The 288,358-nt window shown below is 39.1% G+C and overlaps 1 protein-coding gene across 1 annotated transcript; it reads right to left on the reverse strand.

The window, feature by feature from the left end:
• Positions 1–82,600: 82,600 nt before the first annotated feature.
• LOC107808500 (jasmonate-induced oxygenase 4-like) lies at positions 82,601–85,498 on the reverse strand. Its single transcript, XM_016633031.2, has 3 exons — positions 84,540–85,498; positions 83,170–83,503; positions 82,601–82,992 (listed from the first exon to the last, which is right to left on the reverse strand). Exons 1-3 carry the CDS (start codon positions 85,043–85,045, stop codon positions 82,741–82,743), a joined length of 1,092 nt encoding a protein of 363 aa, XP_016488517.2. The 5' UTR covers positions 85,046–85,498; the 3' UTR covers positions 82,601–82,740.
• Between the last annotated feature and the right edge of the window lie 202,860 nt (positions 85,499–288,358).

A 288,358-nucleotide genomic window follows, 5' to 3' on the forward strand; every position in this document is an offset into this window, starting at 1 on the left:
TATGATAAAATCACCCAATTTGGACATTAAATGCTAAAAATGCAGCGTACATTATTTTTATGATTTTTTTTGTTCTTGTAAAAGAAACTTAATTGCTCTTAATTGTAGAATCAAATCCTAAATGTAAATGCGACATATTTTTGTATTTTTTTTATTAATTTAATAAATAAACATACACGGACAAATACAAATAATTATCTAAAAATGCCACGAAAATTCTCAAAATTGCACACAAACGAAAATTGTTTTATTTTGAATTTTTGGGAGTAATTCTCACATAGGGCAAAAATCACGTGCTTACAGCTGCCCCTCTTTGCCCGAAAACACGAAGAGTTTTCGTGCAAAGATAAAGTGAGCAGATACGAGTGATTTTTGCCCATCCGAGTACTCCGTGTGAAGCAATTTTTTGAAAGAATTAACCGAACCTTTGCTTCAAAGGTTTCTTACATATCCCTAGCTAGAAGGGAATCAGGTTAATGTAGTTCGGGAAGTTTTGGTAGCTGGGACTACCATGGGACTGCAATGTTACTGTTGTTGCATGCTGTTATTACTGTTTGCCGACCTACTTATTACACCATGCTTAAAGAAAACAAGAAGCTAGACTAAACTATAGTCTATGAATTACAAAATATTATCTAGATCTTCAGTCGTGCTCTTGTGTCTCTTGTTTCTTTGATGTCTCAGTGACTCCTCTGGTATTTCTTTATTTCTGATTTTTCTTGTATTTTCTCTTGATTGCCGATCTTTAACTGCTTATTTCCTTCTCGTGAGCTTCGCATTATTTTTCCATCGAATCTTGAACTTCCTTCCTCTGCTGGGAATTTTTGTTATTTCCCGCTGGGGATTTCGGTTGTATTCCTCTCTACCGTTTCTTTACTTCTGGCTCGACTTGTGGTCTTCCTTCTGATTTCTGTTGGGGTTTTTGTTGTAACCCTCAGCTTTACTGACTTCAAACTTCCATGTATTCCTCTGTTATATGGGCGAGCTCCCAACTTCAAAACTTGAGATGTAACGACTGAAATGTATTCCTCTGTTATATGGGCGAGCTCCCAACTTCAAAACTTGAAATGTAAAGACTGAAATGTATTCCTCTGTTATATGGGCGGGCTCCCAACTTCTTCAACAACTTCGAAAATAAAGCGCCATTTCGTTCTTCAGGTGGGGGTCTCCTGACCTCGACAACAACTTCGAAAATAAATCGCCATTTTGTTCTTCAGGGGGGGCTCCTGACCTCAACAACAACTTCGAAAAATAAATCGCCATTCTGTTCTTCAGGGGGGGCTCCTGACCTCAACAACAACTTCGAAAAATAAATTGTCATTCCTTTCTTCAGGCGGGCGAGATTTCAACAACAAATTCGAAAAATAAATTGCCATTCCGTTCTTCAGGGGGGCTCCTGACCTCAATAACAACTTCGAAAAATAAATCGTCATTCTGTTCTTCAGGGGGGCTCCTAACCTCAACAACAACTTCGAAAATACAACGCCATTCCGTTCTTCAGGAGGGGCTCCTGACCTTAACAACAACTTCAAAAAATAAATCGCCATTCCTTTCTTCAGGCGGGCAAGACTTCAACAACTTCGAAAAATAAATCGCCATTCCGTTCTTAAGGCGGTGCTCCTGACCTCGACAACAACTTTGAAAAATAAATCGCCATTTCGTTCTCCAGGCGGAGCTCCTGACTTCAACAACAACTTCGAAAAATAAATCGTCATTCCGTTCTTGAACAACTTTGAAAAATAAATCGCCATTCCGTTCTCCAGACGGGGCTCCTGACTTCAAAAACAACTTCGAAAAATAAATCGCCATTCCTTTCTTCAGGAAGGCGAGATTTCAACAACTTCGAAAAATAAATCGCCATTCCATTCTTCAGGGGGGGCTCCTGACCTCAATAACACTTTCGAAAAATAAATCTCCATTCCGTTCTTCAGGGGGGCCTCCTGACTTCAACAACAACTTCGAAAAATAAATCGTCATTCCTTTCTTCAAGCGGGCATGATTTCAACAACAACTTCAAAAAATAAATTGCCATTCCGTTCTTCAGGGGGGGCTCCTGACCTCAACAACAACTTCGAAAAATAAATCGCCATTCTGTTCTTCAGGGGGGGCTCTTGACCTCAACAACAACTTCAAAAATACAACGCCATTCCATTCTTCAGGGGGGCTCCTGACCTTAACAACAACTTCAAAAAATAAATCGCCATTCCTTTCTTCAATCGGGCGAGACTTCAACAACTTCAAAAAATAAATCGCCATTCCGTTCTTCAGACGGTGCTCCTGACCTCGACAAAAACTTTGAAAAATAAATCGTCATTCCTTTCTTCAGGCGGGCGAGATTTCAACAACAACTTCGAAAAATAAATTGCCATTACGTTCTTCAGGGCGGGCTCCTGACCTCAACAACAACTTCGAAAAATAAATCATCATTCTGTTCTTCAGGGGGGGCTCCTGACTTCAACAACAACTTCGAAAATACAACGCCATTTCGTTCTTCAGGGGGGGCTCGTGACCTTAACAACAACTTCAAAAAATAAATCGCCATTCCTTTCTTCAGGCGGGCGAGACTTCAACAACTTCGAAAAATAAATCTTCATTCCGTTCTTCAAGCGGGGCTCCTGACCTTGACAACAACTTTGAAAAATAAATCGTCATTTCGTTCTTCAGGCGGGGCTCCTAACTTCAACAACAATTTCGAAAATAAATCGTCATTCTGTTCTTTAGGGGGGCCTCCTGACCTCAACAACAACTTCAAAAATACAACGCCATTCCGTTCTTCAGGGGGGGATCCTGACCTCAACAACAACTTCGAAAATACAACGACATTCCGTTCTTCAGGGGGGGCTCCTGACCTCAACAACAACTTCAAAAAATAAATCGCCATTCCTTTCTTCAGGTGGGCGAGATTTCAACAACAACTTCGAAAAATAAATCGACATTCCGTTCTTCAGGGGGGGCTCCTGACCTCAACAACAACTTCGAAAAATAAATCGCCATTCCTTTCTTCAGGCAGGCAAGATTTCAACAACTTCAAAAAATAAATCGTCATTCCGTTCTTCAGGCGGGGCTCCTGACTTCAACAACAACTTCGAAAATAAATCGCCATTCTGTTCTTCATGGGGCGCTCCTGACCTCAACAACAACTTCGAAAAATAAATTGTCATTTTGTTCTTCATGGGGGGCTCCTGACCTCAACAATAACTTCGAAAATAAATCGTCATTCCTTTCTTCAGGCGGGCGAAATTTCAACAACTTCGATAAATAAATCGTCATTCCATTCTTCAGGCGGGGATCCTGACCTCAACAACCATTTTCCTTCTAACTTGAATTATCTTTCTTCAAAACTACTTCCCTCAAAACTTGTACTGTCTTCTATGCGAACTGTTGGGGATAACATTTTTCAAAAATATGTTATCTTACTCCTTCGAAGAATACTTCCCTTAAGACTGATGTTTCATTTCTCTGCAAACCGTTTCCTTTTGCAAAACTGGTCTTCCTCTTTTTTTTTTTTTCGAAGACTACCTCCCTTAAAACTCGTATTATCTTCTTCCTGACATTGTTTTCCTTAAAACTTGTTTTGCCTTCTCCCGAAGAAACTGCTGGGGATACCGCTTTTCACCAAACTTGTGTTAGACATCTCGAAAATTTTTGAAATGTACGAAAATTTTCTACCCCAGTTTGACAATCTTTTTTGTGGAACATCTTTCCATCATCGGTAGCATTCCCTGTCCCTTCTTCAAATCAAAGAAAATTTGGTCAGTTTAAAATGTGGTGGTTGGTTGTAATACTCCTGCTGGGGATGCCATCAACCATTTTCCATCTATGCGTTGTCTGACCATCTTGAAGCTTGGCTGATACCTTCCGACCCTCTTGACGATTCCTTATTCCCAAACCTCTTAACCATTTTCCCAATTTCCTTATCTGACCTCATGTACTTTTATGACAGCTGATTTCACTTGAGGATCTTGCATGTTCATTGATTAACCACTCCCTCCATTGTCTGTGTTACTGAAATACCCTTTCCCGGTGCAGACCCAATATCTTCTTTTGCGGTACTGTCCGTGAACTGGCATTTCCCCAACCTTTGAGTCTCTTATGAATTTCCCAATTATGTCCATTGCTTTCCGCGTTGTTCTTTCTTGATTTTCCGCTAGCCTTGGCCTTATAACCCTCGATTTCTACTGGGGATATCCTTCTTGACACTAGTTCTTCTTTTTGTCAATCTCATCATCGAATATACCCTCGGTTCAATCCCCCTGGCCCTCTTTTTGTTGCACTGTCCCTGAATTGATATGGACCAATCTTGGGTATTTTGCGCGAACCTCAAAGCTCGTGAACTATTACCTGCCCATTGCGTTTGTTCTTTCCTGACTTATACCACTTTGACGTACTAGTCAGATCTCGTCTTGCATAATTCGAAAGCTGATGGCAAATTTTGAAATCATTTCTCGCTTGTTCTGACTAAAGAGACTTAAGAAGAGGAAATGACAAAGGTAAAAGGAATAGACTAAAAGGCAAAAGAAAGAGATGACTCCTAACAAGAAAACTACAAAGTAAAACCTATCAGATGTGGATACCAACTCTACTGGCCATGACATGCACATGTGGCCTATCCTCTATCGTTAATCGCCTTTCACAATCTTCGTCTAGTGCTTTCCTGTATGATTCTCAATCTTTATTCGACTTGTAGTGCCCGAAGGGTTTTCACTATTAAGCCTCTCTCATTTTGGTTCTTCTCCCAACTTAGCTGCCTCAAGGTGCCCGTAAAGGTTTTCACCGATAAGACTCTCTCATTTTATTACTTTTCTATCGGGGATCAGAGTGTTATTCTCGACATGACTTGGCATCTTTCGAAGACTGGTCAAAAGGTCTTTCTTTGGACCGTAACGTGGGGTTTTGGATAGGGCTAGAAAGAAAGGGTACTAGCGGCTCAAAACGAATCAATTTGGGTTCAAACTTTACAACCTTCGGAACCAGATTTCTTTACATCAAACACAACTTCTGCCCCAGTTTCTTGCTTGGGTATTTTTGATTTTTTGTTACACTATGACCGAGCCGTGAAGCGCCTACGTATCCTCTTTGAGAAATCAGGTCAAACTTAGTTCCCAATTCCTTTTTTTTCATTTATTTATTATTTTCTTTTCTTTTCTTTCTCTTTCTCATTTCTCCTTTCTCCTTTGTCGTTTTGTTGTTTCTGTTGTTTTCTTTTCCTTTTCTCTTTTTTCTTTTCTTTATCTTCCATGCTTGTGTTTTCTAGCCTTTGCTACTAATTCCGAACGAGGGGTATGAAAGAAAACCAATATGGCTCAAAAGGGTTAACGAAGGATAAAGTGTTTAGATAGCAGAATAAAATGCCTTCGTCATTCCAATCCTCAAAACATGCCAAGCACAAACAACACAATTAAACATTTGCCACATCTTCTGATTGTGCCGGACTTGATAACCATATCCAAACATTCGCCTTTTCATTTGTCATTTATAAAGCACCGTTGGGCAATACTCTCACTTTCGTTACCGTGAACGGCCCCTTGTCAATATGGTTCATTTGCTTTTATGGTTTTTCGTTATGTTTTACTTGCCCCAGTTTCACGTGGCTCGGGCTTCAAATGATCTCAAGCTATTCCTATTTCCCTTAAGAGTCCCGAACATCTCCCAATAGCTTTATGATTAACTTTTAAGATTAGGCCTAAATTGTGCACGCATGTCATGTCACTAGAATCAGCGTTGAACAAAGACAAAAAGGGATAAAAGAATTAAACAAAGAAGATGACTAAAAGTAACATAAGATCGGAATTTGCATTAGACAGGCAGTGAAACGATTCGTATAACAAAACAAGCAAAACAACTTGGGTAAAACCTAGGAACAAACCTAAAACGAACCTAGAAAACATTAAACAAACCACTATGACAAAAATGGAAGGATAAGAGGGTTTGACACAAGACAATGTCCAGATTACAACCCTGCAAATAACCCGGATAACATAAATGATAACAAAATGAACCACCAAAACTCCTCCCTGACCAACCAAGAAAGGAGCGTCTTTCCAATTGCCAAGCTCGGCATCTTAGCCACTGAATTCGGCATCAACATTACTGGGACCTCCACCAACTTCCATCTCATTGTTCTTAACAAATTGCTTTTGGGTTCCCTTTGCGAGCTCATTCTTAAGAGCAAACTCTGATAGCACTGAAAACTCTGCAACGCGCGGACCTCCGAGGATCTCAGAAGACTTCTCATATTCCTTTTCAAAACAAGTCATATTCGACATATGCATCTCATTACCCATAAGCGACGGACTTTGGCTAGTGTCTGTTGCATCTGGATTTTGCATGACAATGTCACCTGCATCAATAAGCTTCTGAATTTCTTTCTTTAGCTTTCAACACTTCTCTGTGTCATGCCTCGGGGCATCTGAGCAATATGCGCACCTTCGAGAAAAATCAAGCTTCTTTGACAGAGGGTTTGGCATTTTTATCTGAATCGGCTTCAACATGTCCAATTGCTTCAACTTTTGGAACAAACCGGCATATGATCCTCCAACAGGGGTGAAAGCCTTTTCTTTTTTCAGCAACCTCTCATTCTTAAATGCTTGATTGGGCCGGAAACCTGATCCAGATGACTTTCGGTAGGCTTGTGAGGGTGGATAGGCATTTTGTGGAGCTGGGTACTGGGAAAGTGAAGCATGTTTTTGGGAGTCCCGTGGAGAGAAGTAGCATTGGGGAGGGGAGTAGTGTTGGGAGGATATAGCTGGACGACGAGTGCTGGAGCTACTCGGGTGGCTGGGAAAGCTGTTATAAGTGGGTAGATATGGAGAGTATGGGGGATCATCCGTTATTGTGTCAGGTGCTTGGGTAAGGACAGAGTTCAAGAAGCTAGGCGGTGGCGGGGGTGGTGCTTTCCCAGTCATCCATGCCCGATACATGTCTGCCACATGTTGTCTCAACATTTTTACCTCTTCTACCAACCCGTAGTCCTGTTCAACCAACCGCTTTCGAGCATCGGTACCAACCCACTCAGTTCGGTTGTTCTCTGCCATTATCTTTTGCCTTTGTGTTGCAGGGAAGCGTTACTTTCAGGACCACAACCAACCACCTTTTTGATTATTGAAAGAGGACACAATGGAAGCAACCTGTTAGCGTTAGGGTCTTCAACAGATAAGAAAATACACATTAAGGATGCAATGCAACTAGGCAATTAACCCTTTCTATCATGCATTTGCTTCAGTTATGCGCGTCATTCCGGCTTCTTGTAATTGTGCTCCTTTTTTTCTTTTTTTTTCTTTTTTTTCTTTTTTCTCTCTTTTTTTCTTTCTTTTTTTATTTTCCTTTTTAATGGTGGTCGAATCTTATGTGGATTGCCTACGTATCATGTCCCCGCATGAATCAGACCAGGCGTAGTTCTGCCACATAAGTGCGAAAAAGAAAAAAGATAATTTTTTTTTTGGAATTTTTTGATTTTTCATTAATAAACATTCTATTCAAAGCAGACACTTTTTGGAAAGGGAAATAACAGACTCGAAACTAAACCAAGTACTAACTAAATAACTACTGAATACTCTGATGCGAAATAAAGACAGACTCTAAGAAAAAGAAAAATACAAATTCAAACTGTGAATGTGCAAGGCCCCTTTGCAGATCCTTCAAATCTTCCATGATCTGATGGACATAAATCTTTATTGAAAACAAAAAGGTTCCTTTTTGCATTGTGCTTATCCTGCACATTTATTAAGGTGACTAAGGAAAAATAATTTTTTTTTGACTCAACCAATCGGCTATTTTTTATTTATTTATTTTTTTAACTTTTCACAGATTAAAAGAAAGATCCGGTTCCGAACACGGCCTTTCAGCACTTCGGGAATGAAGATTTTAAGGCTGTGAGGATCAACCGACCAAAACTCTAAAGGATGATCAAAAGTGGCCGTTTATGCAAAGTCAGCCTTCCGGCGTCCCTTTCGGGAACATTCGGCTATTCTTGCAAAAAAAATGGCATCACCCGACTTATTTATGTTGACAATTAAAATTTGACATTTTTTGGGTTATTTTTGCAAAAGGGAAGGATGGACCCGACGAGGGTTGCCTACGTATCTCACGCCCTGTGAGAATCGAACCGGCGTAGTTCGCCCAACATAAACTAAACTTTTAAACAAGACTCCTTTCTTTTGTTTTTCAAATAAATCAAACTAAAAAAAAGACAATTTTTTTTCATTTTTCAAAATTTCGGCAGGGTTTTGACACTACTTAGACATTGGTTTTATTTTTCTAAAAATAAGTAGTTATCTCCCTACACTGCTATTTTTCTTTTTCTCTTTTTCACAATTTTTCAAAAATTCCCGATTTCAAAAGCCGGTCAGCATGCAGATCTGAAGCAAATAAATGTGCAAAACAAACAGGATGGAACATGATGGTCTTTTTTCATTTTAGGTTGCTTGTCCTAGACGGACTCAACCCCTGTGTTGAGTCCCCTAAGTCAAATGCAACATGATGCAAATAAACGTTCCTACTAGGGATCCGACATTAAGTCAAGTTATTCTAGGTTCAACCTGGGTATATGTTCTAGACAGTGTACCCGAGCGGACAACTCGAGTTGAAGAAGGAGCTCCTTTCCGGGAACCAAAAGGCCAGCCGGCTTAGAAACTTTCCGAGCCTCTTTTAGTTCAGGGTATGACACTAACAGAATAGGGAGTCTCAACCAGTAAGCACATCCCGGAAGGTGAGAAGAGAGGGTTTCAGCACAGTTTATATGTACAATTCAAATAATATCAAAGCGGTAAAAAACATCATTTTGCACATTTAGGCCAAAACATGTAATAAGATCAAATAATAAATAAAGCCAAATATAACAATTCATCTAAGCTCGAATTCTGAACCCTGAACCAGAGATTCTGGGTTCGGTCCCCAGCAGAGTTGCTAGAGCTGTCACACCTCCTTTTCACCTACGCCCCGCAGAGGGGCGCAGATGGGAGTTTTTCCAATTAAAGGACAATCGAAACGGGATTTATTTATTTATTTCAGAATCGCCACTTGGGAGATTTATGGTGTCCCAAGTCACCGGTTGAATCCCGAATCGAGGAAAGAATGACTCTGTTTAACAGTCTGCGCATCAGAAATCCGGATAAGGAATTCTGGTAAGTCGGGAGAAGGTGTTAGGCATTCTCGAGTTCTGTGGTTCTAGCACGGCCGCTCAACTGTCATATTCGGCTTGATTATCTGATTTTATACAATTATGAACCTACGTGCAAATTTTAACTATTTACCACTTTGTTATTATTTATTCAAAGAATTGCAACGTCATGAGAATGCATCTCGAATTGCGCCACATAAATGTACCCGCAATTTTTGATACGTTCCAACTTCGTTGAGATTTGGATTTGGGTCACATAAATGTGCACCCGAGTTTAGGAAAATAACATTATTAAATACGCGCCTAAAGACTAACGCGTTATTATTTTGAGAAAAGTCGTAAAGTTCGCTATGCGGCCTGTCTCGAAATCTAAGCATTCGAAATAACTATCCGTTGAGGGCCCCGCAATTGTGTATTCTTGTTTGTTGAGGCTCGTCTCATTTATTATTTTTTTAAAGGAATTTTCAACGTCATGGACATGCATCTCGAACCACGTCACAATCAATGTACCAGTGATTAGCGACACATTTCGACTCCGTTGAGATTTGGATTTGGGTCACATAAATGTGCACCCGAATTTAAGGAGGTAAATTATTAAAGTACGCGCCTAAAGAGACTAACGCGCGGTTGTTTTTGGAAAAGGTCGCGAAGTTCGCTAAGCAGCCGATCCCGAGTTTTAAGTAATTAATACGTACATTTGTGAGGGCCCCGCAATCTGTGCGTTTTGCTAGGCGAGGCTCATCTCATTTATTTTAAAAGGACAATCCTAAAGTGACTACATTTTTATTAAGTTTGTCTCTAAAAGAAAATCTCCAAATTAATTACATGCTTAAAAAAGGGACGTGACTTATTAGTTATTAGTCTAAGACAAATGCAAATGGGAAATTGTAATCGAGCTTGTACAAAGGGAGATTATTTCGTATCTTATTCTATAAGTGAATATTACCAACAAAATTGAAATTATAAATGGAAATACAGAATTGACGAACATAATATCAAAAACGAAACTAATTACTCTTTACCAATTTTAGACCCACCTTACTTATCTCAGCTCAATTTATTTAATACAAGTGAAATTCAGGAATTCCAAAACACTTTCTTGTTTCAGCTTGCAGCTGGCCTCTAATCTCACAAATTATACTACGAAACAAAACTAAACTAATATGACTATTATATAATCATATTCCAAGATCCAAACAGTCCTGGTCCAGATTAATTTAACAGTCCAACAAGCACATTTTTAACTACAGGAATAAGTTACCAGATGCTAACATGTTTTAATAAAAAAAAAATCTCTCATACAACTCCGTTTCAGTCCACTTACTACATACTAACAGGTATCTACCTATCATCAGCGACTGACGAATGTAAATACACAAGTCATATTGAAACCAAAGCAGAATTTCAACTCTTCACGTATATTCAAACTTCATGTTTTCAGCTTACAAATGCCAAAGTTACAGTTCTGTACCTGGTATTACCAATACAAGAAGAGGAAGGTTAGCAAAGTGGTATGTAACACAGCAACAACAACAATAACCAGCAACAAACAGCGAACGGAACACCTAGTGACAGATTTGAAAACCAACACGATTTCAGTACACTCAACGAAATAGTATCAACACAAACCAATGTAGACCAGGAATAATAAACTCAAAAAAATCCACTTAAAACCTCAGTGAAATCTCAGAAATAACCAGCCTCTCTTTTTCTCTCAGATTACTGAACTTTTTAAATGTTAAAAATCCGGCCTGGACTCTCTCAAAAATCCCCCCTAAATCTGTCCTGAGTGACTCTATTTATAACCCAAAACAGGTATGGGCAACATATTTTAATCAATCCCTTTTTCAACTTTTCATACCATTATGTTTTGTTCCCCACACTTGCATGTCTTGTTCCCCACTATATTAAACAAGTGTATTAGTTCCCACTACCACATGTCTTGTCCCCCACTATATTAAACAATGCATTATCGCCCATTATCATATGTCTTTTCCCCCACTATGTATTAAACAATATATTATTTTAATATTTTTAATACTTAGTGGACAGAGCACTCATTAATCATTTTTAAAAAAAAAACTTAAAATCCCAAAATGCCCTTGAAAATACTGCAATTTACCATTCTACCCCATCAGCTATATCCAATCCTCCTAAGTCAGTTAACCCAACTTTAGCAGCTATAACCAATTCATCTAATCAATTTTCAATTAATAATTAAACTCTGAATAACAAACTCGCCCAAACAAACTCCTAATCGACAACGTTCATGAATTAACAACAAAGTCAGATTCATATCCGAACAAACTCGGCAGAACAAACAAGTAAATCCAAATCACTAAACTCGATCATCAGTTGACCTCAAACTAAATCAAACAACATCATAACAAAGATGAAAGATCCAAACTAAATCAAAAACTAAGGACCAATACATAAACACTCGACATTAAATCACTTGATGAAAAACTAACGAACTTCAAACAAAAATGAACACGAATTATCTATAATACAAACAAAGACCTGGGTTCGAATTCAAACCAACCCATCGGAACACAAACACAATCATAGAAAGAATAAAAGGAGCGGAAGATGAATTCGCTGAACGAAAACTAAAAGAAAAGAGAACAGAAACCTACTAGTTTGAAGCCTGGGTTCGAATGAAACCTCGACGTACTGCCTCGACGTATGACTGAGCATGACCTCGACGTACTTCCTGGAGATGGAGTTGCTGACGAAGAAGAAGAAGCAGCAACAGCAACAATGCTGTTTAACGTTAGGGAGCTGGTGGTTGGTCGTCGATGGCTGGAGCTCGACGACGATGGGGCTGGCTGGTTGAAGACGAAGGGAGCTTGGGCGTTTGGTTCGCTGGGGGTCGACGAAGTAGCCGGTGAAGCTGCACGAAGCATCAGCTCACGTCGACGAATGGGGAGGAACATGGACGACGGGGAGGAAGACCATGGATGGCGAGCTCATTTGGAGCTGGAGTTGGAGATGTAGGCAGCCATGGGAGATAGAGATGGAGGCGAACGACGAAGTGAGGAAGCTGGGGTGGTGACGACTGTGTGTGTGCGTGTTGAGTAGCTGGTCGTGAGCAGTGACTAAAGAAGAAGAGGCAGCGGCCATGAGAGCTGGAGATGGAGGGGTCGTTTAGGACGAGGGGTCGTTTAGCAGATGGTCGTTTGGGACAATGGGGACGGGGTGCTGTTTGTTGATGGCTGGTGCTGTGTGTGGCAGGTGTGGCTGTGTGTTGGTCGTCGACGAAGGCAGCCATGGAGGTGAGGGGGCAAGGGAGGGTGCTGCGAAGAAGACGTGCAGCAGGGGGGCGGGTGGCTTTTTTAGGGTTTTCGGGTTGGAAAAAATAAAAAAAATGAAAATGGGGGGTTGGGATTCGTTTGGGTTATGGGGAGGACTGGGTCGGGTCGACCCGGTGGGGATTATTTGGTTTGGGCCTGGTTGATTTAAATTAAAAGGTGGTCCAATCCGATTTTCTTCTTATTTCCATTGCTTCTTTTTTTTCTTCTTTTTGTTCTTAAACTAAAACTAAATTCTAAAAATCCTAAATTATCCTATAGAACTAAATTAATTTATAAAAGTGCTAATTAACTCTTAATAATAATTTACACACAATTAAATAGCAATTACGATAAAATCACCCAATTTGGACATTAAATGCTAAAAATGCAACGTACATTATTTTTATGATTTTTTTTTCTTGTAAAACAAACTTAATTTCTCCTAATTGTAGAATCAAATCTTAATTGCAAATGCGACATATTTTTGTATTTTTTTATTAATTTAACAAATAAACATGCACGGACAAATACAAATAATTATCCAAAAATGCCACGAAAATTCTCAAAATTGCATACAAAGGAAAAATGTTTTATTTTGAATTTTTGGGAGTAATTCTCACATAGGGCAAAAATCACGTGCTTACAATTTGCATATCGCTGCAGATGAGGGAGAAAAGAGAAAACTAGCTCAGAAAAACGAGGTCCTCAAACCTCAAATCCAGGAAATGAAAATAGCTACCAGAAACCCGAAGAGAAGCTGGGATGATGAAAGGCTCATAAACGGTCTAAAGAAGAAAGTCCTCGAGTATCAAGAAGACATGGAAAAATCTAAAGCTGGTCTAGCGAGAATCCAGGTGAAATGGTTAAAGAAGGCAGAAGAGCGAGCACGGTCTATGCAACAAATGAAGAGGGACTACGAAAGGAACATTGCTATATTGAGAGAAACAATATCCACTCTCAAAGAGCGGATCTTTAGACAAGCCCGAGATGCCAGAGCAGATAGGAAGCGCTGCTATGATCTAATGGCCCGAATGGAGAAACAGATGAATGAGTTTCAGGATCAACTCCTTTACAATGGTCAAATGTTGGGGACGCGGAATCAACAAATAGAGCGATTGCTTATGGAAAGGGACAGAATCAAGGGAAGAATCGACGATATCGGGCACTACATCACCACAAAGTGCCTAGCTTGTGAGGATATGTCCCGTACCACCTTCTTTGCTTCAATAATGATTTATGTCCACCAGATCATGGAGGATTTGAAAAATCTGCAAAGGGGCCTTTCACCAAAGCCCGCAGCGAGTCCGAACGACGCCCCGCGGGCCCCAAAATTCCAAACTCTGAAACATTCATAGTTTGAGTCTGTATTTTCCTTGTCTTCAGAGTCTGTTGTCCGTCGGAGTTTGTATTTCCCTTTTTGGCATAAAGTATGTAGTCTGTATCAAGTCTGTCAATTTCCTTTCAAAAATATTTTGCCTTGTAATAAAATGTTTTGCTAGTAAAGGTTGAAAAATCCAAAAATGGTGTCTTTATTTTCCGCACTTGTGGCAGAACTACGCGCGGTCTGATTCATGCAAGGACATGATTCGTAGGCAATCCACATAAGATTCGACCACCACTAAAAAGAAAAAGAGAAAAGGCAAAGTGAATAAAAGAAAGGAACAGAAAGAAATAAAAAGAGAGATAAAGAAAGTTTCAGAAACACTTAAACGAGGCACAAACAAAGTAAGCCGGAATGATGCATGCGGTCAAAGCAAAGACATGTTAGAAATGGTTAAACTGCCTAGGAACATTGCATACCCCAACATAAAATTGCAATATGTGTTAAACTCTAACGCTAACAAGTTTGTTGTTTCTGCAGAGATTTCGAACCAATTAGTTTGTTAGAACGTTCTGGCAGATTACCATTACCAAACAAGATCCAAAGGGCCCATACTAAAAAGCATGACTAGTTCAGACCAAAGTGTCGAGGATGAAAGGATGGAGAATCAAATGCTGAAGGAGGAAATGGATAAGATGAGACAGGAGATGAAAGAAATGTAGCTGGCCTTAGCTAGGGTACAGAAAGTGTCAGACCCTCCCGTTACTCCCACTCTCCCACCAGGACACACGCCGGAATACCCTCCCCCGGCCCTTCGACAAGCTTCCCCAGTCACCAATACTATCAGGGAAGAAATGCCTATGATCCCCAAGCTTCACAACCCAATCAGAACCCTCCTCAACCAAATGTTCCTGTTTTCGTGGCACCCCCACCAGCCATGCTGCAAAGATCATCCAACAAGCCATTGTTTCAGGCTCACGATAACTAATATTACCCCCCTGAACCAATCTTCAAAGCACCCGAGCCTCATACTTATAATACTCACTTTGAGATCCTGGTAGAGACTGAAAAGAAGGCTAAGAGCCCAGAGCAAAGATCTGTGCCCATTCCCCGACATTCAATTGCCGGCAGGGTTCAAGATGCCAAAGTTTGATCTATACGAGGGGCACAGTGATCCAATGGCACATATGTGAGGTTTTTGCAGTAAGATGAGAGGGGCCGGAGGAAAAGACGAGTTGTTGATAGCTCATGTTGGTCAAAGTCTAAGCGGGTCTGCACTGGAATGGTACATAAGACAGGATCCTAGAAGGTGGTGCACCTGGGACGATCTAGCACAAGCATTTGCAGGTCACTTTCAGTACAATCTTGAGATCGTCCCTGACCGTCTCACATTTCTGAAACTTGAGAGGAAGCCCGGGGAAAGCTTCCGAGAATTTGGGTTCCGCTGGAGAGAGCAGGCAGCAAGAGTTGATCCTCCGATGAGAGAGGGGGAAATGGTGGACTACTTTCTACAGACTCTGGAGCCAACTTACTTCGGTCACCTGGTGACGTCAGATGGCAAATCTTTTAACGAAGTAGTAAAAATGGGCGGTATGATTGAAGAGGGAATTAAGTCCAACAAAATCCTAAGCTATTCGGCGATTAAAGCAACCAATCAGGCCATCCAGAGCGGCACGGGAGGTGCGCTCGGAAAGAAGAAAAAGGAAGATGTCGCAACAGTCGAGGCAGGTACTTGGTCCAGATCCAGAGGTCCCCCCTCACTACCAACCTAGACCCCATCACTCAAATTACCCACACATTCCATACGGCCCTCCACAGCCCTACTACCCACCACAAGAGCCACATTTCTCTGTCCATCACGCCCAAACTTACACCCAGCCTCTGGCTCGCCCGCAATGGCGTGCGCTGGCTCCCCAAAATACATATCCACCTCCACAAAATACATATCCACCTACACAAAGTACATATCCACCTCCACAAAACACATATCCACCTCCACAAAACACATATCCACCACCAAGGGTGCAGAGGCAGAGAACATTCACTCCGCTGGGAGAAACCTATACTACTCTATTCCACAAATTGAGGCAGTTAGGCCTATTGAGTCCTGTGGAGCCCAAATTGCCAAATCCCCTTCCCAAAAATCTGGACCACTCGGTAAGCTGTGAATATTGTTCGGGGGCTCCCGGGCATGATACTGAGAAGTGTTGGAAGTTGAAAACTGTCGTACAAGATCTTATTGACACAAATAGGATCGAGGTCCAGGAGCCAGAGGCACCTAACATCAATCAGAACCCGTTGCTGGCACACCATGAAGCCCACATGATCGAACTAGTGCACGAAGGAGGGAAGCTCAAGAAGCCCCCACAAACGGTAATGATGATCCGTGCCAGTCCGAAAGAAAAGTCGATCAGTGGAAAAGCGGTAGTACAGTCGGAAAGGGTAGAAGGCAAGCCAGTGGTGGTGATGGGGAAGAGTTCGTCTGATGTTGCCAAGAATCCAGAGCCGGTCAAAGAAACGGTGAAAGGGATATCAAGCAAGCCAGTAGCCGTGAAGGGGGCATGCATAGGACCAGTTGTTATCAGGCCAGTAATGCAGTTGCCGATAATCAGTGAGAAAGTTGTGCCATGGAGCTACAGTCAAGTAATGGTAATGCATAAGGGGAAGGAAGTTGTGGAGGAAAAATGTGAGGCACAAGGGTTAACTCGTTCGGGAAGGTGTTTTGCTCCCGTAGAGTTAAGAAGGGCCAATCCAGTAGCGACAAAGAATCCAGTTACCGAGGAAGAGGCGGAAGAATTTTTAAAGAAAATGAAGGTGCAAGATTACTCCATTGTGGAGCAGTTGAGGAAGACCCTAGCACAGATCTTATTGTTATCGTTGTTGATTCATTCAGACGAGCACCACCGGGTATTGATGAAAATTCTGAACGAAGCCCATGTTTCGGATAAGATGTCTATGAACCATTTAGAGAAAATAGCAAACAAGATTTTCGAGGTCAACAGGGTCACTTTTTCAGACGACGAGTAGCCCGTGGAGGGTACAGAACATAATAGAGCCCTTTATTTGACCGTGAAGTACGAAGACTCGGTAGTCACTCGAGTACTGATTGATAATGGGTCCAGTGTCAATATCTGTCCTTTGACCACATTGAACAAACTGAAGGTCGATGGTGACAGGATTCACAAGAACATCATCTGTGTTCGAGGGTTTGATGGTGGTGGTACAGACACAGTGGGTGACATCATAGTTGAATTAACAATTGGTCCAGTTGAGTTCACCATGGAGTTTCAAGTGTTAGACGTGGCAGCGTCATATAATCTTCTATTGGGGCGACCTTGGATCGACGCCGCCAAAGCAGTGCCTTCTACATTACATCAGATGGTCAAATTCAAGTGGGATAGGCAAGAGATCGTAGTACATGGGGAAGACAATGCAAGCGTCGTAAGTGATGACATCGTACCCTTCATAGAGACTGATGATGATAAGGGACCGTGGGTTTACCAGGTTTTCGATACGGTTTTAGTGGACAAAGTTCCCGAAGATGAAAGCATCCCACTTCCCAAAATAGCAGCTGCAACTGTCATGGTAGCCTCCGAGATGTTGAAGAATGGGTTTGTGCCAGGCAAAGGTTTAGGGGCTGATCTTCAGGGTACTGTTCAGCCGGTTTCTTTGCCCAAAAATCTAGATACCTTTGGGTTGGGGTTCAATCCTACAGCGGCAGATGTGAGACGGGCCCGAAAGTTGAAGAAAAGAGTCTGGGTCCTTCCCAAGCCAATCCCGCGCCTATCCAGATCATTTGTCAGAGCAGGTATCAGAAAGTTGTCGGTCCCGAAAGTTCTCGGACCACTGATTGGGCCAGATGGAGATTTGAATGAGGGCTTTGAAAGGCTATTCGCCGATGTCAACATGATAGAAGCTGGAGAAGGGTCCAGTAGGTTAGATGTACGGTTTGTGGGGCCTAGGTCAAATATCAACAATTGGATGGCTACTCCCCTTCCTACCCGGAGGGAGTCTTGGTAGTGGGCTCTGATTCTTCTTTCTTGTTTTTTTTGGATTATTCCAGGGTTGTAATCCAGTTTTGTTTTGTATTCGGCAAAATGTGAAACTCTATTATCCCGTATTTTAATAAAGTGAAAGCTTTTCTCTTATTATTTTGTTTTAATTTTGTTTTCTTCTTTTCTCTTTCTGAACAATTCTCTTTATATTGGTTCTAATGACATGGCATGCACAACGGATCTTCAACCTAGTCTAAAAAATCAATCTGATTCAGAACTAATTATACAAGAGGACGATTATGATGATGAATCGGAATACGATGAGGATGAAGCCTTCGAAGAGATAAACAGAGAGTTAAGCTAGTTTGAAGAGAAATCCAAGCCCAACTTAAATGACACAGAAGCCATCAATTTAGGGGATGCAGATGATATCAGGGAAACTAAAATAAGCATCCACATTGCACCGAATATCAGGGAAGAACTAATCAAAGCACTTATTGAGTTCAAAGACGTTTTTGCATGGTCGTATGATGACATGCCGGGGTTAAGCACGGATTTAGTGGTTCACAAATTGCCCATTAACCCGGCATGCCCTCCCGACAAGCAGAAATTGAGGAAGTTCAAAATAGACATGAGTGTGAAGATTAAAGAGGAAGTAACCAAGCAGCTGCAAGCAAAGGTTATTCGGGTCACTCGATATCCTGATTGGTTGGCTAATGTGGTGCCAGTGCCGAAGAAAGATGGGAAGATCAGGGTGTGTGTCGATTACCGCAATCTAAACAGGGCAAGCCCAAAGGATAACTTTCCATTATCTAACATCCATATATCGATTGATAATTGTGCCAGACGTGAGATCGGGTCTTTTGTGGATTGCTATGCTGGGTATCATCAAATTCTGATGGATGAAGAAGATGCGGAAAATACGGCTTTCATTACGCCGTGGGGGACTTATTGTTACTGGGTAATGCCATTTGGTTTGAAGAATGCTGGGGCAACGTACATGAGAGCAATGACTATTGTGTTTCATGACATGATACACAAAGAGATTGAGGTATACGTGGACGATGTGATCATAAAATCCAAGCATCAGGAAGACCACGTAGCAAACCTACGGAAGTTTTTCCAAAGACTTCGAAGGTACGATATTAAGCTCAACCCGGCCAAATGTGCATTTGGTGTTCCATCTGGAAAGCTGTTGGGATTCATCGTCAGTCGGCGAGGCATTGAGTTGGACCCGTCAAAGATCAAATCCATCTAAGATTTGCCACCGCCTAAGAACAAGACAGAAGTAATGAGTTTGTTGGGAAGGTTGAATTATATCAGCAGGTTTATTGCTCAACTCACAGCAACTTGTGAACCCATTTTTTGGCTACTGAAGAAAGATGTTGTGGTAGAATAGACGGCAGAATGTCAGGAAGTATTTGACCAAATCAAAGGATATTTATCAAATACACCTGTGTTGGTTCCACCTGAGCCGGGAAGACCGTTAATTCTTTATCTAATGGCCCAGGAGAATTTGTTTGGCTGCGTACTAGGGCAACACAACATTACAGGAAGGAAAGAGCAAGCCATCTATTATCTCAACAAGAAGTTTACAGGCTATGAGGTTAAGTACACTCAACTCGAGAAGACATGTTGCGCCCTAACTTGGGTGGCCTAGAAATTGAAGCATTATCTGTCATCATATACTAATTATCTCATTTCACGCTTGGATCCACTGAAGTCTATTTTCCAGAAGCCTATGCCCACAGGGAGATTGGCGAAATGGCAGATATTATCACAGAATTCGACATCGTCTATGTGACGAGGACGGCCATGAAGGCCCAAGCATTGGCTGATCACTTGGCTGAGAATCCTGTTGATGAAGAATACGAGCCCTTGAGGACGTATTTTCCTGATGAAGAAGTGATGCATATAGATGAGTTGGAAATGACCAAGGAACCAGGATGGAAGCTTTTTTCGATGGAGCCGCAAATGCGAAGGGAGTTGGAATAGGAGCGGTACTTATTTCTAATACAGGACATCATTATCCTGTTATGGCACAGCTACGTTTCTATTGTACCAATAACATGGCTGAATATAAGGCATGCATTTTGGGCTTACGGTTAGCTGCAGACATGGATGTCCAGGACGTCTTGGTATTGGGAGACTCGGACCTCCTGGTGCATCAGATTCAGGGTGAATGGGAAACAAGGGATTTGAAGCTCATACCATATCAACAATGTTTGCACGATCTGAGCAAGCGATTTCGATCAGTGGAGTTCAGACACATTCCAAGAGTTCATAATGAGATTGCCGATGCTTTGACCACCTTAGTATCAATGTTGCACCACCCAGACAAAATTCATGTTGACCCGTTGCATATTTAGGTTCGTGATCAGCACGCTTATTGCAACATGTTAGAGGAAGAACTGGATGGCGAACCATGGTTCTATGATGTCAAGGAATACCTCAGGATGGGGATATACCCGGAGCAGGACACCGGAGATCAAAAGAGAGCCATTCGGCGACTAGCAAATGGAGTTTTCCTCAGTGGAGGAGTATTGAACAAAAGAACACCAGATTTGGGATTGTTGAGACGTATAGATGTTAGTCAAGCCACGCCAGTTATGATAGAGGTACATGCTGGAGTTTGTGGGCCACATATGAGTGGATATGTATTGGCGAAGAAGATTCTCCGAGCAGAGTACTATTGGCTCACTATGGAGCGTGATTGTATCATTTTCGTGCGGAAATGCCATCAGTGTCAGATACCCAGAGATCTGATTCATTCTCCGCCGACAGAATTGCATACAATGTCAGCACCATGGCCATTTGTTGCCTGGAGCATGGATGTCATTGGACCTATTGAGCCGGCAGCTACCAACGGTCATAGGTTCATTCTGGCGACCATCGATTATTTCACTAAGTTGGTTGAAGCTAAAACTTTCAAGTCGATAACCAAGAAGGCAGTAGTGGATTTTGTTCATTCCCATATCATCTCTAGATTTGGGATCCCAAATGTGATCATCACGGACAATGGTGCTAATCTTAACAGCGGTTTGATGAAAGAAGTATGTCAACAGTTCAAGATTACACACCGTAATTCCACACCATATCGTCCCAAGGCGAATGGAGCGGTCGAGGCGGCCAACAAGAACATAAAGAAGATACTGAGGAAGATGGTAGAAGGGTCCAGACAATGGCATGAGAAGTTACCATTGGCATTGTTGGGTTATCGCACTACTGTTCGTACTTCAGTAGGTGCAACTCCTTATTTGTTGGTATACGGAACTGAAGTAGTGATATCGGCAGAAGTTAAAATTCCATCCCTTCGGATTATTGCTGAGGCTGAGATTGATAATGACGAGTGGGCCAAAACCCATTTGGATTAGTTGAACTTGATTAATGAAAAGAGATTGTCAGATGTGTGTCATGGCCAGTTATATCAAAAGAGAATGGCAAGAGCATACAACAAAAACGTGCGTCCCCGGAAGTTTGAAGTGGGCCAGCAAGTGCTGAAACGCATCCTCCCACATCAGGCTGAGGCAAAGGGCAAGTTCGCCCCGAATTGGCAAGGGCCATTCATTGTAACTAGAGTGTTGTCCAATGGCGCTTTATGTTTAACAGATATCGTAGGGAAATGCGTCGACATGGCTATCAATTATGACGCAGTTAAGAGATATTATGTATGATTTCTTTTAATTGTAATTATTGTTTGTTTGCATTTGGCATAGTATCGGAGAATGAAATGACGGAGGCAATTTGTTCTTCCATCCAAAAACTTCAACCTTTGCTTCCCCTTTTGAGCTTTATTTATTCTTTCATACCCCTCTTTTGGAATAAGTAATGAAAATGAAAGAAAAAGAGTAGAGAAAAATAATGATAATAAAGACAAAAGAAAAGTCACAAGAAAAACAAAGGAATTGGGAACTACGTTTGACCTGATTCCTCAAAAAGGATATGTAGGCGCCTCACGGCTCGGTCATAGTGTAACAAAAATAAAAATCCCCAAGCAAGAAACTGGGGCAGAAGTTGTGTTTGTAATTTTGGGAAGGAAGTTTGATTCCAAGAGTTGTAATGTTTTACCCATACACAAAAACCCATATTGATGTCCAAAAAAGACCTCCCGATCAGTATCCGAGAAGTGCCAAGTCATGCAAATGGAAGTCGGGAATAACACTCTGATCCTCAGCAGAGAAGAGGATCATAAACTGGAAATGAATTGATAGCCAAAAGAATCCCCAGTAGAGAGAGTCATATCGGTAACATTCCAATCCCCAGCTGAAAAAATAAAATAAAATGAGAGAGTCTTATCGGTGAAAACCTCCACAGGCACCATAAGGCGACGGAAGTTGAAAGAAATAAAATGAGAGAGTCTTATCGATGAAAACCTTCACAGGCACCATAAGGCGACGGGAGTTGAGGGAAATGAGAGAGTTTTATTAGTGAAAACCCCTCGAAAGGCACTATGAGGCGACAAGGAGTCAAAAGAGGCAAACAAGATAAGATTGACGGAAAGGATCCGTCGAGGCATCAAGCAGTGCAAAGATGTTGAGTCGACAAAAGAATTGGGCGCTTACATATCCCCAACAAAGTAAGGTCATCAGAAAGATTAATTGATATAAATAGACTGGGTTGGTTAATCCAAAATGCACGACGTGATCATTGGGATCGGTTGTACCATTCAGATAAGTTATTTTCCTTTTTTTCTTCTCCCCAACATTTTTCAGAAAACTATTCTTTTCTTATTTTCTTGAATTCATCATTTTTTATTTTTAAAGACTTTATCTCCCCAGCAGTTTGTTTTTTAAAAGGATTTTCAGAGCTTATTACCAGTTGCCAAGATGGTGCAAAAACACAATGTGGATAGGACGGGCCAAAGATAATGCAATGGAACGAGAAAGACGTTCGTTGCAAGACCAAATGATGGATTGTTCTAGGATTTCGGGGAGAGTACGTAGAAAAGTGGGAAGCAACAATTGGTGAATAAAGAATCGTCAACAAACAAGAGCATCCCTGGCAGATTATCGCCCAAGTTCCAAGAGGGTCGGACAACAAGGAGCAGAGAAAGAAGAGGGGGAAAACCATCCCCAGCAGGAATATCATCCACAACAAATAATCTCATCCCCATCAAGCTTTGGTAATGTAATGGAACACAAAGCTGGGAAAGGAGAAAGAGAAAATCATCCCCAGCAGGAGTGGCACGACCATTCACCACGTTTTAAACTAACAAAATTTTTTCTTTGATTTAAAGCAGGGACAGGAAATATTATAGATGATGAAAAGACATCATGATACAAGAAAGATTGTCAAATTGGTGTAGAAAATTTTCTTTCATTTTGAAAATTTTCTGGAAGTCCGGTACCCACTTGGGGAAGAAGCAAGATAATACAAGTTTGGGGGAAATGGTATCCCCAGCAGTTTTCGGAAGAAGGCCAAAAATGTTTTAAAGGAAGCAATTTCGGAAGGAAGATAACACAAGTCTTAAGGGAAGTAGTTCCAGTGGAAGGAAAGCACCAGCTTTAAGGGGAGTAGTCTTTGAAGGAGGAAAATAACATATTTTTGAATAAAACACCGGTGCTATCCCCAACAGTTTTCAGAGGAATAAAACACCAGTTTTGAGGGAAGCAGTTCTAAAAGAAGATAATTTCAAGTTAGAAGGAAAATGGTTCAGGAGGCAGGAAGGAGCAACAACAATAAAACGCATTTCTTAGAAGTCATTGAAGGCAGGAGCCCGCCTGGAGAATGGAGGTGCTATATTTTTAAGAAGTAGTTGAAGTCAGGAGCCCGCCTGGAGAATGGAGGTATTATGTTTTGGGAAGTAGTGAAGTCAGGAGCCCGCCTGGAGAATGGAGGTATTACATTTTGAGTTGTAGCTGAAGTCAGGAGCTCGCCTGGAGAATGGAGGTTGTTGTCATTTCAAGTTGAAGTTGAAGTCAGGAGCCCGCCTGGAGAATGGAGGTTGTTGTCATTTCAAGTTGAAGTTGAAGTCAGGAACCCGCCTGGAGAATGGAGGTGTTATATTTTTTAGTTGTAGTCGAAGTTAGGAGCCCGCCTGAAAAATGGAGGTGTTATATTTTTTAAGTTGTAGTCGAAGTCAGGAGCCCGCCTGGACAATAAAGGTGTTATATTTTTAAGAAGTTGTTGAAGTCAGGAGCCCGCCTGGAGAATGAAGGTGTTATGTTTTTAAGATATTGTTGAGGTCAGGAACCCGCCTGGAGAATGGAGGTGTTATATTTTTGAGTTGTAGTCGAAGTTAGGAGCCCGCCTGAAAAATAGAGGTGTTATATTTTTTGAGTTGTAGTCGAAGTCAGGAGCCCGCCTGGGGAATAGAGGTGTTATATTTTTAGGAAGTTGTTGAAGTCAGGAGCCCGCCTCGAGAATGGAGGTGTTATATTTTTAAGAAGTTGTTGAAGTCAGGAGCCCGCCTGGAAAATGGAGGTGTTATGTTTTTAAGAAATTGTTGAGATCAGGAGCCCGCCCGGAGAATGAAAGTGTTATATTCTGGAGAAATAGTTGATGTTGAATTCAGGAGCCCGCTAGGAGAATGGAAGCTGCATTATCTTTAAATTGTTGTTGAAGTCAGGAGCCCGCCTAGAGAATGGAGGCTACATTATCTTTAAATTGTTGTTGAAGATAGGAGCCCGCCTTGTGAATGGAGGCTGTATTATCTTTTAAAGTCAAGTTGGAGTCAGGAGCCCGCCTGTAGAACAAAGGAGTACATTTCAAAACGAAGTCAGGAGCCTGCCTGTAGAACAGAGGAATAAATTTCAAGTTTGAAGTCAGGAGCCCGCCTGTAGCACAAAGGACTACACTCAATTTCAAGTCAAGAGTCAGTAAAGCGGAGGGTTACAACAAAATATCCCCAGCATAAATTCCGCTGCAGAAATCAGAAGGAAGGCTACAAGAGCAAGTTTGAAAATAGATAAGATGTTGTAATCCCTAGTTTAGTCTAGCTTCTTGTCTTCTTTTAGCACGGTGTAATAAGGAGGTCGGAAAGCAATAGTAACAACATGCAGCAGTAGTAACAGCAAAAATTACAGCTTCATGGTAGTCCCAGCTACCGAAACTTCCCGAACTACATTGACCTGATTCCTCTTTAGCCAGGGATATGTAGGAAACCTTTGAAGTAGAGGTTCGGTCAAATCTTTCAAAAAAGTTTCACACGGAGTAGCCGAACGGGCAAAAATCGCTCGTATACGCTAACTTTATCTTTGCACGAAAACTCTTCGTGTTTCCGGACAAAGAGGGGCAGCTGTGAGCACGTGATTTTTGCCCTAGGAGAACTACTCCCAAAAATTCAAAATAAAATAGTTTTGTGTTGTTTGTGATTTATTTGTATTTTTGTCTGTGCGTGTTTATTTCTACTTTAATTAAGAAAGATACAAAAATAGGTGTTGCATGTGCATTTAGGATTTAATTTTACAATCCGGAATTAATGAAAATCACAAAAATGTGCATTTTTTGCATTTAATGTTCGATTATGTGATTGTGTTTTAATTAGTGTTTGATTTTATACTTTACTTATTATTAAGAGTCAATTAGTATTTTTTTTTAGCTAATTTTGGTTTTTGATTTAATCTAGGATTTTGTTTGTGAAATAGGAATTAAAAAGGAAAATAAAAGAAAAGGAAGAAATGAAGAATAAAGAATAAATTCGGAACTGGGCCGACATTTTAAAATCAAAGTCAGGCCCAAACAGATGCCCAAACCGGTTCAAATCTCACAGACGTTCGAACGACGTCGTTTCAATGACAATCAATCACAGCCGTTGATCTTGCATGATCCAACGGCTCAAAAGCCGTCTCCCTTACCCTTTCCTTGGCCCGACCCGTTACCCGATTCAAACTGACCCCCTACTTAAACCAAATAACGTCGTATTGGTTAATCTCCTTGATCTTAGCCGTTGATCTTAATTGATCTAACAACCGGGATTAAATTTCCCACATGGTATATATTCCTAAATCCTACCCCGCCCCCTAAACCAAAACCCCCCCTCACCCCATCATCTCTCTCAGAACTCTCAGAGACGACCCCTCGAAACCATAGAGTCGCCACCCTGCCCCTTCGCCGTAAACCCGGCGGCGTCGGCTCCGATGGCCATGGAAATAACACCCCTTGACCACCTGACCCTCCCATCCACAAATCCACACTCGGCTTACTTCGAATCATCCCCGAGCTTCTCGAATCTTCAATCGAAGAATCATCCTAAAACATCACCTCCTCCGATGACTACCAAATTCACACCCCTGAACCTTCTAACCACCCTCAACACAAATCCATACCCCTTTAACCTCGAATCATCCCGGTTCGTTTCGAATCTTCAGTCGAAGATTCTAGAAAAACCCTAAAACTACCCAACCAGCCCCAAGTTCACACCCCAGCTCCACCTGACCTCTTTCGTTCCCAAACAATCCCTACCGTGGCTCGAATCTTACTAGAGCTAGTCGGATTTTAAATCGATTGAAGACCCCTAGGAGGATCAAACTTGGAGCCGGTCCAAGTGAAGGGGAAATTTGAGGTTCCTAATCGACATCAGTTGAGTGTTTTCAGTCGAGAACACTCGATTGAGGTCCGTTTGGACCTTAACAATTCGAGTCGAAGAGAAAGGGGAACTATTTGGAGTTTCAGCCTGTAATTTTGAGGTATTTGTCTTCTTTTTCTTTTCCATTTTTGTTGTTTATCCGTTTGAGCCTCGTTGTATTTCATCATCCTTTTAATTTATTTCTCTCTTGTTTCGGACCTTTTTTTTTCGGTCCAGTTTTCTTCTGATTGATTAACATACGTTATAAATAGTTTCATCGATTAATCCGTTCATATTTGTAGTTTAGTAGTTCTCATCAATTTGTTTTGGTTTGGTAATTAGTGTTGACTCGTTAATTTTAGTCACTTGTTGAAGTTAGTCAGTTTGTCGATTTGTTTTTAAACATTTCTGATTTTAGCAATCGTTAAAATTTAGTTTGCCGGTCGCTAAAATTAAGGATTAGTTCATCACAATGTTTGAATCGCTTAGTCGTTCGTCACATTGTTTTGAATTGCTTGGTCATTTGAAATGTTTTGAATTGCTTGGTCAGTTGAACTGCTTCGTCACAACTGTTGTTTTGGTTGTCACCTGAACCTACTGTGTCATGCCCTGTAAGGGTGTTCTGAGTCATTAAAAGTCTTGGCCTTTATTTTGTTGCTAGTTGATTAAAGCCTAAGCAATTGACGAATAAAATCCTACTGTTTAGGGTCTAAAATGAATTTGACATTGGTTTGAATTCAGTGTTGGTATGATAATGTCAACTAGATAGTAGTGAGTCATAAGGTTGCATTCAGAACTTAGGAGAATTGGTTATAGCTGCAATTTCAGGGACTCTAGGAGAGTATTTTGGGATTTAAAAGGTTTGAGAATGGCCTAAATTTAGTGGTCTGACAGTAGAGTACTAAAGTACAAATAAACTAATGAATTGTTTAGTAATAGTGGGGAACAAGGCTTAATGGCATGGGAAGTTGATTAAACAAGTTAAGTCACCCATAACCTTGGATTAAAAAAGAGAAAAACATGTAGTAGTGGCTGTCAGGGAATATTAGGGGCAGAAACGCTCTCTTAATTAGCTGAATGCGCCTTGTGAGCACGTAATTTTTGCCTTATGAGAACTACTCCCAGAAAATTCAAAATAAAATAAATTTTGTGTTATTTGCAATTGTTGTAAATTTTTATATTGTTTGCATTCGTTCGTGCCTGTTTATTTGTTAAGTTAAGAATAAAAGCACAAAAATAATGTACTTTGAATTTTAGCCATTTAAGGTCTAATTGTGTGATCTTATATTTTAATTGGTACTTAATCATGTTTGATAATTATTATTAAGAGCTAATTAGTATTTTAATAAGTTAATTTAATTTATAATTCAACTTAGAATTTTAGTTTTTAAAAGAAAAAAAAAAGAAAGAAGAAAACAAGAAAATTTCGGATTGGGCCAGCTTTACAAAAAAACAGCCCATGCCCAAAGTCACCCCCCCCCCAATCCAACCCGTCTCCAGCCTCTATCAAACGACGTCGTTTTAGGCGTCTCAATCTGGACCGTTGATCTCAGCCAATCAAACGGTCCCAAAGCTTTTGACCAAACCCGACCCCGACCCGCTTACCCCGAACCACACCCGCCCCAGTACTACTGTAAACGACACTGTTTGAGTTAAAAGAACTGATCTGGACCCTCGATCTATCTTGATCGAACGGCCAAAATTAAACCACCCCTTCACTATATAAGTGAAACCCTCATACCCACCCCCCAGTCCAAACCCCTGTTCATCTTCGTCTCAGAAACGAAACCCTTCCCCCAAACCCTAGCCGCCATGGCATTCCTTCGCCTGAAACCCGGCAGCAACGACGCCGCCAGCCACCAAAATAACACCCCTGAACCTCCTAACCACCCCAATCCAAATCCAGTACCCGTTTGTTTCGAATCATCCTCAAACTTCTCGAATCTTCATTTGAAGATTCGAGCAAAGACTGAACCTACCCCAATCTGCCTTAAACTCACACCAAGGCACCCCCTGACCACCTTCGTTACGGATCTGTTGATGGCTTGCCTCGAATCAACCTCCAACTTCTCGAATCATCAATCGAAGATTCGAGCAGGACGTAGATCTAGCCCAACCATTCCTAAACTCATACCAGACATGTCCCTGACCTCCCTCGTCACCAAACCACCGTGGGTTTGGTTCGAATCTGACCAGAACCATTCGAACCCCAAATCAAACCCCCAAGAACCCTAGCAAGCCAGAAGGTGAAATCTGTCCCAACTAAAGGAAGGTTTGGGGTCTAACCGACTTTAGTCGAAGTGTTCTCAGTTGAGAACACTCGATTAAGGTCAGTTCGACCTCAAAAGTTAGAGTTTGAGTTCGATTCAGGGTTGTCCAGGTCCCGAGTTCTTGAGGTATTTTTCATTTCCTATTTGTCCCAGTTTGTGTTTGTTTATTTTGTTTATTTATTTAGTTTAGTCATTGGGTTTTCAATTTCTTTTGTCGATTGTCCAGTTCTTCTCCCTCAGACCTTTTATTTGGCCGAATTTGTTTCTGTTCGTTGCTAATTATAGGTTGTGTAGTCGATTTGAATAAGTTCATCGATTAGTTTAGCTTTATTATAAATAGGGTGACAATTGTTACTGTCCATGTCCCTGTTCTTGTTATTGTTACTTGAATGGCCTGATTGTCTATTCCAGAATAATTGTTGTCAATTGTTCTAGGCAATCGTTTAATCAGTTATCATCGATTAAGTCAAGTTTTATTAGTAGTTTCGTAAAATAATTTAAGGTCGAATGTTGTGTGTGCTTGATCTGTGGACATTTGGCTTCAGGGAATTGTCAATAGGCTGACAATGAACATGCATTCATGTTACCTATATTCTTGTTCATTTTGGTTCAATTTTCAGTTTCAGTGTTAATGGTCCTGCTGAGTTCTGTGTGGTGTTAATATGATTTAAATTCAGTTCATTTGTGTCAATTGGAATTCAACCTTAATCATTCAGTTTGTTAGGAGAATTGGTTATAGCTGTTAATCAAATTAGTTTTAGTTAGTTGCTAGTTGAGCAGATTTTAGAATCAAAAGTTTTAATATATTTGAATAGTTGTATTAGGGGGGCAGTAATATTAAGGGGTTTCAGGGGTGATTTGGGAATGAAACAGTTAGAATAATATGTTAATCTTAGTGTTTTGTTAGTGGGATGTTAGTGTCTTTAAATTAATGTGGTAATGGGGAACAAAAGGGAATGGGGAGGCTGAAAATAAAGAAAAGTTTTCCTTAGTGGGATTCTAAGTGGAAAATTCAGATTTTAGTGGAAAGGGGGGTCGGCTAGTAGGTTTAAAAGGTAAGATAGGTCTGTATAAGAAGGGGGATATTTTTCAGAGAAAGGGGAGGAATTTTGGAGAGTTGAAGAGTGAATGGAAGCTGAACTTTGAAGAAAGGAAAAACATTCATAGTTCAAGTTAAAAACCTACTGGTTTTATCATCAGAATTCAGTAATTTTAAAGTTGAAATAGGCTTACTTTCAAACTAAAATAATTGTTTGGCATTGTTGGTTTTCAAGTAGTATTTCCTAAAGTGTGCTATTGGACATATGTTACTGTTTCATTGCTATTTCTGGGTTTTTCTCCATTGGTTCTAGGGACTGCTGGTTGACGGATTTTGTTCCGTTAGTTTTAAGTTGCCTGTTGGTTATTGTTGTTGTTGTCTGCTACTGATCTACTAATCCTCACATTCTTCTTCTGTTCTATTATCAGGTAGAATACTTTGAATCACCTCGATGTTTGATTATTGAAGGTCAAATAAAATGGACAGAAGATTTCTGTATTTAACTATAGAATAATTGTATTGTAGTTAGATATTAGTTATGTGTTTCATTTTATATGAAGGGTAGAGGCATGTAGTATTAAGACTATTTTTGTAAGATCACTGATTAGCAGCTAGATAGGGCATAACGTTAGATTACGGACCTAAGATCCTTGAAATGACGTGAATATTAGTCAATACAGTATGCATGTTTAATTTGAGCAGAATTGATAGATTGTTGAACTATTGGACGTATTTCTGTAGGAATTGCATAGTTATCAGTTTCAATTTTGCTAATTCATATATCTAAAATAATGTAGCTTCGGAATCATATCCAACTCGAATTGGTAATTAGTTAATGTGGTGAATCGATTTAATTGGTTGGTAAAATCTAGCTTTAAACTCGCGAATATTGGAATAGAACTTGAAATTTGTGATTTTTTTGAATCTTGTTAGTAACAAAGATCCGTAAGTGTTAGGCAAATATAATTGGTAAGCAAACTTTCGTAAATATGTAAGCTTAAGCAAACTTTCGTAATCATTAGTAATTAAGGTTGGCTTAGTTTCAAGTAGTTGAAAACAATTAGTTCCAACGGTTAATTTTATCTAACAATGTGGGTTTAAATTAGTTATAGGATAATTAGTTTTCTTTTGAATATATACTGTTTGTCAATTCTGTATTTATTTATAATTTCAATTTCAGTAGTATTGGCTTATAGAATAAGGCATGAAATAATATCCTTTTACGCAAGTTTGATTGCAATTTTCCGGTTGCGCTTGCTTTAATCCGATAAATAAGTGATGGCCTTTTCAAGCATCTAATTAACTAGGATTTTTCTCTTTTATTTTAGAGACAAACTTAAATAGAAAATGTAGACACTTTAGGAATGTCCTTTTAAAAATAAAAGAGGCGTGCCTCGCCAAAATAAAACGTACAAGCGGCGAGGGCCTCTATTTTTAATAACTATCTAGCTTTCGGGAGAGGCCGTTTAGCGAATATCCACGACCTTCACTGAATTAATAACACGATAGTCTCTTTAGGCGCATATTTAATAAAATTACTTTCCTAAATTCGGGTGCGCATTTATGTGACCCAAATCAAATCTCAACGACGTTAAAATATGTTAAAAACTACGGGTGCATTTATGTGACGTGGTTCGAGACGTGCTTTAACGATGTTGTAATTCTCTTTTAAAATAATAATAATAAAAGCGGCTAAAAGTTAAAATTTGCACAATGGTTCAAAATGTATTAAAATCAGATAAATAAGTCGAATATGACAGTTGAGCGACCGTGCTAGAACCACGGAACCCGGGAATGCCTAATACCTTCTCCCGGATTAACAGAATTCCTTATCCGGATTTATGGTGCACGGACTGTAATACAGAGTCAATCTTTTCCTTGATTCGAGATTCAACCGGTGACTTGGGACACTATAAATCTCCCAAGTGGCGACTCTGAATCTTTAAATAAAAATCCTGTTTCGATTGTCCTTTAATTGGAAAAACTCCCTCTGTGTCCCTTTGCGGGGGTGTAGGTGAAAAAGGAGGTGTGACAGCTCTGGCGACTCTGCTGGGGATCGAACCCAGAATCTCTGGTTCAGGGTTCAGAATTCGAGCTTATAATAATTGTTATATCTGGCTTTGTTTATTATCTGATTTTATTACATGTTTGGGCCTAATGTGCTAAATGTTGCTTTTACCGCTTTGATATTATCTGAACTGTATATATAAACTGCTACGAAATCCCTCTCTTCTCTCTCTTGAGGAGTGCACGCTGGTCGTGACTTCTTTTTGTTAGTGTCCTATCCCAAAATAGAACGAGGATTCGGAGGAGTTGCAAAACCGGATGATCTTTTGGTTACCGGTACGCAATTCTCATCCTCGGCTCGAGTTGTCTGCTCGGGTAAGCCAAGTCTAGAACAAACACCCAAGATAAACCTAATATAACAAAACCTCATGTCGGATCCCTAGTAGGAACGCTTATTTGCATAATGTACACTTGACTTAGGGGACTCAACACAGGGGTTGGGTCCGTCTAGGACAAGCGACCTGAAATGAAAAAGACCATCCTGCTGCATCCTATTTGTTTTACACATTTATTTGCTGCAGACTTGCATGCTGACCTGCTTCTGAAAATACTGGAATATTAAAAAACAAAAAAAAGAAATAGCAGTGTAGAGAGATAATTCTGAGTTACCGGCGAACTCTGTCAAAATGTTGTAAAAATGAAAAAAATGTCTTTTCTAGTGTAATTTATTTAAACAAGTCTTGTTGTCAAAATTAGTTTATTGTCGTTGCCCAAACTACGCTGGTATGATTCTCACCGGATGTGAGATACGTAGGCAACCCTCATTGGGTCCAACCTCCCCTTTTGAAAAAATAGCCAAAAAATGTCAAAAATTTTAATCTTTCATTATAAATAAGTCGAGTGATTCCATTCTTGTAAAAATAGCCGAATGTACCTAAAAAGATGCCGGAAGGCTGTTTTTGAAAAATAGCCACTTTTGGTCATTTTCAATGTTTTGTCTGGTTGGTAAAACACAGCCTTTAAATCTTCTTCGAAGTGCTGAAAGGTCGTATTAACAAGACCGGAGTTTTATTTTTAATGTGTGTCAATTTTAGTTTATTCTTTCTTTGAGTCCAATAAGTGTTAATCACCCCAAACAAACATACAGAATGAGCCCGGTTCCAAGTTTGCCGATAACAGTTAGGAGCAAGATCCCTTTGGAGTTGCGCTTGTGGTGGGAAGATTTGGAAAAGTCAGAACGAGATAAGATCAAACTACATCTGGGAGGTCTCACCAGTTTGTTGAACGTCAGACCTAGATATGACATCATAAAGGCTTTGGTTACATTTTCGGACCCGGCCCACAACGTATTCCACATCTCGAATTTTGAACTCACCCCAACCTTAGAAGAGGTAGCAGGTTATATGGACATTACTGAGGGGCTAAGGCACAAATATCTGATTGCTCCAAGATCCGTCTATTCGCACAAGTTCATGGATCTATTGAAGATAAGCAAGGGAGTCCCGTACTCTGAATTGGATAGGGTTTTTCTACCTTACAGTTCACATACCAGAGGTATGGGCATATATGAGGGTTCAACGATCTGGAAAGCGGGGTTTGCAGCAGAGGGAATCGGACAAAATGGGATGAACATAGGCGGTTCGCCTTCATGGTAGCATTCTTCGGCATTGTGGTGTTTCCTCGGAAAGACAGAAATATTGATTTGAAGGTGGCTGGAGTCGTCAAGGTCCTGATTACCAACAACAAAAGCACGCTTGCCCCTATGATAGTGTCCGAGATATACCAAGCTCTCACAGCCTGTAAAGCTGGGGCAGATATTTTCGAAGGATGCAATTTGTTATTGCAGATGTGGATGATCGAGCACTTGTGTCATCATCCTCAGTATACAAGCTATAGATCTACAAAAGAAGGTTGCATTGAAGGATATAACACAAGGGTTTCAAGGTTCAAATTGCCAGAAGTGTTTGAAGACTGGGTATCTTGCCTTCACGCCATCACTGCCGCACAAATAGGGTGGATATTGGGTTGGCTTCCTGTTGAAGAAATTTTGTACATGCCCGCCACGGGTCCTTACTTCCTCTTAATGGGACTCCGAAGCATTCAGCCTTATGCGCCTTACTGGGTGATGAGGCAGTTAGGGAGGTGTCAGGTGGTACACCCAGATGAAGATCTCAGTATTTATGCAATCGAGGTTGGTACCAACGGCCAATTTCATGAAGAAGCCATTCGTTCTATATGGAATGAATGTCAATACTTAACGGTAAACACTCGAGTGCGTGACCTATCCAGAGGTCAAGTCTCACTGGCTTATATCGCCTGGAACAGGAAGAGAGATGTTGTAAGAGATGAGCCAGAACGACCAGCCAAAAAACCTCACATTCAAGAGTTCGTTGAAGCGTCGCAAGAACCGTGGGACTGGTTGGTCAAAGAGCGCGAATACCAGACTGAAATAGGCAAGCTTAAACAACAGATTGAGGATCTGAAATTTAAGAATAAGGTGCAAGTTGCTACCGATGAAGGAGAGAATAATAAATTAGCTCGGGAAAGCAAGATCCTCAAAGCTCAAATCCGGGAAATGAAAATAGTTGCCATGAACCCAAAGAGAAGCTGGGCTGATGAAAAGCTCATAAATGGTTTGAAGAAGAAAGTCCTCGAGTATCAAGAAGACCTGGAAAAATCTAAAGCTGGTCTAGCGAGAATCCAGGTGAAATGGATAAAGAAGGCAAAACATCGAACACTGTCTATGCAACAAATGAAGAAGGACTACGAAAGGAGCATTGCTCTATTGAGAGAAACAATATCCACTCTCGAAGAGCGGATCTTCAGACAAGCCCGAGATACCAGAGTAGAGAGGAAGCGCTGCTATGATCTAATGGCCCGAATGGATAAACAAATGAATGAGTTTCAGGATCAACTCCTTTACAACGCTCAAATGTTGGGGACGCGGAATCAACAAATAGAGCGATCGCTTATGGAAAGGGATAGAATCAAGGAAAGAATCGACGATATCGGGCACTACATCACCATAAAGTGCCTAGCTTGTGAAGATATGTCCCGCACCACCTTCTTTGCTTCCATAATGATTTATGTCCACCAAATCATGGAAGATTTGAAAGATTTGCAAAGGGGACTTGCACCAAAATCCGCGGCAAAGTCGAACGACGCCCCGCAGGCGCCAAAATTCAAAACTCTGAAACATTCATAGTTTGAGTCTGTATTTTCCTTTTCTTCAGAGTCTGTTGTCCGTCGGAGTTTGTATTTACCGTTTTGGCATAAAATTCTATAGTCTGTCTGTTAATTCCCTTCAAAAATGTTTTGTCTTATAATAAAATGTTTTGCTAGTAAAGGTTGAAAATCCAGAAATGGTGTCTTTATTTTTCGCGCTTGTGGCAGAACTACGCCCGGTCTGATTCATGCGGGGACATGATACGTAGGCAATCCACATAAGATTGACCACCACTAAAAAGAAAAAGAAAAGGCAAAGTGAATAAAAAAAGGACATAAGCCGGAATGACGCATGCAGTCAAAGCAAAGACATGTTAGAAATGGTTAAACTGCCTAGGAACATTGCATTCCCCAATGTGAAATTGCAATATATGTTAAACTCTAACACTAACAAGTTTGTTGTTTATCAGAGAAAGCTTTCGAAACATTTAGCTTGTTAGAATGTTCTGGCATATTACCATTACCACACAAGAGCTAAAGGGCACATTCCGAAAAGTATGTCTGGTTCGGACAAAAGTGTTGAGGAGGAAAAGACAAAGATGCAAATAATGAAGGAGGAAGTAGACAGGTTGAGACAAGAGATAGCTGGGATGCACCTAGCCTGGGCTAAGGGACAAACATCACCAATACTTCCCCCTACTCCTACCCTTTCACCAGCTCGGACTCCGGAACACCCTTCCACTGGTCCATCAATGAGCTTCCTCATTGCCCAATACTATCAGGGGGAAACTTCCTATAATCCCCAAGCTTCACCACCCAAACAAAATCCTCCTCCACCAACTATTACTATTTTCGTGGCACCTCCACCCGCCACATTGCAAAAATCATCCGATGAACCAGTGTTTCAAGTTCACGACAACCAATACTATCCTCCCGAACGCACCTTCAAAGCACCCGAGCCATACACTTACACCCCTCACCTTCAGCTCCCGACAGAAACTGAGAGGCCAACTAAGAATCCGGAGCAGGACGAAGTGCTCCGTAAAGTGAAAAGTCTGGAGCAATCCTTCAAGAATATGTATGGATTGGGCAGCCAAGTTAGTGTGGCCTACAAAGATTTATGTCCCTTCCCCGATGTTCAATTGCCGGAAAGTTTTAAGATGCCAAAGTTTGATCTATATGAGGGACATGGTGATCCCATGGCGCATCTACGAGGTTTCTATAGTAAGATGAGAGGGGCAGGAGGAAAGGATGAGCTGCTGATAGATTATTTCGGTCAAAGTTTAAGCGGGTCCGCACTAGAATGGTACACGAGGTAGGATCCTAGCAGGTGGTATACCTGGGATGATATAGCACAAGCATTTGCAGGTCATTTCCAGTATAAGCTTGAGATCGTCCCCGACCGTCTCACACTGTTAAAACTTGAGAAAAAGCCTGGAGAGAGCTTCAGGGAATTCGGATTCCGTTGGAGAGAACAAGCAGCAAGAGTCGATCCACCAATGAGGGAAGGTGAAATGGTGGACTACTTCTTACAAACGTTGGAGCCAACTTACTTTGGTCACCTGGTGACATCAGTTGGTAAATCTTTCAATGAAGTAGTAAAAATGGGCGGTATGGTTGAAGAAGGACTCAGGTCCAACAAGATAATGAGTTATTCGGCGATCAAGGACACAACTTAGGCTATCCAAAGTGGCACGGGAGGTGCACTCGGGAAAAAGAAGAGAGAGGAGGTCGCAACAGTCGAAACAGGTACTTGGTCCAGATGAAGAGGTCATTCCCCTCGCTACCAACTCAGACCCCATTACCCAAATTATCCACACACTCCATACAACCCTCCAAAACCCTATTATCTACTACAAGAGCCACATTTCTCCGTCTATCACGCCCAAAATTACCCCCAGCCTCCGGCTCGCCGGCAATGGCGTGCGCCGTTTCCCCAGAATACATATCCACCTCCATAAAACACATACCCACCTCCGCAAAGTACATATCAACCACCAAGGGCCTACAGGAATCCTTTAGGGCCAAGCTTCTGCGGAAATCGGGCTTTCAGAAACGAAAGGGTGCAGAGGCCGAGAACATTCACTCCACTGGGAGAAACTTATACTACTCTATTCCACAAGTTGAGGCAGTTAGGCCTATTAAGCCCTGTTGAGCCCAAATTGCCAAATCATCTTCCCAAAAATTTGGACCATTCAGTAAGTTGTGAATATTGTTCAGGGGCTCCCGGGCATGATACTGAGAAGTGTTGGAAGTTGAAAACTGTCGTACAAGATCTTATTGACACAAATAGGACCGAGGTTCAGGAACCAGAGGCACCCAACATCAATGAAAACCCATTACCGGTGCACCATGAGGCCCACATGATTAAACTAGTACACGAAGGAGGGAAACCCAAAAAACCCTCACAAACGGTAATAATGATTCGTGTCAGTCCAAGCGAAAAACCGACTAGTGGAAAGGCAGTGGTACAGTTGGGAAAGGTAGATAACAAGCCAGTTGTGGTAATAAGGAAATATTCGTCTGTTGTTACGAAGAAGCCAGAACAGGTCAAGGTAGTGCTACAGGGAGTATCAAGCACACCAGTGTTGGTAGTAAAGGGGGCCCGCGTAGAATCAGTTGTTATCAAGCCAGTAATACAGTTGCCGATAATGAGTGAAAAAGTTGTGCCCTGGAGCTACAGTCAAGTGACAGTAATGCATAAGGGGAAGGAGGTTTTGGAAGAAGTATGCGAGGCCCAGGGGTTAACTCGTTTGGGAAGGAGTTTTGTTCCCGCAGAATTGATAAGGGCCAGTCCTGTAACAATAAAGAAACCAGTGATGGAGGAGGAAGCAGAGGAGTTTTTGAAGAAGATGAAGGCATAGGACTATTCCATTGTAGAGCAGTTGAGGAAGACCCCGACCCATATTTCGTTGCTATCCTTCTTGATCCATTCAAGTGATCATTGCCAGGCATTAATGAAGATCCTGAACGAAGCCCATGTTCCGGACAAGCTCTCAGTGAACCATTTGGAGAAAATAGTGCACAAAATCTTCGAGGTAAACCGAGTGACATTTTCTGATGATGAGTTGCCAATAGAAGGTACAGAACACAACAGATCACTCTACCTGACTGTGAAATGCGAAGACTCGGTGGTCACTCGAGTACTGATTGATAATGGGTCCAGTGCCAATATCTGTCCTTTGGCCATTCTAAACAAACTAAAGGTTGATGATGATAGGATTCACAAGAACAGCGTTTGCGTCCGAGGTTTTGATGGGGGTGGTACTGACACAGTGGGTGATATCATACTGGAATTGACAATTGGTCTGGTCGAGTTCACCATGGAATTTCAAGTGATAGATGTGGCGATGTCGTATAATCTTTTGTTGGGACGACCCTGGATCCATGCATTCAAAGTAGTGCCCTCTACACTGCATCAGATGGTCAAATTTGAATGGGATAGACAAGAGATTGTGGTACACGGGGATGACGGCACACATGCCGTCAGTGATGCCACTGTGCCCTTCATAGAAACCGACGATGACAAAGGCCCATGGGTTTATCAGGTTTTTGACACAGTCTCAGTAGACAAAATTCCTGAGGGTGGGGGCTTTCCACTTCCCAGAATCGCATCTGCGACCTTCATGATAGCCTCGGAGATGTTAAACGGCGGGTTTGTGCCAGGAAAAGGTTTGGGGATTGATCTGCAGGGAATTGTCCAGCCAGTTTCCTTGCCCAAGAACCTGGATACTTTTGGGTTAGGATTCAAGCCTACCGCGGCGGATGTAAAGCGGGCCCCCAAGTTGAAGAAAAGAGTCTGGGTCCTTCCTAAGCCAATCCCGCGCCTATCCAGATCATTTGTCGGAGCAGGTATCAGAGAGTTGTCGGTACCGCAGGTTCTCGGACCACTGATCGGGCCAGATGGAGATTTGAATGAGGGCTTTGAAAGGATGTTCGCTGATGTCAACATGATAGAAGCTGGAGATGGTTCCAGTAAGGCAGACATATAGTTTGTGGGTCCTAAGGCCAAGGTCAACAATTGGACATCTACTCCTCTTCCTACCCGGAGGGAGTCTTGGTAGTAGGCTTTGGATTTTCTTTCTTGTGTTTTAGGATTATTCAGAGTTGTAATCCAGTTTTTGTCCGCAAAAGTGTGAAACTCTGTTATCCCGCAGTTTAATAAAGTAAAAAAATTCTCTCTTTATTTTTGTTTTTTTTTAATTCTGCTTTCTTCTTTTCTTTTTCTGAACAGTTCTTTTCATACTGGTTCTAATGACATGACATGTACAACGGATATTCAACCTAGTCTAAAAGATCAATCTGATTCCGAACTAACTATACAAGAGGTCGATTATGATAATGAATCGGAACACAATGAGGATGAAGCCTTCGAAGAGATAAACAGAGAGTTAAACCAGTTTGAAGAGAAATCCAAGCCCAACATAAATGACACAGAAGCCATCAATTTAGGGGATGCAAACGATATTAGGGAAACTAAAATAAGCATCCACATTGCACCAAATATCAGGGAAGAACTAATCAAAACACTTCTTGAGTTCAAAGATGTTCTTGCATGGTCGTATGATGACATGTCGGGGTTAAGCATGGATTTAGTGGTTCACAAATTGCCAACTGACCCGGCATGCCCTCCCGTCAAGCAAAAATTGAGGAAGTTCAAGACGGATATGAGTGTGAAGATTAAAGAGGAAGTAACCAATCAGCTGCAAGCAAAGGTTATTCGGGTCACTCGATATCCTGATTGGTTGGCTAATGTGGTGCCGGTGCTGAAGAAAGATGGGAAGATCAGGGTGTGTGTCGATTAAAGCAATCTGAATAGGGCAAGCCCAAAGGACAACTTTCCTTTACCCAACATCCATATCTTGATCGACAATTATGCCGGACGTGAGATCAGATCTTTTATAGATTGCTATGTTGGGTATCATCAGATTTTGATGGATGAAGAAGATGTGAAAAAGATGGCATTCATTACGCCATGAGGGACTTATTGCTAATGGGTAATACCATTTGGTTTGAAGAATGCTGGGGCAACGTACATGAGAGCAATGACTACTGTGTTTCATGACATGATACATAAAGAAATTGAGGTGTACGTGGACGATGTAATCATAAAATCCAAGCATCAGGAAAACCACGTAGCAGACCTAAGGAAGTTTTTCTAATTACTTCGAAGGTACGATATTAAGCTCAACCCGGCCAAATGTGCATTTGGAGTTCCATCTGGAAAGTTGTTGGGATTCATTGTCAGTTGGCCAGGTATTGAACTGGACCCATTAAAGATCAAATCTATCCAAGATTTGCCACCGCCGAAGAACAAGACAGAAGTAATGAGTCTGTTGGGAAGGTTGAATTACATCAGCAAATTTATTGCTTAACTCACAGCAACTTGTGAACCCATTTTTCGGCTACTGAAGAAAGATGTTGCGATAGAATGGATGGCAGAATGTGAGGAGGCATTTGATCAGATCAAAGGATATTTATCAAATCCACCTGTGTTGGTTCCACCTGAGCCGGGGAGACCATTAATTCTTTATCTAACGGTCTTGGAGAATTCGTTTGGCTGCGTATTAGGACAACACGACATTACAGGAAGGAAGGAGCAAGCCATCTATTATCTCAGCAAAAAGTTTACAGGCTATGAGGTTAAGTACACTCAACTCGAGAAGACATGTTGCGCCCTAACTTGGGTGGCCCAGAAATTGAAGCATTATCTGTCATCATATACTACTTATGTCATTTCATGTTTAGATCCACTAAAGTGTATTTTCCAGAAGCCTATGCCCACAGGGAGGTTAGCGAAATGGCAAATATTACTCACGGAGTTTGACATTGTCTATGTGACGAGGACGGCCATGAAAGCCCAAGCACTAGCCGATCACTTGGCTGAGAATACTGTTGATGAAGAATACGAGCCGTTGAGGATGTATTTTCCTGACGAAGAAGTGATGCATATAGATGAGTTGGAATTACCTGAGGAACCATGTTGGAAGCTCTTCTTTGATGGAGCCGCAAATGCGAAGGGAGTTGGAATAGGAGCGGTACTTATTTCTGAAACAGGACGTCATTATCCTGTTACGGCTCAGCTGTGTCTCTATTGTACCAACAACATGGCTGAGTATGAGGCATGCATTTTGGGTCTGCGACTAGCTGCAGACATGGATGTCTAGGACGTCTTGGTCTTGGGAGACTCGGACCTCCTGGTGCATCGGATTCAGGGTGAATGGGAAACATGGGATTTGAAGCTCATTCCATATCGACAATGTTTGCACGATCTGAGCAAGCGACTCCGATCAGTGGAGTTCAGACACATCCCAAGAGTTCACAATGAGGTTGGTGATGCTTTGGCCACTTTAGCATCGATGTTGCACCACCCAGATAAAATTCATGTTAACCCATTGCATATCCAGGTTCGTGATCAGTATGCTTATTGCAACATGATAGAGGAAGAAATGGATGGCGAGCCATGGTTTTATGATGTCAAGGAGTACCTCAAGATGGGGATATACCCGGAGCAGGCCACCGGAGATCAAAAGAGAGTCATTCGGCGATTGGCAAGTGGATTCTTCCTCAGTGAAGGAGTGTTGTACAAAAGAACCCCAGATTTGGATTGCTGAGATGTATAGATGCTAGTCAAGCCACGACAGTTATGAAAGAGGTACATGCTGGAGTTTGTGGGCCACATATGAGAGGATATGTATTGGCGAACAAGATTCTTCGAGCAGGGTACTACTGGCTCACTATGGAGCGTGATTGTATCAATTTCGTGCAGAAATGCCATCAGTGTCAGATACACGGAGATTTGATTCATTCTCCACTGACAGAATTGCATACAATGTCAGCACCATGGCCATTTGTTGCCTGTGGCATGGATGTCATTGGACCTATTGAGCCGGCAGCTACCAACGGTCATAGGTTCATTCTGGTGACCATCGACTATTTCATTAAATGGGTTGAAGCTAAAACTTTCAAGTCGGTAACCAAGAAGGCAGTGGTGGATTTTGTTCATTCCCATATCATCTGTAGATTTGGGATCCCAAATGTGATCATCACGGAAAATAGTGCTAATCTTAACAGCGGTTTGATAAAAGAAGTATGTTAGCAGTTCAAGATTACACACCACAATTCCACCCCATATCGTCCCAAGGTAAATGGAGCAGTAGAAGCGGCCAACAAAAACATAAAGAAGATACTTCAGAAAATGGTAGAAGGTTCAAGGCAATGGCATGAAAAATTACCATTCGCATTGTTGGGTTATCGCACTACTGTCCGTACTTCAGTAGGAGCAACCCCTTAGTTGTTGGTATATGGAACTGAAGCAGTAATACCGGCAGAAGTTGAAATTCCATCCCTTCGGATTGTTGCTGAAGTTGTGATTGATGATGACGAGTGGTTCAAAACCCGTTTGGATTAGTTGAACTTGATTGATGAAAAGAGATTGGCAGTTGTGTGTCATGGCCAGTTATATCAATAGAGAATGGCAAGAGCATACAACAAAAAGGTGCGTCCTCGGAAGTTTGAAGTGGGCCAGCAAGTGCTGAAACGCATCCTCCCATATCAGGCTGAGGCAAAGGGCAAGTTCGCCCCGAATTGGCAAGGGCCATTCATTGTAACCAGAGTGTTGTCCAATGGCGCTTTATGTTTAACAGATATCGAAGGGAGATGCATCGACATGGCTATCAATTCTGACGCAATTAAGAGATATTATGTATGATTTCTTTTGATTGTAGTTGTTGTTTGCTTGTACTTGGCATTTATCGCAGAATGAAATGACGGAGGCAATTTTTTCTTCTATCCAAACAATTTAACCTTTGCTTCCCCTTTTGAGCCTTATTTATTCGTTCATACCCCACTTTTGGAATCGGTAACGAAAACGAAAGAAAAAGAGAAGAGAAAAATTACGATAATAAAGACAAAAGAAAAGTCACAAGAAAAACAAAGGAATTGGGAACTACTTTTGACCTGATTCCTCAAAGAAGGATACGTAGGCGCCTCACGGTTCGGTCATAGTGTAACATAGTGTGCATAATGTAACATAGTGTAACAAAAATAAAAATCCCCAAGCAAGAAAACTGGGGCAGAATTTGTGTTTATAATTTTGGGAAAAGAAAGTTGATTCCAAGGGTTGTAATGATTCATCCATCAAAATTATTTTGAACCTTTTACCCTTTTTCTTTTAGCCATACACAAAAACCCATATTGATGTCCAAAAAAGACCTCCCGGTCAATATCCGAGAGGTGCTAAGTCACGCAAACGGATGTCAAGAATAACACTCTGATCCCCAACAGAGAAGAGGATCATAAGCTGGAAATGAATTGATAGCCGAAAAGAATCTTCAGCAGAGAGAGTCATATCGGCAACACTCCCCAACTGAAAAGATAAAATAAAATGAGAGAGTCTTATCGGTGAAAACATTCACATGCACCATAAGGCGACGGATATTGAGAGAAATAAAATGAGAGAGTATTATCAGTGAAAACCTTCACAGGCACAATAAGGCGGCAGAAGTTGAGAGAAATGAGAGAGTCTTATTAGTGAAAACCCCTCGAAGGGCACTATGAGGCGACAAGACAAGATTGGCGGGATGGGTCCACAGTTGGCAAAGAGGAATGCCTGTTTATCCCCAACAGGATGAGGCCGTCCGAAAGATTGATTGATAAAAATAGACTGGGTTGATTAATCCTGAATGCACGACATGATCGTTGGGATCGGTTATATCATTCAGATAAGTTCTTTTCTTTCTTTTTCCCTAGCATTTATTCAGAAAGACTTCTTCTTTTTCTATTTTTTTGAAATCATCACTTTTTCATTCCTTGGTTTAAATACTTTACCTCCCCAGCAATTTTTTTTTTTTGAAAAGTATTTTCAGAGCTTACTACCAGTTGCCAAAATGGTGCAAAACAAAATGCGAATAGGACAGGCCAAAGATAAGGCGACAAAGCAAAAAGAAGTTGCTCGCAAGACCAAATGATGAATGAGTCTAGATCCCAAGAGGACCAAATTTCCAGGGGAAGTTGGAGAAAAACAGAAAGAACAACAGTTGAAAAGTTATGGATCAAATTCCAAGAGGATCCCCGCAGATTTGCTAGATACAGGAACCACTCTGACAGATTCTCGACCAAGTTCCGCGATGGTCGGGCAACATAGAGCGGGGAAGGAAGAGAAAAGAAAAACCATCCCCAGCAGGAATATCATCCCCAGCAAATAATATCATCCCTAACAAGTTTTGTAATAAAGCGCAAAGCAGGGAAAGGAAAAAGGAAAAAACCATCCCCAGCAGGAGCGGCACGACCACTCACTACGTTTTAAACTAACAAATTTTTCTTTGATTTGAAGCAGGGAAAGTAAATGTTATTGACAGAAGGAAGACTTGGCCACAAAGAAGATTATCAAACTGGGGCAGAAAATTTTCTCTCATTGCGAAAATTTTCTTGAAATCAGATAGCCACTTGGGGAAGATGGAAGATAACACAAGTTTTGAAGGAAGTGGAATCCCCGGTAGTTTACGGGAGAAGGCAATACAAGTTTTAAAGAAAGAAATCTTGGAATAAGCAAGATAACCCAAAGTTTTAAAGGTAGTGGCCTTTGAATCAGTATCATCCCCACCATTATTAAAAGGAGGAGGGTAACTAGTCTTAAAGAAGAAAGATAATTCCCCAACAGTGTTATCCCCGGCATGTTTCAGAGAAGTGAAAGCACCAGCTTTAAGGGAAGTAGTCTTTGAAGGAGGAAAATAACATATTTTTGAATAAAACACCGTTGTTATCCCCAGCAGTTTTCAGAGGAATGAAACACCAGTTTTGAGGGAAGCAATTCTGAAAGAAGATGATTCAAGTTAGAAGGAAAATGGTTCAGGTGGCAGGAAGGAACAACATCAATAAAACACATTTTTAAGAAGTAGTTGAAGTCATGAGCCGGCCTGGAGAATGGAGGTGTTACATTTTAAAAAGTTGTTGAAGTCAGGAGCCCGCTTGAAGAATGGAGGTATTACACTTTAAGAATTTGTTGAAGTTAGGAGCCCGCCTGGAGAATGGAGGTGTTATATTTTTAAGTCGTTAACGAAGTCAGGAGCCCGCCTGGAGAATGGAGGTTGTTATATTTTCAAGTTGTAGTCGAAGTCAGGAGACCGCCTGAAGAACAGAGGTGTTACATTTTTAAGTCGTAGTTGAAGTCAGGAGCCCGCCTGTAGAACGGAGGTATTATCTTTAAGGTTAATTGAAGTCAGGAGCCCGCCTGAAGAACGGAGGTGTTACATTTTAAGAAGTTGTTGAAGTCAGGAGCCCACCTGGAGAATGGAGGCTGTTATATTTTTAAAGTTTAATGAAGTCAGGAGCCCACCTGAAGAATGGAGGTGTTATAATTTTAAGAAACAGTTGAAGTCAGGAGCCCGCCTGAAGAATGGAGGTGTTACATTTTATGAAGTTGTTGAAGTCAGGAGCCCTCCTGGAGAATGGAGGCTGTTATATTTTTAAAGTTTATTGAAGTCAGGAGCCCGCCTGGAGAATGGAGGTGTTATAATTTTAAGAAACAGTTAAAGTCAGGAGCCCGCCTGGATAATGGAGGTTGTTATATTTTTAAGAAGTTGTTGAAGTCAGGAGCCCGCCTGGAGAATGGAGGTTGTTATATTTTCAAGTTGTAGTCGAAGTCAGGAACCCGCCTGAAGAACGGAGGTGTTACATTTTTAAGTCGTAGTTGAAGTCAGGAGCCCGCCTGTAGAACGGAGGTATTATCTTTAAGGTTTATTGAAGTCAGGAGCCCACTTGAAGAATGGAGGTGTTACATTTTAAGAAGTTGTTGAAGTCAGGAGCCCACCTAGAGAATGGAGGCTGCTTTATCTTTTAAGAAGTTATTGAAGTCAAGAGCCCACCTGGAGAATGGAGGTGTTATAATTTTAAGAAACAGTTGAAGTTAGGAGCCCACTTGAAGAACGGAGGTGTTACATTTTAAGAGGTTGTTGAAGTCAGGAGCCCAACTGGAGAATAGAGGCTGTTATATTTTTAAAGTTTATTGAAGTCAGGAGCCCTCCTGGAGAATGGAGGTGTTATAATTTTAAGAAACAGTTGAAGTCAGGAGCCCGCCTGGAGAATGGAGGTGTTATATTTTAAAGTTTATTGAAGTCAGGAGCCCGCCTGGAGAATGGAGGTGTTATAATTTTAAGAAACAGTTGAAGTCAGGAGCCCGCTTGGAGAATGGAGGTGTTACATTTTAAGAAATAGTTGAAGTCAGGAGCCCGCCTGGAGAATGGAGGTTGATTTATTTTCAAAGTTGTTGATGAAGTCAGGAGCCCGCCTGGAGAATGGAGGCTGATTTATTTTCAAAGTTGTTGATGAAATCAGGAGGCCGCCTGGAGAATGGAGGCTGATTTATTTTCAAAGTTGTTGAGGAAGTCAGGAGCCCGCCTGGAGAATGGAGATGTTAAATTTTTTAAGAAATTGTTGAAGTCAGGAGCCCGCCTGGAGAATGGAGGTGTTATATTTTAAGAAGTAATTGGAGTTGAAGTCAGTAAAACGGAGGAATACAACAAAATATCCCCAACGGGAAACAACAAAAATAGCCAGCAGAGGAGGGCAGTTCAAGATTCGAAAGGAAAATAATGCGAAGCTCGCCAGAAGGAAATAAAAAATTCGAGATCGGCATTCAAGGGAGAATACAAGTCAAATTAGAAGTAAAGAAATACCAGAGGAAACACAAGGCAACAAGGCAACAACAGTCACATGACCAAGCTCGAGAATAAATCTTTGTAATTCATAGATCATAGCTTAGTATAGCTTTTTTATCTTTCGTCAAGTGTAATAAGGAGGTCAGTAAGCGGTAACATCAGCAGCAACAGCAGTAACAACAAAATTGCAGTCCCATGGTAGCCCCAACTACCAAAATTTTCCGAACTACATTGACCTGATTCCCTTTTAGCCAGGGATATGTAGGAAACCTTTGAAGCAAAGGTTCGGTTAAATATTTTAAAAAAAATTCTTCACACGGAGTATCATAACGGTTAAAAATCGCTCGTATCTTCTCACTTCATCTTTGTACGAAAACCCTTTTGTGTTTTCAGACAAAGAGGGGCAACTGTGAGCACGTGATTTTTGCCCTATGAGAACTACTCCCAGAAAATTCAAAATAAAATAAATTTTGTGTTATTTGCAATTGTTGTGAATTTTTGTATTGTTTGCATTCGTTCGTGCCGGTTTATTTGTTAAGTTAAGAATAAAAGCACAAAAATAATGTACTTTGCATTTTAGGCATTTAAGGTCTAATTGTGTGATCTTATATTTTAATTGGTACTTAATCATGTTTGATAATTATTATTAAGAGCTAATTAGTATTTTAATAAGTTAATTTAATTTATAATTCAACTTAGAATTTTAGTTTTTAAAAGAAAAAAAAAATAAAAGAAAGAAGAAAACAAGAAAATTTCGAATTGGGCCAGCTTTACAAGAAAACAGCCCAGGCCCAATGTCACCCCCCAATACAACCCGTCTCCAGCCTCTATCAAACAACGCCGTTTTAGGCATCTCAATCTGGACCGTTGATCTCAGCTGATCAAACGGTCCCAAAGCTTTGACCAAACCCGACCCCGACCCGCTTACCCCGAACCACACCCGCCCGAGTACTACTCCAAACGACACCGTTTAAGTTAAAAGAATTGATCTGGACCCTCGATCTCTCTTGATCGAACGACCAAAATTAAACCACCCCTTCACTATATAAGTGAAACCCTCATACCCAGCCCCCCCAGTCCAAACCCCTGTTCATCTTCGTCTTAGAGACGAAACCCTTCCCCCAAACCCTAGACGCCATGGCATTCCTTCGTCTGAAACCCGGCTGCAACGACGCTGCTAGCCACCAAAATAACACCCCTGAACCTCCTAACCACCCCCAATCCAAATCCAGTACCCGTTTGTTTCGAATCATCTTCAAACTTCTCGAATCTTCATTTGATGATTCGAGCAAAGCCTGAACCTACCCGAATCTGCCTTAAACACACACCAAGGCATCCCCTGACCACCCTCGTTACGGATCTGTTGATGGCTTGCCTCGAATCAACCTCCAACTTCTCGAATCTTCAATCGAAGATTCGAGCAGGACCTAGATCTACCCCAACCAGTCCAAAACTCATACCAGACATGTCCCTAACCTCCCTCATCATCAAACCACTGTGGGTTTGGTTCGAATCTGACCAGAACCGTTCGAACCCCAAATCAAACCCCCAAGAACCCTAGCAATCCAGAAGGTGAAATATGTCCCAACTAAAGGAAGGTTTGGGGTCTAACCAACTTTAGTCGAAGTGTTCTCAGTTAAGAACACTCGATTAAGGTCTGTTCAACCTTAAAAGGTTCGAGTTTGAGTTCGATTTAGGGTTGTCCAGGTCCCGAGTTCTTGAGGTATTTTTCATTTCCTATTTGTCCCAGTTTGTGTTTGTTTATTTTGTTTATTTATTTAGTTTAGTTTTATTGCTTTTTCAATTTCTTTTATCGATTGTCCAGTTCTTCTCCCTCAGAACTTTTATTTGGTCAAATTTGTTTCTGTTCGTTGCTAATTATAGGCTGTGTAGTCGATTCGAATAAGTTCGTTGATTAGCTTAGCTTTATTATAAATAGGCTGACAATTGTTATTGTCCCTGTCCCTGTTCTTGTCATTGTTACTTGAATGGGCTGATTGTCTATTCCTGAATAATTGTTGTCAATTGTTGTAGGCAATCGTTTAATCAGTTATCATCGATTAAGTCAAGTTTTATCAGTAGTTTCATAAAATGCTTTAAGGTCGAATGTTGTGTGTGCTTGATCTGTGGACATTTGGCTTCAGGGCATTGTCAATAGGCTGACAATGAACCTGCATTCATGTTACCTATATTCATGTTCATTTTGGTTCAATTTTCAGTTTCAGTGTTAATTGTTATGCTGAGTTCTGTGTGGTGTTAATATGATTTAAATTCAGTTCATTTGTGTCAATTGGAATTCAACCTTAATCATTCAGTTTGTTAGGAGAATTGGTTATAGCTGTTAATCAAATTAGTTTTAGTTAATTGCTAGTTGAGCAGATTTTAGAATCAAAAGTTTTAATATATTTGAATAGTTGTATTAGGGGGGCAGTAATATTAAGGGGTTTCAGGGGTGATTTGGGAATGAAACAGTTAGAATAATATGTTAATGTTAGTGTTTTGTTAGTGGGATGTTAGTGTATTTAAATTAATGTTGTAATGGGGAACAAAAGGTAATGGGGAATTAGGAAAAGTTTTCCTTAGAGGGATTCTAAGTGGAAAATTCAGATTTTAGTGGAAAGGGGGGGTCAGGCAGTAGGTTTAAAAGGTAAGGCAGGTCTGTATAAGAGGGGGGACATTTTTCAGAGAAAGGGGAGGTATTTTGGAGAGTTGAAGAGTGAATGGAAGATAAACTTTGAAGAAAGGAAAAACATTCATAGTTCAAGTTAAAACCATACTGGATTTTATCTTCAGAATTCAGTAATTTTAAAGTTGAAATAGGCTGACTTTCAAACTAAAATAATTGTTTGGCATTGTTGGTTTTCAAGTAGTATTTCCTGAAGTGTGCTATTGGACATCTGTTACTGTTTCATTGCTATTTCTGGGTTTTTCTCCATTGGTTCTAGGGACTGCTGGTTGACGGATTTTGTTCCATTGGTTTTAAGTTGCCTGTTGGTTATTGTTGTTGTTGTCTGCTACTGATCTACTAATCCTCACCTTTTTCTTCTGTTCTATTATCAGGTACACTACTTTGAATCACCTCGATGTTTGATTATTGAAGTTGAAATAAAATGGACAGAAGATTTCTGTATTTAACTATAGAATAATTGTATTGTAGTTAGATATTAGTTATGTGTTTCATGTTGTATGAAAGGTAGAGGCATGTAGTATTAAGACTATTTTTGTAAGATCACTGATTAGCAGCTAGATAGGGCATAGTGTTAGATTACGGACCTAAGATCCTTGAAATGACATGAATATTAGTCAATACAGTATGCATGTTTAATTTGAGCAGAATTGATAGATTGTTGAACTATTGGACGTATTTCTGTAGGAATTGCATAGTTATCAGTTTCAGTTTTGCTAATTCATATATTTAAAATAATGTAGCTTTGGAATCATATCCAACTCGAATTGGTAATTAGTTAATGTGGTGAATCGATTTAATTGGTTGGTAAAATCTAGCTTTAAACTCGTGAATATTGGAATAGAAGTAACTTGAAGTTTGTGATTTTTTTAAATCTTGTTAGTAACAAAGATCCGTAAGTGTTAGGCAAATATAATTGGTAAGCAAACTTTCGTAAATATGTAAGCTTAACAAAACTTTCGTAATCATTAGTAATTAAGGTTGTCTTAGTTTCAAGTAGTTGAAAACAATTAGTTCCAACGGTTCATTTCATCTAACAATGTGGGTTTAAATTAGTTATAGGATAATTAGTTTTCTTTTGAATATATATTGTTTGTCAATTTTGTATTTATTTATAATTTCAATTTCAGTAGTATTGGCTTATAGAATAAGGCGTGAAATAATCTCCTTTTACGCAAGTTTGATTGCAATTTTCCGGTTGTGCTTGCTTTAATCCGATAAATAAGTGATGGCCTTTTCAAGCATGCAATTAACTAGGATTTTTCTCTTTTATTTTAGAGAAAAACTTAAATAGAAAATGTAGACACTTTAGGAATGTCCTTTTAAAAATAAAAGAGGCGTGCCTCGCCAAAATAAAACGTACAAGCGGCGAGGCCCTCTATTTTTAATAACTATCTAGCTTTCGGGAGAGGCCATTTAGCGAATATCTATGGCCTTCACCGAATTAATAACACGATAGTCTCTTTAGGCGCATATTTAATAAAATTACTTTCCTAAATTCGGGTGCGTATTTATGTGACCCAAATCAAATCTCAACGACGTTAAAATATGTTAAAAACTACTGGTGCATTTATGTGACGTGGTTCGAGACGTGCTTTAACGACATTGTAATTCTCTTTTTAAATAATAATAATAAAAACGTCTAAAAGTTAAAATTTGCAGAAAGGTTCAAAATGTATTAAAATCAGATAAATAAGTCGAATATGACAGTTGAGCGACCGTGCTAGAACCACGGAACCCGGGAATGCCTAATACCTTCTCCCGGGTTAACAGAATTCCTTATCCGGATTTCTGGTGCGCGGACTGTAATACAGAGTCAATCTTTTCCTCGATTCGGGATTCAAACGGTGACTTGGGACACCATAAATCTCCCAAGTGGCGGCTCTAAATATTTAAATAAAAGTCCCGTTTCGATTGTCCTTTAATTGGAAAAACTCCCTCTGCGCCCCTTTGCGGGGGTGTAGGTGAAAAAGGAGGTGTGACACTCCTAAGAGCTAAAGGGTTAAAAAAAAGTTTGGCTATAAAGGAGAGGAGCTGGACAGAGTTAAAAAAAGAACATTCTGGAAATCTTAAGGGTGTTGAACATTCTGAAAAACTGGAAGAGAGTTTTAAGAGTTAGTCTAGTTCAACTAATGTTATCCCATTGAAACTGAAAAGAGCTTCAGCTTTAACTGTGGAGTTGTATTTTCGAGTTTTCTTGATTACTGAATTCTAGGGGTGTTTCTGCTTGTGTTTTGATTGATATTTGGCTGCTATCAAGCTGTTTTGGGGTCAATTACTGGGTGTTTGTGTTGTTGTTGGTATTGCTGCGAATTTTAACTGGTTTCCTGAGTCGCTGCTGGTTATCTTTTGTTGCATTGTTGTTGCAACTGATGTTTGCTACTGCTGCTGCTGACCTTCCTCTCTTCTTCTTCCCCATTGTATTCCTTCCAGGTACACATTTGTACACTCTTGGCTTGAAGCCAAATGAAGTGTTGACCAGACTTTATTCCTGTTGAATTCCTCCTGTTTAGATTTGTGCTCGAATAGAGTTTTCCTTTCTTTGTCTAAATATGTAGTTGACTGATTAATGAGTCATAGGGTTGCATATGTATAATGTTTAGTTTTCTATAATAAGACTGGTTCGTGTAAATGTACCTAACTTGACTGTATCTAGACCATGTAAGCTACCGTTTTTCCAAGTTTTTTTTTGGATTCAAATGAATTGAAGGTATCATCATATAGGTTCAAAGCTAACGAAATGGTTACTTGAATAATGTTAGCCTAACGTCAATTTTCAAATACTGAGGTATTTTCGACAGTTGTAAAAAGAGTTCAAAAATGGCTTGGTATTACATTTGGTTCTTCTAATAACCCATTCATCTAATAATGTTAGTTTAAATTAATCAAAGAATAGTTAGTTTGTTTTGATATTACTGTGTGTCAATCTCGTGTTCAATTCATAATCTCAACTTTAGTATTATTAACTAATAGAACAAGGAACGATACAATCTCCCTTTGAGCAAGCTCGGTTGCAATTTTCCGTTTGCATTTGTCTTAATCTAATAACTAATAAGAGGCACGAGCTTATAAACATGTAACTAATTAGGACTTCTTCTCTTTTATTTTAGAGACGAACTTAATAGAAAAATGTAGTCACTTTAGGATTGTCCTTTTAAAATAAACGAGATGAGCCTCGCCTAGTAAAACGCATAGATTGCGGGGCCCTCACAAATGTATGTATTAATTACTTAGAACTCGGGATCGGCCGCTTAGCGAACTTCACGGCCTTTTTCCCAAAATAACCACGCGTTAATCTCTTTAGGCGCTTACTTTAAATAACATTACCTTCTTAAATTCGGGTGCACATTTATGTGACCAGATCCAAATCCCAACGGAGTCGAAATATGTCAACAACCACGGGTACATTGATGTGACGTGGTTCGAGATACGTCTTCACAACGTTGCAATTCTTTGTTAAAATAATAATGATAATAATAAAAGCGGTAAAGAGTTAAAACTTGCATATAAGCTCATAACTGTTAAAGTCAGATAAATAAGCTGAATGTGACAGTTGAGCGACCGTGCTAGAACCACGGAACTCGGGACTGCCTAACACCTTCTCCCGGGTTAACAGAATTCCTTGTCCGGATTTCTGGTTCGCGGACTGTAATACAGAGTTAATCTTTTCCTCGATTCGGGATTCAACCGGTGACTTGGGACACCATAAATCTCCCAAGTGGCAACTCTGCATTAAATAATAAATCTCGTTTCGATTGTCCTTTAATTGGAAAAACTCCCTTTACGCCCCTTTGCGAGGTGTAGGTAAAAAGGAGGTGTGACACCCATAATTTCACCTCTCTTTTTCTTTTCTTTTTTCCCCTTTTTCTTTTCTTTTAAATTAAAAAAATGATTCGATCGAGCCCTATGTAGGTTACCTACGTATCATGATGCCGCATGAATCAGATCTTTGTGTAGTTCGGAAAGATCGGGAATAAAGTAAACAAACTAACGTTCTCTTTTTCTTTTCTTTTTTTTGAAACATATGCTCTCTGAGAAATTATTAAGGAAAAAAAACCCCAGAAGAGAAATCTAAAGAATAAACTAAAGAAAAAAATTTTGAATTTTTATTTGATATCCTGAAGAAAGATTTCGAAAAGAGAAATGAAAAAAAGATAAAAATATTTTTGGATTTCAATTTTTGATTACCTAAGGGAGAAACTCTAAAGATAAACAAAAGATAAAGTATGTTTTTTTTTCTTCTATGTACAATGTCCTAAAGTTGTAGTGAAAATAAAAAGACTATTTGTTTTGTTTTATATATATTTCCCAAAGAAGAACCTCAAAAGAAAGTCTTTTTTTTGGAATTAATATCTTAAAGAAAACTTCTAAAGACGTATTAAAAAAAATTCTCTTTTTTTTTGCAGTTTTAGTCTTAATATACTAAAGAAAATATAAAACCAATTTTTATTTTGAGTTCTAGATATTAATTTCCTAAGGAAAACCACCTCAAAAGAATCTTTTTTTTTAATTTCTAGAATTAGTATTCTAAAGAAAACTTCTAATAGAAATATAAAACGCAAAATCTCTTTTTTTGGATTTTTGATTTATAACACACTTTTTTCCAAATACAAAATAGAAAGTACAATAGCAAAAGACTCGACATTACTGTACAAAACTAGAAGGTAAAAGACGACATAAAAAGAAAAACAGCCTCAAAACATAAAAAAAATCTCCTTAAGCAACTCCTGAATGAGTGATCCTGACTGGATGGTCCCGAAGTGTATGTCATGCTCAAACTCCGGTAAGTAGATCCGCACCTGTATGAGAAAACTGAAACCAACACTATGTGAGACAATATCACTCCCTATTGGACACATGCAAGACATGATTGGGGCTATTTTTGCAAAACGACTTATGTGGCCAGAAGGTGGCTAAAAGTGCAAACTCGACAAAAGTGACCTCTAAGACATGGAAAAATTACTTTACAAAAATGACTAATTTAATAGAAATGGTCTATGTGGACAAAAATGGCTAAGCATACAAATTCAACACAATGGACCTTAAACAGAGAGAACATCTTGTTGTGGACTTAGAACTCTAAAACATGGGCTAATTGGACCACTTTTACGAAAATAACCCTATTTTGCAAAAACGATCGATGTGGCCAAAAGTAGCTAGACATGCAAGATTTAGCTACGACCCCACGAAGCCAAGAACCTAAGACTTACTAGGAAGACCGGACCCTATGTGGTTTGCCTACGTATCCCGCCCTGAGAGACGAGAATTAGGTTCGCGTAGTTCGGGAAGATTAGATTCGGGCGAGAACTAAAAAAAACAACTAATTTAAAGAAAATATATTTTTTTATCTTTTTTTTTTGAAAAATGATGAAACATGTAAAATCTTTTTGGATTTTGTTTCTTTTTTTGGAAAAAGATGGGAAAGTGCATTTTTTTGGATTTTTTTTTTGTCTTTTTCTTTAAAAAAAATATGAAAGAAAAATATAACTGGGCCCTGCTTGCTTTATTTTTTACACTTCGCCCTTTTTTTATCATTTATCCTTAACCATCATTGGTCCGTCAAATGACCATTTCAACTTTCGAAGAGTGGAACATGTAGCACATAAGATGCATCTGGATGGTCTTTTATTTTTGGGTACACCTGTCCTAGACGGACCCAACCCCTATGTTAAGTCCCCAAAGTCAAATGCACATGATGCAAACAACGTTCCTACTAGGGACCCGGCATGAGGCTATGTTATTCTAAGTTTAAAACATAGGTGTATTTGTTCTAGACCTGGCTTACCTGAGTAGACAGCTCGAGCCGGGGGTGGGGGGTAGCGTACCGGGAATACAGAAGCTTCGCCGGCTTTGCAACTTGTCCGAACCTCGTTCTAAAATTGATGACTCTAACAGAAAAGAAGTCACACGCAGTGCACACTTCCCAGATGATTTAGATGACTCAGAGATAAGAGGGTTTCGTAACAGTTTATATACAGTTCACTCAATATCAAAGCGGTAAAAAGCGACATTTAGCACATTAAGCTCAAACACGTACAAATCAGATGATAAATAAAAGCCAACTATAACAATTATTCTAAGCTCGAATTCTGAACCCTGAACCAGAAGTTCTGGGTTTTTATCCCTAGCAGAGTTGCCAGAGCTGTCACACCTCCTTTTTCTATCCCGGAAAGGAGTATAGGGGAGTTTTTCCAATTAAAGTGACAATAACCAAAACAGAATTATAAATATCAAATTCAGAGTCGCCACATGGGATAATTTATGGTGTACCAAGTTACTGGTTTAGAATCGCGAATCGAGGACATTTGACTCTTATTTATGGTCCGCGAACACAGAAATTCGGGTAAGGAATTCTGTTTATCTGGAGAAGGTGTTAGGCATTCCCGAGTTTCGTGGTTTTATCCCGATCGCTCAACTATTATTAATTGGCCTAATTATATGATTAATTACATGTTTTAAACCAATTGTGCATTTTTAACTTTATAACTGCCTTTATTTATTTATCCTCTTTTAGGATTTATGGAATTACTTCTTGAACAAGTTACGTTTGTCGTACACTTATTTTTTTAATACACATTGTGAATCGTGTCACGGAAGCTGTACCCACGATCCACAACATGTTTAAATTATTAACATTATTAGAAGTTGTGGTCGGGTCACATGAAATGCACACCCGAGTTTGGATTTATGTATCATGACCATGCCACGGGAATCGTACCCATGGCCATAAACATTTATTATTCGCGCCTAAAGCAACTAGCGCATTTGAATTATTTTCCTAATCTTTTGAGATTGTTGTGATGCCAAATTTATGGAAAAGATATTATTGGGGAGCAAATAGGCTAGCTAACATGATCTATCACTCAGCCAGATTCCTTGTGGTTCAAGACCCACCTTATGACCCATTTTTATTCCTTGCCAAGAAAGAAACAACTCCAATTTTTCCATCTACCCAATTAAAAGTATTTATTCAAGAACCAAGACTACATGCATCACAATCGAAATAAAAACTAATTAAAACAATTTAAATGAAAACTAAGACATACTAGTCAAACAACATAGAATCATAAATTAACCAACACGCGCACCAAGCTATCATAACACAATGAAATGAGAATGCAAATTGAGAAATGGACCTTTTATTGACGAACAAAGATGAAAATTGCGAATCAATCGGGCTAAACAAAGCAACAATCCTTGGACTGAAACACCGAAATTACAAATTGGAACCTCGAATCAACACCGAAAAACTTGAAACCAAAACGAACTCAATCTTAATTCCCTATGCTCGTTGTAGCCGAAATCATGTCGCAACCAACAATGTGCTTTCCCCCAATGTAGACGTTTGGCAACTGTTGAAGTAGATTTTTGGCGACTTTGAGCTTCGAAGAGATCCAGTGATCCATGGTCATAGGTTTGGATATTATCTTGTCGGTGTAGATCAAAACAGTGTCTACGTACAAAATTGAAGCATTGTTAGCGAAATGCTGCTGTGTATTTTGATTGATTTCAGTTAAGAGGAACTGAGTCTCAGGGAGAAAAGCGTGCAATGGTCCGAGCCATTTGTTAACCACTTCTTTTGAGTGTCGACGCGAGTGTGTGTGTATCTACAACAACAACAACAGCAACAACCCAATATAATCCCACTTAGTGAGGTTTGGGGAGGGTAGTGTGTACGCAGACCTTACCTCTACCCTGAGGTAGAGAGGCTGTTTCCAAATAGATCCCCGGCATCCTTCCCTCCAAGAACTTTCCACCTTGCTCTTGGGGAGACTCGAACTCACAACCTCTTGGTTGGAAGTGGAGGTTTCTTACCATCAGGCTGTATCTCTCTTTTTTAATTTGAGAGGATGAAAATTTCCAAAATCTGAGGGGAGCCGTTTCTCTCATGGGTTTTTTCCTTGAAGAAATCTTTTGTCCCTGTTCACTCGTCCCTTTTTCCCCTACTGTATCTACATCGCTGGTGTTCTTCTCAAAATCAGAGAGTGAGAACGCTGGAAAAATTTTGAGGGGTGGGCGGATGTCGCTAGGGATCTAGGGATTTAGGAATTAGGTATTATTTTATAGGGAGTGGGAATTAGGTTAGATCAAATGAGGAATGAGTATGGGCTTGGATCTAGGAAATTGGGTTGGACCATGTCTTTTTTTTGGGTTTAAATTTAGGCTAAGAAGACCAAATAATACAATGTATCTATAAAGTGTAAGAATCACTCTTAATTAAAATAAACTAATATAAAACTAAATACTAAAAGTGAAACTAATTTTTGTATTTTCAAATGTTATATACTATAAATAAAATATACTAATTGACTTTAAACTGAAGATAAAAAATATTTTTTTGTAATTTTTATTTTTATGATAAAATAAAGTAAAAGAGTCAAAACTAATTAAAATAGCGATATTAGGCCTAAACTAAATATTTATATACTAAAATATATAAAATCTAAGGGAGGGTCAAAAATTACATGTCTATAGACCAATTGGTTCCAAAGGTAACAATCCTTGAAAAATGGTAGGAGCTAATGATCAAAATGATCATAATGAGGAGGAAATAAGCTCTAGAAGAGCCCAAGACATAACATTTCATGAAACTCCCGAAAAAGTTCAAGTACCTGAAAATAAAGAAAGTGATGAGATCTCAACAAGTTATGTCACTTAGGAACTGACACAAATGATCGTCGATGATATATTTGATACAATATAGTGCACAATTGTAACGACCCGGCCGCTTGTTTCATGAGTTCCACTCCGTTTCCCCCATTTCTGCTTCTTATTGCCTCATTTAGCCATATTTGGTGTTATCGGGTTAGTTGGCTTGGGTTCAGAGAGGTTTTGGTAAGGTTTGAGACACTTAGTCTCTTTAGAGTAAGCTTAAGTTGGAAAAGTCAATCGGATGTTGACTTATGTGTTAAAGGGCTCGGATGTAAATTCTGATGGTTCAGATAGCTTCACGAGATGATTTGGGACTTAGGAGCATGATCGGAATGTGTTTTGGAGGTCCGAAGTAGATTTAGGCTTGAATTGGCGAAATTGGAATTTTGGCGTTTTTCGGGTGATAGATGAGATTTTGATATAGGGGTCAGAATGGAATTCCGAGAATTGCAGTAGGTTTGTTGTATAATTTGGGATGTGTGTGCAAAATTTCAAGTCATTTGGACGTGGTTTGATAGACTTTTTGATCGAAAGCGGAATTTGAAAGTATTTAGAATTCTTAGGCTTAAATCCGATGCAAATTTGGTGTGTTGATATAGTTTTGAGCGTTTCGAAGGTTGGAACAAGTTTGAATGAAGTTATGGGATATGTTGGAATGTTTGGTTGAGGTCCCAAGGCCTTGGGTGAGTTTCGGGTGGTTAAATGGGCCATTTCAAGTTGGATAAAATTGTAGAAAATTTGTTGTTGATGCCGCAGACAGTTATGCTTCGCGTTCGCGAGTGGACCCTCGCGTTCACGAAGGATTAGGATGAGAGGCTGGAGATTTGTCCTTTATGTTCGCGAGGGAGGTCTCACATTCGCGAAGGCTTGGAGTTAGGAAGCATCGCGTTCGCGAGAGAGCAGACGCGTTCTCCATGGTTTGAGTTGCTAAGGCATCGCGTTCGCGAGAGGGTCAGCGCATTCGCGTAAGAGGAATTTTGGCCAACTTAACTTTGTGCTTCACGAACGCGAGGCGTTGACCGCGTTCGCGAAGGAGGTTTTGAATAACTGGGCAGAATGATTTAAAAGGCCTATTCCGCGATTTTTGGCGCAAGTTCCTCCATTTTTGGGCAATTTTGAAGCTTTTTGAAGGGGATTGAGGAGGGAATCAAGGGGGAGCACTTTGATGTAAGATTTATGGACTTAATACTCAATCCTAATGTGATTTATACTTAAATAATCATGAAATTTGTAGAATTTAAGCCTAAATATTGAAGAACTATGGCTTGTAATTGGAGACCTAGAAATTGGGATGTGAGGGGTCGTTTGTGGTTAGATTTTGGTGCTTTTGATATGAATGAACTCGGGGAGTGATAAGGAGTCTATTGATGTAATTTTTATCGGATTCCGAGATGTGGGCCCGGGGTTGGGTTTGGCCAATTTCGGGATTTGTGTTGTAATTTGATTTTTTTCGAGTGGGCTTTATTCCCTTATCATATTTTGATGGTTTTGCACTAATTTTGGTTAGATTTGGAGCATCCGGAGGTCGATTCGAGAGGCAAGGGCATCACGGGCTAGAGTTTTGACCGGATATAGGTGAGTAATGATTGTAAATGTTGTCCTGAGGGTATGAAATCCCAGATTTCACATCATTGTGCTATATTGAGGTGACGCATACGCTAGATGACGAGCGTGGAGTCGTGCACCGTTGGGGATTATGACTTAGTCCATCCCGTATGACTATTTTACTGCGTATTTGATTGAAAAATATTTTCTATTATCATGTTTTGGGCTGAATGCCATATTTGGGCCTCGTGCCAACTGTTTGACCCTTAAGGGTTTTTTACTGCTATTTCCTCACTGTTTTGATTTTATATATGTACTCAGTCATGTTATATTATACTGTTTTTTAACTCAGCCATGCTTACCCTGTTTTGACATCCTAAATGATATTTTGAGTTGAGCATCATATTTTACTGTGCCCAAGTGGCTTTTAGAAATTTCTGATTGAGTAGGGCCGAGGGCCTGTGTTGTGAGGTTATTATGGGATCGGGCTACATGCCGCAACAGTGTTGTACTAATTTATGATTATAAGGCTGAGAGCCTGAGTTGTTAATCCATGGGGTGGCTTGATATGAGGCCGAGAGCCTATTGATTATGCCACGAGATGCCTTGGTATTGCGCTTGGGTCGTAAGGGTCCCCTACCGGAGTCTGTACACTCCTAGTGAGCGTGGGGACCCAGTGTGATATGCGATATAGCCCGAGGGGCTGGTGTTGTTCCATGTTATTTTCCGTGGGGTTGATTCTATTGATATTGTGCTCGAGGGGCTAATTTTATGTGTTTATCTTTTCTCGCTACTTTTCATTTACTTGTTTAACTGTTAAAAAGGTGTTTAGAAGAAGCTTATACTGGACTAAGGTGTTTTTATAATATTTCACTGTTTTATTGCATTGTATTGGTTTTGCATTGCCTCTTTGTAGCATTTTGCTGTGTTTTACGTGTTTTCTTATCGCCCAGTCTTCATTTATTTTTATTACTCACTGAGTTGGAGTATTCACTATACTCTCTGCACCCTGTGTGCAGATTTAGGAGCTTTGGGTCCCGCTAGTGAGGGTTGATTACTCCCAGCAGGCTATTCGGAGTCCACTAGGTAGCTGCTCGGCTTTGGTAGCCTAGTGTTTCTCCCTCCCATTTTACTTTCTGTTTCTAGTTATGTAATAGACTGTATAAACTCTTTCAGACTCTAAGACTCATGTTTAGATGCTCATGACTGGTTATACGCCGATGTCGTGCTGTATTTGTTTCCGCAGTTGATTTATTTCACTCTGTTAATATATCTGTTAATTATATCTGTTAATTAATTTTGGGGTTTGTGTCGGCTTGCCTTGTCTTCATGAGAGGCGCCATCACGACCGGGTCTGGATTTAGGGTCGTGACAAGTTAGTATCATAGCCTAGGTTATATAGGTCTCACGAGTCATGAGCAAGTTTAGTAGAGACTCACGGATTGGTATGGAGACGTCTGTATTTATCCTCGAGAGGCTGCAAAACCTTTAGGAAAAACTTCATATTCTTGAAATTCTTGTCCTGCGAATCTGTTGATCCGATTACTAAACTTCTGTTATTCTATTCTCTAACAAATGGTGAGGACACGAGCGACCGGTCAGGATGGATGAACACCAGTACCACCAGTTATGGCCACTAGAGGCCGAGGACGCGGTCGAGGCTGTAGTAGGGGCAAGGGTGTGGCCCGCACAACAGCTAGGGTAGCACCTGTAGATCTAGCAATCGCCATAGTTCAGGATCAAGTCCTAGTTGTGGACGCTCTAGCAGCACCAGCTCAGGCACCAGCTTTGCCCATTGTGATTCCATGTCTTCAGGAGGCTCTAGCTCAGATTCTATCAGTATGCACTGGCCTAGCTCAGGCGGTCTCAGTTACTACAGCCGCAGCTACTTTTCAGGATGGGGGAGGTACTCATACTCCTGCCGCTCGCACACCTGAGCCGGTCGTGCAGGGACTTTAGACACTGGGGCCATATCCAGCCCAGCTGGTTGCAGCTGCTCAGGACTATATAGCTTCTGCCATACTAGAGGATGAGCAGTGTAGGTTGGAGCGTTTTGGTAGACTATGTAGCTCCTGCCATACCAGGGTTTCTTGGACAAGTGTTATAGGATTCTTCGTACAGTGGGTATTCTAGAGACCAGCGGGGTCACTTTCACTACTTTTCAGTTCTCTGGAGCTGCCTTCACTTGGTGGGAGGCTTATGAGAGGCGTAGGCTTATTGGTGCAGCACCCATTACCTAGAAGCACTCCTCCGTTCTCTTTTTGGAGAAGTATGTGCCACAGTCTCGTAGAGAGGAGTTGCGTAGGCAGTTCGAGTGGTTGCGTCATGGAGAGATGATTGTGACGTAGTATGAGATAAGGTTCTCGAAGTTAGCTCATCATGTTGTTTGGTTGGTTCCTACATAGAGAGAGAGAATTAGGAGGTTCGTTGATGGCCTCACGTATCAGCTTCATATTCTCATGATCAGGGAGAGGGTGTCTGGTGCTACTTTTGAGGAGGTTATTGACATTGACCATGAGATTGAGTCGGTTCGTCGCCAGGATCAAGATGAGAGAGAGGCCAAGAGGCCTCGGGGATCTAGTAGTTATGGTGGTGCTCCTTTGAGAGGTCAGTTTCTGCATGGCAGAGGTCGTCTATTCAGGCATGCTCAGCCAGCTCGCCCAGGTTATTGCGGGGCATCATCGGGTCATGGTTCTCATAGTTCTCATCAAGGACAGTCATCACTCAGTGCCCTTCCAGCTCAGAGTTCGTCCTGTGCTCCATCAGTTCAGGGCTCTTCTATGCCAGGTGCATCTGCTAGTCATACCGGTGCTAGGGGTTCCCTTCAGTCCCCGTCTCCAGCACCCGGGATTTGCTATGAGTGTGGAGAGATGGGTCATATGTGGAGGCAGTATCCTCGTCGTCTTGGGGGTTTATCTCAACAGAGGAGTCAGCCATCGGCTTCATCGCCGGTTACTTCACCACCACCCACCCATCCAGCTAGGGGTGGAGGTCAGACAGCTAGGGGTGTCCCTAGAGGAGGAGGTTGATCAGGTGGTAGTCAGGCCTGTTTCTATACACTTCCAACTAGACCCGATGTTATTGTTTCAAATGTTGTGATTACAGGTATTGTCTCAATCTGCAGCAGAGATGCCTCTATGTTATTTGATCCAGGTTCCACTTATTCTTATATGTCATCATACTTTGTTCATTATTTGGATACGCCCCATGAGTCTCTTATTTCATTTGTTCGTGTATCTACTCCGATGGGCGATGCTGTTATTGTAGACCGTGTGCACCGGTCATGTGTGGTGACTATTGGGGGTTTGGAGACCCGAGTGGATCTGTTGTTGTTATGTATGGTAGACTTAAATGTTATATTGGGCATGTATTGGCTATCTCCGTGTCGTGCTATTTTGGTCCGCCATGGTAAGATAGCGACATTGGCTATGCCGGATGTGCCACAGATTGAGTGGCGACGTTTGACTGATTATATTCCCAGTAGGGTAATTTCATTCTTGAAGGCCCAACGGATGGTTGGGAAGAGTTGCCTTTCATATCTAGCCTTTGTGAGGGATGTCGGTGTAGAGATTTCTAGTATTGATTCTATTCCTGTTGTGCGGGATTTTCTCGATGTGTTTCCTATAGATCTGTCGGGCATGCCACTAGAAAAGGATAGTGATTTTGGTATTGATCTGGTGCCGGGAACTCAGCCCATTTCTATTCCACCGTATCGTATGGCACTAACGGAATTGAAGGAGTTAAAGGAGCAACTTCAGGAACTCCTTGAAAAGGGGTTCATTTGGCCTAGTGTGTCACCTTGGAGTGCAGCTATTCTATTTGTGAAGAAGAAGGATGGTACTATGAGGATGTGCATTGATTATAGGTAGTTGAACAAAGTAAAAATTAAGAACAACTATCCTTTGCCTCGTATCGATGATTTGTTTGACCAGCTTCAGGGAGCGGGAGTGTTCTCCAAGATTGATCTTCATTCAGGTTATCGCCAGTTGAAGATCAGGGACTCGGATATTTTTAAGACGGCTTTCAGGACCAGATATAGTCATTATGAGTTCTTGGTGATGTCTTTTGGGCTGACTAATGCCCCGGCAGCGTTCATGAATTTGATGAACAGCGTGTTCCGGCCTTATCTCGACTTGTTTGTCATAGTTTTCATTGATGATATTCTGGTGTATTCGCGTAATCAGGAGGAGCACGCGGAGCATATGAAAGTTGTGTTGCAGAGATTATAGGAGGAGAAGCTTTATGCAAAGTTCTCCAAGTGTGAGTTCTGGCTTAGTTCAATGGCTTTGTTGTTGCACGTGGTGTCCAGCGAGGGTATTCAGGTTGATCCGAAGAAGATAGAGGCGGTTCAGAGTTGGCCTAGACCGTCCTCAGCCATAGAGATTTGCAGTTTTCTTGGTTTAGCGGGTTATTACCACTGATTTGTTCAGGTATTCTCATCTATCGCATCGCCCTTGACCAAGTTAACTCAAAAGGGTGCTCTATTCAGGTGTTCGGATGAGTGTGAGGAGAGCTTTCAGAAGCTCAAGACTCCCTTGACCACAGCTCCAGTGTTAGTTTTGTCATCAGCTTCAGGTTTATATACCGTGTATTGTGATGCTTCGAGAGTTGGTCTTTGGTGTGTATTGATGTAGGAGGGTAGAGTTGTTGTTTATGCTTCTCGTCAATTGAAGCCTCATGAGAAGAACTACCCTATTCATGATTTGGAGTTGGATGCCATTGTTCACGCGTTGAAGATTTGGAGGCATTATTTGTATGGTGTGTCTTGTGAGGTGTTTACTGATCATCGTAGCGTCCAACACTTGTTCAAGCAGAAGGATCTCAATTTGAGGCAGCAGAGATGGTTGGTGTTGCTAAAGGATTATGATATTACTATTTTGTATCATCCGGGAAAAGCCAATGTGGTGGCCGATACTTTGAGCTGGAAGGCGGTGAGTATGGGAAGTTTGGCATATATTCTAGTTCGAGAGATACCTCTTGCAGTTGATATTCAGGCCTTGGCCAATCAGTTCATGAGGTTGGATATTTCGGAGCCTAGTCGGGTATTGGCTTGTGTGATTTCTCGGTGTTTCTTATATGATCGCATCAGAGAGCGCCAATATGATGATCCTCATTTGCTTGTCCTTAAGGACAGAGTTCAGCACGATGATGCCAAAGATGTGACTATTGGTGATGATGGGGTATTGAGGATGCAGGGTCGGATATGTGTGCCCAATGTAGATGGGCTTCGGGAGTTGATTTTGGAGGAGGCCCATAGCTCGTGGTATTCCATTCATCCGAGTGCCGCAAAGATGTATCAGGATCTAAGACAACATTATTACTGGAGAAGAGTGAAGAAGGACATTGTGGGATTTGTAGCTCGGTGTCTCAATTGTCAGCAGGTGAAATCTGAGCATCAGAGACTGAGTGGCTTGCTTTAGCAGATGGATATTCCAGAGTGGAAGTGGGAGTGGATCACCATAGACTTTGTAGTTGGGTTCCTACTGACTTTGAAGAAGTTCGATGCTATTTGGGTAATTGTGGATCGGCTGACCAAGTCTGCACACTTCATTCCTGTGTGTACTACCTATTCTTCAGAGTTGTTGGTAGAGATCTATATCCGGGAGATTGTTCGTTTGCATGGTGTCCCAGTTTCCATCATTTTAGAAATGGGCAATCAGTTTACTTTACAATTTTGGAGGTCTGTGCAGCGAGAGTTGTGTACTCAGCTTGAGTTGAGCACAACTTTTCACCCTCAAACGGACAGGCAATCCAAGTGCACTATTTAGATAGTGGAGGACATGTTGCGCGCTTGTATTATTGATTTTGGAGAGTCATGGGATCAGTTTCTACCGCTCGCAGAGTTTGCTTATAACAACAGCTACCAATCGAGTATTCAGATGGCTCTATATGAGGCTTTGTATGGGAGGCGGTGTAGATCTTCAGTTGGTTAGTTTGAGCTAGGTGAGGCTAGGCTATTAGGTACAGACTTGGTGTAGGATGCTTTATACAAAGTGAAGGTGATTCAGGAGAGGCTTCGTACAGCGCAGTCGAGACAAAAGAGTTATGCTGACAGAAAGGTTCGGGATGTGTCCTACATGGTTGGTAATAAGGTTTTGTTGAAGGTTTCACCCATGAAGGGTGTTATGAGATTTGGGAAGAAGGGTAAAATGATTTCTCGGTTCATTGGACCTTTTAAGGTGATTCGGAGGATTGGGGAGGTGGCTTATGAGCTTGCTTTTCCACCTTGCTTGTTGAGTGTGCATCCGGTATTGCATGTTTCTATGCTCCGGAAATATATTGGGGATTCGTCTCATGTTTTAGATTCCATAACGGTTCAGTTAGATGATGATTTGACTTATGGTGTGGAGCCAGTAGCTATTTTGGAGCGTCAGGTTCGAAAGTTAAGGTTAAATGATATAGCTTCAGCGAAAGTTTAGTGGAGAGGTCGGCCCGTGGAAGAGGCTACCTAGGAGACCGAGTGGGAGATGCGGAGCAGATATCCTCACCTATTTGAGGTTCCAGGTATGTTTCTTGACTCGTTCGAGGACAAACGTTTGTTTAAGAGGGGGATATAATGACTCGGCCGGTTGTTTCATGAGTTACCGCTCCGTTTCCCCCATTTCTGCTTCTTATTACCTCGTTCAGCCGTATTTGGTGTTATCGAGTTAATTGGCTGAGGTTCGGAGAGGTTTTGGTAAGGTTTGAAACACTTAGTCTCTTTTGAGTAAGCTTAAGTTGGAAAAGTCAACCGGATGTTGACTTATGTGTTAAAGGGCTCGGATGTGAATTCTGATGGTTCAGATAGCTTCGGGAGGTGATTTGGGACTTAGGAGCATGATCGGAATGTGTTTTGGAGGTCCAAAGTAGATTTAGGCTTGAATTGGCGAAATTGGAATTTTGGTGTTTTCCGGTTGATAGGTGGGATTTGATATAGGGGTCGAAATGGAATTATGAGAGTTGCAGTAGGTCCATTGTGTCATTTGGGATGTGTGTACATAATTTCAGGTCATTCGGACGTGGTTTGATAGATTTTTTGATCGAAAGCGAAATTTGAAATTTTTTAGAATTCTTAGGCTTGAATCCGATGCAAATTTGGTGTTTTGATGTAGTTTTTTGCTTACCGAAGGTTGAAACAAGTTTGAATGATCTTATGGGATATGGTGGCATGTTTGATTGAGGTCCCGAGGGCCTCGGGTGAGTTTCGGGTGGTTAAACAGACCATTTAAAGTTGGATAAAATTGCAAAAAATCTGTTGTTGATGTTGCAGACAGTTGTGCTTCGCGTTCGCGAAGGGTTAGGATAAGAGGCTGGAGATTTGGCCTTCGTGTTCATGAGGAAGGTCCCGTGTTCGTGAAGGGTTGGAGTCAGGAAGCATCGCGTTCGCGAGAGAGCAAACGTGTTCGCGATGGTTTGAGCTGCTAAGGCATCGCGTTCGCGAGGGGGTCGTCGCATTCGCGTAATATGAGTTTTGGTCAAATTAAGTTTATGCTTCGCGAACACGAGGCATTGACCGTGTTCGCGAAGGAGGTTTTGAATAACTAGGCAGAATGATTTAAAAGGCCTATTCCCCAATTTTTTGCCTAAATTCCTCCATTTTTTGGCGATTTTGAAGCTTTTTGAAGGGGATTGAAAAGGGAATCAAGGGGGAACACTTGGAGGTAAGATTTATAGACTTAATACTCAATCCTAATGTGATTTCTATCTAAATAATCATGGAATTTGTAGAATTTAAGCCTAAATATTGAAGAACTAGGGCTTGTAATTGGAGACCTAGAATTTGGGATGTGAGGGGTCGTTTGTGGTTGGATTTTGGTACTTTTGATATGAATGAACTCGGGGAGTGATAAGGAGTCTATTGATGTAATTTTTATCGGATTCCGAGACGTGGACCTGGGGGTCGGGTTTGGCCAATTTTGGAATTTGTGTTGTAATTTGATTTTATTCGAGTGGGCTTTGTTCCCTTAGCATATTTTGATGGTTTTGCACTAATTTTGGTTATATTTGGAGCATCTGGAGGCAGATTCGAGAGGCAAGGGCATCACGGGCTAGAGTTTGGACCGGATAGAGGTGAGTAATGATTTTAAATGTTGTCCTGAGGGTATGGAACCCCGGATTTCACATCGTTGTACTATATTGAGGTGACGCATACGCTAGATGACGAGCGTGGAGTCGTGCACCGTTGGGGATTATGACTTAGTCCATCCCGTATGACTATTTTACTGCGTATTTGATTGAAAAATATTTTCTATTATCATGTTTTGGGCTGAATGCCATATTTGGGCCTCGTGCCAACTGTTTGACCCTTAAGGGTTTTTTACTGCTATTTCCTCACTGTTTTGATTTTATATCGGTACTCAGTCATGCTATAGTATACTGTTTTTTTTAACTCAGTCATGCTTACTCTATTTTGACATCCTAAATGATATTTTTAGCTGAGCATCATATTTTACTGTGTCCGAGTGCCTTTTAGAGATTTCTGACTGAGTAGGGCCGAGGGCTTGTGTTGTGAGGTTATTATGGGATCGGACTGCACGCCACAGCAGTGGCCGAGGGTTTGAGTTGTTATGCCATGAGGTGGCTTGATATGAGGCCGAGAGCCTATTGATTATACCACGAGATGGCATGATATTGCGCTTGGGTCATAAGGGGCCCTTCCCGGAGTCTGTACACCACAGTGAGTGCGGGTACCTAGTTTGATATATGATATAGTCCGAGGGGCTAGTGTTGTTCCATGTTATTGCCTAAGGGGCTGATTCTGTTGATATTGTGCTCGAGGGGCTATTTTTATGTGTTTATCTTTTCTAGTTGCTTTTCATTTACTTGTTTAACTGTTAAAAAGGTGTTTTGAAGAAGCTTATACTGGACTAAGTTGTTTTTATAAGATTTCACTGTTTTATTGCATTGTATTGGTTTTACACTGCCTCTTTGTAGCATTTTGCTGTATTTTACGTGTTTTCTTATCGCTCAGTCTTCATTTATTTTTATTACTCACTGAGTTGGAGTACTCACTTTACTCCTTGCACCCTTTATGCAGATTCAGGAGCTTTGGGTCCCGGTAGTGAGAGTTGATTGCTCCCATAAGGCTATTCGGAGTCCACTAGGTAGCTGCTCGGCGTTTGCAGCCCAGTGTTTCTCCCTCCCATTTTACTTTCTGTTTCTAGTTTTGTAATAGACTGTATAAAATCTTTCAGACTCTTAGACTCATGTGTTAGATGCTCATGACTGGTGACACCCTGATGTCGGGCTGTGTTTGTTTCCGCAGTTGATATATTTCACTCTATTTTGGTATTTATCATTATTAATGACCTAATTATGAATTATTATATTTGTTAATTAATTTAGGAGTTTGTGTCGGCTGGCCTTGTCTTCACGAGAGGTGCCATCACGAATGTGTCCGGATTTAGGGTCGTGACAAAAATATTGTAAAAGATTGTGAGGATCGGACCAGTAGTCCAGACACTTGAAGATGTCATACCATTTAGATACAAGTCTTAACCTATATGACTTATTTGACTAAATCTAAATGAAGATCCTTGAAGGATTGATAATGCTTGAAGCATATAATTCAAAGCCTTGAGAAATGTACTCGATCAAATTATAAAGATCTTTGTACGGTTTAAAGCAATCAATGCGCGTGTGGTATAATCACCTCAGTAAATATTTGTTGAAAGAAGATTACATAAATGATGTTATTTGTCCATGTATTTTTATAAAGAAAATGTCATTAGAATTTGTTATACTTGCTGTTTATGTTGATGATATAAAATTTGTTGGAACTCCAGAAGAGCTCCAAAAGGCAATTGAATATCTTAAGAAAGAATTTGGGATGAAAGATCTTGGAAAAATAAAAATTTGTCTGCAAATTGAATATTTAGCATACGAGATCTTTATCCATCAATTGGCCTATACATAAAGGGTCTTTAAACGCTTTTTCATGGACAAAGCGCACCCATTAAGTACACTAATGGGTGTTCGATCACTTGAAGTGAATAAGGATCAGTTCCGACCTCCAGAAGAGGATGAGGAACTCTTTTGTCCTGAAATACTCTATCTCAGTGCAATTGTTATGCATTTATGTATCTTGCTAATGCTAACAAAGGTGGTGCAGATTATATTGGTTATACAGATACAAGATTAGAATGCGGAGACTCAAATATTTTAAACAAGGTTTTCGTCAGGGGGGAGTAAAATACACGATGCACTCTTTTTTCCTTACTAAAGCTTTTTCCCACAGGGTTTTCCTTATAAGGTTTTTAATGAGGCCCCTAACAATGCATATTACTAAATATGTGTACTCTTTTTCCTTCACTAGGATTTTTTTCCCACGTAGTTTTTTCTAGTAAGGTTTTAATGAGGCACATTATCTTTTAATGAACATCCAAGGGGGAGTGTTATAAATATATTATATTATGGATGTTCATTTAGTACTTCGTTGTAAATAAGCTTCCTGAAGAAGCTTATTTATATGGGAATCCGCAGTAAATATGTTTATATTTTTAGTACTCTATTGGAAATAAGCCTCCTGAAGAAGCTTATCACTTCGGTACCCAATTATGGATAAATATTAACCCCGGTAGAAGATTATCCATATCGAGTATAATAAGCTTATCCTTTCGATACTCCGTTATGGATAAACATTACCCCTGGTAGAAGATTATCCATATCGGGTACAATGAGGTTATTCTTTTAGTACTCCGTTATGGATAAACATTACCCCCAGTAGAAGATTATCTATACCTGGTACAATGACCTTATCCTTTCAGTACTCCGTTATGGATAAACATTACTCTAAATAGAAGATTATCCATATCTGGTATAGTAGCATCTTACACAACAGCTTGCACTAGCAACTTACATAGCAGCTTGCAGTAGTAGCTTACACAACAGCTTTCTTTCTTCTCTAAATAGAAGAGATTTCAGTTCATTATATACATCAGTTTGAATTCGAATAATATATCAGTTTCTCTCTATACTTGTCTTTACTTTACAATCTTTATTTTATAACAATGGGATGAATAATTTTCAACAAGGAAAGTGACCGAAATGCGCAAAACCATTCTTAGTACAAACCCTAATTAAGTAAGAATTTATGGGGAAAAAAATATTAGAATTTTCATAGCCAACTATGAGAGCACGTGGCACTCGCATGAATTAGCTAATTACTATGTGCCACCAATAGAGCTGTCAAAACAGGCTAGCCCAGCCCAACCCAGGACAAGCCTTGTGGGCTTTTAAATTTGGTGGACTAGGGAAGGCCGACCCTCCATCTATATGGCCTTAAAATGGCCAGCCCAACCTGGCCCTAAGAGGGTCGCGGGCTAGGGCGGGCCGACCCTTCAATTTTTTTAGAAAAAAATATTTTTTCAAATCTTTAAATATTTTTCCGTGGCATAATCTTTTAATCATATGGGTGTCAACAGTTCGGTTCGACCGATTATTTTATAAATTTGTACCATACCAATTTTTTGGTTATTCTATTATGTATAACCAAGATTAGACTTTACGAAACCGTCACAATCATGTCGGTTTCTCTTCGGTATCGGTAACGGTTCGATTATTTTTTGGTATTTTTTCAAATGTCATCTAAAATTCACCAGTGGACGTAGAATACAGTAACATACGTTCTTTTATATGACTTAGCAAAACTCTCTAGATATTTTTACTGTTTAAAGGGTGATAAATTAAAAAAACATGAAAGATGGCTAAAGTATAGATCCATCAACTATTCTACAGCAATGTAAAAGCAACCAAGTTATCAAGACCCAAAATCTAACCATGGTCGTGATGGCGCCTATCGTGTTACAAGGCAAGCCTATTCCCAAAATATTACTACTAATTTGATTATAAGAATTTAATAAAACATTTCCAATAATTTAATTCCTGATAAACTAAACCAACTCTAAATATAAATAATATAAAATACGGAAACTAGTCCTAAACATCGAGGTGTCACTAAGTCATGAGCGTCTAAAACTATAAAGCAAGGTATATAAACTCTCTAACTATCCAAAAATAAAAATGAGAAAAGCAGTAGCAAGGTCCTGCGGACGCTGGCAGCTACCTTGCAATCTCCAAAGATAGTCAGCCTGAAATCAACGATCGCCATGTTCTAACTCACCTGGATCTGCACATAAAGTGCAGGGTGTAGTATGAGTACAACCACCTCAGTAGTAACCGAAATAACAAAGGAACTGAGCAGTAGTGACGAGCTGAGCAAAATAGTCCAATTATTTATTTTCAAAATTTAAAAATAAACAAATAAATTCCATAACTCAGTAAAAGCCACAAATAAATTTAGCAGATAAATGTAGTAATAGCACTATAAATACAACCTCACAGCAGTGTCACTCCATCACTCATCACTCGCACTCAGCAATCAACACACTCAACATTCAATACACTCATCATACTACGCTCACTAGGGGTGTGTACAGACTCCGGAGGAGCTCCCAAAGCCCAAGCGTTAAGCACGGACAACTCATGTGCCATCATATCAACACCTGGACCCGCAAGGTCAACTCACGTGCTACGCAGACAACTCACGCGCTATGGTATCAATACCTGGACCCGCACGTTCAACTCACGTGCTACACGGATAACTCATGTGCTATGGTATTAATATCCTCACTGTAAGCACGTGATTTTTGACCCTCCCCGAGGATTTTCACATTTTGTTAGCATAAATATGTAATTGGGTCTAATATAGCCATTTTAACTATTTTACTTTATTTCGTTGCAAAAAAAAATCACAAAAATACATATATAAATTTTAGTTTATGTATTTCTCATAAACTTGAAAAAAATACAAAAATTGTACTTTATTTTGGTACTTTATATAAATTCGAAAATCACAAAAAATATAGTTCTATTAATGTTTGCAGTCATTATAATTTTGAAAAAATACAAAAAAATATTACTTCATATTTTATCTTTACATATAAAAACGAAAAATTACAAAAATAGTTTTAGTAATATTTTGTAGCTATTTTAAATCTTGAAAAAATATTTAAAAAAAGATATAGTGTTGTTTAAATATTAGTCTTATTTTTTGTAGTTGTTTTGCTTACATAGGGCTAGTTAAGCAACGTTTCCTATTTCTCGGGTCCGGGCAAAAGAATAATATTCGGGTTCAAACTACCCGGTTTTAGGCCTAATTTCGGACCTAGCCCATAATAAACCGAGTCCAGGACACATGGGGAACCCCACCACGCGTGGGGGACACAAACCTTGAACCCCACCACGCGTGGGGCTCATTTTTCTGGGCATTGTGTATCAAATACACGGACAAGGCCAAAGCATGGGAGGACTTTGGAAAAATTGAAAAACGGACAGATTTTGAAAGAAGAAGCATTGTTCATGCTTCTTCTTCCTGAAGAAAGTAAAACAAAAACCCTACGCCCCTCCACGTCCAAAACGACCACTCCCTCACGTCCAAAACCCTACCCCAAAACCACCTGCTGAGCGAGCAAAACCCAGCAGCCACCGGACAGACCACCATCATTCCTCCTCCTAACCCCCTCCACCGTCGTCACTAACCAGTCGACGAGCAAAAAACCCACCAGCAACCATCGTCGTCCCTTCCCCCTACTCCCTCGCGACCAACCAGTCCACCAAGCGTCAAACTCACCCAAACCACCCCGTCTCCTCCCAACTCCATCACACCCGTCGTAACCCAAAACCAGTCGCGACGCCACTCCTCCACGTCCGAACGACCATCGCCTCCTTCCTCCATTAAATCCGACGAGCCCTGCTGCGTCACCTTCGTCGTCACAACCCCCCGCCGCTACCAGCTCCCTCCACCTCCATCAACTGTTCAAACGACCATAACCACCGGAGCCCCGTCGAGACCCATCACTGTTTCTGCCTCCCGCTGTCCGCCATCGCCACCAGCTTCCAACCAGCACCACGACCAACAGCTCCCCCCCTTGTCGTCAAACAACCAGCTGCCTCAAGACCCGTCGTCACCCCCACCAAGCCAACGTCTCCATTTCGACAAACAAAACAAAACGAAAACACTACCATTAAACGGGCTCGTCACCAGCTCTCTCCATTGCCCAAATAACCCACTGCCCGTCAAGGTCGTAGAGAGAGAATGTGAGCGTCGAGGTCGTTGACAATCTTGTTTCGAGTTTTCGTTTCCGTTCGAGGTCGTCGTTGGGTTGTGCTCGAGGTCCGGTACGTTGAGGTTGACATCAGGTTCCGATATTCCGTCGTTGGAGAGGTTTCCGATAGTTGTCGGTCCAGTCCGGTTATTGTTCATGCTTCGAACAGGTGCATACATATTTCCAAATTTGTGATATTTTTTTAAATGGAATGGAAAAATGATATGGATTTCCTATTAACTGTTTGTGTGTCGTTTTTGGTTGAATTGCTTTTTTTTCATTTTACCATGGATATTATTCCCTATTAAAATTGTTGCTTTAGTTAACCTCGGATGACTTCATAAAAAAAAATAAAAAAATAAAGAATCATAGTTGTATTTTAGGTTCGCCTTTAATAAAATGAGACGAGCCTCGAAAATCCACAAGTTGCGGGGCCCTCTAAATGAATATATTAAAATAATTAGAATTCGGGACTTGCCGTTTAGCGAATTTTACGGCCTTCCCCAAAATAACAATGCGCTAGTTGCTTTAGGCGCGCCTTTAATAATTTATTTTCTTAAACTCGGGTGCACATTTATGTGACCCAAATCCAAATCTCAACGGAGTTGAAATATGTCTCTAAATCGCGGGTACATTGATTGTAACGTGGTTCGAAATGCATGTCCACGACGTTGCAAATTTCTTTAAAAAATAAGAATGAGATGAGCCTCGCCGAATAAAAATACAAATTGCGGGGCCCTCAGTAAATATTTGTTTTAAATTACTTAGAATTCAGGAGGGTCGTTTAGCGAATTTCACGGTCTCCCCAAAATAATAACACGATAGTCTCTTTAGGCGCGTGTTTAATAATTTACTTTCTTAAAACTTGGGTGTGCATTTCATGCGACCCAGATCCAAATCCCAAAACATCAAATAAAATATGTTCCGGATTGTGGGTGCATTTCATGTGACGCAGTCCAAAGACATGTTTTAAGCGATGTTCACATTCTTTTGAAATAATAATAATAATAAAGCGGTAAAGATAAAATTGGCACATAAGTTCACATTTGCATAAAATCAGATAATCAAGCCGAATATAACAGTTGAGCGACCGTGCTAGAACCACGGAACTCGGGAATGCCTAACACCTTCTCCCGGGTTAACAGAATTCCTTATCCAGATTTCTGGTACGCAGACTGTAATATGGAGTCATTCTTTTCCTCGATTCGGGATTAAAATTGGTGACTAGGGACACCCTAAATCTCCCAAGTGGCGACTCTGAAATAAATAAACCAATCCCGTTTCGATTGTCCTTTAATTGGAAAAAACTCCCCTTGTACCCTCTCGGGTATGTAAAAAGGAGGTGTGACACTCACAACCAGGCCATTACATCAATATCTGGATCCGCACGGTCAACTCACGTGCTACGCGGATAACTCACGCGCTATGGTATAAATATCTGGACCCACACGGTCAGCTCACGTGCTACGTGGACAACTCACGCTCTATGTTAGTAATATTCTCACAACCAGGCCCTCGGTCTCACTCAACCATATACCTCACTAGCCTTACCATCATCAACAAATAAGGGGACACTGCCCACATCAAGTATCACAACATATTAGTAAATAATAGAGACTGAGGTACGCACGTACAATAATTTCTATGACTGAGTACAAATAATGTGAGCATGAATAAAGCATACGCATGATCTCTGACATGACGGCAAACAAGTTCAACAACAAGTAAATACATAACCACAGATAATAGCCATTAGGCCTCACACTTCACGGGATGGACCAAGTTTCAATCCCTCGCGGTACACCCACACGCCCGTCACCTAGCATGGGCATCACCTCCAAATAATCACATGATTTCAAATTCTCCGGGTTTATACCCTTAAGGCTAGAGTTAAAACTGTTACTTACCTTAACAATGTAAAATCCTACTCCGGGATGCCCTCGTCTCTGGACTCGGTCTCCAAAATCTCCAAATCTAACCATAATCAGATTAATACCATCACCATGTGCTAAAGAATCAAATTCCACAATTAAAAACTACAAAATATGCTAAAAATCCGAAATCGGCCAAAATCCGGCCCCGGGCCCATGTTTCAGAATCAGTCAAAAATGGCAGAATCATAAACCGCGTTCTCTCCCGAGTCTAATCATATAAATTTTATCAAAATCGGACTCCGTTTGATCCCTCAAATCCTCACTTAAAACTCTTCAAAATGCAAACTCTAACCCTCAATTTCACTTTGAAATCATGAATCAAATCCGAAATATGATGATTCATTCATGAAATACAAACAAAACTGATTAGAGAACACTTATCCCAATCCCTATGGTAAAAATCACCTCCAAAATGGCCCAAATCCGAGCTCCCCAACTCAAAATATGACTGAATGAACAAACCCTAGTTTTATATATTTTTCTGTCAGCTATTCTGCCTCGTTTCTCATGCCAAATGATCCCAAAACTTGTATTTTATGCCTCCAACGGATTCCTTGTGAAATTCTAGTCAAGTTAGACTATTGAATCACTCAATTTGACTTTATAATGAATGAGATATGTAGGTTTTAATATTTGCAAATAGTGCAGATTTTTTAAATACGCTGCTAGTGGCAATTTCGCAATTAATCTGAAAAATCTAGCAACCTAATTCTTAGTAAAATGACCATAAAATCCTCATACAATGTCCAAATTTGACGATTCTTTTTGCTACGAGTTCGTAATTACGATACGGTTATAATACCTCAATCAAAAAGAAATTGGAACTCATTTGTTCAATATGATATCATTTATGCTTGAAGAAACGACGTCGAAATATAAGAAAACCGAGCGCAACACAACCTAAATCTCTCCGAAACTCACCCGAGACCCTCGGGACCTCAACCAATAATTCCAACAAGTCATATATCACTACCCAAACTTAGTCGAACCTCCGGAACACACAAAACAGCACCAAAACACCAAATCAATCTCGAATTCAAGCCTAAGAACTTCTAAATTAACTTCCAACTTTCGCCAATTCAAGCCTAATTCTACCACGGATATCCAAATTATATTCCGGACACACTCCTACGTCTAAAATCACCCAACAAAGCTAATCGAATCATAAAAATCCAAATCCGAATTCGTTTACTCATAAGTCAACTTCCGGTTGACTTTTCTACTTAGCTTTCTAACTAAGAGACTAAGTGTTCATTTCACTCCAAAACTACTCCGAACCCAAACCTACCAACTCGATACAACTCAACACAGCTGAACAATACATAAATAAGCATAAATGGGGGGAATGGGGCTATAACTCTAAGAACGAACGACCGGGTCGTTACATCCTCCCCATCTTGAACAAACGTTCATCCTCAAACGATTCTAAAAACATACCTGGAGTCTCAACTAGGTGAAATCTTCAGCAACACCTTCTCGTCACATTCAAATCATATGAAGTCATCTCGCGGTCACATCATACTCATCACGTATCCATCCAGCCACCATTTCCACTAATAGGGACATTACCGAACATATAGGTCTACAAGAACGCGCTTACAAAATCAACACCTTAGTGCTCAATCTACAGTCAAAACCCGGCCTCAAATCCTCCAGATTGGCCTAACATCAACACATAAAAATCACATCTCACACCTCATCCAGGGAATCACAATTCGTCAATGCACAACTGATACCAAGTACTCATGTGTGCATACGAATGCGTGGAAGGAATTCAAAGAGTTACACCTCAAGCTGAATCAATACCACACGGTAAGAATTCAAGAAGGTGAAGTTTTCCTAAAGGTTCTGCAGCCTCTCGAAGATAAGTACAGACGTCTCTATACCGATCCGCAAGACTCTACTAAACTCGCTCATGACTCGTGAGACCTATGCAACGTAGGCTCTAATACAAACTTGTCACGACCCAAAATCTAACCATGGTCGTGATGGCGTCTTTCATGTTACAAGGCAATCCTATTCCCAAAATATTACTACTAATTTGATTATAAGAATTTAATAAAATATTTCCAATAATTTAATTCCTGACAAATTAAACCAACTCTAAATATAATACGGAAACTAGTCCCAAACATCGGGGTGTCACTAAGTCATGAGCGTCTAAAACTATGAATCAAGGTATATAAACTCTCTAACTGTCCAAAAGAAGAAATGACAAAAGGAGTGACAAGGTGCTGCGGATGCTGGCAGCTACCTTGCAATCTCCACAGATAGCCGGCCTGAAATCAACGATCGCCATGGTCTACCTCACCTGGATCTACACATAAAGTGCAGGGTGTAGTATGAGTACAACCACCTTAGTAGTAACCGAAATAACTAAGGAACTGAGAAGTAGTGATGAGCTGAGCAAAACAGACCAATTATTTATTTTAACAATTTAAAAATAAACAAAAATAAACAAGTAAATTCCATAACTCAGTAAATGCCACAAATAAATTTAACAGATAAATGCAATAATAACACAAATAAATACAACCTCACAGTAGTGTCACTCCATCACTCATCTCTTGCACTCAGCACTCAATACTCAAATCACTCAACACTCTGCGCTCACTGGGGGTGTGTACAGACTCCGGAGGGGCTCCCAAAGTCCAAGCGCTAAGCAGGGACAACTCACGTGCCCTCATATCAATACCTGAATCTACACGGTCAACTCACGTGCTACGCAGACAACTCACGCGCTATGGTATCAATACTTGGACCCACACGGTCAACTCACATGCTACGCGGATAACTCACGCGCTATGGTAGTAATATCCTCACATCCAGGCCATTATATCAATACCTGAATCTGCACGGTCAACTCACGTGCTACACGGATAACTCACGTGCTATGGTATAAATACGTGGACTCGCACGGTCAACTCACGTGCTACATGGATAACTCACGGGCTATGATATTAATATTCTCACAAAAAATGCCCTCGGTCTCACTCAACCATGTACCTCACTAGCCTCACCATCATCAACAAATAAGGGGACACTGCACACATGAAGTATCACAACATATTAGCAAATAATAGAGACTGAGGTAAACATGTACAATAATTTCTATGACTGAGTACAAATAATGTGAGCATAAATAAAGCCTACGCGTGATCTCTAACATGAAGGCAAACAAGTTCAACAACAAGTAAACACATAACCACAGATAATAGCCATTAGGCCTCACACCTCACGGGACGGACCAAGTCTCAATCCCTCGCGGTACGCCCACACGCTCGTTGCCTAGCGTGGGTATCACCTCCAAACAATCACATAATCTCAAATTCTTCGGGTTTATACCCTCAAGACCAGAGTTAAAACTGTTGCTTACCTTAACAGCGTAAAATCCTACTCCAGGATGCCCTCATCTCTGGACTCGGTCTCCAAAAGCTCTGAATCTAACCATAATCAGATTAATGTCATCACCATGTGCTAAAGATTCGAATTCCACAATAAAAACTACAAAATATGCCAAAAATCCGAAATCGGCAAAAATTCGGCCCCCAGAACGACATCTCAGAATCATTCAAAAATGGCAGAATCATAAACCTCGTTCTCTCTTGAGTCTAACCATATAAAATTTATCAAAATCGGACTCCGTTTGGTCCCTCAAATCCTCACTTAAAACTTTCCAAAACTCAAACCCTAACTCCCTCAATTTCACTTTGAAATCATCAATCAAATCCCAAAAATAATGATGGATTCATGAAATATAACCAAAACCAAGTAGAGAACACTTACCCCAATCCATATGATGAATATCGCCTCCAAAATCGCCCAAATCCGAGCTCCCCAACTCAAAATATGACTGAATGAACAAACCCTTGTTTTATATATTTTTCTGCCAGATATTATGCCTCGTTTCTTGTTCTAAACAATCCCAAAACACGTATTTTATGCCTCCAATGGATTCCTTATGAAATTATAGTCAAGTTAGGCTTTTGAATCACTCAATTTGACCTTATAATGAATGAGATATATAGGTTTTAATATTTTGCAAATAGTGCAAATTTTTTAAATACGCTGCTGGTGGCAATTTCGTAATTAATCTGAAAAATCTGGCAACCTAGTTCTTAGTAAAATGACCATAAAATCCTCATACAATGTTCAAATTCGACGATTCTTTTTGTTACGGGTCCATAATTACGATACGGTTCTAATACCTCAATCAAAAAAGAAATCGGAGCTCATTTGTTCAATATGATATCATTTATGCTTGAAGAAACAACGTCAAAACACAAGAAAAACAAGCGCAACACAACTCAAACCTCTCCGAAACTCACCCGAGACCCTCGGGACCTCAATCAATAATTCCAACAAGTCATATATCACTACCCGAACTTAGTCGAACCTCCGGAACACCTAAAACAACACCAAAACAACAAATCAACCTCGAATTTAAGCCTAAGAACTTCTAAATTAACTTCCAACTTTCGCAAATTCAACCCTAATTCTACCACGGATCTCCAAATTATATTTCGGACACACTCCTACGTCTAAAATCACCCAACAAAGCTAATTGAATCATAAAAATCCAAATCCGAATTCGTTTACTCATAAGTCAGCTTCCGGTTGACTTTTCTATTTAGCTTTCATAACTAAGAGACTAAGTGTTCATTTCACTCCAAAACTACTCCGAACCCAAACCTACCAACTCGATACAACTCAACACAGCTGAACAACACATAAATAAGCATAGATGGGGGGAAATGGGGCTATAACTCTAAGAACGAACAACCGGGTCGTTACACAAGTAAAAGCAAAGAAAATATAAATCACACGAGTGGAAAGATATTAACCAAGTTGAGACTCAAGAATAAAGTTTATAGAAGATTAAATATTCAAAAAGATAAATCTAAATTATATGAAAGGAAACATATTCAATGCATTGTGGTTTGCTAATCATAATCACTACAATACTTAGTGTCTTGCTAATACAAATACTTGAAATAACTTAGTTTAAGTAGAAGTAGTATAGTAAGTTTAGGAATTTGTATTTTGAGTTTAATTACTGGTTGCCTTAGTCGGTTTTCAAATATCCATTGACACCCCTACTTAATCATATGAACGACTTCTGTTTATTTAGAGTGTGCAAGGATCTTGATATTTGACAAGGAATCTCGTAATTGAAATATAAATTCTCTATATCTCTAGCTATTTTTTTATAACGTTACATAAATATTTTTTTAGTACTTTTCTTTCACTTTCCTTAGGTCCAAGAATTGTTTCAATAAGTTTATATGTTAAGGTTTTTTAATTTAGGTTTAACATTATTTATTGATTTCACCATGATAGCCCATAAAAATTTTAAGAAATTTGCTAGTGTTGTTAATTTTCTTTGGTTATTAAAACTTGATCTTTTTCTATACTGAAGAGCAATTTAATAATTAATAATATGTTAAAGTAACCAAACTAATCATTTGCCACTTAAAGTAATATTTTCTTTTTGAAAAAATTATTAATGGCCACTTAAAACTTTCCTAGTTCGTTGTTAATTAAGCAAAAGAAAAACTAATCTTGTCTACTACATGCATATCAAAAATATAAATTCTAGTTGATATGGAAAGGTAAATGAGAAATCTAAGGGTGGAAAATGAGGATTATATTTAAGATTATTTTAATTTTTACTTTTTTAAATATTTAAATTTGAATTTAATTAATTTTTGGCCCATGGGCCGGCCCAGGCCCAGCCTCCGTCAAGCCTCAAGGGCCAACGGGCTGACTTGGGCCGAGCTTATAAGCCTCAGTTTTTAATGGGCTAAAAAATCCCAATCCAACCCTACCCAAATAGCGGGCTGGGTTGGGCTGGCCTCACGGACCAAGCCCATTTTGACGGCTCTAGCCACCAATATGATTCGATTAATTACGGTCACCAAATATGTCTTTAAAGCTATTGGTAAAGGTCGTAAACCAGTATGTTAACGGGCAAATGCACTAAGCTGGACTCCTACGCCACACTCCGTCATCTTCATACTCGTCCCCCCAAACTAGAGCTGTCAATATGAGCGGGTTGGGTTAGCCCAACCCAGCCCATGTGGGCTTTAACAATTGATGGGCTAGTCCACCATTTTGATAGGCCTTATAATGGTCAGCTCATCCCATCCTTATATGGGTCGTGGGCCCCCACGAGCCGGCCCATTATTTCTTAAACTATAATTTTATATTTTTTCTTTATGTGCTAACCTAAAAAAGATTTTGAAAAAAGTTAAAAAATAACTTATTAGAATAATTTCGCAAAAAATTAATAACATTTTATACTATTCCAATGTATTACAATAAACACTAAAAAAGTAAAAGATAGACTATATTTCATTCACTAAAAGCCAAAACTCAAAACAAACTATTCAAGAGAATGTTCATGATGCTTATGGGATATCCAACACATCATCTTTATCAAACACATTTGAATCCGCTTGTGACAAGGTTATCTTAACATCTTCACTTTCATCTACATCTATAATTCATATGCAATATTAATTAGTTAAATATAAAGAATAATTAAATTTTAAAAACTAATAATATTCAAATTCACATAAAATAAATATTACTAGTTTTATTTTTGGGAAAGTCGTGCAGGCAATTTCAAGTAGTAACAAGTGTTTGAACATTTTCATGATGGATGCAACTTTTGTACTTGGTAAGAACACACCCATCAATGTGAAATGCGGATTCCGATGCTACAGTGCCATATACTTTTATTTTATATATTTTAAGTAAATATTTTTATTAGGCCTACGGACCGGCCCAACCCAGCCTTAGTCAAGCCTTACAGGCTACGGGCTTACTCGAGCCGGGCTTAAAAACCTCGTTTTTAAATGGGGTCCAAAAATTCTAGCCCAACCTTATTACGGGTTGGGCTGGCCCAATGGGCCAAGCCCATATTAACGGCTCAACCCCAAACCATTGACTCTGATACTAGTTGTTAAGCTAAAACGACCCAAAGATTCTTTTAACATGGTGTGCTATTGTCCGATTTGGGCCAAATCCGCACGGTTTTCCTAAAAGGCCTCACACCATTAAAACTATCCAACTCCTTATAAGTACCTTAATTTTTTGTTTCTACTTCCCACGTGAGACTTTATTCATAGACACCCAACACCCTTTTTATATAAATTATTTTATTTATAAAAAGACTTTTATGGGACTAAACTAAATCAATACGATTAGTTCCCTTGTGTACTAACCTCCTTAAACTTCTTGCATTAATTTTGATTCGCGTTTCATTAGCAAAAACAAAAGCTTAGAGAAGTTGAATACAATTTGGCAAAAGGACGAAAGATACATGAGAATTAATACTACATTACATATTGTCTTAATAATATTATTGAAATAGAAAAGGAAAAATACAGGATACAGCCAGCTGCCACCGATACTGGGCATTTACTGTGTTACCCACAGTAACTTCTCAAAAATAAAAGATAGACTAATTATCTAGAGATTTTAGTGATTCAATTTGAGATTTCCCACAAGGGCCCTTGGTTCTAATTAAAGCTCGGTACTTATTGAACGTCGTCGGAAAATATAACGCCGGCCGGTCCTCCGTCACAAGCTCATCTGCAGGTTTAATGAGTTTGTCACCTCCTGGATTGTAGAAGAATGCTAAGGAAACACGTTCTTTAGCTGAATTAACGATCACTCTGTGCTCTACACTTTTGTACGTTCCATTGCTTAATACCTGCGGTCATTATTAAAACTACACTTGTAAAATATACTACAAAAAAAGACAGACGACCATATTCAAAATTAAGTGAGAATTAAACTATTTTGAGAAATGAGACAAGGAGTATATAATGGTGAACAACATGATCAGTCGAAAAACCATGCATGCTCTGTCGGTTGATGAGTAAGAAACCTGAATTTGATCTCCAATGTTGACGATGAAGGCATTGGGAACAGGTTTAACAGTTAACCAGTTATTTCCACGGCGGACTTGGAGGCCAGCGACTTCGATATCAGGGAGGAGAAGGGTCATGCCACCAGGGTCAGAGTGCGAAGAAAGGCCTAGGGTTAAGTCTGGCTGTGGACACTTTGGGTAAAAATTTGCCCTTAAACATGCACCTCTTTCACTGTCCCCTCCAAACTTATGGTGTAAATAATCCTCATTTAATCCCAGGTTTAAGGATAAAATCTTCAATATTCTTTCACAAAGTTTGACTCCTTCTTGTCCGTATTCAGCAACAATTTTTCTGAGAGGTCACAAACCATAACAAAAAAGAACAAAACAATGTTATAATTATTCTGTGATCGACAAAATGTACGTTATATTATACCACCGACCACGTTTGACATGTTTACCAGGAGAATTATTTTGCCTTTTCAAAAACGTGAGAGACAACAAGTTGCATTTTACAAACTAGTCTAGGACCACTTTCGCATACAAAGGTTTTGATAAAGTTGTGAAACTTTATTGCTAGGTCGAATAAAAATAATAATATCAATAGGAGTAACTCCAAAAGATATTGTTGAGATCATTTTATCATGAAGATCCGCCTAGATATTCCCTTCCATCCAAAATCTTTTAATTCCTTGCTTACAAGGAGAGGTGTATCCATGATTTCAAAAGTATGAGTACACTGTGAGCGCCAAAGATCCGAGTTTTCAAGAAAGTGTCTAAGAGATGTATTTTTAGTTTAGGAATTTTAAAGGTCAAAACGAAGACTAAAAAGAGAAGGAAATAAAAAAAAACATTTAACCAACATAAAAGGGAGAAAAAATTTAAAAAGTGTATTAAATTAGAAAAAAGCGGCAGAGCATGAGAATTTATAAACCCTATTTATTAATTAAAATATAATTTAAAAGAAGAAAGAGTGTAGGATCGAACCCCGACTAAAAGGTAGAAGATGCACCTCCTTACCAATGTACTAAAATGTTCACTTGAGTTTGGGTTCACCCATGTTAATTTAAGTATTTGAGCTGAAATTTACTAGTGCTATACATGATTTCGGAGGAGGATAGATTCACGTGAACCCGCCCCTTCCCACGTGCATCCGCCCCTAAGTTATAAGCAGCAATAGAACAACACATACAAAAAAAAAAGTTTAAAAAGAAAAAGTTTACAAACCTTTAACAATATATTATATTGAAAGCAGTAGGTGCAGATGCATTTACTCCGTCGATTTAAAGCTATATATAGTTGTAAGGTTTCCATATAATATTTCACGAAATAGTAACGTGCAGAGATACAAAAGTGCGTGCCGTTGGAGAAGAAGAATGAAAGTTTACCTGCATGTAATCGGAAGATTAGGCCATTTTTTCTCATCCCTCAACGGTTCAGGAAGAAAATGAAGGAAGAAATAATCACTCCAATCCAATTTGCCACCTTTCTCCACTCCTAGCCGACTGCCGTACCCTTCATACGTAGTTGGAGAATTTGCAAATTTCTGTTTCTCCTCCAGTGGAAGATGAAAAAACTCGCGCCAAACACCGCGAGTTTTTGCCATCAGGTCATGGCTAACGCCATGATTCACCACTTGGAAAAAACCCCAGTCGCGACAAGCCTGAGAAATGAGTTTCATAGTTTCAGAGCGAACAGATTCCTTGGTTGACTTCAGGTTTTCGAGGTCAATCAATGGAATATTGTTGTAGGGTTGCTTAACATGAGTTGTTTCAATGAAACATGGTCTATCCGCTGGCCGTTTAATGAAACGGTGGGGGATTTCTTGAATGCCACTTTCGGACAGTGCTTGAACTCGGACAATTGGCTCCGGCCAACTTTGCAAGCAACTCATTATATTAGTTCGGTGAGTAGCTCGATCTTGTCCAGTACTTCTAACTATTTGTTATATACGTGGTTGTATCCGACCTTTGGAGATTGTCAGTAGCTTCTCTATTAACAAAATCTCGTACAAGTTCGGTTGTGGTTGTAATGGTCCCTTAGGAAAGTAAGAGAAATTAAAGGTTGAGGATGAGGTGAAACTTGGAAATGGACGATAAGCTGAAAAGAAATGAAGTTGACGTGAGTTTGAGAACGTGATTTTCATGGGGGGTTTAAAGCCATATATAGGAAGAGCTAAGGAGATTTTTTTTACGTGTATACACGTATTGCATACACAACAGATATTTAAGAGAGATTAGGATTATTATGCAAATGAAGTGTTTAGTGTCTATGCTAAGTAAAAAACAAATTAAGGGACGGAGAGCATAAATTAAAGGAGTAGTTAAGGTTCTTGAAAAGGATGAGAGGAACGTGGAGATATAGGGATATATTTATATGCACAAATTAAAGACAGTTTGGTTCCAGCGCCGTGATGGTCTTGACTTGTTCTACGTTACTCTGTACCTCACATAGTGCTAGTGGAATGGTATTAGCGTTAATGAAATATTATAGGAATTAATATGATTTGGTCAAACTCTATTACAGTATTGTGAGTACATAGTACTTTTTGTTTAGAAAAGAAATGAATCTTTAAGACATCTGTTAAATATGCACAGAATATTTTATGTGCTTTTAGTACTAGCGAGTAGCAACAGCAAGTCATGTCGACTCTTTCAAGGGCAATATATATAGGGGTAAAATGGTTGGAGTAATTGAAAACAATTTGCAAAAGATTTCAAAGCTTATCCCCCCCCCCCCCCCCCGCCTTCCTCCTCCGTCCCCCTCGAAGTTATTTGAAGCTTCTTTTTGGCTAAAAGTATTTTTTTCTATTTTTTATCAAAAGTGTTTTTTCCAAATAATTAAGGTGTTTAATTTGGCCAAGCTTTAGAAGCAAGTTTTGCTCTGCCAAAAAAAAAAAAATCTTCTTTCCAAAAGAAATTTTTTGAAAAGTATTTTTGAGAAAAATATATTTGTTTAACCAAAAATCTGAGTCTCTGGTCAAAGCTAGAAAGAAATTCGGGTTACTGATAATCAGGAGACGAAAATAAAATATTTTTTAGAATGATGATAAAGCAGTAAATAGTTTTGTATTTCAGTAAGATCTCAATAGTATTTCGTGTCCTTACAGATGTTGAGTCTTCCCCCTTTTATAGTTGACTCTAGGAGAAGATATAATGCCTTTGTCTTAATGAAGAAATTATGAGCAATAAATGATATTTAAAAGAAACGTTACACAATCATTTCTATTTAATTCAGATTCTCTAACATATTTGACATTTAATGTTGTATTTAGACTCTTTTACGTCATCAGATTCGTATCTTCAACTTCTTCCGATCTTTGATCTTTAAACGACTCGAATAGGTACGAGACTCGTACCTATTTTAGTAACGGTTCACACCTATGTTGCTTTCTTTTCCCCTATCTGTTATCGCCCGTGCCTCTTGGCTATTTATTGCGTTTTGACCTTTTGACCAGTCCACGTGTCATGACACCTCATCTTCAATATTCAGACTCAGTTTTTTCCCAATACAGATAGTCCCCCCACTTTCCATTTATTTATCCATTAAATATTTGGGAAGTGGACCTTCACAAAAAGAGAATTTTTTGTTGTAATCAATGCTATGACAGTATTAACGCCCCAGTTGTCTTTTCTATTTAATGCTCTACACACGTGTCACCTTCCGATTGGTTTTGTAATTCTGCAGCCTTTTTCCTAGGTTTATTCATCCCTTATATTCACGAAGCAATAGTTGCCTTTATTATAGGCTTTCCATCATTACACTTATTTGCTTGACGGTTGCTATTATATACATATATATCCTTTTTCCTTTTGTCCTTTTCTTCATAAACTCTTAACAGATCCTTTACTCTTTATTTCTACTCCTTTCTCCTTGAGTTCATCCTTTTCTCTGCAATGGCATCTCCGAATCCTAACTCTAAAAGAATCTCAATTCTTGATAGCTTCCCCAATGCCCCTGTAAGACATAGAAAAGGAAGAGGAGGCAGGCTTCGTGGCCTAGGATTCGTTCGTGGTGGTGCCTCTGGTTCTGTCATGCCTTCTTCTAGCTCCGGTACTATTTCCAGAGGTTCTATCACTAAGAAATCTTCCTCTAAAGGTAAAGAACTTCCTGAGCCTCTTCAAGAGCCTTTAGTTGAGGAAATAGTACCCAACGACCTATCTTTTGAGAATGATAGGAAATCTCTTCGTGAGCAAGTTGTCAATTTAGAGAAAGCTGACACTTTTCCTTCTTTAATCACTGAACCTTTGGTTTCTATTGTTCGAAAAGATTGCAACTGGAGAAGTGATTTTCGTATAGTAATCCCTAATCCAAATCAAAGAATATCTTCTTTTAGGATTGGATTTTCTTTTGTTTATACTTACCCCTTCACTTTGGGATTTATTCCTGCTATTGACCTAGTCATACTTGATTTCTGCCGTTTTCTCAAAATTTGTTTGGGACAAATTGGTCCCCTTGTATGGAGAACAGTGGCTTGTTTGAGGTATTTATCTGTTAAAGCTGGTGTTGATTTTTCCTTTCCCCACCTTATTCATCTTTACCACCCCAAGTTATTTCGTAATGGAGTTTTTACTCTAACTGCAAGAAGTAAAAGGGTCTTAGTAAGCCTTGAAGATGACAAGGACCGCGGGTGGTACACTCGTTATGTTGCGGTATGCACAGTTGATTTGGTGGGTGAAACAAATATCCCTTTCCCTGAGAAGTGGAACTTTGCACGTAAGTTTTTTTTTACTTACCGTTCTTACCTCTTAAGAATTTCAACTTCTTTTCTAATTTCATTCTTTTTTGCTTTTCTATAGCAACCATGGGAGATGTGGAACCCGTTCCTAATTTCCGTGGTTGGGTAGATTTAATCATGAAAGTCGTGCCTATGGAGGCGAGAACGTGGAAATCCATTTCCAATTTACATGGTTGGAAAGTGAAAACTCACGGTATGCATCTCTTTATCATTTTTCGTATGACAAGTCCTTTATTTTTTCTAACTTCTTTTTTTTTAAAATCCTTCTTTTTGTCAGGATTTGCTATTCGAGGAATGACAACCGAAGTGGCTACTGCCCTTCGAGCCTCTTCTGGTACTTCTCTTTCTGTGGAGAGAACTCAAGCTAGGCTGTCAAAGAGGAAAGTTGTAGAAGAAGATTCTGAGGACGATGAAGACGAAGACACCTCTTTGATAGCTAGACCAAGAGCCAGGAGATGCATAGTTTTCGATAATGAAGTTGAAGTTACCCCTCTCTGTGCCTCTCTTACTGAACCTGTTCACATTCCCTTTGAAGATGAAACCACTCTGAGGGACACCAACGAATATATTCATCGTCTCTTCGTTGGTGGTTATGAAAGTGGAGAACTAGGTCCAGTTTTAGATGAAGTTCCTCTTTCTTCCTCTGTTCCCATTCCTTCTTTTCCTGCTTCTTTACCTACTTCTGCTCTCTTACTTGCTTCGAGTCCTATGACTCCTGTTATTTTCACTTCTTCTACCACTCTTCCTTCTATAGCTCCCCCTTTCTCTGTTCAATATTCAGAGGAGGGTTCTAGTAGCAGAAGCTTGGCTATGAGGAGCGTTACGCTTGAAGTTCCTGCTAACAACAGTCTTTTAAGGAAGTTTGGTGGAGTAGATGACTGGCTTAGGCCTTTGATTTGAGATATTGAGAAGAAGAAGATGGACATCCATAGCTGCTTAACTTTGATGAATGACATTGTTCATTCTACTTTGAAGGTATTCTTCCTTTACTTACTAACAAGTTTTTTTAAAAAAAAAATTCTTATTTCTATGAATTGTCACTGCAGGCTAACCTCATTGGTATAGAATTGATGGGAAGAATTTTCCTTCTGGAAAAGAAAGCCCGTGAGTCTAAAAAGTCTATCCACGAGGCTGAGGAAATAGCCAGGGGAGCAAAGCTAGAAGCAGCCAATTGGAAAGAGCAGTTTGAGAATGCTCAGGGAACTATAGAAGAATTGCTAGAGAGTAGAAATCTCCTGGATCAACAAAAGCGAGGTTTGACCTCTGAGCTAGCAGTTGCCAAGGCTTCTTCAAGCCAATTTGAGAAAGATAAGGAGCGCCTTGAGTGTTCATTTTCAGAACAACTATCAAATTGTAGTGAAGAGATCAGAGAACTTAAGGTACTCTTGGCCAAGAAAGAAGAGTATGCAGGGGAGTTAGTGCAAAGCTTGACTCAAGCTCAAGATTATTTAAAAATCTCTTCTGATAAGGTACGTACCTTAGAAAGTTCTCATGCCTCCCTTGAAGCATCCTTTGAATCCTCTTTAGCTGAAAATCAAGTGTTAAAGAATGATCTTGCTATGTGGGAAAGGGAGTATGAACTTCTTGAGGAGAATTTTAACATAGAGGTGAGTTGGGCTTTTCTAAACTCTCGTCGTGATTCTTTAATAGAGTCCAGTCAAGAAAACTTTGATTTAAACTCAGAGTTGGCCAAAGTTTTAGAGACCATTGAGAGAACCCAACAACCACTTGACTTTCCCTCTCCGTCAATTGAAGCTCTCGTGGCTGAAGAACCTTTAAATGAAGAAGTCGTTGCTATGGCAGTTGAAGTTGAAAATGTTGCAATTCCAGCTTCAGAGGGTGAAACTTCTATGACTCAGTCTGTGGAAGTTGAAGCTTCCGTGACTCTTGCTTCCCTCGTTGATCCTAACATTTCAAGCTCAGCTGAAACCGTTTCTGTTGCTGCTTCTTCAGAAGTTGCCACCGTACCTGTGGCTGAAAGTGAAATTAATATTGCAACTTCTGATGTGCTAACCCCTTCAATTGAATGATGGTTTTATCCCTTAGTTTTTAAGGGATTTTTGGTAAAATTCCCTAGTTATCATAATGGGGCACTTGTATAAACTTTTATTGACTAAGTTTCTACTTAGTCTTTTTAATTATATTAAGAAGTTTTGTTAGTACTTCAATGTGTTCTATTCTTGCCTTTTCCTTACTTATTTAGGACTTATAGAATAGTTTAGCATTTTTATCCTTTGAAAATGCTTTATGATTCTTCTCATGACTTATTAACATGAGGTTTATAAAATAGGGCCATTTTATTTTATCAACACTTAATGAAGAAGACGTCTCAACTTCACAATGGTGTTATAATACGATGAAAGAAATAGGAATACACTTGTTTTGTATGAAACAACTTTGACAAGTTTTATTCATGAACTTTAACAAGTTTTTTTGACTATTACATGTATTAAAATCCATCTATGACTTTCTCATAACTGTTTTTCTTGTAACAGATTTTTACATAATATAAAATAAACAAGGTTTTTCTTCATAACCTGTATTAGTACATAGCCAAGACCTTATCTTTATATATTAAGAAGGATTTGAGAGGTGACTTCGTTTTTGAGTTTGAGAGATGACTCTGTTGTTCTCATGGGAAAAACATTATGATGAATGTCTTGTGTTTGTTGAACACGATGATGAATGCTGAAGACTTCGTAACTTTTTCTCAACACTTGTCTCTTTGTGCCCGACTTTTGTTCGATATTCGTATCTGTTTATCTACACATATCTGTGTATAATATGTAGTCCCCCAAGTATTTGAGCGGTGAAGTATGAAGCCTCGAGCACTTGTTTATTTCTTTCTATTTGGTCCTTTTCCTGAAACAGAAAAAGATACGGGACTCGGAGGTGTGATTATAGATGAAGACTGCCTAACTCGTGTGTATTTTCATCAGATTATTTGTAACCCTGGGATGGGAATTTTAGAACACTCCATTTTGCCTTGCAGGTCGTGACTCATCATTTGGCACGAGTTAGGGTTTTTGCCTAGCATCTAAAATCGTTAGTAAAACTTTAATAAGAAAATTTTTTAACATGGCGATACCTGACCGTGGGAAATTTCTCAAAAGTAATACCTCTTTAAATGGACGGCATTCCAATGTGAGGGTAAAACTTTGCCGTTCATTGTCTCCAACTCGTATGCTCCTTTTCCCGCAATGTCACGAACTTTGTATGGTCCTTCCCATGTTGGACTTAGCTTTCCTGAATTAGCAGCCTTTGCATATTGGAACACCTTTTTAAGCACGAAGTCCCCAATTTTGAAAAATCTGAGGCATGCTTTCCTATTGTAATATCTTTCAATTACTTGCTTTTGTGCTGCCATTCTTATCAATGCAACTTCTCTTCTTCCTTCAAGCAAATCATGGTTGACCCGCATCTCTTCATCATTAGATTACTCCATTGCTCGAACGTACCGTGTGCTTGGTTCACCTATTTCAACTGGAATTAAGGCTTCCACACCATAAACAATTGAAAATGGTGTTTCTCCAGTGATTGTTTTTGTCGTTGTACGATAAGCCCATAATACTCCAGGTAATATCTCAGGCCAATTACCTTTTGAATCCTGTAACCTCTTCTTCAAATTGTTGATAATGACTTTGTTAGTGGATTTCGCTTGTCCATTACCCACTGGATGCTATGGCGTAGACGTTATCCTTTTAATCTACCAACTTTGAAGAAATTCTGTGATTTGAGCTTCTATGAATTGTGGTCCATTGTCACACATGATCTCCTTTGGTGCTCCAAAACGGCATATTATATTTCGTCATATGAAGTCTTTAACTTCCTTCTCTCGTACCTGTTTAAATGCTCCTGCTTCTACCCATTTAGTGAAATAATCTGTGAGTACAAGTAGAAACTTTACCTGACCTTTTGCTTGTAGAAGTGGACCTACGATATCCATTCCCCATTTCATAAAGGGCCACGGGGCTATAACAGGGTGTAGTAACTCAGCTGGTCTGTGCATATTATTGTTGTATCTTTAACATTTATCACTTTTGGACACGAAACTGTTTGCCTCTTCTTCCATATTAGGCCAATAATATCCTGCTCGAATCAATGTTCTTACCAGCGACCTTCCCCTTACGTGATTTTCACAATGTCCTTCGTGCACTTCCCTCATCATATATTCTGTTTGAGAGGGTCCGAGACACCGTGCTAGTGGTCCACCGAACATCTTTCGATAAAGATTTCCTTGATAAAATAATATAGAGCGGATTTTTTGCGAAGCGCGTGAGCCTTCCCTTTGTCAATAGACACGGTTCCGTGCTGTAAAAAAGCAATAATTTCGTTTCTCCAATCCCATGTTAGATGATTAAAATTTACCTCATTCTTATCAGGTTCGAGAATAGAATGAAATAAATGTATGACTGAAGCATTTGCGTCGTTTGTTACGTCAGCTACAGATGCGAGATTAGCTAAAGCATCTGCCTCCACATTCTCATCTCTTGGGATCTGCATTACCTTCCAAGTTTGGAATTGCTTAATTAGTTCCCGTAACTTTTCGAGATATTCTTGCATTCGAGTTTCCTTGGTTGTATAAGTCCCCAGCATTTGATTGACCACGAGTTGAGAATCACTCTTGATTATAATTTGTGTTATGTCGAGTTCTCTTGCCAATTCCAAACCTACAATTACAGCTTCGTACTCTGCTTCATTGTTAGTTATAGAATGACATTTTATAGCTTGCCTAATAATTTCACCCGTAGGTGGTATGAGAACTATACCCAGACCTGCTCCTTTTATATTAGATGAACCATCAGTGAATAAAACCCAAGTCCCCGGGTTTGCACCATTAAAAACTTGTAATTCTTTTTATGCTTCTAAATGCATCCCCTGACTAAAATCAGCCACAAAATCAGCTAGTACTTGAGATTTTATAGCGGTCCTGGGTTGATAAATGATTTCGTATTCACTTAGTTCTATAGCTCATTTTGCTAATCTTCCCGACAGTTCGTGTTTATGCAAAATATTTCGAAGCGGAAAAGCAGTAACTACAATAATGGGATGACATTGAAAATAAGGTCTTAATTTTCTAGATGTCATGATCAAAGCTAATGCTAACTTTTCTAGCTGTGGGTATCGTGTCTCAGCATCTAATAAGGACTTACATAATAAATAGGAGATTGTTTACCTTGGTCCTCACGGACTAAAACAGCACTTACCGCAACTTCAGATACAACCAGATAGATGAGAAGCTTTTCTCCCACCTTTGGTTTTGCCAATAACGGTGGTTTTGACAAATAAGCTTTCAAATTTCTAAGGGCTTGTTGACAATCTTCATTCCATTCAAAATGATTTTGCTTTTTGAGTGCAGAGAAAAACTTAAAACACTTTTCTGAGGATTTGGAAATAAATCTCCCCAAAGCTGCAATTCTTCCCGTTAATCTTTGAACTTCCTTTTTATTAGTAAGGATATTAGGGATTTCTTCTATTGCTTTGATATGAGAAGTATTTACCTCAATACCACGGTTAGAAACAAGAAAACCCAAAAACTTACCTGAAGCAACTCCAAATGCACATTTTTTGGGTTGAGTTTCATATTAAATTTTCGCAAAATTTCAAATGTAACAGATAGATGAGAAATATGATCATGAGACTGCTGGGTTTTGACGAGCATATCGTTTATATATACCTCCATTGTCTTTCCTAAATATTCTTGAAACATTTTGGTGACCAACTTTTGATAGGTTGGCCCAGCATTTTTGAGACCAAAGGGCATTACTTTATAACAGTAAGTCCCCCTGTCTGTAATGAAAGAAGTTTTTTCTTCATCACTAGGGTCCATTTTAATTTGGTTGTACCCTGAATATGCATCTAAAAAACTTAGAAGTTCATGTCTTGCAGTTGCATCAATTAACTGATCTATATGTGGTAAAGGAAAAGAATCTTTTGGACAAGCTTTATTAAGATCTGTATAATCTACACAGACTCGCCACTTACCATTTTTTTTAGGTACAACAACTGTGTTGGCTAACCAATTAGGGTACTTTACCTCGCGGATTGACCCAATTTTTAATAGCTTTTGGACCTCATCTTGAATCACCTGGTTTTTGAAAGCCCCTTGCTTTCTTTTCTTTTGGTTTAATTGTGTAAAGGATGGATCTTCGTTTAATTTTTGAGTCATCACATCTGGTGGTATCCCTGTCATGTCAGCATGGGACCAAGCAAAATAGTCCATGTTAGCTTTTAAAAATTTAATCAACATACCTCGCATATCTTAGCTTAAATTGGCTCCAATGTAAACCTTCCGTTCAGGCCACTGTTCGAATAATATCACAGCTTCGAGTTCATCAATTGTTGTTTTGATATTTTCATTCTCTTCAGGTTCTTGAATTGTATCAGGTCTCGAGTCTAAATCCGTCTTTTCTTGTTCAACTGAGGTTTGATCCTTGAATCCTTCAACTATTTTCTGTAATTGCTATTTTTCTTTATTTACAATGCTCGTACCTGTTACAGCATTGATACTCCTAGCTGTCTGCTGATCCCCACGAATTTGGCAAATTCCCCATGGTGATGGAAATTTAATAACTTGATGTAGAGTTGATGGGACAACATCCACATCATGTATCCACGGTCTCCCCCATGATCATATTGTAAGCCATTTCCATATCTACCACCTGAAATTTAGTTTCTTTAACAACACCTGCAGCAAAGGTTGTTAGAATTACCTCTCCTTTTGTTACCACACTTGAATTGTCGAAGCCTGACAAGGTATGCGCCTTGGGTATCATTTTGTCTTCAGCTTGCATTTCACGTAATACCCTTAGTAGTATAATATTTACGGAACTCCCTGGATCAATCAAAACTCGTTTTACATTAGTATCATGTACAAGTAAAGATATTACCAGTGCGTCATTATGTGGAGTTATCACTCCTTCGGTATCTGCATCATCGAATGAAATACTTTCATTTTCTAAAACCTGCCGTACCCGTTTCCCGTGTGTAATTGTTACTTTAGAAACCTTGTTGGAGGCTGTGTAGGTTATGCCGTGAATATCTTCTCCCCCACTTATCACATTCACTGTTCTCTTGGGTGAAGGAGGCTTTGGTGGCTCTTGCCTATTTTTCATATAGGCTTGTTTACCTTTTTCACTAAATAACTCAGTGAGGTACCCTTGCTTCAATAGATGATCCACTTCACTCTGCAAGAATCTACATTCTGAAGTTTTGTGCCCGTGATCATTGTGGAATTCGCACCAATGATCTGGATTGTGTCTATTTGGATTTGACCGCATCTCTTTTGGCCACCGCACCTTATCTCCCATACTTCTCAAAACAGCCACGAGCTCGGAGGTAGTGACATTAAAGTTATATTCGCCGAACCGTGCCTTTAAACTTCTGTCATCATCTCGTGACTCTTGTCTGTTCCGATCATTTTTGAATTTCGATGAAGAACCAGAGTCCCTATTCCTCGATTTTTGATCATATTGCTGGCTATCTTGTTTTGACCGTGGGTCTTTTCCTACAGGTCCCATATATGGATCGTACCTGTTTTTACCTGATTTTTTTTCGGTTTCTGATCTTCTGGAACCACCCCTTTCTTAATGATGAAACTTAGGTACGATATCTTCTTCAATTCGCAGCTTCGTACTATACCTGTTGTAAACATCATTCCACGTGGTTGCAGGGAATTCTCGAAGGCTTTCTTTGAGTCTTCTCGTGGCTTCAGAACTTTTGTCATTTAAATTACTTGCAAAAGCTATTGCAGCCCAGTTGTCAGGCACACGGGGTAGAGTCATTCTTTCACGCTGGAATCTATCAACAAAGTCTCTGAGCAACTCTGAATCTCCTTGTTTGATTTTGAAAATATCTTCCATTCTTTTCTCAACCTTTTGTGCTCCCGAATGTGCTTTAATAAAATAATCTGCAAGCTCAGCAAAAGAATTTATACAATTTTCAAATAAAAGAGAATACCAGGTTAATACACCATTGGTGAGTGTTTCTCCAAATTTCTTGACCAGTACTGATTTAATTTCTTGTTTGGTCAAGTCGTTGCCTTTTACGCCTGTTGTAAATGCAGTCACGTGGTCACGTGGGCCTGTAGTACCATCGTATTTCGGGATGTCAGGCATTTTGAACTTTTTTGGAATTGGAAGGGGAGCAGCACTTGGCTTCCAAGTTTGTTGTGAGTATTTGTCCATGTCAACTCCTTTTATTATAGGCGGAACTCCAGGGATTTGCTCAATACGTTCATTTTGTTCCTTAATCTGTTTCTGCAAGGTTAGTACTAAATTTTGCAAATAGGAATTATTTGAATTACCTGGTTCCCCTTCCTGTGGTTCACTGGTGGTTCCTCAATTTCCAGATTTAACAAGGCCAGAACGGGGATTCTCCAATGTATTATTATTAGGAGTTGGTGTGGGTTGTGCAGCAGGCAATCAACTAATTAGAGCCTGAAGAGCTTTGCCGACCTATGCATCAATTAGCTTTTGTAAAGCTTCATTTGTACCACCTTCAAAGTGTTCAGATTGTTCTTGTTGATCAGCACGATATTCAGGAGTGCCTTCACGAGATTGACGTGGTGAAGTTTAAGGGAAGGGAACACTTCAACGTTATGTAAATCTTCTTGATTTTGATGGATTTGATTTTCAGGGTTTGCCAAAGTGTTTTCATTGTTATTGTTGATGTTGTTGTTTGACATGGTGATAACAATGGACAAGATGTAGCTTAAAAGAAAAGATTATCAGATTCCCGGTAACGGAACCAATTTGTTTAACCAAAAATCTGAGTCTTTGGTCAAAGCTAGAAAGAAATTCGGGTTGCTGATAATCAGGAGACGAAAATAAAATATTTTTGAGAATGATAGTAAACTAGTAAATAGTTTTGTATTTCAGTTATATCTCAATAGTATTTCGTGTCCTTACAGATATTGAGTCTTTCCCCTTTTATAGTTGATTCTAGGAGAAGATATAATGCCTTTGTCTTAATGAGGTAATTATGAGCAATAAATGATATTTAAAAGAAACGTTACACAGTCATTTCTATTTAATTCAGATTCTCTAACGTATTTGACATTTAATGCTGTATTTAGAATCTTTTACGTCATCAGATTCGTATCTTCAACTTCTTCTGATCTTTGATCTTTAAACGACTCGAATAGGTACGAGACTCGTACCTATTTTAGTAACAGTCCACACCTATCTTGCTTTCTTTTCCCCCTATCTGTTGTCTCCCGTGCCTCTTGGCTAATTATTGCGTTTTGATCTTTTGACCAGTCCACATATCATGACACATCATCTTCAATATTCAGACTCAGTTTTTTCCCAATACAATATTGTTGCTCAAAAGTGCTTTCATATGATCCTGCAACCCCCTCCCCCCCCCAACCCACAAATTTAAAGCAAGCTATCTGTATGGTAACTGATAGCTAGCATAGTTGTGTACTCACAAATACGAAGTTTAACTAAATCGGAAAAAAAAAGATCATGAATGAAATACATATGATTACCGACATATCTTAATTATAAAGTCCACGTGATAATTATTTATTGCACCAAATATTATTTAAACTTCACCAAGTAAGCATGTATGATGTTTCTAACATCCTCAATAAATTAATGTGCAACAACCAATTGTCGATCCCTACAATATCGTTTATCACAAGGTAACCGACCTAACATAAAGAAGTTGTACTATACTTATACTTGACTAATTCAAAGAATTTGTTAGGGGCTCTTAGGGAGGGTTAAAAAATAGATTTTGTTAGGGAGCGTTTTACTCTTCAATATATAAGATTTTGCAGCGTGATCATTTTGAATTTAGTCGGATCCCAATATGAATATCGCACGCCAAATTAAAAACGGAAAAACTATTTCAAACAAGGACATAAATAATGACATCTCAATCAATTCGTTAACAAGTACGAAGGAAAATTTGATTCTGTCGCTATTTATGTTTAACCAAAAATATGATTCTTTGGTCAAAGCTAAAGACAAATAGAAATTCGGGCTACTGATAATCAGGAGACAAAAAAAAAATAATAGACTTTTTGAGAATGACAAATAAGCAGTAAATAGGTTTGTATTCCAATGTAATGTTGATGATATCCTCTGTCCTTACAAATGACGAGACCTCCTCCTTTTATAGTTGATTCTAAGTAAAGGAGTAATACCTTAGTCTTAATGAGACAATTATGAGCAATAAATGATATTAAATAAGACGTTACACACAATCATTCCTATTTAATACCAATTCTCTAACGTATTGGGTATTTAATATTGAATTTGGACTCCTTTTCGTCATCATATCCATGTCTTCAATGCCTTCTGATCTCTTGGCTTTAAATGACCTAAATAGGTACGAAGCTTGTATTATTCGAATTGCCTCTCGTGCCTATTTTAGCTTTCCTTTCCCCGTATCTGTTGTCACTCGTGCCTCTTAACTGATCATCATGTTTTGACCATTCCCCGTGTCATGCCACGTCACCTTCAATGTAAATTCAGTTTTTTCCCAATACAGATAGTCCCCCCCCACTTTCCATTTATTTATCAATTAAATATCTAGGAAGTGGATCTTCATAAAAAGGGAATTTTTGCTGTAATTAATTCTATGACAGTACTAACGCTTCAATTGTCCCTTCTAATTAATGTTTTGCATACATGTCACCTTTTATTTATTGCTCTACACACGTGTCACTTTCTGATTGGTTCTGCAATTCTGCGCCCTTTTTTAAAGGCTTCTTTATTCCCACTATTCACGAAGTGATAGTTGCCTTTATTATAGGCTTTCCATCATTACACTTCTAAGTTTGACGGTTGTCATTATAAAAATATTTAACCCTCTTTCTTTTGTCTTCTTCTTCATAGATTTTCAACAAGCAATTTATTATTCACTTTTGCTTTTTCTCCCCTTTAGTTCATCCTTCTTCAACAATGTCATCTCCAAACCCTAACCCTAGAAAAGTTCCAATTCTAGATCACTTCCCCAATGCCCCCGTAAGACATAGGAGAGCCAGAGGAGGTAGGCAGAGGAGCTTGAGCCTAGGATCCACTCGTGGTGGTTCATCTGGTTCTGCTTCTTCTTCTTCTGGTATTAGGAGTTCTATCCCAAAGACCCCTTCTTCTAAAGGTAAAGAACTTTCTGAACCTACTCAGGAACCTTTAGTTGAAGAAATCGTACCCAATGATTTATCTTTTGGGAATGATAGAAGATCTCTCCAAGAACAAGTTAAAAATTTAGAAAAAGCTGACACCTATCCTTCTTTAATAACTGAACTTGTGATTCCCACTGTTAGGAAAGATTGTAATTGGAGAGATAATCTTCGTATGATGATTCCTGCCCCAAACCAGAGAATTTCTTCTTTCAGAATTGGATTCTCTTTCGTTTATACTTATCCCTTTACTTTGGGATTTAATCCTGCCATTGACCCAGTTATACTTGAATTTTGCCGCTTTTTCAAAATTTGCTTAGCACAAGTAGGTCCTCTTGTTTGGAGAGCTGTGGCTTGCTTAAGGTATTTGTCTACCAAAGCCAATGTTAATTTTACCTTTTCCAATCTTATTCACCTATACCACCCCAAATAATTCCGCCATGGAGTTTTTACCTTGACTGCAAGAAGCAAGAAGGTTTTGGTAAACCCCGAAGATGACAAGGATCGAGGGTGGTATTGTCATTACGTTGTTGTACGTACAGTGGATTTGTTGGGTGAAACAAACATTCCCTTCCCTGAGAAGTGGAATTTTGCACGTAAGTTTTTCTTTTTCTTACTGTATCTATTTTTTAAGAATTTTGATTTCTTTTCTAATCTCGTCTCTTTTTGGCTTTTTGTAGAAACCATGGGAGATGTGGAACACGTTCCTAACTTCCGTGGTTGGGTAGATTCAATTTTGAAGATTGCGCCTATGGAGGCGAGAACTTGCAAATCAATTTCTCTTTTGAATGGTTGGAAAGTGAAGACCCATGGTATGTATTTCCTTATGCTTTGCCGTATATTGAATTCTTTCTTATTTTTATTCTTTATCCCTCTTTTTATCAGGATTTGGTATCAGGTGTATGACAGCTGAGGTAGCCATTTCCATTCGAGCGTCTTCAACCACTTCACTTGATTTGGAAAAGACTCGGGCCACGCTACCAAAAAGAAATGTTGTAGAAGAAAGTTCTGAGAATGAGGAAGAAGAGAATACCTCTTTGATAGCTAGGCTAAGAGCCGGGAGACGCATCATTGATGGAGATGAAGTTGAAGATACTCCTACTCGAGCCTCTATCTCTGAGCCTGTTCAAATCCTTTCTGATGAGGATACCACTCCAAGAGGCTCTAATGAATCAATTCGACGTCTTTTTGTTAGTGGTTTTAAGAGTGTAGAGTTTGGACCAGTTCTTGATGAAACTCCCCTCTCTTCTTCTATTCCCATTTCTTCTATTCCTTCTATTCCTTTGACAACCACGAGTATTTCTTTGCCTATTTTATCGACTCCTGTTTCCTTACTTGTTTTGGTTCCCATATCTGCTCCTACTGTCCCTGCTTTGACTCCCACAGCTCCTATTGTTTTTACCTCTTCTACTACTCCTCCTTCCATTGTTCCCCCTCCCTCTGTTTAGCATACAGAGTCGGGTTCTAGCAGCAGAGGCATGGCTATATGAAGTGTTACTCTTGAAGTTCCTGCCAATCATAGCCTCTTGAGAAAGACTAGTGGAGCTGATGTTTGGCTCGAACCTCTAATCGGAGACATTGAGAAGAAGAAGATGGAGAGCTACAGTTGCTTGACTCTGATAAATGACATAGTTCATTCTACCTTGAAGGTACTTCTCTTTTAACTTACAAGTTTTTTTTATATCTCTCTATATTCTCACATTTGATGCCTTTCCCTTGTAGGATAATCTTATTGGTACTGAGTTAATGGGAAGAATCTCCACTCTAGAGAAGAAGGATCGAGAGTCTGCGAAGGCTATCTCTGAGGCTAGGAGAATAGCCAAGGAAACCCAGCTTGAGGCAGCAAACTGGAAGGAGCGGTTTGAGAATGCTCAGGGGACCATAAAGGAGTTGCAAGAAAGTAGAAATCACCTGGAGCAGCAAAAGCGTGGTTTAACTTCTGAGCTAGCAATTGCCAAGGCTTATTCAAGCCAATTTGAAAAAGATAAGGAGCTTTTGGAGTGCTGATTAGAACAATTATCAAAGGCCAGTGAAGAAATCAGAGAGCTTAAGACACTTGTGGAGAAGAAAGAAGAATATGCAGGGGAGTTAGTGCAAAGCTTGACTCAAGCTCAGGCTGACTTAAGGATCTCCTCTGACTAGATACGTGCTTTGAAGAGTTCTCATGCCTCCCTTGAAGCTTCCCTTGATTCCCACTTAGCTGAACACCAGATATTGAAGAACGATCTTGATATGTGGGAAAGGGAGTATGGACTTCTTGAGGAGAACTTCAACATAGAGGTAAGTTGGGCTTTTCTAAAATCTCGTCGTGATGCTTTGATGGAAGCTATTCAAGAAAAATTTGATTTGCAATCTGAATTAGCCAAAGTCTTAGACACTATTGAAAAAAGCCAACAACCAGTTGATACTCCTTCTCCTGCACTTGGAACTCCTGGGGCAGAAGAGCTTTTAAATGAAGAAGTGGCTACTGCGGCAATTGGAGTTGCAATTCCAGCTCCCAAGGGTGAAACTTCTATGACACAGTCCATGGAAGCTGAAGCTCCCGTGACTCTTGCTTCCCTCGGTGATTTTAACACTCCAGGCCCAGTTGAAACTGCTCTTATTGTTGCTCCCTCAGAAGTTGTTACCGTGCCTGTGACTACCCCTGAAAATGAGATTGCAACTTCTGATGTTCCAACCCCTTCAGTGACTAGTTGAATGTATTTCAAACTTTACTGTTTTTTTTATTAATTGGTGGTGTTATCCCTTGGCAACTTTAAAGGATCTTTAGATAAAGTCCCCAGTTATCATAATGGGGCATTTGTAAAAAACAAATATTTTGCTGACTAAGTTTGTACTTAGTCTTTTATATTAAGAAGTTTTATTGGTACTTCTGTATATTCTATTCTTACCTATTTATCTAGGACTTATAGAATAGCTTAGCATTTTTATCCTTTGAAAATGCTTTATGATTCTTCTCATGGATTATCAACATGAGGCTTATAAAAGAGGGCCATTTTATTTTATCGACACTTAATGAAGAAGACGTCTCAACTTCATAATGGTGTTATAATACGATGAAAGAAATAGGAATACACATGTTTTGTATGAAACATCTTTAACAAGTTTTTATTCATGAACTTTAACAAGTTTTTTGACTATTACATGTATTAAAATACATCTATAACTTTCTCGTAACTATTTTTCTTGTAACAGATTTTTACATAATATAAAATAAACAAGGTTTTTCTTCATAACCTGTTTCAGTACATAGTCATGACCCTATCTTTATATATTAGGAAGGGATTGAGAGGTGACTTCGTTTATGAGTTTGAGAGATGACTATGTTGTTCTCATGGGAAAAACATTATGATGAATGTCTTGTGTTTGTTGAACACGATGATGAATGTTGAAGACTTCGTAACTTTTTCTCAACACTTGTCTCTTTGTGGCCGACTTTTGTTCGATATTCGTCTGTTTTGCTGCACATATCTGTATATAATATGTAGTCCCCCAAGTGTTTGAGCGGTGAAGTATGAAGCCTCGAGCACTTGTTTATTTCTTTCAATTTAGTCCTTTTCCTGGAAAAAAAAATATACGGGACTCGGAGGTGGGATTATATATTAAGACTTCCTAACTCATGTGTATTTCCATCAGATTAATTGTAACCCTGGGCTAGGAATTTTAGAATACTCCATTTTGACTTGCAGGTCGTGACTCATCATTTGGCACGAGTTAGAGTTTTTGCCTAGCATCTAAAATCGTTAGTAAAACTTTTATAATTCAAAAGAAAAAATTTAACATGGCGATACCTGACCGTGGGTACTTTCTCAGAAGTAATATCTCTTTAAATGGACGGCATTCCAATGTGAGGGTAAAACTTTGCCGTCCATTGTCTCCAACTCGTATGCTCCTTTTCCCACAATGTCACGAACTCTGTATGGTCCTTCCCACGTTGGACTTAGCTTTCCTGAATTAGCAGCCTTTGCAGATTGGAACACCTTTTTAAGCACGAAGTCCCCAATTTTGAAAAATCTGAGGCGTGCTTTCCTATTGTAATATCGTTCAATTACTTGCTTTTGTGCTGTCATTCTTATCAATGCAGCTTCTCTTCTTCCTTCAAGCAAATCAAGGTTGACCCGCATCTCATCATCATTAGATTCCTATGTTTCCTGAACGCATTCACCTATTTCAACTGGAATTAAGGCTTCCGCATCATAAATCATTGAAAATGGCGTTTCTCCAGTGCTTGTTTTTGTCGTTGTACGTTAAGCCCATAGTACTCCAGGTAATATCTCAGACCAATTACCTTTTGAATCCTGTAACCTCTTATTCAAGTTGTTGATAATGACTTTGTTTGTGGATTCCGCTTGTCTATTACCCATTGGATGGTATGGCGTAGATGTTATCCTTTTATTCTGCCAACTTTGAAGAAATTTTGTGATTTGAGCTCCTATGAATTGTGGTCCATTGTCACACACGATCTTCTTTTGTGCTCCAAAGCGGCATATTATATTTCGCCATATGAAGTCTTTAACTTTCTTCTCTCGTACCTATTTAAATGCTCCTGCTTCTACCCATTTAGTGAAATAATCTGTGAGTACAAGTAGAAACTTTACCTGACCCTTTGCTTGTGGTAGTGGATCTACGATATCCATTCCCTATTTCATAAAGGGCCACGGGGCTATAACAGGGTGTAGTAACTTAGCTGGTTTGTGCATATTATTGTCGTATCTTTGACATTTATCACATTTGGACACGAAACTGTTTGCCTCCTCTTCCATTTTAGGCCAATAATATCCTGCTCGAATCAATGTTCTTACCAGTGACCTTCCCCCTGCGTGATTTCCACAATGTCCTTCGTGCACTTCCCTCATCATATATTTTGTTTGAGAGGGTCCGAGACACCATACTAGTGGTCCACCGAACATCTTTCGATAAAGATTTCCTTGATATAAACAATATCGAGCGGCTTTTTTGCGAAGCGCGTGAGCCTTCCCTTTGTCATTAGGCACGGTTCCGTGCTGTAAAAAAGCAATAATTTCGTTTCTCCAATCCCATGTTAAATGATTAAAATTTACCTCATTCTTATCAGGTTCGAGAACGGAATGAAATAAATGTATGACTGAAGCATTTGCGTCATTTGCTACGTCAGCTGCAGATGCGAGATTAGCTAAAGCATCTTCCTCCACATTCTCATCTCTTGGGATCTGCATTACCTTCCAAGTTTGGAATTTCTTTAATAGTTCACATACCTTTTCGAGATATTCTTGCATTCGAGTTTCCCTGGCTGTATAAGTCCCCAACATTTGATTGACCACGAGTTGAGAATCACTCTTGATTATAATTTGTGTTATGCCGAGTTCTCTTACCAATTCTAAACCTGCAATTATAGCCTCGTACTCTGCTTCATTGTTAGTTATAGAATGACATTTTATAGCTTGCCTAATAGTTTCACCCGTAGGTGGTATGAGAACTATACCCAGACCTGCTCCTTTTACATTAGATGAACCATCAGTGAATAAAACCCAAGTCCCCGGGTTTGCACCATTAAAAACTTGTAATTCTTTTTCTGCTTCTAAATGCATCCCCTGACTAAAATCAGCCACGAAAGCAGCTAGTACTTGAGATTTTATAGCGGTCCTGGGTTGATAAATGATTTCGTATTCACTTAGTTCTATAGCCCATTTTGCTAATCTTCCTAACAGTTCGTGTTTATGCAAAATATTTCGAAGCGGAAAAGCAGTAACTACAACAATGGGATGGCATTGAAAATAAGGTCTTAATTTTCTAGATGTCATGATCAAAGCTAATGCTAACTTTTCTAGCTGTGGGTATCGTGTTTCAGCATCTAGTAAGGACTTACTTACATAATAAATAGGAGATTGTTTACCTTGGTCCTCACGGACTAAAACAGCACTTACCGCAACTTCAGACACAGCCAGATATATGAGAAGCTTTTCTCCCACCTTTGGTTTTGCCAATAACGGTGGTTTTGACAAATAAGCTTTCAAATTTCTAAGGGCTTGTTGACAATCTTCATTCCATTCAAAATGATCTTGCTTTTTGAGTGCAGAGAAAAACTTAAAACACTTTTCTGAAGATTTGGAAATAAATCTCCCCAAAGCTGCAATTCTTCCCGTTAATCTTTGAACTTCCTTTTTATTAGTAAGGATATTAGGGATTTCTTCTATTGCTTTGATATGAGAAGTATTTACCTCAATACCACGGTTAGAAACAAGAAAACCCAAAAACTTACCTGATGCAACTCCAAATGCACATTTTTCTGGGTTGAGTTTCATATTAAATTTTCGCAAAATTTCAAATGTAACAGATAGATGAGAAATATGATCATGAGACTGCTGGGTTTTGACGAGCATATCGTCTATATATACCTCCATTGTCTTTCATAAATGTTCTTGGAACATTTTGGTGACCAACCTTTGATAGGTTGTCCCAGCATTTTTGAGACCAAAGGGCATTACTTTATAACAGTAAGTCCCCCTGTCTGTGATGAAAGAAGTTTTTCCTTCATCACTAGGGTCCATTTTAATTTTGTTGTACCCTGAATATGCATCTAAAAAACTTAAAAGTTCATGTCCTGCAGTTGCTGTCACACCTCCTTTTTTGCGCGCCCGCCCCGAAGGGTTAAATGCGCGAGGGGAGTTTTTCCAATTTAAGTGACAATATTCGAAATGGGATTATTTAATTAATTCAGAGTCGCCACTTGGGAAAGGTTTGGCTTTTGGTGTCCCAAGTCACCGGTTTATCTTGAATCCCAAGTCGAGGAAATTTTCGACTTTTCCAAATGAAATCTGCGAACCAGAAATTCTAAGTAAGGAATTCTGTTGACCCGAGGGAAGGTGTTAGGCACCCTCGAATCCCGTGGTTCTAGCACGGTCGCTTAAATTGTTATAATGGCTAAATATCTGATTTAAATACAATGTTATGACTTACATGCTTTTGTTAAGTTTAAACCGCTTTTATCATTATCACTTATTTTATAGAATTGCAACGTCGTGAAAATGCATCTCGAACCACGTCACAATCAATGCGCCCGTGATTGTCAACACATTTTGACTTCGTTGAGATTTGGATTTGGGTCACATCAATGTGCACCCGAATTTAAGAATATGGTTTAATTAAGTCGCGCCTAGAGAGCCTAACGCGTTATTATTTTTTGAGAAGGCCATGAGATTCACTAAACGGCCTAGCCTGAATTCTAAATATTTATTATGATTATTTATCGAGGGCCCCGCAATTTTGCATTTTTTATTTGGCGAGGCTCGTCTCTATTTTAGAAAGGATATCCTAAAGTGGCTACATTTCTAATACATTTGTCCCTAGAATTAGAAGAAAAGGTACATGCTAATTTAATTATATGCTTTGGCCTGATCCGAATTCTTATGATTAATTATTTACAAAGTTAAGAAAACGTTATACTTTAATGGAAAAATGCTTTAATCTGACAAGAAATCACATACGAGCTAACGAAATATAACACTTAATCCGAACATTTCTTGAGTTGAACTTAACTAAACTTATTTAGGCTAGATTAAAGGATTTAGCTACTAGATATTGTTACCAATGGGACTTTGAATGTGACCCTATGTACTGCCTAATGGAACCCAAAAAAAAACTAAATGAAACAGAAACAGCATTGTACAAGGTCGGAGTATACGTACCCCGTACTAACAAACAACTGACGAACTAACACAAAGGGCTAAATTCAATCGAGTATCCGTACATACTTTCACACTATTGAATTATAAACTAATCATTTTTTACAGACCCGTTAATGTACCATGAATATTACAACAAATACTTGAACTTCTTCAACCTTTTCATTTCATGCTTTCAAACTGTTTCAGTTACATCAATATGGGACTTGAAATGTGTACCTGGAATGCTGAAATGCAAAGAGGAAGAAGAGAATAACAGGGAAGATCAGCAGCAGCAGGAATCAGAGTAACAGCAGCAAATCAAAACAACACAGCAGAGCAGATTCTATTGCAAGGGGTGGAACTATAGTTGAAGAGAAAGTAGCCAAATGAAGCAGCACATAGTGTGGTGGAAACAGAACCCCAGACAATCCAATTCCGAGATATACCAAATGCAACAAAACACTAACAGTAATCTCGATTGAAACTTAGAAGAAGCAACACTACCTAACAAATTGACAACAGATGAACTTCAGACAAACAAAACCAAGTTCCTGATTTCCTAATCTGTTTTATCTCTTTCTTGCTCTCTTTCTATTTCTGTATATATGTGTATCTATGTATGTCTCCAAACCTCTCTTCTCAGATCTCTCTTGATCTCCTCTATCTTTTTCTTAACAATTTCCTTCTGTCTCTCTCTATTATCAGATGTCTTCCCCCCAAACTGATGGAAGTCCTCTCTTTTATAAGCCTAATGTCTGCCCTTTAACAGCCTGTTAGATTAATCAGATACCCCTCCCATGTGCTGTCCCTTTTCAGTTCCACTTAGCTATTTAATATTAGAAACTCATCACATTCCCTGGCAGACTTACCCTTTTGAAAGAGGTTTAATACTTCTTAACTAAAGCAGGGTAATGGGCAGCAGAATATATATCTGACAGCATGTGCTGTCGATTATTTTATTCAAAAGCCCTTATGCAGGGCACAGGCTGTGCACAAATGCACCTGTGGTGCACAAATGCACATGTTGTGCAGAAAGTGCACATGCCCTCCAATTCAGAAGTTAAACAAACAAAACATTCCTTTTTACATTTCTGATTCAAATTAACAACTATAAGTAAACAAACTCAGTTCCTAATCGATTCAAACAAATGTGTCCAGAAGCAAATCGATTTGTTATTGTTCAGGCAATTGAAACTAATTGACGACACATGTCGACTCGACTATATTAATCATAACATGCACAATCGTAGCCAAAAATCAGACATTTAACAGTATCGACACATGATTTGAATTATACTGACTAAACAAAGTGGTACTCGAGGAATCAGTTGATCAGTCAAAATTTGAAGCTCAATTATTCGCACAGCGCATACATACATACGCATTATCAGAATAGGAGAGGGATTCAAACAAACACAGAGGTTCAGGTAAAGTGGACAGGACACAGTTGATAAAATTCGAAATAAATTACACAAAATATGAACAGACCTTGAAACCACACACGTACTGAATAACAAGGAGAAAACAAACTTACCTTAAAACTTTGAAAGAAGAAATAGAAAATCAGCTTGTGTTTGAACAGTCCTTCTTTAAGGTTGAACGGACTTTAAACGAAGTGTTTCTCGGATGAGAAACACTTCGATTAAGGTCCATTAGACCCTAATCTCTTGGCTTAAACAGGCACGTACTAGGCTTGGGGCTTCTAGGGTTCGTGGATGGTAGATTTGGGATTTGGGCTTCCAAGGTTAGATTCGGACCAAACCAATCATGGTTTGGTCACGAGGGGGGTCCGGTGATTGTCTGGTATGAATCTAGGGCAGATCGGTGTAGATCGAGTTTTGCTCGAATCTTCAAATGAAGATTCGAGGACCTAGAGGATGATTCAAACTAAACAGACTACAGATCCATGTTCAGGGTGTCAAGGTGGTTTTAGGGTGTTAAGGTGAAGGTCATCGGCGTTCATCCCGCCGGCTTTCATGGTGAAGGTGTACAGAGGCGGCTCTAGGGTTTGGAGTTGAAGACGATGAAGGCTGGGGTTCGGATAGGGGGGCAGGGTAATGTTATGAGTTTATATAGTTAGTGGGTAGGTGGATCCTGGCCGTTGGATGAGATGTGACGAAGGGCCAGGATCCTTCGACTAACAGGGAACGGCGTCGTTTCAAGGGTAAAGGGTTGGGGTCGGTCCGGGTGAGACGGGTCGGGTCTATTAGTGGGTTTGGGGTGAGAGATATTGGTCGTTGATCAATCTGAGATCAACGGCCCAGATCAGACTTGATCAAAACGGCGTCATTTGGAACGCCTCCTGAGGTCAGCTGATCTGGACCGGGTTTACATGGGGTTTGGGCTGAGTTTGTTTGGGCTTTGAATTAAAATGAAAATCAGCCCAAACTGATTTTCAAACCCAATTTTGCACTTTCTCTTTTATTATTATTTTTTTATTTTATAACAAAACCTAAGTAAATCAAATTAAAATTAAATAAACACTTAATACAATTATTTGCACACATATATCAAAATATTTAAAACAGGTAAAATCAAACAAAACAAAAATCACGAACAAAGATGCCTATTTATGATTTTCTATTTAACAACCGGATTACGATTCAAACTACGCATGACACATACATTTTTTGTATTTTGTTTTAATAAAATAAAATGGGCAAAAATCGTAAATAATTAACAAAGTGCCATGTAAAAATCCGAAAATTGTACAGCATGACCAATTGTTATTATTTTTTTTATTTCTTTTGGAGTGATTGTCGCGCGAAACAAAAATCACGTGCTCACAGCTGCCCCTCTTTGTTTGGAAACACGAAGAGTTTTTGTGCAAAGATAAAGTGAGTGTGTATGAGCGATTTTTGCCTATGGACTACTCCGTGTGAAGCATGTTTTTGAAAGATCTGACCGAATCTTGCTTCAAAGATTTCCTACATATCCTGGGCTAAACAGGAATCAGGTCAATGTAGTTCGGAAAAATTTTGGCAGCTGGGACTACCATGGGATTGCAATGCTTGCTGTTACTGCTGTTGTTGTTGTCACTGCTGCGTCACTGACCGCCTTATTACAACCAAAGGAAAACTGAAACTGAACTAAACACTTATATGCATGTCAACTGCTAGTTACAAGATTCCTATCTATGATTCTTTTGCAACCTGATCTTGGGTCTTAGCTGATTCTACTTGTAGACTCCGATCTGAATCTTGATGCTTGCAAGTTGGAGGCGCCTATTTATTTCTGCGATACTGAATATGACGGGGTTGGTAGAACTCGGGACCTTGATCAAATCTTGGAGCGATCACGCCTTCCATTTTCTCCGGTGTCTCGGGACATCTTTTTTCTTTTTCTTCTTAGATTCTGAGTTGAGACTCATCTTGTGGGTCGTTTCGATCCGTGTGGCTCGAGGTTAGACCTGCGGGAAAAACAAATGAACGAAATTTTCTGCCCCAGTTTCACTAGGAATATTTCGTGAATTATTCGCCAGGAAGTTCATAAAATTGATGAAAGAGGATATGCATGCTCAGTTCAGGGTTGGAGCCCTAATATCGACTAGCTGGGGAAAGGTTGAGTTTAGAGTTGAAACTCTAATACTGACCAACTGGGGAAAAGTTCAGTTTAGGGTTTAAAACCCTAATGCTGATTAAAGGAAAAAGTTCAGTTCAGGGTTTAAAACCCTAATGCTGACTAAAGGAAAGAGTTCAGTTTAGGGTTTAAAACCCTAATGCTGACATGCAAGGAAAAAGCTCAGTTTAGGGTTTAAAACCCTAATGCTGACTGCATGGAAAAGCTCAGTTTAGGGTTTAAAACCCTAATGCTGGCTGAATGGAAAAAGTTCAGTTTAGGGTTTAAAACCCTAATGCTGACTAAAGGAAAAATTCAGTTTAGGGTTTAAAACCCTAATGCTGACTGCATGGAAAAGCTCAGTTTAGGGTTTAAAACCCTAATGCTGGCTGAATGGAAAAGCTCAGTTTAGGGTTTAAAACCCTAATGCTGGCTGAAATGGAAAAAGTTCAGTTTAGGGTTTAAAACCCTAATGCTGACTAAAAGGAAAATTCAGTTTAGGGTTTAAAACCCTAATGCTGATTGCATGGAAAAGCTCAGTTTAGGGTTTAAAACCCTAATGCTGGCTGAATGGAAAAGCTCAGTTTAGGGTTTAAAACCCTAATACTGGCTGAATGGAAAAAGTTCAGTTTAGGGTTTTAAAACCCTAATGCTGACTAAAAGGAAAATTCAGTTTAGGGTTTAAAACCCTAATGCTGATTGCATGGAAAAGCTCAGTTTAGGGTTTAAAACCCTAATGCTGGCTGAATGGAAAAAGTTCAGTTTAGGGTTTAAAACCCTAATGCTGACTAAAAGGAAAATTCAGTTTAGGGTTTAAAACCCTAATGCTGATTGCATGGAAAAGCTCAGTTTAGGGTTTAAAACCCTAATGCTGGCTGAATGGAAAAGCTCAGTTTAGGGTTTAAAACCCTAATGCTGGCTGAAATGGAAAAAGTTCAGTTTAGGGTTTAAAACCCTAATGCTAATTGCATGGAAAAGCTCAGTTTAGGGTTTAAAACCCTAATGCTGGCTGAATGGAAAAAGTTCAGTTTAGGGTTTAAAACCCTAATGCTGACTAAAAGGAAAATTCAGTTTAGGGTTTAAAACCCTAATGCTGATTGCATGGAAAAGTTCAGTTCAGGGTTTAAAACCCTAATGCTGGCTGAATGGAAAAGCTCAGTTTAGGGTTTAAAACCCTAATGTTGGCTGAATGGAAAAAGTTCAGTTTAGGGTTTTAAAACCCTAATGCTGACTAAAAGGAAAATTCAGTTTAGGGTTTAAAACCCTAATGCTGATTGCATGGAAAAGCTCAGTTTAGGGTTTAAAACCCTAATGCTGGCTGAATGGAAAAAGTTCAGTTTAGGGTTTAAAACCCTAATGCTGACTAAAAGGAAAATTCAGTTTAGGGTTTAAAACCCTAATGCTGATTGCATGGAAAAGCTCAGTTTAGGGTTTAAAACCCTAATGTTGGCTGAATGGAAAAGCTCAGTTTAGGGTTTAAAACCCTAATGCTGGCTGAAATGGAAAAGGAAAATTCAGTTTAGGGTTTAAAACCCTAATGCTGATTGCATGGAAAAGCTCAGTTTAGGGTTTAAAACCCTAATGCTGGCTGAATGGAAAAAGTTCAGTTTAGGGTTTTAAACCCTAATGCTGACTAAAAGGAAAATTCAGTTTAGGGTTTAAAACCCTAATGCTGATTGCATGGCAAAGCTCAGTTTAGGGTTAAAAACCCTAATGTTGGCTGAAAGGAAAAAAAAGTTCAGTTTAGGGTTTAAAACCCTAATGCTGACTAGCTGGGGACAAAATTCGAGAACAACAACTGACCCCTTTTTTTTGATTTTTCTTGTTTTAGTAAAAGACAAAAGGGAGTTTCGTGGAAACTTACCTTTCGAATGAATTCCTTATTGCCCAAATACTTCTTGTATCTGTGTACCTTCTTCTTTGGGAGACACCTGCTTCTTGCATGGTTGTCTTGGATTAGACCTGTTTCAACTTTTCCGACAAAGAACATTTGTTAGTTCGGAAATGACGGTCGGTTTGGTGACCTTGATCTTTCTCGGTTGCTTCGTTGCGTCTTCATTTCTGTTGCGAAGTCCCTCCATTGATTTGATTCATATGTCGGAACCTTTTAGACTGCTCAGGCTTGTATTTCCAGATTCTGTGATGATTTGCCTCGTAAGGCCCTCTTTTTTTTTTTTTTGTGTCCCATCTTGCTTGGAGATTCTCAACGGGGATTTTATTGGGGATACTCTGTGGGGATTTGTACAAAAGGAAGCTCTGTGGGGGGAATATTTACAAAGTGGATTCTTTGTGTGGATTTTGGTACAACGGGGCATGCTGGGAATTTGTTTCAAAGCGGGCTTTCTAGGGTTTGTTGGGGTAAGCTTGCTGGGGAATTTTTTACAAAGGAACTCGCTGGGGATGTGCTGGGGAAATTCCAACAGTATTATTTTTTTTTTATATATATTGGGGGGACTCTGTGGGAGGATTGTACAAGGAGAGACTCTGTGGGGATTCGTCCGAAGGCGGACTTGCTGGGGGAAGTTTCTCTTTTTCCTCTTTACTTCGAACGCCATCAAACGTCATGATTCATCAAGTTTGGACAGACGTACCAACGAAATGGGGTGTTTTCCTTCATGAAACGGAACTCCGTGAAAACAAACCTGCCACCTGCCCTCTCCGGTGTATCCTGAACTTGGGGTTAAAACATAAAAGAGATTCGAAAAGAAACAAAGAAAGGAGAAAACAAATTTCAGGAAGGGAGTGTCCCTTCTGGGACGAGAAAGACTTATCTGGGGAAGATAACGCTGGCTTTAAATGACATGACATGCTCTTTGGACTGGACGCTTGACCTTCCATGAACTTGCGTTTCCCTGAACCAGAACGGATCTGCGATTCCAAATCGGTGGAACTTTGTCGAGACCTCCTTGGGGTGGAGTCATTCTTTTCGGCCAACAGCGCCCTTTGCGGGTTTTCGCCGGCTGACCTCTCTCATTTCTCTTCCTGTCATTGCTTGATAGCACTCTTTGTGAGTTTTTACTAAACAAGCTCTCTCATTTTGGTTTCTCTACTCCCGTCGCCTCGTGGTGCCCGAAGGTTTTCACCGACGAGACTCTCTCATTTTATTTCTCTCAATTCAGAGTGTGCCGGTCTCCATTTGCGACGCTTATTGGTTCCCCACCATGTTTGGTAATTGATTTGAAGGCTTGTTCTTGGTAAAGAGAGGTAGATAATACTAACTTCTCAACTGCTCGACGTGCCCCGGTTTCAATTTCAGGGAGAATGAGATTTTATTGTTGGTGTGACTGAACCTCAGGGAGAGGCTGCCTACGTATCCTTTCGGAATCAAGTCAAACGTAGTTCAGGCCTCAATCAATTTTTTTTTTTGTAAGCGGCTCAAAGGTTTGTATAGAGAATTGGGTAGTGTTTGGGAGTAGTGGGGAATAAGACCTTCGTCATTTTCAAATGTGTCAGGACCACTGGGGTATGATTTAGACGTAGTATCTCTTGACTGCATCTGCATTTACTGCTGTGTCGGGGTCATTCCCTTCGATATCACCTAAATACAATGCTCCTCTTGGCAATATCTTCCTTATGATGTATGGGCCTTTCCAGTTTGGAGCAAACTTCCCTTTTGCTGCCTCATGATGCGGCAGAATACGCCTCAGTACCAATTGACCTACTTCGAAATTCCTGGTCCGGACTTTCTTGTTGTAGGCCCGGGCCATTCTTCGTTGGTACAACTGTCTGTGACAAACCGCGTCCATTCGCTTTTCATCAATCAAAGTCAATTGCTCTAGCCGAGTCTTGACCCACTCGCTGTCTTTAATTTCCGCTTTGACAATGGTTCGAAGCGAAGGAATTTTTACCTCTACCGGTATTGGCTTCCTCGGTCCCATAAACCAAAAGGTAAGGAGTCGCTCCTACTGATGTGCGTACCGTAGTGCGGTACCCCAACAATGCAAATGGTAACTGCTCATGACACTGTCGGGAACTTTGGATGGTCTTCCTCAAAATCTTGTTGATGTTTTTGTTTGCCGCTTCCATAGCACCATTGGCCTTTGGCCGATAAGGAGTAGAATTCCTATGCGTTATCTTGAATTGCTCGCATACATCTCCCATCAAGTGACTGTTCAAGTTTGCTGCGTTATCTGTAATGATAGTCGCAGGAATACCAAAACGACAGATAAGATTTGAGTGTACAAAATCCACTACAGCTTTTTTAGTGACCGACTTGAGAGTGACAGCTTCTACCCATTTTGTGAAGTAATCGATGGCAACCAGTATAAACCTGTGTCCATTCGAAGCCTTTGGTTCGATTGGTCCAATGACGTCCATGCCCCAGGCGACAAATGGCCAAGGCGCAGACATGGGATGCAGTTCTGTGGGAGGTGCATGAATCAGATCACCGTGCACCTGACACTGATGACACTTCCGAACGAAGCTAAAGCAATCCTTTTCCATGGTTATCCAGTAATAACCTTCTCAAAGGATTTTCTTCGCTAAGACATACCCGTTCATGTGAGGTCCGTACACACCTGCGTGTACTTCGTGCATGATCTTCCTCGCTTTCTCGATATCGACACATCTTAGGAGATTGAGGTCCGGGGTCCTCTTATATAACAATTCACCGCTCAGAAAGAAACCACTTGCATGTCGCCTAATGGTCCTCTTTTGATCTCCAGTAGCATGCTCGGGGTATTCTTGCGTCTTTAGGAACCTCTTGATGTCATGGTACCAAGGCTGCGTATTTGATCCCGCCTCGATTAAACTGCAGTAACCGTGTCTTTCCTTGATTTGGATTTCCAAAGGATCGACGTGGGCATTGCCTGGGTAGGGTAGCATTGAAGCCAAAGTAGCAAGTGCATCTGCCAGTTCATTGTGACACCTCGGGATATACCTGAACTCTATTGACGTAAAGCGCTTGCTGAGGTCCTCCACATACTTTCGGTATGGGATAAGTTTGACATCCCGAGTTTCCCATTCGCCTTGAGCTTGCCGGATAACTAGGTCAGAATCACCCATAATCAGTAAGTCTTCGACATCCTGATCGATTGCCATATGCATGCCCATGATGCAGGCTTCATACTCAGCTGTATTATTTGTGCAGAAGAAACGCAGTCTAGCTGTGGCGAGATAATGCTGACCGGAAGGCGAGATCAAAATTGCCCCAATCCCTACACCTTTGGCATTCACGGCTCCATCAAAGAACATCTTCCAAACATGAGCGTCCTCTGAGACCACTTCTACAGTATTTACCTCTTCATCTGGAAAGTAGGTACGCAATGGCTGGTATTCCTCATCGACCGGATTTTCGGCCAAATGATCTGCTAGCGCCTGGGCTTTCATTGCCGTGCGAGTGACATAGACTATGTCGAATTCAGTAAGCAAGATCTGCCACTTGGCCAGTCTTCCAGTAGGCATCGGTTTCTGAAATATATATTTTAAAGGATCCAACCTGCTTATGAGGAAAGTAGTGTGGGCTTGGAGATAATGTCTCAGCTTTTGAGCAACCCATGTGAGAGCGCAGCATGTCCTTTCCAGCAGAGTGTATTTGGCCTCGTAGCCGGTGAATTTCTTGCTCAAGTAGTAGATTGCTTGCTCCTTTTTCCCGGTTATGTCGTGTTGCCCGAGGACGCAACCGAAAGAGTTCTCCAAGACTGTTAGATACAAGAAAAGTGGCCTCCCTGGTTCTGGAGGGACCAAGACCGGGGGATTCAAAAGGTATTCTTTGACTTTATCGAAAGCTTCTTGACACTCAGTTGTCCATTTAATCGCCGCATCTTTCCTTAGAAGCTTGAATATGGGCTCACACGTGCTTGTCAACTGGGCAATAAACCGACTGATGTAGTTCAACCTGCCCAACAGACTCATCACGTCTTTCTTTGTTCTCGGGGGAGGCAGATCTCTGATGGATTTTATCTTAGTTGGATCTAGCTCGATACCTCTCCTGCTTACGATGAAGCCCAAAAGTTTGCCCGACGGGACTCCGAAAGCACATTTGGCTGGGTTTAGCTTCAAGTCATACTTTCTTAGTCTCTCGAAGAATTTCCTCAAGTCTTGGATGTGATTATCCTGCGTCCTGGACTTGACTATCACGTCATCCACGTACACCTCTATTTCCTGATGCATCATGTCATGAAAAATGGCAGTCATGGCCCTCATGTAAGTAGCCCCAGCATTCTTCAAACCGAATGGCATAACCCGATAACAGTAGGTGCCCCAAGGCGTGGTGAAGGCAGTTTTCTCGGCGTCCTCTTCATCCATCAATACCTGATGATACCCGGCATAACAATCCACGAAGGACTGTATCTCGTGTTTGGCGCAATTATCAACGAGGATGTGGATGTTGGGTAGTTGGAAATTATCTTTAGGACTTGCTCTATTCAGATCTCGGTAATCTACACATACTCGAGTTTTACCGTCCTTTTTCGGTACTGGAACCATATTTGCCAACCAGGTTGTATACTGGACTACCCGAATCACTCCAGTTTTCAATTGTTTGGTGATCTCTTCCTTGATCTTGTCACTGACCTCAGTTTTGAACTTTTGTTGCTTTTGTTGAACTGGAGGACAGTCAGGATGAATCGGCAATTTATGAACCACTAGATCAACCCCTAGACCCGGCATGTCATCATATGACCAAGCAAACACGTCTTTAAATTCAAAAAGAAGTTGAATTATCGCCTCTCGCATTTTCTCGTCCGTGTGAATGCTTATTTTGGTCTCCCGGATTTCTTCAGGAGTTCCTAAATTAACCGGTTCGGTGTCATTCAGATTTGGCTTGGGTTTATTCTCAAAATATTCCAACTCTCGGTTTATTTCCCTAAAAGCCTCTTCCGCATCATACTCTGATTCTGGGTCCATTAATTCACAGTTAAATAGCTCATTGTGATCTGGGCGTGAAGTCCGCAAGCATGTCATTTTTAAAGCCACATTATTATAACTGAAAAGAAAGATAAAGGGAAAAATAACAAAAATCAGAACAAAAGAAAGAATGGGAAAGCATTTATGATTTTTTTTTATTTTCTTTGGAAAGTTGGAGGACAACAATGTTTACAACTCAGGAATACAAAACAACAACGGAAAGGAAGAAAACGTTCAAGTTATGTCCTGGAGATAACTTGTGACACAGGAAAGGTGGCAGGACAGGTCTACCCGGACTTCCGTCTAGTCGGGAATGGTGTGGCCTCCCAGTTTTGAAGTTTGGCGTTCGGCCCCACGTACATCATCTCAGCAATGCTTGTGCCTTCACCTGGTTGAACCATGTGGACCTCGTAGAGCATCTCTCTCATTGCCCCACATATCTCCTCAATTTCCTCAGTTGTGAAGACCTTATCATCTTCTTCTTCGGCGTACCTTGGCCTGATGAAAGTTGCATATAAATCTAGCAGTGGTCGAGGTAACTTCCAACCCTCATTTTTCCTTTTCTTTGCCCACTCTTCGTCTGCTAGAGTAGGCTTGAAACCTAGTCCAAAAGGTTTCTTGGTGACTGGCAAGGTAATGGGTTCTGTTATTCCCTGAAGGGTTCGTCCAAGCCCCTTCCCTGGCCTAAATCCGTGCCGGATCATCTCTTTGGCCACCATAACCGAGGCGTTAGACAAGAAAGGCTGGGGGTAGGGTATTCCCTCTTCGTGCTGCTCTGCCAGTACAATCTCAAAAGCTTGATAGACCGTATGTTCGCTCCCTTCTGTTGGTTCCAGATATGGGATCGATGGGTCCCGATCGATAGCATGCTCATCTTCCCCATGGACCACGATCTCTCGGTCTTTGTACTCGAACTTCACCATCTGGTGAAGAGTGGAAGGCACAGCTCCTGCCGCATGGATCCAAGGTCTGCCAAGGAGAAAATTGTAGGACGTATCCATGTCGAGCACCTGGAAGGTTACTTGAATTCGACTGGTCCTATGACCAACAACAGGTCTATTTCCCCCATGGTATCTCTCTTGATGCCGTCGAAAGCTCTTACGCAGACATTGTTGGGTTGGATTCTTCCGGTCCCGATTTCCATTCTTTGTAGCGTGGAGAGTGGGCAAATGTCAACGCCTGAGCCCCCATCCAACATTACCCGCTTGACATAATAGTCTTCGCATTTAACTGTTAGGTGCAAAGCCTTGTTGTGTGCCGCTCCTTCCGGGGGTAGATCGTTCTTGCTGAAAGAGATTTGGTTGACGGCGAAGAATCTTTCTGTCATCCGCTCTAATTGTTCCACCGAGGTTTCAACTGGCACATATGCTTCATTCAGGGTCTTCAGTAAGATCTTTTGATGCTCGGTCGACTTCATTAACAATGACAGCATGGACACTTGCTCGGGGTACTTGCGCAGTTGATCTATCACTTCGTAATCCGGCATTTTCATTTGTTGGAAGAACATTTCCGCTTCTTCAACACTCACGGGCTTCTTTGGCGGGAAGCGCCTTTGTGTGGCGTTGTTCAGTTCTTGAGTATTTGAATACCTTCCAATGAAAGTATTTTCTGGAAGTTCTCCCATGACCTCTTTACCTTTGTACATCACCAAAGTCTTTTGATAATTCCACGGCACTGTGGACGGGTTGGTCATTGGTCTTTGTGGCACGCGTCCGATAACCACTGGCTCGTTCAGCCGAGGTGGTTGAATCGTCCCCCGGACCACATAGGCCCCTTTTGGCACGTACATAGGTTTTGTCTTTTTGATTCCGAAGTTCTGCGTCTTCTCAGCTTGACCTCGTGGTATGTAAAGAACTCCATCCTTTACCGGTACCACTTTCTTCTCCACATTCTTTTTAGGCACTTTCTTTATAGCTTTGGCCTCTTCCCCTTTTTCTGGTTTTTGTTCTGTTTCGGGCCTCTTTCCCGTGTCGACAATGGCAATTATGGCTTTCAGAGCAGAGTCGAACTCTTTGTCTTCACAAATCATTCCGATCAGCGGACCATTATTGTGAGCAGGTAACGGATTGTTAGTTACATTCGGGATCTCCTCGTCCCTTAGAACTATTTTCCCTTGCTCTATCAAGTTTTCGACCACTCTTTTCAACGACCAGCAGTCATTTGTATCATGTCCTTCGGCCCCTGAATGATAGGCGCATCTGACTCCAGCTTTGTAAGAAGGTGACGTCGGGTTTTGCCTTGTTTGAGGGATTGGTTGCAAGAAACCTAACTGGACCAGCTTTGGGAACAAAGTTGAGTATGGTTCACCGATGGGCGTGAAAGTCCGCCTTCTGGGTGGCTCCTGAGGGCGGAAGTTATTCTGCGGGGGTTGTGGATTATAGTGGTTGCGGTAAGGAGGCTGATTTCTGGGAGGTGGAGCTGGGCCTCGGTTGGCTTGTTGTGGTGGATGGGTATAAGGTTGGGCATTCATGACCATATAAGGTTGATGAGCATATACCAAATTTGAGTGGGGGTAGTAGTGTTGTGGGGTTCTTTCCGGAAAACGGGGCCTGGGATGACGATACTCCCTTGCTTCTGAGGCTGCCATAGTCGTTTCTTCCTTCTTTTTCCCTCTTGTTGTTCCTCTAGACCCGCTTTGGACGGCCTGGGAGGTCGCCTTTATGGCTGCTTGACTCATAATCCTACCTGTTTTCAGACCATTTTCCACCATCTCTCCAATCTTGATCGCTTCCGCAAATGGCTTACCCATGGCTGACATCATGTTTTGGAAATAGTCAAACTCTTGAGCCTGGAGAAAGGTAGTGACCATTTCCACTTCATCCATGGGAGGCTTTACTCTTGACGCCTATTCGCGCCACTTAATAGCATATTCTCTGAAGCTTTCTGAAGGTTTCTTCTTCAAATTCGACAGAGAATTTCGGTCTGGCGCAATGTCGATGTTATACTGGAATTGTTTCACAAAATCTCTGGTGAGATCATCCCATATATGCCATCGAGACATTTCCTGGTCCATATACCATTCCGAGGCTATCCCTACTAGACTTTCCCCAAAATATGCCATTAGCAGTTCTTCTTTTCTGCCGGCTCCCCGTAATTGGTTGCAGTATTTCTTAAGATGTGCAATGGGGTCACCGTGCCCATCGTATTTCTCAAACTTCGGGGTCTTGAAACCCGCTGGCAGGTGCACGTGAGGGAACATGCATAGGTCGGCGTAAGAGACGCTCTTCTGTCCGCTCAATCCTTGCATATTCTTCAAACTTTGTTCAAGGCTTCTCATTCTCTTGGCAATCTCATTTTGTTCTGCAATTCTGGGGTTCTGATCCTGCCCGGGTGCAAGCTCGTACTGAGGCGGTAGAGGATTAGTGCTGGTAGCGAACCTAGTTGGTTCCATTGAGAACGATGGTGCTTGGAATGTAAAAGAGGATGAGTCAAAGCTTGGCTTGTACGTGGTAGGCTGTGCCGTAATCGGGCAAGGCGATGCAGTAAAGATGTTCATGCTTGCATCAGTGGATGACATTCGGGGATGAGGCTCAGAAGGCGATCCAGAAGAGAAGGCTGAGGTGGCCGGGTACCCGAATGGGGTACCAGGATAATTTATGGGGACATTAGAAGTCCCACTCGACCTGGAGAATAATTCAGGGAATCCGGGGACGACACTTGGCGGTTCTTTCCCATTATTCCAGTCGTCCAACATTTCCAACATGCGGAGCCGTAGGATTCTATTTTCCTCCGCAGTTGCGGATTCTGGTGTGAGGACGGCTGAGATTGAGCTCTCCTCAGAAATAGGGATTGTTTGCAATGGAATTTCTGAAGACATTTCCACACTTCCTTTTGACCTGGTGAAGTAAGTGTGAGTATCGCTTCTGGTCCTAACAACAGGTAGTTGAACACTTCTCCTTGACCTCGTGAAGTATGAGTGTGAGGCCAGACTTTCACCAAACCAACCATCTTTTTCAAAACCCTGGGGGTACTCAACGACAAACGCACGGTTAATTTGCAGCAAATAATAGATAGTCAATCTCACGTTGGGAATGATGCACCTATACAGTTAAGTGGATTACTACATGTTTGCTACGAGAGCATGCGTCATTCCGGCATTTTCTTCTTATTAGTTTTTCCCCATTTTTCCCTTCTTTTTTTTCTCTTTTTTTTTATTATTTTTATTATTTTGCAGTAAAAGAAATGCGACCGGATCCGATGAGGATTGCCTACGTATCACGATGCCTACGTGAATCAGATCATTACGTAGTTCGAAAAACACAAATGAGCGTAAAAGAAACAACCTCTTTATTGTCGAAATGGTCTATTACAAACTACATTTTGCAAAAGAAAGAGCAAACTTTGAAAATAAACCTAGACTCAAAATAGACTAAAAATCACCCTGATGGGAAAAACAGGCAGAAGATGCTAAGATACAGGCTTGACTTATGAGTGCATTATGGTTTTGAAAATTGGTGTCCGCGGGGCATCGTTCGGCCTCGCCGCGGTCCTAGGCGTGAGATCCCTCTCAAGTTGCTCCAGCTCATGCATAGTCTGCTTGACATAACCCATCACTGCCGAGAGGACGGTAACGCTGGACATGTTCTCACATCGTAGACATCGTCTGGTGATGGCATGGGCAATGGCCTTGATCCTATCTCTGGTTTGCTTCTTCTCTACGAGTAGGTGTTTTATCTGATCGCTACATATCTTGAATACTTGAGCATCCTGTATATGCTGGTGCTTCAGTCGCCGTACTTCCAACTTCATCTGGGCTATTGAGTCGTACCAGTATCTGCTCTCAATTTGGAAACCCTTGGCCTGATTAGCTGCTTTGATCTCAAGTGTAGCCATCTCTCTCTTTATTTTAGCAACAGTTTTCTCGTGGTCGCCTTCCAATTGATTCAGGTATCGGCGATGCTTATCTGCTCTTGTATCCCACTGTGCCCTGAGCTCTGCTATGACGTTTTCAGATTTCTCCAAACCATCTTGCCATTCCCTGATTTCACCTTTTAGCCTTTTTATCAGCTGCTCGTCTGATCGATGCCTTGGTTGTTTATCCGCATCCACCCTTATCTGTTTGATCTGGGCTCTGAGTCTTTCGTTGTCCTGAATTAACCTGTTCCGCTCTCCCAGATTGGTAGCATCTTGCACGTTGTGCTCATATTTCAAACTTTCCACTTGTTGCTTTAACCTGCTGATTTCGGCGCAATAGCCTCTTTCCTTTGCTAACCAATCCCACTGCCTTTGCGATGATTCGGTGAAATTCCGGATGTGGGGTCTCTTAGCTGGCCTTTCATGCTCAAGTTCCCTTCTATACCATGCAAGGTAACCTGGCGCCGTCTCTCCTTTGGCTCGATCCCGCACGCAAGTATCTGATTTCAAATATTGACACTCACTCCAGATTTGGCGAATCTTTGCTTCTGGGAATTGTCCGTTAGGACTTATCTCAACTGCTTGAGTGCTAAGATCTTCCTCATGAGGTACTGTCTGGCATCTTCCGAACTATCTCAAAACTCGGCAGGGTGCGTAAGGTTGAATGCTCTTAAGCCCCATCAGTAAGAAATGAGTTTTAGCTGCCGACGTATATAGGATCTCATCAACAGGCAACCATCCTAGCGTCCACTGTATTTGGCTGGCAGTAAGAGCTTGAAAGAACGAGGTCCATGCCAGGACTCCTTTGGGCAAACTGATCTCTTTGGTTCTCGTGTAAGATTCTTCTATGCAAGTCTTTTCCGGGGAACCATGGCTCAAAATCTCGGAATGATGGCAGAGGTGCTCGGTCATCCATATCTGTAGGAGCAAGTTACAACCTTCGAAGAAATTTCCCCCAGCTTTACAAACTGTAAGAGCTCGAAAGATGTCAGATACCACCATAGGTGCGAGAGTACTGTCACTTTGCGTGAGTAAAGTGCTGACGACCCCGGATATCTTCAAATCAATGTTTCCGTCTTTCCTTGGAAATACCAGAAGGCCCAGGAACATCATCATGAACGTTGTCCGTCTGTGTTTGTCCTACTTCTAACGAACACCTTTGCTGCACAGTTTGTTGATTGGATTATTGAATCCCCCCTCATGATCGTACCTATCATATATGAAGCATGAAGTACAAAATCCGGCCGCTAGATCCGGGTTGTGGACTGTTCTGGGTATCTTCAATGAATTTAGGAACCGGTGTACCGTGACAACTCTTGGGGCGACCAAGTATTTTTGCCTCAAAGGAAGTTCAGCATTCCCGATGTATCCGGCCATTTCTTCCAAAGTGGGGGTGAGTTCAAAATCAGAGAAATGGAAAACATTGTGCGCCGGGTCCCAGTAGGTAACCAAAGCTCTTATGATATCTCCCCGAGGCTGGATTTCCAACAAACCCACGAGACCTTTCAGATGTTTCTTGACCTCATTTTGTCCTTCAGCACCTAGATCATTCCACCATAGCCGTAACTTGACAGGGATTTTGGTCATTATTGAAAAATGTTCATTTTGCATCGTGCTCATCCTGCACATTTATTAAGGTGATTTCAACAAAAATAATTTTGACTCAAAAATATTTTACAAAAGGGATTAAGTTTTGAACACGGCCTTTAAACACCTTGAGGACGAAGATTTTAAGGCCGTGTGGGTCAACTGGACAAAATACTAAACAAGACCCAAAGGTGGCTATTTATGCAAAGTCAGCCTTCCGGCGTCCCTTTCGGGAACATTCGGCTATTTATGACAAAACAGCATCACCCGATTTATTTACGACTCTTTTTAAAGTTTGAAACACATTTTTTTTTATTCATTGATTTTGGCTATTTCAGCAAAAATGGGGGTTGAACCCGACGAGGGTTGCCTACGTATCTCACATCCGGTGAGAATCAAACCGGCGTAGTTCGGGCGATCGTGAATGGAGTAAGTGAACTAACTCTCTCTTTTTTCTTTTTTCTTTTTTTGGAATTTTCAAAAGAAATGCTTTAAAAGAAGAAAGAAGATATTTTTTTATTTTGATTTTTGTTTTATTTTTTAAAGAAAGACTTCTAAAAACATTATTTGCTTCTAAAAAATGTGTTTTGGTTGATTTTTCATTTGTTTCACCTTTTTCTACGGAAGAAAGAATATATTTTTTTTTGTGTCATGATGTTGCCTCTTAAATTTTGAAAGAGGGACTTTTAAGAAAAAATGATTTGGAATTTCTGAGTTTTATTTATTTACAAAAGCACTTCTAAAGAAAAGTCCTAATATTTTGGAATTCAATTTTTCAACTATTTTTTTTTGAACATTTTACAAAAGAGAGACTAAAAAGCAAAGAGTATTTTTTTGGATTTTTATTGCTGATTTTTAATTCTTATTTCATTATTTCACATGAAAGACTTCAGAAAGAAGGAGACTATTTTTATTTGAGTTTAAAGAAAACTTCTATATTATTTTTTATTTCCTTTTTTTTTTTGTATTTTCTAAAGAAATATTTATAAAGAAAGAACTAAAGAAAAATATTTTTTTTGGATTTTTTTTTTAAAAAAATTGGGGGCCGGAACCGATGAGGTTTGCCTACGTATCTCACATCCGGTGAGAATCAGACCCGCGTAGTTCGGTACATCATGAATAGAGAAAATCAATTAAACCCAAAAAGCAAGAATATTTTTTTTCTTATTTTTTTTCGAAAAGAGATAAAGACTAAAGATTTTTTTTTAAGGAAGTATTTGGACTATTAGTCTGAATTTATAAAGAGGTGCTACGAAAGAAACAACACATTATGAATTTCCAATTTTTTTTTACTTTCAAATAAATACCCTTTTTGATTTTTAAAAGAAAAGAAAAATTTTTATGTGTTTTTTTTTAGTAAATCAAACTAAAAGATAAATGTTGGTTTTATCTTTTTTTTTTTAGAAGAATTCCGGCGAGGTTGTGACACTACTTGGACATTGGTTTTATTTTCCCAAAATAAGTAATTATCTCCCTACGCTGCTATTTTTCCTCTTTTTTTTTAGAAACCGGTCAGCATGCGGAACCGAAGCAAATAAATGCGCAAAACAAATAGGATGCAGCAGGGTGGTCTTTTCATTTCAGGTTGCCTGTCCTAGACGGACCCAACCCCTGTGTTGAGCCCCCTAAGTCAAATGCAACATGATGCAAATAAACGTTCCTACTAGGGATCCGGCATGAAGTTTCGTTATACTAGGTTTATACCCTGGGTATTTGTTCTAGACTGTGTACCCGAGCGGACAACTCGAGTCGAGGAGGGGGCTACGTACCGGGGACCCGCGAGATCGTCCGGCTTTGTAACTTGTCCGACCTCTTTCTTATTTCAGGTATTGACACTAACAGAATAGGGAGTCTCGACCAGCGAGCTTCTCCCCGGAGGTAAGAAAAGAAGGGTTTCGGCACAGTTTATATACAGTTCAGATAATATCAAAGCGGTAAAAGACAACATTTAGCACGTTATGCAAAAACATGTAATAAAGATCAGATAATAAAGCCAAATATAACAATTATTCTAAGCTCGAATTCTTGAATCCCGAACCAGTGGTTCTGGGTTACATCCCCAGCGGAGTCGCCAGAGCTGTCACACCTCCTTTTTTGCGCGCCCGCCCCGAAGGGTTAAATGCGCGAGGGGAGTTTTTCCAATTTAAGTGACAATATTCGAAATGGGATTATTTATTTAATTCAGAGTCGCCACTTGTGAAAGGTTTGGCTTTTGGTGTCCCAAGTCACCGGTTTATCTTGAATCCCAAGTCGAGGAAATTTTCGACTTTTCCAAATGAAATCTGCGAACCAGAAATTCTAAGTAAGGAATTCTGTTGACCCGAGGGAAGGTGTTAGGCTCCCTCGAATCCCGTGGTTCTAGCACGGTCGCTTAAATTGTTATAATGGCTAAATATCTGATTTAAATACATGTTGTGACTTATGTGCTTTTATTAAGTTTAAAACCGCTTTTATTATCATTTATTTTTTATAGAATTGCAACGTCGTGAAAATGCATCTCGAACCATGTCACAATCAATGCGCCCGTGATTGTCAACACATTTTGACTTCGTTGAGATTTGGATTTGGGTCACATCAATGTGCACCCGAATTTAAGAATATGGTTTAATTAAGTCGCGCCTAGAGAGCCTAACGCGTTATTATTTTTTGAGAAGGCCATGAGATTCACTAAACGGCCTAGCCTGAATTCTAAATATTTATTATGATTATTTATCGAGGGCCCCGCAATTTTGCATTTTTTATTTGGCGAGGCTCGTCTCTATTTTAGAAAGGATATCCTAAAGTGACTACATTTCTAATACATTTGTCCCTAGAATTAGAAGAAAAGGTACATGCTAATTTAATTATATGCTTTGGCCTGATCCGGATTCTTATGATTAATTATTTACAAAGTTAAGAAAACGTTATACTTTAATGGAAAAATGTTTTAATCTGACAAGAAATCACATACGAGCTAACGAAATATAACACTTAATCCGAACATTTCTTGAGTTGAACTTAACTAAACTTATTTAGGCTAGATTAAAGGATTTAGCTACTAGATATTGTTACCAATGGGACTTTGAATGTGATCCTATGTACTGCCTAATGGAACCCAAAAAAAAAACTAAATGAAACAGAAACAGCATTGTACAAGGTCGGAGTATACGTACCCCGTACTAACAAACAACTGACGAACTAACACAAAGGGCTAAATTCAATCGAGTATCCGTACATACTTTCACACTATTGAATTATAAACTAATCAATTTTTACAGACCCGTTAATGTACCATGAATATTACAACAAATACTTGAACTTCTTCAACCTTTTCATTTCATGCTTTCAAACTGTTTCAGTTACATCAATATGGGACTTGAAATGTGTACCTGGAATGCTGAAATGCAAAGAGGAAGAAGAGAATAACAGGGAAGATCAGCAGCAGCAGGAATCAGAGTAACAGCAGCAAATCAAAACAACACAGCATAGCAGATTCTATTGCAAGGGGTGGAACTATAGTTGAAGAGAAAGTAGCCAAATGAAGCAGCACACAGTGTGGTGGAAACAGAACCCCAGACAATCCAATTCCGAGATATACCAAATGCAACAAAACACTAACAGTAATCTCGATTGAAACTTAGAAGAAACAACACTACCTAACAAATTGACAACAGATGAACTTCAGACAAACAAAACCAAGCTCCTGATTTCCTAATCTGTTTTATCTCTTTCTTGCTCTCTTTCTATTTCTGTATATATGTGTATATATGTATGTCTCCAAACCTCTCTTCTCAGATCTCTCTTGATCTCCTCTATCTTTTTCTTAACAATTTCCTTCTGTCTCTCTCTATTATCAGATGTCTTCCCCCCAAACTGATGGAAGTCCTCTCTTTTATAAGCCTAAAGTCTGCCCTTTAACAGCCTGTTAGATTAATCAGATACCCCTCCCATGTGTTGTCCCTTTTCAGTTCCACTTAGCTATTTAATATTAGAAACCCATCACATTCCCTGGCAGACTTACCCTTTTGAAAGAGGTTTAATACTTCTTAACTAAAGCAGGGTAATGGGCAGCAGAATATATATCTGACAGCATGTGCTGTCGATTATTTTATTCAAAAGCCCTTATGCAGGGCACAGGCTGTGCACAAATGCACCTGTGGTGCACAAATGCACATGTTGTGCAGAAAGTGCACATGCCCTCCAATTCAGAAGTTAAACAAACATTCCTTTTTACATTTCTGATTCAAATTAACAACTATAAGTAAACAAACTCAGTTCCTAATCGATTCAAACAAATGTGTCCAGAAGCAAATCGATTTGTTATTGTTCAGGCAATTGAAACTAATTGACGACACATGTCGACTCGACTATATTAATCATAACATGCACAATCGTAGCCAAAAATCAGACATTTAACAGTATCGACACATGATTTGAATTATACTGACTAAACAAAGTGGTACTCGAGGAATCAGTTGATCAGTCAAAATTTGAAGCTCAATTATTCGCACAGCGCATACATACATACGCATTATCAGAATAGGAGAGGGATTCAAACAAACACAGAGGTTCAGGTAAAGTGGACAGGACACAGTTGATAAAATTCGAAATAAATTACACAAAATATGAACAGACCTTGAAACCACACACGTACTGAATAACAAGGAGAAAACAAACTTACCTTAAAACTTTGAAAGAAGAAATAGAAAATCAGCTTGTGTTTGAACAGTCCTTCTTTAAGGTTGAACGGACTTTAAACGAAGTGTTTCTCGGATGAGAAACACTTCGATTAAGGTCCATTAAACCCTAATCTCTTGGCTTAAACAGGCACGGACTAGGCTTGGGGCTTCTAGGGTTCGTGGATGGTAGATTTGGGATTTGGGCTTCCAAGGTTAGATTCGGACCAAACCAATCATGGTTTGGTCACGAGGGGGGTCTGGTGATTGTCTGGTATGAATCTAGGGCAGATCGGTGTAGATTGAGTTTTGCTCGAATCTTCAAATGAAGATTCGAGGACCTAGAGGATGATTCGAACTAAACAGACTACAGATCCAAGTTCAGGGTGTCAAGGTGGTTTTAGGGTGTTAAGGTGAAGGTCATCGGCGTTCATGCCGCCGGCTTTCATGGTGAAGGTGTACAGAGGCGGCTCTAGGGTTTGGGGTTGAAGACGATGAAGGCTGGGGTTCGGATAGGGGGGCAGGGTAATGTTATGAGTTTATATAGTTAGTGGGTAGGTGGATCCTGGCCGTTGGATGAGATGTGATGAAGGGCCAGGATCCTTCGACTAACAGGGAACGACGTCGTTTCAAGGGTAAAGGGTTGGGGTCGGTCCGGGTGAGACGGGTCGGGTCTATTAGTGGGTACGGGGTGTGAGATTTTGGCCGTTGATCAATCTGAGATCAACGGCCCAGATCAGACTTGATCAAAACGGCATCGTTTGGAACGCCTCCTGAGGTCAGCTGATATGGACCGGGTTTACATGGGGTTTGGGCTGAGTTTGTTTGGGCTTTGAATTAAAATGAAAATTAGCCCAAACTGATTTTCAAACCCAATTTTGCACTCTCTCTTTTATTATTTTTTTTTATTATTTTATAACAAAACCTAAGTAAATCAAATTAAAATTAAATAAACACTTAATACAATTATTTGCACACATATATCAAAATATTTAAAACAGGTAAAATCAAACAAAACAAAAATCACGAACAAAGATGCCTATTTATGATTTTCTATTTAACAACCGGATTACGGTTCAAATTACGCATGACACATACATTTTTTGTATTTTGTTTTAATAAAATAAAATGGGCAAAAATCGTAAATAATTAACAAAGTGCCATGTAAAAATCCGAAAATTGTACAGCAGGACCAATTGTTATTATTTTTTTTATTTCTTTTGGAGCGATTGTCGCGCGAAACAAAAATCACGTGCTCACAGTTGCATCAATTAATTGATCTATATGTGGTAAAGGAAAAGAATCTTTTGGACAAGCTTTATTAAGATCTGTATAATCTACACAGACTCACCACTTACCATTTTTCTTAGGTACAACAACTGTGTTGGCTAACCAATTAGGGTACTTTACCTCGCGGATTGACCCAATTTTTAATAGCTTTTGGACCTCATCTTGAATCACTTGGTTTTTGAAAGCCCCTTGATTTCTTTTCTTTTGCTTTATTGGTGTAAAGTATGGGTCTTCGTTTAATTTGTGAGTCATCACATCCGGTGGTATCCCTGTCATGTCAGCATGGGACCAAGCAAAACAGTCCACGTTAGATTTTAGAAATTCAATTAACATACCTTGCATGTTTTAGTTTAAATTAGCTCCAACATAAACTTTCCGTTCAGGCCATTTCTCAAATAATATCACAGCCTCGAGTTCTTCGATGGTTGTTTTGATATTTTCATTCTCCTCAGGTTCTTGAATTGTATCAGGTCTCGAGTCTAAATTTGTTTTATCTCACTCAGTTGAGGTTTGATTGCTGACACCTTCAACTGTTTCCTGTAATTGCTATTTTCTTTGTTTACGATGCTCGTATCTGTTACAGTGTTGATACTCCTGGCTTTTTGCTGATCCCCTCAAATTTGACAAATCCCCCACGGTGATGAAAATTTAATAACTTGATGTAGAGTTGATGGAACAGCATCCATATCATGGATCCAAGGCCTCCCCATGATCATATTGTAGGTCATTTCCATATCAACTACCTGAAATTTAGTTTCTTTAACAACACCTGCAGCAAAAGTTGTTAGAATTACCTCTCCTTTTGTTACCACACTTGAATTGTCGAAGCCTGACAAGGTATGTGCCTTGGGTATCATTTTGTCTTCAGCTTGCATTTCACGTAATACCCTTAGTAGTATAATATTTACGGAACTCCCTGGATCAATCAAAACTCGTTTTACATTAGTATCATGTACAAGTAAAGATATTACCAGTGCATCATTATGTGGGGTTATCACTCCTTCGGTATCTGCATCATCGAATGAAATACTTTCATTTTCTAAAATCTGCCGTACCCGTTTCCCGTGTGTAATTGTTACTTTAGAAACCTTGTTGGAAGCTGTGTAGGTTATGCCGTGAATATCTTCTCCCCCACTTATCACATTCACTGTTCTCTTGGGTGAAGGAGGCTTTGGTGGCTCTTGCCTATTTTTCATATAGGCTTGTTTACCTTTTTCATTAAATAACTCAGTGAGGTACCCTTGTTTCAATAGATGATCCACTTCACTCTGCAAGAATCTACATTCTGAAGTTTTGTGCCCGTGATCATTGTGGAATTCGCACCAATGATTTGGATTGCGTCTATTTGGATTTGACCGCATCTCTTTTGGCCATCGTACCTTATCTCCCATGCTTATCAAAACAGCCACGAGCTCGGAGGTAGTGACATTAAACTTATATCCGCCGAACCTTGCCTTTAAACTTCTGTCATCATCTCGTGACTCTTGTTTGTTCTGATCATTTCTGAATCTTGATGAAGAACCAGATTCCCTGTTCCTCGATTTTTAATCATATTGCTGGCTATCTTGTTTTGACCGTGAGTCTTTTCCTGCAGGTCCCATATATGGATCGTACCTGTTTTTACCTGATCTTTTTTCTGTTTCTGATCTTTTGGAACCGCCCATTTCTTCATGATGAAACTTAGGTACGGTATCTTCTTCAATTCGCAGCTTCGTACTGTACCTGTTGTAAACATCATTCCACGTGGTTGCAGGGAATTCTCGAAGGCTTTCTTTGAGTCTTCTCGTGGCTTCAGAACTTTTGTCATTTAAATTACTTGCAAAAGCTATTGCAGCCCAGTTTTTAGGTACACGGGGTAGAGTCATTCTTTCACACTGGAATCTATCAACAAAGTCTCTGAGCAACTCTGAATCCCCTTGTTTGATTTTGAAAATATCTTCCATTTTTTTCTCAACCTTTTGAGCTCCCGAGTGTGCTTTAATAAAAGAATCTGCAAGCTCAGCAAAACAATTTATAGAATTTTCAGATAAAAGAGAATACGAGGTTAATGCACCCTTGGTGAGTGTTTCACCAAATTTCTTGACCAGTACTGATTCAATTTCTTGTTTGGTCAAGTCGTTGCCTTTCACGCCTGTTGTAAATGCAGTCACGTCGTCACGTGGGTCTGTAGTACCATCATATTTCGGGATGTCAGGCATTTTGAACTTTTTCAGAATTGGAAGGGGAGCAGCACTTGGCTTCCAAGGTTGTTGTGAGTATTTGTCCATGTCTTCTACTCCTTTTATTACAGGCAGAACTCCAGGGATTTGCTCAATACGCTCATTTTGTTCCTTAATCTGTTTCTGCAAGGTTAGTACTAAATTTTGCAAATAGGAATTATTTGAATTACCTGGTCCCTCTTCCTGTGGTTCACTGGTGGTTCCTCCATTTCCAGAATTAACAAAACCAGAACAAGGATTCTCCAATGTATTATTATTAGGAGTTGGTGTGGGTGGTGCAGCAAGCAATCGATTAACTAGAGTCTGAAGAGTTGTGCCGACCTGTGCATCAATTAGCTTTTGTAAAGCTTCATTTGCACCTCCTTCAAAATGTTCAGATTGTTCTTGTTGATCAACACGGGATTCAGGAGCAGGAGTGCCTTCACGAGATTGACGTGGTGAATCTGGAGGGGAGGGAACCACGTCAATGTTCGGTAGGTCTCCTTGATTTTGATGGATTTGATTTTCATGGTTTCCCAATGTGTTATCACTGTTATTGTTGTTGTTGTTTGACATGTTGATAAAGACGAATAAAACGTAGCTTCAAAGAAATTATCAGTTTTCCGGTAGCGGAACCAATTTGTTTAACCAAAAATATGATTCTTTGGTCAAAGCTAAAGACAAATAGAAATTCGGGCTACTGATAATCAGGAGACGAAAAAGAATTAATAGACTTTTTGAGAATGACAAATAAGCAGTAAATAGGTTTGTATTCCAATGTAATGTTGATGACATCCTATGTCCTTACAAATGACGAGACATCCTCCTTTTATAGTTGATTCTAAGTAAAGGAGTAATAACTTAGTCTTAATGAGACAATTATGAGCAATAAATGACTTTAAATAAGACGTTACACAATCATTCATATTTAATACCAATTCTCTAACGTATTGGGTATTTAATATTGAATTTGGACTCCTTTTCGTCATCATATCCATGTCTTCAATGTCTTCTGATCTCTTGGCTTTAAATGACCTAAATAGGTACGAAGCTTGTATTATTCGAATTGTCTCTCGTGCCTATTTAGCTTTCATTTCCCTGTATCTGTTGTCACTCGTGTCTCTTAACTGATCATCATGTTTTGACCATTCCTTGTGTCATGCCACGTCACCTTCAATGTAAATTCAGTTTTTTCCCAATACAATTTAGTTAGTGGAACAGCGTATCTTTGCAATGAGACTAGCTCGACGACTAAAAACTAAGGATCGCAAGTTTTCATACTTAGAAATCAATACATATTTTCCACAATCAAAAATTTACACTTAACAAAGTGAATAGAAGAGATAAACGTCAGAGATGCCGCAAAATGAAAATGGAGTTCCCATTGTGGGCGGCTGATAATTCATTGTACAATGACAGAAATCTGTGTTTCAGAGTCACAGAATTATCAGATCGAAAAGTTGGAAGGAAAAACAACGGGCAGATGCATTTACTCATTGTGCTTTAATCGTGTGAAATTAACTAATTAGAGTTTGATTTAAATTTATGCACGTACGGCTAGTGTAAAAATCTTTATTAGGTAATTACATGTTAATCTCTTAATAAATAGTAGTAATGTAAATCTAGTAAAACGGGTAGCTAACATGTTAAAGGAGCATTTTGGTACTAGAAGCCAAAAGTACATTTAAGAAAAAATACATTTTCTGTTATATAAAACACTGAAACATTTCGTGTCCAGAATTCAGTGGAAATGAGTATTTTGGTCCTTTAAGTTTACGAAAAGTAAGTATTTTAGGTTGCCGTCAAATATTTAATAAACTCTGAGGTTAAATTATATGGAAATATAAAAGTAAATATTTAACTATAAACCAGGGCCGGCTCTATAGGTGTACGGGGTAAGACAAGTGCCTTAGGCCCCCAATTTTAGGAGGCCCCATTTTTTAGGAATACTATATATTTTATAGGTTTATAGGTTTTTTTAAAAAAAAATAAATAATATGTATAGTACTTTTTTTACTTTTCATATATAAAAAAAGAAAAACTTTTAATACATTAATAAAGTAAAGCTTAAAATAGTATTAAAAAAATAGTTGTCACTTGGATTTGATTTGACAACTCTAGTTTTTGCTCTTTCTTCCCAAATAATTCAAAGACGCAATCCAACATTTCAATTTCATTTTATTCTTTATATTCCATATAGGAGAATGAGACATAGTAACATACCTTCTTCCTTCCATTTTATTCATGCTCATCTTCTTTCTATTAGATTTTTTTCTTTCTCCAAAACTCCAACAAGCCAACAACTAGATATTTTGGAATCAAAGTCTTCAAACTTCTTGAATCAGTTAGTCGGGTAATATCATTCTAACTTTCTAGTATTATTTTTATTTGTTATTTATTATTTTATTAATTTTACTATGTACATATTGTTTATTTTTTTTTAGAATATACACATGTCTACAAGAAAATATACATCTGGATATTCAAAAATCCAAAAGAAAAGATAAGTTAAAAATTTAATAAAATCTCAAAAAGGAGCTCTTGAGAATTTTTAGACAAATAATGAAAAAAATAAATCGCAAAATGTATGAGAATATTCTGTAGATGAACAAGTCACTAACTTTGAGTCAGATGATAACAAAATCCAAATTGAAAAAGAAATTTATGAGATATCTGACGAAGATACAAACTTTGGCCTTAGACTCCATATTAAACTTTGGCCTTATGTCCCATATGAACTTGAGCCACCCCTGCCATAAACACTAGGAAAGTCTCATCAATTCTAAGAATTGCAACGTACACCAAAAACGGTACTAGAAACCAACAATACATTTTAAAAATACAAAAACTAGCGGAAACTGCAAAAGCTGCACAATTTAACCACCAAAATTTATTAAATATTTAACAAAGACAAAAATGCTCAATTTTAACAAACTTTAAGACTAAAACTGTTCAGAAATATATTTAATTATATTAAGGGACCATTTTGAACTATCTCCAAACGTAAGAGACCATTTTTGTCATGGATCAATCCATAACTGACCTAGTTTCACAATTTCATTACAACCATTGGTCCATAACCCATTGCATTAACCATAGAGCTGAATACATCTCCAGTCCCTTAAACTTGTCCATTTTTTCATTAAGGCACTTGAACTAAACCTTATTCCTATTGAGCACTTTATCTTGTTAGAAACTGTATCTATTAAACTCCTCACACACAGCCGACACTAAAATCTAAATACGTAAAGTATACACACGGATGACATGGAATAAAACCAATAAAGAAAAGGCACATCAGCAAAAAAAATTGAAAGAAGAAAAAACGTGGCACTTCTTCTTCTTATTCAGGGAATATAACCCACATAAAAACTAGAGAAACTTCTATGGTGATAAGTTTTGAGGCGATGATGCCACCAGCAAAGGCACTTGACGGAGCGGCATAAAAGGATCACAACCGATGACCTCCAGCCACCATATTGCTAATTAGCAACTCCGCCTCCGACATCCACCACCCTAGTTCTGTCATCCACTCGACACCACCTCCACCAATAACAAATGCTTCCTCTAGCACTGATCACATCCCATTCAAACTGTCTTCTATATTTACAAAAGTTGGGGCAATTTCAGAAGACCCAATTATCAAACTGCCACTTGATATATAAAATGTGAAGAAGAATCGATTATTAATGAGATACTACTATCAAATAGTTTTCTTTCGATTCTCCAATTGGGTTATTGATCTTCCAACAAAAATGAATTTTTGGTGTATCTAACTTGGTTCTTATTAGATTCCAATTTGGTTTGGATGTAAACTATTGTTGAAATTGAATCCATGTGGCTTCCCCAATTCAACCTACGCATAGCATAATAAATTTTCCTGTTTTTGTCCTTTTCACTTTTTGTTTCTATGTTTTTTATTTTCTGATATATGATGAATAAAAATGGTGATGGTAGAGTTGGACAATAGTTTTCATTGTTGGTGGACAGTAGCCTTTTTGGTGGTTCAAAAATAATGGGAATAATGACTATGATAGTGGAGGTGGGCAAGATGGTGTTAGAGCTAGTATTATGGAAGCAAAGGGATGGCAGCAGATTGGAGATGGTGGAAGGAGAAAGAGAAACATAACTTCACGCTCTCAAAGGAGGTGAATTACACTCACTTTGACATGTCAGCAACTTGTGCCTAATTGATACATTTTTAATTGAGTTCAGGTGTTCAATAGGAACAAGGTTTAGTTCAAGTGCCTAAATGGAAAAAGGGACAAGTTTAAGGGGCTGGAGATGTATTCAGAGCCTTTTAACTATATTAGCCTTTAGTGTACGTGCGTTGCATGTAGGGGTGTCAATGGTTCGGTTCGGTCGGTTATTTTATAAAATTTGTACCATACCAATTTTTCGGTTATTCTATTATGTATAACCAAAATTAGACTTTTCGAAACCATCCCAATCATGTCGGTTTCTCTTCAGTGTCGGTACGGTTCGGTTAATTTTCGGTATTTTTTTAATATCATGTAAAATTCACCAGTAGAAGTAGAATTGCAATAACGTATGTTCTTTTATAGGACTTAGCAAAACTCTCTAGACATTTTTACTATTTAAAGGGTGATGAATTAAAAAAAGGGAAATATGGCTAGAGTATAGATCCATCAACTATTCTACAACAGCGTAAAAGAAATCAAACAAAGGCAAAGAAAATATTAATCACACGAGTTGAAAGATATACCAAGCTAGGACTCAAGAATAAAGTCTATAGAAGATTAAGTATTCAAAAAGATAAATCTAAATTATATGAAACGAAACATATTCAATATATTGTAGTTTGTTACTCATAATTGCTAGAATACTTTGTGTCTTGCTAATAAAGATACTTGGAATAACTTAGTTTAAGTAGAAGTTAGGATAATATATTTTAGGAATTAGTATTTTGAGTTTAATTACTTGTTGGCTTGTAATAGTTTTCATAATTCCAAGGCTCAAAGAAAATTTAATGCATTATTATTTTTAAACTTACTAAATAAATATATTTTCTACATGTAAAATTTATTCGGTACGGTTCGGTTTTTTTCGGTTTTTTTTTTATAAAATAAAAAACCTACCCTAATTATCGGTGTGGTTATAGATTTATATAAAAATCTACGGTTTTTTAAAAAGAAACCTAAAAATCGGTTCGGTGTGGTACTGTTCGGTCGGTTTAGTCGGTTTTCGAATATCCATTGACACCCCTAGTTGCATGTGTGCATTGCGTCAATTATTATTAAACGTATACAAGAAGAAAAGATTATTGAAAAATAGCACTTGAAGTTAAAATAAATGCAATATATATTTAAATAATACAAATTAATTTACATTGACAAAATAGTTAAACTCAATATGTTCTGAAACATGCAAAGATGCTGAATTTTGTTGGATTAGTTATATAGCATTTGTAATTATAAAATAATATATTATATATCAAAAATAAATATCTTATGTTGTTGTATTCACCTAACATCTCTTCATAAATGCTACATTCATAATGTTATTATATAATAAGAAGATAATTAATTTGTTATTAATTAAAAAGGCAAGTAATGAATATAAGGAAATAATGAAGAATTAATATTAATTGTAAATTTTGGACAATCGATCTTTTTAACAGAAAAACTTTTATTTTCAAATTGTTCAAATAATTTTTTTTATATAAGATGAAGTATTAATTAATTTTTAAGTATTAAACGTTAGAAGATCCTATATATTTGTTCAAATAATAATAAGCAAGTTGTAATTTTAGCTAAGAAAAACTTTACATTTAAAGTATTCAAATGAGAAAATAATTTATAAAAATAAAACTTAAGTGATTTTAAAATCATATACTAAGCTATATTTTCAAATTTATAAAAATATAGCTTAGTAAATTGTTTCTTATTTAAATATACGCAAGAATTCTACCATGTAAATAAAAGAAGCGACCATTTTTAATAATCAAAAGCTTAGAATGGTTCTTTCATCCTAAATCGCAACGGAATAGTGAATATATGCAAGTATGAATCGATTATCTTGAAATTCAGAAAAACTGAAAAGAAATACTAACAAATAGTTTTACTTAGCTCAGTGTATAAAATTATCACAACAAAAATAAAATGGAAGCTCCAACTATCATAACAATTAATAATTCTCAATTCAATCAAATCAACGAGAAAAATAGAAAAAGAATAATACCTTTGGTTGCATTGACAGTGCAAAATCTAAAGACAAGCCGTTGTTTAGTCTTTATAGAGTCCTGGTTGCCCATACACATGTGGAACAACGCAAAGAAACAAATTCATTGATACTTGTTGTAAACTTGTGATAATCTAATCCTCCTTAACGAAATATTTATATTACAACTTTTATGAAGTTTACAGAAATTGGAGTGATTCTTTATTTTTGATACATAGAGAATAAAATCATAAGTTTAGCACCTTTCTAAATGAACACATCCTTCCGGCTTCCGCATATGTGATTGGAAAAAAAAAATACACTGAACGTATGCTAGAAGTTATGAGAGGCACAAGCAGTGACGGATCTAGAATTTTAAGATCGTGAGTGCTCACTTCCTCCAACATAAAGTTGCTAGCAATCACATAGTATAAGTGCACAAAGATAATATTTTTCATTGAATCTGCTTTCAAAGAATAAACAATAAGCATGAAAAAGATTCAAAATCCTTCTACAGAATATTTTTAATCTCTTACTTTAATAAAAATACCAAATCTTATTAGTTATTACCTTGTGCTATGTTTTGATTTTGAGATTATTGTGAATGACCGGAGAGTTTGCTAATTATTTCAGTCTACTTTGTTCTTTGTTTTTCCCTTCTCTACGTTTCTAATAAGAAAAAACTCAAGAAGGGTTTAGTTTTAAAGTTTTCTGGAAATAGTGCCTTTCTTACTCCTAAATCTAATTAATATAATAAAGCCTAAAGGTGAAAGGAAGTAGGAAAAGGAGAAAAAAACCAAAAAAAGAAAATTTAGTTCAAAAGCAAAGAAAAGCTAAAAAAAGTCGCTGACAACCCTAAAACCTAAAGGGAATAGAAAAAGTGTGAAACTTTTCCACAACAGACAGAAAGCTGACAAATATAGAGAGGTGCCGTGACACGGATTCTTATTTCTTCCTTTTAAAGTAACAACTTAAATTATCCTAGTTAAATAAGGTAGTTAAATTTTGATTAATTCTAGAGTTCTAATTATTATGACTTTCTATACTATAACAATTCAAATAAGGAAAGATTTAGCACAAGGAATATAATTGATTTCAAAGCTTAAATATTAGTAAAAATAGTTAAATTATAATTTTATCCAATAAAATTAGTTTTTAGACGGTAAAAAGAAGGTGAACGACATTTCGCTAAGTGTTTTCATGCTTTTAATATAGTACTAGTCTTCGGGTACGCACTTTTGCGCGTGTTTCTTATATCAATAAATATACCGTCTTAAAAAACTAAAATAAATAGCAAACAAAGTGTTTGAGATACAAAAAAAAAAGTGAATTCCTAAAATTGATAGAATATTAATTACACTTTAGCTAGTTCAATAAAAGAAGAAAGATGCATCATAGAAGTCCTTAAAATTATGTATATCTTATATAAATTGTTATTATTTTTGTATCTAATATCGGGGGGGGGGGGGGTAACACAAAAATACTTACCACAATTCATCAAAAAATTTAGCAAATAACACAAATATAAAAATATAAGCTCTTGGTCTTTTTGAGATTTGGGAATGATAGATTTGCCCGATAGCTCTTAAGAAAAAAGGTAAATATGACTAAAATTTAAGAATGATTAATTTTAAATTAATATTTTACAACAAACAATTAAATGCATTAAAAATATACAGGGAGCTCAATTTGTAGGAATATTTTTTTTTTGGGTAACTAACAATTTTATTAATCACTAGTAAAGCTTTACATATCCACAGTCTGCTTATGCCTCAGCAGCTATAATCTTACAAGTTCCAAAAACCTAGATAACTATTTCTATGAAAACATGAAATGTTGTACCAAACTACTAATTCCAGTGGTGGCTCTCACGTTACAAATGTAGGCTACTTCTCGTGCAATACTATCAGCTCCTCTGCTTCTCTTTTCAAATAGCCTCAGGTTCCTTTCAATCCAAATGACATGAGTTATCTCAACATATACCATCCTATAGAGTTGAGCTCTCTGTGTCCTGCTCTTAGCCTATTTTGTCACTCATTGCATATGTTGGTCCTAGTTATCTTTCACAACATCCTGGCTTTTCATCCAATCAAGGATTCTCTGTCATACTTCCTTTGTAAAGCGACAGTTCACAAACAAATGTTCCATGGTCTCATCATGATTTTGACTTTGTAGGAATGTTTTAAAAAAATTAACAATTATTATTGGCAACTCATATAGAATATTATTTAGCATCTACGTTTTCATTTTTATTGTTTCGAATTTGTATTTTTACCTATTTGACTCTTAATATTACACAATAACTGATTTTACTTAATTTTTTATTTTTTACTGTTAATGCACTTCTTATGGAATAAATATATGTATCCTAGGAGTTTTTTCCATTTGAAAAATACTTTTACTTATACGATATTTTTTGGGAAAAATTGAATTGCATTCTTTTGCTACTTAGATAATTTAATTATTTATTTTAAGCATTAGAGAAAGTGATTCTATTTATAACACAAACTTCTATTGTGGTTGAAAATTACGCTTACCTCTCTTACTTTTATTATTTATAATGAAACAAAATTCACATGACAATATATAATAGCATCTATATAATGTTTCAAATTACCCTTCAACGGCATTAGATATTAAATACTAAATTTAGTAACACAAAAGTCTTTACAAGAGTACAAAATAAAAGTATTTGCACTTCCAAAAATGATAAAAACATGGATTACAACTCTTTCATCTCACTCTTGAATTTTAACCTATTCCATGGTTCATGTTGCATATTTATTTACCTAAACTGAATATTGATCTTTAGAAATGAGATAAAATTAATATTCTATATATTCGGTTATTCCTATAAATTTATTTATTAATATTATAAAATTATTAATGTATAATGAAAATTTAAACTCCTAATTTTATTGTGGTAATGTATATTAAAAATCTAAATACCTAAAATATGTCATGTTATAAAAGACATTAGAAGGAAAATAGGCCAAAAATAGTTGAAAGAAACGAAAGCAAATATTTTAAACTCAATTTTAAAATTGACTCCTTCGTTTTACGTAGAACATGTAAAAAAAATACTTAGACAAACTTGGCCAAAAAATAAATTAGCTAATATATCATTTAAGTATTCTAGAGAAAATTCAATTAACGAAAAAAAATTATAACTATTATTCTTTAACTTTTATTAATAATTTGATGTTGCTTTTAATTTTGCCAAATATAATGAGTATTTTATTTTTGTGTTATATATATAGCTTATGTGTGCCTTCTTTTAGTAGCTTCAAAATTAGGGTTAATTTGACCGAAAAAAGGTAGTACAAGTACGTATTTTTAATCTCTAAGTTTTGAATGATAAAAAAATATTATAGTTTACTACAACTTTAATATTAATGGGCTTTAAATTAAAAAAATTTATATTAAATAAAAATTTAATTGCTTTTAGAATCCTGAATATTAAGATTCTCTACATAATTCAAATATAGAAAAATTTAATAATCAGGACTATAGTTGATTTTAATGTCTCATCTATTAGGAAAATAATTAAATGACTGTTCTTACATATTAGGAAAATATTTAAATTACTATTTTGTCGTTAGTTAGCCCTATGTTTTTCGTTTGGGACTATGCATGGTAGTTGGGGTCTAGCTAGCTATTTCTGAAAGTTTCCCCCACGTTATTGCTTCAAGAAGGAATAATAGAAAGTACAAGAGGGGGTGAATTGCTTATTTTTAATAACTTTTATAAATAGTTGACTAGTTTACAATTAGTCGACTTGAAATAATAATAAGATAATAATAATAATAATAATAATAATAATAATAATAATAATAATAATTGCAATTTACATATAAGATTGATGTCAAATTACTATACTGGTTCGGATTCAATGTAAATCCTAGTCCAGTCCCCTTGGGTTGCAAGGGTGTTCTCTTTCAGTGATCGATGTTTTGTGAGTACAGAATGAGTGGCGTAGCTTTACACCAATAGCTTAGTCTCTATATCTCTCTCTTTCTTTTCTTGATATAATGCATCACAAGTGTTTATCTCTTTTTCTTCTCTCACTAGTTACACAATAGATCTAATAAAACTACAATGCTTGTTTGGAGTAGAACAAAAAAGGGTAGATGGTTCGATCAAAGTATATGTCTTCAAGTCTAGAGCGGTCGTATAAATACTTTCTAGGAGGCCTAAGAATTTGGAGAGATTGCAAACCCAAGAGATTTGATCCTTGAAAGGAATCACATATGATTCTTTCCAAGAATGAGGTTAATTTCTGTTACTCTTCCTTGATATGTGGACTTTGATGGCTTTCCATCTATAAATGTTGATATCCGCCAGATTTGTTGATTGTCGATGATTGTATGTCCCTTAAATCTAGGACCTTCCAATAATAGCTTCTGATTGATTATCTTTGCCGGATCTTCTGTGATTCTTTTCTTTTTAATGCTGATTCCTTCTCCTTGATTGCTTCAGTCAATCTTTGATTGATTTCTTCCTTCAACTTATCCCCATCAATATATAATCTTCCTTTTGCACTTCAATCTTGATTGATTTCCCTAAGTCCCTACACCAAAAGTAATTATATTATTTTTCATCATTAAAACTAAGATCTAACAATCTCTCCCTTTTTGATGATGACAAAAATAATATGTATAAACACCAGTTAATTTCCTTGTATTTGACTCCCCCTCAATGAGTGCAGTTGACTCCCCCCCAGTAAGTGCCGTTGGGACTTCTTCTTTTAGTCGACAGTTAACTTCCCTGTAGTCGACTCCACTTGTAGGATCTTCAGTCGACTCTCCCTGCAATGGATATACCTTCAAATATATATATATAGTCTTTCTCCCCCTTTTTTGATATCAGCAAAGAGGGGATAAAAAGATTCTAGATACTTAGGTAGACTTTATAGCATAATAGGCATGCGGAGTTATAGTAAAACAAAGAAAAAAAATCATCCAACAAGCGGTTATCCAGTCCAAAACATCAAACCATACAAAAAATATTGTTTGAAACTTCCATACTAACAATGCAAGAAATAAGTAATGGTGTAGCAAATCGGCTCCTTCAGTTGTTCAAATCTGGCAATGCCTGAGACTGTCACCCCATCAATCATGTCATGTACTTCCTTGAATGCCTTGACTGCATTTTCCACGAGTCTGAGAACTGCAACACTTATATTTGAAACATCATACCCTGTCTCTTTGGAGATTGCATGTATGTCCCCAACAGTGGACTAAGTGGCAGGAAGGAGATCCTTGATGATGGTCAGCTGGTTGTCAATGACAGTCAATTTCTCAGCAAGGTCAGGAGTATTTACTCTGTGATGGGAAAAAGAGGCTTTGATCTTAGGATTAGATTGAGTATGCTTGACTTCACCTTCCTATTTCTTAACCTAGGAGCCCTTCACACATACATACCCCATACTAGCAAACACCCTAGAATTGTAACAAACACCCTAGGCCATACCATAGGCCAAAAGGGTATTCTGAGATAAAGATATTGTGAGATGTGAGTGATGGCAATACCATAGGCCAAACTGGTGGGATCATCAGCGCTTTCTATCATGAAGTTTATGACCCGGGAGGATAGTTTAATCTTGAGTTTGGTCACAAGGCAATAAACAAGAGAAGTATCTCGCTGAGATAAGGTGGAGAAAGATCCAATGCGAGGAAGCAAAGTAGTTGCATAATATGGGATAGAACACTAGTTTCAAAGCTAACATCACTTGGACTTAACTGGTTAGGGATGGATTCAGATGGATACTCAACAATACAACATTTCGCTTGATAAAAGGAGATTTCAAAGTCATCAGGCCAAGTATTTTTGAAAAGCATGGGAAGCCAGAACACTTACACTGAAAATTTGAGTCAAACATGGTACAATCAAGAACAATGCTCTTACCTAACACTAAGGATTCCAACTTGTCAGACTTTCTAGAGCAAAAATTAGCATAAAACATTCTCACCAAGGGTTCATAGAATTTAGGAGGGGGGACAAAGAGGAATTTTGACCATCCTTGATAAACAAATAGACTCTTTACCTTACAATTTAGGGCTTCCATGTCATCAAGGTCGACTACTCTGCCATGAGAGATTGACTTGTCTTTCAGAGCAACAAAGAAATCCCTGTTTGGGGTATCCCAAAAATTGAGGTCAGACTCTAAGGAACTTAAAAGATCTATTTTGAATTTCTTTGGAGCAAAGGATTCACGAGGTCTTCCAAGGGCCTTTTTCCTAGGGCTTTTTCTCCGAGGTGATGAGAGTGATCTGAGAGTTCTGCTTGAGAAGAGGCGAAACCTTCTGAGGGATAAGACCCTAGGTCTACTTATTCAGGAGGCTAGAAAGAAGGTTTTCCTCTAGAATTGGTACTTTTCCTAGTAGAGCCGGAGGGATTTTTGGAGTGTTTGTCCATGGAGCAAACTATTAGGAGAGAGGTTGAAGGGTTTCTGAGAGGGTTTCTAAACGATGGGAACGATGGAGATTGAAACGGTGATTCAGAGATTAAAAGGGAATTCTGCGGGTTGAGTACAAGAAAAGAAAGGGTGTCAGTTGAACAGGCGTGATGATTGGTTTTCCTTTCTTGAAAGCTGCAACTGATGGGAAAAGAGAGGAAAAGAGAAGAAATTCGTAGGCGCTATATTAATGACTATGAAAAAGCAAAATTTAAACATCAGGCATACAAGATTTAAAAATATCACATAGGTCCTAATATTAATGATTAAGGAAAATAATGTCAAGTAATTCTCTTAAAAAGCAAAATCTATCTTCAAGTAAAGGCTTAGTGAAAATGTCTGCTAATTGATCAGTAGTGCCAACAAAAGATAATTCTATATCTCTCTTAAGAACATGATCTCTAATGAAATGATGCTTGATATCTATATTCTTAGCCCTAGAGTGATGCACATGATTTTTTGAAAGCCATACGACACTAGAATTATCATAGAAAATTTGAATAGGTTTAAAAAGTAGTTCATAGTCACCCAATTGATGAGACATCTATAATAATTGTGCACAACATTTTCCAATGACGATATATTTAGCCTCCATTGTGGATAGTGCAACTGATCCTTGTTTCTTACTGTTCCAATATATCAATGCTTTTCCAAGTAATTGACATGCTTCGCTGGTGTTTTTTCTATCTTCCTTATCACTTGCGAGATCAGCGTCTGAAAAACCTTTTAGTTTAAAATTGTTAGAACATGGATACCACAATCCATAGGAAACAGTTCCGATATGGTAATGAATAATTCTATTTACGGCAGTCAGATGTGATTCTTTAGGAGCTAACTAAAACCTGGCACATTTACAAACACTAAACATAATATCGGGTCAACTAGCAATTAGATAAAGAAGAGAGCCAATCATTCCATGATATTTAGTTTCATCAATAGGATTTCCCTGTTCATCTTTGTCAAGACTCGTTGTAGGACTCATTGGTGTGCTAATAGCTTTAGCACTACTCATACCGAACTTCTGAATTAACTCTTTTGTATATTTTGTCTGACATATAAAAGTTCTTTTTTCAGATTGTTGGATTTGAAGTTTAAGAAAAAACGTTCGTACTCCCATCATATTCATTTCAAACTCACTTTGTATAAGGTTTGCAAATTCCTTGCACAGAAGAGGGTTAGTACTACAGAAAAATAATGTCATCAACGTAAACTTGAATAATAAGATTACTTTCCGATGATCTTTTAATGAAAAGGGTAGTGTCTAATTTATCTTTGGTAAATTCGTGATCAAGTAGAAATGAACTCAGTCTTTCGTACCATGCTCATGGAGCTTATTTAAGTCCATACAATGCTTTGGTCAATTTATACACATGGTAAGGAAACTTTGAATCTTCAAATCCAGGAGGTTGTTTTACATATACTTCCTCCTCAATGAAACTATTCAACAAAGAACTTTTGACATCCATCTGGAAGAGCCTAAATCATTTAAAAGATGCATATGCAAGAAGAATTCGTATTGATTCCAGTCGAGCTACTGGGGCAAAGGTTTCATTGTGGTCGACTCCTTCCTATTGTGAGTATCCTTGAGCTACTAATCTAGATTTGTTCTCACAACCTTCCCATCCTCATTGAGCTTTGTATACAGTCGAAATCAGGTATGCCCGATTTTCCAAGGGGTCGCCTTAAACCTGAGTTCATGCAAGTTTGAGATCGAGCTCGATGGTCAAGACTCGAAGCCTGAAGTGCAATGCCTGAGGATCGAAGTATCATGAGTATCGAAGTTGAGCAGGATCGACTCCGAGACAGTGCCGTTATGAGCTTGTTATAGAAGGACAAGATTCTTTCCACGTCCCCAAGATCATGGCATAAATTCCGGAATTGATTTGTATGAATTAGTACAAATTCGTACTAGGCGGTTATACAGCTGTCCCAATAGGATTCTTTACTGTAAATGAAAATGTACCGTATTTAGGGCTTCCCTCCTATATAAAGGGGACCCCAATCATTTGTAAAGATCATCTAATCATTGGAAAGGAATATACTATCTTACTTTTTCTCATTGTTTATCAGAATTGTCCTTTAGCTTTTTTATTCTTGCTTTATTGTTCTTGACCTATCTCGAGGTCACTTGGGCTCGAGGTCGAGACTGACTTATCTACTAGTTTGGTCTTACTTATTTCCTTCATCTATACTTCATATTTTTTTATTATTAATTGGTATTGAACTAAATCACGTATCTTTAAAATCACAAATCCAATTTAATTGTTACTCGTATTTTCAAGGTAAATAGTTTGGCGCCCACTGTGGGGCTAAAAATAATAGTGATTATTTCATTACTGATTCTCATAACACACATTATTTTCACACTTGTTTTTGTCAAAGATTCTTTGATTTCAGGATAAAACATGTCAAACTCACAGAATGCACCCGTACATGGTGATGATGGTCTTGGGTTGCACGGAGAAAATGACAACATAGTTGCTTTAGGGGTTGACATACCACTGATAAACCCTGGGGAAGTGCCAAATATGGAACCAGAGGATGTTAGTTCACATATTTCTTTGAATGCAGATCTAGGTGCAGACCCCATAGCAAGTATACGCAGGAAAGTCAGGTCTGGTGGCCAGAGAACACACGGTGTAGGAGATGGAGGAATTAGCCTCCAAGTGATATTCGAGATGCTACAAGCTCAACAGATTGACATTGCTCAACTTCAAAGTCAGAATAAAACTCCAAGTGTAGTCGAACCAGAAAATACTCGGCGTGCTGAACCGGTGCCAGAAAAATCAAACAAAAATGGCTCGGGGACTCACCCCACTATTATAAGAATGCTCGAGGAACTCACCAATAAGATCGGGTCTGGGAAAAAGAAGATTGAGGATAATGACAAAAAGGTGGAGACTTATAACTCCCGTGTTGATCAAATACCGGGGGCACCCCCAAACTTGAAAGGTTTGGATGCCAAAAAGTACATACAGAAGCCGTTCCCTCCGAGTGCGGCTTCGATGCCCATCCCCAAGAAATTTTGTATGCTCGACATACCAAAATATAATGGGACAATCGACCCTAACGAGCATATTACTTCATACACTTGTGGGATCAAAGTGAATGACTTAAATGACGATGAGATCGAATCAGTATTATTGAAAACGTTTGGGGAAACATTGTCGAAAGGAGCCATGATTTGGTAACACAACTTGCCTCCGAACTCTATCAATTCATTTGCTATGTTAGTAGACGCCTTCGTGAAAGCACACGCCAGGGCCATAAAGGTGTCAACGTGGAAATATGATGTCTTTAAGATAAACTAGAGGAACAATGAGATGTTAAGGGAGTTCATGTCCAGGTTTCAGATGGAGCTAATGGAACTACCACCGGTCTCGGATGATTGGGCAGTACAGGCTTTTATACAGGGTTTGAATGAACAGAGTTCGATCGCATCTCAAAAATTAAAGCAGAATTTGATCGAGTATCCAGCTGTGATGTGGTCAGATATGCATAATCGTTATCAATCGAATATCAGGGTCGAGGACGACTAGTTGGGAGCCCCCTCGGGTTCGGTTCATCCTAACAAGTTGGAAGCTAAGCCCCCAAGGGATACATATAAGGAATTAAGATCCAATAAAGAACGATATCTGCCATATGTCGATCGAAGAAACAATGGCTCGGGTCGTAACGCTCCTCGGAATGATCGAAGAAATGATCAAGGTCAATGATCTCGAGGACTCATGAATAAGAATGGGTTCGATAAACAAACCGACCCTGCGGAGGCACCTCGATTGCCAGAGAATAATTTCAGTGTAGATGCATTAGGGATTGTGTCAGCTATTGGAAGGATTAAAAATACCAGGTGGCCCAGGCCTATACAAACCGATCCCTCACAAAGGAATCCAAACTTAATGTGTAAGGATCATGGCACACATGGCCATAGAACCGAAGACTGCAGGTAGCTAAGGGAGTAGGTAGCTCAGTTATTCAATGAGGGTCACCTTCGAGAATTTCTCAGTGATCGAGTTTAGAATCACTTCAGGGAGAGAGATGCAAACAGGAAAAACGAGCAGGAGAACCACAACATGTGATCCACATGATCGTCGGCGGTGTCAATATCCCACAAAGGCCTGTATTCAAATGCACCAAGGTGTCGATCACCAAAAAAAACTCGGAGCTATGTGCCCGAGGATGTCCTATCATTTTATGACGAGGAAGCATAAGGCATATCTCAGTTGCATACCGATGACCTGGTAATTTCTATTCTTTTAAATAAAATTCAAGTTAAACGTGTTCTAGTGGATCCAGGTAGCTTAGCAAATATAATTAGATCGAGGGTCATGAGCAGCTTGGCCTACAGGATCAGATTATACCTGCGTCCTGGGTCCTAAATGGCTTCAACCTGGAAATGAAACAACAAAAGGGGAGATAATCCCACCAGTAAACGTAGCCGGGACCATACAAGATATGAAATTCTATGTCATCGAAGGCGATATAAGGTACAATGCACTCCTCGAAATATGACATGAATTCCACCGGAAATAATAACACATTGGCTAAGCCTCGACCCGAGGTTCAAACCGGTCAAGTAAAAAAGGAGGCCCTAGTCTGAGTTGAAGCACACGTTCATAAAGGAAGAGGTAACTAAACTTCTTAAAATAGGGTCTATTTGGGAAGTAAAGTACCCCTAGTGGTTAGACAATGCGGTCGTAGTTCCTAAAAGGAGAAACAAACTTAGAATGTGCGTAGATTATGCCCTAAAGACTCTTTTCCATTGCTTAATATCGATCGTATGATCGACGCCACAACCGGTCATGAGATTCTAACCTTTCTTGATGCCTATTTCGGGTATAATCAAATTCGGATAAACCCGTAGGACCAGGATAAGACCTCGTTTATCACTAAGTTTGGAACGTACTGTTACAATGTAATGCCCTTCGGGCTAAAAAATGCTGGAACTACATACCAACGCTTAGTTAACAAGATGTTCGAGGAACAGATAGGTAAAACGATGGAGTTTGCATTGATGATATGTTGGTTAAGTCCCTGCACAGAGGACCATTTAACTCATTTGCAGGAAACATTCAAAATCTCGAGGAAGTACAACATGAAGCTCAACCCGGAAAAATGTGCCTTCAAGGTCGGCTTGGGTAAGTTTCTCGGCTTCATGGTATCAAATCAGGGAATCGAAATCAACCCCGACAAGATCGAGGCCATTGAGGATATCACGATCGTGGATAGCATGAAGGTCGTGCAAAGGTTAACAGGGCGAATAGCCACCTTGGGTCAATTTATTTCGAGGTCATCAGATTGAAGTCATAGGTTCTTTTCCTTGTTCAAAAAGAAAAAGGACTTTGTACGGACCCCGGAATGCCAGCAAGGCTTGGAAGAATTGAAGCGATACGTATCGAGACCACCTTTGCTTCACACCCCGAAGGTAGATGAAAAGTTTTACTTATATTTGGCAGTGTCTGAGATAGCGGTAAGTATAGTACTAGTTCGAGAAGGGCAAGGTACGCAATTACCTATTTATTATGTAAGTCGAACTTTGGGAGATGTTAAAACTAGATACCCTCACTTAGAAAAATTAGCACTTGCATTAATAAGCGCATCTAGAAAGTTAAAGCCGTATTTTCAATGTCATCCCATATATGTATTAACCACTTATCCTCTCTGAAATGTTTTGCATAAGTCCGAATTGTCAGGTCAATTGGCCAAGTGGGCAGTCGAACTTGGCGGGTACGATATCGAATATCAACCTCGAACGTCTATCAAGTCCCAATTCTTGGTTGACTTCGTGGCCGATTTTACGCCGACCCTCATACCCGAAGTAGAAAAAGAACTTTGCTGGGATCAGGTACATCATCGAGGGTATGGACCCTTTTCACGGACGGTGCCTCGAATGTGAAAGGGTCTGGACTCGGGATTATTTTTAAGCCACCAACAGGTAGTACTATTAGATAATCTATCAAAACATCAAGATTTACTAACAATGAGGCCGAGTACGAGGCCATGATTGCAGGTCTCGAGCTAGCTAAGAGCTTGGGGGTAGAGGTCATCGAGGCCAAATGCGACTCTTTATTGGTGGTGAACCAAGTAAACAAGGGTTTCGAGGTTCGAGAAGATAGAATGCAGAGGTACTTAGACAAACTGCAGGCGACGTTGCACCGTTTCAAGGAATGGACCCTGGATCATGTGCCTCGAGAGCAAAATAGTGAGGCCGATGCACTTGCAAATCTAGGATCATCGGTCTAAGAAGACGACATTGTCCCACGGACTGTCGTTCAGTTATTGAGATCCGTGGTCGATGAAGGTCGTGCCAAAATAAATTTCACGAGCTTGACTTGGGATTGGAGAAATAAGTATATCGATTATTTTAAAAATGGAAATCTCTCATAGGATTGCAAAGAATCGAGAGATACTACAATAGAAGGACCAACCTTCGACAATTCGGAATCGGGGACTTAGTTCTACGAAAAGTCACTCTCAACACTCGAGACTCGAATGAAGGGAAACTGGTCCCGAATTGGGAAGGACTGTACCGAGTCCTCGAAGTTGTCGGTAAAGGATCTTACAAACTTAGCACAATGGAAGGTGAACAACTGCCAAACAATTGGAACGTATCATTACTTAAACGATACTATTGCTAAGGTATGACTTTCTCTTTTTGTCCATTTGAATTTGAAACTAACCCATTGCAGGTGTTCGATCGAAGCTATCGAAGGCACCTTGTTACACGAAGGCCTTAGGTTTTAAAGCATGCTTTGCACTCTTTTTCCCTTAGATCAGATTTTGTCCCAAATGGGTTTACCGGCAAGGTTTTTAACGAGGCAACAACTATATGCTACCTAAGGAGAACTCAATAGTATCCAAGGCTTCTTTTCAATCAACCTTGAATACTAGGGGGCATTACCCTCGGAGGTTATATTTTTGAAGAAAATACTTCACGCCAAAGAGGGCCTCAATAGGAGAACTTTGTAATGGGCCAAATGGTCAAATGAACCATGTCCATATAGTATAGTCGAGCCTTGACAGCAAGACATGTACGCATGTACCAATTATTTAAAGAAGCATTCTTTCTTTATTAACACAATTTGTGTCTCAAAGAAATCTATTATCATACCAGCTCTACACTTATAATTCTACGATAAACGGCCCAAGGGACAGAACGTAAATACGCCCCGAATACTCGGAGACTGTCATCGGTAGTCAATGCATCCGAGCCATCAAAAACTCAAATTTATAAGACCTCAAAGAGGCATCCCCTCGATATAAAGGCCAAGGCCATCATACTCGAGAACTAACCTTTCAAACAAGTTCGAAAGGTTATAGGGAAACAAGTCTAAGAGACATATCCGAAGGCTACAACCATATTAAAGACTACGGTCATATAAAAAGGCTGCTGCCAAAATAACGCGACTCGGAGACGTCCGACTTCTGCAATAAATTAAAGGTCTTCAAACACTTTGAAAAAATTTGTTAAATCAGGCTACCCTCGGCAAAAGGAAATGATTAAAGGCTTCGATAAAATCGGCCCTCGAACAATTTAAAGGCTTTGATAACATCAGCCTTTGAAAAAACCTCAAGAGGTATTCAAATATGTTTACACAAACAAATTACAAATAAGGTTCCAATCCGTTGAACCTTTGAAAAACCCAACGGGTAAAAAAAACACATGCTAAGGCATAGATAGATTTTCACTAAGTCTTTATCCAAAAAGAGGGAAACATTATAGCCGCTTTAGAGGCCGAATTGGCCCAACTTAAAGAGCCAAAGGGCCAACCTAAAAGAGCCTAAGGGCCGATATAAAAGAGCCTAAGGGCCCAAAATATATAGGGTTCAAGACCTTGCTCTCACTTGGCTCGGACTCAAGAATCTCGACATCCTGAGCTCGCATAAAATCAATTTAAGCTTAGCTCGAGGATTAACAAAAACCTTAAGAGGTATTATATTGATCAATAAAAAACCTAAGGGTTTGTTATGTTCTGATTCCAGACCAATACTCGGACTGATCATTAAAGTTATAACATCAAATTACTTTCACAAATATATACGAGGCGGAATTCGATGCAAATCGAAGATGAAGCAAAGAGATCCTTTTATATTTATAAGAGGTGTTTACAAAAGATATTTACAACACCCACGAGGGGCCCTTGCACAAAAATACAAAAACGAAATAAAAGAACCTAATCTACTTTGGGGGCCACATCCCCGGGAACCACATCTCAGGAAGCCACATCATCGGGAGCCACATTTTTAGAAATCTCCCCCTCGGGGACTTCGCCCTCATCTCCTCCACTCTTGGAGCCACTAGAGGAATCCTTGTCATCGGAGATCAAAGCGACAACCTCTTCCTCCAAAGTTTTTGCTCTTTCAATATCAGCAGAGAGGTCAAAGCCACGAGCGTGCACCTCCTCGAGAGTTTCTCTCCGGGTCTGTCGGCTGGCATGGTCGAGAGCGTATGATAACTTAACTTCAGCCACAATGGAGATCTCTTTTGCCCGAGTGTTAGCAGCTTCGACGTTAGCTCGGTATGAGGACACAAATGCTTCTGCCTCGAATTTGGCCTTCTCAAGATCAATGACTGATTTAGCTTCGAGATCCTCAATTTTGCGGCTCCGGGCCAAGCTTTCCTCCTTTGCATTTTTTAACTGGCGTTGGATTGAAGTCAACTATTACCGAAGTGCATTTTTCTTCGAGGTGAGATAGTCCATGTGTTGTTTCCACCCTAGGGTCTCGGCCTCTTTCGCTTGAGCTCCTCCCGAAGCTGCTCCACCAGCTCGCCCTTCTACTGAAACTACAAAATTGAAGTATTAGTCGCCAAAATAAGTAAGTGCATAACAGGACTCAAAGGCTATATTACCTTTTCAATGAGCTCGGTCTGTTCTTGACGAGCCTTCGCCAATTCAACTCAGAGATCGCTAATCTCCCCCTCTTTTTTAACGTAGAGGATCTTAAGGTTGTCCTTATATTCCATAAGCTTCTAAAGTTCAGCTTTGCATCAGGCAAGCTCAGCCCGAGATTTGGCGAATGCTTGTCGGTGAAGCGACAAGACCTTCTCACAAGGAAAAGAAGTTAGACTTAGAAAGGTGAAGATTAAAACTCGAAGTAATGGAAGACAAAACTTACTTGTTTAAGAAGCCTTTTGGCCTCCTCAAAAATAAACGAGGCATCAGTATCGGGACCTTCTTCGATCCCCGCAAGACATTCCCAAAAAATATCATTCCCTTCAATGGGTCATTCCCACATCAGGAGTCCCCATAGCTTAGGCATCTCGGAATATCCCTTCGGAGAACGCTGATAACTAGGGATTCTAGCATGTTTTATGCTCCTTTTTGCTTAAGTTTTGGATTGAAATTATGAACAAGTATTTTCGAAAGCTAACTTATTGTGCTTGTTTGTAGTGTTTGATCAAAAAGAGACAAGGAAGTCATAATCAGCTCAAAAATGAGTGAAATCTGCACAAGTTCAAAGTTGAACTCAAAGGGCGCTAGCAGAGAGAATTAACAGCGGACGCAGAGGGTCTACCGCTGAGGCGGTCCTGATGTCACTCTCAATGGATTGAGGATTCAAAGAGTGATTCTTTCGGCTTAACAGTCACTTTTGCCCGTGGTGAAATTGCGCGACAGCAGTGTCATCATATGCGGCCGCAAAAAAGTTCTCGCCCTCAGCGAAAGTGAGAATCAAGAAAATTATTCTGAAGCTCAAATTGAAGACCGCGGTCCGCGTACATATTTTGCAGCCACGGTTGGTTGAGCGCTAGGGCGGTGTTTTTTCGCTCCCAGCGGACTCAAGTCCAGGACCAGCAAAAAATAGAAGAACCGTGGTCCGCGTTTGCTTTTGCGCGGCCGCAGTAGTCATAGCGCTGAGGTGACCCATTTTTCGTTGTCAGCGGAATCTCCAAGGGGAAATTTTGTCTGAAAAATTTAACTGTGTATAAATAGTTCTCTTTCAGATTTTTAGGTCAGCTGTTATTTTGAAGAGCACGTAAACAGTCTTTTTTACCTTTTTGAGTAATTTTAGAATATCTTTAGCAATTAACCTTAGATTTTAATCTTGTAATTACTTTTTATGGCTTATATTTCATCTCCAACTTTGATTTCTTGCTTGATTATGAGTAGCTAAACCCATTAACTAGGGTTGGGCCGTGTGGGTATTTAATGGGTCTTCAATTTTAAGGCTTAAATGTTTATGGATCCATGATATTTAGCTTGATTCATGATTTAATTGTTGAATTGGTGGTTGCAAATACTGATTTGTGCCTTTTTTGACTTAGGCTCTTCTTGAGAAAGAGAGACTAAGTCTAGGAAATTCAAGCTAACAAGGAATTGGAGTGCATTCAAGAGATTGATAGCCTCAATTAAAGGGTTAAATCTAAAGATAGTAATACCCGACTTGAACCAATTTTGATTGCATTGTTTAAACACCCAATTGGACTTGAGAAAGCCAATTAGGGAAAAGTCACTCAAACTACCGAGAGGTATAGAGTTAGTAATTATGTGCAATGGTTGTATCATGATTCCAATTATAAGAAGTTTGCCCTAAGTTTTAGACCCCGTTAGATACCCACCTAGGTGTAAGTCACTTCCCTAGTGCCTTTTTACAAACTAAGAAAACCCTTACAAAAATATCATACTTAGCTTATCTTTATTCTTCATTAGTATTAAAAGTAGAATCGTAACCAAAACAAAGCATGATTGGAAGTGCAATTAAGAACATCGCACATAGCTAGATTAGATAGAAACCCAACTCCAACCTAATATTAGCTCTGTGGATTCGATCCCGACCTTTCGGGTAAAAGCTGCATCGACCACTCTTGCCATTCTATAGTGGTATAGGGTTGGACCCGATCACTTTTTGGCGCCGTTGCGGGGGAGCTAAACGGTTTTGGCTATCTATCTAACTATTTTTGTGTCTTGTTTTTCTTTCCTTCTGTTTGACTAACTTGTGTGAGTCAATTGATTTAGGTACAACATGGCAAACAATGATCCTATAGGAAATGCTATCCCGGGGGAGGAGGTAGATGATAATGGTGAAGATGAGATACCTCTAGTACCTCAAGCTCAAAGAAGAGGCTGCTAGGCCAATGATAAAATTCCAGACCCTCCCCCAGCTCCTCCAAGAGTGGCTCCTCGGGTGCTTCAAAAATGAAGGGTACGCAGTGCAATTGTCCCACCTTGGATCTGGGAGGGCAATTTCCAGATTACAAATGTGATGTTGACTTTATTGGAGCAACGAGGGTACTTCACAAGTGCTTCCCATCAGAATGCAAATAAACATCTAAAGGGCTTTGTGGATACTTGCTGGGGAAGCAAACAACTAATGTGTCGGAGGATGCATTGAGACTGAGATTGTTCCCTTTTCTCGCTTAGAGGGAAAGCTTTGGACTAGCTTGAAAGTCTCCCCAACCATTCCATCACTACATGGGATGAGTTGGTCGATAAGTTTATAGCCAAGTTTTTCTCACCGGGACATATGGCTTCATTGACAGATGAAATCTTAGCATTCAAACAGGAACCAAATGATCCCCTACATGAAATCTGGGATCGATATAGAATTATGGTCAAGTAAGGCCCCTACAATGATATGACTGAAGCAATGATTCAACAGATATTTTATCGGGGTATAAACACGACCAATCAATGTGTGGTAAACCAGCTAGCAAGGGGTAATTTTATGAAGCTGCCTTATGTTGAGGCCTGTGATATTCTTGATGAGATGGTTGATACTTCCACAGATTGGCAAAGTCGAGCTAATGTGCCACAGGGTGATCCCACTGTCATTCACCTGCATAAAATGTAACAACCCAATCAGTCATTTTGAGATCTAGCATGTCGTTCAGTAGTTTAAGGCTAGGAGTAGTTTCACTTAAGGTATTTGTCACGACCCAAACCAAAGGGCCGCGACGGGCACCCGATGCCTTACTCAACCGAGTACCAACGCAACATATCTTTCTTATCATATTATCATGAGTAAATGAGTCAGAAAACCCGTCATGAGATAACAACAATAAAACATAAGGGAATACTCAACATATGAAGACCCAACATGATATACAAACTTATATATGTGACATACGGGCCTATAAGGCCGACATGACCATTAGTAAACTAGAAACATAGGCCGACAAGGCCATACAAGTATACATACACCTAATATCTGTCTACAAGCCTCTAAGAGTACATAAAATCATAAAGGTCGGGACAGGGTCCCGCCATACCAATCAATATATATCCAAAGCATACTGACCAAATAGACAACTCCGGAGCAAGTGGAGTGCACCAACACCTTCGCTGAGCTGATAGCCTACTAGAGGACTGTCAAGCTATCAATCGGGACCTGCGGGCATGAAACGCGGCATCCCCAGGCAAAAGGGACGTCAATACGAATAAAGTACCCAGTATGTTAGGCAGGAAAGCATAAACAAGAATAGTAACGTAAAGAGAGAGATAGAGGAGATACAACCTGTAATATCTGAGTGCCTCTAGGGGCTATGATATAAAATGCATAATATATATATACATAAACTTTTTAAAGCATTCGCCTCTATGGGCATCATCATTATCATATCATACCCGGCCTCAAAGAGGACTCGGTAAAAGCATACCCGACCATCAAAAGGTTCGGTAGAATCATACCCGGTCACGTGGAGCTCGGTAAACTTAACTGATCAGTGGTTACACAATAGGTGCCATACCCGGCCAACTATAGTGCGGCTCGGTAGAGTAAAATAGATATATATATATATATATATATATATAATGCATGCTCGACTCATGGAATCACGTTCTAACCCTTTCGGAGTGATGTAAGGTCATTGCACCTTCGATTAACATTATGGACATCCCTACCATCAATATGAACCTTAGTGGGATTTAAGGATCATACACACTTGTTTAGAATAACTTTATAAGGAAAGAACAACATGGACAACCTTAGTTTCTAGGAGTAGATCCGTTATGAATTAGCGTACCATTTATGTTCATGTCACTTTAGATCATGCCAAAAGAAAGAATTAAGTGCCTTAACATACCTTAAACCCGTTGAGTCCTTAATCACTTCCAAGAAACTCTTCAAACAAGTCAACTCAATCTATCATAGTATAAGGAGATTCAAAATCAGTGTTGAGCAAAGGCTAAGTCTATAACTTAAGCTAGTTAGGGGTGTGCATTCGAATCGGTTTATCGATAAATCGAATCGATTATTTGTTATCGGTTTATCGATTTCGATTTATCGATTTCGATTTCGATTTCAAAATTTTCCTTATCGATTTATCGATTTTGATTTCGATTTTGTCCTCTTCGATTATCGGTTTATCAATAAACCGATAAGCTACAATAATTTTTTTTAATTTTTTTTTAATTTTTTTTACCCTTATTCTATAATACCTTTTCCTTTACCCTAAGTCTCTAACCCTATTATTTCCTCTACCACATTTAAGGAATGATCATATTTAAAGCTCAAGGGAATGAAGTTCAAATTAATGGAAAACAGAATTAGCCGTGATGATGTATTTTGATTTTTTGTTTGTTTATACCGTTGGAGTGTTGGTGGCATACATTTGATCCCTTACTTTAGTTTCGCTGCATGTGCTTGTTGACACAATTTTTATGTCATAAATGGTGCTCTTCTTATTTTAGCTTCTTTTTGTCCATATTAGTTAGGTGTGTTTGTAGCGATATACTTTCTGTGGAATCCCGTAAATTTTCTTATTGGTGTAATCAATAACCGAATCGATAAGCCCCAAAAATCGATAAATCGAAATCGAAAAAATCGAAACCTTATTGAAACGATAACGGTAAGCATATGTACAAATCGATAATCGATAAGTGATTATCGATAAGGGTCAAAATCGAATCGAAAAATCGAATGCACACCCCTAAAGCTAGTAGCTCTTTTACGTAAATTTTGGCAGCATCTCCCTTGTAACAAGGGCCTCCTCCAATACCATATACAAACAACAATGACCAGATCAATCCATCAATACATAATTATCAATATCAAGACACCATATAACAACAACAAGTCACAACTACATTACGACGAGCGGCAAACTCCGATTGGAATCCGTATACCCCTTATCAATCCTTATATACTTCTTATTTCAACATAAAAGTATCATTAACATGATAATGAAGTCATTAATCAATGATTCCAGCCTTATACCATATATTTATAACAACGAAAATAATCCACAACTTCAACTATCCCCAACTAGCAACGTTATTCACTAGTTCATGTCTAGCCCATCCATTTAACTAAATAAACATCAAGATAACCTTAGGCACAAGTAAGAACCCAACATAAATACCTCCTACAGTAACTTCAAGTCAAAATCCAAGTTATATTCAGTTTACAACAACCCTCAATAGCAATACAACACCATAGAAGTGACTTAAGCTAACCCAAGTATTATCTTGTAGTTTATCATCCTAACAACTTAACCAACATACAAGCAAGATTAAGCAAAATTAGTAGGCTATTATACTCACCTTATACAGCAGCAAAAACTTGGAATTTCATCCAAATACAGCCCACAACAATCCTCAATGACAACACAACCTCAAAGAGGTGTTGTTCTTCACTAGAACTAAGTTTTGATGTTGAAATATGGTGTAATCACTTTGGAATCACTTCAAACCCTTGTGGTATATGTGTAGGAGGGTTAGAAGAAGTTTGGAGATGAATTATAGTTGCAAAATGAGCAAAATAGGCATTCAAATCGTTTATAAATTGAAGTAGGTCAACCACCGCCTAAGTGGGTCCCATTGGGAGCTGCTTGTGCGGTCTCGCGAAAACACAAATATCTCTCTACTCCGATGTCGTATTGACAAACGGTTTAATGAGTTAGAAATTATACTCGTAGAACTTCAATTTGGTAGGTAGAAAACCCCATGATTCCAAGTATATTTGGAAAAACGCTCAGATACATTTGACCTAAATTTCAGCAAATTTATGAATGTAACTTGTGATGGCCTTTGCCAACTCTTGTTCCACAACTTGCTTGCCTTCAAAATGTAGAAAATGAATATCATACGACTAAAATAACTCATAGAATAACCTCCTTATCATGTTAAGAACCCTAGTCTCACCCCAAAGTACATGTTATAACATTCCAAACTTGTCGACTTTTGACGAAACTTATTTTCTTCAATTGGTTAAGCTTCTAAGATTTCCAACCCTCTTGGTACTCGCTATTCATGATCTTAAATATTTGTAACCTCCAAGGTAACATGATTAACTTACTTTATTTTATTCGAAATATAATCTCATTTTCGAGCTTACATCAATGACTTACGACGAACTCTCACGTATGAAAACTTGGGGTGTAACATCATTCCCCCCTTTGGAACATTCATCCTTGAATGTTGACTGATGCGCTTATCAGTTTCATAAACTATGGCTCTTACGAATACTTTAATGCTCATCTTTCCATCTAAGCAACTATTTTGCGAATAAATCCAAATGCTTGGGCATTCCCCCCTTTTAGGCCTCTTTGTCACACCATGACATGTGGTTGGAATTCTTCCAACATCGTAAGATTTGATACCTTATGTCATGCAGTATGTATGACTGTGTCCTTGTATGAGTGCCTAGCGACTCGTATTCCCTTTTTCCTCCATCTTTTAGCCAATCTCTAAGACTCACTTTATGAACATATACAGAATTATGACAAGCTGTCCCTCTAGGCATCTATAGGTGTACTGATGTCTTTCGCTTGGTACTTTATCGAACTTAAGACTATTTCTATCTCTTGTTTCATAGCCTTGTATATCTAACCTTATGGATTTACTACATCTAGGTTGGTTATACTATACCATAAAACTTACTTCAGTTTATTATTACCGAGGTTTGCTACCCAACTCCAGGTTACTCTCTCGCTGCTTATCCTATATGTATAAATCTAAGTCCTTTAGTGCTTCCTTATTATTATTCATCTAAGAATAACAAACAAATCTCATCTCGTACTTTGGAACTTGTACCCGTCTATTGTTTATTCACCTTAATGTTGATCTATAATCTATCACTGATAACTTGCAACCTCTTACGTAATACACTATCACTAGGGCTCACATCTTATCGAGGAACATATGCAGTGATTTTCCTGATCCACCTAGGGATAATACTATACTTCAATAACCATATTTCATTGCACCCCAATGCGATTCATCTTATGGGGTATTCTAATCCCGTGCAATTAATGAAATCCCTTTCTCGTTAAATCGTAACTCAATCAAAGGCCTAAGTATAATCCTCTTATCTATCACAATTAGACCTTTATTCTACTGCTAGGGCAGCATTCCATCTCTTCTAAATGCACCTAGTCTCAGACTCCTCTGTGTTCATTCAGGCTGTACCGAGCTTTTTATTACATATGGAAATCATCAGCTCCCTTGTTTTGATGGGTTTAATCTCGAGGACATACATATTCTCGTCACCTTCTCACTCACCTTTTCATATCCTTACTCCTATCAACCTAAAACCTTGTTGCTTTACAATACTTTACCTTAGGACCTACACCGATCTATTTATACTACTCGCAACCTTCCTTTAACTTGTTAGCACCATAAATTTCCTTTCGTGCCTTCTCAGTTGTCCTTAAATTTAAGCAATTACTTTTGCTGGTCGTTCTATCACTTGTTGCATGAATACTTGGCTTGTCTTTTTGCCCACGAATACTATAATTTCCTGTACCTCATATGATCTCAAACATCACCTTTGATGGCTTTTTTTTACCATTCATTAGCCATGATAGGTGCCACTTTCTTATGGAGTGTATACAATATTGTAGTGAGACTGTTGTTACAGGATCATTTACTCTTTAGCTCACTATGCTTAGGTGGAAACCTTCTTCCTTATTTCCTCAGCTAGTCTTTCATTGTAGTACTTAGGGAGACCTTCTGGCTCTTGTAAAGTTGCGAGCTTGATATATCGTACACCCAAAGGTAATTTTCGTTATTCTTACTCGCCTATAATAATCCTTAGTTACATAAATTTATGCCTTTGTGCTCGTAGGGTTACTTCTAAGCTCAAATTTTTATTGTCTCCTTAGTGGCACTCTCTCTTATTTTTATAAACCTTAAAAATGGTACCTTTAATTGCCTCAACTCCTATCTGAAATTTTTCAAATGATTGCGATCTCGTATCTGCGAGACTAAATTCACTATGCTGCGGTTCACTACATTTATCTTGCATGATCTATTGATTTATCTGTGACCTCTTGTCTAGCCATAACTGGGTTCTTCTTGAATCAACTACTAATTACTCGTTGGTCCATTCTCATATATATATATATATATATATATTCTGCATAATCCCTCTTTCCTCTTGGGATATATCCTTTGTCTTAACTTATCTCTCGCCACTAGCTCCTGATGTATCAAGTGTCCATCCACACTTATTTATCAATAACATCCTGGCTGGAAACTTTTACTGCCTCTCTCCGGTGTCGTGCTTGTATAATGTTCTGGAGTCGCAACATATCTGCAGGAACTGAATAAATGCAACATCATCCCTTTCTCCTTTTTACCACATTCTTCCTTTACCATTCCATAGTTAACTGAACCGCTTAACTCTGACTTAATACCATATCACACCATATTCCCCCCTTCAGGGGAGTACTAAGATTTAGTACTACGACGATCTACCTATAGTTGTTTTACCTCTTCATCTTTGGCGTCTTTTCACATTATCAATGAACCTTAATCACCTTATGGTAACATTCTGTACCAGGGATAACTAAATTTCTTACGCACGAAGGTGACACCTACGGTAACTGGCACACTTAGTCCCTTAAGATTAACTCTACTCAGAGTGCTTGCTTTAGGTAAGTGACTTCCTAAATGGCCTTTAAAGTTATTCGTCTGTTATCTATTCTATTATTGTTGGAGCACGATCTTTGAAATTCTCACGATGTCGACCATTATCAAATCCTCCGGTCCCTAATTCATGTTCGGTTTTATCTTGTTCACCAGCCCATATTGATTTTTATTACTCTGGGGTCTAACCTTTCCTCCTGGTAATCACGTTGAAGTCACCAACTCATTTATCGAAATTAGGTTATGACTTTATGGCTTATATTCTTTTATTGCCTTAAGGCTTGTCACCTCTTGTATTTTCCTTCACTTGACTATAGACTCTGTCATCGTGTCATATTTTGATTTACTGTTATCACCCATATATCACATCTTACTCATGATGCTTCATTTATTTTCTTCTTATTCTCCGGATAATATTTTTTTGTCAATCACTTTATTCTGAAAACTTCAACAAAAAGTTCTTTCCCTTTAAGCTCCCCTAGCTTCATCTCACTGGCTCTTTGGAATGCCTAACATTCTTTTTTTTTACTCGGGGCTAGAGTCATACTAAGGTAAATATTTGTCCCTTCTAGGATCCCACTGCCTATCTTCTGAAATTTTTGAATATTCCAGTATTCGTATCTGATTGTACTACTCTAGAGTTCACCATCTGGGTGTCTTAGAAGGAGATCTATTACCACATTTGCACCATCTTTCGGAAACATTAGTTAATGATAACAACCTATCCACAATTTTTGGGTTACTCTAACTCCAACTGGATCCTGATATCCCATATTTCTCTTAAATAATATCTGTTAGCTCCCATACAACATAACTGAGATGGGTGTGGCCAATTATACTTACCTCTGTCATTGATGAAGATACCAAAATGCTTATATTTCTTTGCCTGATTTGAAAATATTGATAATCTTCATTATCTGGGTGCCTCGTACCCCTCTTCACTTTACTTATTTTACTTGTTAAAACTTGTATCTAGCTTCTGAATTCCTCATAGATTTTTACCATATTCGTGAATAGATATCTGTTCCTTAAGGCTCATTATTAAGAAGCATACACATCTTAGTACACACATGATCTGTTGAAGATCTCATATTTACTCATCATAAGAATGATGTGAAATCGAGTTCCTCTGACTCAACTCTTCCACATCCACATGCATAGGTATCGTTGTATTACGACTAAAGTCGAATTTAGGAGTTTGAATTCTTACAACTGAGCTCTGCTGCACGATCTAGAGTAAGAAGAAAGAGTGAGAGACCTAAATGCTCTGATACCACTTCTGTCACGACCCAAACCGAAGGGCCGCGACGGGCACCCGGTGCCTTACTCAACCGACTACCAACGCAACATATATTTCTTATCATATTATCATGAGTAAATGAGCCAGAAAACCCGTCATGAGATAACAAGAATAAAACATAAGGGAATACTCAACATATGAAGACCCAACATGATATACAAACTTATATATGTGACATACGGGCCTATAAGGCCGACATGACCATTAGTAAACTAGAAACATAGGCCGACAAGGCCATACAAGTATCCATACACCTGATATCTGTCTACAAGCCTCTAAGAGTATATAAAATCATAAAGTTCGGGACAGAGCCCTGCCATACCAATCAATATATATCCAAAGTATACTGACCAAATAGGCAACTCCGGAGCAAGTAGAGTGCACTAACACCTTCGCTGAGCTAATAGCCTACTAGAGGACTGTCAAGCTATCAATCGGGACCTGCGGGCATGAAACGCGGCATCCCCAGGCAAAAGGGACGTCAATACGAATAAAGTACCCAGTATGTTAGGCAGGAAAGCATAAACAAGAATAGTAACGTAAAGAGAGAGATAGAGGAGATACAACCTGTAATATCTGAGTGCCTCTAGGGGCTATGATATGAAATGCATAATACATATATATACATAAACTTTTTAAAACATTCGCCTCTATGGGCATCATCATCATCATATCATACCCGGCCTCAAAGAGGACTCGGTAAAAGCGTACCCGACCATCAAAAGGTTCGGTAGAATCATACCCGGTCACGTGGAGCTCGGTAAACTTAACTGATCAGTGGTTACACAATAGGTGCCATACCCGGCCAACTATAGATCAGTGGTTGCACAATAGGTGTCATACCCGGCCGACTATAGCGCGGCTCGGTAGAGTAAAATAGATACATATATATAATGCATGCTCGACTCATGGAATCACGTTCTAACCCTTTCGGAGTGATGTAAGGTCATTGCACCTTCGATTAACATTATGGACATCCCTACCATCAATATGAACCTTAGTGGGATTTAAGGATCATACACACTTGTTTAGAATAACTTTATAAGGAAAGAACAACATGGACAACCTTAGTTTCTAGGAGTAGATCCGTTATGAATTAGCGTACCATTTATGTTCATGTCACTTTAGATCATGCCAAAAGAAAGAATTAAGTGCCTTAACATACCTTAAACCCGTTGAGTCCTTAATCACTTCCAAGAAACTCTTCAAACAAGTCAACTCAATCTATCATAGTATAAGGAGATTCAAAATTAGTGTTGAGCAAAGGATAAGTCTATAACTTAAGCTAGTTAGGGGTGTGCATTCGAATCGGTTTATCGATAAATCGAATCGATTATTTGTTATCGGTTTATCGATTTCGATTTCGATTTCAAAATTTTCCTTATCGATTTATCGATTTTGATTTCGATTTTTTCCTCTTCGATTATCGGTTTATCGATAAACCGATAAGCTACAATAATTTTTTTTAATTTTTTTTTTAATTTTTTTTACCCTTATTCTATAATACCCTTTCCTTTACCCTAAGTCTCTAACCCTATTATTTCATCTACCACATTTGAGGAATGATAATATTTAAAGCTCAAGGGAATGAAGTTCAAATTAATGGAAAACAGAATTAGCCGTGATGATGTATTTTGATTTTTTGTTTGTTTATACCGTTGGAGTGTTGGTGGCATACATTTGATCCCTTACTTTAGTTTCGCTGCATGTGCTTGTTGACACAATTTTTATGTCATAAATGGTGCTCTTCTTATTTTAGCTTCTTTTTGTCCATATTAGTTAGGTGTGTTTGTAGCGATATACTTTCTGTGGAATCTCGTAAATTTTCTTATTGGTGTAATCGATAACCGAATCGATAAGCCCCAAAAATCGATAAATCGAAATCTAAAAAATCGAAACCTTATTGAAACGATAACGATAAGCATATGTACAAATCGATAATCGATAAGTAATTATCGATAAGGGTCAAAATCGAATCGAAAAATCGAATGCACCCCCCTAAAGCTAGTAGCTCTTTTACGTAAATTTTGGCAGCATCTCCCTTGTAACAAGGGCCTCCTCCAATACCATATACAAACAACAATGACCAGATCAATCCATCAATACATAATTATCAATATCAAGATACCATATAACAACAACAAGTCACAACTACATTACGACGAGCGGCAAGCTCCGATTGGAATTTGTATACCCCTTATCAATCCTTATAGACTTCTTACTTAAACATAAAAGTATCATTAACATGATAATGAAGTCATTAATCAATGATTCAAGCCTTATACCATATATTTATAACAACGAAAATAATTCACAACTTCAACTATCCCCAACTAGCAACTTTATTCACTAGTTCATGTCTAGCCCATCCATTTAATTTAATAAACATCAAGATAACCTTAGGCACAAGTACGAACACAATATAAATACCTCCTACAGTAACTTCAAGTCAAAATCCAAGTTATATTAAGTTTACAAAAACCCTCAATAGCAATACAACACCATAGAAGTGACTTAAGCTAACCCAAGTATTATCTTGTAGTTTATCATCCTAACAACTTAACCAACATACAAGGAAGATTAAACACAATTAGTAGGCTGTTATAATAACATTAGACAGCAGCAATAACTTGGAATTTCATCCAAATACAGCCCACAACAATCCTCAATGACAACACAACCTCAAAGAGGTGTTGTTCTTCACTAGAACTAAGTTTTGATGTTGAAATATGGTGTAATCACTTTGGAATCACTTCAAACCCTTGTGGTATATGTTTAGGAGGGTTAGGAGAAGTTTGGAGACTAATTTTAGTTGAAAAATGAGCAAAAATAGGCGTTCAAATCGTTTATAAATTGAAGTAGGTCAACCACCACCTTAGTGGGTCCCATTGGGAGATGCTTGTGCGGTCTAGCGAAAACACAAATACCTCTCTACTTTGATGTCGTATTGATGAACGGTTTAATGAGTTAGAAAGTAGACTCGTAGACCTTCAAGTTGGTAGGTAGAACACCCCATGATTCCAAGTATATTTTGAGAAATTCTCAGATACATTTGACCTAAATTTCAGCAAATTTATGAATGTAACTTGTTATGGCCTTTGCCAACTCTTGTTCCACAACTTGCTTGCCTTCAAAATGTAGAAAATGAATATCATACGACTAAAATAACTCATAGAATAACCTCCTTATCATGTTAAGAACCCTAGTTTCACCCCAAAGTACATGTTATAACATTCCAAACTTATCGACTTTTGACGAAACTTATTTTCTTCAATTAGTTAAGCTTCTAAGATTTCCAACCCTCTTGGTACTCGTTATTCATGATCTTAAATATTTGTAACCTCCAAGGTAACATGATTAACTTACTTTATTTTCTTCCAAATATAATCTCATTTTCGAGCTTACATCAATGACTTACGACGTACTCTCATGTATGAAAACTTGGGGTGTAACAGTATTATGGCTTGTACGCATGATCGGAATGGAATTTTGGGGAAGTTCGGAGTTGATTTGGAAAGAGAATTCTCATTTCGGAAGTTTTAAGTTGAAAGAATTGACTAAGATTAGATTTTTGGGTAACAAACCTTGGAGTTGGGATTTGAAGATTTCAACAGGTTCGTATGATGATTTCAGACTTGGGCGTATGTCCGAATCGGGTTTTGGAAGACCTGGGAACGTTTTGGCACCTATTGTGGAAGTTAGCATTTATGGAAGAATTTCATAAGTTTTGGTTGGAGTGCATTTCAGTGTTATCGATGTCCGTTTGGGATTTCGGGTCTAGGAATAGCTCCGTATGGTGATTCTGGTATTGGAAGCATGATCAGAAGTGAATTCGGAGGTTCGTGGGTCATTTTGGAATCATTTGGCTAAAGATAGAAATTTGAAAAGTTTTGAGAAGTTTGACTGGAAGTGGACTTTTTGATATCAGGGTCAGATTCCAATTTCGAAAGTTGGAGTAGGTATGTAATGCTGAATATACCTTGTGTGCAAAATTTGAGGTCAATCAGAGGTGATTTGATAGGTTTTGGCATTGAATGAAGAAGTTTGAAGTTCATCAAGCTCTAATTGCGGTGTGATTCATGATTTCGGCATTATTTGATGTGATTTGAGGTCTCGAGCAGGTCCGCATTATGGTTTGGGATTAGTTGGTATGATTAGTCGGGTTCCCGGGGGCCTCGGGTAGATTTCGGGCGATTAACATATCGAATTGGAGTTAGGAGGAGGAGCTGAAGCCTGATGTCATCTGGTGTAACCGCACCTGCGAGGTATTGGCCGCAGGCACGGAGCCACAAAAGAGGCCTTGGTTCTGCAGAAGTGAGAGTGGTTGGACTAGGCTAGGACCACAAATGCGGTCATCTTGCCGCAGAAGCGGGACCGCACCTACGGAAGGATGGACACAAATGCGGAACTTGAGGGCCTAGAGGAGGACCGCAGAAGCGGATTGTGGGTCGCACCTGCGGAACCGCAGAAACGGTCAAGTGACCGCAGGTGCGGAAATGCTGGAGGCACTGAGGTTCTTTTAAATTGGGGGTTAGGTTCATTTCTAACCCATTTCTTCCAATAGAGCCGATTTTGGAGCAACTTTGATGTGCCATTTTCACCACCAAGCATGAGGTAAGTAGTTTATGCAAATTTTAAGTTGAATACATGATCGTATATTGATTTGAGCATGAGAATTTGTGGAAAACTTGGGGTTTGAGGGAAAACCTAGAAAATTGGTATTCTTGGATTTTGACCACGATTTTGGGCATAAAATTAAAAGTAAATTACATATTTGAGTTCTTGAGGTTATGGGTAAACTTTATCTTCGAAAAATTTCGGAATCCGGGCATGTGGGCCCAAGGGAGATTTTATCAACTTTTTGATTAGGGTTAGGAATTGTTATAGATTGGATTATAATAAGTAATTGAACATATATTAATGGGTTTACATAATTATTGGCTAGTTTTGGAGCGTTGTGCATCAACTTGAGTCTTCGGAAGGGCGTGGAATGCCGGTGATGGAACTTCGACGCGAGGTGAGTCTCTTTTCTAACTTTGTAAAAGGGAATTGTCCCCATAGGTGAATTAATTTGATTTGTGCTTCTGTTTGTGGGGGCTACGTACGCACGAGGTGAAGAGAGTCTGTGCGTAGCTACTATTATGTTTAAGTCCGGGTAGTCTAGGACCCAAAAGCATGCTATACCTGTAATATTTGTAATCTCATTGACAATCTAAATTGCTTAATCATATCGAATTAGTAAATGAATTTTCTAAAAGTTTTAACCTCATTTTCTTAACTGATAAAAGAGAAACTTCCATTTCCCTGGATAATTGTTCCTTGATGACTTCTTGATTGACTGTCTGTGTGTGTTTAATTTTGGAACGGGCCGAACGCCTCGGCAGATTAAATAGATGCATCTATGGTTCAGGCCATTCAACCCTCTGGCAGTGCTCAGTTTAAATATCTCTTCGATCGGGTCGTACGACCTCGGCATGATTTGCGCATGCTTGTAATGCTTGCTTGAGATTTATAAATCGATATTGCCTCCCTGGTCTTAGATAAATTGATAAATAATAGATTATGAATTTGGAGACTTCTTAATATAAAAAGGAATGCTTACTTGTTTCTTGACTTACTTGAATTTACTGTCATTTTTAATAAATACATGATTATTCGCATTATTAATGTATTACTATTGGACCACTAGTAAGTGTCGAAGTTGACCTTCGTCTCTACTTCTTCAAGATTAGACGGGATACTCACTGGGTACACGTTGTTTTTGTACCCATACTACACTTGTTGTGCATTTTTGTTGCATAGGCACATGTAAGTCTAGTGGCCTAGTTTGGCGCAATGGCATGGTTGATACGGGGTTTAGGCAAGCTGCACCTCTCCAGACGATTCGCAGCCAGCAGAGTCTCTTTCAGAGTATTGTACTGTATTTTCTTTTCTGTCCTTGTATTCCGGACAATTGTTGTATTACCTTATTTCCTAGAAATTGCTCATGCACTTATGACACCGGGTTCTGTGATGATTATGGGGTATTTTGTATTAACTTCTGAACATTCTTTTATTTATTTTGTAAAGATTATCTTTTACTAGTAAAATTGAAGGAAAATCATAGTTTTCACAATTATTTAAATGAGAATTTAAATAAGTATTTATGGTTGGCTTGCCTGATAGCAGTGTCTGGCACCATCACAACCCTTATTGGATTTTGGGTCGTGACAACATGGTATCAGAGCGTTCATAAAATACTAACGGATGGATATCGAGGAATTTGGCGGTTTGATTGAGCAAGGTCATGCCAATAAGAGATAAAGAATCTTGGTAGGATCTAGATTGGTGTAATAGTGGCGTCAAGCTAAGTAGGAGAGTCCCACCGCCTACGATTGGATTGCGCTATTGTCTATTTGTAAGATCTCGGGTTATCGGTGCTTTGGCGAGTTATTACAGCTAAGGGAAAAGAACATAAGTGGTCATTTGACTTAAGGGATTTGATGAAGATATGCTACAATTGGCCTTATTGGATCGTGTTCAGGCTTTGGGGGAGGTTCAGGATTTATGCCTTGTATAGATGCGGATTTCAAGGAAAGTGATTTGGCCGGGTGCTTCGTCGAGAGGGTGTTCATGTGCTAGAAGATTTCTTAGAGTTGACTATATCCGGGAATGATTCAAAGTGGGTGGCTCTCAATAACTGTCCTAGTGGAGTCGAAAGTTAAAGTATGGTGCCTAATGATTTCGAGCCCATAAGTATGGTTAAGAATCGAGCTTTTGCAGCAGATTATGAAAGGAGGCTTGGAATGTTCTATGATATCTTCAGCTTGTAGTATAGCTTTTGAAGGAATGAGAGATAATGACTTCGGATTCAAAAAGGTACTTTTAGAATGGGTTTATCAGATGAAAATGCGAATATGCGCACAAGGAGGGTTTGAGGCGGTCTGTGGGATTTGAGACAGCATGGTCTCGTGATACAAACCCACTCGGGAGGAGTGCAGATTGAGTTCATTATGTGTTGAATGGAGTTATTATTATTTCTGAGGCGATTAAGGATAAATTAGAAGAATGTGAGATTTGTTAGACATGATTGAATTGGCATGATGGTTGCAATGACTAGTTCCTTCAGTGTGATTAAGTTATGCAAGTGATTTGTGACGGTACGTGTGAGGCTTGTCGGCCGCCTAATTGATTTTATTCGGAAGTATTCTAGTGTTATGGCCTGTTATGTGTAGGTGAATCCTAGAAGGGGGTGGCTTGGACCACTACTTGAAGATTTGCATATTCTACGATTATGAGAATTCACTGGTATATTGCTATGGTTCTCCTGAAATGACTTAAGTGAAAAGCTTCTACATGATGAAGTATTGATCTATTAGTGGTTCCAGAGTTATGATGAACCTCTTGTACTATCACATATTGGCATGTTAGGTGCAGTGAGTGGTATGGAATTTAAAAGTGAGGATCAAGGTTACGGTTCGGTATTGACAAGGATGTCATGAGCTCGGATGAGCAGGAAAGAGATTTGAATGTTTAGAGTAAGCTGGCATAGTCTTCAGTGTCACCTGAGATCGGTGTTTTGTGAAAAAGGCTTTACATCCTGGTTATGGATTCTTGATCTCTTTTCAGCGTTAGTGCGACCGGTGGTATGGATGTGTAGACTTGTTATTTGTTACGGAAGGTCGTGGGAGCGTGCCCCACGGGAAGATTGTATAAGTGTGGCAAGTAGTCACTTGATTGATTGAAAAATAAAAATAAATTAAACCAAGTACAAAGATTGTGGTGATATCTTTAATTTGAGAATTTATGCCTAGAGGACACTCGGTTTATTGGGTTGTGGACTATGGAGGATTTGCTTCGGCTATGATGGTTGTTCTTGTGTGTTATGGGAAAGGGGTTATTATGGACCCAAGAAAGATTATTGGTCTAGTTCAGTGCGATCAGAATCGGCTTGAGGTCTATGAATGGATTTAAATTTGATTATGGGCTCTATATCAGGCTGAATGTGTTCATTTCAGCATAACACTCCTTATGGAGGAGTATTCGGACGTTGGATGTTATTTTGCCGTCGGTTATTTCGTGTAACGCTATATTGTGTCGTGTGAGTTGCAAAACATCTTGATAAATTCCTTATGTGTTGAGGTTCCGTGTAGCAATGGTGTTATGTGAGCAGGATGGCTCTTGAGATTCGGGTCATATAACGCACTTTAGTCGTGCTTGGGTTTTGTAGCTTATGGCGTTATCTGTCTCCCCATGGATGGTATTATGCACTTAGCGTGCTTGTGGTCGATATTCAGTATTTTGTAGTAATGAGCAATTTAGCTCGGTATGTATCTTCTTATGTGAATTTTATGTGTGGATCGGGTGGCCCACCGCCACGGGTATGTTGTTTGGATCGGGTTGCACGCCGCAACTGTGTGATGTTGAGTACAATTCCCTATATCTATTTTTATGTATTTTGTTTCCCATTTTCTGAGGAAGGTTCATATTAGTTGCGTGAGTTGAGTAGTTCCTACCAGAGTTCGTTTTCCTTAGGTATCACGTTTGAGCTTGTAGCCTATTGGCACGTTGTGGCATCATATGAGACTTTTGATCATGACCGGGGTAGCCCCGTTCACTTCGCAGTTCGTATTGGGTGAGATGAGATTATTGGATCTAGGATCAGTACAGCCGGATTATGTGAAGTATATTAAAAAGCAAAGATCATTATTTGGTTCAAGAAGAGGTGATGGTTCCTGTCAAGGGTATAGACCCAATGATTTGTTGATTCGGCAGTTGGTTACGAATTTCTACGCACATCTTCCGTCATGGTGGTATTGTAAGAGTTAGGGAAAGACCTATGTATGTCATGAGGTGCAATGGGAGCATCGAAATCGTAGGAATGTTGGCTATTATGATCAGAGAGTGTTATTAGGGTCCTGTGAATTATGTGGTGCATGGTGTTAATTTAGCAAAGATATGCAGTCATGTTTGGGTATATCGTGTGGTGATTGATACGGCATTCATATGTTGGAAACAGGCCTGGCAGAGAATTTCGGATGTTGGAATTGGGCTCTAAGCTTATTTACTTGAATGACAAAGAATATCTTCAGATGCGCTCGAGCTAATATGCTCAACTGAGTTGTGGTAGCACAGGTAGGTGCTCGAGGTGTTAAACAGTAATTTCGAACAACTCCAACGTAGTTCTTGGCATGTTCGAGGACGAATGTGTGCTTAAGTGGGAGAGAATATAACAACCCGACGGGTTGTTTTGAGCTCTAGCATATCGTTCGGTAGTTTGAGGATAGGAGCAGTTTCACTTCAGGTATTATGGCTTGTACGCATGGTCGGAATGGAATTTTGGGAAGTTCGGAGTTGATTTGGAAAGAGAATTCTCATTTCGGAAGCTTTAAGTTGAAATAATTGACTAAGATTGGATTTTTGGGTAACAGACCTCGGAGTCGAGATTTGAAGGTTCCAATAGGTTCGTATGATGATTTCGGACTTGGGCGTATGTTCGTATCGGGTTTTGGAAGATCCGAGAACGTTTCAGCACTTATTGTGGAAATTAGCATTTATGGAAGAATTTCGTATGTTTGGGTTGGAGTGAATTTTAGTGTTATTTATGTCTACTTGAGATTTCGGGTCTAGGAATAGCTATGTATGGTGATTCTGGTATTAGAAGGGTGATTGGAAGTGAATTCGGAGGTTCGTGGGTCATTTTGGAGTCATTTGGCTAAAGATAGAAATTTGAAAGTTTTTGAGAAGTTTGACTGGAAGACGGAGGTTCGTGTGATTCATGATTTTAGCATTGTTTGATGTGATTTGAGGCCTCGAGCAGGTCCACATTATGGTTTGGGACTAGTTGGTATGATTAGTCAGGGTCCCGGGGGCCTTGGGTGGATTACGGGCGATTAACGGGTCGAATTGGAGTTGGGAAGAGGAGTTGAAGCATGCTGTCATTTGGTGTAACCGCACCTGTGAGGTCTTGGCCGCTGGCGCGGAGCAGCAGAATGGGCCTTGGTGCCGCAGAAGCGAGAGTGGCTGGACTAGGCTGGGACCGCAGATGCAGTCATCTTGCCGACGAAGCGGGACCACACCTGTGGAAGGATGGGCGTAGATGCGGAAGTTAATGGCCTGGAGGAGGACCGAAGAAGCGGATTGTGGGTCTCACCTGCGGAACCGCAGAAGCGGTCAAGTGACCGCAGGTGCGAAAATGTTGGAGGCAGTGAGGTTCTTTTAAATTGGGGGTTGGGTTCATTTTAACCCTATTTCTTTCATTGGAGCCGATTTTGGAGCAACTTTGAGGTGTCATTTTCACCACCAAGCATGAGGTAAGTGGTTTATGCTAATTTTGAGTTAAATACATGATCGTATATGGATTTGAGCATGAGAATTTGTGGAAAACATGGGGTTTGAGGGAAAACCTAAAAAATTGGTATTCTTGGAGTTTGACCACGATTTTGGGCATAAAATTAAGAGTAAACTACATATTTGAGTTTGTCAGGTTATGGGTAAACTTTATCTTTGAAAATTTTCGGAATCCGGGAACGTGGGCCCGAGGGCGATTTTGTCAACTTTTCGATCAGGGTTAGGAATTGTTATAAATTGGATTATAATGAGTAATTTAACATATATTAATGTGTTTACATAATTATTGGCTAGTTTTGGAGCGTTGTGCATTAATTTGAGTCTTCGGAAGGGCGTGGAATGCCGGTGATGGAACTTCGGAGCGAGGTGAGTCTCTTTTATAACCTTGTAAGAGGGAATTGTCCTCATAGGTGAATTAATTGGATTTGTGCTTCTGTTTATGGGGGCTACGTATGCACGAGGTGAAGAGAGTCTGTGCGTAGCTACTATTATGTTTAAGTCCGGGTAGTCTAGGACCCAAAAGCATGCTATACCTGTAATATTTGTAATCTCATTGACAATCTAAATTGCTTAAATTCTATCGAATTAGTAAATGAATTTTCTAAAAGTTTTAACCTCATTTTCTTAACTGATAAAAGAGAAACTTCCATTTCCCTGGACAATTGTTCCTTGATGACTTCTTGATTGACTGTCTGTGTGTGTTTAATTTTGGAATGGGCCGAACGCCTCGGCAGATTAAATAGATGGATCTATGGTTTGGGCCATTCAACCCTCTGGTAGTGCTCAGTTTAAATATCTCTTCGATCGGGTCATACGACCTCGGCATGATTTGCGCATACTTGTAATGCTTGCTTGAGATTTATAAATCGATATTGCCTCCCTGTTCTGGGATAAATTAATAAATAATAGATTATGAATTTGGAGAGTTCTTAATATAAAAAGGAATGTTTACTTATTTCTTGACTTACTTGAATTTACTGTCGTTTTTTAATAAATCCCTGATTATTCGCATTATTAATGTATTACTATTGGACAACTAGTAAGTATCGAAGTCGACCTCTCGTCTCTACTTTTTCGATATTAGATCGGATACTCACTGGGTACACATTGTTTTCGTACTCATACTACACTTGCTGTGCAGTTTTGTTGCACAGGCGCATGTAAGTCTAGTGGCCTAGTTTGGCGCAGCGGCATGGTTGATACGGGGACTTAGGCGAGCTGCACCTCTCGAGACGATCCGCAACCAGTAGAGTCTCTTTCAGTGTATTATACTGTATTTTCTTTTCTGTCCAATTGTATTCCGGATAGTTGTTGTATTACCTTATTTCCTAGAAATTGCTCATGCACCTGTGACACCGGATTATGGGATGATTATGGGGTATTCTGTATTAACTTCTAAGCATTCTTTTATTTATTTTGTAAAGATTATCTTTTACTAGTCAAATTGAAGGAAAATTATAGTTTTCACAATTATTTAAATGAGAATTTAATTAAGTATTTATAGTTGGCTTGCCTGACAGCAGTGTTTGGTGCCATCATGACCTTTAGTAGATTTTGGACCGTGACACAAAGAGCTCCATGACCATGGCCAGGCAATAGCGGAGTTAACTACAACAATGAACCAACTAGCTAAAGCTCAATTGCAGCAAGTTCAAACATCGAGACAAGTAAATGTTATGGAATGTGTAAACACGTTGGTTAACAAGAGGCGACAAAGAGGTCAACAAAGTCAAGGAAATACGAATCAGTATGAGTAAGGTAGAAGTGGTTTCAACCAAGATGATGGGTATGATGAGTAAAGTGAAGAAGTCTAGTACGTGAACAATTACTAAGGACAAAGGGGCAATGCTCCTAACCAACAACAACATTGGAGATCCCAAGGAAACTAGGGGAATCAAAACCAATATGGAAATAGCAACTGGGGGAACAACAATCAGAATTGGGGAAACCAGAACAACTAAGGCAACTGGAGTGGCAACAACAACAATTGGGGAGGAAACAACAACCAAGGGGATTGGAATAATGGAAATCAAGGGAATCGGGGGCAAGGCTTTCAAAGTCCTCGGATGTATCAACAACCAAACAACCCGCCTCCATTTCCGTCTCAAGGTCCTAGCTCGTCAAACAATGAGATGGGAAGGATCAAGATGATGTTTGAACAAATAATGAAAAAGAATGCCGACTCTGATGCTCAGTTGGCATCCCATAATACTTCAATCTGAAACTTGGAGGTTCAACTTGGTCATATTTCGCAATCCTTGAATACTCGCCCTAACGGGGCTCTACCTAGTGATACGGTAGTAAACCCGAAGTGTGGGAACAATACCGTGCATGCAATGGTGGTTATCACAAAAAGTGGTAGAGGTGGTGAAGCGAATGCCTCCAAGCAAAAGGAAGTAGTGAGTGATAAGGTTGAAGTACAAGATGATGATGTTCCTATAGTTGATGAGCAAGTGAGTGAAGAGAATTTAAATGCGGAAGTGAGAATTAATATTCATGATAATGAGGTGGAGACTCAAAATGATGTGAACCCGTCTAGGGAACATGTGATAGACATGCTGGAAACGGTAGTGCCCAAGGCTAAGGATCCCTTGCCAAGGCCTCCTCCACCTTACCCTCAAAGACTTGCGAAGAAAAAGAATGAAAACTAATTTAAGAAATTTATTGAGATGATAAAAAGCTTGTCAATCAATGTTCCTTTGGTGAAAGCTCTTGAACAAATGTCGGGTTACGCCAAATTTATGAAAGACTTGGTGACTAAAAAAAGATATATGGATTGTGATACCATCAAAATGACTCATCAAGTAAGTGCAATTGTGCACTCGATGGCTCCAAGGCTTGAAGATCCCGACGCTTTCACCATTCCATGTACCACTGGGAATGTGTATTTTGCAAAGGCTTTTTGTGATTTGGGAGCAAGCATCAATTTGATGCCTTACTCTATGTTCAAAACTTTGGGTAACCGAGACCTACTTCAATGAGATTGAAAATGGTGGATAGAACGATGAAGAGGCCGCTTGGTATTATTGATGATGTTCTTGTCCGGGTGGACAAGTTTATTTTGCCTATTGATTTTGTGATTCTTGACTGGGAAGTCGACTATGAGGTACTTATAAATTAGGAAGGCCTTTCCTAGAAACTGGGAAGTCATTGGTTGATGTGGAAACATAGGACCTCACCTTCCGGGTAGGTGACGAAAATGTTGTCTTTGATGTGTGCAAATCAATTAGGCATACGAATAGTACTAAAGTTTGCTCTTTTGTGGATCTTGTCACGGAGGTGATAGTTGATGATACTAGTGCCATGGTCAATGTAGAGGATCCTTTAGAAGTAGTATTGTTAAACCTTGATGCGAATGAGGATGAAGGTAGGGTGGAATATGTCAATGCTTTGCACGGAATGGGTTCTTATTCTTATGAGCCCCATAAGCTTTCTTTGGATCTTGAGAACAGATAGACTCCGCCAACAAAGCCCTCAATTGAGGAACCTCCCATTTTGAAGTTGAAGCCTTTGCCTTCACACCTCAGGTATGAATTCTTGGGCCCTAGTTCAACTTTACCTATTATTCTTTCTTCTTATCTTACTAACGTGCAGGTAGATGCCACACTGGAGGTGCTCCAAAGAAGAAAGAAGGCAATTGGATGGACTCTAGCTGATATTCGGGGTATAAGCCCCGCAATTTGCATGCACAAGATTATACTTGAGGATGATTCCAAGCCCTCTATGGAACATCAAAGGAGTTTGAACGAGGTTATGCAAGAGGTTGTCAAAAAGGAGGTGATCAAGTGGTTAGATGCAGGGGTTGTGCACCCCATCTCGGATAGTTCTTGGACTTCTTCGGTGCAATGTGTGCCGAAGAAGGGTGGTATGTCTATGGTCACCAATGAGCAAAATGAGTTGATTTCTGCCAAGACTGTCACTCGATGGAAGGTGTGCATGTACTACCGAAAGCTGAACAAAGTGACACGCAAAGATCATTTTCCATTGCCCTTTCTTGACCAGATGTTGGATATACTTGTTGGTCGTACCTTCTACTATTTTTTGGATGGGTACTCAGGTTACAACCAGATTTTGATTGCTTCGGAAGATCAGGAGAAAACCACCTTCACATGTCCACATGGTACCTTTGCATTTTCTAGGATGCCATTTGGTTTGTGTAATGCACCAGCTACCTTTCAGCGGTGTATGATGGCTATATTTACCGACATGGTGGAGGACTTCTTGGAAGTGTTCATGGATGATTTCAGTATTGTGGGTGATTCTTTTTATGAGTGTTTAAAGAATCTTGACAAAGTGTTGTCCCGATGTGAGGACAAATCTAGTGCTTAACTGGGAGAAATGCCACTTTATGGTCGAGGAGTGCATTGTCCTGGACCATAAGATCTCAAAAAACTGCAGTGAGGTGGACAAGGAGAAAATTGAAGTGATTTTAAAGCTTCCTCCTCCTACTTCAGTCAAGGGGGTTAGAAGTTTTCTTGGACATGCGGGGTTCTATCGAAGATTCATCAAAGATGTTTCTAAGGTAGTGAATCCTTTGTGCAAATTATTGGAAAATGATGCAAAGTTTGTGTTTAATGATGAATGCATGAAGGCTTTTGAACTTCTCAAGTACAAATTTACAACCACTACCATTATTACCGCACCCAATTGGAGCTTACCTTTTGAGCTCATATGTGATGCAAGTGATGTTGCGGTAGGAGGGGTTATAATGACCCAGCCAATCGTTTTAAGAATTTATGCCCCGATCCCCTATTAACTTCTTTTCCCATGTTTTTTATACTATTTTGATTTGTCGGGATGTTTGGTTTTGAGTTTCGGAGAGTTTTGGGATACTTAATCCCTAAATAAGTGTTTAAGTTATAGAAATTGGACCGTAGTCAGAGCAGTGTGAAGACGACTTCAAAATGGAATTTTGTTGGTTCCGTTAGCTCCATTGAGTGATTTCGAGCTTAGGGGCATGTTCGAATTGTGTTTTGGAGGTCCATAGCTTATTTTGGCTTGAAATGCCGAAAGTTGAATTTTTTGAAGTTTCCAGTCGATAGTGAGATTTTGATATCGAGGTCGGAATGGAATTTTTAAAGTTGGAGTATCTCCGTAGTGTTGAATGAGACATGCTTGAAAATTTTCAAGTCACTCGAACGAGGTTTGATAGACTTTTTTATCAAAAGCGTAATTTGAGAGTTTTTGGAGTTCTTAGGCTTGAATCCTATGTTAAATTAGTGTTTTGATGTTGTTTTGAGAGTTATGAAGGTTGAAACTAGTTTGAATGATATTTTAGGATTGTTTGGCATGTTTGGTTGAGGTCTTGGGGGCCTCGAGTATGTTTCGGATGCTCAACGGACCATTTTTGGACTTGGAGAAGGATCAGATTTTTGCTGGTATTTGTAGCAGACTTCTCTTCATCGCGATCGCGTGAGTAGGATTGCAATCGCTAAGGCTTAGATGAGGCACAAGGAAATTTTTCTCTTCGCGTGATTAGAGGAATACGAACGCGTAGTTATGGGCAGTGCTGAATCGCGAACGCGTGGGCTAGCCCGTGTTCGCATAGAAGAAATGAGGCAGCAGTGGATTGAAGTGTTTCTCTATGCAGTCGCGTGAAGCCAACCGCGATCGCATAGGTCTGATGGAGCTAAAGCATCGCGTTTGCGTGAGGTCAACCGCGAGTACGTAAAGTGAATTTGGGGGTTAGTGATGTTGGTCTTCGCGAACGCGTGGGTGCTTCCGCGATCGCGATGAAGGAATTAGCTGGGCAGATTTTTAAAAACACAAAATCGAGGGTTTAAACCATAATTCATATTTTGGACTTGGGAGCTCGGGCAATTGCAATTTTTGAAGAGATTTTTACCTGGGCGATTTAGGTAAGTAATTCCTACTTGGTCTAGACTAATTTCTATGAATCTACACTTAAATCCATCCTTTAATTTCGAATTTATGGTGGAAAATTGGGGGAAAGTTCTTAGACTTAAATTTTGAGTTTTGATTGGGGATTTGACATTGGATTTGGATAATTTTCGTATGGTTAGACTCGTGAGAATATGAGGATTATGAAAATGTAAATTTTACCCGATTCCGAGACGTGGGCCCGAGGGGCGTTTTTGGTTATTTTACCTAATTTTGCGTATTAGCTTAGAATTTATTTGTAGAATCAATTACTTGAGGTGTTATTTATATTATGTAATTGAATTGAATAGATTTGGGTCATTTGGAGTCGGGTATTCGTGGCAAGAACGTGGTTTCGGGTTGAATTTTGAGCCAGTTTGAGGTAAGTGGCTTGTCTAACCTTGTGTGGGGAACTCTCCGTAGGATTTGGTATTATTGATATTTGAAATGCCTTGTACGTGAGGTGACGAGTACGTACTTCTGCTAATTATTGAAAATCCGGTTTTCATTAAGTAATTACAATTATGTTTCTTTTTCCTGTTTATACTACTTGCAATTTAAGAATGTTGTTAGCTTAGGAAAGCATGTCCAATTGACTTAATTGCTTTACTTGCTCAAACTGCCTTATTTGGATTTCGTGCAGCATGCTAGGTTAGAAATACCTATTTTACCTTGTTATGAAATTTGAATTGAACTGTGTATTCTTCTTGTTGTTGCTGTGTGTTTACTTTAGGATTACGGGACGGTATCCCGAGAGATCTCCTTGTATGTTTACTTTGGGACTATGGAACGATATTCCGGGATTTTCTCCTGCACATTTACATTGGAACTACGGGACTGCACCTGGTAGATTCCCCCTGTACTGAGTATTTACGATTGGGACTACGGATCGGTATTCCTGGAGATCCCCTCACATTATGAGTTGGACTACGAGACGGTATCCCGGGAGATCCACTGGATATTTATATTTGGGAATACAAGACAGTATCCTGGGAGATCCTCGGTTATTATCTCTGTATTGAGCTGTATTTCTTTCTGTGTTTACTTTGCCTCTGTAGTAATTGTTGCTATTCTTCCTATCCTGTATTACTTTTACTGTTACACTTATTTATACTGTTTTGTTCTACACTGTTAAACCTTGTTTTTCATTTAACCTTAGTAGGGCCCTGACCTTCCTCGTCACTACCCAACCGAGGTTAGGCTTGGAACTTACTTAGTACCGCTGTAGTCTACTCATGCCCTTTTTGCGCATGTTTTTCATGTGCAAATCCAGGTACTTCGACTCAGTCCTATCACCCTTGAGGCGAGGCGACTTTTCCGGAGACTTTGAGGTATATCTGCCGCGTCTACAGACCGAGGAGTCCCTTTCTATTCTCTCTTTAAGTATTAGCTCTTATGCATTTTCTTTTGTTAGAAATTCTGGAGTTAGATACTTGTAAACATCTAAAAGCTTGTGATTTCATGAGATTCTGGGTTTTGTTGTTATATTCGAGAGTTTGTATTGTATATGCCGAGCAACATCTTAAACACTGTTTCATTTTGTTATTTTGGTTTTTAATTATTTCTTCCGCAAATTGTTTATTTCTGCATTTGTTAGGCTTACCTAGTCGTAGAGACTAGGTGCCGTCACGATAGTTCACGGAGGGAAACCTGGGTCTTGAAAAGTTGGTATCAGAGCTCTAGGTTCATAGGAGTCATGAATCACAAGCCAATTTATTAGAGTCTCGCGGATCGGTACAGAGATGTCTATACTTATTTACGAGAGGCTATGTAACTGTTAGGAAAATTGCACTTCATTTGATTTCCTTGTCGTGTGAGATTTTGATATCACAACTCTAAACTTCTGTTTTCTATTCTCTCACAAATGGTGAGGACACGTGCTACTCGAGACGATCAGGCACCCGCGCCCCCTACTGGCGCCGTCATAGTTCGGTGTCGGGGTAGAGGCTGAGGACGCACATGTGGTGCAGCTAGAGCACCCACGCGAGCTGCCACCGAGGTACCACCAGCAATTCCAGCCGGATTCCAGGCACCTAATACGTCTACTGCTACTACTACTCCAGCTCTTTAGGAGACTCTTGCGCAGTTCATGAGCATGTACACCACTCTGGCTCAGGCAGAGTTGCTTCCCCTTGTTGCAGCCATATCTTAGGCCGGGGGAGGAGCACATAATCCTGTCCGCCCGCACTCCTGAGCAACGAGTGCATGTTGATCAGGTCCCAGAGATTATTCCTGTACCGCCTACAGTCCCAGGTCAGCCCAAGGACAAGGCAGCAACTTTAGAGGATGAGCAGCGGAGGCTTGAGAGGTTCAAGATGTATGATCCTCTTGTATTCAGCGGGTTAGTATTAGATGATGCCTTGGGATTTCTGGAGTAGTGTCACTGTATCCTCTGTACTATAGGTATATTAGGTTCGAGTGGGGTTTCTTTCACTACCTTCCAGCTTCGAGGATCCGCCTATGTGTGGTGGCATACCTATGAGTTAGACAGCCCTGATGAGGCAGTTTCACTGACTTGGACTCAGTTTTCAGATATGTTTCTGAGAGAGCTTGTTCCTCAGAGCCTCAGGGATGCATGACGCACAGAGTTTGAGCATTTGCGCCAGGGTACTATGACTGTCATGGAGTATGCTGTCGGTTACACTAGCTTGGCTAGACATGCCCCAGCCTTGGTTTCTACTGTTCGCGAGAGGGTTCACCGGTTTATTGAGGGGCTTATTCCTAGCATCAGGTCTAGCATGGCTCGTGAGTTGGATATAGATATTTCTTATCAGCAGGTGGTGAACATTACTAGGAGGATTGAGGGTATGCATGCTAGGGAGAGAGAGGAGAGAGAGGCCAAGAGGTCTCGAGAGTCAGTCCATTATTCTGGTGCCCGTGCGCTAGCTACAGTTTGTCATGGTAGGGGTTATATGATTCGCCCCATTCATTCAGCTCTACCAGCAGCCAGTGGTATTCCAGCTCCTCCTAGGCCTCAGGAACCTTATTATGCACCTCCAGTATCTAGTGCGCCTCCTGCGCGGGGTGCTTCCAGTGGTTAGTCCAACAGACCTGGCCTGAGCCAGTCGCAGCCGCCACGTCCTCCCAGAGCTTGTTTTGAGTGTGGTGACACACGCCATATGGTGAGGGATTGCCCCAAACTTAGGAGGGATGCACCTCCACAGACTTCTCAGCCACAGCGCACCCCGCAGAGTTCTCAGGCTATGATTACAGCTTCAGTTGCTATCCCACCGGCTCATCCAGCTAGAGGTGGAGGTCAGGGAGGTAGAGGTCGCCCTAGAGGGGAAGGCCAGGCCAGATACTATGCGCTTCCTGCCCATATCGAGGTTGTTGCCTCCGATTCTGTCATCATTTGTATTGTATTGGTTTGTAACATAGATGCATTGGTTCTATTCGATCCAGGCTCCACTTATTCTTATGTGTCTTCTTATTTTGCTCTGCATTTGGGTGTACCTCAGGATTCTTTGAGTTCCCATGTTTATGTTTCTACTCTTGTGAGAGATTCTCTTGTTGTGGACCGTATTTATCAGTCATGTTTGGTTGCTCTTAGTGGTTTTGAGACTAGAGCCAATTTATTATTGCTCAGCATGGTAGATTTTGATGTTATCTTGGGCATGGACTGGTTTTCACCCCATTATGCTATTCTTGATTGTCACGCCAAAACCGTGACATTGGCTATGCCAGGTGTACCGCATGTTGAGTGGAGGGGTGCTTTAGATCACATTTCTAGTAGAATTATTTCTTTCCTTAAGGCTGATCGTATGGTTAAGAAGGGGTGTGATGCGTATCTAGCTTATGTGATAGATGTCAGTATTGATACCCCTACAATTGATTCAGTTCCAGTAGTACGGGATTTTCCTGATGAGTTCCAGCTGATCTTCCGGGCATGCCGCCCGATAGAGATATTGATTTTGGCATTGATCTATTGCCGGGCACTCAGCCAATTTCTTTTCCTCCGTATCATATGGCCCCTCCTGAGTTGAAGGAGTTGAAGGATCAGTTATAAGAATTGCTTGATAAGGGTTTTATTTGGCCCGGTGTATCATCTTGGGGTGCTCCTGTCTTGTTTGTGAAGAAAAAGGATGGTTCTATGCATATGTGTATTGATTATCGTTAGTTGAACAAAGTTACAGTGAAGAACCGGTATCCTTTGCATCGTATTGATGATTTATTTGACCAGCTTCAGGGTGTACGAGTGTTTTCTAAGATTGATTTATATTTAGGGTACCATCAGTTAAAGATTCGGGAGCCACATATCCCGAACACTACTTTTAAGACTCGGTATGGTCATTACGAGTTCTTTGTTATGTCATTTGAGATGACCAATGCCCCAGCAGCCTTTATGCATTTGATGTGTGTGTTCCGGCCGTATCTTGACTCGTTCATCATTGTCTTTATTGATAATATTCTGGTATACTCTCGGAGTAGGGAAGATCATGAGCAACACCTGAGGATAGTGCTTCAGACTTTGAGGGAAAAGAAGTTATACTCAAAGTTCACAAAATGTGATTTTTGGTTGGATTCTATGGTGTTCTTGGGTCATGTGGTATCGAGTGAGGGTATACGAGTGGACCCAAAGAAAGTGGAAGTAGTGCAGAGTTGGACCAGACCATCCTCAGCTACAGAGATCTATAGTTTTCTTTGCTTGGCGGGTTATTACCGTCGATTTGTTGAGGGGTTTTCATCTATTGCAACACCTATGACCAGGCTAACCCAGAAGGGTGCTTTGTTCCAGTGAACGGAAGAGTGTGAGGAGAGCTTTCAGAAGCTCAAGACAACTTTGACTACAGCCCCAGTTTTGATATTGCCTACAGGTTCAGGGTTTTATACTGTCTATTGTGATGCCTCGAGGATTGTCCTTGGAGCGGTATTGATGCAGGATGGTAGGGTGATTGCCTACGCGTCCAGACAATTGAAGGTACATGAGAAGAATTATCATGTCCATGATCTCGAGTTAGCTGCTATTGTTCACGCCTTGAAGATATGGCGTCATTATTTGTACGGTGTTCCTTGTGAGATTTATACTAATCATCGGAGTTTGCAGCACCTGTTCAAGAAAAAGGATCTTAATTTGCATCAGAGGAGGTGGTTAGAGTTGCTGAAGGACTATGATATCACTATCTTGTATCATCCGGGCAAGGCCAATGTGGTGACTGATGCTTTGAGTCGCCAGGCGGAGAGTTTGGGGAGTTTGGCTTATTTGCCAGCTGCGGAGAGGCCCATGGCGATGGATGTTTAGGCCTTAGCCAGCCAGTTTGTGAGATTGGATCTTTCGGATCCCAGTCGGGTTCTAGCTTGCGTAGTTTCTCGGTCTTTATTATTTGATCGTATCAGGGAGCGTTAGTTTGATGACCCTAATTTGTTTGTCCTCAAGGACAAGGTTCTGCACGGCGATGCCAGAGATGTGACTATTGGTGATGATAGGGTATTGAGGATGCAGGGTCACGTCTGTGTACCCAATGTTGATGGACTTCGGGAGTTGATTCTAGAGGAGGCCCATAGTTCGCCGTATTCTATTCATCCGGGTGCCGCGAAGATGTATCAGGATTTGAGGCAGTACTATAGGTGGAGGCAGATGAAGAAAGACATAGTTAGGTTTGTAGCTCGGTGCCTCAATTGTCAGCAAGTAAAGTATGAGCACTAGAGACCGGGTGGGTTACTTTAGTAGATAAAGATTACGGAGTGGAAGTGGGAGAGGATCACCATAGACTTCATAGTTGGACTCCTACGGACTTTGAAGAAGTTTGATGCCATTTGGGTGATTGTGGATCGGCTGACCAAGTCCCCGCACTTCATTCCTATGTGTACTACTTATTCTTCGGAGCAGTTGGCGGAATTTATATCCGGGAGATTGTTCGTCCACATGGTATTCCAGTTTCCATCATTTCAGACAGAGGTACTCAGTTCACATCGTGGTTCTGGAGGGGCGTTCAACATGAGTTGGGTACTCGGGTGGAGTTGAGTACAGGATTTCACCCTCAGATGGATGGACAGTCCGAGCGCACTATTCAGATTCTTGAGGATATGCTTTGTGCATGTGTGATTGAGTTTGGAGGGTCTTGGGATCAGTTCTTGCCATTGGTGTAGTTTGCCTACAACAACAACTGTCAGTCCAGCATTCAGATGACACCGTATGCGGCTTTGTATGGTAGGCGGTGTAGATCCCCGGTGAGTTGGTTTGAGCCGGGTGAGGCTAGATTATTGGGCACACACTTGGTTCAGGATGCTTTGGAGAAGTTTAAGGTGATTCAGGATAGACTCTGTATATCCCAGTCTAGACAAAAGAGTTACGCGGACCGGAAGGTTTGTGATGTTTTATATATGGTTAGAGAGTGGGTTCTGCTCCGGGTTTTGCCTATGAAGGGCGTTATGAGATTTGGGAAGAAAGAAAAGCTGAGTCCGAGGTTTATTGGTCCTTTTGAGATATTGAGACGTGTTGGGGAGGTTGCTTAAGAGCTTGCCTTACCTCCCAGTTTGGCAGGAGTTCATCTGGTATTTTATGTTTTGATGCTCTGAAGGTATCATAGTGATTCGTCGCACGTGTTGGATTTTAGTTCAGTTCAAATGAACAAGGATCTATCTTATGTTGAGGAGCCAGTGGCAATATTAGACATGTAGTTTCGAAAGTTGAGGTCAAAGAACATTGCAACAGTGAAGGTTTAGTGGCGGGGTCAGCCGGTCGAGGAGGCAACCTGGGAGGCCGAGCTGGATATGCGCAGCCGTTACCCTCATCTTTTCACTACTTCAGGTATGTCTCTATGCTCGTTCGAGGATGAACAAATGTTTAAGTGTGGGAGGATGTAACGACCCGTCCAGTCGTTATAGGATTTACGTCCCGATCCCCTATTAATTGCGCCGTGTTTGTTTATACTATTTTGATTTGCCGGGATGTTTGATTTTGAGTTTCGCATAGTTTTGGGACACTTAGTCCCTAAATAAGAGTTTATATTTTAGAAATTAGACCGTAGTCGGAGTAGTGTGAAGACGACCTCGGAATAGAATTTTTTTGGTTCTGTTAGCTCCGTTGAGTGATTTCAGGCTTAGGAGCGTATTCGGATTGTGTTTTGGAGGTCTGTAGCTTATTTAGACTTGCAATGTTGAAAGTTGAATTTTCTGAAGTTTCCGGTTCGATAGTGAGATTTTTATATCCGAGTCGGAATGGAATTTCGAAAGTTGGAGTAGCTCCATAGTGTTGAATGTGACGTGCTTGCAAAATTTCAGGTCATTCGGACGAGGTTTGATAGACTTTTTGATCGAAAGCGTAATTTGAGAGTTTTTGGAGTTCTTAGGCTCTAATCCTATGATAAATTGGTATTTTGATGTTGTTTTGAGCGTTCCGAAGGTTGGAACTAGTTTGAATGATGTTTTAGGATTGGTTGGCATGTTCGGTTAAGGTCCCAGGGGCCTAGTGCTCAACGAACCATTTTTGGACTTGGAGAAGAATCAGATTTTTGCTGGTATTTGTTGCAGACTTTTCTTCATCGCAATCGTGCGAGTAGGATCGCGAAGGCTTAGATGAGGCACAGGGAATTTTTTCTCTTTGCATTTGCGATTAGAGGAATGTGAATGCGTTGTTATGGGCAGTGCTGAATCGCGAATGCGTGGGCTAGGCCGCGTTCGTGTAGAAGAAATAAGGCGACAATGGATTTAAGTGTTTCTCTAGGCGGTCGCATGAAGCCAACTGCGATCGCGTAGGTCAGAGAGAGCTAAAACATCGCGTCTGCGTGAGGTCAACCGCGAATGCGTAGAGTTAATTTGGGGGTCGGTGATGTTGGTCTTCGCGATCGCATGGGTGCTTCCGCGATCGTGATTAAGGAATTAGCTGGGTAGATTTTTAAAAATCCAAAATCGAGGGTTTAAGCCATAATTCATATTTTGGACTTGGGAGCTCGGGAAATTGCAATTTGTGAAGAGATTTTCACCTAAGCGATTTGGGTAAGTAATTCCTACTCAGTTTAGACTAATTTCCATGAATCTACACTTAAATCCATCCTTTAATTTCGAATTTATTGTGAAAAATTGGGGAAAGGTTCTTAGACCTAAATTTTGAGTGTTGATTGGGAATTTGACATTGCATTTGGATAATTTTGGTATGGTTAGACTCGTGAGAGTATGAGGATTCTAAAAATGTAAATTTTACTCGATTCTGAGACGTGGGCCTAAGGGGCATTTTGGTCATTTTACCTAATTTCGCGTATTAGCTTAGAATATATTTGTAGAATCAGTTACTTGATGTGTTATTTACATTATGCAATTGAATTGAATAGATTTGGGCCATTTGGAGTCGAGTACTCGTGGCAAGAACGTGGTTTCGGGTTGAATTTTGAGCCGGTTCGAGGTAAGTGGCTTGCCTAACCTTGTGTGGGGGAACTCCACTTAGAATTTGGTATTATTGATATTTGAAATACCTTGTATGTGAGGTTACGAGTGCGTACTTGTGCTAATTGTTGAAAATTCGGTTTTCATTGTAAGCACGTGATTTTTGCCCTATATGAGAATTACTCCCAAAAAATTCAAAAATAAAATAATTTTTCTTGGTGTGCAATTTTTGTGATATTTTGTGTAACTATTTGTATGTTTGTCTATGCATGTTTATTTGTTAAATTAATAAAAAATACAAAATATGTCGCATTTTGCATGTAGGATTTAATTCTACAATTGTTAGTAATTAAATTTGTTTACAAAAATTAAAAATTACAAAAATAGGCATCTTTTGCATTTTTAGCATTTAATGTCCAAATGAACAATTTTATGCTTAATTATTACTTAATTGTGCGTTAATTGTTATTGGAAGTTAATTTGCGCTTTTATAACTTAATTTAGTTCTTAATAATAATTTAAGTACTTTTATAATTTAGTTTTAGAAAAATAAAAGAAGAAAAGAGAACAAAAATACAAAGAAAAATCGGATTGGGCCACTTCTTCAATTTCAAATCACAGGCCCAAATAATTGCCCAACTTTCCCCATGACCCGGTCCGCTTCAAACCGGGTCGACCCGGTCCGCTCCATTAACCCAACACCCCTTCTTCATTTTTGTCCAACACAAAACAAAACCAAAAAAATAAAAAATAAAAGGTGAATTATCACTATTAATAGTTTTATTTTTTGTTTTTTTTTATATATAAAAATTCCGAAAATATTATATTTTTTTATTTTATTATTATTATTATTTTTTTATTATTATTTATTATTTTTTTTAAATATATAATAATTTCGGGAATGATTTAAAAAAATATAAATAAGAAAAAGGGAAGTATTGAATAAAAAAAAATATAAAAGTAAAAATAGGTGAAATTCTCTTTTTAAAAAAAAGTAAAAGAATGTAGAAAATTAAAAAAAATAAAAAGTTTTGTGGAATTTTTAAAAAATTTAAAAGTAAAAGAAGGTTGGAATTAAAAAATAAATATAAAGGTATCTGAAAATTTAAAAAATTTAAAGTAATTGAAAGTAGCATTTTTGAAAGAAAAAGAAAAAATAGTGGTTTGTTTTTTAAAGAAAAGTTAAATAAAGTGAGATTCTCTTTTAAAAAAATAAAAAGTGGGATTTTAAATAAGATAAAGTAATTAAAGTTGGAATTATAAAAATAAAAGTAAATAAAGGTGGGATTTCTTTTTCTAAAAAAATAAAAGCAATTTGTAAGTGGGATTTCTTTTAATTAAAAAATAAAAAATAATAATAAAAAAACAAATCTGAAAATTTCGAAAATTTTGCTATAAATAGAAGAGAAAATTTAGGAAGAAGGGGTGGAAAAAAAAAGAGGAAAAACTAGATAGAGAGAAGAAAAAAAGAGGGGCGGAGTGAGAAGTATACACCCGATATACATTCTGGATACACTGAATATACAGGGGCAGAATTCATTTTGGAGAGTTTTGAAGTTGAAAAAGAATAGTTACTGTTTCATTGCCTCGCTTAAGATCTGAAATAGTCAGAACCTTCCTGCCTTTTACTTCTTCTATATACTTGGAGTCGTTTATAGTCTCCTGGGTTTTTTGCTATTCCTACTGTTACTGGTCTATTCCTGTGTTGCTGGACTGTCGTTGCTGTGCTGCATTGTTACTACTGTTGCTGCTTCTCATCTTCATCTTCTCTTGTTTTCCAATACCAGGTACACGAATGTAATACTAGTTATTGCAAGCTAAAAATGTGGAAGCATGAATACATATGAAGAATCGAATTTTGAAGTTTTAATTTCGCTTTTTCTCTGTTCCTTTTATTGATTGTATTTAGGCTATTTTATGTATTATTGAATAATAATTGGAATAAGAGAAAATAACATAAGTTAGTCTTTAATGAATCGGCTTGGCAAAACGGGTTAATTCACTAGCTATGAAGGTTCTAAGATTATCAACAATAGGTTAATCGTGAACAAGTACTTAAACTTAGCTAAGGCATGAATTTGAACTAAATTTCGTGAATTAGGTATTAAGGCATGATTTGAGTTCAAACAAAATTAGAAGAACGTTTAAGTCTAATAAACTTCTATTAAGCTTTAGTAATTATGGTTAAATCCAGTTTCAAATGGTTGTGAATAATTAATTCCAATAGTTTTTTATATATATAACAATGCGAGCTTCAATCTAACTATATTTGATTCTTTTGAATATTAGCTGTCGAATTTTTATTTTATTTATAATTTCGATTTTTTTTAGTAAAATTCTTGTTCATCAATATTTGTATTAATATAGCAATTAGTATGCCATGCTTTCTTAAATAAAATAAAAAAAGCTCGTAATTAATTAGGATTTTATTTATTTATTTTAGAGACTAATTTTAATAGAAAAGATGTAGTCGCTTTAGGATTTGTCCATTTAAAATAAATGAGATGAGCCTCGCCTAGTAAAATGTATAGATTGCGGGGCCTTCACAAATGTATGTGTTAATTACTTAGAACTCGGGATCGGCCGCTTAGCGAACTTCACGGCCTTTTCTCAAAATAACCCTGCGCTAGTCGCTTTAGGCGCGTATTTAATAATGTTATCTCCTTAAACTCGGGTGCACATTTATGTGACCCAAATCCAAATGTCAACGAAATCGAAATGTGTCTCTAATCACGGGTACATTGATTGTGATGTGGTCTGAGATGCATTTCCATGACATTGCAAATTCTTTTTAATAATGAATGAGACGAGCCTCGACAAACAAAAAATGCACAAGCTGTGGGGCCCTCTAAATGTATATATTAAAATACTTAGAATTCGAGGATAGGCCATTTAGCGAATTTTACGGCCTTCCCCAAAATAACAAGACGCTAGTTGCTTTAGGCGCGCCTTTAATAATTTATTTTCCTTAACTCGGGTGCACATTTATGTGACCCAAATCCAAATCTCAACCGAGTCGAGATATGCCAAACAACTACGGGTGCATTGATGTAACGTGTTTCGAGATATGTTTCCACGACGTTGCAATTCTCGTAAAATAATAACAATAAGTAAGAAAGCGGTAAAAAGATAAAAAATTTCACATAAGTTCATATTTGTATAAAATCAGATAATCAAGCCGAATATAACAGTTGAGCGATCGTGCTAGAACCACGGAACTCGAGAATGCCTAACACTTTCTCCCGGGTTAACAGAATTCCTTATCCGGATTTCTGGTGCGCAGACTGTAATATGGAGTCATTCTTTTCCTCGATTCGGGATTAAAATTGGTGACTTGGGACACCCTAAATCTCCCAAATGGCGACTCTGAAATAAATAAACAAATCCCGTTTCGATTGTCCTTTAACTGGAAAAACTCCCCTCCACCCCACGCGGGGACGGAAAAAGGAGGTGTGACAGCTCTGGCGACTCCGCTGGGGATCTCCTGACCCAGAACCACTGGTTCAGGGTTAGAAATTCGAGCTTAAATAAATTGTTATATTCAGGTTTATCTTATTTTGTTACATGATCTGTGCTCAATGTGCTAACTAACTGCTTTACCGCTTTGATATTTTGTGAACTGTATATAAATTGTGCCGAAACCCATATCCTCTCTGAGTCTTCTAAATCATGAAGAAGGGCGTACTTCGTACGGCTTCTTTTCTGTATAGTGTCAAATCCCAATTTAGAACGAGGTTCGGACAAGTTGCTAAGCCGGTGAAGCTTCTGTATTCCCGGTACGCTGCCCCCTCCGGCTCGAGCTGTCCGCTCGGGTAAGCCAGGTCTAGAACAAACACTCAGGTTCTGAACCTAGAATAACTCAACTTCATGCCGGATCCCTAGTAGGAACGCTTATTTGCATCATGTGCATTTTTGACTTAGGGGACTCAACACAGGGGTTGGGTCCGTCTAGGAATAGCAACCTGAAACAGAAAAGGCCATCCTGATGCATCCTGCTCACTACTTGTGCATTTATTTGCTTCGAACATGCATGATGACCGGTTTTGAATGTTGGGAAATTTTTACAAAAAAAAAATAAAAAAAAATAAAATGACAAAGTTCAGATAGAAGAGAAAATGGGTATATTTATTTTAATAGTTTGTTTTACTAAAAACAAAGGAAAAGAGAAAAGAGAAAAATAGCAAGCTGAGAATGAGGAATGAGTTTTTATTTTAGTTTACTTTATTTTCAAAAAAAAATAATAATAAATAAATAAACTAGTTAGTTTATTACCCGAACTACGTCGGTTTGATTCTCACCGGATGTGGGATACGTAGGCAACCCTCATCGGGTCCAACTCCCTTTTTCATTTTACCAATAATGATATACCATAAAGTATATATGTATATATATATATATATATATACACATGTATATAAATACATATATTGTTTTTTTTTTCAAAGAGATTTTTGTTTGGAGTCAAAATAAAGGTTTTGTTTACGCCTAAAAAATCACCTTAATAAATGTGCAGGATGAGCACAGAGCAAAATGAACCGTTCTCGGCCCTCAGCGAGGTCCCTCTACAACTCCACATGTGGTGGAATGATTTGGAAGCCGACAGCAAAGAGATAGTGGGAAGAGTATTGGGAGGTTTTGTCAATTTGCTGAGTATTAAGCCAAAGACAGATATTCTTGAAGCTCTAATACCATTTTGGGACCCAACCCGCAATGTATTCCGTTTTGTTGACTTTGAACTTTCACCGACACTAGAGGAAGTCGCCGGATATGCGGGATTGAATGGAAGGTTAAGAGGACAATACCTACTTTCGCCAAGGCCGGTATCTCCGCACGCATTCCTGGATTTGCTAAGCATCAGTCGGAAGGTACAACACGACGATTTATCGAGAGGACGTTGTGCTCTCCAATTCTTGTATCAACGATACGGAACTCCGCAAGGTTTCGAGGAACCAAACCTTGGACTAACTCATGGCGGGAACAGAAACAAATGGGAAGCAAGACGTACTTTGGCTTTCATCACAGCATTCTTGGGAGTCGTGGTCTGTCCACGGGAGGATAAAAAGATAGAGATAGGCCTTGTAGGGATGGCCGACGTTGCAATCAAAAGAACCGATAGTACTGTTGTTCCTTTGATTTTGTCTGAAATCTACCGAGCCTTGACGATATGCCGAGAAGGAGGCAAGTTCTTCCAGGGTTGCAATCTGTTACTTCAGCTATGGATGCAAGAGCACCTCCATCACCGAGTAGGATACATGAATCACGGGTTGACCGGGAGGAATTGTATCAGCGACTTCGATAAGCGCATGACAGGCGTCAGGTTTCCTGAAGGTGTCGAAGCATGATTTACATGATTAAGGTCAACAACAGCTGACCAAATTGAATGGGCATTCGGCTGGTTGGTTGATACAGAGGTAATATACATGGCAGCTGAAGAATGTCATGTTCTCTTAATGGGACTTCACAGCATCCAGCCATATGCTCCTCATCGGGTATTGCGCCAGCTGGGCAGGTTTCAAGTAATCCCTACTGATGAAGACCTGAGCAAGCACGCCATTGAGCTAAGCCCGGGAGTCATATTTCCCGAGAGAAAGATTAGAAAGCTGTGGCACGAATGTAGATTCTTGGAACCTAAGACCATGGTGCGAGAACTAGCTAAAGGTGAGGTAGACCCAAAGTACGATGCTTGGTTCGAAAGAAGATTCCAGATTCGGCAGAGACCTGCTAAAAGAGCTCACATCCAACAATTCACGGATGATTCACAGGAGCAATGGGGATGGTTAAAAAGGGAAGAAGGTTACCGGGTTGAAATCGGTAGGCTAAAGCAGCAAGTTGAGAGGCTTATATTTGAGAACAACGTGCAAGTCGCCTCGGAGCAAGGTGAAAAGAACAAGCTAGCCCAAGAGAACCAGACACTAAAGGCCCGCCTACGCCAAGCCAGCAAAAGTAACATTGACCGACAGAGACGTCGCTCCGACGAAAGGTTGATAGCAGGTTTGAAAAATCAGGTCGTCCAAAGCCAAGAAGAATTAGAACAATCAGAAGCTCGCGTAGCCAGGATGAAGGACAGATGGGCAAAATGCACAATGGCCCGGAGGCAGCGTCTGCAACAGGTCATAAGGGATTATGAAATGAGCATCGGGATATTAAGGGAAACGAACTCCACTCTACATGATCGGATCATCAAACAAGCACGAGATGCCCAGGCCGACAGAAGACATTGTTACGATGCAATGGCCTGCATGGAAAGACAAATGGAGTTGTTCCAGGATCGACTTGCCGACAATGCTCAGGCACTGGGATTGAAGAACCGACAAATCAGGCAATTGTTCATTGAAAGGGACAACATTCGAGGAAGGATTGACGAAATTGGGCATTACATCTACATGAAATGCCTAGCATGTGAGCGAACACCTCGGAAGACCCTCCTTGTTTCCATCATGGACTGCGTCCACTGGATTATGAACGAGTTGAAGAGATTGCAGAGGGACCTCACACCAAGGGCCGCGGAAATGCCGAATGATGCCTCGCGAGCCCCTAAGTTGGAAAATTAATCTTTGGTCGAGTCCTGTTTATTTGGCTTTGTTGGTTTCCAATATGTTGTTTTCTTTTCTTTTAGTCAAATCGGGTTAAGAACTGTGGAGTCTGTACTATTGATGTTCCTTGTTTGAAGTAATTTGTAATAGCAAAATTTTGAGAACGAATTTAATGATTCCAAAAGAATTTTGTGTTTCTTATTTTATGGCAGAACTACGCCTGGTCTGATTCGCGCGGGGACGTGATACGTAGGCAATCCCCATAAGATTCGACCGCTTTTAATAAAGAAAGAAAAGAAAATACAAAAATAAAATAAAATAACAGAAAAAGGGGACAAATGAGCAAACCGGGATGACGCATGTTGTTTGAAGCGAAGCATGTAGAAACGGTTAACTGCCTAGGAGCATTGCATCATCTATGTGTTGAGATCAAATCTGTTAAACTCTAACGCTAACAAAGTTTGTTGTTGTCTGATCCAGACAGTTAGTTGTTAAAGAATTCTGGCAACACACCCTTACCAAACCAGATCCAAAGGACCGGTAGCAATAAGCATGACTACTTCAGAGAATAGTAACGAGGAAGAAAGGCCGATGAGCCAGTTGTTAAAAGAAGCGATGGAAAAGATTGAAAGAATGGGACTAGAGATGAATGCAATGCAGCTAGCTTTAGCCAAAGCACAAAAGAGCCCTGAGCCACTGGGGCGCATGCCGGAATACCCTCATTCCGGCCCTTCCACAAGCCTCCCAAATCCCCGTTATCATCAAGAAAGAAGCCCTCATGATTCCCAAACTCCACCACCCCATCAACCACTCCCAACACCAAATATTCCCACCTTTGTGGGACCCACATCATCCACCTTGCAAAGAACGACCAGTGAGCCATTGTTTCAGGCTCACGATACGCAATACTATCCCCCTAAGCCCACATTCCATGCCCCCGAACCACAGGCCTACAATCCGTACTTGGAAATACCGGCAGAGATTGAAAAGCCGGTTAAAGCCCCTGAACAGGATGAGGTATTGAGAAAGTTCAAAAGCCTGGAGCAGTCCTTCAGGAACCTGCACGGATTGGGCAACCAAGTCAGCGTAGCTTACAAAGATCTATGCCCTTTACCGGACGTCCAACTCCCGGCTGGGTTCAAGATGCCTAAGTTTGATTTGTACGAAGGGCACGGTGATCCCATGGCACATTTGCGGGGATTCTGTAGCAAAATGAGAGGGGCAGGCGGCAAAGATGAGCTGCTGATAGCTTATTTCGGCCAAAGTCTGAGCGGACCTGCACTAGAATGGTATACCAGGCAGGATTCCAGTAGATGGTACACTTGGGATGATCTGGCGCAGGCTTTCGCGGGTCATTTCCAATACAATCTCGAGATAGTCCCTGACCGTCTCACATTATTGAGAACTGGGAAGAAACCCGGGGAAAGCTTTCGCGAGTTCGGGTTCCACTGGAGAGAGCAAGCGGCCAGAGTCGATCCTCCCATGAGAGAGGGAGAGATGGTGGATTATTTCTTACAAACATTGGATCCAACCTACTTTGGTCACTTGGTGACAACGGTTGGAAAATCCTTCAACGAGGTGGTCAAGATAGGGGTCATGATAGAAGAAGGTCTGAGGTCTGACAAAATCTTGAATTATTCGGCACTCAAGGCCATGACCCAAGCTATTCAGAGCGGCACCGGAGGTGCGTTGGGAAGAAGAAAGAAATAAGAAATTGCCACAATCGAGGCAGGCAGTTGGTCCAGGGCTAGCAAGCCACACTACAACCAACCCATACCTCACAGGCCAAACTACCCATACAACCCACCACAACATTGCTATCCATCTCGAGAACCACATTGTTCCGTACACCAGGCCCAGACATACACTCAGCCTCCGGTTCGCCCGTAATGGCGTGCGCCGGTTCCCCAGAACACATATGCACCCCCACAAAACACCTATCCTCCACCAGGAGCATATAGAAACCCTCCAGGGATAGGCTTTCGGGGAAATCCAGCTGCTAGGAATGACAGGCTGCGGAAACAGAGAACTTTCACTGAGTTGGGAGAAACCTACACCGCTTTGTTCCACAAATTGAGGCAGTTGGGTTTGGTTAGTCCGGTCGAGACTCGAGGACCAAATCCCCCGCCCCAAAACTTGGACCAATCAATAAGCTGTGAATACTGCTCAGGGATGTTGGGGCATGATACCGAAAAGTGTTGGAAATTGAGGCATGCCATACAGGATATTATTGACACCAATAATATCGAGGTCCAGACACCGGAGGCTCCTAACATCAACCAGAACCCACTGCCAGCGCACCATGAGGCTCACATGATCGAGTTGGTGTATGAGAGAGGAGAGTTCAGAAAACCTTCACAGACAGTTATGATGATCCAGGCCGCTACGAAAGAAGGATAGACCAGTGGAGGAACCGGGGTAAAGTCGCAGAAAGAAGGCGTCAAGCCAGTGGTGATATTGGGAAAGAGCCCGTCCGCCATAACAAGCAAACCCAAGCCAAACAAGTTGGTAATATCAGGGACTCCACCCACGCCTGCAGTTGTGTTGAAAGGGGTGTAGAGGGAACTGGTCACTATAAAGCCTGTAGTCCAGCTACCGATGATTGATAGCAAGGCTGTGCCTTGGAAATACGAGAAGGCAGTGGTGATGTACAAAGGAAAACAGGTGGAGGAAGTTAGTTGCGAAGCGCAAGGGCTGACTCGATCAGGTCGGTGTTTTGTTCCGGTGGAGTTAAGAAGAACCAAACCAACTGCAACCAAGAAACCTGTATCCGAAGAAGAGGCTGAGGAGTTCCTGAGAAAGATGAAGGTACATGACTACTCCGTGGTCGAACAGCTGAGGAAAACACCGGCCCAGATCTCGCTGCTGTCATTACTGATCCATTCTGAGGAGCATCGTCGGGCCCTGATGAAGATATTGAACGAAGCTCATGTGCCCAACGAGATTTCTGTAAACCACCTGGAAACCATTGCCAACAAGATTTTCGCGGTGAACAGGGTAACATTCTCAGATGATGACCTGCCGATGGAAGGTACAGAGCATAATAAAGCTCTCTACCTAATTGTCAAATATGAAAACTCGGTAGTTACTCGGGTATTGGTGGATAACGGTTTAAGTGCCAATATCTGCCCGTTATCCACTCTGAACCAGTTAAAGATCGACCACGGAAGGATCCGCAAGAATAGCATCTGCGTCCGAGGATTTGACGGAAATGGAACAGCCACTGTAGGGGATGTTGTACTTGAATTGACCATCGGTCCAGTCCTGTTCACCATGGAGTTCCAGGGTGTTAGATGCCACAGTATCTTATAACCTTCTGTTAGGACGACCATGGATTCATGCCGCCAAAGCAGTGCCCTCCACCCTACATCAGATGGTGAAGTTCGAGTGGGAAAGACAAGAGGTCATGCTACACGGCGAGGACACGGCATGCACCATGGGTGGAACCATTGTACCTTTCATAGAGACCGCTGATGACAAAGGTCCTTGGGTCTACCAGATTTTCGATATAGGGTCGGCAAACAAAATTGCTGAGGGAGAAAGCATCCCGCACCCTAAGGTAGCTGCTGCGACAGTCATGATGGTTTCGGAAATGCTGGGTAATGGATTTGTGCCGGGAAAGGGCCTGGGAGTCGAGCTTCAGGGGATTGTCCGACCTGTTTCCCTGCCTAAAAATCTGGAAACTTTCGGATTGGGGTTCCAACCAACCGCAGCAGATAGGAAGCAAGCGCGAAAAATGAAGAAGAAGGTTTGGTTTCTGCCCAAACCGGTGCCACGTCTCTCAAGGTCTTTTGTCAGAGCAAGCGCCCAAGGGCCGCCGGTCCTAAAGATTCTAGGACCATTGATTGGTATGGATGGGAACTTGAATCCGAGTTTTGAGAGGCTATTCGCTGATGTCAGTATGGTAGAAGCTGGAGAAAGTTCCAGCAAAGCAGAGATACAGTTTGTGGGGCCTGAGGCCAAAACCAACAATTGGACGGTTACTCCTCTCCCTGTCCGAGGGGAGTCTTGGTAGTAGGCTTTGATTTATGTTTTGTTTGTTTTGTTTTGTTCAGATTATTCAGGGTGTAATCCAAGTTTTACTTTTGTTTTGTAAAAGTGTGAACCCTTTTATCCCGCAAGTTTAATAAAGTTCTCTTCTTTTGTCCCCATTTTAATTTTTGTTTTGTTCTTTTTCTTTCTGAACAGTTCTCTTTTTACTGGTTCTAACGACATGGCATGCACAGCGGATCTTCGACCTAGTCTAATAAATCAATCTGAATCCGACTTAATGACACAAGAGGTCGTTTGAGACGATGAATCTGAATATGACAAAGATAAAGCCTTCGAAGAGATAAACCGAGAATTGTGCCAATTTGAAGAAAAACCCAAACCTAACCTAAATGACACTGAGGCTGTGAATCTAGGAGACGCTGATAATGTCCGAGAAACCAAAATCAGCATCCATATTGAGCCGAATGTCAGGGAAGAATTGATCAAAACCCTCGTGGAATTCAAAGATGTTTTTGCATGGTCATACGATGATATGCCGGGATTAAGCACCAATTTAGTGGTTCACAAATTGCCCACTGACCCAGCATACCCTCCGGTCAAGCAAAAGCTAAGGAAATTTAAAATAGAAATGAGTGTAAAGATCAAAGAAGATGTGATTAAGCAGTTGCAGGCGAAGGTCATTCGGGTCACCCGATATCTCGAGTGGTTGGCCAATGTGGTACCAGTTCCAAAGAAGGATGGGAAAATCAGGGTGTGCGTCGACTACCGCAATCTCAACAAAGCAAGTCCCAAGGACAATTTTCCATTACCCAACATCCATATCTTGATCGATAATTGCGCTGGGCGCGAGATCGGATCATTTGTGGATTGCTATGCGGGTTATCATCAGATCCTAATGGACGAGGAAGATGCGGAAAAGACAGCATTTATCACGCCATGGGGAACTTACTGTTATCGAGTAATGCCGTTTGGGCTGAAGAATGCCGGGGCAACGTACATGCGAGCAATGACTGTTGTGTTTCACGACATGATACACAAAGAAATTGAGGTGTACGTAGATGACGTGATCATAAAGTCTTGGCGCTAGGAGGACCATGTAGCAGACCTAAGGAGATTCTTCCAAAGACTCCGAAGGTATGATATCAAGCTTAACCCGGCCAAATGCGCATTTGGGGTTCCATCAGGAAAGTTGTTGGGATTCATCGTCAGTCGACGGGGGATTGAGTTAGACCCATCCAAAATCGAATCCATCCGAGATTTGCCACCGCCAAAGAACAAAACAGAGATAATGAGTTTGTTGGGTAGACTCAATTACATCAGCAGGTTCATCGCTCAACTCACAGCAACTTGTGAGCCCATATGTCGGCTGCTGAAAAAGGATGCTGCGGTAAGTTGGACGGCAGAGTGTCAACAGGCTTTCGACCAAATCAAAGGGTATATGTCTAATCCACCCGTATTGGTCCCGCCTAAGCCAGGGAAGCCCTTAATTCTTTATCTGACGGTCCTGGAAAATTTATTTGGTTGTGTATTGGGGCAACATGATGACACAGGAAGGAAGGAGCAGGCCATCTACTATCTTAGCAAGAAATTCACAGTATATGAAGTCAAGTACACTCAACTCGAGAAAACATGCTGCGCCCTAACTTGGGTAGCTCAGAAGTTGAAACACTACCTGTCCTCGTATACTACTTATCTCATATCCCGTTTGGACTCATTGAAGTATATCTTTCAGAAACCTATGCCCACAGGGAGGTTGGCAAAATGGCAAATTCTGCTCACAGAGTTCGATATAGTCTATGTGACGAGGACAACCATGAAAGCCCAGGCGCTGGCCGACCATTTGGTAGAGAATCCCGTTGATGAAAAATACGAACCCTTAAGAACGTATTTTCCTGACGAAGAGGTATTGTATACAAATGAGTTGGAGTTACCCGAGGAACCGGGTTGGAAGCTTTTCTTCGATGGAGCTGCAAACGCGAAAGGGGTTGGAATAGGAGCGGTACTCATTTCTGAAACAGGACGCCATTATCCTGTTACGGCTCAACTACGCTTCTATTGCACCAACAATATGGCCGAGTATGAAGCTTGCATTTTGGGTCTGCGATTGGCTGCAGACATGGATGTCCAAGACGTTTTGGTCTTGGGAGACTCGGACCTCTTGGTACATCAGATTCAGGGTGAATGGGAAACGCGGGATCTGAAACTCATACCATATCGACAATGCTTGCATGATCTGAGCAAGAGATTTCGATCAGTGAAGTTCAAACATGTCCCGAGAGTTCATAACGAGGTTGCAGATGCATTGGCCACCTTATCATCAATGTTGCACCACCCTGACAAAATGTATGTTGATCCTCTGCACATCCAGGTTCGTGATCAGCACGTTTATTGCAACGCCGTAGAAGAGGAAGCAGATGGCGAGCCCTGGTTTTATGATATCAAAGAATACCTCAGAATGGGGATATATCCGGAACAGGCCACTGGAGACCAAAAAAGAGCCCTTCGGCATTTGTCAAATGGTTTTTTCCTCAGCGCAGGAGTGCTATACAAAAGAACCCCGGATTTGGGATTGTTGAGATGTATAGATGCCGGTCAAGCCATGACGGTTATGGCAGAGGTACATGCTAGAGTTTGCGGGCCACATATGAGCGGATATGTATTGGCAAGGAAGATCCTTCGGGTAGGGTATTATTGGCTCACCATGGAACATGACTGTATCACTTTCGTGAGGAAATGCCATCAGTGTCAGATACATGGAGATCTGATTCATTCTCTACCAACAAAGTTACATACGATGTCAGCACCCTGGCCGTTTGTGGCATGGGGCATGGACGTCATTGGACCTATCGAGCCAGCAGCATCCAACGGTCATAGGTTCATTCTAGTAACCATTGACTACTTCACCAAATGGGTTGAGGCTAAAACCTTCAAGTCGGTAACTAAAAAGGCAGTGGTGGATTTTGTGCACTCCCATATCATCTGCAGATTTGGGATCCCAAAAGTGATCATCACGGATAACGGTGTGAATCTTAATAGCAGCCTGATGAGAGAGGTATGCCAACAATTCAAGATTACACACCGCAATTCCACCCCATATCGTCCCAAGGCGAATGGAGCGGTCGAAGCAACCAATAAGAACATCAAGAAGATACTGCGAAAGATGGTGGAAGGATCTAGACAATGGCACGAGAGATTACCCTTTGCTTTGTTGGGTTACCGCACTACCGTCCGGACTTCCGTAGGTGCAACTCCTTATTTGTTGGTGTACGGAACTGAGGCTGTAATACCAGCGGAGGTCGAAATTCCATCCCTCCGGATTGTCGCTGAAGCCGAGATTGATGACAATGAATGGGTCAAAGCTCGATTGGAACAGTTGAGCTTGATAGACGAGAAAAGATTGGCAGCAGTGTGCCATGGTCAGCTGTATCAAAAGAGAATGGCGAGAACATATAATAAGAAGGTACGCCCCAGGAGGTTTGAAGTAGGGCAGCAGGTATTGAAGAAGATCCTCCCACACCAGGTCGAGGCAAAAGGCAAGTTCGCCCCAAATTGGCAAGGGCCTTATATCGTGACCAGAGTATTGTCCAATGGAGCTTTGTGTTTGATGGATATCGAAGGAAGATGTGTTGACATGGCTATCAATTCGGATGCAGTCAAGAGATATTATGCATAATTTCTTTTGATTATGGAAATTATTGGTTCGTTTGTTTGTACTTGGTACTTATTGGATAATGAAATGACGGAGACAATTCTTTCTTTTATCCAAACACTTTTACCCTTGTTTTCCCCTTTTGAGCCTTAAGTTATTCTTTCATACCCCTCTTTTGGAATCACTAACGGAAAAGATATGAAAAGAGGAAGAAGAAGAAGAGAAAATTTTTAAGAGAAAATGAAAAAAAAAAGAGAAGAAAAAAAGAAGAAGATAAAAACCACAAACCGTGGGAACTACGTTTGACCTGATTCCTCAAAGAGGATACGTAGGCGCCTCACGGCTCGGTCATAGTGTGCATCATAGTATACATAGGATGCATAGTGTACATAAATACGCATAATAAGGCACAGTGTACATAACGCACATAGCTCAACATAGAGTAGAAATAAAATCCCCCAAGCAAGAAAACTGGGGCAGAGGTTATGTTTTAAAAAGTCCAACAAAAGGTTTGATTCCAAAAGTTGTAGCGGATCACCCATCAAAGTTATTTCATTTTTTGATAAGCCTTTCTTTTAGCCCCACACCAAAACCAACATCGACGTCCAAAAGACCTCCCGACCAATATCCAAGAGGTGCCAAGTCAGGCAAATGAAGCCGAGAATAATACACTGATCCCCGGCGAAGAAGAGGATCATAAAACTGGAAATGAATTGACAGTCCAAAGGAATCTCCAAAGAGAGGGTCATATCAACAGCACTCTAATTCCCCACTGGAAGAAATAAAATGAGAGAGTCTTATCGATGAAACCCTTCACAGGCACCATAAGGCGACGAAAGATGAGAGATATAAAACGAGAGAGTCTTATCGGTGAAAACCTTCACAGGCACCATAAGGCGCCGGGAGCCGAGAGAAAAGAGAGAGTCTCATTAGTGAAAACCCCTCAAAGGGCACTATGAGGCGACAAGGCAGATCAGCAAAAGGGTCCGCGTTCGCAAAAAAATAGACGTTCATTTATCCCCAGCAAGTAAGACCATCAGGCAAGATGATTAATACAAATAGACTGGGTCGGAAATCTATGGTGCACGTCATGATCATAAGGACCAGTCATGTCATCCAGATAAGTTTTTGGTTCAGAAAGATTTTTCTCCTTTTCTACCTTTTTCATTTTTCTTTCTAAAAAATTGGTTTTGAAAAGGATCTGTCAAAATTTACTACCAGAGACTGAAGGGGGTCCAAAAGCAAAGTACGAAAGGGATAGGCAAAAAACCGAGAATAAGACAAAAGGCGTCGGTCGCAAAACCAAAGGACGAATTGCATCGAAAGAAGGGTGATGTAAAGAGAGCGGAAAATAACGAGTGAAGGACTCGTGGACAAAGTTCCGAGAAGGACTCCCCGCAGAACGTCGATAAATCACGGACCCAAATCCGAAGTGGTCAGACGCCACAAGAAAGGAAAATCAATCCGGTGCAAGATATCCCCAGGCAATGCAATTCTATGCCTTGCCATTCCGGGAGGAAATAAAACTCCTAAAGGAGTGGTTTCGGGAGGGAAGTGGACTCCCACAGTTTGATTCTGTAAAGAGAAAAGCAGAAAAGGGGGAAAACCATCCCCATCAGACAGGTCACCCCCAGCAAGCAACTTTGTTCCCCAACCAGTGGTGGGGGCACAGAGCAAGAAAAGAAAATCGGAAAATTAACACTAGGATTAAAACTAACAAAGTCCTTTTGTCTGCTGCAGGAAAATAAAGGTTGATGATGGCAGAAGGACGCAATGCCAGAAAAGTCACCAAAACCGGGGCAGAAAATTTTCTGTCGTTGTCAAAAATTTTCTCGGAGAAACGAGGAAACAAATACATTTCTGTTCTAGGTCGCCCACCAGTATAATGCGGGAATACATTTTCTGTCTTTTCATTTCTATTCTAGGTCGTCCACCAGTATAATGCGGGAATACATTTCTGTTCTAGGTCGCCCACCAGTATAATGCGGGAATACATTTCTGTTCTAGGTCGCCCACCAGTATAATGCGGGAATACATTTTCTGTCTTTTCATTTCTATTCTAGGTCGCCCACCAGTATAATGCGAGAATACATTTCTGTTCTAGGTCGCCCACCAGTATAATGCGAGAATACATTTCTGTTCTAGGTCGCCCACCAGTATAATGCGGGAATACATTTCATATTCTAGGTCGCCCACCAGTATAATGCGGGAATACATTTCATGTTCTAGGTCGCCCACCAGTATAATGCGGGAATACATTTTTGTTCTAGGTCGCCCACCAGTATAATGCGGGAATACATTTTCTGTCTCTTCATTTCTATTCTAGGTCGCCCACCAGTATAATGCGGGAATACATTTTTGTTCTAGGTCGCCCACCAGTATAATGCGGGAATACATTTCTGTCTTTTCATTTCTATTCTAGGTCACCCACCAGTATAATGCGGGATTACATTTCTGTTCTAGGTCACCCACCAGTATAATGCGGGAATACATTTCTGTTCTAGGTCGCCCACCAGTATAATGCGGGAATACATTTCTGTTCTAGGTCGCCCACCAGTATAATGCGGGAATACATTTTCTGTCTTTTCATTTCTATTCTAGGTCGCCCACCAGTATAATGCGGGAATACATTTATGTTCTAGGTCGCCCACCAGTATAATGCGGGAATACATTTCTGTTCTAGGTCGCCCACCAGTATAATGCGAGAATACATTTTCTGTCTTTTCATTTCTATTCTAGGTCGCCCCACCAGTATAATGCGGGAATACATTTTTGTTCTAGGTCGCCCACCAGTATAATGTGGGAATACATTTCTGTTCTAGATCGCCCACCAGTATAATGCGGGAATACATTTCTGTTCTAGGTCGCCCACCAGTATAATGCGGGAATACATTTCTGTTCTAGGTCGCCCACCAGTATAATGCGGGAATACATTTTCTATCTCTTCATTTCTATTCTAGGTCGCCCACCAGTATAATGCGGGAATACATTTCTGTCTTTTTATTTCTGTTCTAGGTCGCCCACCAGTATAATGCGGGCATACATTTCATATTTTTGCATTCAGGCACCCACCTGTATAACAAGAGGAATACTTTTGAGTCTTATACTGCAAATCTTGAAATTAGTAACCCACCGGAAGGTAGAAGGTTACAACAGGTATCCCCAGAGGAACCGCCAAAAAGCTTAATGAAGGAAGCCATGTCCCCAGCGGACCGAACAAAATGATGAAAACTGGTATTCAAAAAAGCAAAGGGCCAGTGTCATCCCCAAATTCACGGAAGAAAAGAACCGGATTAAACACAAGCCGACAAGAAAGCAAGGCAACAAGAACAAGTTGCAGTCTAGCCTAGCTTCTTGTTTTCTTTTAAGCACGGTGTAACAAAGAGATCGGTAAGCAGTGGTAATAGCATGCAACAACAGTAAAATTGAAGTCCCACGGTAGTCTCAGCTACCAAAACTTCCCGAACTACATTGACCTGATTCCTGTTTAGCCCAGGATATGTAGGAAACCTTTGAAGCAAAAGTTCGGTCAAATCTTTTTCAAAAACAAAATGCTTCACACGGAGTACTCGGATGGGCAAAACTCGCTCGCTTTATCTTTGCACGAAAACCCTTCGTGTCTTCGGGCAAAGAGGGGCAGCTGTAAGCACGTGATTTTTGCCCTATATGAGAATTACTCCCAAAAAATTCAAAAATAAAATAATTTTTCTTGGTGTGCAATTTTTGTGATATTTTGTGTAACTATTTGTATGTTTGTCTATGCATGTTTATTTGTTAAATTAATAAAAAATACAAAATATGTCGCATTTTGCATGTAGGATTTAATTCTACAATTGTTAGTAATTAAATTTGTTTACAAAAATTAAAAATTACAAAAATAGGCATCTTTTGCATTTTTAGCATTTAATGTCCAAATGAACAATTTTATGCTTAATTATTACTTAATTGTGCGTTAATTGTTATTGGAAGTTAATTTGCGCTTTTATAACTTAATTTAGTTCTTAATAATAATTTAAGTACTTTTATAATTTAGTTTTAGAAAAATAAAAGAAGAAAAGAGAACAAAAATACAAAGAAAAATCGGATTGGGCCACTTCTTCAATTTCAAACCACAGGCCCAAATAATTGCCCAACTTTCCCCATTACCCGGTCCACTTCAAACCGGGTCGACCCGGTCCGCTCCATTAACCCAACACCCCTTCTTCATTTTTGTCCAACACAAAACAAAACCAAAAAAATAAAAAATAAAAGGTGAATTATCACTATTAATAGTTTTATTTTTTGTTTTTTTTATATATAAAAATTCCGAAAATATTATATTTTTATTATTATTATTATTATTTATTATTATTATTTTTTTAAAATATATAATAATTTCGGGAATGATTTAAAAAATATATAAATAAGAAAAAGGGAAGTATTGAATAAAAAAAAATATAAAAGTAAAAATAGGTGAAATTTTTTTTTTAAAAAAAAAGTAAAAGAATGTAGAAAATTTAAAAAAATAAAAAGTTTTGTGGAATTTTTAAAAAATTTAAAAGTAAAAGAAGGTTGGAATTAAAAAATAAATATAAAGGTATCTAAAAATTTAAAAAATTTAAAGTAATTGAAAGTAGCATTTTTGAAAGAAAAAGAAAAAATAGTGGTTTGTTTTTTAAAGAAAAGTTAAATAAAGTGAGATTCTCTTTTAAAAAAATAAAAAGTGGGATTTTAAATAAGATAAAGTAATTAAAGTTGGAATTATAAAAATAAAAGTAAATAAAGGTGGGATTTCTTTTTCTAAAAAAATAAAAGCAATTTGTAAGTGGGATTTCTTTTAATTAAAAAATAAAAAATAATAATAAAAAAACAAATCTGAAAATTTCGAAAATTTTGCTATAAATAGAAGAGAAAATTTAGGAAGAAGGGGTGGAAAAAAAAAGAGGAAAAACTAGATAGAGAGAAGAAAAAAAGAGGGGCGGAGTGAGAAGTATACACCCGATATACATTCTGGATACACTGAATATACAGGGGCAGAATTCATTTTGGAGAGTTTTGAAGTTGAAAAAGAATAGTTACTGTTTCATTGCCTCGCTTAAGATCTGAAATAGTCAGAACCTTCCTGCCTTTTACTTCTTCTATATACTTGGAGTCGTTTATAGTCTCCTGGGTTTTTTGCTATTCCTACTGTTACTGGTCTATTCCTGTGTTGCTGGACTGTCGTTGCTGTGCTGCATTGTTACTACTGTTGCTGCTTCTCATCTTCATCTTCTCTTGTTTTCCAATACCAGGTACACGAATGTAATACTAGTTATTGCAAGCTAAAAATGTGGAAGCATGAATACATATGAAGAATCGAATTTTGAAGTTTTAATTTCGCTTTTTCTCTGTTCCTTTTATTGATTGTATTTAGGCTATTTTATGTATTATTGAATAATAATTGGAATAAGAGAAAATAACATAAGTTAGTCTTTAATGAATCGGCTTGGCAAAACGGGTTAATTCACTAGCTATGAAGGTTCTAAGATTATCAACAGTAGGTTAATCGTGAACAAGTACTTAAACTTAGCTAAGGCATGAATTTGAACTAAATTTCGTGAATTAGGTATTAAGGCATGATTTGAGTTCAAACAAAATTAGAAGAACGTTTAAGTCTAATAAACTTTCTATTAAGCTTTAGTAATTATGGTTAAATCCAGTTTCAAATGGTTGTGAATAATTAATTCCAATAGTTTTTTTATATATATAACAATGCGAGCTTCAATCTAACTATATTTGATTCTTTTGAATATTAGTTGTCAAATTTTTATTTTATTTATAATTTCGAATTTTTTTTAGTAAAATTCTTGTTCATCAACATTTGTATTAATATAGCAATTAGTATGCCATGCTTTCTTAAATAAAAAAAAGCTCGTAATTAATTAGGATTTTATTTATTTATTTTAGAGACTAATTTTAATAGAAAAGATGTAGTCGCTTTAGGATTTGTCCATTTAAAATAAATGAGATGAGCCTCGCCTAGTAAAATGTATAGATTGCGGGGCCTTCACAAATGTATGTGTTAATTACTTAGAACTCGGGATCGGCCGCTTAGCGAACTTCACGGCCTTTTCTCAAAATAACCCTGCGCTAGTCGCTTTAGGCGCGTATTTAATAATGTTATCTCCTTAAACTCTGGTGCACATTTATGTGACCCAAATCCAAATCTCAACGAAATCGAAATGTGTCTCTAATCACGGGTACATTGATTGTGACGTGGTCTGAGATGCATTTCCATGACATTGCAAATTCTTTTTAATAATGAATGAGACGAGCCTCAACAAACAAAAAATGCACAAGCTGGGCCCTCTAAATGTATATATTAAAATACTTAGAATTCGAGGACAGGCCGTTTAACGAATTTTACGGCCTTCCCCAAAATATCAAGACGCTAGTTGCTTTAGGCGCGCCTTTTATAATTTATTTTCCTTAACTCGGGTGCACATTTATGTGACCCAAATCCAAATATCAACCAAGTCGAGATATGCCAAACAACTACGGGTGCATTGATGTAACGTGGTTCGAGATATGTTTCCACGACGTTGCAATTCTCGTAAAATAACAACAATAAGTAAGAAAGCGGTAAAAAGATAAAATTTTTCACATAAGTTCATATTTGTATAAAATCAGATAATCAAGCCGAATATAACAGTTGAGCGACCGTGCTAGAACCACAGAACTCGGGAATGCCTAACACCTTCTCCTGGGTTAACAGAATTCCTTATCCGTATTTCTGGTGCGCAGACTGAAATATGGAGTCATTCTTTTCCTCGATTCGGGATTAAAATTGGTGACTTGGGACACGCTAAATCTCCCAAGTGGCGACTCTGAAATAAATAAACAAATCCCGTTTTGATTGTCCTTTAATTGGAAAAACTCTCCTCCACCCCACGCGGGGACGGAAAAAGGAGGTGTGACATTCATTAAGTAATTACAATTATGTTTCTTTTTCCTATTTATACTACTTGTAATTTAAGCATGTTGTTAGCTTAGGAAAGCATGTCTAATTGACTTAATTGTTTTACTTGCTCAAACTGCCTTATTTGGATTTCGTGCAACATGCTAGGCTAGAAATATCTGTTTTACCTTGGTATGGAATTTGAATTGAACTGTGTATTCTTCTTATTGTTGCTGTGTGTTTACTTTGGGACTACGGGAGGGTATCCCAGGAGATCCTCTTGTATGTTTACTTTGGGAATACGGAACGGTATTTCGGGAAATACCCCTGCATATTTACATTGGAACTACGGGACTGCACCCAGTAGATTCCCCCTGTACTGAGTATTTATAATTGGGACTACGAATCGGTATTCTAGGAGATCCCCTCACATTATGAGTTGGACCACGGGACGGTATACCGGGAGATCCACTGGATATTTATATTTGGGACTTCAGGACGGTATCCTGGGAGATCCCCGGTTGTTATCTCTGTGTTAAGTTGTATTTCTTTCAGTGTTTACTTTGCCTCTATAGTAATTGTTGTTGTTCTTCCTATCCCGTGTTACTTTTACTGTTGCACTTATTTATACTGTATTGTTCTACACTGTTAAACCTTGTTTTTCATTTAACCATAGTAGGGCCCTGACCTTCCTCGTCACTATCCGACTAAGGTTAGGCTTGCCACTTACTGAGTACCGTTGTAGTCTACTCATGCCCTTTCTGCGCATGTTTTTCATGTTCAGATCCAGGTACTTCGAGTCAGTCCTATAAACCTTGAGGCGAGGCGACTTTTCCAGAGACTTCGAGGTATATCTGCCACACCCACAGACCGAGGAGTCCTTTTATATTCTCTCTTTAAGTATTAGCTCTTCTGCATTTTCTTTTGTTAGACATTTTGGAGTTAGATACTTGTAGACATCCAAAAGCTTGTGATTTCATGAGATTCCGGGTTTTAGGAAATGTTGTTAGATTCAAGAGTTTGTATTGTATATGCTGAGCGGCATCTTAAACACTGTTTCATTTTGTTATTTTGGTTTTTAATTATTTCTTCCGCAAATTGTTTATTTCTGCATTTGTTAGGCTTACCTAGTCGTAGAGACTAGGTGCCGTCACGATAGTTCACGGAGGTCAAACTGGGGTCGTGAAAGCGGTCTTGGGTTAAAGAGTAAACAAGATGTTTCACCCGGTGTATTATGCAAGCAAGACAATGAATGATGCTTAAGTAAATTACACGGTGACGGAAAAAGAGTTGCTAGCAATTGTGTTTGCAATGAAGAAGTTTAGGCCTTATCTCATGAGTGCCAAGGTGATAGTTCATACTGACCATGCAACATTCCGCTACTTGATGACAAAGGAGGATTCCAAGGCTAGGTTGATGAGATGGCTTCTATTGCTTCAAGAGTTAGACCTTGAGATTGTTGATCGAAAAGCAAGTGAAAACGAAGTGGAAGACCACTTGTCCCGCTTGGAGGAGGAGGGGGGGCCCTGTGATGGCGTAGAAATTAATGATTCATTCTATGATGAGCAACTCCTCTCCGTATCTGTGAATAGCATACCTTGGTTCGTGGATGTTGCCAACTTTCTTGTGACCGGCATTGTTCCGTGTGAGCTCTCTTCTAACCAAAGGAGAAGCTTAAACATGATAGCTTGGACTACTACTGGGATGAGCCTTATTTGTTCAAAATTTATAATGATGGTATGATCCGGAGATGTGTTCCAAAATAGGAGAATATAAGTATTCTTAATGCTTGTCATTCCTCTCCCTATGGTGGTCACCATGGTGGGGCGATGACAGCTTCAAAGGTGTTTAGCTGTGGATTTTATTGGCCTACATTGTACAAGGATGTTGGTGAGCTTGTGAAGTGATGCGATGAGTGTCAGAGAGCTGATGGAATTTCAAAGAAGGATGAAATGCCTCTCACCACTATTCTTGAAGTTGACATATTTGACATGTGGGGCATTGACTTCATGGGACCTTTTGTGAGTTCATGTGGCAACACGTACATTCTAGCGGCCGTTGATTATGTTTCCAAGTGGGTTGAGGCTGTGGATTTACCCAACAACGAGGCCCGAAGTGTGGTGGCTTTTCTCAAGAAGAATATCTTTACCCGGTTTGGCACTCCTAGAGCAATCATCAGTGATAGGGGTTCTCATTTCTGCAATAAGGCATTTGACAATTTTCTTGCAAAGTATGGTGTCAATCATAAGGTTTCAACTCCTTACCATCCGCAAGCTAGTGGGCAAATTGAGGTTTCCAACAGAGATATAAAGAGCATATTGTCAAAGATTGTCAATGCAAATAGGACTGACTGGTCAAAGAAACTGGATGATTCTTTGTAGGCTTATAGGACTGCTTACAAAACTCCAATTGGTATGTCTCCATATCGGTTGGTATTTCGGAAAGCGTGCCATCTTCCAGTTGAGTTAGAGCGTAAGACCATGTGGGCTTTGAAAAAGTTAAATCTTGAATGGGATGTTGCAGCAAATCTCCAGCTAGTGCAACTCAATGAGCTTGATAAGTTCCGGTTTCATACCTATTCCAGCTCGTCCTTGTATAAGGACAAGATGAAGTACTTACATGACAGGTATGCCCATAGCAAGGAATTCAAGGAAGGTCACTTGGTTCTCCTATTCAACTCCCGGTTGCGACTATTTCCGAGAAAGCTCAAGTCAAAATGGAGTGGACCTTTTGAGGTGGTGCTTGTAACTCCGTTTGGTGCTCTTTATTTGAAAAATAAAAATGGTGAAATCTTCAGAGTTAATGGGCATAGAGTGAATCATTAGCTTATCAAGTTTGATGACAGCCACATGGTGGCAATGATCCATCTCAAATGATTGATGGTAACCTGCATCGTGCCGCGACGTTAAATCAGGCGCTTCTTGGGAGGCAACCCATGTGTTTTTCTTCTTTTTGATTTTCTTATTAATGTAGGCTTTGTTTTGAAATAACTGGTTGTGAGATATGTGTAAGAATGTTTGATGCAATGCATGACTAAGCTGGAAATTTTTTGCAACAATCTGAAGTTGGACCACTAACAGCGCTCCACTTTCAGCGATCAGCGGTAGCCGTATGGCAGAGGCGTAATTTGGTAGTAGACTAGGGATTGAAAAGTCCAAAATGAGACTTCTCTAAAGTTTCATCTGCGTCCGCGGTGCATTTTTCGCGGTCAATGGTGCCTTTCCACGGCCGCGTGCCATTTTTCGCTCTCAGCGGCAGTTTTAATCAACCAGCCCTTCTATTCATCAAAAGCACGGACCGCGGTGATATTCCGCGGCCACGCCAAGTGAGTTCTGTGGGTCCTAGGGTATTTTCTATAAATAGACAGTCATGAGACCTTTTACCCTTTTCGATCTTTTCACTCTCAAGCTAAATATTTACTGTTCATCCAAGCCCTAATCTGCACACACAACGAATTAGAAGTCCACTCCCATCACTCATCACTCAACTGGTAATTTTAATTCATAATTGTTATTCAATTTGTTCTTGCTTTCTTTTATTTGTTATTTTTTGCTTCTTCTTCCTCTTTTTTCTTGTAATACTAACTTAGGGCTCATTAGTCTAATTAAATTAGGCTTAAATAATTAGGACTGATTGTTGAATACCTAGTGGGGTTAACAATGTAGATGATATTCGCTAAATGCATGAAAAACTAAAACCCTAGGTTTGCTCCGGCCATTTTTGAATTCTGCGGCCGCGGATGTTTTTCCGCAGTCAGCGTTTGAGTTTGGAAATCTATAATATCGCGATCAGCGGTGGCAAACTCCGCTGATAGTGGCCCACTTTACGCGGCCGCGCTGCATTTCTTGTTGTCAACGGTACTCAGGTTCAGAGAAGTAATCAATATGGGTTCGCGACCGCAGTTATTTTTTCACTAATAGTGGTGCAACTTCCGCAGCCGTGCCAAATTTTCCACCCTCAGCAGGACCATAGAATCAGAAAATGGGTAGTCTGATCCCCATTCCTCTGCGATCACACACAAGTTTCCGCTCTCAGCAATGATCATCAGTGCTTCTTTAGCTGCTGTTAGCGGTTCTGCAACTTTTTCATGCATTGTTAGTTGTTCATCTGCTTTTCTTTACTGCTTCTTTTTACACCAGAACTAATAATCCTCCACTGATTGTGTATGCAGACAATGGCTAAAACAAAAGGTGGCAATGAGAAATAAAAATGGAAAGCAGAGTCCTCCCGGGGTAGGGGACGAGGACAAATCAAGTTACCCCTAGCAGTGCGGCAATATATTGGGAAAATGTGAAAGGATATCAAAGCTGCAAACAGAGCTACCTCCCACTCCGAGGGAGTGAGTATGTTCCCTTTCTGGAGGCCTCATAGAATGGCTCTGTGCCCACACATGTACCAGACTTCTCGGAGATATTTCGACTGAGAGATACACCCCAAACTTCTCCTACTTCTCCTGCTTCCTCTGATGGCTCAGCAGAGAGTAGTGAGTCTTCCGTATCAGCCTCTCCTACTGCCTCACCACATAGACCGGAGCCCATTAATGTAGATGTTGAGACACCAGATAACGGAAGAGGGGGTGATACCCAAACTAGAGGTTTGGAAAGGACGAGAAAACCGGAGGTGTGGCAGTAGAGGTTTGTCACTGAGCAGGCCTATCACAAATTTAGGGAGTGGTGGCCTCAAAGGTCACTCATACATGAGCGTAAGTTTATAGAGCGGGATCTTTTGCCCCACAACCCCAATGTGAAGCAGCACTTTAATGAAAGAGTGGGTTGGGAATACTTTACAAGTAGGGTGTCGGATGCTAATGAGCACCTAGTCAGGGAATTTTATGCCAATGTCGCCCATATCAAAAAGGGCACATTTGTGACTAAGGTGCGGAACCTGAAGATCAAGTTTGACGGAAAGACTCTGAACGATTATATTGATTTCAATGATGAACATGAGTCATTGTACTTAGAGAAGGTGGCAATGGATGAGGCGGCCCGCTCGTGGTTGGCATCACTACTTGCTCTCCCGGATACTACTCTAGCTTGGTTGGCAGTGGGGGTCCCTATTTACAGGAACACCCTGAACTTTGAGGCAAAAGGTTGGGAGACTTTTGTGTGCAGCAGATTAGACCCCACTACTCACGACAGTGACATGCCGATTTCCCGTGCGATTATAGTGGCGGCTATCATGGAGGGGTTCCCAATCAATGTCGGAAATATCATATCTAGGGTGATAGATCCTACCCCTTTTCGAACTTCCTCACCATGTACTTGGAGGATCATGAGGTTGAGAATAGGGATTTCGATAACAAGGTGAAATCCAAAAAGCCCTTCTCATGGTACAGCCTTCAGAGTCCAGGCAACCCCAAATCGAAAGGCAAAGCGACTACTTCTACTAGCCAGTCTGAAGAGCCACCAGTGGTGGTCACTACTTTTGAGCCTCCCACTGCCATATCGGATCCTGCCCCCAAACCGTCTACTTCAATGCCTTCCTCAGTGCCCTCCTCATCAACATACCCTTTGATTGCACATAGGCTAAACCAAACTCTCTTTAGCATCAACAACTGGATGCAGGCAGCAACTTCTAAGCTGTCTGTACTATCCAGTTCAGAGGCAGCCCAATCAGTTCCTGCACAACCCCAAGTTCCAGCTTCAATAGAGGATTTTCTCAAGGAACTTATAGACAACCAAAAGCTCATCATGGATGCTCTGGCGGATCTAGGTAAAGCAATTAAGAAGCTGAGCAAGCAGACGAAGAAGCTAAAAAAGACTCGAGCCTCAAAGGAGTCCGTGAAGCTGTTGAGAGGAGACGTGGAGAAGATGAAGTCAGCTGGCGACCTACCATTGGAGCTATTATTACAGGACCAAATTCCAGTAGCTCAGATAGAGCAGGTATCGGAGTAGGAAGTAGATGGCGAGCCTAGGAGGAGACTAGTGATTCCCCAGGCTGATGACGTGGAGATTTAGCTGGAGGACCCTGAGGGAGGTGCCTCAGGCCAGCCATAGGACCCCGAGGGAGGTGCTCTAGGGACCCAGCCACAGGACCTCATGTAGACAGAGGACCCATAGGGAGTTTTTTTTTTTACTCTCTAACCCCTTCCTTGATCTTATTTTTTGCTATTAGCATTGAGGACAATGCTAGTTCTTATTTTGGGGGAGGGGGTGGTCCTACTTTGATCTGTGATACTAGGATGTAAATATGACACTTATTTTTCTTTTATTGTTATTTTTCACTTTTGGTATGTATATAACTTTACCATTTATATCACTTTTCGTTATGTTTCAATCTCGGGTTGTATATAAAGTTACTTTCTTATGTATATATTCATTCCACGTTATGTATATTCGTCTAAATCCCCTATTGTACATATTTAGTTTACTTTTCGTATTTTACTTCATAACTTTTTTTGAAATTTTCCTTAATAGCATAGATTCTTGTTTCATTTGGTAGTTTCTTTTTCAGTTCATAGCTTCTTATTTTTACAAGTTTTTGTAATCAATAAGCCTTTGATTTTCTTAATGCCACAGTTCTTTCCAAAGGTGGAGTTTGTGTGAACCGGGTGGCTCTTCCCGATGATGGATGGCATGGCAACCTTCTTAAGGGTTTGAGTCTGTTTTCTTTTTGTTTTTGTGTAAATAGTAGCTAGTGAACAATAGTGCCTCAGGCAAATCTTCACTTGGTCCTAACACATTTAACCTTGACCTTATGGTTAAAAACAAATTGGTATGTATAGGATGGTGATAGTTGTGACCTTGAGACTCTTGTGTTGACTAAACAATCATCAGTGGTTTCTCAGAACCATTTGTGTTGCTCAAATCTTAGCTAAGGTTGTTGTGGGCCCTCGACTCTGTCTCTTTAGCAATCCTATAGCTTGTGTGGCGAGGTTTTAATCTGCAAGTCTAAGTCCCGTGCCAATAAGTCTAGAACTTGCCCTGAATGTTTGTCTAGGCAAAATCCTAAGTGCAGCTCGACTTAAGAAGTGATTATAGGCTCTCCTTGATCCATATTGAGATTTGAAAACATCCATAGCCCACCAAGAATGATATCCCTAGTCAACCCCGTTGAGCCATAGCCCTTGTTCTTTCAATAATCATGATACAAGCCTTTATCTGTTCTAAAATGATCCTCTCTTGGCACCCGATCTTTCCTTAGCACAAGGCAAAAGCATAAGTTTGGGGGGAGAGACGAGGAATGCAAAGAAAAAAAAGCCAAAAAGTCAAAAAGAAAGTGAACAATGTGGAAGAAATGAAGGGATTCAATAAAAGCAAAGATGAAAGGATTGGAAAGATTAGAAAGGAGAAAAAAGGATTGAAATGAACAAGAAAGAGTGACAGTGTGTCTCTCTAGCCCCTAGGGAAGAAGTAAATGACTCAAAGAGTCAAGAAAATATGAGCCAAAATGAAGAAAATGAAGTGTTTAAGGAAAGATGAAACTTTCATAGACCAATATATCCTACCTCGAACCAAAAGCCTTCATTACATTCCCGCAAAAGCCCTATATGCTATATGATCTTGAGTTGAGTGAGCTTACATTAGTGGTGACTCACATAAGGGGCAAGCTTATGGTACTTAGAGCCGGACTTGTGACCTTTCTTTGAAAGAGATGAATGTGTTTTTCCACAATCCTCGTTTTGAGTGCTACAATCTAAAAGTGAGCTTTGCATATAGAGAGTCGAGGAGTATGAGTTTGGGTTCCACAATGACCAAATTAGTAGAAAGAGTTTCCTTGATGAGTTGAGTCAACTCTTGATGCTTTTGTGTCGCACTAAAGCCATGGTGCTAAAAAAGTTGTGTATTGTGAATAATGCATTTGAGTTAAGGGTAATTGTTAGTCTCAATTGATGCTTGATGATATTACTTTAGGATAGCTAAAATTTTCCTTTCTTTTATCTTGAGGAGGTGGGAATTACTTTGTTTACTTGAGGACAAGCAAAAGCTTAAGTTTGGAAGAGTTGATAACTAGGGATTCTAGCCTGTTTTTATGCTCCTTTTTGCTTAAGTTTTGGATTAAAAGTATGAACAAGTATTCCCGAAAACTACCTTATTGTGCTTGTTTGCAGTGTTTGGTCAAAAAGAGACAAGGAAGCCATAATCAGCTCAAAAAGGAGTGAAACCTGCACAAGTTCAAAGTTGAACTCAAAAGGCGCTAACAGCGAGAATTAACAGTGAAAGCGGAGGGTCTACCGCTGAGGCGGTCCTGATGCCGCTCTCAACGGATTGAGGATTCAGAGAGTGATTCTTTAAGCTTAACAGTCACCTCTTTCCGCGGTGAAATTGCGCGGCAGCGGTGTCATCGGACGCGGCCACAGTCAAGTTCTCGCCCTTAGCGGAAGTCAGAATTAGGGAACTAAGTCTGGAGCACAAATTGAAGACCGCGGTCGATGCATATATTTTGCGGTCGCGGTTGGTGGAGCACTGAGGCGGTGTTTTTCCGCTCAGAACCAGCAAAAAAAGATAAGAATCGCGGTCCGTGCTTGCTTTTGCACAGTCGCGGTAGTCATAGCGCTGAAGCGACCTATTTTCCGCTGTCAGCGGAATCTCCGTAAGGGCAATTTTGTCCAGAAAATTTAGCTGTGTATAAATACTTCTCTTTCAGATTTTTAGGTCATTTGTTATTTTTGTAGAGCATGTGAACAACCGCTTTTTATCTTTTTGAGTAATTTTAGAATATCTTTAGCAATTAATCTTGTAATTACTTTTTATGACTTATATTTTATCTCCATCTTTGATTTCTTCTTTGATTATGAGTAGCTAAACCCATTAGTTAGGGTTATGGCTCAACCCTAGTGTGGGTATTTAATGAGTCTTCAATTTTAGGGTTTAAATATTTATGGGTCCATGATATTTAGCTTGATTCATGCTTTAATTGTTGCATAGGTGGTTGCAAATACTAATTTGTGCCTTTATGACTTAGGCTCTTCTCGAGAAAGAGAGACTAAGTCTAGGAAATTCAAGCTAACAAGGAATTGGGGTACATTCATGAGATTGATAACCCCAATTAAAGGGTAATACCTAGAGATAGTAATAGCCGACTTGAACCAATTTTGCTTGCATTGTTTAAACACCCAATTGGGCTTGAGAAAGCCAATTAGGGCAAAGTCACTCAAACTACCGAGAGCTATAGAGTGAGTAATTATGTGCAATGGTTATATCATGATCCCAATTATAACAAGTTTGCCCTAAGTTTTAGACCCCGTTAGATACCCACCTAGGTATAAGTCACTTCCCTAGTGCTTTTTTACAAATTAAAAAAACCCTTACAACCCAACTCCAAACTAATATTAGCTCTCTGTGAATTTGATCCCGACCTTTCGAGTAAAAGATGCATCGACCACTATTGTCATTCTATAGTGGTATAGGGTTGGACCCGATCAAATGTCGGGCCCTGCGTCGAGTCATCTATATTGATTACTGTCACACCTCTTTTTCGCCACACAACCGTATTACGTGGTTGAGTGGGAAGAGTTTTTCCAATTAAAGTGACGGTTTTGAAAAGAGATTATTTATTATTTGTAGTCGCCACTTGGAAATGAGGTTTGGTGATCCAAGTCACCCTTTATTTGAATCCCCTTTCAAAAGGAAGGTTTGACTCTTAATTTATGGTCTACGAAAACAGAAACTGAGTATGGAATTCTGTTGACCGAGGGGAAGGTGTGAGGCACCCCTCGAGGCCCGTAGTTCTAGCACGATCGCTTTTATTGACTAATGTAAGGCTCAAATCAATTTTTAGCTATTCTTGTATTTTATTGATTATGACTTATTTATTACCGCTTAATTAATTATTATATTTTATTAATTGTGTTCACCAATTTGAAAACGCACACAAGGTACTTCTTTGAAATTAAATGTTAAACTAAGATACGGAATATATATATATGGTTATAACATAATTATTTTAAATCTAAAGGCATCGAGACGCGGAATGCGCACATGATCCTTTCATTATTTAAGCATATCAATCCAAAGTTCGGGTATGAACACATGGGCTAATATTTAAAGTACATCTAAAGTTTTTCCACTGTTTTTGAGTATTCCAATTATTTTGTCTCTTTCGTATTAGATACATATATTTGTATATTTTTATTATTATTTTACTTATTGCAACAAGTCCTCAATTAGTTCGTGATTCATCTTGCTACCTAAAAAATTTATCACTCTTTTTTTTATTTATTGTTATCAAATTAATGAAGTGATTAAAATGACATTATTTAACGAAAATTATGACTTAAACAAAAGAAGCTTTAATAAAAACTATTTAAATAAAATTCTTGGACAAACAGTGACAAAGAAAAATAATCATTCTTGTATAACACTCAAATTAATAAGTACGCACGTGAAACCTAAAAATAAAAATAAAGTAAAATTGAAAACTATTATGAAATATAACTCAAAGTAACAATATGGAATAATGAAATAAAAGCAATTTAGTAAAACATGAACAAGAAATGGAGATAGAGAGAAGGAAGAGATTTTCTTCTTCAATTGTGTGTATTTTCCTATCTGTTACAAGGCCTTCATATAGGCATAAAAAGTGAAAAAAATATGTCATGGAATATGTCATTGAACATACAAAATATGTCATTGAATATGTCATTAAGCATTTGAGATGAAGATCATAGAAGAAGAGTAGACATCCACTATAATGTGATATTTATCATAACACTCCCCCTTGGATGTCCATAGATAATGTGTCTCGTTAAAACCTTACTAGGAAAAACCCTATGGGAAAAAAATTATAGTGAAGGAAAAAGAGTACACATGTTTAGAAATACGCCTTTTGGTTGACTCGTTAAAAACCTTGCAAAGAAAAACCCAGCGGGACAAAACCTTGCAAGGAAAAAAGAGTACAACGCGTATTAACTCCCCCTGATGAGAACATCAATTCACATCCTTGATCATTCACATCCCAATCTTGTATACTAGTTTCTTTAAGGTTGACGTCGGTAGAGATTTGGTGAACAAATCAGCCATATTTTCACTTGAACGAATCTGTTGCACATTGATATCATCATTCTTTTGAAGATCATGAAAAATAACTTTGGTGAAATGTGCTTTGTCCTAGCTCCTTTTATGAATCCTCCCTTCAATTTGAGTTATGCATGCTATATTGTCTTCATACAAAATTGTAGGTAGTTTGCAACACTTCAAACCACATTTGTCTCGAATAAGATGTATTATAGACATCAACCGTACACATTCTCGACTTTCTTCATGAATAGCAATTATCTCAGCATGATTATATAAAGTAGCCACGATTGATTGCTTAGTTGATCGCCAAGATATGGTAGTCCCTCCATATGTAAATACATAGCATGTTTGAGATAAACCTTGTATGTGTCAGATAAATACCCCGCATCGGTATAACAAACAAGACCAGGATTGTAATCATTGCCATAAAATAAACCCACATCGGTAGTCTCTTTTAGATAACGCAATATATGTTTGATTTCATTCCAATGTCTCCTTGTAGGAGCAGAGCTATATCTTGCTAAGACATTAACTGAAAAAGTTATGTCATGCCTTATAGTGTTAGCAAAATACATTAGTACATCAATTGCACTAAGATATGGTACTTCAGGACCAAGAGTTTCTTCATTATTTTCATGAGGTCTGAATGGATCTTTATTTATATCGAGTGATCTCACAACCATCAGGGTACTCAATGGATGTGCTTTATCCATATAGAATCACTTTAAAATCTTTTCAGTGTATGCTGATTGATGGACAAAAATTTCATCTTTTATATACTCAATTTGTAGACCAAGACAAAATTTTATTTTTGTTTTTACAGATCTTTCATTTCAAATTCTTTCTTTAAACAGTCGATTGTTTCAGGAAGCTCCCCTGGAGTTCTAATGATATACACGGTGATTATAACAAATTCAAATCCAGATCCTTTTATAAAGACACAAGGACAAATTGAATTATTCTTGTACCCTTCTTTCAACAAGTACTCTCTTGGGCGATTATACCACATGCGCCCTGATTGTTTCAATCCGTATAAGGATTATTGAAGCTTTATTTAATAAATTCTTGGAAACCTTAATATGCTTTAGAACAATCTAAATCCTTCAATGATTTCCATTATATGCATATCAAGTTTTTTATGTATTGCTAGATTAAAACCTGAAATGCTAGGATATTTGCAAATCTTCTTGTGACACAAGTCGTCTTTATGTCTATCGACTTGTCTTTCTTCGCACAAGAACACATTTATACCTCCACTGGCTTTATGCTTTCAGGTGTTTGGACTATCCGTCTAACTTCACATTTTCCAGGTGAAATCAATCTTGATTGCATATTTTTTTTATTTTATTTTGGCCAATCATTTATCTGTCCAAATTTCATGATAGATTTGAGCTCAAGATCCTCGTCAATATTAATAATATTGAGCGCTACATTATATTAACAATATCGTCGACGATCACTTTACGTCGGTTACATTATTACCTAATAAAGACATAACTTATTGAGATCTCTTTATCTCATTATTTTCAGGTACCTGAGCCTCTCCCATGTGGTCTTATGAAGTGTTATGTCGTGGTGTTCTTCTAGGGCACTTGCCTCCTTACTATGAACATTTTGAATATTTGCCCCTCTTCTTCTTCAAGGAGTTTTATCTTTGGAACTGATTGGTCTGTTACGCTTCATGCGTGTCATAGACTCTGTCCCTCATGGATTTTATTCTATTTAGAGCATTAGCATATTTAGCTTTGGGTCAGCAAATGCGTCTGGCAATAATTTGTAAATGAATTATCACTTGAACTTCAAGTTCATATTTTCTTGTACGAGGATCTATATGTATTCATAATAATTCATTTCACGTATCACTTTCTCAGCTGCCCATTTTGTCCCCCTAATATTGGGATCACCAACACATTTCCCAACCTTCTTTGGGAACTCATCTTTGTGCATTTTGGTGGCATAATTAATCATATAGCACATCCATATTTATATATAGATATTATTTGGTTCCTGACGCTGAACCGATTGCGATAGAGAGAAATTTTTATAACTTGGCTAGATGAGTACAAGTGCTGTTGTATAGTAAATAATATCTCATGCCAAATTTTGTTTTTGGGAGATTTGTTCTCATAACCCATAATTTAGCTATAATTGGAGGCATACAATTTCTGCTAAACCAACTTAGATTTAAACCAGTATTATTAAGATAAATCATCATTATTTATATTCTGGAACTGTGCTCTAATAACTTGAGCAAGCAATCTTGCAAAAGCCAAAATGCAAGTTGATAACAAATGCACATGTGACCATAGAATAGATGCATCTATTAAAATCATATAATAGTAAACGGTCCACATGACAGGTGATTGGGCCCATATATTTATCACCTTTTATTTGTTCCAGAAATCAAGGGATTCAATCCCAACCTTAACTGGTTTATCATGAGAATAAGCAGCACAAGATAATTCTTGAAGAATCTTCTATTCTTCAATATATGTCAATGTAATTCTCAATTAATTTTTCGCATCATAATTGAACCAGGATGGTCAACCGGTTATGCCAACTAATATTTGCTTTAGTAAACCTCTAGTTTACTTGTGGCATATGATTCAATTATTATGCTTATATTTGTGTAGTACAAAAAGAAAGAATATCGGGTAACCTTTCATATTTACCCGGTGTGATTATAGAAATATGAAGATATTCAATCTTCCTTTCATTTATAGTCTCAACATGCCAACCACTTTGACTTATACATTTGAAACTCAAAAAGTTTCTTTTGAGACTTTACAATATCAATGTCATGAATAATTTATTCATCCGGATAATAACAAATTAGTTTTTCCGGAGCTCTTAATAACTTTTGTACTACAATATCTTTTATCATACTATTCATATGGTAAATGTCTCCTTCACGAAGAAACTTATATCATAATAAATTGTCATGGTCAGAATTATCATAAGCAAAATCATTTCTTGCTTTAATTTTGCCTTTAATAACTTTTATAAGGCATGACAAAATAATATTTGGCGTATCACATGTACGCGACCAATGACATATTCAGGTAACCTCACAATAATATTTATTCTCTTTATTTCACTCAAACCTCCTTTAGAGGTGAGTTGTGTGGTATTCATATAATCATGAATTGCATGTCTTTATTCATTGTTTTTATCACATATTGCCACATTCAACTTTAGGAATGGGTTTATATTCTCAATGCTTATCACAAGTCACATTCTCTTCAAGGAATGGATCATAATCAGCGACGTGCTTTATTATTTTCATACCAATTTGATTGTAAACATTGTTTTCACATTTTGAAGGACTATTTTGAGAGCCCTTATTGTTCTTCTTTTATAATCATAGTGATGATTATTGTTATTTTGATCTTTGGAACGCCTACGTTCGTTGTTCAACCACTTTTCTTCATTTAAACTTATTATGCACTGCCACCACATTCACTTCAAGAATGGAGCAAATCAAGTGGGACAATCTTCATGCCTTTAATGAAAAATATATTATTTTTCTTTACTCATTATATATCATTAATATGGTATAGTGGAACTCAAACCCAATGTCTTACCCATATAATTTTATGTAGCCACAAATAAGTAAATAGAAATGATAAGAACTATTATCAACAAAAATATGATGGAGTACAAACTCGTGTACTAGTATCTTACATATAAACATTTCAAAGCAGAAAGTTACCATGTAGCGTTATTACTATATGATATGTTACTGCAAACTAATGCATGTTGATTGCATAAAACGTACACAAGAATTGAAACACATAACTAAATATACAATTTTAGAAAGAAGATAATCATGAGTAATAATTATTGGTAGCATATTCTGTTAACAGAAGATGTCAAAATAGACTAGTAAAACATAATGATATCACTTTGCCAACTATCAACATAAAAAAAACATGTTGCATCTAATTAGATTAGTATGGATCATAATATAATTGACATTATTTTTCCTGTGCCTAAAGCAGAAGATTAACGAAAAACATTGCCTTTACCAAAATAGAAACCTAAGTATACAGTTTTTCACTCGCAAAATTCTTTCTTTCTCAAAGAAGCAATAGAATCACATCACAAAGCCAAACAAGATCGGAATAAAATCTCAACATAATATTACTAACATATTAAAATCCTTGAAGTAATATGGTCATTCCTCCAACATGATCATGTGACATAACTATTACGAGTAAGAAAATCACCTTTTCCAGATTAACAGTATTTAGCTCTAACATGCTTGAAATTTAGTTTCATGGGACCTATAGGATATAGTAGTAATTATTATCTACCTAATATACATGTCTAACTTTTGTAGTAATTATGTTGCAATTTATAGAACCACTAAAAGGCTATTTAACGGACCAAATATTAGCATCTCATGGTCCTACCTTGTTTCATCCGCTCTAAACGAGCATATAACTCCTTTTCATTTTCATGGAGAGATATGGAAAGACCAACGAAATTTTGCTGCAACACTTCAACTTTTATGCCTAATTTTGTGGCTTACTTTGAAGTTGAAGATGACCAAAACATTAGTGAAAAACATAATTTGACTAAAATAGACAATATAAGCAAACTATCAACATGGCATATGAAATGTCATAGGTATGATGATATAAATGAAATATTAGAGACTCGTGCTGATAACGTATTATGAAATATAACTCAAAGTAACAATATGGAACAATGAAATAAAAGCAATTTAGTAAAACATGAACAAGAAATGAAGATAGAGAGAAGGAAGAGATTTTCTTCTTCAATTGTGTGTATTTTCCTATCTGTTACAAGGCCTTCATATAGGCATAAAAAGTGAAGAAAATATGTCATAAAATATGTCATTGAATATGTCATTAAGCATTTGAGATGAAGATCATGGAAGAAGAGTAGACATTCACTATAATGTGATATTTATCATAACAAAAACATAATATTCAACTGACTTTTTAATCATCCCACACATGCTTATTTAAATAAACTAAAAATTAATAGTCTTAAATTTATTTGAGCACAAAAGCAGAATGATATAAATATTCAAACATGGACAACAGTTAAAATCAAGAGATATGGCAAACAATCACAAAATAATCGAACAAGAACACGTAAAAATATGAATCATCATATATCCATTGGCACAGACCCACTAAATGATGAATTGGAATGATGTTTACGTTGAAAACAATTTAGGTTGAAAACAATAAAAAAAAATCTAACTTTAAACTAACTTTATTCCTTTTAACTAATGGGATTTTAGGAGAAGTTTTATTTTGGATATCATACAACTTACATTAGTTATATGAGGCTCATTTTTGTCTCACAAATTTATGGACCCCAATTTTATAATTCTGGGTCCATAGAAATCTGAGTCCACAAAATTGTAAGATAAAAAAGTTGTCTCATACAACTAGTGTCAGTTATATGAGACACAAAATAAAATTTGCCAGATCGCCATCGATGCAATCTGCCCTACACTAATATTATATTAACTCTTTTTTTTTAAAGAACTATGTAAAGTAAGTAAACTAACTTACATGTAATAACATGATTCCTGAAAGGTCTAAACTTAACTATCAATAGAAATATTATTTTAGGCCATGAGTAAAAGTTTGGTAATCAAATTTAACTTGGACCACGTCCAAATAAATATTCAGTTCACTCTAGTTCAAAAAAAAAAATACTCAAAACAACTCAAAGATACGGAATGGAAATAAAAGATGAAGCCAAAGTTAAAAGAACCAACAAAACTACCTTTTATTGATGATGAAAATTCAAATATTACCTTTTTGTGAAGTTTTTTTTACATAAAATCACAGTCACAATCTACTGATTTTCAAAGCTAGCAATGCTAATTTTTTTAGGAACTCGGAATGGGGAACGAAATCTCGAACTCCCTTTTCAACTCCCTTCTCGTTCTCGTTGTTCTGCTGCTTCCTGACTCCCGTTTCTTTTTTTATCCTTTTTTTTTCTCTTTTGGTCGTTCTGACCACTTTCTTTTCTATCTTTTTCTTCCTTTTTCCTTCTTTTATCTTTTTCGTTCTTTTTGTTCTCTTTTCCTGTTGTCTCCTGACATCTCCTCTTTTTTCGTTCTTTTTTGTTTTTGTTTTTATAAGTAATGATTTTAGTAGGTTTTTGTTGTTCCCACCATTGGAATGGGGGAACGTGATTATATGGTGGGTGTACATATGAAAATGTGAGGGAGTGGGGGTGAGGCATGAGTGAAGTGGGGAAGTGGGGTGTATATTTTTTAGTATATATATATATATGGGAGAAAATGGGGATTATGGTATTTTGTTTTTAAAGTAAAAAAAATCAGATTTTGAATCTCTTAAAAAAATCAGATTCACTTTAACGTGATTTTACTTCATTTTGAATCTTTTTTTTTTGTCTTTTATTTTAAAAGATAATTAAATTATGAAGATAAGAAGAATAACCAACATTTCTTACAGTATAGGAAAATTAAATATTTACATGTATTTTAAATGATACTAAGAAAAGATACCATAACTTACTCATTAAAATTCTAATTAAAAGAAATCAATTTTTTTTATAAATTGTTTTTCTTGTAAATAGAAATAAAACTTATACTTTAAGAATGTGGATATTTTTGTAGCTTTTAATTTAATTTTTTTTTTTCAAATAAAACCTATTAAGAGTAAGATAAAAGTTTAAAATATCAATATTAGACCTAAAAGAAATTTACACTTAAAATAATTTCGAATTCAGGTGTGGTCAAAAATTAGTTGTTCACAATTATCCCAAGTGATTCACTGGGGATATTATCCTGTCTTTGAAGGGCCTCGGATTTAAGCTCTTCGAGCTCATCCACCAAGCGTCCCCCGGGACAAGGCGAACGTTTTCCACTTGATGGCTCGGGGACTTTGCTCGAGCTCCCCCCGAAATTTCTTCGGTTTGAGATTGAACCGCCTCTGCCACCATCGGTTCAGTGGCCTTCGGAGCGTCAATGCTTTCTCTTTCCCGAGCTACCAATAGGCAGTCGTCATCTTCCCCCTCTTCATCCTCATCCCGAAGGCGTTGGGCTGTTTCTAGAGACAAGACCGTTGTATCGGCCTTAGGCTTTCGAGCCTTGCTTTTCTTTGGCTTCGGGGAATTGACCGATCTGTGTTCAAAACAACCGATGACGCTAGCGACGACTCGTGGGGCCCCCTAACGCCGAACAAAAAGGACTAGTGCTATAACGACTAGTGGTGTTACGGAACAACTACCCGACGAGTGGTAATAAGGACAACGTAAGTAGGTTTGACAGTAGCGATAGGACGACTGGTTCTCGTAGTTGTTTGAGTCCGCGACCCCCTCTTTCTTTTCTTTTCCTTGGAAGGCTTTGGGGTTTCTTCTTCACCAGGTGGGGGCGGCCGCATAGCAACGACGTCTCCGAGGCCTACATAAAGATAAAGTAAGTATTTCACTAAGAAACATAAGTATGCAAACAAGAAGACTCACCATGGTTTTTAGCCGCCCATCGACCTTTGGCCAGGTCACGCCAGTTGCGCTCTGCGTATGAAGAAGTAGAGGCCAATTTTCGGACCCAACCCTCGAGGTCTGGGACCGCACAGGGAAACCAAGCAACAGCTACACCATCGAAAAAGGATTAGGTCGAGAAAGAGTAGGGAAAGTAGAATATAAATTCACTATCGATGAACATGTACTTATGTTTCATGTTTCATTCATCGGGGAATAGTATCCTCTCAGCAGGAATCAGGTCGGAGGTCCTGATTCGGACAAACCGTCTTATCCATCCTTGGTTCTTATCCTAAACGATGCTGGAAAAGAGAGATTACGTGGATCGGCGTTATAGCTTTATCAGGCCACCTCGATGAAGACGAGGGCTGTATAGCCTGATCAGATGGTCGATGGTAAAAGGCATCCCCTCGACCTGGCTCGAGAAGTATCTAATCAGATTAACGATGCGCCTGAATGAAAGATAGATCTGGCCAAGTGTCACCTGGTATTATTGGCAAAAATCAAGAATAACTAGATCTATGAGACCCAACGTGAATGGGTAGGTATACACGCTTAAGTACCCTGCCTTATGAGTGGTGATGTCCTCTTCAGGGGAAGGGATCACCACATCTTTGTTATCCCAGTTGCAGTCCCTTTTCACCTGCTCGAGCTCACTTTTGGTTATCAAGCAGATGTATCGGGACATGGGCTCACATCGGTCTGGTGTCGATACAGGTTTATCAATCTTGAAATCGAATGTTATTTCGCACGGCGGGGGAATACACTCCTCGATACGAGGCAGCACCACCGTTTTACTTCTGGACGGCTGTGATGATGAAGAGGATTTTTTTTTAAGGAACAGTTTTAGATGTTTTAGCTATGGCGGTTTGTAAATTTAAAAGAGGAGAAAGAGTAGATGTTGTAGTGATAGCAAATTGAGAAGAAAGTAAACTCAAAGAAGTTGAAGGAGCTAAAGAGATTTAAGGATGATTTGAAAAGTAAAGTTGGCCTATTTATAGAAGTCGCTTAAGTGTGTTAGGGAAGATAAATAGCCGACCATCAGTCGCCTTTGATTAATGACCTTGGAAACTGTGCAGACGCGACCTTTCAATCGCTTTAGTCGCTGACACCACGAGATTAGCATCATGATCGAGGCATCGGAGGGTTGAGAGTCAAATCGTTTCTTATCATTTTATTCTAAAAAGCGAGGACTATCTATATACGGTCGAAATCAGGTATTCCCAATTTTTCAAGCTCGAGGGTTCGCCTTAAACCCGAGTTCAGGAAAGTTCGAGATCGAGCTCGATGGACAAGACTCGAAGCCCAAAGTGCAAGGCCCGAGGATCGAAGTATCATGAGTATCGAAGCTGAGCATGACCGACTCCGAGATAGTGTTGTTATGAGCTTGTTACAGAAAGAAAAGATTCTCTCCACGTCCCCAAGATCATGGTGTAAATTCCGAAATTGATTTGTACGAATTAGTACAAATCCGTACTAGGCGGTTATACAGCTCTCCTAATAGGATTCTTTACTGCAAATGAAAATATACCTTATTGAGGGCTCTCATCCTATATAAAGAGGACACCAATCATTTGTAAAGATCATCTAATCATTGGCAAAGAATATACTATCTTACTTTTTCTCATTATTCATCAGAATTGTCCTTTAGCTTTATTTTTCTTGCTTTATTGTTCTTGACCTATCTCAAGGTCACTTGGGCTATAGGTCGAGACTGACTTATCTACTGGTTTGGTCTTACTTATTTCCTTCATCTATACTTCATATTTTTTATTATTAATTGGTATTGAACTAAATCACATATCTTTAAAACCTAAAATCAAATTTAATTGTTACTCATATTTTCGGGTAGACAAGCTTATTTCTGAAAACCCATTTTGTTCTAATTACAGTAGCGTTAGAAGGCTTAGGCAGTAGTTTCCACACTTGAGTTTTGTCAAATTGATCCAGTTATTCCTGCATTGCTTGTAACCATCTTGAGTCTTTCAGAGCTTCCTCTATTTTTTTTGGTTCAATTTGGGAAATCAGTGCTATGTTTGCTTTCTTCTTGAGAGATCCCCTAGTTTTTATTCCTTCATTTGGATCTCCTATGATAAACTTTTGAGGATATTCTGGTTCACTTCTCCATTCATTTGGACGAGTTACACTTGTATGAGTGGTTGACTCCTTCTGAGGTTCTGATTGACTGTTACTAATCTCATTAGTTGACTCCATGACACCGTCAGGTTTGTTAGTCGACTCTTCAGATTTGCTTGACTTCAGAATTTCTTGAATTTGATTTTCATCACCTGCAATAATTTCTTTCTCGACCGTAGTGTTATTTTTATCAAAAATAACATGTACTAATTCTTCAACACATAGCGTGTGTTTATTATAAACTCTAAAAGATCTACTATTTAAGGAATAACCCAGAAAAATAACTTCGTCACTTCTTGGATCAAATTTTCCAAAATTGTCCTTACCATTATTGTAGATGAAACACTTGCTTCCAAAAGGGTGGAAATAACTTATATTTGGTCGTTTACCTTTCCATAGTTCATATGTAGTGTTCTTCAGGATAGGTCTTATGAGACATCGGTTGAGAATGTGGCAAGCTGTACTTTCTCCTTCTGCCCAGAAGTGATTTGGCAAGGAATATTCCAGTATCATAGTTCTCACCATATCTTGCAGAGTCCTATTTTTCCTCTCAACTACTCCATTCTGTTGAGGTGATCTTGGAGCTGAGAAATTGTGAGTGTATCCTTGATCATTGCAGAAATCTTCGAATGCTCTGCTTTCAAACTCTCATCCATGATCACTTTGAATAGTTGAAATAAGATACCCTTTTTCTCTTTCGACTCTTTTACAGAAGATCTCAAAGTTTTTCAAAGCCTCATCTTTGTGAGATAGAAAAATCACCCAAGTAAAACGTGAGAAATCATCAACAATAACAAAAGCATATCGTTTTCCTCCTATGCTAGTAGTTCTAGTGGGTGCAAACAAGTCTATATGAAGCAATTGCAAGGGCTTTGAAGTAGATACAATATCTTTATTTTTGAAAGAGTTTCTGGTTTGTTTACAAATCTGACATGCATCACATATATGATTTCTAGAGAAATTAAGTTTAGGCAAACCAATAACTAAAACATGCTTGGATAGTTGTTGTGAGCACGTGATTTTTGCTTTACGAAAACTACTCCAAAATAAATCAAAAAATAAAATAAATTTCTTTTACGGTGTAATTTTTGAATTTTTGCGTAATGTTAAATAATTGTGCTATATCCGTAAATGTTTACTATGTTTTAATAAAATGAAAAATTAAAATAAAATACATGTTGCATGCATATAGGATTTAATTATGCATTTAAGAGATAATTTAAATAAAATCACAAAAATATGCATTGGTTCTATTTCAAATGTTTTATTGTGTGATTGATGTTTTGTCTATGTTTTAAATAATTGTTATGAAGTAATTAATATTTTTTGTGTAAGGTTAAAAATTGTTTTATAATTTTTATTAGGATTTTTTCTTATAATTTAAATAAAATTAGAAAATATATATAATTGTGAAAGGAAATTGGACCTGGATTAAAATCCAGGCCCAAATCAATTAATTCCTCCCCAGCCCAGTCCAAAACAGCATGTCCGGTCCAGTCCCGAGTTAAGACCAAACGACGTCGTTTGATCACCTCTTATCAAAGGCCGTTGGATTAAATACAACCAACGGCCAAGATCTCATCACCCTAACCCAAGATCCTTACCCGATCCGATACCCGGTTCAACCCGTCCCCCTAACCTAAACCAAACGACACCGTTTGGTTAAGTGAGTAGATCTCAGCCATCCATTCTACTTAATCCAACGGACGATACCAGTCCACCCCACCCCTATATAAATCCCAAACCCTACCCCGGCCCCTAACCAAACACCCCCCCCTTCCTACACTGTTCATCATCGTCCCAAACCCCCACTCCTAACCCTAGCCGCCCTAGGATTCCACCGCCTGAAACCCGGCGGCATCAACGCTGCCGGTCACCATCTTGACACCCCAGACCCCCCTGAACACCCTCTATCCGAATATGTTACCCGCTTGGTTCGAATCTCCCTGAAGGTTCTCGAATCTTCATTTGAAGATTCGAGCCAAGTTCAGATCTAAACCTAACAGTCCCAAACCGACACCATAGCTTCCCCTAGTCACCCTAAGTATGGATCTATCGTTTGTTTGGTTCGAATCAGTTCGGAACTTCTCGAATCTTCTTTTGAAGATTCGGACCAAACAAGGACGAACTCAGATCCGTTTCAAACTAACACCAAATGACCCCTAGGCTACCCTCACCATTGTGTCATGATTGGTTCTTCTCGAATCCGACCAGAAATGGTTAAATCCCAAATCGAGTTTTTAAAGAACCCTAAAAATACCAAACTTCCGGATTCTGTTCAGATTATGATGAAGATTGAGGTTTAATCGACCTTAGTCGAAGTATTTTCAGTAGAAAATACTTCGACTAAGGTCAGTTTGATTTCAAACAAAAAATCCGAAGTCCAAGTTGAGTTCGAGTCGGAATAAAATTGAAGATTCAAAGGTATTTTTTCTATTTATTTTGTGTATTATACATGTATTTTTATGTTTGTTTTAGTCTGTGTAATTTTCCCATCTTTTATTATCATACTGTCTCCTACCCGTCTACCTGATTTTAAACGTGAATTGTTTCTGTTGATTGTGCTTAGTTACAATGTGTGTAATCGACTCGATCAAGTTCGTCGATTAGTTATATTATGAATTCTCATTCATAATAATACTGATTGAAACAACCTGTTTTCTATTATTATGTACTGTTTGTTGACAGATATTGTAGATAATCATCAGTTAAATCATCCTGGTTTATATGAATCTGTCAAAATAAGTGTTGTATATATGTTATTATCTGAATATTAAAGTTTCAGGGCATTGTCAGTATTGGCAATGATCCTGTATGTGTCTGATTTTGGTTCAGTGATTAAATCCAGTATGAATTGTTATGATAATTTCAGTAATATGTTATTATGATGTTAGTTCTGAATTCAGTGTAATATTGCTGTAATGTCTAGTTTGAATTCAAGTTTACAAAAGTTAGTCAAATACAATTGTGTTAGGAGGTTAATAGGATTGGTTTTAGCTGTAAATCAGAAAGATAACTAAGTTTGTACAGATTTTAGAATCTGTTTTGCTGTAGGTTCTGATTTTTCAGTAATAACATCAGGATTTCAGGGGCACTTCTGGGAATGAAACAGTAAAAAACAGGGTGTTAGTGCTAGTGTATTATAATGCAATGTTAATGGCTATATTTAAGTAATAAAGGGGGAACAAGGGATAATGGGGCTGCTGAAAATCATGTTAGGATCACATAAAGTATTAAAAAGAAGTTTCAATGGAAACTTTCTGGTTGTTAAAGGGATAAAGGGTTCCTCCAATACTAATTGGTATAGAACCAGCCCTGTATAAATACAGGAGCTGGACAGACCTTAAGGAAGAGTTTTAAAAAAAAAGACAGAGAGAGAGAGAGAGAGAGAAATCTGGACAGAAATTAAGAGAGGAAAACACACAGAAGCAGAAACAAAAATCTGAAAAGAAAGAAGAAAAACAGAAAAAAGAAACAGAAAATAGAGTACCCATATAGATATAGAGTCGAAAACAGATAATAGAAAAAAAAATTCTGAAACATTATTTTTCTGGAATCTGTCCGGGTCTTGTTTGTTGATATTGCTGGGTTTTAAAATCTGAAATTCTTTAAGAAGCTTTACTCCCGTGCATCTGGGTTCCTCGGGTCCTGTTTTTGTGACTCAAATCTGTGGAAATACTGATATATTTTGCTGCTTTGCTGCTGTTATCACTGCTGAAATTCATTTCTTCTACCTCCATTTTCAGGTACATGTCTTTTAAATTTTAAGTTGGAAAGAGATTCAACATGACTCATCAATGAAGTTCGAATTGAAATTCTGTTTTTATTTGTCCAAGTTCATCAATTTAAATTTCATTTTTATTTTATGTTAGTTAATTAGTAGTGAATTCAATTTGATAGCTATGAGCTAATTGTCTTGCTGTGGAAGTTCGTATAAAGATTTGTAATAACATTAGCTCATTATCTCATTAGTTCAATCATATTAAATTGTCGAAGTAGGGAATATGGTATGAATGTTGGTCATTATTTAAATTTTGTTGTTGGCTAAGTAAGAAGTGATGTAGAAGTGCCAAGATAATTATAGTAGTGATATTTATTGTTACATAAGGTTAAGATGGTAATGTTGATAAGATAATAGATGTGTGCATAAAAGTGGGCGAAAGGCGATATGACGTAGCTTATTACAATACGTTATGAATACGATATACAGTTAAGTTGCATGTAAGGTAATTTTATTGAATTAACTTGTATAATAATTCGGCCATTATAGCTCGATGTCTATCTACCTTCATAAAACAAATTAACCAAGTAATTAGGCCTATTAGATTAAAAGCAAGCATATAAGAATGAAAAGAGATGTATAAGCATAAATTGCCACACTTCATACTAATGATAATTAGAAGTAGAATTTGCATTAAGTAAATAATGAAAATTCTCGGAAAATATTTCCTTCCTTTATGAATCATTTATTTTCAGTTCCATATGCAATTTATTCTTTGGCATATATATATATGTCATATTTGTTTAAAAAATAGTATTAATCATATTTTTATTCCGTTCTTTGAATTTGAATAGTCTTGGATAAACATGTTATATGCGGAAATTATAATCAATGGGAAACATTTAATAAATCGTGAATTCTTTTTCAAGAATTAAAAGGTCTTAAAAGGAAATTTCTCGTGATATAACAAACATTTTGTGGAAATTCCATAATATCATTACAATAATGTTGCGCAATTAGGGATACGTTCGCGTACCCTGATTATATTTTTTAAAAGCAAAATTCGGATTATGCGTACGCGCAATTTCGAGCGAATATTTAATAAAAGGATTTTTCCAAAGGCGTTAAATCAATTTCATAAAAATCCGAGATGTACGGTTCATTATTCAAGAAAACAAATATTCTTGATTCGACACAATTCCGAAAAAAAAAATGATTGTTTAATAAATATATTACCAAAAGTTATCGTGTACACGTACGCGTGACACAATTCAGTATTTCTTTTTAAAAAAAAATTATAACACGAATATACGTACGCGTAATTCGATTCAAAGAAGGGTTCTCAATCACAATAAGTATAAGCGGTAGTAAAAACAGATAACATCTATATATTTAATAAAATCAAGATAATTAAGCCAATAATAAAAACAGTTAAGCGACCGTGCTAGAACCACGGAATTCGGAAATGCCTAACACCTTCTTCCGGATTAACAGAATTCCTTACTCAGGATTTCTGGTTCGCAGAATAATAAACAGAGTCATATTCTCCTCGATTCAGGGATTGAAATTGGTGACTTGGGACGCCTTAAAATTCCCAGGTGGAGACTCTGAAAATAATTAAATAAATCCCGTTTCGACTGTCCTTTAATTGGAGAAAACTCCCCACGCGCCCCGCGGGCGCGGCGAAAAGGAGGTGCGACAGCTCTGGCGACTCTGCTGGGGACCAAGAGTGAACTGTAACCCAGAACCATTGGTTCTGGGTTTAAAGAATTCGAGCTTAAAATATCTGTGTTAATTGGCTTTATTTACTATGAGATTTTCAACTGTTTATATGCTAATATGCTAAATGTTGCTGTTTATCGCTTTAATATTATTTGAATTGTGAATATATACAACTGCTACGAAACCCCCTTCTTTCTGAGTCTTCTGAATTTATGGTGTACACGTGCGCGTGACCCACCTTTCTGTTAGAGTCGTACCAAATAAGACGGAGTTGGGACAAGTAACTAGGCCGGGCAGACTTTCGTGCTCCCGGTACGTTGCCCCCGCTTCGGCTCAAACTGTCCGTTTGGGTAAGCCAGGTTTAGAACAATCAACCTAAGGTTTTACACTTAGAATAACTCAGCCATATACCGGATCCCTAGTAGGAACGAATATTTGCATCATATGCATTTGGCCTTGGAGACTCAACACAGGGGTTGGGTCTGTCTAGGACAGGTAAACCCAAAATAAAAAGACCATCATGATGCATCCTACTTGTTACTTGTGCATTCATTTGCCTCGAACATGCTTGTTGACCAGCTTAAATAAAATCATGGTAAGAAGAAAGGAATAAAATGGGTTGTTTTAAATTTCGAAAAAAAAAAGGTTTTAAATTTTGAAAAAAGGTATTTAATAAGTAATAAATTTTCAAAAAATGAATTTTGACTTTATCAAAATTAAATTTCAGATACAAAATGAGCATCACACAAAGCCCCTCATCCACAAGTACGGAAGAATTTCTATGTCAGCTTCAAATGTGGTGGTATGATTTAGGCGAAAACGGTCAAAAATGGGTCGTCAAGCATTTGGGAAATCTCACGGACATTATGAAAGTTAAACCCCGTGATGATCTGATTGCGGCGTTAGTAACTTTTTGGGATCCTGTTCACAATGTTTTTCGTTTCTCTGACTTCGAGCTTACTCCTACATTAGAGGAGATAGCTGGATATACTGGTCTTGAAAGAAGTTTAAGAAATCAAAGCTTGATATTCACAAAGGCTCCTTCGGTACATCGATTCTTCGGTCTTTTGAACATCAGCAGTCAAATCAGGAAAAGCAATGTCATCAATGGATGTTGTTCCTTCAATTTTTTGTATTCAAGGTTCGGAAAATCAGATGGGTTTGAAATTCATGAAAAAGGCCTTACTAATAAGCAAAACAAAGACACTTGGCAGATTCACCGTCGATTTGCTTTCATGGTGGCTTTTCTATGAGTCATGGTCTTCCCAAATAAAGAGCGAACAATTGATATTCGCACCGCAAAAGTTGTGCAAATCCTTACCACCAAAGAAAATCACACCCTTGTCCCCATCATTCTATCAGATATTTATCGGGCTCTGACTTTATGTAAATCAGGAGCAACGGTCTTCGAAGGATGCAAAATTTTGTTGCAAATGTGGGTGATGGAGCATCTCCAACAACAGCCCAAGATCATACAATATGGGTCAAAAAATGATAATTGCATCGAGAGCTATGAGGAAAGAACAAAAAATTATCAAGCTCCAGAAGGGATAGAAGCATGGGTATCTCATCTAAAGGCTTTAACGGCAAATCAAATTGAATGGACTCTGGGATGGCTCCCGATGAGGGAAGTAATACATATGTCAACCTCAAATAGTTATCTACTACTATTGGGATTGAGAAGCATACAGCCTTATGCACCACTAAGAGTCTTAAGGCAACTAGGGAGATATCAAATAGTTCCTGATGATGAAGATTTGAGTATGCAAGTAATCGAATTACACCCAGAAGCCACTATTCCCGAAGCTCTACTTCAGCAGATGTGGAATGGATGTCGATACTTGAAAAGTGATACTCAAGTCCCAGACACTACAAAAGGTGAGATGAATCCTGGATATGCAAGGTGGTTTGAAAAACGGTCTCGCGTGGATGATGTACCAGAACCTGAGCTGAAAAGGCCAACAAAAAGACCCCATGTTCAAAACTTCAATGATAAAATCCAAGAGCGGTTGATCTGAGGAGAAAAAGAAAAAGGGTACAAAGCAACTATCCATGCCCTAAAAGAAAATCTAAGAAGCCTCAGTTTGGAGAAAGATTTGCAAGAACAAGAAGCCGAAGGCGAGAAAAAGAGTCTAGCTTGTGAGAATGAAAATCTTCATGCTCGATTCCAAAAAATGAAAAGAGTTTCTGAAACGCCAAAGAGGAGCTGGAAGGATCAAAAAACCATCGCCAATCTCTTTGAAAGAATGCAAGATTATGATTTCATTCTTGCGGAAAATGAAAGGGAATTGAGCAAGGCAAAAGAAAGGATCCAACAATTAAACGAAGAAGCCAGAGCTAACAAAGAACGCCAAGATAGACAATCCGAAAAAGACAAGGCCCAATTCAAGAAGGAAAAAGATTATTGGATGCGATCAGAAGACCAGCTTCGTGCACAACTAGAAGAGGCAAGAAGATGCAACAGAGAACACCAACAAGCAGACCTCGACAGGGAAAAAGCGCAAGCAAGATTAGAGCAGGCCAGACTCCAAGCTTTGTTAGAATCAGCTCTAGATCGTGAGAACCGTGTCAGAGATATAGCCACCACTCGTCAGCAGCAATTACAAGACCAAGACCAATGTCTCCAAGGTTTCAGGGCACAAATCCACGACCTGGCAGTTTTCACATCTCAAAGTTATGTAAACTGCCAAGGAATGGATTATGAAAGATTTACTGAGCATGCGCCCACTTTTGCTCGTCATCTAGCAATGGAGTTGGAGAGGATGTATCGTACGCTGGGAGGCCATCCGGGTCAAGCACCACATTGAGCAGATAATCCAATATTTGACAACAAAAATGGAAAGTGGGGCATGTTGTGAGACGTTATGAATTGTATCTTTTTATTTTGATTTAAGTGTGTGTGTCGTCAAGCCATTTTCTTAAAGTTTTCAAATGTAATTCCATCTTTGTGTATTGAAAAAAAAGGATTGCCTTTGTGTCCGAACTACACAAGGTCTGATTCATGTAAGAACATGATACGTAGGCAATCTCTCAGATTCGACCACCACGATAAAAGATATATATAATAAATAAAAATGAATAACAATTTCAAGAGGGCTGGGACGACACAAGTAGCCGAGAAAATGCATAATAGAAAGGGATTATTTGTCTAAGAGCATTGCATCTAAACGTGCGATTATATATGTGTTAAACTCTCACAACTAACAAGTTTGTTCATTTTCATAATTCAAGCAGTTAGTTTCTCTAAAGAGTATACTGGCATATTATCACTATCACACAAGATCAAAAGGACCAATACCCGAAAGTATGTCTATTCCAGATGTTGACACAGGTATGGAAATAGAAGAAATGGATGTTGGGAAAATGAAAGAAGAAATGTTTAAGCTAAAGCAGCAAATGGCTGAGATGTACCAAGCTTGGTCTACAGGACAATTACCCCCATCTTACCCAAATAACCCTGCTCCATCAAAGACCCAAACTCAGGATAATATCACCCCTGAATTATCCCCAAGTTTTCCCATTTATCAGCACTACCGAGGCACCACCTCTCAGACACCACAGTCTCCACCTCCAAAGCCAGTTCCGTACCTTCCTCCACCTATGACTCCTGTTTTCGTAGCACCTCCCCCTGCTACATTTCACAAATCTCCTAGTGAGCCTACATTCCAGGCCCAGGACAACCAATATTACCCTCCGGAGCCCACCCTCAAAGCCTCCGAAATTCATTCAGCCACTCCTCATTTTGATCTCCCAACCGAAATTGACAAGCCAGCCAAAAATGCTGAGCAAGAAGAGATGTTCCGGAAGGTCAAGAGTCTAGAACAATCGTTCAGAGACATGCGAGGATTAGGTGGACAAGTCAGTGTAGCCTACAAAGATTTATGCTTATTCCCTAATGTACAATTGCCAGTTGGCTTCAAGATGCCCAAATTTGACCTATACAGCGGGCACGGCGACCCAGTAGCCCACTTAAGGGGTTTCTGTAGCAAGATGCGAGGAGCTGGGGGAAAGGATGAATTATTAATGGCATACTTCAGTCAAAGTCTAAGCGGATCAGCTTTGGAGTGGTATACACGCCAGGACCATGGAAGATGGTACACCTGGGATGACTTGGCACAGGCATTCGCATACCATTTCCAATACAATCTGGAAATCATCCCAGATCGGTTATCTTTGACCAAATTTGAGAAGAAACACAATGAGAGTTTCAGAGAGTATGGTTTTCGGTGGAGAGAACAGGCAGCAAGAGTAGATCCTCCTATGAAGGAGAGCGAAATGGTAGACTACTTCCTCCAAGCCTTGGAACCGACCTACTATGCCCATTTGGTTTCAGCGGTTGGGAAATCATTCAACGAAGTAGTGAAGATGGGAGGTATGGTGGAAAAAGGCCTCAAGACAAATAAAATCATGAGCTATTCAGCAATTAAGGCAACTACTCAAGCTATTCAAGGCGGGGTAGGAGGAATCGGAAGAAAGAAAAGGGAGGAAGCAGCCGTAGTTGATTCAGGAATTTGGCCGGGACCCAGAGGTTCACCGCTTTACTATAATCAACAACGACCTCGCCAATCAGCTTACCACCATGATTCATCCCGACATTACTATCACCCTTCAGAGCCTCATTTTGCCATTAACCATGCTCAAGCATACAATCAGCCACCTGTTCACACCAATTGGCGTGCTCCTGTCACATCAAATACTTACCCACGAGCCTATTCCGGACCAAGTTTCAGGCCTAGGCCAGCATTCAAGGGAGAAAGGGAACAGAAAAAGAAAACTTACACTCCATTGGGAGAGTCTTACACTAGTCTGTTCCACAGGCTGAGACAGTTAGAGATGTTGAGACCAATACAATCCAAACTACCTAATCCTCCACCAAAGAATCTGGATTACACCATTAGCTGTGAATATTGCTCCGGTGCACCAGGCCATGATACGGAGAAATGTTGGCATTTGAAAAATGCAATACAAGAGCTGATTGATACTAATAAAATCGAGGTTCAAACCCCCGAAACTCCAAATATCAATAGAAATCCAATGCCAGCCCATCAAGAGGCTAACATGATAGAAATCATACAAGCTGATGGAGAGACAAAGAAGCCGTCACAAACTGTCATGATGATCAAGACTCATGAAACCAAGCCAGATAAGCAGTTAATGGAGGAGAAGCCGGTGTCTAAGCAGCACAAAAATGGTGATAAACCGTCTATGATAGTCAATGAGGCATCATCGAGCAAAGTTGCCGCAAAACAAGAAAGGCCGAAAGTGGTAGTACCAGGGGTTGCTAACAAACCCATTATATTCGTGGAAGGAGCCCGTACAGATCAGGTTATTATTGCACCTGTAATCCAGCTACCGGTCATCAACAACAAAGCCATCCCATGGAACTATGAACGGGTGACTGTGATGTACAAGGGCAAAGAAATCAAGGAAGAAGTGTGTGAGGTGCAAGGCTTGACACGTTCGGGAAGATGTTTTACTCCCGAAGAGTTGAGAAAAACTAAAAACAATCCAATGCCAACAAAGAGAGCTGTGACGGAAGAAGAGGCGGAGGAGTTTTTAAGAAAAATGAAACTCCATGATTATTCTGTTGTGGATCAATTAAAGAAGACCCCCGCTCAAATTTCATTGTTGTCATTACTAATCCATTCAGAGGAACACCGTCTGGCATTGATGAAAATCCTGAATGAAGCTCATCTTCCTGAAAAGATCTCTGTAAATCATTTGGGCAAAATAGCCAACAGAATCTTTGAGACAAATAGAATTACATTTGCTGATGATGAATTACCTGTGGAAGGTACCGAGCACAACAGAGCTCTTTACCTCACCGTGAAATGTGAAAACTCCGTAGTAACCCGGGTATTGGTTGACAATGGGTCCAGTGCAAACATATGCCCTATCTCCACTTTAAACAAATTAAAAATTAAAGAGGAGAGGATCCAGAAGAATAGTATCTGCGTACAAGGATTTGACGGTGGAAGTAGAGATTCATTTGGCGACATAGTGTTGGAACTAACTATAGGGCCAGTTGAATTCACAATGGAATTCCAAGTGTTGGACATATCTGTTTCTTACAACTTGTTATTGGGTCGACCATGGATCCATGCTGCTAAAGCAGTCCCGTCAACACTACATCAGGCTGTCAAGTTTGAATGGGATCATCAAGAAGTAGTCGTGTATGGAGAAGAAAGTTTAAATGCTCACAGCAGTACCATTGTACCGGTCGAGGGAACAGAAAATGACCAGGGACCATGGGTATAACAAGTGACAAACACAGTGTCGATAGAGAAAATTCCAGAAGGGAAATACCTTCTGAATCCAAGAATATCCTCTGCATCAGTCATGATAGCTTATGAAATGTTAAAGAATGGCTTTATACCCGGCAAAGGTCTAGGCTTATCTCTGCAAGGAATTGTACAACCAGTATCTCTCCCCGAAAACTGGGGAACATTCGGTTTAGGGTTCATACCCACCGCCAATGACGTAATAAGGGCCAAGAAGTTGAAACACCAAGCATGGATTCTTCCAAAACCAGTACCACATCTGTCAAAGTCTTTTGTCAAGACCGGCGCTAAAAATCGCCCGATAACAACAATTCCTAAATCCCGGGTCAATCCTGAGAAGGAATTAATTGAAAGGTTCGAGAAATTGTTTAGTGATGTGAATATGTTGGAAAGCGGAGAAGGGTGTAGCAACGCAGAAGTTCAATTCGTTGGGCCAGAAACAAAGCTCAATAATTGGAAAGCCACTCCTCTCCCAATTCGAAAGGAGTCTTGGTAGTTTATTTTGATTTTCTTTCAGTTTGTTTGGGTTATTTCAAGGTTGTAATCCCAAAGTTTATCTTACAGTTGGTTTGAAGTGTGCAAAACCTTGTTATCTTTCATCATCCAATAAAAAACAGTTTCCTTTTTATTATCATTCCTAATAGCTTTCTTTTCTTTTTCTTCTTTTCTGTACAGTTCCTTTTACGCTGGCTCTAGTGATATGGCATGCATGAGGAATCCTCAGCCCAGTCTTAAAAATCAATCTAGTTCCGAAATGTTAATTCAAGAAATATATTGTGATTATGAATCAGAATATGATGAAGATGAGGTTTTTGAAGAGATTAGTAAAGAGTTAATTCACTTTGAGGAAAAAATCAAACCTAACTTGAGTGATACCGAGGACGTCAATATAGGGGACACGAGTAATGTCCGGGAAACTAAAATAAGTGTCCATCTCGAACCAAAGATCCGAGAAGAGTTAATTAAAGCACTCATAGAATTCAAAGATGTTTTTGCATGGTCGTATGACGACATGCCGGGCTTAAGCACTGATTTAGTGGTCCACAAATTGCCCACCGATCCAACAGTGCTTCCTGTCAAGCAGAAGCTGAGAAAATTCAAGCCTGATATGAGTATGAGAATTAAGGAAGAAATCACCAAACAATTGGAAGCAAAGGTCATTCGAGTCACTCGATATCCTGTTTGGTTGGCTAATGTCGTTCCTGTACCAAAGAAAGACGGCAAAATTAGAGTATGCGACGACTATCACAATCTCAACAAAGCAAGTCCGAAGGATAATTTCCCATTACCCAATATCCATATTTTGATCGACAATTGTGCCAAGCATGATATAGGATCTTTCGTGGATTGTTATGCCGGGTATCATCAAATTCTAATGGATGAAGAAGATGCAGAAAAGACGGCATTCATCACACCATGGGGAACTTATTGCTACCGGGTAATGCCATTCGGTTTAAAGAACGCCGGAGCAACCTATATGAGAGCAATGACCACAGTGTTTCATGATATGATACACAAGGAGATTGAGGTATACGTGGACGATGTGATCATAAAATCAAAGCATCAGGCCGACCACGTTGGGGATTTGAGGAAGTTCTTCTTAAGACTTCGCAGGTACAACCTCAAGCTTAACCCTGCCAAGTGCACATTTGGAGTTCCATCCGGAAAGTTGCTGGGATTCATAGTCAGTCGACGAGGCATTGAGCTAGATCCGTCAAAGATCAAAGCCATCCAAGAACTGCCACCCCCAAGAAACAAAACTGAAGTAATGAGTTTGTTGGGAAGGTTAAATTATATCAGCAGGTTTATTGCTCAGCTCACAACAACCTGTGAGCCAATTTTCAAATTGTTAAAAAAGGATGCTGCAGTCAAATGGACCGATGAGTGTCAGGAAGCGTTCAATAAAATAAAAGGGTACTTATCAAACCCACCTGTGTTGGTCCCGCCAGAGCCAGGAAGACCTTTGATTCTTTACTTAACGGTTTTGGAAAATTCATTTGGTTGTGTATTGGGGCAGCATGACCTCACTGGCAGAAAAGAACAGGCCATCTACTACCTTAGCAAGAAGTTCACAGCTTATGAGGTTAAGTATACTCATCTAGAAAAGACATGTTGCGCCCTAACATGGGTAGCTCAAAAATTGAAACACTATTTGTCATCCTACACTACTTACCTCATTTCTCGTTTGGATCCCTTGAAATACATTTTTCAAAAGCCTATGCCAACGGGAAGACTTGCAAAGTGGCAGATATTGCTCACAGAATTCGACATCATCTATGTGACTAGAAATGCAATGAAGGCTCAAGCACTGGCCGATCATTTAGCCGAAAACCCGGTCGATGAAGAATATGAGCCGTTGAAGACTTATTTTCCTGATGAAGAAATAATGCATATCGACGAGGTGGAACAAATTGAAAAACCTGGCTGGAAACTTTTCTTTGATGGAGCCACCAACATGAAAGGAGTCGGAATAGGAGCTGTAATCATTTCTGAAACAGGGTATCACTATCCTGTTACGGCTCAATTGCGATTTTATTGCACCAATAATATGGCTGAATATGAAGCTTGCATTTTGGGGTTAAGGCTAGCTGCAGACATGGGTATCCGAAAAATCTTAGTCATGGGAGATTCGGATCTTTTGGTACATCAAATTCAAGGAGAATGGGAAACCCGAGACTTGAAGCTCATACCATACCGACAATGTCTACATGATCTTTGTTAGCGGTTTCAATCAGTGGAATTCCGACATATTCCAAGAATCCATAATGAGGTGGCCGATGCATTGGCTACCCTAGCATCAATGTTGCACCATCCGGACAAAGCTTATGTAGATCCGATACATATTCAAGTCCACGATCAACACGCTTATTGCAATATGGTTGAAGAAGAATTTGATGGTGAACCATGGTTCCACGACATCAAGGAGTATATCAGAATGGGGATATATCCCGCACAAGCCACAGGAGATCAAAAGAGGACCATTAGGCGATTAGCAAATGGATTCTTCTTGAGTGGAGGAGTTTTGTATAAAAGAACACCAGATCTTGGATTATTGAGATGCATAGATGCCAGACAAGCTACAACTGTCATGTCTGAAGTACATTCAGGAGTTTGCGGACCCCACATGAGTGGATATGTGTTGGCAAAGAAAATCCTCCGAGTTGGTTACTATTGGCTTACCATGGAGCGAGATTGTATCAGTTTTGTACGCAAGTGTCATCAATGCCAAATACACAGAGATTTGATTCATTCTCCACCATCCGAGTTGCACACAATGTCGGCACCATGGCCTTTCGTTGCTTGGGGCATGGATGTGATTGGACCAATTGAGCCGGCAGCATCCAATGGACACAGATTCATTCTGGTAGCTATTGATTATTTTACCAAATGGGTTGAGGCCAAGACATTCAAATCAGTGACCAAGAAAGCCGTGGTCGATTTTGTCCACTCAAATATCATATGTCGATTCGGAATCCCGAAGGTGATCATCACAGATAACGGTGCTAATCTTAATAGCAACCTAATGAAGGAAGTATGTCAACAGTTTAAGATTACACATCGCAACTCTACCCCATATTGGCCCAAGGCGAATGGAGCAGTAGAAGCAGCCAACAAAAACATAAAAAAGATACTTCGGAAAATGATAGAAGGATCAAAACAATGGCACGAAAAATTACCATTTGCATTATTGGGATACCGCACTACTGTTCGCACTTCAGTAGGAGCAACTCCTTATTTGTTGGTATACGGCACTGAAGCAGTAATTCCTTTAGAAATTGAGATTCCTTCCCTTCGGATCATCGCCGAAGCAAAGATTGATGTGATGAATGGGTCAAAACCCGTCTAGAACAGTTGAACTTGATTGATGAAAAACGATTGACCGCAGTATGCCATGGTCAATTATATCAAAGAAGAATAGAAAGAGTATACAACAAAAAGGTGCGTCCCCGGAAGTTTGAAGCAGGTCAGCATGTGCTGAAGCGTATTCTTCCACATCAGGTTGAAGCAAGAGGCAAATTTGCCCCGAATTGGCAAGGACCATTCATTGTGACCAGAGTATTATCAAATGGTGCACTATGCTTAACAGACATTGAAGGCAAATGCATAGATATGGCGATCAATTCTGACGCAGTAAAGAGATATTATGCATAACTTTTTGAGTGGCGATCAATTCTGACGCAGTAAAGAGATATTATGCATAACTTTTTGAGTGTTTATATTTAGCATTATTTCGAAGATTGGAATGACAAAGGCAATTTATTCTGCTATCCAAACACTATACCATTTCCTTCCCCTTTTTGAGCCATACTTGTTTCTTTCCTACCCTCTCTTGGAATCAATAAAATAAGAAATAAAAAAAAAAGATCAAAATCTTCACTATTATGTAGTGAACTACGTTTGACCTGATTCCTCAAAGAAGGATACGTAGGCGCCTCACGGCTCGGTTATAGGGTGCACAACATGCACAATGTGCACGGAAAAGAAACATCAAGCGACCCCAATCAAGGAACTGGGGCAAAAATTGTATTAGGAATAAGAAAAGATTCCAAGAGTTGTAATTTCAAACACATACCAAAATTGTTTAAGCTTTTCCATTTCTAACCCCATACCAGAAAGACCTTTCGACCAATCTTAGAAAAATGCTAAGTCAAGCAAATGAAGATGGTTCATAACATTCTGGTACAAACAAGAAAAGAAAGTAAAAACGAGAGAGTCTTATAGGTGAAACCCCAAACGGGCACCATAAGGCGACGGAAGTTGAGAGAAAATTAAAAATGAGAGAGTCTTATTGGTGAAAACCTTTGTAGGCACCATAAGGCGAAAAGGAAAAAAAATGAACAAATGAGGAAGGTTTATCGGTGAAAACTCTTTGAGACGTTACAAGCCCAACAGGCCTGTGAAATGAAAAATGAAGTTGGATTATGGAAATTTTGGGGGAAAACGAAAATGAGACAATTGAGAGGAGATTGATTAAAAGACTGGGTTGATTAATTCGAAATGCATACCCTGATCATTGGTGCCAGTAACTCCAATCAGATAAGTTTTCATTCTTGCTCCAACAGTCATCCAAAATTGGATTTTTCTTTTTATTCTATAATTGTCGAAATCAACGTGTTTCGTCACTAATAATCTTACTTTTCTAAAAACTTTGAAATAAATTTTATTCCAAACAAATAAGAAGGAATGTCAAGGTATACTACCAAGATTCAAGGTTACATGATGCAAAATACGGCCACAAAAAGTGGAAGATAAAGAATATGGGTGTAAGAAAGGTGAAATCAAAAGTGGATCAGCAAAGTCAGAAGGGACATATGACTACAGTTAAAAGGGTTTGAAGGAAAACATACAGAGGGGAATCCTATAGTCAAGGATCAATTACAAAGACAAAACAGTCTTTTCAATCATTCCAAGGCAATAAAGAGAGACGAAGAGAAACATCACCATCTGCAAGAATACCACAGCCAACCACCCTGCTTTAAACTAACGAAGTTTTCTTTGATTTAAAACACGAGCAAAAACAATATTTGTGTCAGGAAATACCTAGCAAAGAAGAAGTCAGGCGTCCAACTGGAGAATGAGGATGAGAAATTGAAGAAGTCAGGCGTCCACCTGGAGAATAAGGATAAAAAATTAAAGAAGTCAGGCGTCCACCTGGAGAATGAGGATGAGAAATTGAAGAAGTCAGGCGTCCACCTGGAGAATGAGGATGAGAAAAGAAGAAGTCAGGCGTCCACCTGGAGAATGAGGATGAGAAAAGAAGAAGTCAGGCGTCCACCTGGAGAATGAGGATGAGAAATTGAAGAAGTCAGGCGTCCACCTGGAGAATGAGGATGAGAAATTGAAGAAGTCAGGCGTCCACCTGGAGAATGAGGATGAGAAATTGAAGAAGTCAGGCGTCCACCTGGAGAATGAGGATGAGAAATTGAAGAAGTCAGGCGTCCACCTGGAGAATGAGGATGAGAAAAAAGAAGTCAAGCGTCCACCTGGAGAATGAGGATGAGAAAAGAAGAAGTCAGGCGTCCACCTGGAGAATGAGGATGAGAAAAAGAAGAAGTCAGGCGTCCACCTGGAGAATGAGGATGAGAAAAAGAAGAAGTCAGGCGTCCACCTGGAGAATGAGGATGAGAAAAGAAGAAATCAGGCGTCCACCTGGAGAATGAGGATGAGAAAAGAAGAAGTCAGGCGTCCACCTGGAGAATGAGGACAAAGAATCGAAGAAGTCAGGCGTCCACCTGGAGAATGAGGATGAGAAATTGAAGAAGTCAGGCGTCCACCTGGAGAATAAGGATGAGAAATTGAAGAAGTCAGGCGTCCACCTGGAGAATGAGGATGAGAAATTGAAGAAGTCAGGCGTCCACCTGGAGAATGAGGATGAGAAAAGAAGAAGTCAGGCGTCCACCTGGAGAATGAGGATGAGAAAAAGAAGAAGTCAGGCGTCCACCTGGAGAATGAGGATGAAAAAAGAAAAGAAGCAGTCAAGGCACCCACCTGAAGAACGAGGGAATGAAATTGAAGTGTTGAAATCAAAAAGCCCGCTCATATGAGAAAGGAGCACACTTAGAATCAATAAAGCAGAGGAGTCCAACAGAATCCCCAGCAAGAAACAACAAGAGTTCCAAGAGGAATACGAAATAAGCCAAATGCCCAAGATTCACCAAGATATCAAGACAACAAGAAATGCAAGGGCATGATCTAGATAAGATTTTTATAATTCATGTACCATAATCTAGCTTAATTTTGTATTTCCTTTAAAGTAAGGTGTAATAAGGAGGTCAGCAAGCAGTAAAAACAGCACGAAGCAGCAGTAACATCACAGTCCCATGGTAGTCCCAGCTACCAAAAAATTCCCGAACTACATTGACCTGATTCCTTTATAGCCAAGGATATGTAGGAAACCTTCGAAGCAGAGGTTCGGTTAAATCTTTCAAAAAAATACTTCCCACGGAGTATTTGAACGGGCAAAAATCGCTCGTGTCCGCTCACTTTATCTTTGTACGAAAACTCTTCGAGTTTCCGCACAAAGAGGGGCAGCTGTGAGCACGTGATTTTTGCTTTACGAAAACTACTCCAAAATAAATCAAAAAATAAAATAAATTTCTTTTACGGTGTAATTTTTGAATTTTTGCGTAATGTTAAATAATTGTGCTATATCCGTAAATGTTTACTATGTTTTAATAAAATGAAAAATTAAAATAAAATACATGTTGCATGCATATAGGATTTAATTATGCATTTAAGAGATAATTTAAATAAAATCACAAAAATATGCATTGGTTCTATTTCAAATGTTTCATTGTGTGATTGATGTTTTGTCTATGTGTTAAATAATTGTTATGAAGTAATTAATATTTTTTTGTAAGGTTAAAAATTGTTTTATAATTTTTATTAGGATTTTTTCTTATAATTTAAATAAAATTAGAAAATATATATAATTGTGAAAGGAAATTGGACCTGGATTAAAATCCAGGCCCAAATCAATTAATTCCTCCCCAGCCCAGTCCAAAACAGCCTGTCCGGTCTAGTCCCGAGTTAAGACCAAACGACGTCGTTTGATCACCTCTTATCAAAGGCCGTTGGATTAAATACAACCAACGGCCAAGATCTCATCACCCTAACCCAAGACCCTTACCCGATCCGATACCCGGTTCAACCCGTCCCCCTAACCTAAACCAAACGACACCGTTTGGTTAAGTGAGCAGATCTTAGCCATCCATTCTACTTAATCCAACTGACGATACCAGTCCACCCCACCCCTATATAAATCCCAAACCTTACCCCGGCCCCTAACCAAACACCCCCCCCCTTCCTACACTGTTCATCATCGTCCCAAACCCCCACTCCTAACCCTAGCCGCCCTAGGATTCCACCGCCTGAAACCCGGCGGCATCAACGCCGCCGGTCACCATCTTGACACCCCAGAACCCCCTGAACACCCTCTATCCGAATATGTTACCCGCTTGGTTCGAATCTCCCTGAAGGTTCTCGAATCTTCATTTGAAGATTCGAGCCAAGTTCAGATCTAAACCTAACAGTCCCAAACCGACACCATAGCTTCCCCTAGTCACCCTAAGTATGGATCTATCGTTTGTTTGGTTCGAATCAGTTCGGAACTTCTCGAATCTTCTTTTGAAGATTCGGACCAAACAAGGACGAACTTAGATCCGTTTCAAACTAACACCAAATGACCCCTAGGCTACCCTCACCATTGTGTCATGATTGGTTCTTCTCGAATCCGACCAGAAATGGTTAAATCCCAAATCGAGTTTTTAAAGAACCCTAAAAATACCAAACTTCCGGATTCTGTTCAGATTATGATGAAGATTGAGGTTTAATCGACCTTAGTCGAAGTATTTTCAGTGGAAAATACTTCGACTAAGGTCAGTTTGATTTCAAACAAAAAATCCGAAGTCCAAGTTGAGTTCGAGTCGGAATAAAATTGAAGATTCAAAGGTATTTTTTCTATTTATTTTGTGTATTATACATGTATTTTTGTGTTTGTTTTAGTCTGTGTAATTTTCCCATCTTTTATTATCATACTGTCTCCTACCCGTCTACCTGATTTTAAACGTGAATTGTTTCTGTTGATTGTGCTTAGTTACAATGTGTGTAATCGACTCGATCAAGTTCGTCGATTAGTTATATTATGAATTCTCATTCATAATAATACTGATTGAAACAACCTGTTTTCTATTATTATGTACTGTTTGTTGACAGATATTGTAGATAATCATCAGTTAAATCATCCTGGTTTATATGAATCTGTCAAAATAAGTGTTGTATATATGTTATTGTCTGAATATTAAAGTTTCAGGGCATTGTCAGTATTGGCAATGATCCTGTATGTGTCTGATTTTGGTTCAGTGATTAAATCCAGTCTGAATTGTTATGATAATTTCAGTAATATGTTATTATGATGTTAGTTCTGAATTCAGTGTAATATTGCTGTAATGTCCAGTTTGAATTCAAGTTTACAAAAGTTAATCAAATACAATTGTGTTAGGAGGTTAATAGGATTGGTTTTAGCTGTAAATCAGAAAGATAACTAAGTTTGTACAGATTTTAGAATCTGTTTTGCTGTAGGTTCTGATTTTTCAGTAATAACATCAGGATTTCAGGGGCACTTCTGGGAATGAAACAGTAAAAAACAGGGTGTTAGTGCTAGTGTATTATAATGCAATGTTAATGGCTATATTTAAGTAATAAAGGGGGAACAAGGGATAATGGGGCTGCTGAAAATCATGTTAGGATCACATAAAGTATTAAAGAGAAGTTTCAATGGAAACTTTCTGGTTGTTAAAGGGATAAAGGGTCCCTCCAATACTAATTGGTATAGAACCAGCCCTGTATAAATACAGGAGCTGGACAGACCTTAAGGAAGAGTTTTAAAAAAAAGACAGAGAGAGAGAGAGAGAGAAATCTGGACAGAAATTAAGAGAGGAAAACACACAGAAGCAGAAACAAAAATCTGAAAAGAAAGAAGAAAAACAGAAAAACAGAAATAGAAAATAGAGTACCCATATAGATATAGAGTCGAAAACAGATAATAGAAAAAAAAAATTCTGAAACATTATTTTTCTGGAATCTGTCCGGGTCTTGTTTGTTGATATTGCTGGGTTTTAAAATCTGAAATTCTTTAAGAAGCTTTACTCCTGTGCATCTGGGTTCCTCGGGTCCTGTTTTTGCGGCTTAAATCTGTGGAAATACTGATATATTTTGTTGCTTTGCTGCTGTTGTCACTGCTGAAATTCATTTCTTCTACCTCCATTTTCAGGTACATGTCTTTTAAATTTTAAGTTGGAAAGAGATTCAACATGACTCATCAATGAAGTTCGAATTGAAATTCTGTTTTTATTTGTCCAAGTTCATCAATTTAAATTTCATTTTTATTTTATGTTAGTTAATTAGTAGTGAATTCAATTTGATAGCTATGAGCTAATTGTCTTGCTGTGGAAGTTCGTATAAAGATTTGTAATAACATTAGCTCATTATCTCATTAGTTCAATCATATTAAATTGTCGAAGTAGGGAATATGGTATGAATGTTGGTCATTATTTAAATTTTGTTGTTGACTAAGTAAGAAGTGATGTAGAAGTGCCAAGATAATTATAGTAGTGATATTTATTGTTACATAAGGTTAAGATGGTGATGTTGATAAGATAATAGATGTGTGTATAAAAGTGGGCGAAAGGCGATATGACGTAGCTTATTACAATACGTTATGAATACGATATACAGTTAAGTTGCATGTAAGGTAATTTTATTGAATTAACTTGTATAATAATTCGGCCATTATAGCTCGATGTCTATCTACCTTCATAAAACAAATTAACCAAGTAATTAGGCCTATTAGATTAAAAGCAAGCATATAAGAATGAAAAGAGATGTATAAGCATAAATTGCCACACTTCATACCAATGATAATTAGAAGTAGAATTTGCATTAAGTAAATAATGAAAATTCTCGGAAAATATTTCCTTCCTTTATGAATCATTTATTTTCAGTTCCATATGCAATTTATTCTTTGGCATATATATATATGTCATATTTGTTTAAAAATAGTATTAATCATATTTTTATTCCGTTCTTTGAATTTGAATAGTCTTGGATAAACATGTTATATGCGGAAATTATAATCAATGGGAAACATTTAATAAATCGTGAATTCTTTTTCAAGAATTAAAAGGCCTTAAAAGGAAATTTCTCGTGATATAACAAACATTTTGTGGAAATTCCATAATATAATTACAATAATGTTGCGCAATTAGGGATACGTTCGCGTACCCTGATTATATTTTTTAAAAGCAAAATTCGGATTATGCGTACGCGCAATTTCGAGCGAATATTTAATAAAAGGATTTTTCCAAAGGCGTTAAATCAATTTCATAAAAATCCGAGATGTACGGTTCACTATTCAAGAAAACAAATATTCTTGATTCGACACAATTCCGAAAAAAAAATGATTGTTTAATAAATATATTACCAAAAGTTATCGTGTACACGTACGCGTGACACAATTCAGTATTTCTTTTTAAAAAAAAATTTATAACACGAATATACATACGCGTAATTCGATTCAAAGAAGGGTTCTCAATCACAATAAGTATAAGCGGTAGTAAAAACAGATAACATCTATATATTTAATAAAATCAAGATAATTAAGCCAATAATAAAAACAGTTAAGCGACCGTGCTAGAACCACGGAATTCGGAAATGCCTAACACCTTCTTCCGGATTAACAGAATTCCTTACTCAGGATTTCTGGTTCGCAGAATAATAAACAGAGTCATATTCTCCTCGATTCAGGGATTGAAATTGGTGACTTGGGACGCCTTAAAATTTCCAGGTGGCGACTCTGAAAATAATTAAATAAATCCCGTTTTGACTGTCCTTTAATTGGAGAAAACTCCCCACGCGCCCCGCGGGCGCGGCGAAAAGGAGGTGCGACAGTTGTTCTATCAGATGCATGCTTGCATGACCAAGTTTCTTATGCCATAACCATGTATCATCAGATATGGAAGTTAAACAAATATGACTATCTAGATTTTCAAAGTCATCAAGGATATAGACATTTCCATACCTTTTTCCTAGGAGGATTATTTTACCTGTCTCATCTTTAATAGCACAGTCTATTTTCTTGAACTTTACTTTATACCCCTGAGTCTGAATATAACATAAAGAAGTTGCACTATACTTATACTTGACTAATTCAAAGAATTTGTTAGGGGCTCCTAGGGAGGGTTTAAAAAAAATAGATTTTGTTAGGGAGCATTTACTCTTCAATATATAAGATTTTGCAGTGTGAGTTTGAATCTAGTCGGATCCCAATACGAATATTGCACGTCAATAAGAAACGGAAAAACTATTTCAAACAAGGACATAAATAATGACTTCTCAATCAATTCGTTAACAAGTACGAAAGGAAACTTGATTCTCTCGCTATTTAGTTAGTGGAACAGCGTATCTTTGCAATGAGACTAGCTCGACGACTAAAGACTAAGGATCGCAAGTTTTCATACTTAGAAATCAATAAACATATTTTGCACAATCAAAAATTTACACTTAATAAAGTGAAGTAGAAGAGAGAAACGTCAGAGATGCCGCAAAATGAAAATGGAGTTCCCATTGTGGGCGGCTGATGATTCATTGTATAATGGCACAAACCTGTGTTTCAAAGTCACAGAATTACAACGCATTTACTCATTATGCTTTAATTATGTGAATTAACTTAGCGTTTAAATTAATTTTATGCACTGCTAGTGTAATAATATTTGTACAATCATGTCATTTATTATGTAACTAAAGGTTAATATCTTAATCAGTGACGAATCCAGAGTTTTATACGAGTAGGTAGTCAAAAAAACATAATAGCCACTTGTATAAGTGGCAACGCTATATAGAATTTGCTCACTACTCAATTTTGTTCATCATTTGACCTCAAAATAAAGTTATTGACGCTCTTTTTTAATCAAAGTTGAGAATTTTTAAAAAAAAAACTAATTACTTTTAATTTTTAGAATGTTATCTATATATAATAACAAATTTTACTTCAACAAATTTAGTAATTTTAACAAAAAAAGTATTTAACCAACTTAAAAATCTTATGACTGTAAGAAATTTAACACAATAAGAATTCACAAATTAAACAAAAAAAAAAAAGTAGAAAAAGGAGTTTCCACTCCCACAGATATTCAAACTTGTTACCTCTCTCCTCCCCCCCCCCTCCCCACTTTGAACCCTCTTAGCCACTGCTTTGTAGTTATATTTGTGTCAAGTGGGTTCATGTCTTATAATATTATCTACTTTAATGATTTACTAAAATTAACGGGTGAAAATAATTAATTTTTTTTCACGAAACTGGTTCAATTGAACCGCTTACTATAAGGTAGGTCCGCACCTGATCTTAATAAATAGTGGTACTGTAAATCTAGTAAAATAGGTAGCTAACTTTTTAGAATTAATTGATAGTATATAAAAAATCTTTAGAAAGTTCTTTTAAATCAACTTAAATCAAATTATAAAGGATTTTAAGTTATGTGCGCAAACAGTAGTATAAAAATTACGTGGACATACATTTTCCTTTGCCGTAATTGCGTGATCACCTTTTTTCAACTTTGTTATGCTTTACAGCAAGTTACCCGAGTACATCTATAAGCTCTTTCAAATTATATACGTAGCACCTCAGAATTTTCAAAAGCTACTACATAAATTGTCCAACATTCAAGTGTTTGATGTATAAAAGTTGAGACTTTACTCCGTCTTTCTCATAACTTTGCTGCTATTTTCAACCAAATTGTCACGACTCAAAAGTGAAGAATTGTGAATCATCTTATACGAACTCAAGAGTTAATAAGATATAAAGCAAGATCCAATGGTGAGCAAATAAAATGAAATTTTAGAAAAATTTAATCAACTTAGTAATGTTTCACAAAAATAATTCAAGAAGCCCCCGTGGTAATTCGCAATAGTATGGACTTTTAATCTGTTGAGTATCTAGACTAGACGAACTATGTGTATTGGTCAAAATCTGACCGTCACAATCGAACTAACCAACATCCCGCCTAGGTAATTGGACAGTGAAAGATAGCATAGCCCACTCTGCATCCCTTTCCCGACATCCGTCGAGTAGGAAGAAGCAGCGCCTAAAGGGACGACCGAGACATATTGGAGGCAAGAGGGCGTCTGCCCAAGTAAAGGACAAGGGTGACTTGACTATATATAGTAAGGGAAAACCTTTGATTAAAGGGGGATGCTCCCTCCTTTCTCTCTCTGAAGCTCTCTTCTTGTATTCTTGATAGGGAAGAAGTAATCTATAGAAGAATATGTAAAGCTATCTCCCCATCGATCGATGGGAGACACAATATTGAATTTCAATAAGATCATTTACATTTTTTTATCTTATATGCGATCCATACTACTAGTTCTTTGATGTAGAATTAATTATGTCTGACTAAGATTTACCCCTTCATCTTCTTTGATTGATTTGTTCAAAAAGGTTTCGATATCTTTTGAGCCAAACAATTTGGCGTCGTCTCTGGGGATTTCTTAGTGAAATTTCCTAGTCTCTCCTAGATTAAAGACATGAAATACGATCACCCACCAAAAGGAACGCGAAGGAAAAACCCAACCAACGGGAGACAAAGGCGCAGTGCGGTAGGGGAGGAGAGCCGAGCAAAATTACCAAATTTAGAAATCTTCGCCCCATCAATCATCGATATGACAAACAAGACAAACGACGTTATCAACCTATTCTCCTCCATCGGACCACCGGACGGGGGCAGGGAAAGTATCATTCTAACTCACCTTCTGCTTTTTGCTCAAGTAGGAACACAAAGGCCGCACAGGCGAACGAATAAAGACACACCTCAATTAAAGGACAAAAAATTACTGCAAAACAACTGTAATACCGCCCGCTGGTGATACCTCTAAGCCGGAAGGCGAGAGTCAGGCAAGGAAACTACAATATGTGCGCAGAACGAACCTAAGCGAAACAGCAACGTTTCACATTCTCCGACGCTGCATCCTCCGTTGCGAGCAATGTCAAATGGACTCGGACTCTCCCAAAAGATATCTGGCTCTCAAAAGACTGGGACTGACGACAAGTTACTATTTCGATAATTTCGAAATAACACCCTTTAAGGCCAATGGCCTTCGCCAAAAAGAGAAGAGTTCGACCTCGATCGAACGACGACGGGTTACTATTTCGATAAGTTCGAAATAACACCCTTTAAGGCCAAGGGCCTTCGCCAAAAAGAGAAGAGTTCGACCTCGATCGAACGATGACGGGTTACTATTTCGATAAGTTCGAAATAACACCCTTTAAGGCCAAGGGCCTTCGCCAAAAAGAAGAAGTTCGACCTCGATCGAACGACGACGGGTTACTATTTCGATAAGTTCGAAATAATACCCTTTAAGGCCAAGGGCCTTCGCCAAAAAGAAGATTTCGACCTCGATCGAACGACGACGGGTTACTATTTCGATAAGTTTGAAATAACACCCTTTAAGGCCAAGGGCCTTTGCGAAAAAGCAGAAGGTCGACCTCGATCGAACGATGACGGGTTACTATTTCGATAAGCTCGAAAAAATACCCTTTAAGGCCAAGGGCCTTCGCCAAAAAGAGAAGAGTTCGACCTCGATCGAACGACGACGGGTTACTATTTCAATAAGTTTGAAATAACACCCTCTAAGGCCAAGGACCTTCGCCAAAAAGAGAAGAGTTCGACCTCAATCGAATGACGGGCGTTACTATTTCGATAAGTTCAAAATTACACCATTTAAGGCTAAGGGCCTTCACCAAAAATAGAAGAGTTTGACCTCGATCGAACGGCGACGAGTTACTATTTCGATAAGTTCGAAATAACATCCTTTAAGGCCAAGAGCCTTCGCCAAAAAGAGAAGAGTTCGACCTTGATCGAATGACGACGGGTTACTATTTCGATAAGTTCGAAATAAAACCCTTTAAGGCCATAAGCCATCGCAATGAGGAAGTGCGAAATATTCCCAAGGCCAAGAATCATCGAAAATTGCAAAAGATCGAGACTCGCCGTGCGGAAATCTATCTCATACCGGAATCACGCGAAACGAAAATAAGAATAGAATACAAAGCAAATAATAGCGAAAAATTCTCCTATATACAAAGTCTCTGCGCAAATGGTCGTGGATTACATGAGACCCAAGTCAACAATCTAAATTTTTTTTTAAAAAAAGGAACAATGACAATCGACTATGAACAAAAAATTGGGAAGAAAACAATCAACGAAAAACAAATCAACACCACTATCCCTCTACTATGCATCATCATCGCCACCCTCTCTACTGCTATCTCCGGGAAGTTCTCCTTCGGCATCCGCGCCCCGATTAGCTTCAGGCGTCGCCGCATCATACCCACAATTGATGTGAGCCTCCCGCTCTTTTGTGCTTATTTATATGAAGCCTCAGTCAAGGTACCTGCCTCGCACAAACTCTTATATATATCCCGCTGGGCTTCGGCGTAAATCCAAAGCTCGTGCATATGGCGGGGAATGGTGGTGGAGAAAGATTCAATCTGAGCCAACAGTCGCCCATTTTCTGCCTCTAGTGTCGCGACCCGATCTCCCAGAACCGATGCCTTTTGATCAATCTCGCTGATGCGCTCCTCGAGCCTTGCCTCCATGAGGGTAGTCGTCGCTCTTTCTGAATCCTGTTCGGATTGGAGAACGCGGATGGTGTTCTCCAAGGCCACCGCCCTTGCCGAAGCTGCGGACCAAGCACTCTCGATGCTCTCCAACCCAGCGACCTTGTTCTCCAGCGTGGTCAATTTCCCCATACTCAATGCCTCAACCTTGATCAAGTTTTGATCCATCTCCGACTGCATTGACCTCAATTTCTCCTGCAGATGCTCGTATTCTGCGGCGACTCCCTTGCCCAACTCGATCTCCTCGTCCTTCATTCAAAGTTGCTCCTTAAGCACACTCCTACTGCGGATAGCTTGCATCAAATCCTGATCCCTTTTCTCTAACTCATCACTAAGCGCCCGATTACCGGGGTTTGCCTTCAGCCGCTTATGCATCTCGCGGCACTTGTTGCGGTAGCGACGATATTTCTCCAACATCTTCAAGAAAATCTTGGCCCGAATGTTGGCCCTGTGAATGCTTTCCACTTCCACCATATACATCTGAAAAATATAAAGACGGGTTAGAATCGTATTATCAAGAAAGGCGAGGGAAAAGCGAAAGTAAGAATAACATACCCTTAAGCCCATAGCGGCCACCTCATCCATAAAATCAACATCAGGAACGAACCGAAGGGCCGCATTCTTAGCTGCGGAGCATAACATGCTGAACTGCAGCACCAGATCCTCCGTGTCCTTTAAAAGATTGGTATCCGAATTGATCTCAAGAATACAAGCCGAGCCTCTTGCACTAACCACCAAGTGAGTAAGGCCCTTCTCCAACATCTTGACATCATCAGGGTCGAGGTCCGATTCGGATTCATAATCGTCGACCACCACGCCTTTCCCTCTTTCGGCAGTCGAAGAGGAAGCACGACAAACTGCAGAGGATGAGGGTACATCCGAAACTATAACAGCGGCCCTAGAAGTCTGATCTTCCTCCACGACAGGTTGCTGACCACCGACAATGGTGGGAATCTCTAATTGAGCCGAGGCAACGACTGGTTCTGTCCCTATGGGGGGAGCCACGACAACTCCCTCTCTATATCCCGTCGTAGGAGAGTCATCTAGATGAATCACTGTTGGGGGCGTAGTCTCAAACTCCACTGGCCGTCTCTTCGGCGGCCCCTCCTCTTCCCTAGTAGACAAAGATTCACCCATCGGGCGGACTTTGGCCTGAGAAGTGGCCCTCGCAGGAGTAACCAAGGCGGCAGACTCAACTGAAGTAGCCCTCGACGAAGGTCGGGCGATGGGTACTGCGACAGGGTGAGTATATGAGGCTGGCTGACGAAAAGCTAACGGAGGATCCCTTGCTCTCCGCACTCTCCCTAACATCGACAAACAGCACATAAGAGCTAAGTAAAAAGAAAGGAAGAATAGCAAACAGAAACGTCATCTCACTTGTAAGAGGCCTGCGTTCGAACCTTTCATAAAAGGTTGACCATGTGCGAATCCTCACTGTATGGGGAAGGATGTCACTCACCCATTCGCGAATACCTTCGGTAGGCGGAGAGGGCAATTTCTCAGCTACAAAGACATGATAAAGTTTAGTACCATAACAGAAAACGGTCGGGCATCTCACCGACTAAAAATACAAAAACTTACGCGTAAAGTTCCACTTCGCAAGGAATCTCGTTGGGTCTGCCACAATGTGCTCAGTTCGCACATAAAAATAGTTCTCGTAGAAACGACGGTTAGTTCTGTCATCCATCTTCACCACCAGACTCTTCGACTCCCGAGGGCGCATGTGAATCATCGTACCGCAAATAAGTTGAGGGGCAAAGATACTGAGCATATGGCCCAAAGTGGCCTCACGACCGGCGAGTTCCGCGAACTTAAGTAGCATAAGGAATAACTTGTACAAATACGGCGAAAGTTGGGCGGGGCATACCTCGTAAATACGGAAAAAATCCACCACCAACAAAGAAGAGGAAGTGTATACCCAATAAGAAAGGGGTAGGCGTAGATCACGCAGTACTCGAGGCGGTCGAAATAAACTATGTCGTTCCCCACCGCCAGCCGCATATCAGCGTAATTGGGGATTCCCCGCCTTTCTTTCAACTCTGCAATGTCCCTTTCTCTCATAATGGAGTGGATAGGTTCCGGTTTCACCCCGGTGCGAGTACCGAAGTCGGTCAACTTTCTTCTAGGGCGAGGCAGGATCTCAACCACCAACGGGACCTCCTCATCTTCCACTGCATCTACCCATCTGGTGGCCTGAGCAGCACTTTCCGATGCCGGAACTATGGCAGGAAGATCGGTGCGAGAAGATTATCAGCCATTTTGCCCAGATTAGGCGATAGAAAGACAACGGAAAGAAAGGACGGAGATTTTCGGTTAATTAAGGGTAAGCGAAAACTTGGAGGGTCAGAAAGAAGGTATACCTGCAGAATTCTCTCAGGTAAAAGGTAAAGAAATGTGTCAATCGAATGATAAGCTTCCTCTATTTATAAGAGACATAAATCCCCCGAGCACGAAACCCAAGAGTCACCAATCGAATCTGATAGGGCACGAAACGTTTCAGTTCCACAGGAACGTGTGTTATAATGGCAGTAACCACGAAATAGCGCTTTGATACCAAAGGACGTTTCGATTTCGAAATCGCCGCAACGGTCCATGGGTATCGAAAGAACGCTCCCTCCCCTCCCCCCCCCCGCCAAAAACCCAAGGAATGTAACTAAGGAATGAAAAGTTAGAAGTCAGATTTCGCTCGAATTCGTAGCAATCATGATCCGTCTACCGAGCCCGACAGGGGACGACCCCGACAGACAGAGGGACTAACTGTATTGGTCAAAATCTGACTGTCATGACCGAACTAACTAACGTCCCGCCTAAGTGACTGGGCAGTGAAAGATAGCATAGCCCACTCTGCATCCCTTTCCCGACATCCGTCGAGTCGGAAGAAGCAGCGCCTAAAGGGACGACGGGGACATATTGGAGGCAAGAGGGCGTCTGCCCAAGTAAAGGACAAGGGTGACTTGACTATATATAGTAAGGGAAAACCTTTGATTAAAGGGGGTTGCTCCCTCCTTTCTCTCTCCTTTCTCTCTTCTTATATCTTGATAGAGAAGAAGTAATCTATAGAAGAATATGTAAAGCTATCTCCCCATCGATCGATGGGAGACACAATATTGAATTTCAATAAGATCATTTACATTTCTTTTATCCTATATGCGATCCATATTACTAGTTCTTTGATCTGGAATTAATTATGTCTGACTAAGAGTTATCCCTTCATCTTCTTTGATTAATTTGTTCAAAAGGGTTTCGATATCTTGAGTCAAACACTATGAGCATTAACCCTAGATTCATGCAATCAAAACAACATATGTAATGCTTGCAAGGACTCAAATTCATCAAATCTTGTTCGCAAATATGCAAAATTTAGTGAAAAATCATGCAATTAATCATATATATTGTCCAATTGCCTCGATCTCAGCCCCAACCAGTAGCTTTGCTAGTCCTCCAATATATATCTATGAGGGGATACTCATAATAATTAAGGGTGAACAACCCGTAAAACGAAAATTCGGTTTAGATGACTAGATAAAGTGACTTTTGAGCGATAATAAAAAAGATAGTTAACTTTAATGGTCAATAACCACAAGTTGATTGGCCATTCAAGCAATCAATTCTTGGGTCAAACCCATTTCAGAGTAAGTGACAAAATGGTTCTTTATGTTTGGGAATATGTTCAAAATGGTCCTTAAAATATATTTCTAAGCATTTTGCTCCTTTAAGTTAACAAAAGTAAGCATTATAGGTCATCGTCAAATATTTAATAAACTCTGATATTAAATTATATGGAAACAATAAAAGAAAATATTTAACTAGAAACACTAGGAAAGTCTAATTAAATATAAAAAAGCATAACGTACACCAAAAAGTGTACAAGAAACCAAAAATACATTTTAAAAAATAGCACAAACTGCACCATGCGCTAGAAATAGACACACAAAAAAAAAAATAGAAATTACAAAAGTTGCATTTCCAAATGTAGGATCGTGTTAATCCTTTTTTTCACAGTTCCTATTAAATCTATCAACTGGAATTTATTAAATATTGAACAAAGGCAAAAGTACTTAATTTTGACAAAGCTAAAATCTAAAATTGCTCAAAAATATATTTAAGATACCAGGTTGAACTACCTCCAAACGTAAGGGACCATCTTTATTTTCTAGATATCATGGATCAATCCATAATTTGTTAGCTTCCATGGTTATGGAAGCTCTTAGTTGGAAGCTCGACTTAGAGAAGAAACCAAGAGAGAACTCAGAGAAATAGAATTACTGTTCTATTGAAAAATGAAGGAAATGAACTGTTGTTTACATTTAGTAACTACTGTGTATTCATACTACAAATTGGTTACTAACCTCCTCACTACTTTTTTAACTGTCTAACTAATAAGGTTAACTAACTCTACAGTTAACTACCTAGACTAACTGTAGTTTAATAGTTCCACTTCTCTCAACACTCCCCCTCAAGCTCAAGGCTTGAAGAGGGTCTTCACTCCAAGCTTGTCTAGTAGATAATCATGCTGAGTCTTTCCCAAGCTCTTTGTAAGCAAGTTTGTCAGTTGTTCCTTGGTGAACACATGATGAGTTTTCATTATGCCCTGCAATATTCTTTCTCGAACAAAATGACAGTCTATATCATTGTTTTTGGTTCTTTTATGGAAGATGGGATTGGCTGCAATTTGAATTGCAACTTTGCTATCACACATGAGCTTCACAGGTGAGTTTAGCTGAATTCCAAGCCCCTTGAACAGACCAATTAGCCAAACTATCTCAGCAGTACATGATGCCATATTTCTGAACTCAGCTTCTACAGAGCTTCTGGACACAGTCTTCTATTTCTTTGATTTTCATGAGATCAATGCATCACCAAACTTTACTAAATAACCTGTGACTGACCTTCTAGTCTGTAAGCAGGAACCCCAGTCAGAGTCACAGTATACAAACAACTAATTAGTATTCTGCCCTGGCATAAAGAGTTCTAGCCCAGGAGCCCATTTTATGTACCTTACAACTCTCAAGGCTGCTTCCATGTGAGACACCTTAGGGTTGTGCATGTATTGACTTAATACTTGAACTACCACAACTATATTAGAAAAAATGCAATGTCGATAATGTATTCCGAGCATATGAGAAAGAGAGATATGTTTCATCTATTGATTCTGATATTGGTACATCTTCAAGAGATAATAATAATATAAATACAAAAAATGTAGAAGAACAAAGTGATCTCCTTTTGATGGGCCTTCGTGATTTGATTGCTAATGAAATTTGTAAACCTCCTTTTTCAGCTACCCCCCCCCCCCCCCCCGCTAAGAAGGGGTGTAGAAGGGAGTTTTTCCAATTAAAAGACAATCGAAACGGGATTTTATTTAAAGATTCAGAGTCACCACTTAGGAGATTTGTGGTGTCCCCAGTCACCGGTTGAATCCCGAATCGAGGAAAAGGATGTCTCTGTTTAACAGTCTGCACACCAGAAATCCGGATAAGGAATTTTGTTAACCCGGGAGAAGGTGTTAGGCATTCCCGAGTTCTGTGGTTCTAGCACGGTCGCTCAACCGTCATATTCGGCTTGTTTATCTGATTTTTAATACATGTTGAATATGTGTGCAAATTTTAACTGTGTACTGCTTTTATTATTATTATTTTTACCAAAAATTGTAACATCGTGAAAATACATCTCGAATCACGTCACATCAATGCACCCGTGGCTATTGACATATTTCAACTCTGTTGCAATTTGGATTTGGGTCACATAAATATGCACCCGAGTTTAAGAAAATAACATTATTAAATACGTGCCTAACAGTGACTAACGCGTTACTACTTTGGGGAAGGCCGTGAAATTTGCTAAATGGCCCATCCCGAATTCTATACGTTCATGATATCCATTTGTTGAGGGGCCCACAGCTTGTGCATTTTTATTTGGCGAGGCTCGTCTCATTTTTTTTCTTTTTTATTTGAAAAGGTAAACCTAAAGCAACTATGATTTGCTATTCTTTATTGTCTCTAAAAAATGGAACAAAGGTCCTAATTAACTTGTATGGACCGGCATTGAACGTATTGCATCATGATATGAAATCAAGCAAACTCTAATATGCATCACATGACCTTCAACAAATTGGTCTTAATAACAGCCCAAAAGAAAGAAAAAAAATTTATTCAACTGTACAGGGGAAAAAGGTGCCTGAGGTCGGGCCTTAAACAAGTTCAGGCCCAAGTCTTATCCGAAAAAAAACTATCTCGTTAGGACTCCTAAGCGTCCAAATTCCTTACGGATTTTTCCTTGTGGTTTTGATTATCAGCAGGTCTGATTATTGGGGAACACGTGAGATGTTATAGGCCTGGGCAAGAATCATTTGGGGCCATAGGAATTACAGCAGCCCAGTTTAATCAACTATTGTATGAATGTAACTAATCGGCAAATTTAATCTTTATACTTGCGTCAATTCAGAAATCCTGATTTTTTGCATTTGACCTTGACATCATTTTAACCCATAGACTTTAACACAAGTTCAATTATCATTTCCAACACATAGCTCTTCACTGTTTGCTTGTTCCTATCAGATATGAAGCTACACATTTACCCATAGCTTTTGATTTCACATTCTCACGTAGCAATTAGAACTTAGGATCTTAAACCCCCTCACATTACCGCTACTAGATATGAAACCCCTACAATCATAAGAAATAATTACACTACTTCGACATTCCACCGTCCACTGGATTACAATTTGCAATGTTTTTAGGCTGATTTATGATACACAGAAATCTGCTAAAAACCAACAGGCACTATTAATTCAATAAGGAGTCAATTACTACTAGTACCCCACTAAAACACATAAGTATCTCTAAATACACAAACACAACAATTAATAGTTCAAACGACCAAACTCATGTTCAACAATCCATCAGTCAATACAGTCTAGAGTTTACACAAATTATAAATGTTCAAATCGTCTAAGTCCCTATCACTACCACTGTGCATTTAATTGACTACTAAACGAACTGAAATTAGATTACCAGAAGCCTTATGCCATTTCTTCAAATATCAACAATACATTGGCCTAATTCAGTCTTTCATACATCAATGGAAGCTGTAGAAAAATACCTGGAATTACAAGGAGATAGAAGAAAGAACAGGGTCAGCAGCAGTTTTGACAGTTAACAGGAACAACTCATCAAATCTCAACAACAATAACCAGCAAGTAACTCCAGAATTGGCTCGGATAGACCAGTTTAGATTTAAAGATACCTAGCAAACACTTGAAAATGTCAACTGACCACTACTCGTACCAAAACTAGTTTAATTAGCCCAAGGCTACTTGAAATGAAACTCTGAACTTCAACCACCAGTGATTCAACTCAACATCCAACAAGTTATGGAAAACAACTAGCAAAGTTCACATTTTCTCAATGGAACAGTATTTCTCAATAGAACAGTCCCTCCCTCACAACTGAAAAGGACTTAAAGCACTGAAGAAAACAAACTCTAAAAACTGATTAAACTTTCAAGAACTGATCCTCAACTCTCAAAACTTACTTTCTTTTGTCAAGCTCAAAACTGATTTTTCAAAGCTCTCCAAATAACTCCCCCAGATTGATTAAAGAAGCCCCCCTCTTATACAGACCTGATTTACCTTTTTAACCTACTGCCCGACCCCTCTTTCCCACTAAAATCTGAATTTTTCACTTAAAATCCCACTAAGGAAAACTTTTCCTTATTTTCAGCCCCCCTTCCCTTTTGTTCCCCATTAATACTAATCAATTCATTAGTTAAAAGGTATTTTAATACTTAGTGGACAGAACACTCAAACCACCCATTTCTCCCTATTTTCAATTCCCAAATTACCCCCTGAGGCCCCACTATTATTACTTCATTACCCTAAGCTTTACAAGTCTGAAGTTACATCTATGTAAGTTCAAACCTGAAACTAATTTCTGGTTAAACACCTAAATAACTACAACTATATACAATTCACAATCCTATTCAGACACAATGATTTAAGGCAGAAGAACAAAAGAAAATCGAAATGGTATTAATCAGGGCAATGAGATAAACTATGAAGAACTGAACGAGTAATCTGGTTAAAATAAACAAGACTGAAAACAACATGTTCAATTCATTACACATTTAACACAGAAGACAAAAAGAAATGGTAAACCTACTGGAAAACAACCAGGAACTACTATCATGTTTTCTCTAATTTTTCAAGCAAATTAATTGACGACACTTGATTAATCGATTATACAGGCCATAATGTACAACAATTATCGACAATCAATCAGAAAAAACCACATGTGATTCGAGTAGCATTTGACAGAAACAGTGAGTTGTATTACAACCAACTAATCGACGAAACTAATCATATTGATTATACAGTTTACAACATATACTTAATCAATGAACAGAAGAATTCGACCAAATAAAAGGTCATTGAAGATGGATAGAATCAATCGACGAAAATTGAAAAATCAGTGAAACTTAAACTAAACAAATAAACAGATATAAACACAAAAATAGAACAAAAGAAGGGAAAAATACCTCAGTGACAAAGATAAAAAATAGACGACCTTGGGACCAACTTGGACTTGGATTTTTTGAGGTCAATTAGAAACCCCAAATCCCTCTTAATTTCGGACGAAGCTCGTGTTTTGGTTTTCTAGGGTTCTTACGTTCGATTTGGGGCTCGAACGTTTCTAGGCAGATTCGAACGGGACCAAAGTTATTTATGATATGAGGGAGGTCTGGGGGTTGCCTGGTATGAATTTGGGGTTTGTTGGTGTAGGTTTCCGTTTGGCTCGAATCTTCAAATGAAGATTCAAGAAGATGGGGGAAGATTCGAACCAAACGAGTAACATATTTGGAACGGGGGTGGTCAGATGGTCTTATGGTGTTAAGGTGGTGGTCGGTGGCGTTGATGCCGTCGGGTTTCAGGCGACGAGGTAAGGTGGCGGCTAGGGTTAGCCCTAGTTCGTCTCTGAGTTGAGAGATGATGAACAGGGAAGAAAAGGGGGGGTGTTTGGTTTGGGGGGCTGGGGTAGGTATTAGGCTTATATAGTGGAGGGGGGATTGATCTTGGCCATTGGATCAAGCACGATCAACGACCTGGATCAGCTCACTTAACTGAACGGTGTCGTTAGGTTTAAGTTGGGGAATGGGTTGGCCCGGGGGTGAAGTGGATCGGGTCGTGGTGAGGCCTTGAGGCCGTTGGATCAAAGAAAATGGATGGCTCGGATTGAACACTTGAAACGGTGTCGTTTCAAACCAAGCCAGGGCTGCACTGGACCGTTTGATCTGTTCGATCAACGACTCAGATTGAAGACGCCTAAACAGCGTCATTTAGGCTATCTGAGAGATCAGGCATAATGGACTAGGTCATTGCATTGCATTTTGGGCCTGATTTTGGCCTGGCCCAGTCCGACTCAGCTAATTATTTTAACTCTTTTCTTTTCCTTCTTTTAATTAACAATTAACAACAACTCTAGAAATAAATTGTAAAACAAAATTGATCTACAAAAATATTAATTAACCCTTAACAACAAACAACACACAAGTTAAAACATTTAATTAAAAATAAAATCACACAATGGCACATTTAAATGACAAAATTACAACAATTACATATTTTTTGTGATTTTCCTTCTTTTAAAACCAAATTATGGTTTAATTAATTCCTAATTGTAAGAAATAAAAATCCTAAGTGCACATGCCACGTATTTTTTATTATTTCAATTAATTATAACAGGATAAACATTCGCAGACAAAAACACAAATAATTATCCAAAAATGCCACGCAAATCCTAAAAATTGTACACCAAGAAAATTTTGTTTTATTTTTTGATTTCTTTTGGAGTATTTTTCGTGAAGCAAAAATCACGTGCTCACACATACTTTCTTTGAGACATGACTATATATTCTTTTGATCTGGCAAATTCAATGCCCAGAAAGAACTTCAGATCACCTAGATCTTTCATCTTAAAGTTTCTCTGTAGATTTGCTTTTGCCTGGTTAAGTAGCATCACATTGTTGCCTGTGATTAGTAGTGTAGACACCGGATTTTTGACCCTCCCCGAGAATTTTCACATTTTTAGCGTGAATATGTGAAATTGGGTCTAATATAGCCATTTTAACTATTTTACTTTATTTCGTTGCAAAAAGAAAAAATCACAAAAATACATATATAAATTTTAGTTTATGTATTTCTCATAAACTTGAAAAATACAAAAATTGTACTTTATTTTGGTACTTTATATAAATTCGAAAAATTACAAAAAAAATTAATTCTATTAATGTTTTGTAGTCATTTTAATTTTGGAAAAATACAAAAATATTACTTTATATTTTGTCTTTATTAAAAAAACGAAAATTACAAAAAAAATAGTTTTATTAATATTTTGTAGCTATTTTAAATCTTGAAAAAATATTAAAAAGATATAGTTTTGTTAAATATTAGTCTTACTTTGGTAGCTATTTTGCTTACATAGGACTAGTTAAGCAACGTCGTGTTCTTATTCTCGGATCCGGGCAAAAGAATAATATTCGGGTTCGAACTACCCGGCTTTAGGCCTAATTTTCGGACCTAGCCCATAATAAACCGAGTCCATGACACATGGGGAACCCCACCACGCGTGGGGGACACAAACCTTGAACCCCACCATGCGTGGGGCTCATTTTTTCTTGGCATTGGGTATCAAATACACGGACAAGGCCAAGGCAAAAGGGGGGATTTTGGAAAAAAACCAACGGGAACTTGAAAAAATTGAAAAGGGACTACTGTACATCTTCCTCTTCCTAAAAAGGAACCAACGGAAGCCCTACTGTAAAAACCACCCTCGCACCCACCGTGAAACCACCATCAACAAACCACCATTCCCTCCGTCGCCTTCCCCGTCGTCACCACTCCGAACTTCCCCTACTCCGGACCTCCATAGATGCTTCTTCCTCACCAAGAAAAACCTAGCAAGGAACCCTAATCCCTCGTCGTCCAGCCCCCTCTCAACGCCTGAACCCAACCACCGTCAAGCAGCAGAGCTGCTGCGTCGTCACTAACCACGTCCGCCATTGCCGCCCGCTGCAAGCTCCAGCTCCACCCAAACCGACGTGCTGCTGCATCGCCATAACCAGCCTCACCCTCCTCGTCAACTAAACCACCCACCAGCTGCCTCACGACCACCAAACAAAACCAGAAAACCCAAACGCCATAACCACCAACCTTCGACGACCAAAACCCAGTCGCACCTCTCGTCGCAACCAACTCCACCCATCCCGTCCAGCTTCTCCGTCGTTACTGCCCGTCGTTACCCCCACGTCCAAACAACTGCTTGCAAAGTTAAGCCATGAACGACCCTTCCCCCTTGCCATGACTGACCAAGAAAACACACATACGCACAAGCTGAAACCTAACGAAAACGTTCAAAAAAACAGCCCAGAAGTTCTGTCCGGGATGAGTTCCGTCGAGGTCCGGTACGTCGAGGTTGTTGCTGTCCATTTTTGGCGAGTTCGAGATGTTGAAACTCGACGTTGCTGTTAAACGTGAGTATTCATGTTATTTTTGTTGCCTCGGTGTGTTCTTTGCTTCCATGTCTTGTCTCGGTAAATTTGAGTAGTAGTAATATATTTGCCGTATTTTAAAGTTTATCTCGTCATGTTAGTTTATCACTGATTGTTAATGTTATGTTCTGTTATTAATTTTATATTTTTGTTTATCACTAATTGTTAGATGTTTGTCATTTATTGTTAGATTATCAGCTTATATTTCATTAAACAAGATTAAGAGGAAAAAGAATGATAGTTTATAAATAGCATCAAATTAGTGATTTGTAGCAATATTGTTGTTTGTATTTAATTAGATTAAAGGAACCGGGGATGCATCTCATGTGACCCGGCTCCAATTTGGAACATAGTTAAATAGAACTTGTCGTAAATCACTAGTGTGTTACGTACAACATGGCTTGCAATATATTTTAATAACTTTGAATTAACTCTTTAAATGGATAAAAATAAAAATGTAGTAACTTTAAGTTTACCCTTTTAAAAATAAAAAAAAATAAAAAAAAAATATAATAATAATAAAAATGAGACGAGCCTCGCCAAATGAAAACACACAAATTGCGGGGCCCTCACAAAACATATGTATTAAATACTTAGATTCCGGGACGGGCCGTTTAGCAAATTTCACGGCCCTACCCCAAAAATAGTAATGCGCTAGTCTCTTTAGGCGCGTATTTAATAATCTACTTTCTTAAACTTGGGTGTGCATTTCATGCGACCCAGATCCAAATCCCAAAACATCAAATAAAATGTGTTCCGGATTGTGGGTGCATTTCATGTGACGCAGTCCAAAGGTGTGTTTTAAGCGATGTTCACATTTCTTTTAAAAACAATAATAATAAAGCGGTTAAAAGATAAAATTTGCACATAAGTTCATATTTGTATAAAATCAGATAATCAAGCCGAATATAACAGTTGAGCGACCGTGCTAGAACCACGGAACTCGGGAATGCCTAACACCTTCTCCCGGGTTAACAGAATTCCTTATCCGGATTTCTGGTACGCAGACTGTAATATGGAGTCATTCTTTTCCTTGATTCGGGATTAAAATTGGTGACTTGGGACACCCTAAATCTCCCAAGTGGCGACTCTGAAATAAATAAACCAATCTCGTTTCGATTGTCCTTTAATTGGAAAAAACTCTCTTGCGCCCTCGCGGGTGCGTAAAAAGGAGGTGTGACAGCTCTGGCGACTCCGCTGGGGACATGATGACCCAGAACCACTGGTTCAGGGTTAGAAATTCGAGCTTAGATAAATTGTTATATTTGGTTTTATCTGATTTTTACATGTTTGAGCCTAATGTGCTAAATGATGCTTTTACCGCTTTGATATTATTTTAACTGTATATAAACTGTGCCGAAACCTTTCTCTTCTTACCTCCGGGGATGTGCTTACTGGTTGAGACTCCCTATTCTGTTAGTGTCGTACCCTAAATAAAAGAGGCTCGGAAAGTTTCTAAGCCGGCTGGCCTTTTGGTTCCCGGAAAGGAGCTCCTTCCTCAGCTCGAGTTGTCCGCTCGGGTACACTGTCTAGAACAAATACCCAGGTTATGAACTTAGAATAACTCAGCTTCATGCCGGATCCCTAGTAGGAACGTTTATTTGCATCATGTGCATCTGACTTAGGGGACTCAACACAGGGGTTGGGTCCGTCTAGGACAAGCAACCTGAAAATAATAGACCATCTTCGGCATCCTATGTGCTACATGTTGTATTTATTCAAGGGTGAATGGGTCATTGGCGAACCAATGATAGTGGCGGACAAATGACACACTTTGTTATGTTGACCACGTTTAATAAGAAGGTTGCACGTTTTTCCAGCATGGTGTTATTTTAATCAAAAAACATGGGGAACATTTGTGGAATCCAAGAAGCCTTGGAATTCCCTATGTCCCCCACGCTTCATTTTTGGGAAAAGCACCTAGGGAACATTTGTGGAATCCAAGAAGTCTTGGAATTCCCTATGTCCCCCATGCTTCATATGTTGGGAAAAGCGCATGGGGGGCATTTGCGGAATCCAAGAAGTCTTGGAAATCATTATGTCTCCCATGCCACATTTTTGAAAGTAATAATAAATATAAAAAATAAAAATATATATATAAACAAAGCATGAAAATTCAAAAGATTTTGTATGTTTTCATTATTTTCCACAGATTAAAAAAAAATCGTGAAAAAGAGGAGAAAAAATAACAGTGTAGAGATATAACTACTTATTTTTAGAAAAAAGAAACCAATGTCCGAGTAGTATCGAAACTCTGCCGAAATTTTGAGAAAATGAAAAAAATGTCTTATTAGTTTGTTATATTAAAAGCAAAGGAAAAATAGAAAAAAAAAATCATCATTGTTTTGTCTTGTTTTTTTCCAAAAATATTGAAAAGAAAATAGTTTGTTTTGCCATTAAATGAAAATGAAAAAGAGTCTGGTTTTTAAAATGTTCTTTTTATTTTATTTTGCTTGTCTATGAAAATGCCAAAAATAAATAAATAAAAAAATATAAAAAGAGTCGGGCGTTGAACGTGATTTTATTATTTGTTCCAAAATAAATATATATATAATCAAAAAAAAAATTCAAAAGAAAATTCAAAGTTCAAAAAATATTTTTTTAAGCATTTCTTTTATTAAAGGTAAAATTCCAAAAAAAATATTTTCTTTTTTCTTCAGAATAAGAAAAACAAATGAAAAAACGAAAAAAAAATTATTATCTTCCTTTTGAAATTCTCAAAGTTCGAGTCAAAAGAAAAGGAATTCTTAGAAGTCGTTCTTTCAAAAAAAATAATAAAATATATATATAGTTTATTTACTCCCTTCTAAGTTGGCCGAACTACTTACTCCCTTCTCGTTTACCCGAACTACGCGGGTTTGATTCTCACCGGATGTGAGATACGTAGGCAACCCTCATCGGGTCCAACCCCACCTTTTGCTAAAAGAAAAAAAAAATAGTAATAATAAAAAAAAATATGTCAAAATTTCAATTTTGTCATAAAGAAGTTTTGTCAAAAACTTTGTCAAAAAACGCCGGAAGGCTGACTTTGCGTAAACAGCTACCTTTGGGTCATTTTTAAGACTTGGTCCAGACGTCCAGTTGACCACCACAGCCTAAAAATCTTCGTCCCCGAGGCACTGAAGGGCCGTGTTTGCAACACCAGGTTTTTTGTAATTTTGAAAAGAAAAAAAAAACAAAGAGTCAGCGGTCAGGTGAATACCGTTTGAATTTTGTCATAATAAGCCGAGCCAGCTTCGGCAGAGTCTTAAACCATTCTTGCCGAAATAGCCTCAGAGTATCTTTCAGTTGTTAATGTTATGTTCTGTTATTAATTCTATATTTTCGTTTATCCCTAATTGTTAGATGTTTATCATTTATTGTTAGATTATCAGCTTATATTTCATTAAACAAGATTAAGAGGAAAAAGAATGATAGTTTATAAATAGCGTCAAATTAGTGATTTGTAGCAATATTGTTGTTTGTATTTAATTAGATTAAAGGAACCGGGGGTGCATCTCATGTGACCCGGCTCCAATTTGGAACATAGTTAAATAGAACTTGTCGTAAACCACTAGTGCGTTACGTACAACATGGCTTGCAATATATTTTAATAACTTTGAATTAACTCTTTAAATAGATAAAAATAAAAATGTAGTAACTTTAAGTTTACCCTTTTAAAAATAAAAAGAAATAAAAATAAAAAATATAATAATAATAAAAATGAGACGAGCCTCGCCAAATGAAAACGCACAAATTGCGGGGCCCTCACAAAACATATGTATTAAATACTTAGATTCCGGGACGGGCCGTTTAACAAATTTCACGGCCCTACCCCAAAAATAGTAATGCGCTAGTCTCTTTAGGCGCGTATTTAATAATCTACTTTCTTAAACTTGGGTGTGCATTTCATGCGACCCAGATCCAAATCCCAAAACATCAAATAAAATGTGTTCCGGATTGTGGGTGCATTTCATGTGACGCAGTCCAAAGGTGTGTTTTAAGCGATGTCCACATTTCTTTTAAAAACAATAATAATAAAGCGGTTAAAAGATAAAATTTGCACATAAGTTCATATTTGTATAAAATCAGATAATCAAGCCGAATATAACAGTTGAGCGACCGTGCTAGAACCATGGAACTCGGGAATGCCTAACACCTTCTCCCGGGTTAACAGAATTCCTTATCCGGATTTCTGGTACGCAGACTGTAATATGGAGTCATTCTTTTCCTCGATTCGGGATTAAAATTGGTGACTTGGGACACCCTAAATCTCCCAAGTGGCGACTCTGAAATAAATAAACCAATCCCGTTTCGATTGTCCTTTAATTGGAAAAACTCCCTTGCGCCCTCGCGGGTGCGGAAAAAGGAGGTGTGACAAGTAGATCATCCACATAGACCAAAATCATAACTATGTCACTACCCTTTTTTGGTGAATAGGGAGTAGTCAAAGTGGCTTTGCTGAAATTCCATGTGCAATAATGCCTCAGTTAGTTTCTTGTTCCATTGCCTTAGGGCTTGCTTGAGCCCATACATGACCTTATGTAGTTTGCGGACCTTGTGAGACTCCCCCTGTCTAGCAAATCCATCAGGAATCTTCATGTACACTTCTTCTAGTAGATCACCATTGAGAAAGGCCTTGTGCCCATCCATCTGGTAAATAACCCACTGTTTAGTTGCTGCTAAGGCAATGATTGTCCTGACTGTTACCATCTTTACTACAGGAGAAAATGTTTTATTATAGTCAAGTCCCTCCTTCTGGCTGTAGCCTTTGGAAGCCAGCTTAGCCTTGTACCTCTCAACTTCCCTTACAACCTTAAACTTTATCTTGAAGATCCATTTGCACCCAATGGGTATTTTGCCAGCAGGAAGATCCACAACACTTCATGTGTGGTTATCTTCTAGAGCAACTACTTCAAGTTTCATAGATTCAACTAACTTGTTATTTGTAACTGCTTCTCTAAAGGATTTTGGTTTTGTGAGGGAAGAATATGATGAAATAGCATGCATGTAAGCTAGTTTGAGAGTGTCATAGGACACACATGAGGAAATGGGTATTTACAGGTATGAGAGATGTCTGGTTTGGTCACATAATCTTGTAGCCACAATGGTGATTTGCTAGGTCTTGATGACCTTCTAAGGTTCATAGCAGGAGCATATGATGATTCTAAAACATAAGGCTCAACAGCAGAAGGAGAGAAACCTAAAGAAACAGGTTCCTCTGAATGTTGTTGTGCAGGTGAAGGAGCAGTTGTGACAGAGTCCACAGTTAGACTCTGAGATGGATTAGGAGACAAATGGATACCATGAGGTTCAGGCAAATGCTGCATTTCTATAGTAGAAGGAAGCATGTCTAGAACAAGAAACATGGGAGTGCCAATAGTTTGTAAGTGTTTAAAATGAAAAAGGTTTTCTTAAAATACCACATTTCTACTTACGATAAAGGATCTTGAGTGAAGATAATAGACCTTGTAGCCCTTATGAGTTAAAGAATAGCTTAGAAAAGCTTCAGGTACTGCTCTTGAGGCAAACTTGCCCAATTCCTTAGGAGAGGTTGCATAGCACAATCAACCAAATACTTTGAGATGTGAGAGAGATGGAGCATGCAAATAAAGCATCTCAAAAGGTGATTTACCACCACTAACTTTTGAGGTAAGTCTATTGATCAAATAAATAGCAGTAGACATACATTCTCCCTAGAACTTCAAGGGAAGAGCAACCTAAAATCTTAGAGCTCTGGCCATCTCTAGAATTGTCCTGTCTCTCCTCTCAGCAACTTCATTTTGCTGAGGAGTGTAGGTGCAGGCACTTTGATGAATAATACCCATAGATGACATGAGATTGTGTACTTCGTGATTAAAGAGTTCACTGCCATTATCAGTTCTAAGAGCCTTAGCTGATGCAGAGAACATATTTTTCACCTTTGTTAGAAAATCTTTCAGAACAACCTCTGTATCTGACCTAGAAACAAGCAAGAAAATCCAGGTGAACCTAGAGTAGTCATCCACAATAGTAACAAAGAATCTTTTATTGTCATATGTTGGTACCTTGTAGGGCACCCACACATCACAATGTAGCAGTTTAAAAGCAGTATTAGAAGTAGTAGTACTAAGTTTGTAAGGTAACTTTATTTGCTTGGCTAAAGGACATACAATGTAGTGGGTGTGATTCGTGTCTTTCAAGTTACTCAGTGATGTGTGCTTCTTGATTACATCTAGAGGTGCATGACCTAGCATTCTATGCCAGATTACACTAGAGTCAGAACATCCATTAGCCATACAAGCAAACTTATTCCCATACTTAGTAGTTTTATTTACGGACTTCACCTCAGATACTTGTTGAGGAGTTTTATTCCTTAGTTGAGCTTGAACACATTGTAGTATACCACTTAGTAACGACTTGCCTTGCAGTAGGTACAATCCCTGATCCTCCTTACCAATCCCCTTCATCTGACAACTATAAAGATCATGGAAGATACAGAAGTCAGGAAAAATGCTACAAGACATTGCAACTCCTTGGTAAGTTTAGACACAGACAATAGGTTGTACTTAAACTCTGGTATGTACAACACATTACTGATATCTTGATAGTTAAACACACTTGGTTTTCCTATATGTGAAATAAAAGCAACATTTCCTGTAGGCAAGTGAATCTTATTTCCCTTGTGAGATGAAACTGATTGACAAGAATTTAACATCTATAGTGTGGATGTCATAATGATTTGATGCTCCGTAATCTATTATCTAATTGTTATTAACATGATTGGATAATAAAGCCAGTTTATCTGCAATTGCAGCTCTGCCAGTAGGACCTTCATCAGCTCTCTTGTTAAGCAGCTGAACTATCTGCTAATTCTCTTGAGTAAAGAAAGGAGTTGGAGTTGGTGCCTGTTGCTGAGGCATGTGCTGAAATCCAATTGGTGAAGACATCTGCATTTGTTGAGGCATGTGCTAAAATCCAGTTGATGGAGGCACTTGCATTTGTTGAAGCCCACCTATTATTCCTTCACCTCTGCCCTGTAAACCTCCAAATGGTATTTGAGTGTTTTGCATAATAGAATTGTAACTAGGAGCAGTATTGACATGATTGGCATATGCACTAGAGTTTCCCCCTTTCGTCTTTGTCTTAAAGTTAGACTTGAAGTCTTGAGGGTATCCTGTTAGCTTGAAACAGTTTTCCTTGGTGTGACCTTTGTAGTTACAAAACTCATAAACCACTGTCTTCTTCTAAGCTCTAAATTGTCCATTACCAGTAGTTGGATTTTTGTTGCTATATAGAGTAGTGCTGTCAGCAACTTCTACTACTTGTACTATTTGAGAGAAATTGGCCAGGTTCCTTTGACTTTTCACATTCATAAAATAGAGAGTAGTCCTTTTTAATATTAAGCCTGGTGACATCATCATGATTTGGCTTTGAGCTTGAGAATAAGTGTCATTCAGTCCCATACGAAACTGGAGAAATATGTGATACTCAAAATGCTCAGCATATTTCTTTGATTCTAGGCAAGGACAACTAGGACAGGGCATCAAACTCATCCCATAGGCCCCTTAGTTTAGAGAAGTAACCAGCTACATTCATTGTTCCTTGTGTTAAAGTGTGAATCTCTCTATGCAGGTATAGAACCCTAAAGCAATTCACCTTATCGAATCTCTCCTTCAGGCCTTCCCACACCTCATGAGCATTAGAATCAAACACGACATTACTCAATAGCCCTTGGCGCACAACATTCATAATCTATGAGAGCACCACAACATTTACCTTTTCTCATTGCTCGTGAAATTCAGGTTCAAACGTAGATTTTAGGTATCGACCATTAATAGAACTATTCTCATAGATCGACTCCATAGAGCATAGTTATATGAGCCAATTAGGTGAAGAGAAATGAGTGAGCTATCTGGTGTATCAATTCGTTGAAGGAAGAGAGGGTGATCGTGATCAATTGTGGAGAAGACAGTAGGCGCTACTGGTGCATTCACATGTCTCGATATACTCTTACTGATGAAGCTTTCCAGTTGACTAAATTGCAATGCCTAGCTAAGAGGTGTTGTCACTTTCAGATAATTCAGTATAGCTTGACTGAATCGCAGTAACATACATACACATAATTGAGCAAGGAATTATATTGAGATCGTTATCGCGAGCTCTGATACCATGTTACTTCCATGGTTATGGAAGCTCGACTTGGAGAAGAAGCTAAGAAAGAACTCAAAGAAAAAGAATTATTGTTCAATTTAAAAATGAAGGAAATAAACTGTTGTTTACATTTTAGTATCTACAGTGTATTTATACTAAAAATTGATTACTAACCTTCTAACTACCTTTCTAACTATCTAACTAATAAGGTTAACTAATTCTACTTAACTACGTAGACTAACTATAGTTTAATACTTTCGCTTCTCTCAACTTAATTGACCTAATTTCACAATTCCATTACACCCATTACCATTTAATTTAATCGCAGTCACAGGAGGAAAGAAAGAAAAAAGGTAGTGCGTCACCCATTACATTTCATCACGTCATTGTATTACCCATTCGATTTCATCATATTCATTGCATCTAGGGGTGGGTATCGATTGGTTCGTTTCGGTTGTGAATATTATTGGTTCTTCATATCGGTTATCGGTTTATAAATATACTAAACCGATAATCGAACCGATAAAATATCGCTTATCAGGTATCGGTTAGCCGGTTATCAACCATTATCGATTCGGTTATCGGTTTACCCGATAAGAATAAAAACTATTCAAAAAATTCATGTTTTTATTATAGAAATCATGACCATACTAATAAGAGAAAGGAATTGAATTTTTGCTCTTAAGAGAATAGGGATTAAATTTTAACTTAGAAAATAAAATTTTCTTTGCATTTGAAAATCCCAATGAATGATCTCAATTTTCAAAGTTATAAATTAATAGGAGTAAGGGATAAGACAATCAACAATCTAATCTTGCTAACTATCTCACTGCGGGCGGGCATAATTCACAGAAAAATAAGAAAATCCTAATTTTATAAATACTAAAGAATCAGTGCAGCAAAAGAAACAAATAGAAAAACTACAAATCTGAACAATTAATTCACTAAAGTTTAAAATTAAAAATCTTAATTGAAAAATTAAAATGAGAAATTCAGAAAAGTTTAAAACTTACTCTAAAGATTAAGGTTAGAAGATGAAGAGTAACTACCGAGAGAATTGAGAGAATGAAGCCATAAGGTGATTTTATATACTTAGTGGGTAAAATTATAATTTTGATAAAGTTTATTGGGCTATCGGTTAAGCCGTTAATAAAATTAGCAAATCGATAACCCATTAGGCAAATAACATTAAACCGTTATAGAACTATTTACTCAATAACCCGATATCGATAACCCAATAATATTTTATCGATTTGATTTATCGGTTAAATCCGATATATGCTCGGCCCTAATTGCATCACTCATTTATTTTTCGTACCTCATATATGAATTCAGGTTGTAATAAACTTTAGCAAAATAAAAGGGGAGGGAGGGGGGCACACAAAACAAAATTCATTTCTACTCTTTAAAACGTGGCGAAATTGGGATGCATGGACCATTGTGGTAAATAAAAGGCATAATCAAGCACCTAACGGGATATGAATTAGTTCCAGAAGCGGAACTAAAATTTCAACTTTATGGATTCTGAATATTGCTACTAAATCAGAGATCACTTTAGTTACAGTATTTAAAATTAAATATTTATATATATTTTATGAATATCCAAATATAAATCAAATATAGTGTCTAAGTAAAAACTACCGAATCCGTCCGAACCGTAACTAATATTGTAGTTCCACCGTTATTTAGCCCTATGTTTTTCGTTTGGGACTATGCATGGTAGTTGGGGTCTATTTCTGAAAGTTCCCCCCCCCCCCCCCCGGGTTATTGCTTCAAGAAGGACTAATAAGATAATTAAAAATGGTGAACATTTTCCAAATGTGTGTACTAACGTGCTACTATACTAGTCTAACAAAAACTGATACTTTTCATATGGCCACCCGGAAAACATCATCACGATTTACATCTTGTGGATCATGAATTTGGTTATAAAATTTAACCTATGACTCAGTCTCATACGCCTAACTTTTTGTGTCACATGCATATTTCAACAATGGTTATTATTCACTAGCTTCAGTAGTAACTAGTTAAATTGTCATCGTTATCACATAGTAATTTAATTATGACATGGTTATCAAGGTATAGTTCTCTCAATTGGGAAGAGAAGTTCATGTTCATCTTGTAGAGAGGAAAAACAAAAGTAACATAAGCCTTTGAATCCTTTTAAAGGTTGTTTATAAATAATATCAGTTATTTTAGATAATATTTATTAGTGATAATTGCACGCAGTAGTCAAAGAGAGCTTTTTTAGTCCGATGGAGCAACCTACTCGTGTTACAATGTAAAAGACATTATGTAGCAAATATTTTTGCTATGAGGCCATGCATGAGTTCCTTAAAATGGACATTAAACATACTTCTATAAAACTTGTCAAAAATAAAATTATAACCGGCCTTTTTCCGAAAATAAATAATTTAATATAATAGAGATGTCATGTTTTTACTTAATCGAACCTTTAGATCGTACTAGAGTGAGTCAAATTTTATTTGCGCCAAGCCTTATTTTCACTTGGCTATTGTCAATCCCGTGAATGTTGTAATTATCTTATAGTCACAAACAATACAAAACAATAGAATTACAACCACATATTAGTTATTTTTCTGTTACAAAAATATTCAATGATTATACTCAAAGGTGATTTTTTCCTAAGTGAATTTCTTTGAGACAACCAAAGAAGAAATGCAACATCACTAACACTTTGATAAAGAGACTACTGTTCACTGCATTTAAAAAATAGTATTCAAAAACAGAGATGGGAAAACCTTTGTTAGTATCTTAAGAAATTTGCATTTAATTGCACACAAAGTTGTGGTCAACCGACTGCCACAATTGCGAGTTTTAGGATGAGCGTCTTAACCGTCCATAGCAGCTTTGGTATTTTCAAAAATTTTGTTAATTATTTAGAATAAAAAATAAATAAAAACTAAAAGGCACAAACATATGAAACAAATACTCCCTCTTTTCAATTTAGATAAGTTAGTCTGAGTTGGTACAAAGTTTTAAAAAGAATTTTTTTTTAAAAATATGTGGTCCTAAAAGCTTATGGGGTAAAAGCTTGGTGGGACCATAATATTTGTGTGGCTATAAAAAATTATCATTAAAGATAAAATGGGTAAAATAAAAAATTTAACGTTAAATTATTTCTAAATATAGAAAATTGTCATTCATTTTAGAACGGATTAATAAAGAAAATGTGTCATTTAAATTGAAATAGAGTGAGTAATAAAATGATGGAATACACAACACAATATGGGCCACCCGTGAATGATAGAATCAAATGAGAGTTTTTTGGTCGAGGGTCCACTGGAAATAGTCTCTCTGTCTTCTGTAAAGTCTGCGTATATATTACCAGACTTCACTTGTGAGATTAGACCGAGCTTGTGGCTATTGTTGTTGTCATCGTGTTCTGTGCATTTTCATTTCCTTCTTTCCCCTTCGGATCACCTGTCACCTCCCCCATAACTTCTACATAGTTGCCATTTCCAGCCAATCTATCTACACTATTTGTTATTCCTCTTCTTCTTTCCCTTTTTATATTTCTCTTTATTTCTACATCCTAGTAGTTTCTATCTAAAACCAGTAAAATCATCTCTATGGTACAAAATATTCTGCAAACAAAGTTGTCTTGTTTCTCCATTTGGGAAAATCAAACTCAACCCGTAGAAAGTATCTTGAATAGAGGAGGGCTAGAGGGTGAGGAGAAATATGGCCAGAAAAGTCATTGGTGACAACTGTGTTTTCGACTGGATAAATATATAATAGATATATTTGATTTGATTCACTTCACATCTTTTATGGATTGTTGCATATCTCTGTTAGTGCCATATATATAAGTCACGTGATTGCTGGAGACATTAAAATTCCTCCTCCAAGTTAAGGGAATATGAAAGGTTTAAGAAGTAACATCAATTCTTGGGATTTAATTAACATTAAATTCATTGTAATCGTTACTGTAGCAACTTTCCTGAAAGATGTAACTGCTGAATTTTCTTAATAGAGCCATGTTTTTCAAAAAGTTGCATAAAAAGAAAAAAGGCAAAATTCTAAGAAGAAAGATAAATAGAGAAGCTGGCACATGAAAGCACCACATAAGCTAACATATTCCCAACTTTATACTTATATATAAATATAGATATAGATTATAAACATTACAGGCTAATTTTCAGCCAAACCAACGAGATGATTTCTTTCTAGGCGTGCATTTGAATCAACTTTTATTGAATTTGTTTGCTTTAGCTAGCGTTTGACCATAGATTCCCAAATTTGTTTGGAAAAATCTGATTTGAGTGAAATTTGATTTGAAGATGAAAATGTGTTTAGACATAAGTTTTCAAAACATATTTCACTTTTTTTTAAAAACATGAAACATGACTTATATCCACAAGTTCTAAAAGCCATCACAAATACGCAACAGTACCTTTAGCAATAACATTCATTATATTATCGTAAACCATAGTCCTGAACATAAATAAATTTGGTACCAAATTATTATTTTTATCATGAACTACATAATACACTATTAGATAACCGAGAAGATGAAGCAACATTATTACAAAATAATAAATGGTGGGCTCTTTTATAAAATATAAAAGTTTGGGACAATTTTTAAAAAATATAATAGTGATATTTTGGGCCAAAAGCTAGTTTTGGGATTTGCCAAAATATAGATAAAATCTATGGCCAAACATGTATTTGCCAAAAAAAAACTCAAATATATTTTAGTAAAATCTATGATTAAACGGGTCCTTAGTTTACAGCATCCCATAAAAGATCTTTTATATATGCTCCTCACTTAGTGCCTACTGAAGAAGCTCGAATTCAGAGGTTTGTTGATGGATTGGTTGGTCATCTATACACTACAGTAGCCCCACAGATGAAGACTTTATCCTACTCTGATGTAGTCGACCTTGCTAGAAAGATTGAAAACAAGGGACGTAAAGAGCGTGCAGCTAGTGAATTACGTAAGAAGGCCAAGACAGGAGGGTCTTTCAGTGGCGGTTTTAGTGAAAATCGAAGAGCAGGAAATCAGGGACAACAATAACAACAGGGTTCTTAGACAGGGACACACATGTCTTCACAGTCCACATATGGACCACATTACAAACAAGGTAATAGGGCACCATCATCTTCTGGACATCGTAATTCTGGGTAGATATATACCACTACTCCAGTCTGCCAGACCTGTGGTAGATCACATTTGGGCCAATATCGTGTTCTAACGGGGGAGTGCTTTTGGTGTGGCCAGTTGGGACATCACTTGAGGGATTGCCCTCAGCCTCCAAGAAATTTCAACCAGGCTTCTATTCAGTCAGCTGCACCGACTCAGACTACTCGTAATACTTTAGGTGCTACAGGTACATGAAATAGAGGTCGAGGTGCTGGAGACCGTGCTACTGTGAATCAAGGACAAGGGAATGCTGGTAGAGGTCAGGCAAGAGTTTTTGCATTTACTAGACAGGATGCTCAGGCCTCGAATGCTGTGGTTACAGGTATTCTTTCTGTCTGTTCATTTGATGCACTTGCGTTGATTGATTCGGGATCTACTCACTCCTATGTGTCCTCGTACTTTGCTTTGAGGTTTAGTAGACAACCTGAGCTATTGAATGATCCTTTTCTAGTTGCTACTCCTGTTGGAGAGCCTCTATTAGCTGAATACGTGTATGCTTGTCAGATTCGGGTTGAGGGTAGAGGTACTCTAGCCGACCTTATTGTACTTGATATGATTGACTTTGACATGCTGATGGTAATGGATTGGTTATCTTCTTGAAATGCTATAGTCGATTTTCATGCAAAGATAGTTAAGTTTGAGATACCAAATGAACCCAGTTTTATTCGAAGAGGGAGTCAGGTTCCAGAGACTTGCAAAATTGTATCTTTTATGAAGGCTCAACGACTTCTGAAGAAAGGCTGTTTGGGTCTCTTAGCTATTGTAAATTATACAAGAAAGGAAATAGTTAGTATAGAAAATGTACCAGTAGTGAGAGAATTTTCTGATGTATTTCCTGAGGATTTACCAGGATTGCCTCCAATACGAGAAATAGACTTTGGTATTGATTTGCTACCTGACACACAGCCCATATTGATACCCCCATATCAAATGGCACCAACAGAGTTGAGGGAGCTAAAGCAACAATTACAGGATTTGTTAGATAAGGGTTTTATTAGACCTAGTGTGTCACCATGGGGTGCACCAGTACTGTTCGTAAAGAAGAAAGACGGATCCCTGAGAATGTGCATTGACTACAGGCAGTTAAAAAAGATAAGAATACGCAATAAATATCCTTTGCCTCGTATAGATGACATATTTGATTAGTTACAAAGAGCTTCTCACTTTTCAAAGATTGACCTTCGTTCTGGTTATCATCAACTTAGAATCAAAGATGAAGATATTTCTAAGACTACTTTCAGAACTCAATACGGGCACTATGAGTTTCTTGTGATGCCTTTCGAACTGACAAATGCTCCAGCTGCATTCATGGATTTAATGAATAGAGTGTTCAAGCCGTTTTTGGATAGCTTTGTAATAGTATTTATTGATGATATCCTGATATATTCTCGTAGCCAAGGAGAACACGAGAATCATCTCAGGATTGTGTTGCAGACATTGCGAGAACATCGACTTTATGCTAAGTTCTCGAAGTGTGAATTCTGGCTATACTTGGTAGCATTTTTGGGGCATGTTGTATCCAAATATGGAATTATGGTAGATCCTAAGAAGACTGAAGCTATGCAGAAATGGCCCAGACCTACTTCTCCTACAGAGATTCGTAGCTTTTTAGGCTTAGCAGGCTATTACAGGCGTTTTGTGTAGGATTTATCCAGAATAGCAGCGCCGCTGACCAAGCTAACACAGAAAAATACAAAGTTTCAGTGGACGGAGGAATGTGAGCAGAGCTTTCAAAAACTCAAAACATGTTTGACAATTGCACCAATATTAGCCTTACCATAAGATTCTGGAGGATTTACAGTATTTTGTGACGCCTCGAGGGTGGGATTAGGATGTGTTCTCATGCAAAATGGTCGTGTTATAGCTTATGCTTCGAGACAATTGAAAAAGCACGAGAAAAATTATCTTACACATGATTTGGAGATGGCTGCAATGGTATTTGCTCTAAAAATTTGGAGATATTATCTATACGGCAAAACTTATGAGATTTATACTGACCATAAAAGTCTGAAGTATATCTTTCAGCAGAGAGATCTAAATCTTCGACAGCGTCGTTGGATGGAACTACTCAAAGACTATGATTGTTCTATTTTGTCTCATCCATGGTGGCAGATGCATTGAGTAGAAAATCTATGAGGAGTTTGGCACATATAGCCCCTGCAAAGAGACTTTTGGCCAAAGATATTCAGAGACTAGAAGATACAGGTATCAGATTTAGTGTCGGAAATTTAGAGGCATTGTTGGCTTGTGCTCAGGCTAAGTCTTCATTAGTTGAGTGCATTAAGGCCACCCAATATGATGATGAATGATTATGTAAATACAAAGATGAGGTCTTAGCTGGTAAAAGCAAGAATATGATTGTTGAAAGTGATGGTGTTCTCCGAATGGGTGACAGGCTATGTGTAGCAGACGTAGACGGGTTGAGACATGTTATTCTTGAAGAAGCCCACAACTCTAAATACACTATATAACCTGGATCCATAAAAATGTACCATGACCTGAAGCAATTTTATTGGTGGGAAGGTATGAAGAAAGATGTTGCTAACTTTGTTTCTAGTTGTTTGACTTGTCAGCAGGTCAAGGCTGAGCATCAGCGACCCGCAGGACGACTACAACAAATTGAGATTCTAGAGCGGAAATAAGAAAGAATTACTATGGATTTTATCACCGGGCTACCACGAACCCTTAGAGGTTATGACTCGGTATGGTTAATTGTAGATCGACTGATGAAATCAGCACACTTTTTGTCGGTGAAGACTACATATGGTGGAGTCATGTATGCACAGATATTTATGAACGATATTTATGAAGACTACATAGAGGATCACAGTTCACTTCACGCTTTTGGAAATCTTTTCAAGAAGCATTGGGTACACGAGTAGATCTTAGTACTGCATTTCATCCACAGATAGACGGGCAGTCTAAACGTACTATACAGATCTGGGAGGATATTTTGAGAGCTTGCATTCTTGAGTTTGGAGGTAGTTGGGATGCTTATCTACCTTTAGCTGAATTTGCTTACAACAATAGCTTTCAGTCCAATATTCAAATGGCACCGTACGAAGCATTGTATGGTAGAAGATGTCGTTCTCCTATCGGATAGTTTGAAGCTGGTGAGACTAATTTATTGGGACCTGACCTAGTACAAGAAGCTATGGACAAGGTCCAGTTGATCAGATAGAGATTGCTTACAGCTCAAAGTAGACAAAAGTCTTATGCTGATAAGAGAAGAAGAGATTTAGTGTTCACAATTGGGGACAAAGTGTTCCTATGAGTCTCCCCTATGAAAAGTGTGATGCGGTTTGGGAAAAGAGGCAAGTTGAGCCTCAGGTTTATAGGATCGTATGAGATACTAGACCGAATGAGAGTTGTGGTTTATCGTTTGGCACTTCCTCCTGAGTTGTCCTTTATTCATCCAGGGTTTCACGTCTTAATGCTAAGAAAATGTATATCAGACTCATCTCAGATGATTGAAGCACCGACTATACCACTCGATGAGAGGTTGTAGCCAATGGCTATTGTTAATAGACAAATAAGAAAACTACGGTCAAAAGAAATCATGTTTGTGAAAGCCTTATGGAGAAATCATACAGTTGAAGAAGCTACTTGGGAAATAGAAGATACTATGCGAGTCAAGTACCCCCATTTGTTTCAGTCTACAGGTACGTACTTGAGTTAAATTCGGGGACCGAATTTCATAAGGTGAGGAGGATGTAATACCCTATATTTTTTTAAATAAGGGTGTATTGGTTATAATAATAATAATAATAATAATAATAATAATAATAATAATAATAATAATAATAATAATAATAATAATAATACCTTAATAGTTACTTAAAACAAACAATGAAACAAAACAAAAAAAGGGAAAAGAAAGAAACAAAAAAAAGGGCTGAAGCCCATTAGAAAAAAATAACCTGCCAAGGTTTGGCAAGGGTTAGCAAACAAAAGAAGCCAAGGCTTCTGTAGAAAAACGAAAAAAAAAGGAAACCAGAGAAGAAGAAAAAGAAAAGAGAAGAAGAAAGCTTTGGGCAAAGGCTTAAGAAGAATTGAGAGTTGAAATTGAAAGTATTAAAGTTCTCCTTCGACTCAAGAGGTTAACCTTCTTCTTCTCATCTGTTGAATTATTTCACTGAATCTATGCAATTTCATGTAGTACAAAAGAATTCAATATCACATTTCTCTTATATATACAATTACTATGGAGATAATAAGGCTATAAAGATTTTGTTTAAGCAATAATAGGTCTAGTTTTAGAGGAATAAATTATACTAAACAGTTTGAAATTGATAGAATTATGGACTAGTTCTATGATTAAATATAAATTCACAAACTAATACTCAAACACGAACCCCGATGATTGGGTATTCTAAATTAGTGATGGATTTAGCATAAATGAGGCAATTAACATGAGATCGATATCATGTAATTATAGATTGATTGGAGGAAGTTGTACGAATTGCTCGAGGTGAAGCATTTGGTATTTCAGCACGAGTACTATGAGTAGTAATCTTACTGCAAATTATATTTTCATAACCTTCATGGTTTATACATGATTTTGAAAAAAATGTGTTAGTGAATGTTTGAAATTGCATGTGGGACAAGTCCTTTACTTGACATGGTACTGAATAGTTTACTTGAGAGGTTTACAGGTATTTAAAATGTTCTCATGCTACTAGATATATTTTACTGATATTTGAGATATGATAACCGTTACCGAAATCGGATTACATGATTTGATAAGAATTGAAACGCCCTGTACTATTTTGAAAATGCTTTCATGTGAATATTTATTATTACAAAGAAAAGTATAAATGTGAGGAGACTCTGAAGGATCCCGTAGCTAAAAGCGGGTTCGTTAGACCTGGTGCACCTTGTATTTACCGATTACATAGTACAGTTATAACCCTCGCTTGTAGGAAGGTAGAACTAGCATACCGTTACCGATTTCCCTCGAGTAGGGACTACCGTTATATTTGACTTCTTGCGAAGAAGTCCACAGTTATACTGATTACATGATCCGTTCATTGAAACCTCCCAAAAATGTGAATACTGATATTATACAGTGGTTATCGAGCTTATTACTGAATTGTTAATTGTATTTTACTACAAGAAAAGCGTAATGAGACTGAAAATTATTGATTGTTTCTGAAAGGGCATTTTTTATGTATTTTCTCTTTGAGATACTAGCATGTTTCTGACTTGTCCCCAAATAAAAACGGTTGTGGTTAAGTGTTATTACTCACTGAGCTAGCGACTCATTCCCTGCTAATTTTTTTTACAGAGACAGCAGTTGACACAGGCGAAGATTTCGTTAATTAGAGCGCACAGGTCGATATTTCTCGGTGAGCCTCACACTTGTTCGCGTGGGCAGAGATTTTATTTATTGTTATGATCTTTTCATTGAATTCTTAGAGTCGCTCCATAGTCATTATTTTAGTGTCATGAGTATTCTTTTGTTATTATAGTCTTATGTTGAGTATCGTTCTCATTTATCAAAGTTGGAGATAAATTAGTATTTCTAGTGGTTAGTTGGTGGTTTAGTTATGGTGGAGACTTGTATTGATTAATTGACAAGTTGTCAATTGTTTGGTATGATATTAGGATGTTTGGTTGTTGATTTGAGACAAGAAAATATTTGGGATAGTCCAAAAACAGGGGAAACTCTGTCCGATTTCTATAAAATTACCGATGAGGCTTACTTGGGAATACTTGTTCCTAAGCGCCGTTCACAATCCTAAATTTGGTCGTGACAATTTTTAGGATTGGTGACGAACGTACAACTAATTAATTTCTATTTGCGCATCTGCTTCTCGTGGTAAAGACACTTTGACTATTTACTATATACGAGGTTGTAGCTGGCTCTTAGAAATTGTCAGTAGCTTTTCTGTTGACAAATCTCGTACAAGTTCGGTTGTGGTTGTAATGGTCCCTCAGGAAAGTAAGATAGAATTAAAGATGGAGAATGAAATGAAACTTGGAAACGGACGATAAGGTGAAAAGAAGTGAAATTGACGTGAGTTTGA

The sequence above is a fragment of the Nicotiana tabacum genome, chromosome 5 (genome assembly GCF_000715075.1).
Source record: "Nicotiana tabacum cultivar K326 chromosome 5, ASM71507v2, whole genome shotgun sequence".
Classification (NCBI taxonomy): Eukaryota; Viridiplantae; Streptophyta; class Magnoliopsida; order Solanales; family Solanaceae; genus Nicotiana; species Nicotiana tabacum.

Excerpts from the sequence above, each read along its gene's own strand:
- LOC107808500 (XM_016633031.2), bottom strand. The coding sequence starts at position 85,045 with ATGAGTTGCTTGCAAAGTTGGCCGGAGCCAATTGTCCGAGTTCAAGCA. Across the intron at positions 83,504-84,539 it reads AATCTTCCGATTACATGCAG|AAAAATTGTTGCTGAATACG; the intron begins GTAAACTTTCAT and ends GTGACCTCTCAG. Across the intron at positions 82,993-83,169 it reads ACATTGGAGATCAAATTCAG|GTATTAAGCAATGGAACGTA; the intron begins GTTTCTTACTCA and ends TAATGACCGCAG.